General features: G+C 35.0%; 2 protein-coding genes across 7 annotated transcripts; one reads left to right on the top strand and one right to left on the bottom strand.

Moving 5' to 3' along the window:
- Positions 1-28,414: 28,414 nt before the first annotated feature.
- On the bottom strand, positions 28,415-262,486 carry lov (BTB/POZ domain-containing jim lovell protein). 6 transcript variants are annotated; one of them, XM_073955033.1, is made up of 5 exons: positions 262,314-262,486; positions 78,874-80,138; positions 37,037-39,675; positions 33,599-33,730; positions 28,415-31,326 (listed from the first exon to the last, which is right to left on the bottom strand). In XM_073955033.1, the coding sequence occupies exons 3-5, from the start codon at positions 39,210-39,212 to the stop codon at positions 30,563-30,565; spliced, it is 3,072 nt and encodes a 1,023-aa protein (XP_073811134.1). In that variant the 5' UTR covers positions 39,213-39,675; positions 78,874-80,138; positions 262,314-262,486; the 3' UTR covers positions 28,415-30,562. The 6 variants fall into 6 exon arrangements, with proteins under 6 accessions (XP_073811134.1, XP_073811136.1, XP_073811135.1 ...); XM_073955035.1 differs by lacking the exon at positions 78,874-80,138; XM_073955034.1 differs by lacking the exons at positions 78,874-80,138; positions 262,314-262,486 and adding an exon at positions 45,261-45,536.
- LOC141405213 (uncharacterized) lies at positions 250,309-255,353 on the top strand. Its single transcript, XM_073989303.1, has 4 exons — positions 250,309-250,703; positions 254,583-254,759; positions 254,818-255,088; positions 255,158-255,353. The coding sequence occupies exons 1-4, from the start codon at positions 250,592-250,594 to the stop codon at positions 255,324-255,326; spliced, it is 729 nt and encodes a 242-aa protein (XP_073845404.1). The 5' UTR covers positions 250,309-250,591; the 3' UTR covers positions 255,327-255,353.
- Positions 262,487-264,581: the final 2,095 nt, after the last annotated feature.

Below are 264,581 nucleotides of genomic sequence, written 5' to 3'. Positions count from 1 at the left end.
ATTTTTCCGCCTTCTTTACAAATTTTAACATTTTAAATTATTTTTAGTGTAGCAATTCACCGATGCATCTACCTTGTTTCTTGTGCCAGCTTGCAACTTTTTGTATTTTCTAGCAACATGTTGCAAAAAACAGAGTTGTATACGAGGATTTATGCCAGATTTAAAACAAATCCACTGAATAGGAGGATTTATTTTTCTATGGGAAATCTGGTAGATTTTGGCTGGATTTAGCAAATAAAACCTGATAATGCGCTAAATCCGGCTAATGGTGTCATATCTAAATGGCATATAACTCATTTTTTGAGTTACCGACAATTGTTGGTATAATTAGAATGCTTATAATTTCGGTAATCACCGATGTTTTTCGGTAAGTTAGCGACGAATAAAAAGCAGTCGTAAAGTTCTACCGATAGCAAAATTGTTGTCAACTTTTATTTGAACTTTTCATTCATCATTTTGCGTTTTAATTTTACCGATTTTTGTCGGTAACTCAAAAAATGAATTAGAGATTCCCACTACAGATGCGCTTGGATTAATTGGAGAACGGAGAAAATAAACTCAAATGTGATTGAATTCAATGGAAACTTTTTTAATTTGTGTTTAATAAAGTTCTATGTATTCTTGTTTTACGCAAATAATAAATGCATTTTATTTATTCTGGGATGGACAATAGCTTGCATTTTTACTGCATCTTTGGATTGATTAAAAACACAATCCGAAGAGTTCATTTAAATTCAATCCAAAATACTACATAAAAAGTTGCGATTTGGATCGAAAACGGAGTGCATCCTAGCTGTGTACTGTGGAAGCAAAATGGAGTGCATCCTAGCTGCGCGCTCTCTTGTAAAATTCATAAGTGAATTTATAGGAAAAGATGTACTCCAACGGCAAATGTACTGTACACTTGTAGTGATTCAACTGCATCCGCGGATGCAAACTTTTTGCTGGGTTTTTATTCATCGTTAACTTACCCAGCAAAAAATTTTGGAAGTTGTGCAATTGGAGTTATGATTTCCCAACATCTTTAGATGTAGTCCAACAGAGTTATGAAAAATGGACTCCGTTCGATATATTTTATAAGCAGTTGCTAGAGATCTCTACAGAAAAAAACCTTGGTTGATCCCTACACATTTCTTCAAAAGACAAACAAGAGTGTATACATTTCGGAGAATTTGTTATAAAATAAAGAAATAAAAACGTAAGTTGCGAACATTTTTGCGGAAATTTTTAATGGAGCGGGAAGCAACATAAAACACCTTTTGGATGATGAAGCAAAATCAGATGCGCTTGGATTAAATTGAGAACGGAGGAAGTAAGGTCAAATGTGATTGAATTTAACGGAAACTTTTTTTTAATTTGACAAAAGACAAACAAGAGTGTATACATTTCGGAGAATTTGTTATAAAATAAAGAAATAAAAACGTAAGTTGCGAACATTTTTGCGGAAATTTTTAATGGAGCGGGAAGCAACATAAAACACCTTTTGGATGATGAAGCAAAATCAGATGCGCTTGGATTAAATTGAGAACGGAGGAAGTAAGCTCAAATGTGATTGAATTTAACGGAAACTTTTTTTTAATTTGTGTTTATATAATAAATATAATAAAGTTCTTTGAGTTCTTGTTTTACACAAATAATAAATGCATTTTATTTATTTTGGGATATTTCGCAATGGCTTACATTTTTATTGCATCTTTAAGCTCTGTTCCTTAACGTGCAAGAATCTTCAAGTTTTACCACTTTTTACTCGCGTTCCTTTACTTCAGACACCATACAAATCATATGGGAGCAGTTTACAATTTTTACTACTTTTGCCGGTTTTACCATTTTCAAAAGTAAAGGAACAGACCATTAGACTGATTAAAAATGCAATCCGAAGAATGAATATAAATTCAATCCAAAGCACTGCATCTTAAGCTGTGATTTGGATCGAAAATGGAGTGCATCGTAGCTGTGTGATGTGGAAGCAAAATGGAGTGCATCCTAGCTGCGCGCTCTCTTGTAAAATTCATAAGTGAATTCATAGGAAAAGATGTACTCCAACGGCAATTGTACTGTACACTTGTACTGATTAAACTGCATACACGGATGGGTATGTTTACTATTAATTTTTACTGTTAATTTTTTGCAAAGACATAGAATTGTAAAGATTGGACATAGTGCATAATGCAGTTCAATTTTACTATTAAACCATAGAGGGTGTTTGTGTATAACAGACAACTAACAGAACACGAAGGCGATAAAAACAAGTATAACATAATCCCAGCAAAAAATTTTGGAAGTTGTGCAATTGGAGTTATGATTTCACAACGTATTTCGATGTACTCCAACAGAGTTATGAAAAATTCACTCCGTTCGATACATTTTATAAGCAGTTGCTGTAGAGATCCCTACAGAAAAAAACAGTTGGTTGATCCCTACACATTTCTTCAAAAGATAAACGAGAATGTATACAATTCGAAGAATTTGTAATAAATTAGAGAAATAAATAAAAATAAAGAAATAACAACTTATGTGGCGAACATTATTGCGGTAATTCAGGAGACGGAAATTTTTAATGGAGTGGAGTTGGAGTCCATATCGAAAGCTGAGCTAGTGATGGGAAGGCAACATAAAAAACTTTAGGATGATGAAAGAAAATCAGATGCGCTTGGATTAAATCGAGAACGAAGGAAGTAAGGTCAAATGTGATTGAATTTAATGGAAACTTTTATTTTAATTTGTGTTTATATAATAAAGTTCCTTGTGTTCTTGTTTTACACAAATAATACATGCATTTTATTTATTTTGGGATATTTCGCAATGGCTTGCATTTTAATTGCTTCTTTAGACAGACTAAAAATGCAATCCGAAGAACGCATATAAATTCAATCCAAAGCAATGCATCTTAAGCAGAGATTTGGATCGAAAATGGAGTGCATCCTAGCTGTGTGCTGTGGAAGCAAAATGGAGTGCATCCTAGCTGCGCGCTCTCTTGTAAAATTCATAAGTGAATTCATAGGAAAAGGTGTACTCCAACGGCAAATGTATCGTACACTTGTAGTGATTCAACTGCATCCACGGATGCAAACTTTTTGCTGGGGAAGAGTAAACGAACAGCGTCCAGTAACAGTTTGTACAAATTTTGAGTAAACGAACATACATAATGTGTACCCAGCTTAAGATGGCATACAAAAATATTTACAGTACCGTAATGCTCTGTTTACATTTTCGAAATCCACTCGATTCCAACTCTCAATTCCTTTGCGTATACGTCAAATGAAAACTCATCTGAAATCCATAGGATTCCATTTGACGTTTATGCAATGGAATTGACAGTTGAAATCGAGTGGATTTCGTAAATGTAAACCAAGCATTATACTAAAATTTTATCGGGAAACTAAAAATGGGCATTTTTAAAATGAGCATTAATCATGATGCACCACTATAATCAAATAATAATTTCCAAAATTTTCCCTTTTTATGTCATTTTAGTAATCATAATGGTGAAATAATCGGCTCCCTATAGTTTTCAGTAGTTTTGTCATTGATTCAGACAGAAAGAATGACGTTCCTGACGTAATTGTGACATGATGGTAATTAGTGTCCCTTTGCAGGCAATTTCGCTAGAAATTTCTAGTTTTTGAATATAATTTCCAACAAATGACTATGAAAAATCATTAGCGGTCATGTCTAGAGTACGTACAAACAATTTAATGATATATGGAAAGTCCTGTATCAGCCAGGCTTGCCCTATATTATACTAGTCTTTAACGGAGTTGCCTTGATAGAGGTAAACACCAGGGTTAGAACAACATTTTTTGCACTTTTCTTTGAAAATAGTTTTCAAAAACATTGTTAATAATGTCGTGAATATGTGTGCTTTTATAAAAACAAAAATATCAACATCCTTTGTTGTCATTCAAGCCCAAACAATAATACTTCTTACGAAGCGTTTTGATAGCGACAGTTTATTTATTTAAACTCAGGTGTGTGTTGGCTTCTTCCATCCGAATTATGAATTTTATAGTACACAATGCCCGCAAAAATACGACATAACTTGAAAACCCCGCAGCAAAATATAATTGGAGTGATTCTATGAAACTCGTCGAAGGGAGTAGTATTGTTTGGCTTTAAAAGCAAACATGGTCAAAACATTGTTAACAATATATCTGAAAATTATTTTCAGAGAAAAGTGCAAAACATTTTGTTCTATGCCCTGATTTTTACCTCTATCAGGGCAACTCCGTTAAAGACTAGTATAATATAGGGCAAGCCTGGCTGAAACACGACTTTCCATATATCATTAAATTGTTTGTACGTACTCTAGCCCTTTCGGCCCCAACGTTGCTTATAAGCAACTTCGATTTTAACGTCGTTTTATTTAAAACTAACGGAATTTTTTCCTCAAAGAACACATTGCTTTGGCTAATTGTAGTCCAAAGAATGCAAAAATTATAAAAAAAGTGCCAGTTGTATGCCGATCAGCAGAACTACGATGCATTATTCAGTGTGAAGTCTGGAAAATCACGGCATGTCAAAAATCGATGTGTACAGTCCAAATTATTTAAATCGTTTCTAAATCAAAATGTATGAGCTTTCTGTTAAACTTTAGTTTTGATTCTTCAAAAGTAAGGTCAGAGGTATACTTCTATACGATTATAACATTTATATTTGCATAATTGCACAAAATAATGAGCAAACAAATTTTAGATAAAACGTACTGTATCTTCCGAAATAGGTGGGGTAACGACCACCAATTTATGTTATGTCTTAGTTTTGACTTATACTTTAATTCAATGTTTTTAAAGTAACTACTAATGCGAGGAAAAAAGTTCGGGGCCGAAAGGGCTAGACATGACCGTTAATATTTCATAGTCGTTTGTTGGAAAATATCTTCAAAAACTAGACATTCTAGGCAAATTGCCTATAAAGGGACACAATTACGTCAGGAACATCATTCTTTCTGCCGAAATCAAAAAACTACTGAAAACGATAGAGAGCCAATTATTCAACCATTCTGATAACTAAAATGACATAAAAAGCGAAAATTTTGAAATTATTATGCTTGGTTTACATTTACGAAATCCACTCGATTTCAACTGTCAATTTCATTGACTAAACGTCAAATGAAATCAAATGGATTTCAGATGAGTTTTCATTTGACGTATACGCAAAGGAATTGACAGTTGAAATCGAGTGGATTTCGTAAATGTAAACCAAGCATTAGTTGATTATAGTGGTGCATCATTTTTAATACTCATTTTAAAAATTTCCATTTTTAGTTTCTCGGTAAAATTTTAGTATAACGGTACTGTAAACGGAATATTTTTGTATGCCATCTTGAAGACAACTTAAAATATTAACTCGTTTCCAAGTTATCAACGTTTACATTTTTTATTTCAGGTTGCATCATTTTCAGTGACGTCACTGTATGTCAATACTGAAATTTCTCACAAAATGTTCGTGAGAGTCCAAATTTACATTAGGCGAGTTTACTTGCGGCAATTGTCAGTTTGATGGAGAGAGAGTTGAGGTATATGGTAACCCTTTGCCTCTCAATACCCCCTCTCACCCATAAACTGACAATTGCCGCAAGTAAACTCGCCTAATGTAAATTGGGACTTACGATTATTTTCTTTGTTAAAGGAATATTAGACAATGCATACAAACTGATGAGCAAACATTAAACAAATGTTTGAATCTGCGTCGTATGCAGAAGTTTTGTTGAATACCAATGAATACGAAATATATGTATACATACATACGTACATTCACATTTGTAGAAAAAATAATACCCTTCACATAGTGGTGTAGAGTCACAGAGTGGTGTAGAAAGTGTAAATTTGTAAAGTTAATATTTTTATCTTCCTCACTGAAAAATTTCAAGAGATTTATTTAATTAATCCTTTTCCTTGAAAAAGTCTAACCAGTTTACACCATTTCAAAATATTTGACACGGGTATGTCATTCACTCGAGAGAGACCTCCTTCATTTCGTAAGACCCCTCAAAACTTCACAAGCAATGACTCAACTCGTTTGATGAGACAACTTTTCCCGCATTCTAACACATTGTTATTACCAACACCCCCTCTCACTTTACCTTTGCATTTACTGTATAACTAAATTATAAAATTATGAGGACAGCGTGACAGTTTTGTTGCAGACATCATAGACTCCCCACAACATAATCAGTTCCCAGCATTTGTTTGTTTAATAAAATCTCAGCATGAGTTCAGAGTTAATACCAAAAAAGCTGGCACGACTTTATAACAGTCTCACGAATAAATCGATGTCATCACAAATGGAGAACTAGTGGGGTTGTTTTCGAACACTCTACCCGTCACATAGACTAAACATTTCCAAATGTTTTTATTTAAATTATGAATTTATTTGTGTGTGGAACATATAATATTGAAGAGAGTTTTATCTTCACATAAATTTGTTTGTCATGATTGGTTGTTTATCAATGATCACGCTTACAGTATATTAATGATTATACATGCATCTTAACTTGATGAAAGTACACTTTAGTTTACTACATTACCCGCTTGGAAATATTTAAGTTGTAATTTGTAAAATTTCATTTTTATTTGCAAGTCGAGATTTAAATTTGTAATTCGTAGCATTTAATCTGTAATTAGAAAAACCTAATATAAAACCAAAAATTGCTTACCCATACAAATTTGTTAAAAAAAAAAAACAGAAATTGTAAAAACTCTTGCAAAAAATGACGTAATCAACGTATCAGCCAGCAAAAATGCTGCTCAAATTATTCTAACAGAGAATAGGATCTAACAGGCAGTTTCTGTATGTCGAAAGAAGAATGTGTGCGAATGAAACACACCCGAACTTTTGTTTTCGAAATAATTTTACCTTTGCTTTTGCTTCAAAACAAAAAACAAATCTGAAAAACACACAAGAGTTTGGACGAGTTTCTTTCGCACACATTCTTCTTTCTACATACAGAACAGGCTGTTAATCTGTCGTGCTCAAATCTAAATAGAATATCTGATGCGCTATAGCTCGGGAACAATCTGAAAGCGGGATGCCAATTATACTAAATTTATAATTGTTCTCACAAACATCCCAGAAGGGACAAGGGAGATTTTCTTCCCTCATATCAATCAGTACTTCTCGATTCTTATTCGTTCAATGATCTATGGGCCTACTTTTTATCGCCCCGTCCGACATCACTTGTAGATAAGTGTTTTGTGGATAAAGTTATATCGTCAACAATACGCTGAGGGGTGTTTGCGTCAACGTTAAAAATATGATGTTGTTTGGACAGGGAATCGAGCCCGGACAATCAGCATGCAAGGCGGCTGTGCATTAGGGTTATGACTTTTCAACATATTTTCTCCAAAATGTTTTCCTGTGGCACGGTTGAATGAACTTTTGCCTATTAATCACTAAAAAAAAGTTGATTACATTGAAATATAAAAAAAATTTTACGCACAAAACGATTTAAAAAAAAATATTTTTTTGAAAAAAAAAAATATGAAATGAAAAAAAATCTTAAAATCTAATAGTAAGGTCACATTAGGCAAATATTTGCTCCAGTCATCGGCAGTGGGCGCTTACTGAGAGCAAGTGAGCATACATGTCAATGCATTATTTACGCTCATTTGCTCTCAGTAAGCGCACACTGCCGGTCGCGGAAACAAATATGTGCTTAATGTGACATTACCTTAACAAAACTAAACACTTTAGGGGGGTGCCGCCTAAAAAACCTGACATCGATTTTATTGGTATGTTCCAGGCAACAGGTCCTGAAAGAAGCTACTATTTTTTACTAAGATAACATTTTTTCCTTTATGTTATCGGAAAAAATAGTAAAAAATACAAGATTCTTGCAGTGCTTGAACAGACATATTGGGCCTGTTTCACTATGTCGAAAGAAAATGATTGCGAACGAAAAACTCCTAACATTTGGTTTTCATGGCAATATTGACTTTGTTTTTGCTTTAAAACAACTACAAAACTTAAAAAAAACCATACACGAGTTTTGTAGTTGTTTTAAAGAAAATACAAAGTCAATATTGCCACCCAGCAAAAAAAAAATCCTCCAAAAATCATGGGTTTTGTAAGGGATTTTTGGCAGCCGTAACTACTCGCAAACCCCCTTTCTTCCCCATTATTTTTACAAGGGCATGTCGCACTCAGTTTGTAGTTATTTTATGACCACTAGAATAACTAGTTATTCTTTGGCCACTAGAAGTTGAAAAAAATTCTATTTTTAGAACAGTTGATGTAGAGTTTTTTTTAATTTTATCACCCTTCTTACTTTTATTTTATTTCGCTCGCTGTGCGAGTTGAACACACAAACCCTCTGATTGCTAGCCAAAGACACTACATACTATGTCACGCACACGGACATTAAGGGTTGCTTAAGAACTTAAATGTGCAGTGCACATGTGCACCACGAACTGTTATTTTTTAATTAAAAAAACTCGCGTGCCGACAGTGAGCGTTGAACACACAACCATAGGATTTATAGTCGGACACACACTCACTGTGCCACCGTCCTCATTACTTAGTGAGGTGCAAAGTAAGTAGGTTTGCCTTGTCATTTTTTTAAGAAGTATCCCATTACTTTTCGGATTACTTGTAATGGGAAAAGAAGCTTGTTTACATTACTTTGTAATGGGTTGCGTAATGACTAATGGATCCGAATTTTTGCTGGACATGAAAACCAAAGTTTAGGTGTTTTTCGTTCGCAGTTACTTTCTTTCGACATAGTGAAACAGGCCCTAATTTTTTATATTCCATTTAAAAAATTTTGACAGCCTGTTTCTGTATGTTGAAACGAATACCAAACTCGTGTGTGTGTTTTCAAATTTGTTTTTGTCTTGAAGCAAAATCAAAGGTAATACTATTTCGAAAGCTAAAGTTTGGGTGCGTTTTATTCGCACACATTTTCGTTTCGACATACAGAAACTGGCTGTGAATCTACATTCAGCATATTTCACAGCCAGTTTCTTTATGTCGAAAGAAGAATGTGTGCGAAAGAAATACGTCCAAACTCTTGTGTGTTTTTCAAATTTGTTTTTTTTTTTTTGTTTTGAAGCAAAGGCAAAATTATTTCGAAACCTAAAGTTCGGGCGTGTTTGATTCGCACATATTCTTCTTTCGACATACAGAAACTGGCTGTCAGCCTGTTTCACTGTGTCGAACGAAAATGAAAACGAAAGAAAAACAAATAAACTCGTGTATGATGTATGATTTTAAAATTTTTTAGTTGCTAAAAGAAATCACAAATTCAATATTGCCATGAAAACCAACGTTTATTTTCGTTCGTAATCATTTTCTTTCGACATAGTGAAACAGACTATAAAATTATTTCGAAAACTAAAGTTCGGGCGTGTTTCATTCGCACACATTCTTCTTTCGACATACAGAAACTGGCTGTCAATTTTTCATCAATTCATATTATATTCAAAAGATTTGTGCTACGTGCAACTCATAGACAGGGATGCCAGATAAGTTTGGTCGAAAATCGGCACTTTTCGGGTGCCAAAATCAGCAAAATCGGCAAAAAATTTTCAAAATCGGCAAAAAATCGGCAAATTAAAAACATTTATTTCAGTTCAAATTATCGCTTTATTTAATAAGCATAAGTTTAAAAAATAACATTTTAAGTACAACAAAATATAAATGGTTTTGCCATATACATATGAAGTATATATTTATAAGTACGTGAGATCAATATATTTTCAATTCAGTCAAGCTAAACAAAACTTATACAAATATTATCTTAAAATGTTAACTAATAAGGTGATCGTTTGTGTATTGCAATTTTGAAATGTTGGTTTACAATTAAATTCGATTTCATTCATAAATATTTGAATTAAAGTTTCGTAACAAATCATTTTTAATGACAACATCATAACAGTTGGACTTATTTCATTTTAAGTAGTCTTTAGTAAAGAGAATTCCTTCCATCGATTCCCTAGCTAATCGATTTCGACACTTGTTTTTATTTAAATTCACTTGGCTAAAAACTCTTTCCACATTTGCTGAAGAATGTGGCAAGACTAAAATATGTTTAATAAATTTGGACAAAATTGGAAATAATGTTTCAGAATTTGCACATCTTAATTCACATACTGTTTTCCAAAACTCTAGCAACTCTACTTTTCTACCTTGAAACAAATTTTGGAAATTTAAACGTGAAAGTTCGCGTAATTTTGAGTCCAAGTCTTGATTTTTGTTTATGTTTATAAAGCATTCGTATTCCTTTATAATATCGAAAAATGAATCTTCAGTGCCATTTATTATAAAACTTGTGTTTGGTTTACATTCGGCGTCTTTTCGTGATTTCGAAGGCGTTTCGTGATTTCGCGCGGAATCATGCAAAATTTATCATGATTTCGCATACAAAAATGAAATCATCTTATTTCGTGATTTCAGCGAAATCAACATCGAAATCACCGTACACATGATATACAACCTTGCTTTTACCTAAAAAAGTACCAAAAGTTGCAACACTTTTCACGTATCACAATAAACAAGGTAGATGTGCGAATTGCTGGAACAAAATATGTTAATATCAAAATTTGTAAACAACGTGAAAAAATATTAAATTACATTGTTACAATGCTATTTTTCATTGTGTTCACGTACTTTTCTAATGGTAATGTTAGCAAATAGACCGAATTGTCAAAAATTGCTTCCCCATACAAATTTCTTAAAAAATACGGGAACGAAAAAATGACGGAAATTGCAAAAACTCCAGCAAAAATGCCAAAATCAGCGTATTAGCCATCGTGTTCAGATGCCAAAAAACATGCTGCTAGTTTTTACTTGGCCAAATTTTTATAGCAGAGAACAGGAGAAGAGGCTTTTATTCAAAATCAAGTGCAAGTCTTGCTAGATTTCGGAGTACTGGAACGCATTTCTAGCACTAAACGGGGAAAATACTGCAAGTAGTAATATTTTGCAGTTTCTGAACACAACTTTTATGTATCAAAATTTATTATAATGTCTCAACGATAAAATCATTTTTTAGTTTTAAATTTCTTAGTATTATAAACAATTAATACGATATATAGAAAATTTTACGATCATTTTCGAAATAAAGCAGTAAAGTTCTATATTGTCGTAAATTTTTGATGATTAATTCAATTTACAACAAATTTTTTCGAAAGTTCATGTTCGATCAGCTGCGCATTTGCATCTACCTTGATTATTGTGATATGCTTGAAATCAACAAAAAAAATAAGTGTAAACACCGGGGTGTATTTCAGGATGAAATCCAGTGGATTTTAGAGCGCAAGTGTAAACTTGGCATTGGATTTATGGGAGCTAGACACTTAAATTTGTTTTCAAAATCAAACCGCTTTAAAATCTGATCACAAAGTTCAATGTAAAAGTTTGTGCAGTTTTTAATTATTTTCACTAACCCATTTCAACTAACCCACTTCTCGACAATTTCGTTTTTTTAACAATTTCCTTGATGTATATACTGAAGTACACGTTTTGGTAATCAACAAAATTCAAACTGTTTTTATAATATGTTAAAAATATTATTATTATTATTAATGAAACTACTCTTGACGATATAGTTGTCTTTGTTATTGTACCAAATTAGTGCTAGCAGCTACAATTTTCATACAAAACGGAAATTTTATGTGAACAAGTTGCCTTAACTAAAAATCGGCATTTTAGGGGTAAAAATCGGCAAATCGGCATTTCTATTTTTTGGACTAAAAATCGGCAAAATGCCGATAAATCGGCAAATCTGGCATCACTGCTCATAGATATTTGTTCATTTGTTTATTGAATGTGTTTGAATTACGTACGCGCCGCCTATAGGTAATATTCTGAGTATGAAATGTCTAATAAATAACCATGGACATAAACCGGAAAAGGTACTAGAACGTCATATTGTGAATGAAACATTTTAATAAAGTTTTGTAGCATTGGCAAGAACCGAATGGTTGTTGTGAATCACGCATGATTTCCGCCGTATATTGTGAATCTGTAAAGTAGACATAATTTTAAACATTTAAGTCTCTTTAGTATTGACATAAACCAGTTGACTGAATGAGCCATAAAAAATGTACATTTTGCATGCAAAAATCAGGTAACACGATTGAATTTTGTAACACATTTTTGTGTGTTTACTTCCTTAACCCTGCGTTTACAAATGCCAGTATTGGCAAGACAATAGCAAAAATAAAAACCCTTTTCACAAATACATATCGTCTGCTCCGTCGGAAAAGGTCGTAAGTCCACTTTTTTTGGAAATCGCGTTTTTGTTACAGAATGATAGTACAAGTCAAAACACGTCGTATGATACAAAGAAAATTGTAGTATGTGGCGTTTTTCTATATGTTTTACCCTTGTCGGAAAAGGTCGTAAGTCCACAAAACGTACAAATTTGAGTACGAAAAGGTCGTAAGTCCACAGGGAAATGTATACTTTAAAAGAATAACACAGCTAATGTAGTTCAGATATAATGTTTAACGTCATCCATGGTTGGGGTACAATGTAAAGAACTAGCCTACACCTTTGGATGATAATCGGATGATATTTGGCGGAGCCTGTGGACCAAACTTTTGAACAAAAATGTGATAATTTTTATATTGCAACGAAAATTTACATTTGAAATCTATTTTCCCCTATAAGCGAACTGATTATGAAGGATGGACTTCTGGCCTTTTCATTGATACAAATTGGGATGCTGTATGTGTTCAAATACCTCATATATTGAAAATTTTTTTAAAAAAAAATCAAAATTTTTGCTGTTTTTACTGTCGTATATCTTACTTAACTTTATCAAATGGTAATTTGTGGCTTCTCTAGGGACATTTATTCACATAACAAGATTAGTTTGTATTCTGAATTCAATAAAGTAATACCTTCTACCGGACGGGTAAATGCAATGTTTATATTATTAAATGATCTAAAATAATAATTGATTGAAATGATATTAAACTAAGAAGGCATCATGATTTTTGCTAACAAAGAGCAGTATGAATTTGGAATGGAATTAGATGATGGTGTCATGGGTCTAGTTCCCTATGGTTTTAAGGGTGATTCTGAAAGCTCTGATGACGTCAATACCAAACATCCTAGAAGCAATAGAAACTTCTATACCAAATCACGAAGATCTATCTTAAAAATTGCCAACCTTATCTTAATTTCAAACGACGGACAGACGGTCATGGTTGTACCGACTTAGGTTAGGTTAGGTTGAAAAGAGGGGCGAGTAATCGCCACATGTCCTGGTGGACATACACATAAGCCATGAAGTAGGCCTGTTGTGCGCTCTAGTCTAAGTTTTTTGAAGAAGGGGACTCTACTATAAATTAATTAAGGAACTCTGTTCCCTTCACAAAATCCCGTAATTGTTTTAGGTCGTCTACAATTACTTGATTAAGATCTGGTATTGTGTCGTTCCCTAAAAACTGGGATCTGATGTTTGCGAAAGCGGGGCATTGGCAGAAAAAATGCTCCAATGTTTCATCATCCTCTCCGCATGCCCTGCATACGCTGTTGTCTGCACAATTTATTTTTTGCAGATGAGCTTGTTGTTTTGGGTATATGTATATATAGAATAGTTTTTAATGCCCTCGTTGATGTTGTCCTCATTGCGCCGCTTACACTTAGACAGCACATTCGTTGGACTTTCTGTAGTATTTTAATATTACACTTTTTATCCATAGCTGTCCACCAGACTACTGAAGCGTATGTTAGAATAGGTCTAACTACGCTTTTGTATAGCCAGTGTGTCATCTTAGGATTAAGACCCCACTTGGCGCCTATAGCCCTTCTACAGGTTGACCAACATCTATGAGCTTTATTGGCTCTTTCTTGAATATGGTCTTTCCATTTAAGTTTCCTATCCAGAATTACTCCCAGATATTTGACTTTGTTGGAAATATTGATCGTCTTGTTTAGGAAAACTGGTTCTTCAAAGTGTCCCAGTTTTGTTTTCCTAGTAAACAGACATATTTCCGTTTTTCCGGGTTTACATTAAGACCTCTTGGTCTAGCCCAGTTGTACGCTAGTTTTAGGGCTGATTCAGCTCTTCTGCATAGCAAGTTTGGATTCTTACCCCTCAGAAGTATTATAACGTCGTCTGCATAACAGACTGGGTCAAATCACTCATCGGTTAAAGTCCTTAATAGGCTATTTATGGTAGTGACCCATAGGAGTGGGGATAAAATCCCCCCCTGTGGCGTACCCTGACCAACTTTGTCCTTTATTTTTACGTCAAGTAGCCCGCAGCTTATCCATCTATTCCTTAGCATGTGGCTTATCCAGTCCCTAAGGGCCCGATTCACCTGAAACTTATCTAAGGATTGGATAAGGGTTTCGGTGCTGACGTTGTTGAAAGCACCCTCGATATCAATGCATACCGCTAGTGTATAAATCTTCCTGTCGAAGGTTCTCTCGATGTGGTGTACAACCTCATGTAATGCGGTTTCCACTGATATACCTTTAACCTATGCATGTTGTTTGTATGTAGTTTTAAGCATGCGTTAAAAATTCCAGATAGTTTGGGCGCAATGTAGTCCATCTCTTTTTGGAGTAAGGCCGGAAATATCTCATCCGGCCCCGCTGCTTTGAAGGGTTTGAAGCTCTTGATGGCATCCTTTACCATCGCTTCATCAATTGTTGGTGCTTCCTCTGTAACACATTCCCTCACTACCGGCACCCCTGCGTGCGTCGCAGTGTTCGGCGGGAAATGTGTATTCATCAAAAGTCCCAGTGTGTCCTCGATTGTTTCCATCTTATTTCCCATATCATTCACCATGATCTCGGTTTGTGTATGGGGTTTCGATAGAAACTTTTTTATTTTGGATACATCATTTACGCTGTCTACCTGTTCACAGAAAAGTTTCCAGGAATTGCGCTTTGCTGTTCTAGTCATTTTGTTGTATTCTTTAAGTTTTGTGTGATAGTTGTCCCAGAATACAGCTAATTTCTTTCGTCGAGCTCTGTTGTAAAGCCTTCGGACCTTTTTGCCTTTGTTACGAATTTCTCCAGTCATCCAGGGTTTTTCGTAGGCAGATTTCCTCTCTCGAAGGGGACAACTTTCTTCGAATAACTTTACTAAGACCTCCGTTATAATGTTGACATTTCTGTCTATATCTTCCGTGCTTAGGCATTCATATCTATCGTGCCCTAGCCTATCTTTTATTAGTTTCCCAAATTTTATCCAATTTGTTTTGGATTTATTTCGGAAACTTATAGGTTTCGGCGGTGGCCGTGTTAGTTCAAATTTTATATAACGATGATCCGAGAAGGAATGCTTTTCCGAGACCCTCCAATTCTGCACCTCGTTGTACCGACTTAGAATTTGACTCTGGTCGGGTCTTATTGCTTAAATATGTACCCAGGATTGGGGAAACGGGATCGTTCGTAAGTTTTATATATAGAGCATTTAAAAAATAGGGCACAGGTGTAACCCGCTCCTCCGAAATTCAACAAAATACATATATAGCCTACTTAAACCAAGGGACATCCCTGTGCATAATCTGAAAATTACATGGAATAAATACTTAGGGTTGGAGATTCAACAACCGTTGCCTCGCAAATTAATTTTCTGACCGATACTTTCATAACTTTTACAAAAAAAGCGGTTTTTGAAAAATAGAGCCTGCCCCCGCCTCTCCGAAATTAAAGAAGTAAAAAGCCTATTTTTACCTCGGTTGTTCCTTGTATATTCTCTGAAATTTTCAAAAAAATTGGTTCAGCCGTTTTTGAGTCTATGCGGAACATACAAACATACACACATTGTCTTTTATATATAAGATTTCACACAAAAGTTTTGGTCCATTAAACCTGCTAATAATTTGTCTTAAACTCAAATCATTCTTAAAATTTCGCTCCGATCGGAATATTACTGCAATCTACAGGACAGCTACAAAGTCGGCTAAATATTGTGGGTTTGGTCCATTTTACACCTTTCGATCATAACTAGACATCGGATTTTAGCATGTTTTTTATTTCTTATCCGATTGGACTCAAATTTTGGATCTAGGCGTTTTGAGGGTCAATTTTTCGATGTTTGGGGTCATATCAAAAATATGCAAAAAATATGCAAAAAATATGCAAAATATATGCAAAAAATATGCAAAATATATGCAAAAAATATGCAAAATATGCAAAAAATATGCTAAATATGCAAGTGTTTTTTTGAAAAAAATCGTCAATTAAATTTAGAAAATCATCAAAAAAGCATTCTAAATTAAGTTTTTTGACGTTTAACATAGTTTTTTGCAGATTATTATGTTATTGAAACTCTCCAGATATTCCGCCACAGCAATAAATCTAGACTAACAAGACTTAAATCAGTTTTCACAAGGTGAGAAAATGTCAAATAACCCAGCATTCCTATTACAACATAATTTGCCTTCTATACAAATGTAGATAGATAATGGAAAAACTTCGAAAACTAAATCAGAAATGTCAAAATCAACATGTCCAAATATGGTGATAGTTTCTAATCGGCCAAAATTGTCTAGCAAAAAAAAGGAGCTAGAGTTAGTCATCGCTATTTTTCTTTAGATAAAAGCGCAATTTTATCTAGTTTTTGGAAAAAGGGTTGGTTTTTTAGCGCAAAATGGGAAAAAGTACTAAAGTACCATTTACGATTCCAGGATTTCCAGGAATATAACTATAATCAGGAGTATACGTTTTGAATATCCACATATTAGATTTGAATATATTTTATAGTGTTTAGTCCTATATTTGTGGTCAAAAAGTTTGTTGGAAAAATGCTCTAACTGCCGCTTTAATATTGATGACATGGTTTTAGTTTAATGCACTAAAAATACATAATTTTATATGTATATTGTAAGTATACAACCGCTTAATGGAGATTTGGGAAATGTTCACTCCTCGGCGAAAAGTAATGCATTATTTTTAGATACACTTTTACAAGTTTTGTTGAGATGTGTATTTATTATTGTTGTAAAATAATTTCAGCTTGTTGTGCTTTCAGTTTTGTTGTTTTCAAATTTTTAAAAACAACAAGTTTTATTTAAAGTGGGATATACATAGTTAAAATTGATGCGAAGAACACCAAACGATTAGTGCAAAATGACATGGCTCAGAAAAACCACACAATAGCGTGGTAGTGGTAAAATAAGTCAAACCCTTGCAATTATCTTTAACATGGCAAAGGCACTCACATATTTCTGCTAGAAAAGCATTTGGAATGCTAAAAAAATATAGTTCTTTCATTCCTGCTACAGGAAAACAATTTTGATAACACAGTCGAAAAGAAAATATACAATTAATTAACTTATACCTGACCGTGTACTCGATAATTTGAACTAATTATTACAAATGTTTCGAATTAGGACAATTGTTTAATGGAGGAGTTGCTGTAAAAATTGTTTCAGCAACATTTAGAAAAAATTATCGAGTACAAGGATATAAGACCTTTTATAACACATTAGTCTTGTTGTCTAGTATATAAATAAATATATTAAGAAAAATGTTCGCCGCAATATTGTCATTAAAGTTGCCAAAGGCACTATACACCTAAAAGGCAAAGATTTCAAGGAATCTTAATTTTCAAAAAAATGAAATTTCACATTTGTCCCGTGTTTTGCTTACATCCTGATGTATACTTTAAAAACGTCATATTTCTAGCTCTACTTTCCCAATCTGATTGGCGTTGTCTGTAATTTGGGAAATTGAGTCTTGTTGCATGGTAAATTGGTAAAAAGTATGGAAAGGAACAAATACGGGCAATGCCAATAAAAATGTCCGGATTGTCGTATAGAAAAATCTCACTATTTTTAACACTTAGAGCACGTAGAGTAGTATATAACTACCACGAGTTATTTAATCATAGAAAATAATTTATTTTCTTTACTATTCGTTAATCCGGACAATTTGATAATTCGGACACCGCCGAAACCTGTGGTGTAGGGATTATCGAGATTATACTGTATATATGGGTGCAATATCCAAATCTGAATCGATTCTTACCAAAATAAACAGGGATCGCCCTAGGGCCAAAAAATCTCCAATTTTTATGCGAATTGGTCTATAAATGTGACCTGTACTTTGTTTTCAAAAAGGCCTGACCAGATGCATAAGTGCGACTGTATGCAGATCATCAAAAGGAACTGTGGGTCTATTTCGTTTCCTTTTGCATGTTGCAAACTCATTCACTAAAACAAAATACCCTTAGGGTATTAAAATAAAGTTATCAGTGCAATCATGAATAAAAATTCCGTGCATAATTTGTTTCCTTTCCCAAATTTCACAATTTTTTTCCATATTTATGCCCAGAAAGGGAATATTTTTGTCGATTCGACTAGAATATGCCATCATGAAGCGAATCTAGTAGCTTTCAACTTTTTACAAATATTGATTTTAAAAGAGTTTCACTTTCTAAATTATTTTCCGTGCGGAAAATTCGGACGGAAATTTTCATGATTGCCCTGTATATGTTTTTATATGTTATATGTTTTTAGTAAAATATGAAAGATTTTATGTAATATTCAATATTGTTTTAGTCTTAATTTCTAGCTCATTTGTTATTCTGTCAGACAATTTGTCCGAGCAGAAACTATAAACATATTTGGATACGTTCATTTTGACATTTCTGATTGAGTTTTTGAACAAATTTTGCATTAGAAAGCAACTTATGTTGTAATAAGAAGGCTGGGTTATAGGAAATTTTCTAAGTCTTTTAGTCCAGATTTATTGCTGTGACGGAATAATAATTAATAACATAATAATCTGTTAAGAAATCGACGTTTAACGACAATAAACTTAATTTAGAACACTTTTTGACGACTTTCCAAATTTAATTTAACGATTTTCGTCAAAAAAATTAGTTGCATATTTTGCATATTTTTTGCATATTTTGCATATTTTTTGCATATTTTGCATATTTTTTGCATATTTTGCATATTTTTTGCATATTTTGTGCATATGCAAAATATGCAAATATGCAAAAAAATAAAAAATATGAGACTGTCATTGCATTCAGTTTTCTTCAAAACGAATTTTGGTCCAATCAGAATTTTCGTATCTTTATTAATAAAAAATATGCAAATATGCAAAATCCGATGTCTACTTATTATACCCTTTCCACATTGTTTTGTAAAGTACAAATATTTTATTTTAAAAACGTCCGTAAATTGTAGGAAAAGGTCGTAAGTCCCTACAAAAATACAAAACTGTACAAGGAAAAGGTCGTAAGTCCAAAGACATCCAATTATCTCTCAAACGCGACGGAATTTTATCAAACAATGTACAGGTATTGAAGCGGAATAAATAAACGAGAAATACTGCCTTTACCACCATAATAAAATCTTTAATACTGAAAGCGCTGGAATGTTTTTTCTTCCTCCTGAAAAATTTATTGAAAGGGACTTACGACCTTTTCCGACGGAGCAGACGATATATAAATTTTTCAATATGTATAGAGAAAAGTATGAATGTATTCGTGAAAATGGTTTGTAACTTTACTATTGCCAATACTGTCTGTGTGTAAACGCCTAGTAGGTATAGAGGTTTAAAGTACAGTACACATTGCCAGTTTTGAATGACGATTTTTTTGGAATTATCGATAACTGTCCAACCGTCCAGCAACCACAAACTATTTTGTGATTGCATGATGAATGACAAAAATGAACGCCCACACTAGCAAGCAACAACAAAGCTGTCATTCAAAACTGACAATGTGTACCCAGCTTTAAATTATTCCACCATGGTGCACCATGAAGGTGTTACATCGATAACAATAATCGGGCGATTTTATACCACGCCAAACGTCAAAATAACGCATTACTGTGAATTGCTTGTTTACCTTTTGCATGTAATTTTATTCAAAATAATGCATTTTGAAAACTAATGTGATAATCAGCTGTTTTTGCCGATGTACCTGTATTATTGTGCCATGGATTGATCAAAATGCAAAAAAAGTTTAATTATAAAGATTTTGGTCGATATTAATTTACAATTATTTCAATACCTAATCCTTTTCACCGCTTATTTAAAATGCTTTAATTAAACTTTTTTTTTTAAACCAAAAATATATTTGAAATTATCGGTCTGTTCCAGAACTGCAAGAATCTACAAATTTTTACAATTTTTTCCGATAACATAAAGAAAAAAATGTTATCGTAGTAAAAAATAGTAGCTTCTTGCAGGTTCTGGAGCAGAGCATATAATACAACAATAAGTTTCTTTTTTGTTGTTACTGTAATATAACGCCAATCATTATAATTTCGGTTCCATTTTTAATTTATTTTTTATATGTTTATCTGGACTCGGAGGTTGGATAATTCGAATTTACTCCTAGATTTTTTATCATTCCTTTAATTTGGCGTACAGAGATAAGGCCCCATTAAATAACACCCCAAACGGAAATGAAAATGGACCCAATTTTTTTGGGGTGTTTTTTCAATGTAAAAAACGACCCAACACAAAAAGGCCCCAGACTAGTAGTGTGATTCTGTAACTCATTTTTGCTGTTATCGATAATTGTCGGTAAAATTAAAATGGTTATAATTTCGATAATTAACGAAATTTTTCGGTAAGTTAACGATGAATAAATAGTAGTCGCTAGCCTCTACCGACACAAACAGTGATGCCAACTTTTCATTATGTTTTTAGTCATAATTTTGCGATTTAATTTTACCGATTTTTGTCGGTAACAGCAAAAATGAGTTACAGAATCCCACTATAGGGAATTTGGCCCCAAAAAATATTACATTTGTGCCCCAAAATTTCATTAGGGCCAAAATTCATTTTTGAAATTGGGGAGCAATTGCAAAATACAATATCACCATGTCGAAAGCTGAACTAGTGATGGCAAGGCAACATAAAACAACTGTAGGATGATGAAAGAAAATCAGATGCGCTTGGATTAAATCGAGAACAGAGGAAGTAAGCTCAAATGTGATTGAATTTAAAGGAAACTTTTTTTAATTTGTGTTTATATAATAAAGTTCTTAGTGTTCTTGTTTTACACAAATAATAAATGCATTTTATATATTTTGGGATATTTCGCAATTTCTTGCATTTTAATTGCATCTTTGGACTGATTAAAAATGCAATCCGAAGAGTGCCTTTAAATTCAATCCAAAACACTACATCAAAAGCTGTGATTTGGATCGAAAATGGAGTGCATCCTAGCTGTGTGCTGTGGAAGCAAAATGGAGTGCATCCTAGCTGCGCGCTCTGTTGTAAAATTCATAAGTGAATTCATAGAAAAGATGTACTCCAACGGCAAATGTACCGTACAATTGTAGTGATTCAACTGCATCCGCGGATGCAAACTTTTTGCTGGGAATGTATAGAAATATTACCCTTAACAGAAACAATGCAGATTGCTGGTAACTTAAAATCGCAATCAGGAAGGAAAATTTCAAGTTATATTATCAGAAGCGAAATGTATGAATTCAAGGATCTGTTCAAGAAGAATTTCATATCAATTGGATCGTTAAATTCGGTTAAATACAGTATAGTCTCGATAATCCGGACACCACATGTTTCGGCGATGTCCGGATTATCGAACTGTCCGGATTACCGAGTAGTCACAAAAACACATTATTTTGTAGATAATAACCAGACATCTAGGGTAAACGAATTCATATTAAGCAAATATCATGAGCCGTGACCATTTTAAGCAGCTTTCCTGGCTACCAAATTTACTTCTTAATTTTACTCCTCCAGCGTAATTTAGGTGACATTTCCTGTGTATTTTGTAGTCTAAACTTCTTGACAAACTTGACAATTATACTTATAGTAAATATAAGGATACTTACAAGGAGTGGTAAAAGCATTATCTACAAAGGCCATCAGCTTGGTGTACATTTATTCCAAGTTTTTTACAGTGTTTTATTAAACTTGCTTTGGTGTCTGTTTAGTTCAAACCTAGTAACTAATTCTTAACACAATCGACCAATCGATCTAAAACTTTGCACACTTTTAAGATTTGGATGACAATACATTAATATGAAACCAAAACCAATATGGGTAAATTTTTTTCTTATAGCCCCCATATAGCGGTACCACCCGATCTCAGGTATTTTATCTTCTGTTTAGTTCGAATTGGCTGTAACTTGACCATAAATTGTAGACATGGGTCCAGGTTTTGCTATAGCCACCATATAACGGTACCACACGATTTCAGGCATTGTAAAGTTTTTATCTACGTTTTCGGCCTAAATGAGCTTTAAGTGGATTATGGGGCTATCAGTTATCAAAATTGTTTTTTTTTTTTATTAAAAAGTTAAAATGAAAAATGCACTGAAAACTAGAAAATTATTTTTCGCTTAGCCTCAATAAGTATTTTCTTCTTCATTATGAAATCTCTCAAATAAAACGCTTGCATTTAAATTAAAAATGATGACAAAAATAAAAGGCAAGCATTTTATTGTAACTTAATTTTCTAATTATTTTTTATTCAAGGATATAAACTTCGTAGCCCATGTATACATATTGATTTTCAGTGTCCATACATTTTAAATTTCAGTCCATGTTTTATTAGAATGGTATGGGTATTTTGAAAATTTTATCCACATTTTCCAACTGAAGTTTGGAATTTGTGATATCAAAATGTAGAAAACCGATCGATTCCCCGGTTAGGCAACAAACATCCAATTTTCGACCTTGGCAAAATACCCCACAGTAATGTTGGCGACATTTCCTGAGTATTTCAGCCATGTAAAACTTCTCTACAAGTGGTGTCGTAAGGCACGCCGTTCGGACTCGGCGTTAAACAGTAGGTCCCATATCATTGAGGTAATATGAATCGGGCTGCACTCATTGATATGAGAGAATTCTCCCTTGTCCCGTCAGGGATGTTTGTGGAACAATTTTTACATTATTTAGAAACCGAATTCTTGTTAACATACAAACAATAGTACATTATTCAGTACAATTTTTAGAATCCAGAACCTTAGCTCATATCTTACAGTTTTAGCTCTACTTGTTCACCCAATGCCAATGGTATTGCATGTAGAAACCTTTCATACATTTAAAGGTGGATTTTAATAAACATTCTGATCCAATCTCAACAGTGATCCTCACAACAAATTTCATTTATCGATTCACTTAATACCATTGCTTCAATATTTAGTATTACTTAATGCTTCTAGTACATTTATTGTACGACCACTTCTAACAATGAACCTGACAAATAAATAATATACCAGAATTCCACTTCTATTCCTGAGTAAAATACCAAATTTATTGCAATTTTATACTTTTCACACACTAATTATGTATATAATCCCAGCTTCGTTGCTATACCAACGTCAAATTTAATAGCATTTAGTGCATTTCGTATTTCTCAAAAAGTCAGACAGCCCACAGCCTAATTTCAGAATTTGTATGCATTTCAAAAAATCCTTATCTAAACACCAACACCATCCCTCACACAACAATTCGAAATTCCACCTTTATCCCTTCAAGCAACGCCAAACTGGTACCAAATTCAGTACTTATAATATGTATTAGTTAAAAAACTACTGCCTTTTATCCAAAACTAAATCCCAACCGCAATTTAGTATTTTTCGTATACAAAAGTACGTATACATAATACGGTTCGCCAAATACAAACGGTACCATATTTAGTACTTTTCGTACCCTTCCAGTTCGAATTTCCAAAAACCCAGCCTTATCTGACCCATTCGGACCAAGAGTGATCCACACCCAAAATTTTAGGATTCTAGCTTCAGCCGTTTCGTCTGGGCGTTGATGAATCAATCAGCCAGTCAATCACTTAACTCTTTTATTAATATAGATTAATCCATATCATAACATATCAAACATTTATTATTTTTTTATCAATTACCAAGTATTTTTAAATTGGATTGCTCATAACAAATATTTTTCGTTTTGGAAATATTTATTTAGTTTAAAAAAAATTATGAAATTATGAATTTAATTATTGCAAAATTATTTGTAAATAAAATAACGGAGTGGCAACACAAATTATATTTTCAAGAGTTCACAAAATGCGGCACTACTTTCAATTTTCGAACTTGTGAACCCTTCTTCACTTTTTTCGCTCCTCCCTTGTCATTTGTGATAGGTCGAGAAGTGAGCAACTCACTCGTGGGAAACTCCCTACGTGAGTATTCATGATAGCTATGAATGTCTCCATATGGCCCTTCATGAACTACTACATCCTACGTCTCTACTGACTCACTACCTCCAATGTCAACACTTGATCCATCAGCAACTACTGACATACTAGTTCCAGTGCCACTAGTGACTTTCGAATGACACGTTCATACAAAATGTCTATAGCATGGTGTAATAATAGGTTTGTCCTTTTACGTACTGAACTTTACTGAACATTGTTTCTTCAGTAATGTTTAGCAACATTTCAATTATACAATTGTCAAAACTTTACTGAAGAAAAAATGTTCAGTAAAGTTCAGTACGTAAAAAGACAAACCAAATATAAGGTGTAAGTGACAATCATACGGCTTTGAACTTTTTTATAAACTGAATTGTCAGAATATATTAGGATCTACCCCGAATATTCCAAAATTCAATAAATAGATGTCCAATCTGTTCTATTCAGTGCCGCACAATAAATGTATGAAGTGTAGAATGTATCACATTTGGTTTGTTCCAGTACTACAAGAATCTACTAATTTTTACTATTTTTCCCGATAACATAAAGGAAAATATGTTATCGTAGTAAAAAGTAGTAGCTTCTTGCAGGTTCTGGAACAGAGCAATTATGTATAGAGTAATTTTGATGCCAATTAGAATTAACCCCCTGTTTTTGTAACAAATTTTATTGTTCTCACACGAATTGTCAAATTTTGTAGATCGATTTAATCGCCTTAGGGCAAATGTGGAACGCTGATTTTTGAATGAGGAATTCTTAACTATATATAGAACGTGTCTACGAAAAATTAGGTCTGTATGTCATTTAGGGGCTGAGCTGTGGATGCCCAAATTATTACGAATATAGACGAACGAACAAAAAATAGTTACAAAAACAGGGGGTACATTTTAATGGGTCTATCTTGTATTGCCACTAAACCTGAGTTGCGTTGTTAGTTGTCTGCGCGACTGAGACGAAATGTTAGCTCTGTTCCAGAACCAAAAAGTTTTTACAATTTTTACCACTTTTACACATTTTGCGTTCCCGTACACAAAATTTATATGAAAATCGTTTACGACTTTTACAACTTTTACGACTTTTACCACTTTATAAAGTACGGGAACAGGCCAGTTGTACCATTAATGTCAACTCAACTGGGTGGTCGATAAACATGTTATCGATCAGTGTTTTTTTCAAACTTGTGACCTCTATTCGCCAAAAAAAAACACATTTTAAAAATAATTGCGCTTTGGATAACTCTTTTGTGTATTCTGGACAATATTTTAATATTTTGGCTGAGTTTTCGAGCAAATTTGGAAAATAACCCAAGATTGGAATATAACCTGCCCATTGAATCTTCGGATCGTCAAGTTTTATTTGCTGTCCTAAAAAATTATAAGTTCGGTGGAATTATTTTTTGATGATGAAGAAAATGTACAAGACATTGCATCTATTAGAAGAAATTTGAGGGACAAGTCGAATCCATTGGAATTGCCATCTGCCCTGTAAGCTGATGATCATGTGAGGCATTTTCTGATGAGGCATTTTCTTTTTCAACTTTGCTTTAAAGTGAATCCAGACTCTGCCACTCTTCAGGTGTTCGTGTTGGAGGTTCATGGCTGTTAAACTGTCCGAAATGGACCTCCACGCTTCATCCGCTGTGGCTTTGGTTTCACCTAAACTCCCGAACTCCTCGGGCTAAGTTTGGATTTTCACTCAGTTTATCAATTAATATTTCGAACTGTTGCTTTGTCGTTATTTTCACCATATTGATACACAAAATTAATTAATGATGCAAAGAATCAATAATTGTTAACAAAATGTTTATTTTTCCTTCTATTTTACTTCTTGTTTCTTCGAAAATGTTCACTGCAACTGAAAATTGGTGGTTGCTGAAAAACAGCCGCTTCGTCAACTGAGATTCGCAACTTCAGTTGAGAGTTGCCATACGTGGATCAATTTTGACAACTGGCAACGCCACTCAACGATAATTGTTATCGATGATCGACCCCTAAATCTTTTTATTTATTTCTTGTAAATTTTTCTGAACTATTTTGGAAAGACCCTAGTATTTAAACGTTTCCATTGACATTTAGTTCCCATAAAATTATGTTGTTATTGTAAAATTGTTAGTTGTTGTAATTCATGCAAACACCTTATTTTTGGTCTGTTCCAGAACTGCAAGAATCTACTAATTTTTACTATTTTTTCCGATAACATAAAGGAAAAATTGTTATCGTAGTAAAAAATAGTAGATTCTTGCAGGTTCTGGAACAGAGCAATTATTACACCATGGTCTATAGGAAATTACATGAGTTGTTTACAAATTGTCACTAGTACTGTTGACTATGTCAGTAACAAGGCACATTTATATAAGGTAGAAATGACAATTACTTTTTTTTGTAAATTTGGTTTTCAAAATGTAATAGGGTCTACTCATGAAATTTGAAACTTCGAAATTTGCTACAATAAAATACTTCTTTTCATCCTAAACGTGTAATAAAAATGACCTACGACAGTTCTGAATGTTCTATATTTACATTTTGATTCAAATTTGTTCTATTTTAGAGGATTTTCAAAATGTATTTATGTTTTTCCTGAGAAATTTTTAGAACGACCCTATTATTCAAAATTTCTTTGACATTTATGCTCTGTTCCAGAACCTGCAAGTAGCTACTATTTTTTACTACGATAACAATTTGTTCTTTATGTTATCGAAGAAAATAGTTAAAAATAGTAGATTCTTGCAGTTCTGGAACAGACCATTAATTTTCAATAACAACAATGTTCTTTTTGTAAAATGTATCACACATTATCGAAATGAAAATTGGTCTGTTCCAGTCATGATACAATAAGAAGGTAGCATTATCAGCCCAGCTGATGGTAACATAATGTGTCAATTGCATTGAATTTATGTCAAATTTTGACATCTTATGTTACCAAAAACGGCAGTTGCTGTACCTTCTTATTGTATCATGGTTCCAGTACTGCAAGAATCTACTAATTTTTACTATTTTTTCGATAACATAAAGGAAAAAATGTTATCGTAGTAAAAAATAGTAGCTTTTTGCAGGTTCTGGAACAGAGCAAATGTGAAAAGAAAAAATGTATAGGAAATATGTAAATGTCAAATGAAAAAAAATTATAAAGAAAATATTTTTCATTTCAAATTTTTATAGAACAAGAATCTTGCCTCTGTAGTGCGTTTCTCTAACTCATTTTTTGAGTTAACGACAAATGTCGGTAAAATTAAAACGCGACATTATGAATGAAAAGTTCAAATAAAAGTTGACAACATTGTTGCTATCGGTAGAAGTTACAACTACTATCTTTTGGCCGCTAACTTACTAAAAAATATCTTTAATTACCGAATTTATAAGCATTTCAACATTACCGATTTTTGTCGGTAACTCAAAACATGTGTTAGAGAATCCGGCTAACATTCAATAGCCAACTAAAAATGCGTTTTCTGGCAAATAGATTTTTTATGTTATGACTCTCTTTTTGAGTAAATGAGCGATACATAAATTGCAAAAAGTTGCATAGGCACTGAAAACACCAAATTTGAACGCGTTGGATGCTTTCCTGTAGAAGATGAAAGCTTAGCACCCGAACCAAAGAAATATTGTTTGGAATACAATATTTCTCCCAGATTGGATTGCGTGAAATAGAAAAGAAAAACACAGGCAGAATCAGGATGTGTATTTGAACAGAAAAAATGCTCTTTTTATTGAAAGAAGGTAGAAAAGAATTAGTTGAAAATCGTTGCTTACCGAATGTTACAATGGTTGAATTGCAAGTGATTTGTGTTGAACAAAAAGAAAAGTATGAAAGTCCGAGAAAGCACAGACGACACGCATACATATATAAGTAGGTGAGCGGCAGTGAGAAAGAAAAAGAGTAAATGGAATAGGGAAAAGCCTGAGTTGCCAGAAGCCAACAAGGACCTCAGAGACCCAGGATTTTGGCGTTAACAGGCACCATAGACTAATGAAGATAAAGACGAAGGATTACTCAATTTTTCCGCGGTCAAATCACTCAAACCCAAAAACTCAAAATATTTCGAAGACGATTTTTGGGGAAAAATGGCAAGATTTTCTTGGATATTTTTATCTGAGGATAATAGTTCCCATCAAAAACTAGCCCTAAGTAGCCTTTTGTCAGAACAAAATATTTGTTAAGTAGTAATTTTTTGGCACTTTATATTGAGTTTCTTGGTCACCACAATCAATTCGAACATACTCGGTGAGAACATTCCGGCGTCTATCTTACTTACCATGCGATGTATTGATTTACCCAAAATGTGTTCAAACTCCCGGACTATGATTTCCTCGCATGTTCCAAATGTTGGACACTTGCTGGTCTTTTTTCTGTAGGTTTTTATATGTCAATGTTTATTTTTGATATTTTGTTAAATATTACAATTGTTTTAGTTTTCGTTTGAGAAAGATTAATACTAAATTTGTTGTATTAATTTCTTACCACCTGTATTTTCTTGGGGTTTCTTTTTTTTTGTGAAATTTCAAATAAACCGTCACCTAACAAATTTTCAACTAATTAACAAATGTTGTTTCATTCTTCTCTATTTTATATTACAGAATTGTATGGCGCAATAGTGGATCTTTATTTTGGTAAGTTCACTGTATGTTTTTTTTTTATTTCTCTATAAAATAGATCTGAATACTGTTAAATGTATTTATGTATGTATGTCTTTACGAGCGTTTGTATATATTAATGTAAAAAATTTCATATGTTTTGAAAATGCTTTGTTTTTGTAAATTAATTCTATTTATTACTCTGTTTACCCTGTTTTCAAATTGTGAGGAGTTGTATGTGTATGAGTGTGTATTAGATATCGGTTCGGCCTGACGTCCGTCCGCTCACCCACGGTACGTCCGTTGGCCACTGTTTGCCTATTTATTTTCTAATAAATTCAGAGTTTGGTTTTTTGCTTAGCTTTTAAGGTAAGATAATTGGTATTCTTATTATTCTGATTTGTACATGAAGGGATTCGAAAAGAAGGATTCTTCTTTTTCGGTATTGTATATGTGGCGTTGTTGTATGTCTTTGAGCGTATACCATAATTGTTTTCAATGCAATTTCTTCATCTGGGGATGACGGGATGTGATGATTTCCAGTGTAGCGAGTATTAAGTCCCTTTTCGGTTGGTTCTATACCAAAAGAAATCAAAAAATCAAAATTCAAGTTTTGCTTTTAAAAATTGATTTATGTTTGTATTTTCTGTACATGAATATATGTATGTATTTATATAATAGTGTTGTGTGTGTGTGATTTTTATTGCCTATTTGCTAAATATTAAACTAATTTCGTACAATTCTTACTACTAGGTCTACGTTAATAGATTTATGTATATATTTGTTTGTTGTTCTTGTTGATAAATTAAAATAGATTTAATTCGAGTATTATTGTTTACTTGTTTAGCTTTTTCCTACAGTTGTTCTGAGTACGAGGGGAGAGAATAACGCAGAGTTTTGGTACAATGATAATACTATTTTGTGTTGTTGCCCTTTGCCCCTGCCAGGCCAACCGGGGACTTTGGGCGTCTTAAAACTAATCTTCATCCTATTTGTCTTGTCGACACTATGTACAAACTGATTTTGATTTATACGAAAACATAACTTTTTGTTTTAACATAATAAAGCATTTCAAAATGGGGACAAAAGTCGCACTGGGGCTTTGTAAGCCTTGTTCATTATTTAAAAAAAATGTCTACATAAAATTAAAAAATAATAATACAATGAATATACTTTCAAATAAGATATAGGAACTAAAAGCACCAAAAGAAAAATAATTTGCAATCAAATGAAACTCTTAAATTAAATGTAAAATAAAGGGAATGTATGCATCGTTGTGCGAAAATGGAAGATAATTTAAATAAAATATTTAGATTTACATATGTTTGTATGTATTATTTGTCTTTGTATTCGTTTGTGTCTTTTACAAATAAAAATATTTCTAAGCTTAAGCTAGGGGCTAAGGAGAGAAAATATTGCAAATTAATTACACGTTAAGTCACAGTTATTGTTATTTGCTAAGTTCTATTTTTACAAATATACACCACGACGGGAGAAGAAATTAAAGTCCAGATCTTGAGCAGATTCAGTTTGTTTATGTTCTAACTACTGGCGGCGCTTGCATACCCATGTAGGAGTCAGCAGTGACCTTGGTAGTGTAGCTATTGTCCGTACTTGTGGCGTTCATTTCTTGCATTCGTAAATGCTTTTTTCGATAGCGTCGCAGTTTCTTTCGAGCCATATAAAGGTTTTGATTAAATTCCTTGAATATATGCGGGCGAAAGTGATCCTTGTCGCCATTGGCCGCACTTTCGTTACGGTTTATTGCACAACGCAGCCCATCATCGTTGGCACTTAGTTCAGCTAGATGTGATGATGCCGTTGGTAGTTGAGATTGGTTGTGTGTTGGTGGTAGTGGTACAAGGTCAAATCCATTGTGTTCAGGCGGCGGGAATATGAGTGGGTTATTTGCCCAATCCCGCCACAAGTTTCAATCTTGTCCAGCGCCATTTTGTTGAGACAATGAGGAGGCGGATGAGTTTGTGGCTTGCATGAGTTCATTGTGACGAAGACGGTCCTCACGACCTATTGAGAACTCGTCATCCACAGAGGAAGATTGTTTGGATCGGTCAGATTTGCAATCCTCGTCCATTACCATGGAATGGTGCATGGCCGCCGCCGCAGCAGCTGCATGTTGTCTTTCCGAGGGAGGTAGCAGATTCAGCATACTAAGGGGTAGACCGGGGAAACCGCCCGGGAAGTCGGGATAGAAGCCTTGAGGATTAAAGGGATTGAAAATTGAATTTGGTCCTCCCAATAAATCAGACTCTGAGCTGGAACTGCGTGGCCCTGATCCAGTCATGGGACCCCCACACACCATATCCATATCATTAGTATTCGCAGAGTTGTTGTTGTTCCTTTGGGCTTCCTTGCGCGCTTCCTTTTGCTCTCTCGTCTCTGAGGAATTCTTGCTACTCGAATTCGACGATGAAGAGTTAACACCCATCTGCAATAACTCCAGCGGCGGTCCGCTTATACAATCTTTGCGCAACTGTTCGAGCTTCAGGCTCTTGCCGTATTTTCCACGAACATACATCAGCAAGGAGTTGTAGGGTATGCCAAATATACGGGACGCTTGTGAGGTGGTCATTTTCTTATTCCAAACATGCTGTAGAGCTTCAGTAAGTTCTGCATTCGTCCACGAACGGGGTGGACCACCCCGAGGAGCTGAGTGCTGACCTTTGGGACGGGGCACTAAAAAGACAAACAACAAAGAAAACAAAGCAAATATTAATAAAAAGATTATCTCTACAGTAATGTTTTAATATTTTGTATTATAAAGCCATTGACTGCCACCAACCACTATGTATCGCGGTACGCCGTAACGGCACTCATTGCCATGAGCCAGACAAACGAACAGAGGGAAACAAAAAACTTCATCACCCACACCCTGTGCAGTTGTGGCAACAAAGATTAGTACATTGCATGTTATCATTGATCACACTGTGGTGGTTCCATATGCAAATTATGCACCACATATTCCCGCCAAGCCGTCATCGTCATCTTCAACCCAAAAAACGAATCTTTTGTTTGCCAGACAACTGCCATCCTTTCAACTTCAATAAAAATCCAAACAAAGTACCGAAGATCTCAATTGAGAATTCTGTTTATGTGTGTATGTATGGTTGAGAGTATGTGAGAGTTAGTGTATTGGTGAAATCCATGCCAAGAGATGTTATCGCTTGGAAATCTTATTGCCACAGGTTGTTGCCAAAACTGCAATGCTGACGACAGAAACAACAGTCAGGCCACAATAACACAATGCAACAACAATACAATATGTGATCTTTTATGGGACCTACAATCACACACATACATAGTTGGGTGCTACGAGAGCAAATGGAATCAAACAGCTTGTCTACACTCATAGAAAAATCGCAGGAGGTAATGAAGGACATTACTTCTATTTGTCTTGGCTTTCCTAATCGATTGCCTCTTTGTAACCCAACATCGACCGAAAGGTCAACACGTTTTCCGAGTAACTAAATCAGTAGTACTTCGACTACCCCCACACACTTCTCTCCTCAGACATATTTGCGATTCTAAAGGTTTTGCTATCAATTTCTTAGAAATATCTATATCACATTTCAGTTGTCTAAATACTACCAAAATTATTAATCCCTCACCTTCCCCACCTTGAATTTCTCTACTTCAGCGGCGATGTGCTGCCACCACTGGTTATTGCTAAACGGACTGGCATATCTTCTGTTGCCCATGCATATGAAAGTGCAAATATTGACTCAAACATGGGACAGAAAGGAAGAATAAAGGAAAAAACAAAAATATTTGTAACAAATCTTAAATCACGTTTAAAATGTGAACAAATCAGTTAATCACACCCACACATCGAAATCAGTTATTAGTGGTAGACTCGGTATACTAAATTTGTCATTGCGCTTGTAACACCTCGTAAAGTTCCTGGATACAACTTAAAGCCAACTTAAGGCATCCGTGCCAAGTGGCTAAAATTTGGTACAAATGTTCGTTATGTCTGTAGGTATTATCTATCGAATTGAAAATATTTAACTTTTTAATTTTAATATTTAATCGAGATTCGAATTTTTCTTAGCAATGTCTAGATACATGCATACATACGTACATACGTACGAGTGCATTTGTAAATCATGGCAAACGAATACCATCAACCGATTTGCCTTTCCATTCAGAAAATTGAACTTCCATTTACGACGACATCTTGTAATAAGCGATAAATGCAATGCAACAATTGTATTCAGCTAGGAACGAACGAAAGGCACACAGACAGACTGATACAGAAATCGGCTGGCAGAGAATAAATAATATGAAACCAAAACGACACTGAACACAATGCCTTGGAATCATGTGAGGCGGTAAATTCAATTTTGCGGTTTTCCTGCATTTGTTGTTCATTGAGCATGTGCATCTATGCATGTCAGTCAACAGCAGTCGTCCGTCATTGATTGCAGTGGCAATTGCAATTGGATTATTGCACTTTCATGTCTTGCCCCACATTCCGTCTCCGGACACTTGTTCAATACCAACAATACAATACATGCGTATGGTCGTAATTTACATCCGCTGTCATATAAAAACACCTAATTTTCTAAGATGATGAAACCTCAAGAAAAATTAATGGAGTTCCCCAGGGAATCTTAACTTTAATAATGCTATCTGCTATCGCAGCGGAATATGTCTCAGTTTAGGCAAAATGATTGACAGGTTTACATTAAGAGTTATGCTTGTTGTTGTTGTTGTTGTTGTGGGGGGATCAATGAAACGAATTGTAACAGCTTGTTACGACATATCTAAGTATGTTTTTGTGAAATGAGTATTCTGATTCATAGATACTCTTATCTAAAAATTGATCGACTAAAAGGTTTTATTGGGGAGCAATGTCGTGGAGAAAGTGTGGCAATGGCAACAAGTGTGTTTTTAAGACGTCAAGACAGTGTTTCTTCTTCTTCTTCAATTGACAATTGTTACTTACTTTTCTTCTTGAGGAATGGTGGAGTTTCGCCCGGCATACCTCGGGGATCTGACATTTCCATGAGGGGATTGTATAATTTTCCAGGATCAATTCCGGGGGGAAATAACCCCAAAGGAGAATCTAGTCCAAACACTATAAAGAGAATAAAGGAAGAAGTAATAATAAGTTATTAAACTACTAAATTTTTGATTTAACATTAAATTAAATTTATTCAAAATTCTACAGTGATAAACAAAGTCCCTAAGTAGTGGCGTACCATATACGAATTGTAACACGGAAGGAAATAAAATTTATTTCCATTAGGGTAATATTTTCATATTTTTTTGCCAACAATTTATGTGAACGCCACAAAAAGAATTTGAAGCAATGACTTAAATTGACAATATTCTCATTTTGTTCCCCATACACTCACTTCGTTTTTGACAAACAATTCGATTCACTAGTTGTGACAGAAGAAAGGAAAAAATCGTTGGAAAAACAACATTATTTACACACAAACACACAGCCACAGACACCGCTAACACACTTCGATGCTAACGGAAAAAGTTTTCTTTTTTCTGTGTCCCCTTTAAAGAAGCATTAAAACTTAAAATAAACCCAACCCATATGCAAACACAGAACTACACCACATTTCACATCCTTGAGTTCCGCACATTCACATTTATAAATCAGGACAAACAGACAAAAACGGAACTCCTTTACATCCACATTGCGCATACGAGTATTAATAATATCCGTTTGCTCAAGAAAAACTCCTACATTCGATGAAAAGAAGACGTTTTCCAACCGCCAGAAAAGGAGAATCTCATCCTCTTTTTCCTCTGGTATTTATTTGCATGAACTCCTCATACTGCTATACAAATAGACATGTGGACGGACGGACGAACGGCCCTAAAGACTTTCGCGAGATATATAAAACAAAATTAAGGGCTCAGCCAAAGGAATTACCGTCACCACGAGTAGTATGTGAAGGTAGTACGACGAAAATACGTTACACTATGTATGACAATAATGAACGTTTTGGTAGCAAAAGCCAGAGAACTGCCAGCGGGAGGAATGGTAAAAAATACAAAAATCAAGAGGGAAAAAACTCACGGAAGTTAAGAATTTCAAGAATTGTGTGCCAAAAACCAAAACAAAATATGAAGAAAGCAAGGACGTATGATGTTTTCACAGGTACAGTGAAGGGGAGAGGTGGCTGCGAACAATGCGTAAAGCAGCACATTCGCCAGTTGAAACCATCAGTGGTGGATTTATTGCAAAATAAGCACAACAAAACGTACATCAAATCTAGACAAGTGTGTGCACAAATACAACGGCTCATTATTTTAAGATTTTTTTACGCAATAACCGGCTGTTTGTTTTCCAGAGTAGAAATATAACATTTACAAACCAAACCAAGCCATTACATCACCTCATTTGCTGTGCTGACTTGATGGTACACTTTCTTACGGTCGAAATTATGATGTGTCTTGAAGGAGACTTTCATTTCGATTCATCCTTAAGGATTTATTGTATTCAAATGTATTCCGAGGATGTACTCTATGTTACTGATGCAAACATACAGAGGAGCCTTTGTTTAAACCACAATAGATTCGTACATACATCCGCTCCTTGCGAGTGCAAGACAAAAACACATAACGCAATCACTCACATCCGCATTCACTCTTTCATACCCCACCCCTCTGCTTGGCTGTTTTCATATTCACAATTGATTTGCTTAATGTCAATATTAAATATATGCGTTGTCATATGCTTTGTAGTCCCGTTCTGAAGGACTTGTCTTCGTATGTTAATCGAATAAACTGTGGATATGCAAAGTCTCACTCCCTTCTCGGTCATGCCGTGAAGGACTTTATCTACGACTGGGAATTCTATTGTCTCTATAAATGAAGCTTGCAACAAGAGTATTGGAGATGATGCTAGACCGGGTGTAAGTAGTGACCCTCAAACAAAGAGACTTCAGCAGCCATAATGAAATAATAAATGCATTTCGTCACCATAAATGACCGAAGACGTAACCCACAAAACCAAAACTTTACAGGAGAAGCAAAAAACGTTATAAAATTAAAAACTGTTTTATGGAATATTAATTTTATGAAGGCGAGTATATGGGATATTGTCCATCATATACGAAGGGGAATTAGTAGTGAAACCAAAACCGCTGAAGCGCTTAGTTTTGAGAACCTCCATTACAACAAAATCTGCAATATTATCCCATTTTCCGAAATGCCATTTCTTGAATAGCATCATTGTTTTTGAACGTAGGAGCTTGAAATTTTGCCAGAGCATGTATTTTAGCTTTATGTATCAGATTACGTCAAAAAACGAATTTCGATTTTCATGTCGGTTACGTCTTCGGGCATTTATGGTGACGATTTGTAACTTTCAAGAGGATAACTAGAAAATCCATAACTGTCAAGGCACTCTTCTAAATTAATGTAGTACAGGATGGTTGGCGACAACATCTGAACTTATAGCATAGATATATGCATTCTCAACTTTCCACTGGGAAACCTCAAGATATTAACGAAACAAAAGATATGGTGCATGCGTTATATCCTATGATACACAATGGGTTAATAGACAAATCAAAGGGGATGACAAATCAATCGGTTTCCCACAACAACCATCGCGGTAATAATGTCATTATATGTAAAATTTTTTGTATTACAATCAAAGCGAGCGAGAGAAAATAGAAGAAAAATACACTTAAAACAGCAATTCATATTATCCAACAACTGTTGCGTTTCTATGTCAGACACATACACACTCACGTAGGATCCTTCTAGTAACATATGTTGCATGTTGCAACAGAACTCGGGTTTCATCCTTGTGGTCTTACTTAGTCATCGTCATGTGTCATAAGTAGTACAGTCAAGTGATGATAATTCGAAAGACATGAGAAAAACAACCCAAAGTACTCATAGGAAAGTCTTACTTGGTTATTAGCAATGATGCTACCTAATGTGACAATATTCGAAACGATAAAAGATGTACAAGGACCTCGTAAGAATGAAATGAAAAACAAAAACTCGACACGTTTAAATCCCAAAAGCAAATGCCCCACTCTAGCTGCGTGTAACAAAAATATAAGATTGACAAAGTAAACATAATGTCGTTGCATGAATCTGCAATGTTACATCAAAGCACATTCGTGTATGTGTGTATGTATCTAAGTAGGGGGAGTACAGATGGGGTAACGACGATGAACATGTGAATACATCGGTGTTGACAAGGTTGAAATAACATTTGAGAAAACAGTTATTAAGGATTTCCGCTTGTTTTATGAGGAGTTAATATGTTTGACTTTTTTGTGCAGCATTAAAATCTGTCTGGCTGCTCTCTAAGAGTTTAAAAAAAAAACAACAAGGTGGTAAGGGGATGTGTAGGGAAGATGGTTTTTCTACATATACTTTCTACAAGCATGCTACTCACTGTGTGGTGGCGTTAAGGCCAGAGCTGATGACATACCGGGAAAGGGTAGAGGTGATGGCGGGTGTGGTGGTCCGTCTTGGGGATTATATGGAGGCGGCAGGCTCATGGGGGATGTGGGCGTGAATTCCTTACTTAAGCGGTTCATGCTCTCCTCCAAACGTTCATGGGCCGAGGGTCCTCCAGGTCCACCATTTGGTGGAGGTCCAGAGCTCGGGCAAAAGGGCGGCATACCCGGCATTCCCATTTGTCCCAAAATACTGTTGGCATAAGCATTGTGTTGTTGCATTTCGCGGTGTTCTCTTTGCATTGCATGGTCGCGATCGCGTGACTGTTGATGCGATACGGCTGCTGCCGCAGCTGCAGCTGCTAACGAAAGGTCCATTTGATGTTCCATGTGTTGAAAGGGATTTTCACCGTTGGCAGCTGCCGCTGCTGCACAGGCTGCGGCTGCTTGCATTTGGGCCTCTAGAGCTTCCATTTTGCAGTGATTTTCCATTGAGGAACGATCCAGACGCAGATCTCTCAAACTAGTGGCGGAGAAAGGGTTCAAACTGCTGGATGATGAATTGGGCGTGGAAGACGATGGTTTATTGAGTTGGCGTATGTCTTTGAGGGAGAGGACAATGCGGTTATTATTGTTATTCAATTTCGAACTGTTATTGTTGTTATTGTTGGAGGAGTCTTCGTTGTCAGATGCCGAATGATGTCCACTCGTGTCGTTGTCTTTCTTCGTTGTACACAAGTCTTCGGGACCATCGGAGTGCATGGATAAGGCAGACTTTCGTCTTCTGTTTAGCTCGTTGGTGGTATTAATGAGCTCTTCAATATCCTCAGGTTCTTCGTGTTCATCCTCCTCCAAGTCTTCAGACTCGGCCAGTGGCGCTTCGTGGTGCTTATTTTCGTATGAACACTTATTGTCCGCTAACTTGTCACTTAATTCTTCGGGATGATCGTGACTGTCATTTCCGCTATCATGTTCACCAGCATTCGAGTCATCGTCGTCCAATGTTTCCGACAATTCTGCTTTGATCACAGTTTTTAGTGGATCCAAATCATCCTTCACCTCAGCTGGCGTCGTTGTCTTGTCTTCCTTGGGAGTTTGTTGTTCGGCATTGGAATTTTGTGAACAATCGAGGGGAGGCAAAGGCGTTGTAGGTTTGTTGTTGATCATATCGTGAGACAATTCTCCCGATCTTCTTCTTGGTCTAGCTTGCTTCCGACGAGGCATGGGCGATGTGCATAAATCATTGTTGGTCAGTGAGTCATTCAACAGTTCGTGGTCGCTTTCCAAGTCGTGTTCCAACTCTCGTTCCCTTTTGCGTTCTTTTTCTCGCCGATAGGAGCCACCAAATAGCCTCGAAGGTAAGATTATTTTAGAACCCGAGGTGACCATGGAAGGTGATTCCTCGTCAAAGCTGGAACATCTCTCGATTTCGGGCGACAATAGTGAGGCGTCGATCATACCGAAATCATCGGGCGATGCGGCAGGTGTTGGGGTATGTTCGGGTATAGAACTTTCCACTAAACCTCGTATTTGCAAAGATTCGCCCGCTTGTATCAGAGTTTGCAATCTCTCCTGAGGTACACTGATCTCGCCGCGATACATAAAGTCGATGATAGCCTGCACCACCCAACCACGAAAATCTTTCAAGACAATAACTGGATGTTTGCACGGCGTATCGGCAAAAACTCTTTGGAAGAAGGGTGAGCAAGCGGAGAGCACCATTTTGTGGGCCCTAATACTGGTCTCGGCACATACCAAGGTAACATCCACCAATGTCTTTGACTGGAGGAGGGCATCGAATGCTCTCATCAAGTGATTCTGGTGGTTATTCCAGCGCAGACTGTAGTGATCGGGTATGGTGGATGTTGTCGTAGTGGTTACATTATTGGCCAGCAATGCATTGACCATACCGGCTGTGTTGTTTGTATTTGAAGATGTTTGGCATTCTGGACCACTAACGTCAGCTGGTGCTGTCGTCCGTGAGGTGGTTAAAGCTAAAGCCTCTGTTGATGTTTCGATTTCCATAGCCATATTGAGTGGCGGAGGAGTCGGTGGCGTTCCTGGCGGAATATTGGTGGTTACGTTACTCACAATATCTGCAATTGCAGCAGTCTCTGTCGTCGTCAACGACAGTTTGCGCCTTTTAATGATTTCCTCCGCTTCCTTTAACATTTAACAGACAATTTTGATTGTTTGTTTCTTTTATCTTTCTTCCAATCCTCTTTCCCTTGTTTGTCCTTGCGGTGTCTGCAGCTCTTCCAGACGCGTCAGGCAGACGGCAGACACACAAATTCGCCCAGTGAGATCTCACGTGAGTTGTGATATATTTTTGAAGGCTATTCGGTTTGCTATTCACTTTTGAAGAAGATTTGTCTTTATAAAGAAAAAAATCACGTGTCTTCTTGTGGTATTCTGTGTAGGTTGCTGCTGATTTTTTTTTTAGTGTTTGCTTAAGGAAAGTACCGTGTCCTTCTGTTTTATTTTCGTAGATATTTGTTTAGTGTTGTCTCACAGCCTCAGTGTTGTCATCGTTGTCACCTTTTACGTGCAGTGGAATAAGCGACAATTGTTCATTGCGATGTAATTGCTGCGTTCGTCTTAGCCAAATATTCTATGCCGGCGTTTGTTGTTAAGTCTGCAAAGAGAAGAAAAAGAAATGAAATATTTCTTTGGAATTCAAATACCGAAAGATGAATATAAAGAGGTTGATTGCGAAATGTGTCAACTTAAAGCTGATACCCTCTCTACTACATATGGGAAGCGTGTGTATGTTGCGTTTTGTTTTATTAGCTTACGCATAATCTACACATTCAGCGTAATCTTTTTGACATATGCGTTGTGATAATATGTTAATGAGTGCTTCTATATATCATGTTAATGCTTGTGAATCTAGAGGCACATACACAACAACAGCACATTGTGAATCCGAATGATATGTACGTGTCTGCGTGCATATCCTTGAGGATATGTTTTGTTTTCAAGATGATATGATAGCAAGCTGCGAAGAATATATTTGTTTCGCATTTATCTTTCGTAGTGAAGAACTTTCACGTTATGCACTTTATTATAAACCAACATAGATGGGACTATACAAAGGACCAACTCGCCACAGGTCCAACATTAATTCGTCGGGACCGAAAAATAGTTGATACCTTCATATCAAAAACCCTGATTTGATAGTAAGTCTGCTGTGTTTTTATTAATAATTAAACTTTGTCAACCACTTTTACTAGGAAAAGTGTGAACCGCTGTGGCAAATAGCATCCCACTTCAAACTGTAGGACAGGAGTGGTGGGTGAATGCGTTTGTTGTATCCTTTTGATTTTATAATGATATGGTTTTTGTTGTTATTGTTTTTCTTTTATTAAGCTTTGATGACTTTCTCGAGCAAACAAATTAAAAAAGTTTTTTTCTTTCACTCGCATGCAGGTAATGCCTTTAAATGCATATCAAGGATATGCAAACATATAGACTCCTTTAGTAGTCTTCTCCACAAAAGAAAAAAACGACACAAGTATTTAGTTCTTCTTTATTCGGTTCCAAGAGACACCAAGAAGAAAGAGGTAAACTTTGTGTGAGAGTGTATGTGTGTGGTGGAAGTAGTGTAAGCAAAATGTTGTTATTTCAGTAGTAATTTACTTTTAAAACAGCTGTTACCACAAATGTGAACTCTTTTTCTGACTTCATTCGTTCGTTGCTCCCCTATTCCTCCCTCCACTTCCCCATTAACCAGACGCACCAACATTTGTTTAACATCTTAAGGATGATTGTTTGTGACTTGGATATGGGCACAAGTGATGGAGCCGTGGATATGAATAAGTGTTTTTTGTTGGTTCTGTTGTTGCTGTTCTCGTTGACTGAAATGAAACCGCATATTAACACATGCTTCACGCTAAAATGCATTACCCACAATACATAGCACAATTAACTCAGTGAATTATTTAAAGTGAACAATTTTCAAAGAGGTAAACTTATTCTCGCTTGCGGAAAGGATAGATGAAATTGAATTGTATAAAACTCTTAGAATGATTAAATGATGCTAACCGAATGCTTCTTCTTTTGTTTGTACTGATTGATGCATGTAATGTTTAGTTTTGATTTCACAACACTTTTTTGATGAAATATTCGTGTTTCAAAATATACACCTGAATATGGTTTTAATTAGTTATAAATGTTTTATTCTTTATTTGTTTTCGACACACCACAGCACATGTGGTGTTCACGCGACAAGTGTTTAACTGTAACTGTTTTCTCAAAGAATGCAAATAAACATAGGAACGAACCATGACAAGTGTATTGCATCTCGGACATGCACGAATGCAACAACAAACACAGGAAAAGACGAAGAGAAACGAACAACCCTCATAAAACTGATAATCAGGTGCGTGATCATATGTGTTGACAAACAAACACTCACACATATACATTTGCCCAGCAGGGACACAGGTAAATGGAATAATAGAGTTCTGAAGAGAGCGACAGGTATGGTCGACGAAGGTCATTTAGTTAGTGCTCTAACTTGTAATGGAAGTGGAAACACACACACACACACACACACTATGAAACTTGTTCTAAACTATTTGCCATTTAATAACCAGTGATGGTGGACGACAGTTTATTAGTTGCAAATATGAAATTTGGTTACAGGAAACATGCATATGGTGTCCCTTAGAAAATGTCCTTTGCATCTGTAAGATTTTATTACTCTTTCATAGGAAAAAATAGCCGAGTTTATTACTTCACCGTAAACGAAAAACATATTCTTTATTATCACGGATATAGATAGGCGGGACATTGTTTGCAACCTTTTTTATTCAGAACTAAATCACGCTATTTATTGCCCAGATTAGCTGCTTCGTTTAGAAATATTTATAAATTGCTTTGAAGGGATTACAAGTTAAGTAGTCAACAATCTTATGACTTGTTCTAAACACTGAAAGCCTTTAACGAATCCGGGTTCACCGGAGGTTTCAACTTCCGAGGGATTTCAGTGGGCAGGATGTGATTTATCTGATTTTATGTTTTGTATAAAATCAATATAGGCTACATGCAAGCTATTGATTTTGAGTTCTTGCACGAAATCTGTGGCTTTTACACAAAATCGGAAATGAATAATTTTTGAAAAAAAAAATTATAGATACAGTCGAACCTCGATTATCCGTGATGGTCTGGACCGGAGGCATTACGTATAATCGATTTTCGCGGATAATCGGGTAACCCAGTTTCTCATATATTTTAATGAAAAAAAGAGCAGTTATGAATTTTATTTTCTGTTTAAAAAAGTGAAACTGTTCTAAAATAATTAATTTTGCATTGTTTTTGTCCATTGACATTTAGTCATATGAATTATAGTCCCGGAATATAAAGATTTTGTGTTTACCTTTCCCTGATAATTTTGGGTTTACGGATAATCGTTTTGTTTTGTATTTTAGCTGAGAACCCACTTAAAGGCACTACGACCCGTTGCTATAACGCAAAATGTTCCCAATAAACTCAAAACTTTTTTCAATATTCATGCTGAGTACATACGTTATGAAAATAATCAATTTTCCTTATAAAATAATATAGTCAGGATGGGAAATGTCTTCGGAAAAGCACAGAAATTTTCAAACAAATTTAAGTTGGTTACAGGAATTATACCTTGCAATCTCGAATATTTACAGTTACTTTTCTTCTCATCGAATTGCAACAAAAAATTCACATTTAAAAATTTGTGGACTGTCAAAAATTTAAAAAAAAAATATATGTATGAAGAATGTGTTCATTCGCCATCGAGGTAAAGTGGCCACTGACTTCAGAAATACTAATTCGAGAAAATAACTCGTAAAAACCTTCTATGTTACATACAAAACACTATGGATTTTCCCTTCCATCCTTCGTATTTCAGACAACTCTAGCTCTGTTGCAAAACTAAAAATTGTTTACACTTTTTTGCTTTCTGCGTTTCCTTACACACAATTTATGTGAAAGTCATTTATCCAATTTTTTTCAGCTACTAAAGTACGGGAACAAGCCATTTGTTTCAATCAATTTGACATTTTTACCACATATTTTATGCTACTTATAATACTTCAAAAATAATTTTTAAATTTTCGAATGTGACAAGTGGGGTAACCTCATAAAAGCGGAAGACAGCATTACTAAATATATGGTCTGTTCTAGTACTGCAAGAATCTACTAATTTTTACTATTTTTCGATATTATAAAGGAAAGATTGTTGTCATAGTAAAAAATCGTAGCTTTTTGCAGGTTCTGCTTTTTAAAGAGCATATGACCTTTTCCAAAATTTGCTTCGGAATATACTGCAAGTCCCGCATTTGTTTGAGGCACCCTTTTTATAATTTACAGGACCTTGGCAGTACGTCCAACCCTTAAACTTGCTGTTCTGTTATTATCATTTTCTATTATTAAAACCGAATGGAATTGAGGAAACTAGAAATGTGCCAATAACAATTATTGCGAATTCTGCACAGTTTACCAATGCGCGGAACGTATCGATATAGGATTTGTATGCAAACAATCGATTTCTCAGTATGTGCGCTATAGCAAGTAGAATTTTAAAGATATCAACTTGAAATTTTAACCCATTGTGATAGAGAAACATAGAAATTAATAACTCAAAAATATATGTTTTGTGTCATGGCACTGTTAAGCAAATAAGCGATATGAATATAGAGGCGATGTACCTTGTATCATTACCGTTTTTTTTTTTCAATTTATCACTTAATAAAATTCCGTTTGTACTAATAAAGGTAATAATACGGCAAATACATTTTAAGGTATAAATCAAGAAAGTGCAACGGTGGTGAATTCCCGACCTGTAACTTTTGGGATATATACATATCGCTCATTTACTCAAAGAGTGACACATTTCAAAAAATCCACTTTCGAGAAAAACACCTATTAAGTTGGCGAATGAAATTTGACTTCCCCCTTCTTGCACAAAATCTAAAATATCTACTTGGACCATATATTGCAAACAGCTAGTCAGATATCAGTGCTAAATTTTAGTACTTCATAAACTCAAAACTTTTGTGTAGTAAATGAGCTGTAACTCGACGAGTTTTAGAGATATCAGTATGAAAATTTGACACATGATAAAGTAGAAGTCGTAGAAAAAATATAAATTGCTAATTGAGAAAACGTATTTTTTGAGTTATTTCACTCTTTGAGTAAATGAGCGATATGTCCCTACAACTTGTGACTGCCGTATGAATTATACTTTATAATTTCAAAATTTGATCATTGCAAATTTCACTCAAAACGTTCTTACTAGAAGGTCTGATTTATTCTTTTATTTTTCTTATTAATTTTTTTTTTGCCCTGAAAAGAGACTTAACGGCGGCATTTTGAAATTGAATGTATTGCATATATTTGGTATAGTGGAATAGTTAGTATTAAAACCTCAGGATGCGTATGAATATAGGGTATATAGCTGGACCAATTATGAGTTATAGAATGCAAAATTAATAACATAGCTTTCGATCGGAACATGTGGAACATACGGAAGAAATGTTATTTACTTTATTTACATATTTGACATAAGATTTGTTATAGACTTTAATTTTTTCTTTTTCAAAAGATTATAGAAGATTATATAGTCACATACATATATATTGTGGTGAAACACGGTTGTAGCGAAATCCTCGGGCAAATATTTTGTTCTTGGTATTCTTTTTATTCTTCTTCCATATCAAGGAGTGTGTGCAATAAAAAGATTATTGTAGAAATAAGCGAAATGACAATTTTGCGCTATATGTAAAATTTGTCATTTTATTGAAACTTCTAATGAACACCAATTTTCGTTAAACGTTTTTTTTATCCGAAATTCTTTATTAAAATTGTAAAACCTGTAAACTTCGTTGTTGACTTCAGTAAACACATTGTTGTAATATTAACAATAGTCAGTATTAAAAACAGATATGAAGTCTATAAATGTCATATGTAAGGGTTATATTTAGCTCTTCATTTCATTTAAATGGATGTATGTTCAAAGTTTTTACTATGCCCACTTTTTTTTCGTAAATCTGAATTATTTCCGAGTTCCATATTCGGTTTAAGAATAAAACAACAAGTTTTAAAATATGATCTTAATCAAATCTAATTATTCACAATTTTTGCATACAAATATATTTTTAGTTTCTTTTTATTGTCACTTCTTATTGGACGTAAACGCTTTCTAATTGGATATTTTATTGGCACTTTAGTCGAATGCTATACCTTTTTATTTCAATTCAATTATTTGGGTTTTTAAAAAATTTATTTGAATTTTAACCGTTTCCACACAACCGCGCACACACATCTCCGAAAGACAACTTAAAAATATGATAGGTAATGTGTCTGTCTTGGTAGCCGCTTTTTGTTACACACACCCACACGGAGCAGGATGAACTGAACATACACTGGCTACAACTACAACTGATGGATCCAAAAAACCGAAAGAGTTACGTGTATATTGCGCGTATGTTTACACCGTTCAACTGTTTCGAAACGACTAATTCAAGTGATTTAACCAAAAAAATATATGTGAATGTATGGCACACATAGAGAACGCGCACACACAAGCCCACACACACATACGCTGGCCCGTTCATTCATTCACTCACTCACTCACCCAATCGTGCACACGCCACACTCCAAACCCCACCACCACCATCCTCAACAACCACTCTGCCGCTTTCCTCGGCGCTTTCTGAAAATGTAACATACCCGATAAATAAAAACAACAACAACACCATCACATGTATATAAATACGAGGAATAGACGACATACAACATACACACCGAACGACGATGTGTAGTACATTTCGCATGGAATAAAAAAGACACACACACGGGGGAAAATTGGTAACATCTCCACATTCATCGACACAAACAACTCATGTGAGAAGGGTACAAACATGACTGCGCCGTCAACGTTAATGCCGAGATCAAAACCAACGTTGGCAGAACACAACATAGAAAAGCCGTTCGCCGCATGATGGGTTGTGTTCTGAAAAGGTGGGGTTGTGGGTTGGTGTGGCATGTTTGGTGTCGTAGGGTTGTTACAATTTGAAACGATGTTAACGCCAACAAACAAACAAGTATAAGCTTTCGAAAAGCCAACGTGCAACTCATTGCAAGAGAGAGGAAACCAATTTTCATACAATTTATATACTCCCCCCCATTACCCGGATGATGTCTGTGTGATATGAAATGATGTGAACTTTTTACTCCTTTGCATTAGATATACGATATCAAATGCGACTATACCACATGTTGTATTTGAGCTATGGAACAAAAACGAAAAATTTTTTGACTCAGAATAAGGGAGAGATTAATGGGGCTGTTCGATGGGGACGACAGACATACGTCATACCAACAACGTTGTGATGTGTTCGATAGGATTTGTCGCATCAAACATAAATGTTACGTATACGACGGGTAGAACGAATTGACGATATGCTGATGTGTATGTGTGTCGCTTTCTTGTTGTGTTATGTTATTGTTGATGAAACGTAAAAACAATAGACAATATATAAAACGGTTCCAAAGTGAACTAAAATTTTAAAGAAATGCTAATAATATATGTATTTTTATGGTGGCTAGGTTAGGAGGTTGCCATCCAAATTCGACATAACAAAATTGACAGGCATTAAGACGGATTTCAGATGTAGTGATCTGATGAATACTGAGATACGTTTAGAACGTGCGCAGCACAACAACATCTGTGGCAGGATGAATGTAAGCTGAGTACAAAAACAACCAAAATGTCGATAAAATCGATGTGAGGAACGGGCGTACATACATACATATGTCGGTGTATGTATCTGAAATTCGATGTAAACTCTTTAGCTCCTGCCAGCAAGTTTGGGGGCACTTGCAGAGGTGGTACCATCTAATTATGAACGCGGATTGTATCATCTACCAACATCCATCAGATTTGCCAAAGATATAAATACACAAATACAAAAATACACATCCAAATATGTGACATACACATATAGCAGTTCTCTATATTCTCTTATCTTACTCTTTTTATGGATATTTTGCTTCGAGAAGCATTTTTGTTGCTGTTGTAGCATGGACGGATGGATGGATGGATGGATGGCTAAACGAACGAATCATACTTTCTTCTTTCATTTGTTGCCCATGCTGCTATGCATGTATGGGAGGACTTTTCTCCTATCCATTCGCATCTTTCTCTTTCATTCTCACTTTAAACGTACGTACACATGAATGGTGCACGTATGAGATATTGTGGCGGTGGTGGCGGGGTGACAATAGCAAATGAAAATCGTGCAATACATACACCCATGCGATTCATTTACACAGCGAATGGAGAAACGATGAATACACCATGTTTATGTGCGGACGTGTGGATGTGTGTGCGTGTGCATGTATGCTTGGCATGTGTGTACATATGTACATTTTCCAAGTTGCGATATTTGCAAACAGCCAGTACCACCCCCTATGAAAACGCATTCAAACTCATACATGTTCGATTTGATTTTCCAAGCTATTACACGACAGCGGACACTGAGTGCTGTAGCTGTAATTGCTGCTGCCTCTGCTAGTCGAATTTTCCTTTCCTCCCTACACATGAGCAGCCAACAGCCATTGTAAAGATGTAGTACATATGAGTGTTTGTGGCCACACATACATACACATGTGGTTGCTGTTGTTGTTATGTGCAATTTTCCTATTTGTGATTGTGTCGACTGCAAGCACACGATTGTCGTCATGCATTGGTTGACAGACAAATAATGAACGCCTTCTTTCTCCAAATGTGTGTTTGCGTGTGTCTGGATTTGTACATAAGAACATGTCATACGTGGAGAGAAATGAAATTGCTCATACAAACACATATGTATGTATATTATACGTGTCTATATATGTGCATATGTATGCGTTTGCTATGTGTGTTTTTGTTGTTTGTGAGTTAATGAGTGCAATTCAGGTTCATTGCAAATTTACTATAAAAATGTACATATGTACATACATATAATTTAATTCTAAATAAGAGATTCTTAAATTCGTAATAAACGAAATTTAAAGCTTAAAATCAATAATGGTCAGCTACCACAGTTATTGCATTCAATTTTTAATATTTTGAAAATTCTATTTAATGATAATTACACAGTTTGTCAAGTATTGGTTTTCGAACCAAGAAAACGAACATTTTTCTGTATTAATTTATGATAAATTACAGGTAATTGTGATAAAGATGTTGTTTTTTTTAAGTTAGTTGGATAAGATATTTAAGACAACATAGGTAGAATGTATAAATAAAAAAAAATCACGTAGTACAAGTTGTCAAATAAATGTTTTCGAAATGTAATGGAGGTTCTAAAATACCCTATGCTTTTGTTGAATTCTTGAAAATTGTGACATTTTATGAATTTTATTCTTAACAAAGGGTTAACTACTAACAAGTATCAACAATATTAGGCATAGAATATACCTACCAGGGGAGTTACCATATGGACCATGATCATATTAGATGTAAACAATGTCCTATAGGTCTCAAACCGGATATATCTGAAAACTAAAACTTTGTTGTTTGACTCAAAATTAATTAAGAGATAATGACATTTCACGAAACAATCGGAAGTATCACAGTAAGAGACCAATATTCCTTGTAAAATGTATGGGGTACAGATTTCGAAAATTTTGAAAATGCTTACTACGACTTATTTGACACATTTCGCAGTACTACTGCATATTTTCGGTCATGGAAGCCAAAAGACTTAGATAATTGGTATGAGCTGCCTATAAACAGTTGAAATCGGATGTCTATTACAAAATCAGTATAAACTGACAATATCTTACATATGCATTTCTAACCACTTTTTAAACGTTTATCACTTAATTCAATTTGAGTTAAATAATTCACTTTTAGGCCATGGTTATGGGCTCAGCTGGTCCCGTTCACTGTTCTTATAACCTGGTACCGTTTTAGCCGATCTGGCAACACTCCTGTGGTGCAATTCTCTAACTAATTTTTTAAGTTACCGACAAATGTCAGTAAAATTAAAATGCTTATAATTTCGTTAATTAGTGATATTATTCGGTAAGTTAGCGATCAATAAAAAGTAGTCGCAAAGTTCTAACGACAGCAAGAGTTTTGTCAACTTCTATTTGAACTTTTCATTAAAAATTTTGCGTTTTAATGTTACCGATTTTTGACAGTAACTCAAAAAATGAGTTAGAGAATCGAACTACTGATCTAATTATTCAGTAGGTAATGTTTATTGTAATTGATGACAGTCCATCCTCGTCAACTAAAAACCTCATAAAACGTCCTAGTTTTCAGATATTCCTGGTTTGAGGCCTATAGGACATTGTTTACATCTAATATGATCTTGTACCCCCTTCGTCGATATGGTAACCTTCCTAGTAGGGATATTCTATGTCTAATATTGTTAATACTTGTTAGTATTTAATCCATGTTAAGAATAAAAATCATAAATTTTCACGATTTTCGAGTATTTATTTAAAACATATTGTATTTTGGAACTTCCATTACATTTACGAAATCAAATGGTTACCACCAAATGGACCAAACAATGCCAGGTGACATTAGACGTAAACATTGCCATGTACGTCTCAAACCGGGATGTCTGACAACACTAAGACGTTTAATGATTTTTTACTTCACGAGGATAAGGGTTATGACTTTTTGAAATGATTTTCTGATGCAAAAATCAATGAACTTTTACTTCTTAATGACCAAAATAATTTTTATTCCGGTTAAATATTGAATAAGGCTGTACGTGGCCACTTTTAGTTGATATGATGTACATATACATAAATTATATATTGAGAAGCAAAAAGTTATGACATGTTGGTTATGTTGTGTGGCTCTAAAGCTTATTTTTAGTTACATATATATCTGCTTACGGTGACTTCAAAACATTGTCAAAATGTTGATAAATAACAATTTTGAAATTTTTTTCGAATCGCTTTATAATTAAGATTTTATGTACTCTTAGGTAAAAAACTCATCATAATATGATACATGGATACGAGGGTTGTAAAAAAGCCATGGCTCTAATATACATATGTCTGATATTACCTTCTTGCTGACCGGTCAGAGGATTTTCGAAGAGTGTGGGAGCACTGTAGCATTATGTGTGTTCCCGCACTTTTTAATGGTAAAAGTAGCAAAAGAGCGAACTGCGAAAAATCAGTTCCACATACAATATTGTCAACAAGTACAGGGGCTCAATTCTGTTTCTATGAAAATGTGAAATGAAAACTTTTATAAAGGAGAATAATGTCAAATGAAAAAAATTATAAAGGAAATATTTTTCATTTTAAATTTTCATAGAACAAGAATCCAGCCCCAGGAATGGAAAATCGTCAAAAAATACTGGAACAAATGTCAAAGTTGGCCTACCAGTCAATACTATTTTTGCACGCTCAAAGTGAGCTTCATTCGGCGCCATGTTTTGTGTACGGGGACGGTTTTTATGTAAAGTGTGTAAAAGTGGTAAAAATTAGGAGTGTTGGCGGTTTTTAGGAGGGTTGGCGTTTTTTACTTGTAAAAACTTCTTAGTTCTGGAGCAAAGCTATTATTTTTCCATCGCTTAGAAAAATATGCGACATTATTGTTTCGGAGTACGCGAAATGTGGTAGAGATTTCCGAAAGTTATCCAAATTTGTACTGCATACATTCATAAGGATTATTTGTCTCCTAATGTGATATTTCCGATTAGGGGTAGGTAAGTCGATTTTCGATTAATCGATTAGTCGACTTTTTGCAGTTAAAAGTCTAAAAATGGTGGTCGACTTTTGGCTGGAGGGAAAATCGCATAATCGATTATGTTGTGATCGATTTTCGAGTTCGCCAATTGATTGCTGACTTGGCGGTTTTACATTTTCATAATCGATCTGCGGTTATAAAAAAGTCGAAAGTCGAGTTTTATGACAAGTGAAATAATCGCCAGATCGAAAAATCGCATTTTTAGTTTTAAACCAAAATCGAAAAGTCGAAAAATCGATTATTGCTTTCCATTACCTATCCCTATTTCCGATTGTTTCATGAAGTATCCCCCTTCATCTCTTAATTAATGTTGAGTTAAAAAAGCTAACTTCGTGGTCTGGTTTGAGACACAGTTGATCTTGTTTACTGTTAATCTGAAACGGCGTTTGCTTAGAGCTTTTTTGCCGGGTTAACCTTCTTTATGAGGTTTTATTTCACGTTTACGCTATGGAAGTGACATTTGAAATCCAGTGGATTTATTAAATCCTGTTAAATGCAAACGGGCTATTACTGGTATTTTTTAGTCGATCTGGCAACCCTCCTGATGAACTAAATAATTCATAAAACGTCTTAGTTTTGTAAGAGATTCCCAGTGTGAGACATATAGGGCATTGTTTTCCTCAAAGGGCGTATTCTATACCTAATGTTGTTGAGACTTTTTAATCCTCTTTAAGAATAATATTCATGAAATGTCATGATTTTTAAATATTTACAAAAAAGGTGTACTTTGCAAGCTTCACTAGATTTCATGGAATGTCCTTATCTCTTAATTAATGTTGAGTTGAAAAACTGAGTTAAAAACTAAGTCTTACCACGAAGACTTTGTTACTTCTAATATGATCACTTAAGGTGTTATGATAAGGTATTTTAACTTCCCAATTATCCGAAAAAAAACATATTTTAATTTTTACAGCATAACTTTTGTGGAATACAAAATACTCGTAAAATACAATACACTTCTAATTTTTAAAACATCATTTTAGGTTTTTCCTAAATGGAATTTTGTCTTGTGAAAAGCTTATGCATATTGTCAGTGCCATTCTGGCTTGAGAATTTGCTGTTTGTCTTTTCTAAAACTTAATGATGTCCTCAAATTTGCCTTTGTTCGCATAGCGGAATCTAGGAACATTGTATTTGTAGTGCATGAAAAATTGATTCTTCCCTTCAGTATATGTACGTGGAATAGAAGCAGACGATGTTTAGGGACTTTAACGGACAATATCTTGAAAATCAAATTTAGAACTCTTCCAGGTGACTTAACTATTTGGCCTTTAAGACTCGATAGTTTATTTTAATTCTTAAAGAAAATCATGAACCTTTTCGAATTATGAAATCATCTGATATCAGCAATATGTATCAAGTGATTGCATAAGCATCCTCATTATTTGTTACAACAAGCCTACGTGGTTTCAATAGGTAATAAATCTGATACGCATGGGCAACATCTGTTTTACAAACACATCCTTAATAATGAATTCAAAATGAAAAAAAAAAATTGGCACCTTGATACGATAAACGAAGCGGAAATAGAGTCTAAGCAAGCTCACGAATGAAAATTAATATGAAAAGCGATTATGCAAATAGCCTACATGTGCTGCGCTCACACGCAACCACACATCTTTCTTCCATATGCTTATGAGCGGCTTTTCATATGCAAATTTTTGTACTAAACAAAAAAAAACTATAACTGCTCTTATGATCTCGTCACTCTGGGGGAGAGGCAATGATTCTACACATGAGATTTTACACCTTGGTTCTGATTGTGCTCGGTGGTGTTCGCCGAGCAGCGTGCGCAGCGTGTTAGATGTTACTTTATCCTTTGGCGCAAAATGCATTGCACTCACACACAATCCGTTTGTTTTTCGAAATTTATGCAAATTTCAAAATAGAAAAAAATGTGAGTCAGTGAGGCTATGGGGGTTGCTTTAGCACGCACCGACAAAAAAAAAAAACAATAAAAAATTGGAATATTATGTAAATTATTTCTTTTCTATAAACAAAATGTATGTGTTAGTGTTCGTATGTATTTTCAAAAAGTACTTTTAATATTGACGGCTGCTTGTTTTTCTAATCCTTTTTTGTCTGTGCTTGTTAGAGGTCAATGAAGAAGAAACGACCCACTCCGTGCAACAAGCACGCTAAAAGGTTGTTTTGTTACTATCCTAGGAGTGAGAAACTAGTAGCAAAAAAAAAAAAAACCGTATGGTAACTGCGCAGGTCAGTCCCCTCTTTTGCTTAGGATAAATGATGTAGTTTTCGTAGATATAATTTCATTTGAGAACTTAAGAAGTACTAGATTTGGCTTAAAAAAGAAAAAAGAAAATGAGTAACGTGATAAAGTTTTGTCTTTAATATAACATTTTACAATTAAATTCCTTATTAAGAATACATTTCTTCCACTTTTGATATTTTTAGCAAAGTTTTTGGAATAACGGGAAAAAATAAAATATTCTCATTACGACTCCAGCCAATGGCTCCCAAAAATGCTGAGAAATGAAAAAACATATAGAAAATTAGCAACTATGCAAACAATGGCCGGCCAGTCCGTTGTCCTGTGCGGTTGTGTGTCCGACCTTCGGATATTTTGTCTTTGGGTTGGTTGCCTTGTCGCCGTTGTGCATTGAATACCAAACAATGCGGTGGCCAAACCAAGTGTTTGATGACTACGATTACAACTACAACAGAGGGGACACAAAGCAAAGGACCAAAAGGAACCTTCTTCATAGCACAGTACATAATGAAAAAATTAAAAAAAAAAAAAAACGAATGAAAGAATAAATCCAAGTAAAGTAGTGGCAAAAAGCATGGCGAGTGGTCAGAACTTTTCACTTCAGTTTTAACTAAGTGGACACAACAGATGGCAATCATTACAATACGGATAAATTTACTCGGGCAGAAGTCTAACGCAAACTAAAATTACAGTGAAATAATTCTGACGATAGTATCGATCATAAGTCGCTATTAATCAGCAGTAATAAACTGGACGTGTTATACTTTTCGTGTCGCTATCAGAATCATCATGTGTATCTATTCAATACATGGTGCGGGTTTAAAGCAAGCAAGGAATTTCTCCATGGAGGAGGGAATACGTCATTCGGTTGGTTTCGACTTTTTCCCCATTCACATACATACCTACATATGTATGTATATTTGAATGTTATCAATGTATGTATGTGTTATAACGAAGATCTGTGTGTTGTGGATATACACACACGATAACGTATGAGTGTGTGGCCCTCTGAGTGACTACGAATATGAATATTAGAATCCCGAAAGGAGCAAATCAAGTCTGTCTTCTTTTACACCGGATTGTGCGCGTTGTTTAGATAATATGAGGTTGCCGCTGTCAGTGTTGCCTGCTGTCATCGTTTAGCTTTCCCAGTTGACTAGCTCAGAAAATGTGTATTTGTTTGTCATATGTGATGGGGGTAATTGGAACAGTAGGTGGATCAGCACCTATGAAGTGCATTCTAAATGCTTAATTTGCACAAAGCTCTTATTTGCTGTATACCCCGTCGGAAAATGTTTCAAGCATTACATTGGCCAACATTGGCTTGTCTCTGTGGTTGTGTAAAGTAAAACTTACGGAAGTAAAATAACATCCAGATTATGATATGAATTATCCAAAGTGACTGATCGAAAATATTATTTATTATGCCCGTTTCGAGGTCACTGATCGACTATGTACGGTACAACAATAGTTATCGTTTTTGTCGCGTTGTGCTGTGATGAAGGACTCACAGTTATGGCTTAGTAAAATGCATCTTCTGCCGAAATGTTCACATCCCACTTGTATTATTTTATTCTGATGACTGCGAGTCTTTGCTGTGCTTACAGTCAAAGTGCCAGATTGCTCAAAGCTGAAAGCAAATTCAAATGCAATATCGAACATAGTAAGACACCAATTTTAAAGAAATCTTCAAGAAATGTACCACCAGTTTTCTGTGCTCAAGATGGGCCGGATGACAAAAGCTATACGACTTTTGTGAAACAATTGCCGTATGTGTATTGTATTTATGTTTCTCGTTTTTATATGAATAGTTTCTAGATAACGTGTACACTTTTGAATGGAAAAGATAGTCGCGAAATATGTATTTTTTATTTTTTTGTAAATTTTTGATAAGGAAATATGAATTTTTCCGTTAGCGAATACGTCCGTTGCTGTAAGAGGTATTCTAAATAGTCAGCTAATAAAAATAGATAATCTTACTTTACTAATATGATTGTAAAATGTTGATGAGAGCGTAAAAGGTGTCATGAATTAAACTTTGGTTTGGCGAATTTCAAAAAAGTAGCAAATGTTAGAGAATTCCGCAGAGCTTTTAATGCGTGCCAATAGTGTACGCGTTCTTTTAAAAGGCTACATGGAAATACATGGAAAAAATTCAAATTAAAAATTTGCACATATTTTTTGTGGAGATTTTTTTCTTATTGTATTTTTTGTAGTGCCTGTAAGAGAAACATATTCGTAGAAACTCTTTCCACCTACAACATTTACTCCAGTCACTTTTTGATTATACTCACCGTTTTTAAGAAAAAATTCTGAAAAACTAAAAACCCTTAAAATTTGACCTTCCATAAGCATTTTATATAAGGATCGACCAGAAAACGTATCTTTAAAGGTAGATTTAGACGTGACATAACCATAACACCATAAGGCCATATCAATCAGCTGACTGAACCAAACCTATGGAAATCAATGTATTCGATCAGTAGTTAGATAACACAATGCCATACCCATAACCATAAGAAACCAACAGGGTTATGGCGTTATGGCTATGTAACGGGTAATTCTAGCTTAAGGCATTTATACTTCGAAGAAATAATGTAGACTTTGTGTACACAACCAACTTTGGGTCTATTCAAGGTGTCCATATATACCAGCCTAAAGGCTGAGGATATGAAAAAACATCATTATGAGGTAGTGTTTTGAACATTATATCGGGCTGTTTGAATTTACCCAAGAAAAAAATTATACTGTTGTAATAAGAAATCCAAAATAAACTATAGAATTCATCCTCTAACAGGTCTCAATCTGTACTTAATTAAAAATGTGTCCGGATGTACCGGAAGCCATTTTACTTTGTGGTCGTAGTTTTTTTACAGCTTTAGGGTAATTATCTCAAGAAGTATGGACTTACCTTAAAAAAATATATTGTCGTAATAAAAGGTCTTAAAGACTTAAGTCTTAAGGTCTTAAATTTTGAGTGGGAGGTATCCGAAGGTAGAACTATTACGATGTGAAAATAGAAAAAAATAATGAAAACATTTTTGGTCGTATCAAAGTGTCTAAAGAATCTTTAGCATAAATGCTGAGAGTATAAGAATGAAATTAATTTCATTTATAATATTAAACACAAAATGTTTTAAAACAATGTGACTGCCACTTTATTATTAAACAAAACGTACGTATTTCCCGTTCAGTGGGTAATGAAGATTTATATTTTGACGAGGAATATCTCTAACTCAATTGTATTTATTACAACAAGAATGCCTGTTGAAAGTGGGCCGACTATCTGAGTTTTTAATTAATAAAAAATGATTGACGTTAATGGTCAAAAATTACTGTTAATGTAAAAACGAAAAACTATTCCAATTTTAATATTTTGAGCCAAAATTTAAAAAAAAACTATGTGTATTCCAATAATGTATAGAAGACAAGCAAAGCTTTAAATCGATACCAAGTTGACAGACTACTACTTATTTTGAATAATACATTTTTATGATGCCCTTCGCCCTTGGCTTGGCGACATGCCGTTCGCACTTGGCTATTCGAAAAAGGATCTATATGATTGAGAGATCGATCAGCTATTGTCTCTAGGTGGCTTCGATATGTGTAGCATACATACTTCCTTCACTCCGATTTAATTCAGTGTGCGACATTTCTGGACGGCAAATTAGCATCGTACATGTGTCTGTGGCAGAGTTATACGTCTCTTCTCCCAAGTCATAATAAGAAAATTCTAATCTATGGATTTGCCTTTGAACTTTCAACCCTTTCGATGCAACTGATCAAAGAACATTCTAGTTAGAAAGAAAGAAGTTATAGCAACGCCAAAGAAATTGTTCTAAGAAACATAATTGAAAACTGACAATGAACGAAAAAGAGTTTCTTAGCGGAACGAACATCCCTTGTTTTTTTGCGGTGATGTTTTTTTCTTGGTTGTTTGATGAATATTTACCTAACATAGTATTTGTTATTTGGATTTCATAAGAAAGGCAAACAGACATTCCCTCCCATAAGCTACCAATATTTGTTTTAATACTGCCATCACAGATTGCTATTATGCTCATGACTCAAATTTCATCTTTAAGACAGCGAAACAGCGGACATAGAAAAACAATAAAAAAACATACATACACAAGTGACAGGACAACGAATATTCCTCGCTCACACCCAAGTCCTTAGGAAGTAAATTACTTTTGCCTGGATAACCATGATTACTGCCACTACAAGCAACGTCCAGTGCCACATCCCCAATATAATCCAACGTCAAGTAAACATACCAACTTATTTGCATACACATGTACAAACATATATTGTAATTTTCTTTCAGTTTATTTGTATGGGCTTGTGGACAATTTCGAATTTGTATGCCAAGACAAGGGAGTGGTGTTAGTTAGCCAAGGGGGATCGTGATGGAAAAAGTAGAGAAATACTGAAGGCTTCTGAACAATTTTATGAGAGCTTTGTAATTCAAGTATGGGTTTCGCCTAATACCGAATTCGTCTAATACTTTTTATTGCCCGATTTCGAACCACTCTACCGGTGTCCAAAACAAAATAGCTTCTAATATTAATTGAATTAATGTTAGGCTTGATCACATATGTGTATACATACATACGTATCACTACATATGAAATCTTTATATACATATGTATGGTTTTGACCCTTTGACAACAAGTTAGTCCATAAATTATTAGCTGCTATACACACTGATAAGTTTTTCTTCTTCCTTTTCATTTAATTCTATATATGATATCAACCTCAGTTTTCTTTGTCTAACCGTTGTTTGGGGAAACTCATTACGGTTACGCAAAGAGTTATAAAAGAACAATTCTTCACCCCTCAAGACAAATACAAGGGTTGGAAATGCACTGTCGCACAGCTATTCGGAGAGGAGTAGTGATAAGGAATAACCATCAAAAATCTTTAAGAATTGAATAATGTGGTTGGTGGTCTTTTCCAAGACATTTGCAAGGAGTACAACAAGAAAAGTGAAAGTATTCATTAAGCCAAATTATTATTGGAACAACAACAGCTTAAACAAAAGAAATACCTACGACGGGAGACAATACCATTCATTTAGAATTCAGCCAAGAAGTACGCGTAAATTACGTATAAAAATACCAGTACAAAAACAACATCCACAACAAATTTTCAGTGAAAATCCCCAAACAAAATTAGAGTGAAGGGGTGAACATTGCTGTCGCAAAGACTATGAGGAAAATGTACCCACCATTTGAGTGAAAAAAAAATCAGACATATAAAAGAAAATGCGCATTTTCCGAAAGACGCCAATTTTTTACTCCTCTGTGACGACAGCGAGAGAAAAAACTCCCACTCAAATGTAAACAGAGCACAAAAAGCAAAAAAAAAAACGTACGACGAGCACTAAGCACCAATACACGAGCGGAAAAACTCACGCAGCACGGAAAGCATAAAAAATTATTTTTCACTTTGGCGATATGACTGTCTCTTTTTTACGCTATGTTATGATGTCTATGTGTGTGTGAGCTGGAGTATGTATGAAGGGGGAGGCGAGAGTCTAAGTACAAACATGTATGTGTTTGGGAAATTTTTAGGAGGAATTACCAAGGGGGAGTTTGGGATTTAGAATTGGAATTGTTGGTTGGGTGGAAAGTGTATGCGTATGTAAATTCTATGTACTTTCAATACCTCATACAAGAGTTATATGCTCACACGGTTACATTTTTCAGTCGACAACAGGCTCCCACTTAGCACATACATATGTATATATGTACATATAGATATGTATATTCCTCTTCAGAGATGTTGATGCTGGACACATGAAGGGTAATGCTGGCGATATACCTACATATATATATCTATATGCATATTGTACGGTGGATCTGAAGAGGGAATTCGAAAATGTCACATGCGCCATTCTAAATATTTGTTATCAAGACTAATGAAGCTGTAATATATGTATGTATATTGGAATATGTTGCGGGATCCCGATGAGAACTTTCATTCAAAAACTTTGACCTTCTCTAGTGGAGTAAATCGATATACGATATTACGATTGCAAATTTTGATTTCTCCTTTCGGACAGACCATACTAAATAGACTCCATGTTGCCTAAAAACTAGTCAATTCCATGAGACACATTTGGACGTGTCAAAGATATAGATCCTCATTAACCATAAAATTGAGTACAAGTGTATATATCACTTCGGCAAACGCGATTGCATTATAACAAACCCACCCACATTTCTTCACTAATACATAAAAAGTATCAGATTTTCAGGCAAATAGAGAAATTTGTTTAACCATTTCGTTATACTGAAAAATGGTTAGGAATAGAAACGCTTATATTGTAGGGTTATCTACTTTTCCTGCTGTTAATGTTATGTTTGTTTATTTTCGATTCCCTTTGGCAAAAGTTGTCAACTTTATTGAAATATAAAATGTTTGGTTGTGTACTCGTGAATTCATCTTTACAATTGGTAGCACATAGCCCCGGCCTTTTCTCTCTCCACTGGCTTTCCTGAATGTTTTGCCGTCTTCCGCATTTTTTTGTATTTCTTCAAAAATAACTTGATGTAGTCCCTTGTATTGGTAGTACCTACCGACAAACGACGGGAATGTATATACGTATGTCTGTCGTATGTATGTACCGTGTCATAAAAACATTTCGCGATTTTCATATGTTTCCATTTGTTGCTGTATGTATGTACGTATGAATATATACAATTCGTGTGTAAATGTATACACCTAAATACATACATATGTACATACTTACACATAAGTGTGCCGTTTGTGAAAAACTGGGCGTGTTTTTGCCAACGCAAACTTATTTGTATGACTGTTCTCTAAAAGCACATACAAAATTACATAAATACAAATATGTATATGTATGTATTTGGGTGTGAGTGTTCGATCCATGGGATTTTCTTGCATACATTTATTGTATTGTATTTGAATCTACTGCCAAAAAATAAAAGCGATTTACTGCTGTGAAATGGGGTTTTGTCTCCTCCATTGGCCCAGTACATAAAACGTTGTTCTCGTTCTAGTTCTTGTTGTTATTTTTTTTTTTTTTGACAAATCCTTTTTGCTTATTGGATGCTGTCTTTTGCGATACAGTATGTACATAGAAACAAATAACTTTAAAACGTTGTGGTCCAAACCAAGGTGGATTCGATGGCAAACGAGTATCGTTGGAAATGTCTTTTTATGAAGCCTTCATGGGCTAAATGAAGGATTAGTGAAATCTATTCACTGGGGCATACACAAATTACCATATTTTATTACAAATGTTGGTAAATCTCAATCGAAATAAAGTATCGCAAGTATCCTTTCTAATATGATTGAAAGAATGAATAACCAATACATAGCAAGCAGTGGCGGCAACGCGTATTTTGCTTTCAATCAGAATTGTTTGAGCGATATTTGAAACGAATTTACAATTTGTCCGTTTTCGACAAAAACTTTTGAGGTATAATTTTGAAAGGCAAGTTCAGCATCTTGTTCAATATACTTTTTAAATTATGACCTAACCCTTAAAATAGGGCATATATTGGTGCATTGGATGTGTGTAGCGTCTGCTACCTACTCAGAACTCTAAATGTCAAATACATTTAAATTGATAAAACATATGCCTAAAACTTAAAAATTACATAAAATTGAGGTATGCCGTTTCATTTGAATTATGTTTAAATGTAGACCAATGATGACTCCATATGAACACCTTATCTGTCAAAATCAAATTGTTTGGATGAGTAGACATATTTTTGTCGCACTTTCCCATACAAGTGGAACCACTGTACAATGGCTACAAGAACAAAATTCACTTTCCCAAATTGTTTTTTTATACAATCAAAGTTTATTTTGTGGTAGTATGTTTCTTTTTTTGCGTCCGGGTCGGGTCCTTTATCTCGTGAAGTTAAAAATATATCATTGAATGAATACCCCATGAACTACGAAGTTTGTCGGAAAATTTTCAATATTAATAAATCTTGTGCTATAACCTCACGACTAATTAAACTCTTATTACTTGAATTTATTAAATTTTTTTTCATACTCTCCAGCATAAAATAATATGGAGGTTATATTATGTTTGTCATTCCATTTGTAACTTAACGAAATAATCATATAACCGAAATAATCATGTATATTGCCATCTAAAATGCCCAAAGACGTAACCCTCAAAGGGTTACGTTGAGGGTTACGTCTTTTGGCATTTTAGGTGACGATATAGCAATGTCCTCAAACTGAACAAGTTTGAAAATGGGATATATCGGTCCACGTTTTGGTATAGCTCCCTTATAACGGTACCATCCGATTTCTGGTATTTTGACGTTTTTGCCTCGCTTTTAGAACGAATTAATTTGGCATTAAGGGTTCCTAGTGATCAAGTAACATCTCCATCTAAAATTATGGGCATAGGTACTTTCGTAACAGAAAGAAAACTAATTATTCCATTTTAGCTCAGTAGTGTGATTCTCTAACTCATTTTTTTAACAACCGACAAATGTCGGTAAAATTAAAATGTTTATAATTTCGGTAACTAACGATATTTTTCGGTAAATTAGCGACGAATAAAACGTAGTCTTAAAGTTATACCGACAGCAAGAGTGTTGTTAAATTTTATTTGAACTTTTCATTCATAATTTTGCGTTTTAATTTTAACGATTTTTGTCGGTAACTCAAAAAATGAGTTAGAGAATCGCACTACAGAATATTTTATGGGTATAAGAAGTTCGGAAGTTCTATATATATGTATTTATCTCAGCAATGGAGCTACATATTCATATACATATGTATATACCCAGCAAACCAAAATCGGAAGAAACATCAGAGTTCGGACCGAATTCGGTCCGAAAGTCGGATGAAACGTCCGAGTTCGGATCCGAATTCGGTCCGAACTCTGTCCGAAAGTCATATGGCGTGGTTGACGTGTTATCTGACCGAAATTCGGATGAAAATCGGATGTTTTAGCCGACTTTCGGACCGAATTCGGTCCGAACTCTGATGAACTGTCGTATAAATTTCTGATTTATTTACCGACTATCGGACAGATATCGGTCCGAATTCGGAAGTAAAATCTTATGATATTCGAAAGTGTTTGTCGACTTTCGTACCGAATTTGGTCCGAAGTCAGATGAACTATCGTATGAACTTCTGATTTATTTACCAAATTTGTTCTCCGATACAAAAATTAAAACCCGAGCACTCAATTTTTCGTTCGTACTGCATCAACAATTACACTTTCTTTTCTCTCTGCTTATTTACACTTAATTTTGCCAAAGCATCACAAGAGAAAATAGAAAAATTCCCTTCAGAGGGGGAGAGAGAGGACGGGAAAAGTTCGTCTTACTAGTCAGATAGAGTTCGGACCGAATTCGGTCAGACGCGTCGGAAAAAACTTCCGACTTTGAGCAGACGCGTCGGACGTCCGACATTGTGTTTGCTGGGTAGATATACATATACATATAACCAATAAAATACCATGCCAATGCCATGTGCGGAATATTGTCCTGATAACGAATTGAATTTTATTCGGTGAAAAAAGTTCCAGCGCCGACAACGATTTCTAAATACCATTAAATACATTTTTCTTTGCAAAAAAATGATTTCATTTTTTGAACAAACATTTATATGCATACATACTTAAGTTAAAATAAACCCTGAATTATAGCGATTTGGTCCAAATTATGTATTAGACTCATGTAGAATGGTGCGATATTGAAGATTGCATTTCAATAAGAAATAGCTTAGCTATGCAACATGAAAATTATTAACCATATTCTGACGCCGCAGGGTGATAGAACACCAAATATGAGAAGACACGTGTCTCGCCGTTTTTCGCTATCTCATCAACTTTCGCGGTTGTAGGCCTCCAAAGGTTAGAGGCTTTGATGTAAAAAAGGTTATTTAGTCAGGGCTATATCTTCCAATCCGTTTGGAAATTTGAATTTATCTCAGAGGCAAAGTTGTAACTCTTGTCTTAAAGAACAAAAATTGTGAACACATATAATCCATCAAACTTCATCTGCAAGGTCAAAATCGCCATGGTAAAATTTCTTTAAAATTTGTTTTTTTCAATTTTTATTATACAGCTATCAAACCGGTCAAATTTGAAGCAAACAACCAACTACAAAAATGTACCTCAGATCTCAATAAACATCTTTCTAGAATATAGAAACTCTGTAGAAACGGATCTTAATGGTCAAAATAGCAAAACAATTGCGATTTTTATCCTCTTTTCTCGGCTTCTGCTCCATAGATACTAAACCGTTCAAAATTCAAGAAAACAATCAACCAGAATAGTGTAGCAAAGGCATCAATAAAAAACTTACTGGAACATGCGGTTCTTAATGGTAAAAATAGCAAAAATCTTTTGAAAATATCCAATTTTTATACTTTTTTCTCAGACTCTGGTCAAAAGATACGCAACCCCCAAAAATTAAGGATACAGTCAAATACAAAAATGTACATTAGATTTCAACAAACAAGTTTCTAGAACAAACGAAGATTCTAGGAACGATTCTCCAAGCTCAAAATTCGATTATTTTAGATCATTCTTTCCTGTTCAGGTCCGTAAATAACAAACCTTTAAAATTTTCTTTGAGTTTTTAACAGTTTGTTATTTCCAAACCTAAGCAGGGGGAATGTTAAAAATATTTTAATTGTTCGTAAATTTCAGCCCTAAGAAACATTCCTAGAATCTTCATATGTTCTAAAAAGTTGTTAATTGAAATCTTAGGTACATTTTTGTGGTTGACGGTATCCTTAATTTTTAGGCGATTCGGTATCTGTGGACCAGAATTGGAGAAAAAGTGTAAAAATTGAATATTTTCAAATGTGTTTTGCTATTTCTACCATTAAGAACCGTTCATAGACATTTCGCATGTTCCAGAAAGTTGTTTATTGAAGTCTTTGCTACACTGTGGTTGATTGTTTTCTTGAATTTTGAAGGGTTTAGTATCTATGGAGCAGAAGCCGAGAAAAGAGGATAAAAATCGCAAGTGTTTTCCTATTTTGACCATTAAGATCCGTTTCTACAGAGTTCGTATATTCTATTGCGATCTGAGGTACATTTTTATAGTTGGTTGCTTGAAAATTTGAAATTTGACCATGGCGATTTTGGCCTTGCAGATGAAGTTTGATGGATTATATGTGTTCACAATTTTTGTTCTTTAAGACAAGAGTTACAACTTTGCCTCTGAGATAAATTCAAATTTCCAAACGGATTGGAAGATATAGCCCTGACTAAATAACCTTTTTTACATCAAAGCCTCTAACCTTTGGAGGCCTACAACCGCGAAAGTTGATGAGATAGCGAAAAACGGCGAGACACGTGTCTTCTCATATTTGGTGTTCTATCACCCTGCGGCGTCAGAATATGGTTAATAGTTTTCGTGTTGCATAGCTAAGCTATTTCTTATTGAAATGCAATCTTCATATTACCGAAATTATAAACATTTTAATTTTACCGACATCTGTCGGTAATTAAAAAAATGAGTTAGAGAATCACACTACTGAGCTAAAATGGAATAATTAGTTTTCTTTCTGTTACGAAAATACCTATGCCCATAATTTTAGGTGGAGATGTTACTTGATCACTAGGAACCCCAAATGCCAAATTATACTTAATTCGTTTTGCGCTGATCAAGAAAATATATCGTCACCTGAAATGCTCAAAGACGTAACCCTTAACGTAACCCTTTGAGGGTTACGTCTTTGGGCATTTTAGATGGCAATATACATGATTATTTCGGTTATATGATTATTTCGTTAAGTTACAAATGGAATGACAAACATAATATAACCTCCATATTATTTTATGCTGGAGAGTATGAAAAAAAATTTAATAAATTCAAGTAATAAGAGTTTAATTAGTCGTGAGGTTATAGCACAAGATTTATTAATATTGAAAATTTTCCGACAAACTTGCAACTTTGCCTCTGAGATAAATTCAAATTTCCTAACGGTTTGGAAGATATAGTCCTGACTAAATAGTCCTTTTTACATCAAACCTGAAACCTTTGGAGGCCTATAACCGCGAAAGTTGATGAGATAGGGTAAAAGGGCGAGACACGTGTCTTCTCATTTTTGGTGTTCTATCACACTGTGGAGTCAGAATATGGTTAATAAAACATGACTCAAAAAATTACACATAGTGTTATTTAATAACGATTTGCCATCATAATTTAAAGCATAAAAGAAATAACTGCAATGTCAAACTTGTATGCAATCGGTGCGGGAAAAGTGACAACGCATTTGTAATATTTGTCCATGCTCTACACGGATATGTGGTGATATTTCTGATATTTTCAAAAAATGCAAAAAAATTATAAGCCTTTGGTACATACATATGTACATATGTATGTAGGAATAATTTAATCCACATATTAATGCAATACCTAACCGTACATATACATACATATGTATATAAACATATATTTTCGACTGATTTGTTCTATAATCCGTCGATTCGGTCTCATAAAGATTTTCTTAAAGAAAATTGCTGTTGCCACCAGCCGAGCAAAAACACTTGTTAAAAAAGTGAGTGACCATTTCGGTGCGTGCTTTAACACCATTTCAGCGCTCTCTATGTTTGTCGGAACAAATCGGTGGGAGCAACGAACACATGAATCTATGTTTATCTATTCTCTCGCCTGCTTTTATTATTCCTTCGAGTAACACAATTAAAACTTCATCCCCATCTACGATACAAAACAAACTGACCATGCGACCAACATACAGCAACAATGCCGCTATTTAAATTTTCTTAAATTCGGAACTGTTCAACATGTCTTTACGACAACGAAAGACTAAAGAAAGTTCACTTCCATTTCGTCAAATTCGAAAAATTTAATGTAAATGATATGCTAAGGTGGTTGCTGTGGTGCTATCGATGGTGGGGACTACTTGGGAAAATCGTCTTCTTTTGATTTCGTTTAAAACTCTCACACGCCGTTAACAATGTGTGGCCAAAACACCAAGATTTGGCTACGTAGTTGTCCATTTGCGTCTGATAGATGGCGAGGGTGTTTTAGTGAAAATTATGATTTAAGCGTGGGAATACTCACTGAATAATTGTGAATAGTGTGAATATTGTAAATTTTGGTCTTCGCCGGTGTCTTTATGGCCTGATAAAATCTTCAAGTAGAAATTGTCTTAAAGGTAGCCACGAATGAGTGGTGGTTAATGGGCATTACCGCTTATGTGATATTATTTTTGTCATTTTCCTTGTTTTGTTAACGATATATGAATGTGTGTTTCCACTATTTTCGTAGGGGTCAACGCTTTCTTTATGGCACTACTGATGATCTTTAAACGTCTTATGGGTTATGATGTGGTGGGTGGTGGTGTGGGGATGTGGGAAATTGTTATCAATGACATTATAGCCAAGAAATGCTTTCAACTTATGCGTAACGAAGAAATTGTCTCTCCTGGCCAAGATTTTCTGACAAGGTTTACAGAAGAAGACAGTTTGCAGACATTTCTAGGGCTTCTTTTAGATCCGAAACAGAACATACTGGTGTACACATTTCTTTGTATACTAGACACGGTTTCTATTATGTATTGGCATATGTATGTTGCACATACATACATATGTACATATTTGTTTGCTCATTTCCGATCATAAAAAACATTTTCGCACGAACATCTTTGAATAGATTAGAGGTACTTCCTTTATGTGGAACGGCCTTTTTATGGCCGATCTCGAACGTTGTAAAGTGGGCAAAATTAAGTGCGTAATATCAATAACTTACTTCATAATTGCTACAATTTTTCATAAGTGTATCAGGCATATATGGGGAGTATTGGGTAAAGAACGCGTACCCGGCGACTGGAACCTAATCATCCTGTACCCCGTCCACAAAAAATGACATAAGACTGCGATAACTAACTTTAGAGGCACGTGTCTGCACCCTATTCCTTATAAGATAGTGTCAGGGATATTGTGCGAACGACTTAATGCGGCAAATCCTGGAAAAGGCCCAATAGATGCAGATCGACACTTACCATATTCTTGTCAATTATATAGCAGCATTTCATATCCCCATACACTCAAATGTATTCCAATCCATGCCCCAAATGGGTATCCCCGCAAAGGTCTATCGGCTTTGTAAGATGACCTTAACTGATCCTTAGTTAAAATAGGAAAGAACCTCTCCGAACAGTTCAGTACCAAATGAAGAGACATCCTGCTGAAAAAGATTATACGAGATACAAGCGATACAATAGCCACATGTTACCTGCGACATTGACATCATAGGTCGATCAGTAAAAGGAGTAACTGATACCTTTAAGAAGATCGAAGGAGAAACAGCTAAAGTGGGTCTGGCAGTAAACGGCGACAAGACCAAGTTTATGGTATCAACAAGCAACACGTCTCGGACCAACATTGGAAGTTGGTACCTATAATTTTGAGACAGTTAAAGACTTCTTCTACTTCGGCACCGCCATAAACACAACTAACAACATCAGTATTTAAATAATAAGAAGAATAGTATTGGCCACCAGATACTACTTCGGCCTATATAAGCAGTTTAAAAATGCCACATCTCGTGAAACAAAAAATAGCACTTTACAAATTATTGGAAAGATTTACGGATCAATGTACGTTGACGGCGAATACCGACGTCGTATGAACCACGAGCTGTATCGGCTATACATCGATATTAGTATAGTTAAACGTGATACAACGATTGCATTAGCTAGGTCATTTCATAAGAATGCGCAACGATGAACCCACTAAAAGGGCGTATAAGTACGGGCCACATGGCGGTACACGCAGAACTAAAAGGCCAAGACTTCGATGGAGTAAAAACGTGGAAGGTGAGATTGAATAGCGTGGTATTCCAAATTGGAAATCTTTTCTTTTCTTCGGCTTATAGGACAAATGTTCTGTAGAGAGCCCCTTAAATAAGTAAACTACACTTTTCAATCACTTGACTTTAAGTGCAGTACACATTGTCAGTTTTAAATGTAGATTTTTCGAAATTATTGATAACTTTCCAATCGTCCAACAACCACAAAATATGTTGTGGCTGCATGATGAATGACAAAAATGAAAGACCACACTGGTAAGCAACCGATTATTTGAGCAAAGCTTTCATTCAAAACTGACAATGTGTACCCAGCTATAATCGGTAAATTCGCTGGTACATAACCTCCTATTTATGTTTTGAGGTATCTTGACCATATTATCATGATATATTCTGTTCCTGGACTAACCCTGCAAATGTTAACTGCTCCCTTTATTTTGGATAATGGTAGTTTTTTGAAATAGAGCGATTAGTTTTAAAATCGATTGGTATTTGCACTATACCATTATTTGACATTGGTTGAGCCTCTGATTGATATTTTAGTTCAGGCAATTGATTTAATAGAATACCCATTAAACTGCAATACTTTATGGAGCCGCTCATGATATTTTCACGGGTGGCATTTACGGCTCGCCAATGATTTTCTTCTTCTGAATATGTTCAACTTGTTTTACTGGCACTTTATTGCAACACTTTGTAGCTGACTATTGTTTACATTTATTGTGGAGACTTTTGTTTGGTGTGGCTGCTGCAATTTTGCGACTGGAGCCGTCTTTGCCTCCACAACAACGGGCGTATGTTTTGTATGGATTTGAGGATTTGTTCATACATATGCTCCGTTGACTGTGTATATTTCAATGTCCTATCACCGATTTTGCATCTCTCAGTGGAGAGCAATAAGAATGGCGTAGTCCATGAGTTTTTGACCTTAAAATTAGCCCTTAGGCTTTGGGTTGCAGTGTGCGCTTTTTGCTTTCATTTGACTTCGTTCATGCTCTGGTCGCCTTCTTCTCCCCTTCAGCTGATTGTACACACATACATAACTACAATAGCAGCAGCATTTGTGTGTGTCCGATGATCATTTCAGTTAACATTTGTGTTTTGTGCTCCGAATGTGCACTTTACATAGCTTGCCGACTTGACCGGCATCAACTTTGATTTCAATATTTTATTTGCTGTAATTTTGGGTTAAGTTTGGAATGGGTTTTACATTTACGGTAATGTAATGCGATGTTTTTATTTAACACTTCTATTCAGCGGATAGTTCTTCTTGTAGATATGAACCTCTCCTAATGTCATTGCGCCAAATTGCAGATGCACGTGTACAATCGATATAAATGCATACGTACATACATATATATGTATTTATATCATTATCAGAATTAGCATCTGATTGAAATTTTAAATATTTTTATTAATATTTATATTTTGTTTGTTTAGAGAAAATTGTAGAGTTAGAGCTCTCAGAACTAAACCTTGGCACACATACAAGGCATGTTGAATTGGCAAGAACACAATTCAAAATCAAAATCTGTAAATGTTTCTGGCATCTATATTCAAATGTTATGTTCAATTCTTTTTTATTATTTATTATCCATTGTGTTGATCCAAGTGCGGATCATTGGCCAAGATGAATGTCTGCTATTTATTGGGTAATGCATACTTAATGAATGACTAGCATTCGGCAATAAAATAATATTATCCAAATATTATCTAAATTTAATTGAAATGAAATCTTACAGAGTTCCCTCATCAAGGGAGGAGCATTATGTATCATAGGTGTCAAAACAGTATAGTGTGAGTATATATTTTTCGGTGGTGGTTAAAAATTTCGGAGAAAATGTAGCTTCATTTTTTAGAAAATTTCGGACTGTAGTTATATGTATGTGTTGTCGTAAAATGTTAGACACGGTGTTCGGACTCGAAGATATCGCTTTCGGGGTGTTCGTTGGAAGTAGTGTATTTTACTCAATGTATGTATTTTACATAAGTAATTGGTATATTGCAAACGTCACCAAGATCCGAATAGATACTAGTTTTGTAATGAATAAGTAGACTCTACAATGATCTGCAACACCAACTCCTTCCTTTGAGAGGGCTCACTTTCTACAACTGTCCCAAATCCAAACAATTCGACAATGACGAAACGCTATTTGAACAATGATGAAGGTGCAAAGCCACACCACAAATATCCTCTGGCTGAATTCATAATCAATGAAATTTTTCATCTTTACATACATGCATATGTATGTGTATGTATGTTGAGATGTAATATTAACGTATGTATGTAAATCAGAATAAAGTATCGACAATGAAAAGGTTATCACAAAGGTGAAATCTTCATCATTGCCGTCATCGCTGAATACAAGAAATCGCAGTGCAAATCGTAACGAATTTATTAAGCGAAGTAGAGGGGAAAAAGCTTTGGTTCGTAAAAGTTACAATGAATACTTAAAATTCAACAATTTTAGCATTGCAAACAGTGTCGGTAACATAATTAGCACGTCACATTGGGAAAAAGATTTGTTTGAAATAATTTTATATATTTTTTATTTATTTTATTTATTTATTCAATTTAACATGTATAACAAAGCCAACAGGCCAATTAATGAAATACAAAATGCTTAAACCAGTGACTCACTACTCCAACAAAAGGACAAACGTCCAAAATAAATACAATAGTAACATAATGAAGAGAAAAAAAATTAAAATAAAGTACTATTAATTACTAAAAAATTAAAATTAAACGCGTATATCATAAATGAAAAACACAATGCATCACACAGTGAGGTACTACTCTAACAAAAGGACACATTCAGCATGTCCGAGGTAAGTAAGTAAATAAGGGAAATACTACAATCATTCTGAGATCAAAAAACTCGCTATAAAAAAGCATTCCTACGTTCATCAATAAATGCAAACTGCAGCATACTATAGAACACAAATACACAAAATATGCATTTAAGCAGGGCTTGTGGAATGGTGAATAAGTCGTTTATAGAATGTACTAGGGGAAATGCTAAAAATCTTGATTTCAGTGGGCAGCATGTTGTACAACCGTGCCACACGAACCAGGAATGAAACATCCATCAGATGGTGTACAACTGGGATTTGAATTTGGTTGCGCCTAGACAACGAGCCAAACACAAAACCGTTTACTAATAATAAGGGACATTGAAACTTCAGAACTTTAAAAAAACTCAGAAGCAAACGCGAATCAATGTAGGACAGAAAAGAACAGCCAAAAAACCTAACCACATAAGGTTCCATATGAGCACGGGGATTCAGCCTGAATACAAACCGCAAAACTCTGTTAATTGCTATAAGAATCAGATGCAGGTTACCCGAAGAAGTACCAGTATACACCTCAATACAGTATAGGAACACTGGCAAAACCAAGGCATGAGCCAAACGCTTCCTAACAAAAAACGGCAGGGCCAAATCCGTGGCATAAAGCGAACGCCGAGAAATTTTAACCCGGGATATAACCATATTAACATGACTGGAGAAGCAAAGTTTGTCATCAAGCAGAACACCCAGGCACAACAACTCCGAAACAAAATCAATTCTCGCATTATTGTAAACGACAGTCACACAGCAATCAGGAAACGACGCGAAAAACAACGCCTTTGTCTTGGACGTATTAACGGAGAGAGAACTATGGATCATCCAACCATACAACGCCCGCATCGCACAATCAATCCTAGACTGAAGCACAGACGCGTAGCGACAATCACCTTTAAAAAGCAGTTGGACATCATCAGCAAATGCATAAGGTTCACACCAAAACTGCAATACTGGAAAAAGGTCATTCAAAAAAAGGATGAAGAGAAGCGGCCCCAAAACCGAACCCTGCGGCACGCCACTTCTGACCGATAAGACCGAACTATATCTGTTGTCAGCACAGACCATTTGGCTCCTATCTAAAAGGTAGGACAGCATCAGGGCGCACGCACTACGCGAAAACCCATACAAGGAATGTAATTTATACACCACCTTAATATGGTCAACCCTATCGAACGCCTTCTCCAAGTCAAGCGATAACAGTACACAGCACTTGGTACCACCGAAACTGGAACGAATTGAGTCGGTGAGCCCCAACAACAAAGGCGCGGTACTCCTATTCCTCCTGAACCCACACTGGACATCATTCAGCAATCTATTCTCCTGCAAATGCGACGTTATCTGCGCCTTCAAAATATGCTCAACAACCTTGGAGCAGATTGGCAAAATGGAAATAGGGCGAAATTCCTGCAACGAACCAGGAACATCCTTCTTCTTCACAGGAACAATCTTAGCCAATTTCCAGCCAACAGGAAAGACAGATGTGGTTAATATAGTGTTCACGAATATTTTCCCCAAAGATAACATTAAGAAAAATTTGACGGTTTTGGAGATACGCTGCGAAATATATACAAATCACGGAAATTTTAGATATATTGTAAAATTTGCGGCCATAAATGAGGTTATTCGTGTTCATTATGTTTCCAAATACATTCTTCTCGTTCTTATTTACAAGTTTGCTGCGGATGTCATGGAAAGATTCGTATTGGTTTCAAAAATATAGTCCCCGTTTTTTTTAAAAAGTCAATATCTAGCCATGTTTAGATAGGGCCATAAAATCCGAACCCGATCTAACGAAACAAAATCCAAAGAGAGTTTTTGTCTATTGTGTCTGTACTTTCATAAAAACCGCATTTGCAATTGTTTGCACAAAATTACCCTGAAAATGTTGCACAGTGTAATTATAGTTCCTTGACGGTTATGCATAGATCTATATTCTGGGTCGACTTACGACTGCCCGTCCCGCCGTCTGTTTGCAATGTTCAGGTCGCATTTATTGCCCATTTGGGATGAAAATCAGATTTGAATATAGCTCAATATATGTTATCGTCCATTCAGGTAGATTACAATTGTTTACGATTATTAAGATATAAATCCGTCCTGTTTTAATTACATATTTACATCTGTTTCCACTTTAAATAATCAAATTATTCTTTCCTTACTGGTCTAATTCTGCTTATAGGCAAAAAATTAAATTTGGTTGATATACATATGACACGGTGCGCCTTAACTAATTTTAAATGAAAGGTGCTTACACCCGGGAAGTTTTTGCGGATTTTGAAACTACAATGTTCATAGATGAGAAAAATCAAAAAAAAAAAAAAATAAATAAATCGCGATTCAAGTTGACATTTTTATGGGTTTTTATGTTTTCACGATTTAGCTTGGAAACCGCAAGTCCTATCAAAAAGGGACTTAAGAAAATGTTGTAGCTATGAACATTTATGATAATTTCGTAGGTTTTACCGTTAAAGAGATACAGAAGTTCAAAGTGGGACAATGCATTTACTGTATCGCTACCTTATAAAACAATGTCATACATGGTGCGCCTTAACTAACTTTAAATGAAACCCGCTTACACCTGGAAAGTTTTTGGGCATTATTAAACAGCAATGTTCTTAGATGAGAAAAATCCAAAAACAAGAAAAAATCGTTGAAGGTATTTTTAAATAAATCGTAAATTGAAGAGGTTGCAATTGAAAATACTTGATGTAAATCCAGGTTGAAAATTTAGCTAAATAGGTTAAATATTGTTATAGATCTGTATCGGTTAGAATATATTGTATGCAAATTTCATATTCGTACACCCATAAAAACTGAATAAAATCGTTGTTAATTACGTATTTAATATGCAAATTTGAAACAATTGATGGGGGGAATTACTATAAAGAGGAAAAAATTAAATTAAAAAATTTAATTTCAGTTTGAAAAAAAAAAATTGAAAAAGTTTTAAAGTTATCTAGCACAATAGCCATATGTGCCGACAGGGTTTTGGAGCTTTTTGGCCATAACCTGACGAAGTATTGACTTACTCCCGAAAAAAAAATTGTACCGTTGTAAATGAGGCCCCTGGAACAACCTACTGAAAAAAGAATCAAAACCATGCGAGAGGAGCTCTTAAACTTCTCTTTTTCCGAATTTTGTGTGGGAGGTACCCTAAGGAGTGGACCGATATAGTCCATATTCCAACCTGATACATGACCGGATTTAATACTACGATGTGCAAAGTCTGCACCTAGCAGAAACTCCATGCCAGAATTATCTTGCGGATTTGCCATTTTGGTTGGTGCCTTCAGGGTTTCTTGCAGCTTTTAGGCTAATATCTACCGATATACTCTGGAAGGAATAATCCGATGTGCAAAGTTTGGACCGAATCAATTGCTCCCTTCAAGAGTTATCGTTCACAGCATTTTACAGAAAAATTTTGAGCTTTTGTGGGCCTCCACTCCCCGAGGGAGTGGACTGATATGGCCCATCTTTTCGAATTTGAACTAAGTTTGGACAAAATATTACGATACCCAAAATTTGGTTCGAATCGGTTGATCCTTTCGTGAGTTATCGTGCGCACCAGTCAGCCAGACAGACAGACGGACGGACATGGCAAAATCAACTCCAAATTGTCTGAAACTAATTTCGTCCAAACATACTTGGGGTTTAAAACCGTTATTTCGATGAGGCACATTGTTGGTCGTATCATATTCTAGCCTAAAAGCCGAGGGTATAAAAAAGTTCCGTTTTATATTTGGCATAAAATGTATTGAAGTTTTAAACTACGGTTTCGAAAATCATTTTATGTCGAAAACTTTGATTAATTACTGACTGCGTACGACTCAAATTCTACGCTTAATATGAACGAGAGTTATGGCTTACAAAATTGCAAAATAATAGTTTTTACTTCTAAAGAATATTACTTCTTTACCGAATGGTCCAAAATTAATACATAATTTTGAAAGAAATGGAGTAAGTTGACCAGGAATGAACGTGGAGTAACCTATTAAAGAAATGCATTATTTTCGAGAAAATTTTCGTCCTTAATAATCTGTTATTCCTCGTTATTTCCGATATGTTTTGACCAGGGTTTCGGAGTCGGATTCGGAGTCTACGAGTCGGAGTCGAGCAATTTTGCTGGAGTCGGAGTCTGAGTCGAAAAAAATTACTCGACTCCGACTCCGGGCAATTTTTTTTTAATTATAGAAATTTGAAATTAAAAAATCATTATTTATTTTAAAAGAAGGATATATAAGAAAACAATTAAGCAAACGGTATATTATAGAGGGTTAGAGGGCGATTCACAGAATATCTACTATCCTTTGAAGTCAAATCCTTTCATCACTATTTTGATTACAAAATGCATGTTGAGAATATTTTATGGTCCGATTGATGCTTTAATTTTTTCCAAGCAGAAGTAAAGTTCTATGATATTCGAATTATAATTGGGCATTTATTTAACGTCTTCTGTTATCAGGAAACCTACAGGTCTTCTTACAAAGGCCTATTTTGAAGAGCTTTTACATAAAATTAGATAAAATCTTAATTATTAGATGATTCTATAAAAATCTAGAAATGGCAACAAAATCTAGAAATTCTTCGATCGATTTTATTTGTCATATTTTGTTGGCCCGTTTTATGACAAAAACGTCAGTTTTTTAAGCCAAACATTAATATTTTGACTTTTTATGTCCACGGTATACGGTCCACTTCGTGGTATTTTTCAAATTAAAATTCAGAAAGCAGATATTGTTATCTTCTTTTAGATGAAGAAAATCAAAAAAAAAAAGTTTCGTAGTTTTCTTGGATAAAATTCATGAAAAATGGCTTTTTAAGGCTCTCGAAGCATTCTATAATGTTGGCTTACATCGATTTCAAAACCTTTTCATGAATGTCTTATAATTTTTACCGCATGCAGTTTTTATGATTTGTATTGGCCCTTCATTTTCACATATTTTCTCACAGGAAAGAGTTCCTTCAAAATTTATTCGTGGGAAGAAAAAAAAAACGCCAAAAACGACAAAAGCTAAATTGTATTTTGTTGCCCTTTTTAGTAGTAAGATTCAGTAGAAATAATATAGATATGAATGTTACTTCATATTTATGTTCCGTAGTTGAGTACTAATGTCCTTTCTAAATATATTAGGAAAAGCCAATAAATTAGCCTATATTGGCCAAATATAGGAAAAAGTTAAACTTTTGTGCAAATTTTATTCATTTTAGTGGTATAGAAGTTTACTCTCGGAGTCGGAGTCGGAATAAAATCGGTCTGGAGTCGGAGTCGAGCCAAAAATACCTCGACTCCGAAACCCTCGTTTTGACATAACACGATTTTCAAAACTGTACTCTAAAATTACAATAAATTTTATACCAAATATAGAACGAAACTTGCGATTTTTACGACGTATATACCAAATGTCTTTACGTTGCCTTAGTCCGGATTACGTTGCGTTGTATTTCCAAGCGCTGGCAACATTTATTTGCATATGAGTCCTCGAATATTGTTGCAGAAGAACTGCTAGTATCTACTTTCGTCAACAATTCGGGAATAAATTGTCATAGTTAATCATATCAATCACATTTTTATACCCTCAGCATTTATGCTAATGAGGGTATATGCACTTTCATACGGGAAAAATGTGCCTCATCGAAATAATTGTTTTAGTCCCCAAGTATGTTTGGACGAAATCCGTTTCAGACAATTTGGAGTTGATTTAGCCATGTCCGTCCGTCTGTCTGGTTGAAGCGCACGATAACTCTTGAACGGATCAACCGATTCGGTCCAAAATTTGGCTTTCGTAATATTTTGCCCAAACTTAGTTTAAGTTCGAAGATGGGTTATATCGGTCCACGCCTTCCGGTACCCCCCCCCCCCCCCCCCCACAAAAGTTCGACAATGTTCGGAAAATGTCTACGAACGATAACTCTTGAAGGGAGTAATCGATTTGGTCCATACAATGCACACGTGAAGTATCCACCGGACTTAGATGAGGTTCCAATATGGACTTAATCGGCCCACTTCTTCGGGTACCTCCCACATAAAGTTTCGGATATGTTCACTTTAAGACCTGCTCTCGAATCGCTTTGTTTTTTGTTGCAGCAGCTACTATTCACTGCTCCTCATACGACGGTAAAAGTTTCATCAGGGTCAAGTCCATACTTCCTGAGAAAATAGCCTGAAAGGTGTAAAAAAAAACCTATGACACCGTGTGTAGAGGTTGGAGCGCAAGATAAGTCTCGAACGAATATGCCGATTCGGTCCAAAATTTGGCCTTCGTAATATTTTGTTCAAACTTAGTTTAAGTTCGACGATAAGCAATATCGGCCCACTCCTTCAAGTACCTCCCACACAAATGTTCAAAAATGTTCGGAAAAATTGTGCGCACGATAACTCTTCAAAGGAGAGACCGATTTGGTCCATTCTTTACATTTACTAATATCACTACCTGATATAGATCAGTTTCGAATATAGACTATATATGTCCGCTCCTTCGGGTACCTCCCACATAAAGTTTCGGATATGTTCACTTTAAGACCTGCTCTCGAATCACTTTGATTTTTGTTGAAGCAACTTGCATTCGCTGCATCAGTTACGCCTGTAAACGTTTTTTTAGGGGCAAATCCATACTTCTTGAGAAAACAGCCCAAAAGGTATAAAAATCTCCTATAGCACCACTACATATGGCTGGAGAGTACGTTAAGGGTCTGTCCGAAGATCCGCTGTGCATACCTATGCTATTCGTTGTGGTCTTGTTAACAGCCACACTATGTTGCCGTGGACAAGTCCTTGCTTCCTGACATAATGGTCCAAAAGTTATGGAATGACCCACTGAAATGACTAGTGGGCGCGATATCTTTCGAAAAAATATGAATCCCAAAATAACAAAGAAAGTTGAAATCAGTGTGAGGCATTGTGAGTGTCGTGAGCGTAAATTTAGCGGGAGTAAAACTCACTCACTTTGAGTAAATTTACGCTCACAAAACTCACAATCCCTCACATTGGTTTAAATCAGCGTCGCCCAAAAATTTCCATCAATGTCTTAGTATGTGTTTATGTACGGGTGAAAAAAACAACAATCACATGATGTTTATCGTTTGTTTTTATTTTTATTCATGTACACAGTAAGTGAGACAGAGAAGCAAATGCAAAAACAACTCAGTTGGCGCCCTCACTATACTTCTTTGCAAAGAAGCCAGTCTCTGGTTTAAATTCACATAGGCTTAGGGTATATCTCTGTCGGTAAAGCCGACTGATACTTTTTTACTTGTTTTTATGTCAACAACTATGATATTTTTCAACTTCCACAAATATAGATCTAGTTTCAAGGGATTGCATAATTTTCCAACTAACTCGCTCAACTAGGTACCTGAATGAGTAATGTCTATTTGAAAAAAAAGAAACTTGGTTTTGAGTGTCCTGTCTAGACTAGTGGCCAAATCAGTCTAAATATAGGATTATCCTGGCGCTAGTTACGAAATCACTACTTGCTCTCTTTGTCACGCTGCCTGTATCCGGCTTTATTTTTAGTCTGCTAGCGCCAGCTTAAGTGCTATGAGATTTCCTCTTAAATCACTACTAGACAAAAAGGAAATCAAATAAACATTAGCAAATCACCAAAACTTGCCAAAAACCCCTTCCCAGGAGAGGAAGATGTAATGAGGATGGAAGATCTTCATTTGCTCGAGATAGACATCGTCTGCAATCGATTAGCAACAAGATGAACGATTTTTGCATTACACACCCCCTTTTCAAACATTCCACAAAATTCGCCAAACCGCATAACCACCACAAACAACACAAACCATTATCTATGGGATTAAGGCCCTAATAATCGTCAAGGGATAATCTCTGAAATTAGATGGCATCATCTCAAACAGCAACGTCGCCACAGAAAATCGAGAGAGCCTAATGAGAGTTTGTCCGTCCATCCATTTAAACAGGAGCACTAATGAGTTTGTGGTACATGTAGTCTGTCTTCATTCAGGATTAAGACTGGAGTTTCTTGTTAGACAGTCTACATCTGATGAGATCTCGACTGTAACGTTAGAAAGCGCTCTGCATACCGTAATGATGTCTATCGATATTGTGGACTTTTACTCCGAAGAAAATTGAGTGGTCATCTGCAAAATAATTGCATTGATTGATACGAAATGCTGATATGGCAGAATTCTGTCATCTTTTTACTTCCCAAATATGCCTAATTTCAGAATTGTGAGATGTCTTACCTTCAAATTGAACTTGAGCCTTGGATTTGTTATTGTTGTTGTTGTAGTTGGTGCTGCTGCTCTCGAATGTAACCTCCACTTCATAGATTCGACATGACATCGAATGCATTCAAATAAAAAGGCAAAGAATCATTGAGATATTTGAGATTTCATTTAATATTCCATTGAATAGAGTAGCGCACACAATAGTAATTAGAAAAACAAAACAAAAAAAAAACACGAGGGCAGAACGACAGACAGGCAGGTAAACAATCAAGCGAATGTGAATTATGCAAAATAAAGTGTTGCATGCAGCACAAAGACACAAAACAAGAAATTATCATTTGCCGTCTGCTGACTGACGAACATATTTTCTGGCTCCTCACACCCGAAATCACTCATGCTTATACCCGCACCCGCACATATTCGTCGTCATCATCGTAGGTTCTTTATTAATTATTTAACATTAATTAAAGCGGCTGCATAAATTAATTAAATCAGCAATTGTTTTTCCATTTTCTAGATGTTAATGCTGCTGCTGTTGGCTTTATTGTTTGTCGAGTCCAATGACGATTGATTTCAAGGCTAATAAATAACCGGAAGATGACTATTTCAAAGGATATTTAAAGTCTTCATAGGCTTTAAGCGTTACAGTACACCGACCGTTATCTGTTCCGTTTCCTAATAGATGTTGCGATGATTGCGATTTTTAGTTAGATTTAATATTACAGAAAACCCGTCGGAATTTCTGTAGTGGACTTTAAAAAAAAAATACTATTATCGGCGTTTCAGTATCACCGCTCTTTGTTGTTGTTTGTTACGAAGTTAACCATGTACTAGACATACAGAGCAGCAAAGCTTAAAGCCACAATGCTAGTCCCACAAAAGCCACTCAACATTCCTGTTTTGGCAAAACATAATACTCCAAACCGGTCTCCCAGCTCTGAGTGTTTAAGCCGTTGTCTGATTGGCCAAATTTAGCATTACATAGTTATTTTCTACACACATTGATAAGTCTGGCTTGAGTATGGTTTATGTTTTTTTAGACGGCAACAAGTTTGCAAAAGCTTTGACTAATTGTTTTTTTTTTTTGGATGGTATGTTGCTGGTTACTGGAGCAGACTCAGTACACTCAGTTCAAGTGTGGCTTTAATTGGTCAAATTATGAAATCAATGAAGCCATTAACAAGCTATTTAAAGGCTATTGCTATTGTTTCAAGTTTTGCGTGCTTTGATGAAGCGGGAGTGGTGAGGTATTTTTTACAGGTTGATTGTCCTCGTCCATTCTGTAATAAAAAGAAAGTTACTCTTAGAATATCATACGGATTTTTTCTCTGTACAGGTATACAAGTCAAATAAGAAAACTAATTTCGCACCAACATATAAATATAGTTTTTATACACTCCACGTCAGTAGAATAGAACACCTAAATTTCTGTTAATGTTAGCTTATTTATCCCGAAGCGAAAGAATCTACGTTTTTAATTTTGTAGGGATCTAAAGTCGATAATGTTCCATATCAAACCCAGATAAACCCAGCAAAATAAATTGGAAGTAGTGCAATGTAGACTACTTCTTTCACGGCATGTTTTTATGCAGTTCAAACGGAGTCGTGAAAAAGGCACTCCATTCCTCACATTTTAACCGCATTTGGATGCAATCCAAAGAATCACATCCATTTGTCGCATTTTAACAGCATCCGGAGGCAGTTCAACGGAGTCGTGAAAAAGGCACTCCAATTCCTCACAATTTAACAGCATCCGGATGCAGTGCAAACGGAGTCGTGAAAAAGGCACTCCATTCACTACATTTTATTAGCAGTTGTTAGAGATCCCTACATGTACATAAATCAGTTTGTACATCTCTAAATTTCCAAAAAGAGATAATCGTGTTAACATTTCCAAACATTTGTTAATACAAACTAAATAATATTTAATTTGTGAACATTTTTCCGGTAACTCACGAGAAGAAAATTTCCCAATGGAGTGCTGTTGGAGTACATGTCGAAATCTTAACTAGTGATGGGAAGACAATTGGTATGTTCCAGTACTGCACATTTCTACACATTTTTACTATTTTTTTCGATAACATAATGGAAAAATCGGTTATCGGAGTAAAAATGTGTAGAAATGTGCAGTACTGGAACATACCAAATATCAAACCCATTTAGCAGATGAAGCAAAAGCAATTAAGCTTGGATTTAATGAAGAGCGGAGGAAACACACATGTTTGCGATTGAATTCAATAGAGAATTTTCATAATTTGTGTGAATTTACGTAATAAAGTTATTAATATGTTTGTTTTACACAAATAATAAATGCATTTGATTTTGTTATTCGAAACACGTGCTCTGGACTGCCTCCTATTCTACCCCAAAGGGTCAGTTAAAATGCAATGCCAAAGGGTCAGTTAAAATGCAGTGCCAAAGGGTCAGTTAAAATGCAATGCCAAAGGGTCAGTTAAAATGCAGTGCCAAACGTTCAGTTAAAATGCAATGCCAAAGGGTCAGTTAAAATGCGGTGCAATGGAGTGCCTCTTTCAGTAGTCACGCTCTTGTAAAAATCATGAGTGAAAATGCATAATTTGATGCACTTCCAGATCACTTGTACATATCATTTAACTGCCTCTTTGGAGGCAAACTTTTTGCTGGGAAATTATGTTTCTAGTTCTTCGCGAAAAGTATCAAGGTATTTATTAGAAATTTTAAAGTTTTTTATAATTATTTTGAAAATGTTCCATCTTATCAGCATCCGAAGCACTCGATTGTATCCGTCGAGGTTGTCTGTGTCAGATTCTATCTTATTGTGAAGAAATATGACACAACTGCGCGACTCCTATTGATATTCCGAGATGTTTTAAATATCTGTCAATTTAAACCCTTTAACGATGTTTTTTCTGTGTCCGCGGAATAATTTATAGGTTTTCATTGGTGAAAAATGATTAGAAAGCCTTGCTTAATCGACTGAAAGAAAATTCGGCGTTAATATCTCAAAAATTCGTGAAAATAAAGTGACTGTTCTATCCTGATGACCAAAAATAAATGTCTATTTTTCATAGTACTATCGGAAAATTGATCAGAAAATCATTTCGCGAAGAGCTAGAAACATTATTTTTACGGAATATCATAGACTTTAAATCCCACAAGATTAAAGACGCAGATTCATTCGTTTTGGGATAAATAAGCTAACATTAACAAACATTTAGGTGTTCTATTCTACTGACGTGGAGTGTAAGATGTGTATTAATAGAAATGTATGAAATGCTTGCAGAATCGGGTAGATTTATTGATTTTAGTAGTTATGCACACTTATATTTGAAATTTAAGCAAAAGTCAAAAAGAATCATATTTTGCTACTGCTTAAATTTGTGATGGTTTTAACCAGGGTTTCGGAGTCGAGGTATTTTTGGCTCGACTCCGACTCCGACCCCAGACGAGTTTTTTTCACGACTCCGACTCCGGGTCGACTCCGAGAGTGAATTCCTATACCACTAAAAATGAATAAAATGTACACAAATTTTTAACTTTTTCCTATATGTTGGCCTATATAGGATAATGTGTTAGTTTTTCCTTACATATTCATTAGAAAGGATATTCGTTTGAATGCCTTCGAACATATCAATATTGTTTCTGCCGAATCTTACATTGAAAAATAGCAAAGTTAGAAAGTTTTTGTCGATTTTCCTTTTTTGGCACGAATATATTCTGGACGGAAGTCTTTTAAGCTTTCAAAATATGTGAAAATGAACAGGCAATACAAATCATAATGACTACATGCAATAAAAATTATAAGCTATTCATGACAAAGTTTCAAACTGGATGTAAGCCAACATTTTAGTCTGCTTAGCCTCAAAAGGAGATTCCCAGCTGTAAAGCTCTATAAAAGCCATTTTTCATGACTTTTTTTCCGAGAAAACTACGTGACTTTTTGACAGTTTTTTTCTTCATCTGAAAGAGAAAAATATTACGAAGATTTTGAGCCGTCTGCGAAACCCTGCTTTTATTAAAGCATTTTGCGGTGCCAAACCAATTGTCATATGTTTCGATTTCCAGAAAAACACAGTTCCCATCCAACGCTCATACTAAGGCAATATTGTTCCGATCGACTTACAAATTTTACCACATATTCTATGCTATTATATGCTAGGGTGACGTAGGGGATGGAAGATACCAAGGAACGGTCCTGACCGGTTTTAACATGGCAAAGCCCAGGATTTATCTTGGTCCCTCTTTCATCCCAAGTGGACACTGACCTCCCCGTGGTGTCACCTGGGGAACTGCCTTTAACACCCGTTAAAGGTAGTGAGCTAACATGTGCCGCGCGTTCACCCATAAGAACGTTAAAAACTTGGGTTTGGGCGTCGGGTTAGTAACCCTCCCCTAGAAAAAACAGCCTACTATGAAAAAACGAAAGAAAAGAAAAACAAACCCCTCTAAAGTTGACGAACCCCGCAAACGTTTTAAGGACCATGATCTGCGAATCTGCACCTGGAATGTTCGCACTCTTTATAGAGAAGGTGCAGTCTTCGCATTGGCAGACGTACTTGAAAAGTACAATACCGATATTACTGCCATACAGGAAATACGATGGATTGGGAAAGGCGTCACAACAACACCTAAAGGTGACGCACTGTATTATAGCTGCCATGACGTAAAGCATGAGTTTGGTTGTGGATTCGTAGTTAGTCGGAGACTAAAACATCTTGTATCCAGCTTCACTCCAGTGAATGAAAGACTTGCTGCAATTCGAATAAAAGCAAAATTCTTCAACATCAGCTTTATTTGCGCTCATGCTCCCACTGAAGAAAAGGACGAACAGACCAAAGATATATTTTACGAGCGCTTAGAAGAAACATATGACCGTTGCCCTGCCCATGACATTAAAATCATTCTAGGCGATTTTAATGCCAAAATTGGAAAGGAGAATATCTTTGGCCCAACAGTCGGGAAATTCAGTCTCCACAGTGAAACATCTGACAATGGTATGAGACTGATAGACTTTGCAGCTGCAAAAAACATGGTAGTTAGCAGTACCAGATTTAATCATCTCGATATTCATAAGGGCACCTGGCTGTCTCCAGATCAGAAAACAAGAAACCAAATTGATCATGTTGTGATAGATGGAAGACATTCATCGAGCGTGTTGGATGTACGATCGTTCCGAGGCGCAAACATTGATTCGGACCACTACCTTGTTGCAGCAAAGGTACGCACCCGCTTAAACGTAGCAAACAAAGTACGAACAGACACAACACGAAAGTTAGACATCGGTAAGCTGCAATCACAACAGATAGCCACAGCATATTCCACTCAACTAGCCCAATTGCTTAATCAAAGTCCTCCTCATCCCGATAACATATCAGCGCAATGGCAAAGCATTGCCCACTCCATGCAAACAGCCGCAAAATCCATACTTGGATACCAGAGACCAGGGAATCCATGGTATGACCAGGAGTGTCGTGCTGCCACCGAAGAGAAAAATGCGGCATATAAGGCTACTTTACAATCCGTAGCAACGCGTAGCGCACGAGAGAGATACAGGGAGAAAAGGAGAGAGGAGAAACGTCTTTTCCGCAGGAAAAAGAGAGAGATGGAAAAGCGGGAGTGTGAAAAAATCGAGATGTACAGGAGCCAGAATGAAGTCCGAAAATTCTACCAAAGAGTCAAGCATCAAACTGATGGCTTTGGTACAGGCACATCCTCCTGTAGAGACCAGCAAGGTAATTTGGTAACTGATACTGATAGTGTACTCAGGATATGGAAAGAACATTTTTCAAATCTGTTGGTATCCAATAGCAGCGAAGACGACGAAGATACCACAGTCCCAATCCCAGAAGATGGTATTGAATGTATACCGCCCAGCCAAGATGAGGTAAAGACAGCAATAAATCGGCTGAAGAATAATAAGGCAGCAGGGGCCGATGGCTTACCAGCCGAGCTGTTCAAAACCGGAGGCGACACGCTGATAAGGTGTATTCATCAGCTAGTTAGCACCATCTGGCAGGAAGAACGAGTACCCGACGATTGGAACCTGAGTATCCTGTGCCCCGTCCACAAGAAGGGAGATAAGACTGTATGCTCTAACTATAGGGGCACAAGTCTACTCCCTATTGCCTACAAGATCGTGTCAGGGATATTGTGCGAACGACTAAAGCCAATGGTCAACGAGATTATTGGACCATACCAATGCGGCTTTAGACCTGGCAAGTCCACCATTGACCAGATATTTACCCTGCGGCAAATCCTGGAGAAGACCCAAGAGATGCAGATCGACACCTACCACCTTTTTGTCGATTATAAAGCAGCCTTCGACAGTCCGCTGCGCTCAAAGGTATTCCAAGCCATGTCTGAATTTGGTATTCCCGCAAAGCTCATCCGGCTTTGTAAAATGACTTTAACTGACACGAGGTCCTCAGTTAAAATAGGAAAGAACCTCTCCGAAGAGTTTGGTACCAAAAGAGGTTTCAGACAAGGAGACAGCCTTTCGTGTGACCTCTTCAACATCCTGCTAGAAAAGGTTATACGAGAGGCAAACGTCAAAAGAAGTGGCACAATCTACACCAATAGTCACATGTTACTTGCTTATGCTGATGATATAGACATCATGGGTCGATCAGTAAAAGAAGTAACTGATACCTTTATAAAGGTCGAAGGAGAATCTGCTAAAGTGGGTCTGGCGGTAAACGGTGAGAAGACCAAGTTGATGGTGTCGACGCGCAATGCGTCCATTGAGCTCGGACCGACTGTGGAAGTTGGTTCCTATAATATTGAGGTAGTAAAAGACTTCGTCTACCTCGGCACCTCCGTCAACACAACAAACGACATCAGTTGTGAAATAAAAAGAAGAATTGTATTGGCCAACAGATGCTACTTTGGATTAAGTAAGCAGTTTAAAAACAAAGCCACATCTCGTCAAAGCTCTACAAAACACTGATACTACCCGTGCTGATGTATGGCTCCGAAGCCTGGGTACTTCGCAAGCAGACATGGCAGTGCTTGGTGTGTTTGAGAGAAAAATTCTTCGAAAGATCTACGGACCAATCTGCGTTGACGGTGAATATCGACGTCGCATGAACCACGAGCTGTATCTGCTATACAACGACATCAATATTGTTAAACGTATCGAGATGCAGCGATTGCGTTGGCTAGGCCATATCATAAGAATGAGCGATGATGAACCCGCTAAAAAGGCGTATGAATACATGCCACATGGCGGTGCACGCAGAATTGGCAGGCCAAGAAATAGATGGCGCAAACAAGTGGATGATGAGATGAAAAGGCGCGGTATTCCAGAGTGCAAAGCAACAAATAGAGAGGAATGGAGATCTCTTCTTAGTTCGGCCTATAGAACAAATGTTCTGTAATGGGCCAGCTAAGTAAGTAAGTAAGTAAGTATTCTATGCTATTTATACTTTCTACTTTTTTCTGAAATTTATAAGTAGGGATCACCCCTTAAACTAAAATTCAGCGCTCACATTTTGAACTTTGGTGTGTAGTGGATAATTTTATTGAAATATTTGAGATATTTTGTGTACACCACTCAGCACGTAGGCAGATGGCCGTTTTCTGCAACTGAAAAATTAGCAAAGGATAAGATTTCGTGCATGAACATATTCTAAAAATGTTTCTTGGAAAATTTTATGTAGGGTCGGTCCACTAGGACAAGAAATAGATATTGTCATGTTTTCATGACGAGCATGCATGTAATCGTTGATCAAAACCCTTTAGTAGTCCATGATAGAAGACCAGAAAAGAGGAAACACGTGTCACGCCGTTTTTCTCTCAACAGTCGCGGTTAAAGGCCTTCAAAAGGGATAATTTTGTCAGGATCATATCTTCCAAACCGTCAAGAAATTTTATTTATTTTCAGAAGCAAAGTTGTAGCTCTTGTCTTAACCCAGCAAAAAAAATCCTCGAAAATGTACCTTATATGTATCTCAATAAACAACTTTCTAGAACATACGAACGGTTCTTAAATGTCAAAATAGCAAAACAAATGCGATTAATATCCTGTTTCTCTTGCTCTGGACATCTGATACTAAACCGTTAAATATTCAAGAAAACAATCAACTACAATAATGTAGCAAAGACATCAGTAAACAACTTTCTGGACCATAAGAACTGTCAGTGAAAGGATCTTAATGGTCAAAATAGCAAAAACCACTTTTATTCGTTTTTTCTCCGATTCTGGTCCGTAAATACCAAACCGTCCAAAATTTAAGAATACAGTCAACTACAAAAACGTACCTAAGATTTCAATAAACAAATTTCTTGAACATATGTGTATAACATTCTCGGAATGATGCTTTAAGCTGAAATTCACAAGCAAATCAATTATTGTTAACTTTTTCCCCTACTCAAGTCTGTAAATAACAAACTGTTCAAAATTCAAGGAAATTTTAAAGGTTTTGTATTTACTGACACGAACAGGAACGAATTGGCAAATATAATCGAATTGAGCTTGAAGAACCTTTTCTAGAAAGTTCATATGTTCTAGAACGCTGTTTACTGAGATTTTAGGAAAATTTTAAAAGTTGTTTGCATTCTTAAATTTTAAACGGTTTGGTATAAATAGATTAGAGTTTTGCTATTTTCACATTTAAGAACCTTTCACTGAGAGCTCGTATGTTTCAGAAAGTTTGTTGCAACATTATTATAGTTGATTATTTTCTTGAATACACTGTGAACCTAAATTTTGTGGGGTGGAAATTCCCTTTTGGGGATGAAAGCCCTTGGTGAGTACATACAGAACCCCGAAGGACAGATCCGCCGTGAGTCGAACTGCTGAGTTATGGCGTGATGAATATTTTGCAGGAGACCATATGAGCTCTCTGGAACCAGCGTTATATCTTTGTTCGCTGCTGTTTACGCTTATTTTTAAGATGACATGTCTTCAGTCAATTCAAATGAGGATTTATTTCGTAGAGCATTCCGACCTTTTAACTCGCTTCCTTCGATGTCCTTTATTTCAAGAACCGCAATAAAAGTACTATAAGATGACATTTTACAGCTTGGGAATGTTCTGCAAAAATGTCGATAGGAAGACTTTAGGTACGGTTCCTAAAGACATGAAATCGATACCATCTTGTTTAAGTGGCCCTTTTTCACGTTTACCCGGATCTGACTAAGACAACACTACATATATTTATTTCAATGTATTCCTTTTGACCTATTGATGATTTAGAATTCTCGGAGGCATTACAAATATTGAGCGCAATTGGATCTCGCTTTGCAGAGCACGTTAATATCCGAATTTTTGAACCGGTTATTTTGATTATTAACTGATTAACCATATATGTATATCATTAGAAATCTATTAAAATTGTCAACCAGATGCGATTAACAAGCGTCATACATAATACCCTGTTATGGTGCTGGAACAAGAAACCCGTATTGTTGAACCGCATAAGAGGATACTTTTCACTACGCGAAAAAATTATGATCTAGGTCTGGGGGTGAACAATTCCTTTTGAGGTCCAGAGATAATTCTGAGTATATTTAGAAACCCGAAGGACAGACAGGTCCGCAGTGAGTCGAACTTTTGAATTATGGTGGGTTAAATTCTGGGTTTGTGACCCTTTATTGTAGGTGTAAAATTCAAAAGTTCGACTCACGGCGGATGTGATTCATCCCCAAAAGCAATTTTCCACCCCCAGACTTTTAGCTCCATTTTGTTGCACAGTGATATTGAACGGTTTAGTATATGTTGCCCAGAACAAGAGAAAACAGGATATACAGACAAGTCACAGATTCCGATCGGAATGGTTTCAATTCCGTAATTTTATTTCGATGGTTTTGTTTAAGCTTCTTCAGATTTCGATCGATTTGGTGAATTCCGAAAATCGTATTATTTAGTATAAATATGGCAACATTAGAGGAATCAAAAGAAACAAAGCAAAAACTTATGATTAGAAAACACTATAAGTGGGAATTGTAAAAATATTGTATTCAAACAAAGCTGTTTTTGTGCGAAAAGCAAGTTAATTTATTTTGGATTTTCAATTTTTCTATTATTTCTGTAATCGAAGTGCAAAGTAATCAACACAACATTCAAAAACACCTTGTTTGTTCTTTATTATCTTTATTATTTAGTTTTCTTTTATCTCTTTTAATTTATCATTCGTAGTGCTAGGTTTCACGAAAAAATTATGTGGCAATATTTTGTTAATAATTGGTTTTGTTAATTGAGAAATAATGGACATTTGCGATTTTTTTTAAATAAAATGATAAAAAATGTGAAATTAAATGTAATTTTGTTACTTAAACAATATTTTTATTATTTTTAAAAGTTTTAAAGTAACATGTTACCAAAAAATACAATTTCACTTGAAAACCCAAAAGTGGTTTCATTCCGAAAAAAAAAATTTAGTTTTTCGTTTTCAGAAAAAGCTAAATACAGAATTAATTCCACTTTCGATCGGAATTGGTTTCTGTGACATGCCTAATAAATCGCATTTGTTTTGCTATTTTGACCTTTAAGAACCGTTTCCACAGAAAACGTATGTTCTAGAAAGTTGCTTACTGAGATCTAAGCTACATTTTTGTAGTCTGTCGTTTGCTCGAATTTTGATCGGTTTGGTATCTGCTGACCAAAACCGGAGAAATTTTTTAAAAAGAAATTAAAGTTTGGTGAGTTTAACCTTGCCTTCATCTGCAAGGATAAAATCACCAAACTCTAATTTCTAATTATGTGTTCACAATTTTTTCTTTAAGACTATGCCTCTGAGAGTAATCAAATTTCTTAACGGTTTGGAAGATATGATCCTGACAAAATGACTACTTTTGACATCAAAGCCACAAACCTTTGGAGCTTCCTGCATTTTGGGCGTTCCTGCACAATATGTCCTGCAATTTTTGATTGACAAAAAATAAAGTATATCAAAGTTGGCTTTTTAAAAACTTTATTGAAATGGAAAAATGTTCCTCTTATGTTTTTTCCATAATTTTGTGTACTCTAAAATATGTATCCATTTGACCAGAACTTCAAGATTTAAGACTACCTCATACTCCATCAAAGATCCGATTTGAAACAACAACAAATTACGAAGAAATGGCAAATAAATCGTGATCATGTGACCGAAGACGAAACACATTTAAATCCGCCAAATAGACAAAAACAACAATACAAACCAACCAACCAGACCAAGAATTACAAAAGGAACAACTAAACTACATACATATACATATATATTCAAAGGTACATTGGAAAAGGTGAAAAAAGTTTCGAACAATAATGTAGTTGGCGCGTAACAATTGTGGCAACGAACGACAACAATAACATCAACATCAACTGCAACAACAATAACAACAGCTAGGCTTCGGCAACAAACAACAATTGCGATAAACGAAATGAACTTCGTCGACACACCACACCGCCGCACACAGACTATTTCCGTTACAGAACAATCTAGCACAGTGAACAGCCAACAAGCTGCAACCTAGCCACCAACAAAAAACAGTTGCAACAAAGCATGTTTGTCGTGTCAGACGAAAACTGCTACACACTCATCAGCCATACTGACTTGCAGCGTTGCAAGTTATGCCGCACAGGCGCTATACCACTTCATGTCTGTCGTCGTCACCGAATAAGAGTTCAGAGTTGAAGCAGCAACAAAGACTGAAACTAGAACTACCCAACAACAGCCAACATAATCATGTACCCCCCATGGGCTGCTTGCACGGCAGACTCCCATGCAGTAGACTTGGAACGGGAAATCCACTTCCTAAACAAAAGAAGCAAATTTACTTAAGAAACCGATTCTAATTTCCTTATCTGTCAGAAGAGATCATCATAAAAATCTCTCATATGTTACGATGGAAACTCTACATGCAGATAGCTGAGCACTGTTGAGGACCTCCACATGGAACATTTCAAAACAAGGCTAACAAACGTGGAACTCTATCTCGGGCATCACAACACAGCGACTGTCGTGTTGATGGGCATGATTATTGAAGGAGCAACGTCAATTTGATTCTAATTGCCAACAAATACGAAATTTAGAGTTTAGCATCGACATTTGCTGGCTAAGCTAGTCGGTGGTATCACCTAGTAATTCGTCCACCAGTCATACATGTGAGGGAGTTGCTTCCACCATGAACCTTACAGTTGCAGCCTGTTGTTGTGCAGATGCTTGTTGGTTCCTTTGAATGATATGCTCGCTTTCACGTTTCTCTTGCTCGCTTTCTTGCTGGATGTGTCGATGCTGTCGATGAGAATGGCAACAACTAAGGCTACGACCAAGATGATGATGCTGATGTGGTGATCATACCGTAAAATAACCGTAGCTGATGTGATGATCATAGACCATTGTATGGCCAAAATGATCAAATGTACATACAAGCATTCAAAGCTATTACTTGCCAACACTCATTATTTTCGAGATGTGGTTGTATAACAATTGTAGGAAATATTTGGGCTGGTTAAATTTGTGTGCCAATTTCCATATATATAATTCTAAATGTAAAGTTGTGACAAAGGTCGGCCAGATCGGCCGATAAGTCCAGCTGATTATAAAGTTTGTTGTCAAAATATATTACTGTAATTTGAAATTCAAAAAAACCTAATTCACAATAGTGTACAAACTACTGAGGTAATTGTCAAAAATAGACTTATTTCCGACCTGTAGTGCGATTCTCTAATACATTTTTTGAATTACCGACAAAAATCGGTAAAATTAAAACGTAAAATTATGAATGAAAAGTTCGAAAAAAACTTGACAACACTCTTGCGATCGGTAGAGACTTACGACTGTTTTTTATTCGTCGCTAACATTTGAAATTCAAAAAAACCTAATTCACAATAGTGTACAAACTACTGAGGTAATTGTCAAAAATAGACTTATTTCCGACCTGTAGTGCGATTCTCTAATACATTTTTTGAATTACCGACAAAAATCGGTAAAATTAAAACGTAAAATTATGAATGAAAAGTTCGAAAAAAACTTGACAACACTCTTGCGATCGGTAGAGACTTACGACTGTTTTTTATTCGTCGCTAACATTCCGAAAAACATCGGTAATTACCGAAATTATAAGCATTTTAATTTTGCCGACAATTGTCGGTAACTCAAAAAATAAGTTAGAGAATCGCACTACTGGTATAGAATTTGGTTATGACATAAAGCATAGAACGCATACACGTACGTATATTTCTGGAAATACGTACATACATACATATGTCTGTTTCACAGAGAACTCGAAATGTCCAATTATGTACTGCAAATTAAGATGGAAATTGTGTCTAAACCATTTAAAATTCGTAGAAATATTAGGATGTATAAAGTTTGGTCAAAACAGAAAGACGGATGGACATCGCTAAATTGGCTGTAAATTTTCTGAAACCAATTTGGTCCTAACCATAACGCTGAAGGCCTATAAGATGTATGGTCGCTCGTCTGTATGTTTTTATACCCTCAGCATTTATGCTAACGAGAATATACATATATACACTTTGATACGGACAAAATGTGTCTCACCGAAATAATGCTTTTAGACCCCAAGTATATTTGGACGAAATCCGTTTCAGACAATTTGGAGTTGATTTAGCCATGTCCGTCCGTCTGTCAGTTTAAGTTCGAAGATGGGTAATATCGACCCACTTCTTCCGGTACATCCCCCACAAAAGTTCGAAAATTTTCGGGAAATTTTATGCGCACGATAACTCTTGAAGGAAGTAAACGATGTAGTCTATACTTGTCTATACTTGGCACATCGTGAAATTTCTACCAGGCTTAAATGAGGTTCCAATATGGGTACCTCCCACACAAAATTTCGGAAAAGTTCAGTTTAGGACCTGCTCTCGAATCGCTTTGATTTTTATTGTTACAATTTGTATTCACCGGCCCCATACGACGGTAGAAGTTTCATCTGGGGACAGTCCATACTTCCTGAGAAATTAGCCTGAAAGGTGCAAAAAAGCCCTACGGCACCGTGTGTAGTGGATGGAGCCCAAGATAACTCTCGAACGAATCTGCCGATTCGGTCCAAGATTTGGTCTTCGTAATATTTTGTCCAAACTTAGTTTAAGTTCTATGATAAGCCTTCGGGTACCTCCCCTACAAATTTAAAAAATGTTCGGAAATATTGTGGGCACGATAACTCCTAATATATCTACCAGATGTATATCAGGCTTAAATATGGACTATATTTGTCCAATCCTTCGAGTACCTATCACACAAAATTTCGGATATGATCACTTTAAGACCTGCTCCTGAATCACTTTGATTTCTGTTGAAGCAACTTGCATTCGCTGCCTCAATTACGTTTACTAGTTTTTTTTTTCAGTTTTTTCCATACTTGTTGAGAAAACAGCCCTAAAAGGGTAGGGTCTGTTTGAAAAATCCTTTGGAAATGTATACCGATGCTGTTCGTTGTGGTCCTGTTTACAGCCATATTATGTTTTCCGTTGACAAGTCCACACTTCCTGACCTACTGGTCCAAAAGTTATACGATCACCCACTTTTGAACTTTAATCCTTATCAACACTTTGTCGCCAAGTTCAAATATCCAAAAAGGGCCACCAAATTCTGAAAGGACCCTAAATACATTCGATCTGAACATTTCAATTCACATAGGCTGAGGTTATATCTCTGTCGGCAAAGCCTAATGATACTTTTTTACATACTTGTTTAGGTTACAGTATTTCGGCCGGTAAAATATTCGGAATCACTGAGTGCTGCTGCCTTATATTCTAAATTGGATATAATATACCTCAATTAGAAATATATCTTGACACCTCAGTCTGAAGTGTCGAATTTTCTGACCATTATTGACCACCGCACCCTCGTAGAAAAGCATGACTAGGCGAAACAACTGTAAGATGATCTATACAATTGTCTTTGTTGCAGCTTGTTACACGCGTGATTAGTGGGTGCACATACAACTATAACAACGACTTGGCCGCACTAACAGGAACATGTGATCTGTTTGTTTTGTTTGTGCTTCGCTTGTGGTCGGTCGGTGTATTAGTTTGTCGGTGGGTCGGTCGCTTTAACCAACAGGGCATTCTGTGTGTTTGTTATTTTATCATCATCTTTATTGTGATGTCTTTTGTTGTGTGTTTCAATTCCAACACGAAGAATACGAGATCTTCATTTGATTTATTCAAGATCACATCATCTGGAATGTCTTGATGGACGTCTGGTTAGATCGTCATCGTCTCTATCGACGACGACTGTGTCGATGATGATGGTGATTTAAATACAGTTTACTGGCATGAAAAGACTCTCAGCATGCCCTTGTTCCAAGTGTGAAGATCAATTTCATGCAACATTAGCCGATCATCCGTGATTTTGCATTTTCTTACATACCACCCACTTCATGGCGGTGATGTGAGTTTGTTACGTCTTGGAGTAATTGGAGAAACTCCAATTAATTGGGTTCATCATATTTGTGTGCTGGCGAACTTTCATTTAGAAATATAGCATGATTTTCAATAGAAGCCTATATGTAAGTTCCCTTTTAACTATTCGCCGTTTAGATATTGCCTGATTTCATAGGACATGGGCTATTTGACTTTGTTCACACACAAAAACAAATTCTATTATCTAATGAGAGTTTTCGTAAAATGTATGAAAACATCTGTCAACCAACTCAAGATTGAGTTATTATTGTAATTATAAATGCCAAAAGTAAAGTATTGCAATTAAAGACACCGATTGCTGATATTTGTATCATTGAGTTTAGGTAGAGGTATATATAATAACAGTTTTGTTCAAATGTATAAATAAAAATACTAACTTGCACTCTCATAGTTTGTTTTTACAGAGGATAATGTGTGATCTTACGAAAAACAGTATAGGTACAACATTTTGTATGTAAGTGAGATGTTATATTGCTTCCTTTGAACGGGTTCCCTACATTTGTATGAATGATTTTAAATTTATGTGTATGATTAGTTTAAGTTCGGTCGGAGCTGATTTGCAGTAATACTTCGTTGTAATCAGTACACCAAGGATTGCAACCAAATAGAGAACTTCAAAATTCCTTGTTTTCATCTCATTATCGTGGAAGGCAATATGGCACCATTGTAAAGCTTGTGAAACCCAAAAAAAAACTTTAACTTTTTGAAAGTAGAAACAAATATATATCACTAGCAAAGTGCGGAAAGGATGTAAAAAACAAATAAACAGTATATAATATGAAAATGGCGAACACTGAAAATATTATTGCACTAATACCAATTTTAATCAATATTTATTGTTATTTTAGTACTGTTCGTACCACTTCAGTTCGATTTTCAATTTTATCTCACCCTTACATATTAACAACCAATATTCACCCTAAATTTAAAAAATACAGATTCCAGCACTGTCCCTACACCCAACAACAAATTGAGTGCCATTAAGTACTCTTCGTACCCATAAGTACGAATTTCCAAAACTACCTCAATCCTAAACTCCACCTGTAATCTCTATTCCAAATTTCGAGATTCCAACTCTATCTGTTCACCCAAATCCCCATTGTACCAAATTTAGTACAATTTAGTACTTTTCATACACATAAGTTCGTATTTTGCAAAACTTCCCCAATCCTACCTTCCAACAGTAATCTCAATTCCAAATTTCAGGATTTCGGCTCTATCCGTTCACTCAAATCCCTATTGTACCAAATTTAGTACATTTTAGCACTTTTCGTACACATAAGTACAACTTTTCAAAACTACCTCCATATCTCAATCTTATACTCCAACAGTAACCTTACATCCAAATGTCAGGATTCAATTCTATCCGTTTGTACAAATCCAAGTTGTGCAAAATTTAGTACCATTTAGTACATTTCGTACACATAAGTCAAAATTATTAACTCAATTTATTTAAGACATGCATATATACAAATGTGCAAATCTGCTCTGTTATTAACAGTTTAACTGAATTTGTCTATGATATGCAATATTTTTTCCTGGATTCGCGAATTGTAAAGTTTTATTGAGTTTCTACGTTTTCCCCAAAAACTCCAAAATAAAAAAAGTAAAATTTTCAAAACAATACCATTCCAGCGTATTTTAGCTGGCATCAGTAATGAATAAAAGAATTTTCTTCAATTTGCTATTCCCGCAATATCAAAACTGGTTGGTGTGTTGTTTTTTTTGGTTACAATTTAATTTATGACTTTGTCGATATTTTCTTGCAACGATCGTGTGCCAGACATTATTCGACAATAAGCGTCTGTAAACTGGGTATGATTTGTGTGGTTCCAAGCTTTACAGAACTAAGAGAGAGGCGTCAGTAGTTTTACTCATTTACTAATGAGTTACTGATTTTGTTGTGTCAGCCAAAACATTGCCGGTAATCTTTTTCTCATTGTTTTCGTTTTTTTTTGTTTCCCTTTTCAACTTCAACGTAATGATTTATGAATTTCAATCGATTTGCTCGACCAAAAAGAGGTTACTTCACTTTCTGAACGGTCTTGCGGCTGTTCAATATATTTGGCAATATGACGAATTCCTATGGTGGGAATTCATTTCGCTTTTCTACAAAGTCAATGCTCGTTGCACATTATTATAACTGGAGAGATGATGATTACGACGATGACGGGTAATGATTAGCTGCATTTTAGCAATAAAATAAGCAAAATGTCATTTCGTGCAAAGTTTGTTGCCATTTCCATCTCGTTCAGCGCCAAGTCATAATAGGCGGTCATTAACTGTCCTCTGGTCTTTGTGTTTCGATTTCGTTGCTGTTTCATTTGATTTCATTCTTATCCGTCTGTGGTGTGCCGTTGCTTTGTGACGTTTTGCCAGCAAAATGTATTTAATTGGGTCAATCAGATATGCTGAAACGTCTGTGTTTGTCCCATTTTGTGAATATGGTGTTGTAATTATTTGCTGAAACGACTTTTGACTTATTATTCAAAGTTGAGCTTCAATGTCTCATACATAGAACCGATGTTTAGAAATGAGTAAAGAAGATCCTCATTTCAAACCCCATAACCTTATAATTATGGGAAATGAGAGTTGATTATACTTGAACAATGAATTTCGAAAGAATTTCTCTAATTTTATTAATTAAATAAAAAATAATTTAATTTAAGAAAAAATAAAACTAAATCCTTGGTACTATGACTGTTGCTTCAATGAAATCATTAATTCAAATGCCACAAAAACAGAATTACCACTTATTGCAAAATAACACATTGGCAAGTTTTTCGTATAGAGTTTAGACGAATGTGCATTCGGCCTTCTCGACCAAAGCATTTTATGCGATTTATACAAATGCAGAATTTTTCTATAAATATCTATTGTATGTAATCTATGTATCTTTTTTTGTGAAATTGAAATATTAATTGTTTCGAAAACTAACCTCCAAATCAAAAACAACGACGGCTTTTGTTTTCGAAAAAATTCTAAATCATCAATTTAGCGTTTATGTCTTACAGGCCTATGGTATCGGCAAATCTTCATCTGATTTGTTTCTTTTATTTATAATATAGGGAAAATAATCTGTAACATATTTTAAGAACAAACAATTGTTGTTACAGAATCGCACTACTGGTGATAAAAAAAATCAAGGACACTTGAAAATATAAAATTGGTGGGTTTCCCAAATTTTTTCCAGAATACATAATTTGCAAATATGTTGACAACTTATCATAGCTCAATCACACTTCTATTAACTTCAAACGTAACTTTTAATGTTATCTGAAAGATTTTAATGAACCTTTCTAATTAGAATTGGGAAAACGAGATTCGCTTTAGCCTGTGATTGATGCGAGTCTGCTTAAATCGATTCATTACCACAAAAATAGTAGATACATGAAATAGCAATGGGCTAGCAGCAACCCATTCCGATGACAAACTAACCTCGCCCGCCACCCAGTAAGGCGAACAACACAACTGCGATGTTGTGAACGATGTATTGCGTCTTTTGTGAAAAATTAATCAATAACTGGTCTAACTACAGCCACGGTACTAAATGTCTGAAAGTAACTGTACAAATATATCAACACGTCACGTCCGCCTACATCTCCTACTAATCAGTGTTCGAGATGTTGTTTGCAGGGTTTTTTGTCTCAGCCATACATGGTGGTGTCGCACTGAAATGTAGAGAAACAAAATAAAATATTTTTAACTGTCAGTCTTTCTGTCTGTTTGTCTACCGGAATGGAGAGCTTTCTACTAACGGGTCCTTAACCCTATCTTCTTTTGCATTTTTTAACTTTATACCAACAAAATAAATACATTAATATTCGATTTGCGTATGTGTGTGTATATTCGAGATTGTATATAATGCAAGAAGGCTCCAATACTAATACATGGCTGTGATACATGCTCCTCTGTACATAGCCAAACGAAAAGTGTTGCCTTCGTTCATACATCCACCAATACCAGCACCACTGCAACATCGCCCGGTTTCGCTTAAAAAAGTAAACCAAACTCACTCAAACATCTCTTGAGTGAAATCCAAAGAGGGGAGCATTTCTGCTCAATCATCCATCCGTGCTAGACTGGATGTCGACATTGTCTTGCAGTCGTTTTTTAGTTTTGTTAATTTCAGCTTCTTTTTGGAGCTAAGCATTTTGTTAATATCGTTTTTTTTTTGTTACTCCCTTTCCTCTTTTGTACGTAGCAGGAGTCTCAGAGAAAGAGACTATTCGAGAGTTTGAGTTGTTGATTATTTCATTTGCTTTCCCCATTTTCCGACGGGCTTGTTTGTTAATTTTTACTTGTTTCATGTATTTTTTAATTTGTTTTCCATTTACATTGAAGTTGTTGTCGTTACATACTTACAAACACATGATGAAAATTTACTGGTCCTCTTCTCCGCATACTTGCAACCAGTGACGGTGGCAGCAACATTCTACAAAATTTCTATCCATAGCCGCTGGTAATTATATATATATTTTTTTTTTTGTAAAAATATTTTTGTTTTTGCCCTTTTCCCGATTTTACTCTGCTGGTGCTACGTACGATTTTTAATTACATAAATGAATAACTTCTTAAGGGAAAAATGCTTGTCGGGAGCAGTTGATGGGCAAGGATATATTTGCATTGAAATTGTATAAAAATACATACATACATATGTATATGTAAGTCTATTAAAGTAAAAAATATTTTTTTTCTTAAACGTACGGTAGGTAAATTTTTGATACTGGATTTGAGTTGAAATTAAATTAAATAAATGTATGTAATCATTAGCATTTTAGTGAGCTTTTCCGCTACTTCTTTTTTTCTGAGAATTTTTTATACCCTCAGCCTTTAGGCTAACGAGGGGTATATACGCTTTAATACGATGAAAATATGCCTCACGAAATAATGGTTTTAGACCCCAAGTATGTTTGGACGACATACGTTTCCGACAATTTGAAGTCGATTTAGCCATATCCGTCTGTCTGTCTGGCGCACGATAACCCTCGAACGAATCAACCAAATTTTGGTTGTAGTAATATTTTGTCCAAACTTAAATCAAGTTCGAAGATGGGACATTTCGGTCTACTCCTTTGTGTTCCTCCCTCACAAAACTTCAAAATTGTTGTTGTTCTACACAAAGATCAGTTTCGAATTCTACCTATATCGGTCTACTCCTTTGGTTACCTCCCACACAAAATTTCCAAATTTTTGTCTTAAATGCAGATTAAGGACGCTTCTCGGATCTGCAGGAAAGACGCAACTTTCAACTTTGGTCCATATCGGTTCAGATTTGGATATATCCCCCATATATATCTTTTCCTGATTTTGCTACAACTCGTTCAATTTTGATCGAATAGCTTTCAAATTTAATACGTGTTATTTTCTTAGGCCCCTGAATAGCTGCACCGATTTTCACAAAAATCGGTTCAGATTTGGATATGCTTCTCATAGCCAGTACCTAACTAGAAGAAAAATTAATAAAGTCGCACAATTTGTGATCTACAATCTAACGCGTTGCATAACCAGATAAGATAAGATCACAAGGAGGGATCTCTATTCTAACACGTTATGTTACTATCTGATAAGATCACAATGAGACAAAGTGCTCCTCCGGCAGTCAAAATCAATCCTCAATTGTATTTTAGTATACAATCGACACCACGATGTTATAATGTGATATTTTCTTATGCCCATGAGTAGTTTCACCGACATTCGCATAAATCTGTTCGGATTTGGATATAGCTCCCATATATATCTTTCGCTCAATTTTTGACGAATAGCCTTCAAATTCAACATAGGATGTTTCCTCAGGCCACTGTTCAGTTTTACCGATTTTGATTTGATTTCGCAAAAATCGGTATAGATTAGGATATAGCCTCCATATACATACAAATATCTTTCGCCGACTTTGCTATAAATCGGTCAATTTTTGAAAAATAGCCTTCATGTTTAACATGAGATGTTTTCTTAGGCCCTTTTTCAGTTTCAAAAATCGGTTTAGATTTGGATATAGCTCTCATATATATTTTGCCCGATTTTATGTATTCGATGCTCTAAACACGCAATATATGTGAAATATTGATTAAAATAGGAAAATGTGACGTAATTATTCGTAATTGAGTGACATCGGGTGAAATTATATATGGAAGCTATGTTTAAACGTGAACCGATATGGACCGTAGTTGATATTTTTCTTCCTGTGCCCTCATAGATTCTTGTGCAAAAATTCATTAACCTAGGTCAACGGTAAAACTGAACAGGGGCCTGAGGAAACATCCCATGTTAAATTTGAAGGTTATTCATAAAAAATTGAGCGAATTATAGCAAAATAGGGGAAATATATATATGTGGCCTATATCCAAATCTAAACCGATTTCTGCGAAAATCGGTGAAACTACTTAGGGGCCTAAGAAAATAAAACATATTAAATTTGAAGGCTATTCGATTAAAATGTTACAAGTTGTAGCCAAATCCGAAAAAGATATATATCAAAATCTGAACCGATATATCTCAGAAGGTTGCAGGGATGGACAGAATGTTTTTACACATTTCGCTTCGGAAGATATGTCCAATTAACGGAAATCAAGAGCCAAGGTGGCAATCAAAAGATATACTCTACGAAATATTAAGAATTTATATATTTTTATCAAATTTAAATTTTTAATTCTTGATAACTGGACTTTGCCCATGTCCAGTTGATGTCAACTTCTTGTACTAAATTTTTATATTTATAGCTCACCCACCAAATCCCCATCCAAAACTTTTAATAATATTTTCAGAAATAATTATTTTAGTGGTCGTCTAATTTTCATATGATTATCGCTTTAGTTAACCTGGGAAATATTTTTTATATTTAAAGAGGGATAACTTTGTTCTGGATGTACATATCGACAAAATTCTTTCTTTCCATACATCCTGAGATAATGTCCCAAAAGCAAAAGGTAACAATTTTTGCTTAAATGCAATGTAAGGGCTTTGAAAATTATTTTGAACGAAGATACTACTCCATACTACCTACCAGTTGTTTGTTCTATCATTCCTTCAAATGCAGTTTGTCTCCGTGAATTGTTTATATAAGTACGTAGATGACTGTGTTGCCTTTAAGATACATACAGAGATAATGCAAACAAGTAGAGGAGTTGAAAATTTATAACGCTGTTTCAGTTGTCCGTGTGTGTTTGAGAGCTTTTTCTTATTTGTCTCTTTGCTAAACTGTCTATCATTGAATCTGTCTTCTGGTTGGAGTAGCCAACAAGCCAGCCAAGACACACACACGTACGTACATCTGTCTGTAATCGTATACAACCATACGTAAATATATATATGTATGTATGTACATACATTTTGTGTTTATGTATGTGGAATTTTTATGTACATATTGTGTATTCATTTTTTTTTTTCTGTAAACGTTTATACTTTTTTCTTCACTCACTTCACTGTTGTTTGCTGTTATTCGGAATGATATACGAATTGGGAGCTGGTGTGCTCCTCCACATTTAGACTCCGCCCAGTTTATAAAATATATTCAGAAAAAACAAAAATGCTATATTGTACGTAAATATGTTCGTTTGTAAGCATACATGACCACATATTTGTATGTATTTCTATACTCAAATGTATTTTACTTAGATTTGAATGGCTAATGGCTATTTTGTAAGGATTGGAATGGTTAAGATTCGCCTCAATAAGGTATATTATGGATACTGATTCGAGACGATTTGTCGAATCGGAATTTTATATATTGCAGTTGCCTTCGATGATAAATTTGTTTTTCTTTTCTCAAAATGTCTTTTTATGGTCTGTTCCAGCACTGCAAGAATCTACTAATTTTTACTATATTTTTTGATAACATAAAGGATAAAATTTTATCGTAGTAAAAAGTAGTAGCTTCTTGCAAGTTCTGAAACAACGGATTAATCAATTGAGTTTAGAACTCTAACAAAATTTCAATAAAACAATAAGCCACATTTAAAATACATATCGTCACCATACATGCCCGAAGACGTAACCCACAAAACCAAAACTTTACAGGAGAAGCAAAAAAACGGTATAAAATTAAAAACTGTTTTATGAAATATTAATCTTATGAAGGCGAGTATATGGGATACAATCGATCATATACGAAGGGGAATTAGTAGTGAAACCAAAACCGCTGAAGTGCTTAGTTTTGAGATCCTCCATTACAACAACATCTGTAATATTATCACATTTTCCGAAATGCCATTTCTTGAATAGCATATGATATATGATTTGTGGAAAATCGAGTCGAAATGGTTTCCATCACATACATGAATATAAACTCGATCTACCTCTCCTCAGCCATCCTAATATGATCATTGATCAATCACCAACATTTTTGATTTTAAATTTATTTCCAGGATAGGAAATAAATTAGTAATATGGGTACAGTTTATGAATGAAATAGAACAATTGGTCTCCTAAACTATAAATACCTCAATTGAAACCTGTATATAGGCTGATTTATTTTCTCAAATTTCTTTTCTTCCAAATATGCAATAACGGGGATGTACAATCTCGAGGAAATTCTTTTGAAAAATGTTCCCACACGTTATGATTTATTTGTTGAATTTAATTTCCAAGTATAAACAAACGTATTGAACTTTATCCAAATTAGTCGTTGATTCACGTTTCAAATAAACAAATCCTGCAATTTGATGGCCAATGAATGACAGCGTAAGGTAAAATCACACACACACACATACATACCTGTTTGGGAAACACTTCTCGTCACTGAATATTTACTCACATATGACCAAATCAACATTAAATCATAAATCCCACTAAACTGAATTGCATGAGCAAAAGCAACAACTGCAAGGTACACTAGTCAGCCATGGTTGGTGATGCTTTTGATGGCAAACTAAAATTGGCCTGCATTTTCAGTATTATTTAAATTTGTTTTTGATCTAAAACGTGACCGTGCAACAAGCAGGAAGAGTGCTATGACTTTGCCGTCTGTCGATGTGCAGGTTACCATTCCCAGAGCAGATCCGTTGATCCACATACAGACAGATAGTAAATTGAGGCAAAAACAACCAACTCAATTGAACTCCCCATACACTCAGGGACTCGTAGATGTGGTGTGCGATACAATTACTGCTCTATCATAAGCATGTGAGAGATTATAACAGTTGCTGCAGTCAGTTGGCAGTTGCAGACAACAAATTTGTGCCAGGATCCTGTGCCTTCTGAGCAACAGGCCAGTTGACTCTTGAACTGCGCTGGATGCGATAGAATGGGCTCTCATATAAAACATATCCATACACTGGAATTATTGGTCACGTAGTAAAACAAACATATTTATGGCTAACATTTGATCGCTCCCTCTCTACATCTCCCACTCGCACAACACACCTCGTCATTTGGCTGAAATATGCAGCGCAACAAATGTTTAGAGGAATTTTATTTCTTGCACTTCATCTTCCTTAGATCCATATACGACGATGGTCGCCGGCTGTTATGGGCCAAATCGTTGATGGTAGGTAATATGAGGAAAGAGCTCATAATGGATGATAATCGCTGCCCCTGCTCACTGCCAGTGACTGGAGAAGCTGTTGCTGGTGGTAGTGCCATCTATTCAACAGCTTCAACAATAACGACATGCACAACAAGAACAACAACAGCCCTGCGAGTAGACAATAACGTTCTCCGGAGCACACAGGAATAAAAAGTCGAATAAGAATGAAAACATTCAACATCGTGTAGCGCCACTTGATGATGCTGATCTTACTTTTGTTGAACATACAAAAGGTGATCCTCCTTTTTTGGTTTTCTACAGATTCTGTTGGCCATTGTCGTCGTCATTGGCGTTGGTGGTGATGGTGGCGTTGCAGCTCCTTCACGTACTCGTGTCGTGTGTTTTTATTATTTGTACTTGACTCTTCAGTCTGTCCACTGGCCTGTTGATATTGTTGCAGTGTCGTTGGTTACCCTATGCTACATTTTGACCGTCGATTTTACTGTTGGTTTTTGTTTACCTTAGCCCATATAATTTTCCGATCATGTACAGTTTATGGGATCAGTTCGTGTGAGGAAGTAATTTGATATGTAAATTGCAAAAACAATCAAAAATTAGCCATGCAACACTAACGATTATTAAAGATGAGAAGCATGGCAGAGGGTATAGCCTTTGTTATTGGATGGCATCGTAAAGAGGGCTGGAATTGCAATTGTCAATTGCTTTAAATCGTGTAAGCCCAGTCCAATAGTCCCGCAATCCAGGAAAAAGATTTTACCTTAGCCGTGATAATTTTAAGATTTATCGGAAATTTGTTTCAGCTTTTTATCTCATTAAAAATGTACTTGATAGCAAAAGGGTAGAGGATATTGTCGTCACTACTCAGTTTGAACATTTCTTGTGCTGTATCTCACACACATGTGACCATTTTGCATTATAAAAAAATGTTAGCTATTGAAGATTGAAACTTTCAAACCGTTTGGATTTTGATTTTCTCTCTGGGACAAAGTCGTTGTTATTGTCATATAGAACAATAATTGTAAACACATAAAATCCAACAAACTTCGTCTTTACTCGCGTTTTGGTCTATAGTTATCAAACCGATAAAACTTCGAGGAAACAATCAACTACAAAAATGTACCCAAGATCTCAATACACAACTTTCTAGAACTTTCAAACTCTATAGAAATGGTTCTTAAGCGATTAACTGCCTTTCATAAAATTCCGAAAAATTGAGGCAGTTATGTGGGAAAGACAGTAACGAAAATCCCGCATATCTACCTCATTTGGGTAGTTACGAAAATTTCATTTAATTACCTTACGAAAAATGACAACAATTAGAACATACTCGTCAAAAAATAAAACGGTGTATAGTAGAATAGTTAACTTTAAGTTTACAAATAAATATAAATTATATTATTTAAGCAATAAGAATCACACTAGAAAAACACTGGGCATCTTCATGACAATTCACGTTGTCATCAAAAATGATTTCTTTACATACGAACTTCTTTCTATGAACGTTTTTAAAGGTAAAAAAAAAAATTAAAAATACGATTTTTTTCGTGTTTTCTTCAGTTCTGGTCCAAATATACTAGTAACAAACCGTTAAAAAATTCAAGGAAAAGTCTGGCAATATAATTTGTCAAATACTCGAAGAAGAAGCGATTTCCATATAATTAAACAAATGTTTTTCTTGACTAAATGACGTCACACATTCAAAATTTCAATGAAATTGGACATACATACGTACGCTACGTTTGGTGCATCAAATATGTACATGAAATCGGCCGAAAATATATGTGGGAGCTATTTCCAAATCTGAACCGATTTCAATATGATTTGGCAAATTTATATCCTGACCAAATTCCGTCACATATTCAAAATTTAGAGACTGTTTCTGTAACCGTTCAATAGATATTTGAGTACAAAATCTATTTTTTTTAAGGTACCTCCGATTCTGGTGCTATATCGCCAGATCAGGGCGAAATTTCAAAAAGTATTGTAGACTACGAGTATAATACTTACTTTCAGGCGATGTTGCAATATACCCTAACATTTTCAGGAAGATCTGTTCAGCGGTTTTGATTCCACAAATTTTAAACAAACAAACGTACAAACATTTTTCTATTTTAAATACAAACATACATAATACAAATATTGTCAGAGTATATCAGCAAAAATGTCTAAAATCGTCTTTTCCATTTCAAAAAAATCAAAAAAAAAAATTTGATACTACATCTATGATTATTGGTACATAGATTAAGAAAAAAATCGTCATTCCAAATCTGTTTTCGTTACCAACTTTGATTGTTGCGCGCAAAAGATATGACCGTTTTAATTATGCTAATTAGAAAAAATTCTAAAAAAATCGCGGCTTAATATAGATAGCTGTTATATCCAGTTGTCGTTAACTGAATTCGCACCCTTTGAGAATATGCAAAAAAAAAAAATCAAAACGTTTCAATGGATTCGCGAAAAATTAAATTTGTTAAATAATTTCACGTATTTACAAACATACTTTTGAAACAATAGCGCTTATACTTACAAACAAATATATAAAAAAATTATAGCAGCATCCAGACATTGTGAGGAATAAAATGAAACCTAAGTCGTGAAGTTTGGAGCTATAGTATTCGTGTTATTTGCAAAAATACAATGAAAATATGACGAAAAAAATAAAAAATATGTTATTCTAATTTTATTTTTTATGGTTTTATAGGAAATGTTGAAGAAAAAATGATTGAGTTCTTCGTCATTTTCGTCCAAATTTCACGCAATAATGAAAATATTCCGTTGCAACAACTTTTTCACTTATAGTATTCCTATTAGCGAATATTTTTAGAACATTATATTAAATCACAAGGAATTCCAAATGTGGCATAACATTAAAATAATGTTATATTGAATATTACAACATTTGAAACGCATAGAAACCGCGTAATAGTGGAAATCACAAGATGCGCATCCGATTTTCCAAAACAGCGAATCAATCCCTCTTATTTGATATACACTTTGTGAAATTCTATTTGACGACCACGATGTAGCATCATTTGCATGTTAGGGTGCAAAAAACAGTAAAATGCCCATCATTTCCACGAAGTACATTTGCATTTTATGCGCATCCGATTTCAATAATCACCATTAAAAAATACATCATCCTATGTCATTTCAATGCGATCCATCAAGAACCGTGGATGTAGCATCGCACTCAGTTTTTAGAAAAAATCTATTATATCTCCGGATTCGCGAACGTTTTTCAATATCTGTTTTCGCACATTTTATATATGCGTTTCGCTCTATTTATCTAAGTAGGAATAACACATCTAAAACGCGTCTAAATACGCGATATTTTCAAAAATATTTTTTGCATATTTTCGAAATTTGAGGGGTATCATATCCGCCGATCTAGTGGATGGATTTAGACGCGCAAAGGCTTGTTAGATTCAGAACGTAAAAAAACTAAATTCACGCGGGTTTCCACTGAAATCGAAAGGCATTTGTAAGTTTTGAATCCAAAAAACTGGTTTTTTAAAAAAAAAATACGCACAAAAATTTTGACTTTAAGCTGAGATTGTTGTGAACCTTTGAAGGCTACACGCCCGAGTTATACATAAAAAATGCGTAATCGCGAGTACTACAATCTCATAATCAGTTTTTAAACGAGTACAGTTGCGCGTTCCGATTAGAGCAAAAATTCAAAAAACCCAATTTTTCAGTCTTCAAAATGTCAGCATCCGTTTGAGATTGATGCGGTGGTTATATTAAAAAATCATACATTAGAAACTTCATCTCTGAAGTGTATTCTTTAACTTCTTCTTTGAACATTATACTCTACATTGTATTGTAAAGCCACTAATTGAAAATTGACTTAAAAAAAACTCGTTTCCTTCAACGATTTTTTTCTATTTTTTTACATTAATATGACCACAGCTTCCGCTCAAATTATAATTTTAAGAAATCTATCGGTGAAACGTGCTGAAACAGTTTATTTTACCTAAATGCGTTCAAAAGTTATGGTATATTACAACAATTAGCGAGATACAATACCCCATACCTCAGTTTCAACAGAAGTAAATTTTCTACAAAAAGGCCGATATGTCAATATTAAAAATTTTATTTGTTTGGATTTTAAACGACAACATAAACACATTTGACGGTTTTGAAAACATAAAATTCGTATTTAAAATCAAAGGTAACATCATGGTCACCCTTTTCATTCTGGAGTGATTTGTAATTTTTTCATAACGTAATTTGGAATGCAGGGAGTATTTGTGGAAATTTTAAAATGAAATCAAGTGAATGAAACGGTTATTCAAAACAGTATACGATTTTTTACCGAAATTGTGTTTTAGAATTTAAAGAATGTTTATGGAGTTGCTATTCGCCACCCCTTTTCACTCCACTTTAACCATGACAAACCTTATCCGTATTTGGGTCACTACTGGTCATTGGCTTTATTTCCCCGTAGGCCATTGGTCTGGCAGCAATCGCATTTGTGAGATGAAGGAGGGCCAAACGAAACCAAGCGACTGCAACAGCTGTTAATGGCACTGATGGTCCACTTTAATTTTATTTCATTACTTTGTAAGACGCTTTTGCCTTGACTTTGAATTTGCAAGTAGCCCGGCTGCATGGCCACGACAAGATTTACTTACTATTTACCAATTGGGCGGCATCGGATCCTTTGCTACTACTCTAAAACTGTTGATGGTGTCTGTGGCTGCTGTTATTGGTTTTGTTTTTGTATTTTGGTATGCAACGTTAAAAGTGTGAAAAATGGTAGTTTCTTTTTATAGCCATTTAAGTTCAGACCCGCAGCAACTATAATAACAAAGGCAACAGCAATAGAATCTATATCAGCAGCCAGCAAGTATTTTGGCCAATTGTGCTGTTAAATACCACTGATGGCAACAACTACAACAGCTGACGCAGAAATACAAAGTGTTGCTGCATTTGGTTACTGGTGGTCTTCAATGTTGACCATACTGCGTTGGCAGTGCCCACAAACAGGGGAATTCGCGGAGACCACGTGCAAATATTTTTCAAACTCTTTGTGGTCAAACCAAACTGAAATCACACTCTCACCGACGATAAAAACTCTAACAAAAAGAAGTCTGAACCTAAGAGGGAAAGGGATGGTCGGTCTGTCTGCAACTAATTCCTCCCCCCAAATATCCTAGTCGCACATTTTAAAGCAGAAAAACACTACCAACGAATATTTGCACAGTCTTGCAAAAGAAGACGCCGGCCGCCGTATAATAATGACCAATTTCCGCATCCCTGGAGGTTAACGGACACGAAGAAAGCGAAAATAAGATGAATAAACGGACTACTAAAGCAACAAGAAAAAATGACTATAGCAGGAATACACGCACACACAAATCAACTTCCTAGAAGGTCAAATACTGAATTTAACAAAAACTCTTTAAAATATTTAAATTTGAGACACCCAAGTTTTTGTTGCTACAACACCTATTCACTGAATGGGACATTTAAAGAGCAAAGAAATCAAGCACGTGTCAGACGATAGAAACCATCGAACGTTCATTTCCACAATTTATGACTCTTCACATTTTAATTGACAATTGATTTGATTTAGCCTCCCGTCCGTGGGACGACAACAACATGAAACACAACTTCTTAGATATATTTAATTTAATACCTGTAAATATTTTGAAGATTGGCACGTGTTTGTTAAGAGTCACATGCAGTTGTAGAGGAGAATTGTATGTGCCACAGAAATATTTAAAATATCAAAATTAAAGTTGATGTATAAGATATACTCATATACAAATACATATTAACCAAGACTAATCTGTATTGCATATTACATACAAAGTTATAAGAATGCAGAGATACCCGCCATAGAAATAAAATTCAACAAATTGGAACTTGGACTAGGTGAGCATATTTTTCTATAGCCTTCAGGATTTGACCACTTTTGGTAAAGCAATTGTTACCAATTGAAAGCTCAGAATGTATTTTTTAAAATTGGTCATTTTTATTGAAAAGGAATACTGAGATATGTGCTATTACAATTATAAGCCAAAAGGGAATAATGGGATGGAACAGCAACTATTTGATCACAAACCAACCAACCTGTTTTACATCATTACAAAGGTGATTTCTATTTTCATTTATTTTGGAATATTATCTGATCACCAAAGTCACTAGGGACCACCATCTTCGTGACGATCGGATCAAACTTGCTACCTGTAGCGTGATTACAAGGTTTTGATGGACAGACAGGCGGACACACATAACCAGATCGAGTCAGTTCGTCAAGACATTCATTTTTAAATATGACCATTATATAGATGTGTTACAAACTTTTGAGCCAAAACCAACCTATAACACCCTCCCCACATAGCGGTGTTGGGTAAAAAAACCATTTACATTATTTGACAAGTACGTGAAAATGTTGAAACCCAGTGAATAAGGTGTAGGGCAATTTTATATATTAGCAAATTAGAAAGTAAGCAACAAGTGCTTTCTGCAAAGACTCCTATTATCTATATATATAAAATTGAAATTTGTTTGTACGTTTTTTTGTTTGTTGGTTTGCGCCTTAGTCTCGAAAACCGCTGAACAGATCTTACTGAAATTTTTAGTGTACATTGCTACATGGCCTGGAATGAAAATAGGCCATATCATTTTTTGAAATTTCGCGTTGATCTGGAGAGGTACCTCCAAAACATTTAGATTTTGTACGCAAATATCTTCAGAACTATTACAGAAAGAATCTCCAAATTTTGTATGTGTGACGGAATTTGATGTAGAAATAAATTTACCAAATTATATTTAAATCGGTTCAGATTTGGATATAGCTCTCATACACATATATTTTCGGCCGACTTCCTTATTTTATGTACCAAACACGCTATATATGTCCAATTTCGCTAAAATTTTGAATGTCTGACGGAATTTGTTCTAGAAATAAATGTGCCAAATTATATCGAGATTGGTTCAGGTTTGAATATAGCTCCTATATATATTTTCTGCCGATTTCATGTATTTGAGGCACCAAACACGCTATTTATATCCAATTTCAATAAAATTTGGAACGTGTGACTGAACTTGGTCTAGAAATACATGTGCCAAATTATATTGAAATCGGTTCAGATTTGGATGCAGCTCCCATATATATTTTCGTCCGATTTTCGTCATTTGATGCACCAAACACGCTATATATGTCCAAATTCGCTGAAATTTGGAATGTGTTGCAGAACTTGGTCTAGAAATAAATGTGCCAAATTATATCGAAATCGGTTCAGATTTGTATATAGCTCCCATGTATATTTTCGGCCGATTTTCCGGATTTGATGCACCAAACACACTATATATGTCCAATTTCGCTGAAATTTGGAATGTGTAACGGAATTTGGTCTAGACATAAATGTGCCGAATTATATCGTAATCGGTTCAGATTTGAATATAGCTCCCATATACATTTCCTGTATTTCATGCACCAAACTCGCTATATATGACAAATTTCGCTGAAATTTGGAATGCGTAACGGGATTTGGTCTAGACATAAATGGGACAAATTATATCGAAATCGGTTCAGATTTGAATATAGCTCCCATATGTATTTTCGGCCGATTTTCTGTATTTTATGCACAAAACACGCTATGTATGTTCAATTTCAATGAAATTTAGAATGTGAGACGGGATTTGGTCTAAAAATAAATTTGACAAATTATATCGAGATCGGTTCATATGGGAATATAGCTCCCATATATATTTGCGGTCGATTTCATGTTTTTGTTACGTATGTTCAATTTCAATGAAATTTTGAAGACTTATCAGTCATCATTATTTACACAAGTACTTTTAGTTGGGAAGGAATTGACCAAGGCTACAGCTATTAAGTATCATATCTTTGAGAGACTTCTTAAGATTTATGTTTTATTATGATATATCTAAATCATTAAGAATACTTATAGGAGGAAAGGCTTTCGGAGGAGTGTTACCTCCTGAAACATACAAAAATACCATAGTAGCTCCATAACAACCCTGAATAGGTATATAACGCCTACATATCTCCTATATTTATTCGTTAAAATATTAAACACGTTAATATAATTATGCATTCCATTATATTTTATCGTAGTCGGGGCAGCAAACCGCACCGGGTTCAGCTAGTAAATTATAATTATATGATCACTTTTTAAGAACTCGCCTCGAACTTTGTAATCCTGTCTGACCCTAGCCACATTTTCGACCTATCGTTGGCACCGACTTCAAAAATGCCACACGTGTTTCAATGCTACATACAAATCACAATAAATTGTTGCCTTCCAATTCTCATATCTCAGCTTTTGCTCCGATCTACTTGAATTTTTTTTGCGGCATAATCTATACTACCTGTATTTCACAATAAGCCATAATTTTTTTTCGATATTTTGAAGTGATAAGTAGAGGTAACCCCTTAAGAAATATAACCGGGTTTAAATATATTTTAAAGAATGAAAGAAACATGTAAAAATCGTAGTAAATTTGAAAAAAAAATATACTGGACTATTCTTCTCATAATCGGCGCTACACCGATAAATAAAGAGTAATATTAATAATATTTGAAAAATTTATAGCTATAGCCTAGCAGATAGTAATCTCAAATAACAACAAGTAATAAAACATGTTGTGTCATCGACCTAATTTCAATACCATAGACGGAAATGGAGTGGTATTTCGAACTTAAAAAAGTATACTCCTTAATACATGCCATAGTTACATCAATATCCCATCTAAAAGCATGGTATTTAAACCAACATTGACCAACGGGTCCTTCACCAAATCATCACCTGCAGACAGTCCGACGCTTCTAACAACCTTAAATAGCAACAAACAGTCAACAAATGAAGGTCAATTAATTACCAGGAAGGTCAGCTAACAAAAATAAGAAGGGTGGTTAGGGAAACATCATAATGAAAAAAGGGGTCTTAGCAGCCAGCAAAGCAACGAAGCGACATTAGTGTGTGCTCGTTCATCAATGTGGCTATGTGAGCACGCGACTAAAACGCCTTTTCAACGACCAATCGCCACGGCAAGGACATGAGCGAAAACATTTTCAACCGTCCAACGGTCAGTGGGCTGTTGGGAAAGGTCAGCATTTTGTTTTGCATTGGGATTTCGAGCAATAGAAATTGTTATTCTCAATTTTTCAAACAGCTGAGGGAGGGATAGCTTTTTTATTTCCGGAAATGTGATTTTAAATAAAACTCAAATTATATGGCTATTTAAAGCGTATTCAAATGAGCTGAACGATGCGTTTGCTGTAACTTGAATAACGATGCCACTTAAACCCAGGCCTTTAGGAAATGTTTTGAAAGCTATAAAAATTGCTTTGCAAATTCGTTAGCTTTTGCTAAATGGCGAATCCAAAAAAATGAAGAATGGAATTTTTATTGCCAAATTTTGCATTTTGACGCAGTTGGCCGAACACGAAGAGATTTTCATATTTTATTTTGCCTATCCTTGTATTGTGGTAAAAGGTCCTGGCATTTTGTGGGATTGTTGTTTGTTAGTACTAAATAACATGTTGCTATTGCCATTTTTGGGGCAAAGCAAAGAACGTCTTGGTAGACGCATAAATAACATTTCCAATTTCAACACTCATATCCTCCCAGAGTGACTTGTTGCGCGTTTTAATGAGGCCAATTTGTATTGTATGTGAATGTACAGTGTAATTTGTCCTGTCCATGTTAAGCTTTAAAAATAAATTGTGGTAAATCCTCGGCAGAAGTTTGGTGATGGTTATTCTTCGTCGTACTCTCAAGGTACGATTGTAATGAATGTGGTGTTCTCAACTAGAAGCATTTTTACGTCATTCATTTTGATTTTCAGTAGTATCTGATGTCAATTTTACTTTTAGACTTTTGGTTCAAGTGTGGGAACATATTTAAAAATAATTTGAAAGAAGTTAGTAGCAAAATCTGAACGAAAGTGAAATTGCTTTCAACTTTAAAAGAAACGAAATTTGCTTGTTTTGAATTAATTAGAGGTATGTAAAATATATATATATATATACATATCAAGTAATATTCTTCAATCCAACCCCCATAGCTATAGACACATGTTCCATTGTAGAAGCTATCACATTACACTTGTTTTGTCGCATAATCTCTCTATAATTTACAAATTGACTATAAAATTATCCAATCATATTAAATAACAATGTAAATTCCCAACATTAAACAAGTCAACACGCTGCCAAGGAGGGCATATCCCACAAACCTCTCTGTGCAAATGTTTCCTCCTCACTCCACACTTTGTCTTTGGAGATTTTCCTTGTGACAATATTTTGCCAATCTAATGATGCCGTTGAGGCATGGTGTTGCTATAGTCAATTCCCTTTATGAGCTTCCATATCTGCTACCTTCAAACGCACCCCTCTCTGGTGAAAATGAATACCTCAGAGACAAAAGGAGTTTATCATAGTTGCTGGTGGGCGCATAGATCCAAAAAACATGTTGAAGAAATGTATCGGCACACCAAAGTGGCAACGCATGCGATGACAGTTGTAGCGCTGTCATCATGTGCAAAATTTATGACACGCCAAATACAAAACATTTACCCGCTAAACGTTTTCGCAAAAATAACAAAAGCTTCAGCAGCCAATCAAGCCCAACAATCGCAGGCTAAGAGGGCAACATAAGCAATTCAATCCAACCAATTTTCCACCAACCCCCACAGAGCAGCGCTACTGTGGAAAACATTTTCTTTGCAAAGATTTTCCTCATTCCTTCTCCTCCGATTATGCGTAACCATTTTGCAAATCTGCAAATCTCCCCGTTACTGCCTGACATGCCCAAGGATAAAAGTGAGCATTCCATAAATGTTTCGCTTTTTTTCTCTCGTATCCACTTTCTTCGAGTCAACACAATTGAATTGGCAAAAACATCAATTTTATGCCACAAAACAATCACAAACTGTTCCTCCTCCACCCCTTCGACAAAGCAGCGTCATGCAACTTCATCGTGGCCTTATCATCATTTATTAGCACAGCTATTGTGTTGGCTTTGCAAATCAGCTTTAAGGATTGCAAAATATTTTGCCATTTTGTTGGGATGTCTCCTGCTCCATCCAGATGATAGGCTTGTTTGCGTCATGTCATGTGGCTTGTATTTTGTGTCGTTTCATGTGTAACAGCTCTTTCAATATGTGTGGCAACTATTATTTGTTTAAGCCAAAAACAAGCATGTAAGCGGGCCGAAACTGTGAACGGGGGGTTGTTTCACCTCACATTGAGGTTGATGGGGTGGTTGACGCGAAAAGAAGGGAGGGTGCTGAGGTGTTGTATCTGCACATTGATTTAGTTGTTTTTGGATTTTGTGGGTTGTTCTGCTCTCCTTTGTGTTCATTATTGATCCTTGTGAGCAATCGATAGTGTCATTAACCGAAGTATTTGTTGTTGCTGTCTGCATTGTCTAGTCTCAATGATGTTTGCCACAACAAACCACCTTAACAATATTCCGATAATCATTAAATCGAATTTAGATTTATTAGTTCAAATTAAATGTTGCCCCTTGAGATGTTCCATCTTTTATGTGTGTATTGCTGTTTGCTTTACTGTCGAGAACGTTTACTTCACTATCTGAGGTAAGGCTACAGACACCTTCTTTTTGTGGAGGAGGATGGGTGAAATTTTTATTTCTTAACTGTTAATCAAATAATATATTGTTTTGATTTGCATAGTATCCTTAAAAATATCAGTCCATATAAAAAAAACAATTTTTATAAGTACATAAATATAGATATACATATATCGCAGGTGTTCAACAAAAGGTTAGTAACTCAAAATTAGCTATTTTTCAGTAGAGGCTGTTGATGTATATTTTTTTTAATAAAAAGTGAAAATCGAGACATTTTGAGTTACTACCGTTTTGTTAAACAGGTGCGATATGACAACATTCTACACTGGCTACAAAATTCTCCTTAAATATAGTTTCGTTTTGAGACTGAACGGTTTTATCGAAGCTTTTGGACCCCTAGACTGGGGAAAGTATGCATTTATCCCCCAAAAAAGTATACCGTTATAAATGGAACCCTTTTATACTTTACAAATCGAAAAAATGTATTTTCTACCTCACTTCTTCGGGTCTATTGTCAGACTGAATTATTTATTGAGGATATTAAATTAATTAACAGATTTGATCTGTAATTTTATCTTTCTCCAACCGACTTTGTCGAATTTTTCCGCCAAATTATGCTGTTCAGGATTGATAATCGTCCCTCTTCCCTATCGTTCTTCTTAATTAGCAAATCTGTTATCCGGATATAAGAGATCATATAATAATTTATAAATATGCTGAAGTAGCCCACTCGTTTGGCCGGAGACTGAGGGCCGTGTATTTTGTTCGTTGTTCATATTGTATGATTTTCAGGGGAGAGTTAATTCAGTGGTTTCCCGAGGCCTTCTGAGACCTATCTTTAACTCGATCTATTTATAAAAGTTAAAAAATTGTTTAAGTCGAATTCTTCCGTTATATGTTTTTAGTTTTTCATTCATGATGGACAGATCTATACTTTTTGTACCATTGAACTTCCCCATTTAAGGCAATTTGTAAATATATAGTTTTTCCTAATAGGGGACGTGTCGTGCCACCTCCAAATTCATAACTACGTATACCAAGGTGCATTCCAAAAAAATTTAATGAACATCGGTTTGTTAGTTTTCGGGACTTTGGTCTCCAATCAAGAACATTTGACCAGGCCACAACATTCGTCGTCTTGCAAATTAATTTGCAAACCGATGCGTTCATAATTTTTGCAAATACAGCGATTTTAAAGCACTAGACCCTCCGAAATTTATCAACAAACAAATATATTGCATTTTTCACCACGGGGCATTCACAAACATTTTCTGAAAATTTCATGAAATTAGGTTAGCTGTTTTGAGTGAATAGTTAAGGTAAATTAATAACAAGTAAGGACGTATCAGTCAGCTGTGCTGACGGAGAAATAACCTCAGTCACTAACCAAGAAAAAAACAACGAAACCAAACCAAACACAAAATTATGCCGTATATAAAATATATTGCTTTTATGATTGCTTAACCCCCAGTTTTTGTTAAAAATTTTATTCTTCTCACACGAATTGTCAAATTTTGTAGATCGATTTACTCGCTTTAACGCAAATGTAGAGCGCTGATTTTTAGACGAGGAATTCTTAACGATATAAGGAACGGGTATACAAAAACTTAGATGTGTATGTCTTCTGGGGGCTGTGCTATGGATGCCTAAATTATTATGAATATGGACGAACGAACAAAAATAAGTTACAAAAACAGGGGGTAAGTCTGGAGTATTCCCCCATTGACTTAACTTCATCATTACCTTTGAGTGTAATGTTTACAAAACGCACTGACAGCCTGCAAAATTTACTGATCGCTACCAATATCATGATTTCATCCCGGCGAAGGGAATTATCAATTGGCTTTTCAGTTTTTGAAATGTTGATTTTTTAGTGAAAACCTGAACTCTTTATGCATCGAGTATTCTCATGTTAATGAGAATGATGCTCACTTTTTGGCTTTCCCAAAAAAAAACACCAGAACAAAATATTTGCAAGTTGACAGCACGATTCAACTAAGAAATCATCGATTTCTGTTAAGTTGAAATAACATCAGCACAGTTACCTGTGAGTATGTTATTGGAATTTTATTTAAAAAATTCCCTTTTTATTGATTTTATATCACGAGTTTGCTTTAAAATCTGTAGGTACCGTAACGTGGCAACCATACTTCCTCATAAAGGACACAACATTTCAAATTATGTTAAAATAAGTTTGAGTTCTCTTGCACAATATCCGACAGGCTTTTGAAACTTTTGGGCCATTATGTTAGGAAGTATTGACTTACTCCGGAACAAAATGTACCATTGTATATGAGGCCGCTCCAACAATCTACTGAAACGGAGTCAAAACGATGCGAGAGGAGCTCCTGAACTTCACTTTATCCGAATTTTGTGTGGGAGGTGCCCGAAGGAGTGGACGGATATAGTCTATATTTCAATCCCATACTGGACTGGATGAAATAATACGATGTGCAAAGCCTGCATCAATCAAAAACTCCCTGCGAGGATTATATTGCGGATTTGCCATTTTGGTTGGTGCCGTCAGGGTTTCTTGGAGCTTTTAGGCCAATATCTCAGGAAGTATGGACTTCCGCAAGAAAAAAATTGTACCGTCATAAAGGGAGCCGCAAGGAAAACTTACTGAAAAAAATTGCAAAACAATCCTAGAGGAGCCCTTAAACTTCACTTTATGCGAATTTTGTGTGGGAGGTACCCGAAGGAGTGGACAGATATAGTTCATATTCGAACCATCTATATCTGGAAGGAATAATACGACGTGCAAAGTTTTGACCAAATCGATTGCTCCCTTCGAGAGTTAACGTTCAGACCATTTTACAGAAAAATTTTGAACTTTTGTGGGGGATGTACCAGAAGGAGTGGACCGATATGGCCCATCTTCGAACTAAGTTTGGACAAATATTACGATACACAAAATTTGGTTCGAATCGGTTGAACTGTTCGAGAGTTATCGTGCGCACAAGCCAGACAGACAGACATTTTTCGTATCAAAGTGTATATACCCTTCTAGCCTAAAGGCTGAGGGTATAACAAGCTTTTCATTCTAAGGATTAAGCTGACAAAGGGTACATACAAAAACATACAGTAGAACCTCGATTATTCGAAGTGATTTTCCTGAAGTTGTCAGGGAATGTACAGCGATGGCCCTCGATGAAAATAGGCTACATATTTTGTTGAAATTCGGAAGGGGCGGGGTACTTACCCTATACCCTATTTCTTTAAAAATGCTATTTTTACAATAATTACGAATGTATCGGTTTGGAAAATTATTTACGAGACAATTGTGGTTGTGTCTCCGCCCTTACCAAAGGGGGTGGAGTATCTCCCATATAACATATTTAAAAAAACGCCATATCTTTATCATATCGGGGCCTAAAGATCTGACCACGCCTACTTTTTTTAAATATGTTATACCCCCAAAACTACTAAACCGATTTCCCTAAAATTTTGCAGCAAATGCTCAAGGTTTGCTGGGGTAATGTATATTTTATGAATTTCGGAGGAGGTGGGTTACCTTCCCCACATCTTTTCTTTAAACGCTATATGTATATGCCAAACTTATGATTATATCGGTTTCAGCATTGATATTGGGGGGCAATGGGGTTGTGTCTCCGATCCAAGGTACATATTTGGAGCCAAAATCCCGGACCACTTTTTTAAATATGTTATATCTTGAAAATAGATGACCACGCCTACTCTTTTCAATATATAATTTCTCCAAAACTATCGAACCTACTTTTATGAAATTTTAAGAGAATGTTGAGGAATGCCCATTGGTCAAAAATGCTATATATTTGCAGGCGAATTTCGGGGGCCTATCGTTTTATAATCGCTATATTTGCTCAATTCATGCAAAATCATTTTCGAGACAACGGTGGTTGCGCCTCCGTTCTTTCTTGGTGCCCGAAGTCCCGACCACTTTTTAAGTACGTTATATCTCGAAAACTAACGAAACTATTTTCATGAAATTATGTGGAATGTGCCGTGTTACATTGACACCTCCAAATAATAGTATGCTAAGTCTAAAAAGTGAGTTTTGCAGGAGAAGCTCTCAAAGTGTGGAAATTTCTTTGACCTTCAGTACTATGCTAAGTAAATATTTGTTTATAACTTCTGTTCGGATTGTCCGATTATTACCAAAATTTGACAGAATTTAAGTTAAAGGACGTTCGACACCTCCAAATAATAGTTTGCTAATTCTGAACAGTGAGTTTTGCAGGACAAGCTCTAAAAGTTTGGAAATTTCTTTGACCTTCAGTACTATGCTAAGTAAATATTTGTTTATAACTTCTGTTCGGATTGTCCGATTATTACCAAAATTTGACAGAATTTAAGTTTAAGCGTTAATATAAAAATGTAAAGAACTTGAAAACATGCTGAGTCGACTTAGCATACTATTGTTTGGAGGCGTCGACATGTAGTCATGAATTTCGGATGTGGCGCGTAATCTCCCCTATTAAGAAAAACTATATATGTATTTACAAATTTCCTTAATTGTGAGGTTCAACTGTCCATCAGCCATGAAAAACTAAAAACATACATATATGTCTCAATAACTGGGAGAATTCGAGTTTACCATTTTTTAAACTTTTATAATCATATCCCTTTAGGATAAAGATAGGGGACAGGGACGATAATAAATCCTAAACTGCAGCAATGGTCGAAAAAATCCGACAAAGTCCGTAAGTGAAAAGAAAGGTTACAGCAAAATCTGTTGATAAATTTAAAATCCTGAATGAGTAACTTGGTTTGACAATGGACCCAAAGAAATGAGGTAGAAGTAACTCATTTTTGAATTGTAAAGCATAAAGTCCATAACAAGTTGTCATTAAAACTCAATACGACGTGCCAGCAACGCGGACCCGGGTCTGCTAGTTTATAACTATTTGCAAGAACGAGTATTTTTTATTAAAAATATATGAGAAACATTTTTACTTCATTATCCGGGAAAATCGATTATCCGTAATGCTTCCGGTCCCGAACATTACTGATAATCGAGGTTCGACCGTGTTTCAAACACCCGAGCAAGATGTTGCCCAAAGATCTTCGGAAAATTTAAAATGTTTTCCTCAAGACTTTAACAGGTATTTAACAAAAAAAATTTACTTTGAAAAAAAAACCAAGCTATGCAAACGTTTATTTTTGTATCCAATGCGGTTTGTCACTTCTATATTAAAAACTCTCCGTTCCTTACAAACAAATCCGCCCACTACGAACCGAAAAAAAAACATTTGTATACTTTGTCAACACTGAATACTGGATAGTGAGTGTTGCAAAGGTTTCCAGACTTTGCGACTTTTTGGCACTTATCTCCACAAACAAGTCATCCCTTAACCACTCCATGCAATGACAAACAAAACGCTTGAATGCACACGCATTTCAACACTTCTCAAAGACTTGCGAAATGTCAACATGATTGTCTCCCCCATGAAGTCAGCACCTTTGCATATACTCACACGTACACACACAAACAAGGACACAACACATGTATCGAAATATCGATAAGAAACAGGACTACTGCCAAAATATTTTTATTGGAATTTTATTTTATTTTATTGGACTCTGAATGGTTTCATTGCCAACACACTCAGTGTATCCTGATTGTCAAATGATGCAAACAATATGCAAATTTAATGTTTCACTTTATACGGAGTCCAAACGACCCGCAGAGTTGTTTCTCTTGGGTAACCAAGAAAATTGTTTGGGGAATTTTTGGGACGGAAGGAAGGTTGTTTGTTGTCATTGCGAATTTGCAGTGGGTACGACTGAAAAGAGAAGTAGTGGGTGGTGGAAGGACAATGGGAATGTAGAAACCTCCCACAACCCTCAGTGACATCGAACACTAACGGCATCAGTAACATATACCGTACCACATAATATACTCCACTCATTGGTTTATTGATGGTGACTGGCTGGATAACTGAATAACCAGAGGCGGCTGTGGAAGTCATTCGGCTAATGGAGTCAATTGATGTCATTTATCTTAACTTGTAGTCGTGGAGTTTGCAAAAACAACAACAACAACACGAAGGAAAAAGCAACAGAATGTTAATACGATTCGCCAGCGTGCGAATTTTTGCTTTTGGTTTGGTTGTTTTTTTTATAGTTTAACACAGAGCGTGAAGGGAAATTCGTAAGAGAAGAGATATGTTGAGCTATTATTAAGGCTTAAAATTCTGGACATGGATTCTTTTGCTTTCCTGTTGTTGTTCTTCATATCAAAAGATTAATTAGACCTTGATAAATTTGTCGGCCGAAAACAACAAACCAGAAATACAACACCGAGGAAATTTAGCAAATATGAATTACTGGCCAAAAATAAAATCACTCAGTCAGTCAAACAGCCAGTATTCAGTGTCCGAATTGCAGAAATAATGCCTGCAGTCTTCAAAACGGACTAAATAGTATCTGGAACGTGCGCGTGAGCAAATAAATCATTCTTTCACAACAAACACAACCAGAACTGCCACAGATATACAAATTGGCCATAGGAACAATATGATCGACCACTGGTGGTGCAGCACCAACCCGCCACAATGACTCAAGTGCAAAAAAGCCGCAAGTCCAATCGAACAGTCATAACACTTAACGCAACAATCGAAGACCACGACTTCCGACAAATGAAATATTCAATAAATTCCTGGAAAGTTAATCACGACGACTTGTCAAGCAGCTACTACCGCATGGAAATGTGTTTTGAAAGGATTGACATATGAAAAATATTGAAACAATTGCAATGTATTTTCAAGAAAAAACTGTAAAAATTTCAATTTCACAACCCAACTGGATAAGGGATGAACAAGAGTGCCTTTTAAAATTGAGACACATTTAGAAATAATATATAATTGTTCCACAAACATCCCTGATGGGACAAGGGAGACTTTTCTCATATCAATGAGTGAACCCCGATTCATATTAGCTCAATGAGATGGGACCTACAGTTTATCGCCGAGTCCGAACGGCGAGTCTTAAGACACCACTTGTAGAGAAGTTGTACATGGCTGAAATACTCAGGAAATGTCGCCAACGTTACTGAGTTGTATTTTGCCACTGTTGAAAATTGTTTGATGTTGCTTGGCCGGGGAATCGAACCCACGACCTTTAGCGTGCAAGGCGGGTGTGCATACCATTGCACCACGGTGGCACATTTAGAAATAAACTTTTTTTATACCCTCCACCATAGGATGGGGGTATATTAAGTTTGTCACTACGTTTGTAACTATTCGAAATAATCATTGTAGACCCCACAAAGTATATATATTCTTGATCAGCGTGCAATTCTACATCGATATAGCCATGTCCGTCCGTCTGTCCGTCTGTGGAAATCACTCTAGCGTCCGAACGGATTGACGTAGGTTGATGAAATTTTGGGAAAATATGTTATATTTACGTAGGACTTTTGGTATTGAAAGCGGGCTATGTAGGTCCACGCTTTCGTATAGCCCCCATACAAAATGACGCGTGACGCGTCGTCGTTTTAAGGAATTTTTAAGATATTTGGCCCATTTTACCACCGAATTGGTTGTAATTTGGTACTTTGTGTCTCCAGAGGCCTAAAAATATTCCTACCAAAGTTGGGTTATATAGGTCCACGTTTTGGTATAGCCCCCATATAAGGCCCCATATAAAGTACGCGTCATTTTAATATATTTTGAATGTATTAGACTCATTTGACCAAAGAATCGGTTGTAATTTGGTATTTTGTGTCTTCAGAGGCCAGAAAACATTCCTACCAAAGTTGGGTTATATAGGTCCACGTTTTGGTATAGTCCCCACATAAGACCCCTTATAAAGTACGCGTCATTTTAATATATTTTGAATGTATTAGACCCATTTGACCAAAGAATCGGTTGTAATTTGGTATTTTGTGTCTTCAGAGGCCAGAAAACATTCCTACAAAAGTTGGGTTATATAGGTCCACGTGTTGATATAGCCCCCATAATACAATATCTCCCAGTTTTCGATATTTTGAACGTTTTAGCCTCATTATTACACCAATATGGCTGAAATTTGGTATTTAGTCTTCTTTAGGCGTATAAAACTTTCCCCCAGAAATTTGTAGGTATAGGTTCACGCCATCATGTAACCCCCATAGAACGGTACCTTCCGAATTTCGGTATTTTGAAGGTTGTGGCCACATAAATCCACCGAAATGGCTGACATTTGTGGTGGAGGGTATAAAAAGTTCGGCCCGACCGAACTTAACGCTTTTCTTACTTGTTTACAATTTATACATATAATTTATTTTTACTATTTTTTCGATATTAAAGGAAAAATTGTTATCGTAGTAAAAATTTGTAGATTCTTGTAGGTTCTGCAACAGAGAATGAATCTCACTATGCAACACTGAAAATGCAAACGGCTTCTAGTATGCATTTTTTGAAAGTACATATTTAGACTACAATAACCCTAGTTGGATTTTGTCCTGTCAGATCCAGTTCGGGTTTTATGGCCTCATCTAAACCGGGCTAAATCTACACTTGTTTGCATTTGTCAGGCCTTTATCTCAGAAACGAATAGGAACTTATCTTTTGAAAAAAACCACATAAGAAAAACTCCATCTAGGGCATCAACATCTATAAAATATAGAAAATTTTACATAATTGCTGAAATTCTGGTCAGTATAGGCTAAACTATTGGGACTTGAACCATGTAACCTTTTGCAAAAGTCTTCCAAGTTCTCAACAATTCTTTAGAACATTCTGAAACTCTAAAATGCTTACTTCATGTTGTTTCAGCGGTATTTTGCATCATATCTTTTAAAACACGTATATTTCAAACACAGTTCAAACCAAGAGTTTATTCTCGCATTTCGGATTTCATTGTTGAAATTTTTATTAAATCGTCGTTGAAAAATGTACTTAAAACAACGGCATAGGGGCATTTTACAACAATAACATGTTCTGAAGAGTTGTGTATTACATTCCAGGGAATATTTTTCCAAAAGAAAATATTCAGAAAAAATTAACGGTTTTGGAGATACGGTGCGAAATGTATAAAAATTGTGGAATTTTTGCATATATTTTGAAATTTGAGGTAATAAATGTAGTTTTTCGAGTTCATTATTTCTCCAAATATTTTATTCTTGTCATTATCTACAAATTTGCTTCAGAGGTCAGAAGAAGATTCGCATTGGTTTCAGAGATATAGTCCCGAATTTCTTTAAAAACTCAATATTTAACCATGTTTAGATGGGGCCATAAAATCCGAGCTGGATCTGACACAACCAAAACCCAACTAGGGTTTCTTGTCGTGTGGGTATGTACTTTCAAACAAGCCTAAGTTCGAATTGTTTGCACAAGATCACCTTAAAAATATTGCGCAGTGCCTTCCTTGTGTCTCCGTTGCATGCTCAAACAATTAATGTTTGAGAAATCAATACAAACAACAACAAGAAATGTATTCATAAAATTATCTGTATCTATTATTTTGGAAGATATCATTAAGGGGTTATCCCTAGTTTGCAGACCAAAAAACTCATTTGAATTTTTCAAAGAAATGTATATAAATAAAAATCAAATGTCGTTCGTTGGTAATGGCATCAGTTGAGAACGGCTGGATCGATTTGGATAATTCTTTTTTTTGAAATGTTCGTCATAACCCAACGTAGGTCTTTGAGCGAAGAAAATTCAACCACGCTCACTTTTTCAATTTTCAATTTTAATCTTTTCTAGAAAAACTACTGAACTGATTTTCCTGAAATTGCCATGGAATGTACAGGGAGGGGCGGGGTACTTCCTCATTACCCTATTTTCTAAAAATGCTATATTTAAAATAATTACGAATGTATCGGAAATTAATTTATGAGACAATTGTGGTTGTGTCTCCGACTACTTTTTTAGGACCCAAAGTCTTGACCACGCCCACTTTTTAAAATATGTTACATCTACAAAACTGATGAACCGATTTTCCTGAATACAAATCAAATGCCGTCATAACCCAACTTAGGTTTTTATGGAATATTCATTTCAATCTAATTTAAAGATTCAATTTAAAGTTTTTCTGCAAAAACTCCTGAACCGATTTTCCTAAAATTGTCAGTGAATGTACAGGGCTGGCCCCAGAGGGGGCGGGGAACCTAATTTCATGAAATTTTCAGAAAATGTTCAGGAATATCCCGTGGTCCAAAATCTATATTAATAAAATTAGAATTAGGATTACTGTCGGAGTGTAGGATAGAGGTATTTTGGAAATTCGTACTTTGGGGTACGAAAAGTACTAAATGGTACCAAATTTGGTACAATTTGAATTTAAGTGATCGGATAGAGCTGGAATTGTGAAATTTGGAAGTATGATTACTATTGGAGTGTGGGATTGGGATACTTTTGGAAATTCGTACGTATGGCAACGAAAAGCACTAAATGGTACCACATTTGGTACAATTTGGATTTGGGTGATCGGATACATTTGGAATCCTGAAATTCGAAATTAAGATTACTTTTGGAGAGTTGGATAGAGGTAGGTTTGGAAATTCGGACCTATGGGAACAAAATGTACTAAATGGTACTAAGTTTGGTACAATTTGGATTACGGTGACCGGATGCAGCTGTAATTCTGAAATTTGGAATTAAGATTACTGTTGGCGTGTAGGATTGAGGTAGTTGTGGATATTCGTACTCGTGGGTACGAATAGTACTAAATAGTACCAAATTTGGTACAATTTGGATTTGGGTGAACGGATATAGCTGAAATTCCGAGATTTGGAATAAGGAGTACTATTGGAGTGTAGGATTGATAAATTTTTGGAAATTTTTAGTTATGGGAAGGAAAAGTACTAGATAGTACTAAATTTGGTACAGTTTAGATTTCAATGATAGGATACATTTGGAATCGTGAAATTCAGAATTAAAATTGCTGCTGGTGTGTTTATAGAGGTAGGTTTGGAAATTCGTACTTTGGATACGAAAAGTACTAAATGGTACCAAATTTGGATTTGAGTTATCGGATGTATCTGGAATCCTGAAATTCGGAATTAAGCTTATTGTTTGAACATAGCACTGAGGTAGTTTTGAAAATTTGTACTTATGTGTACGAAAGTACTAAATGGTACCAAATCTGGTACAATTTTGATTTGGGTGAACGCATATAGGTGGAATCCCGATTTTCGGAATAAGGATTACTGTTGGCGTGTAGGATTGATCAAGTTTTTGATATTTTTAGTTATGGATACGAAAAGTACTAAATGGTACCAAATTTTAATTTATGTGATCGGATACATTTGGAATCCTGAATTTCGGAATTACGATTACTGTAGGAGTGTTGAAAGAGGTAGGTTTGGAAATTCGTACTTTGGATACGAAAAGTACTAAATGGTATCAAATTTGGTACAATTTGGATTACGGTGATCGGATGCAGCTGAAACCCAGAAATTTCGAATTAAGATTACTGATGGCGTGTAAGATTGAGATATGAGGGTAGTTTTGGAAATTCGTGCTTATGTGTACGAAAAGTACTAAATAGTACTAAATTTGGTACAATAGGGATTTGGGTGAACGGATAGAGCTGGAATCCTGATATTTGGAATTGAGATTACTGTTGGAGTGTAGGATTGAAGAACTTTTGGAAATTCGTACTTATGTGTATGAAAAGTACTAAATGGTACTAAATTTGATACAATGGGGATTTGGGTGAACGGATATTAGCTGGAATCTCGAATTTTGGAATTGAGATTACTGGTGGGGTGTAGGATTGAGGTAGTTTTGAAAATTCGTACTTATGGGTACGAAAAGTACTAAATGGTACTAAATTTAGTACAATTTGGATTTGAATGAACGGATAGAGCTGGAAACCTGAAATTTGGAATTAATATTACTGTTGAAGTGTAGGATTGAGATATGAGGGTGGTTTTGGAAATTAGTACTTACGTGTACGGAAAGTACTAAATGGAACTAAATTTTGTATAATGGGGATTTGGGTGAACGGATAGTGCTGGAATCTCTAAATTTGGAACTGAGATTCCTGGTGGAGTTTAAAATTGTGGAAGTTTTGGAAATTCGTACATAGGGTACGAAAAATACTAAATAGCACTAAATTTGGTACAGTTTCGATTTGGGTGAACGGATAGGGCTTGATTCCTCAAATTTGGACTGAGGATCACTGATGAAGAGTAAGAAAGATGCACCAAAGCGTTTTTGGAAACTTGAGTGCACGAAAAGTAATAATTGGTACTAAATTTAGTACAATTTGGATTTGAGTGAACGGATAGAGCTGGATTCCTGAAATTTGGAATTAATATTACTGTTGGAGTGTAGGACTGGGGAAGTTTTGGAAATTCTTACTTATGTGAATGAAAAGTACTAAATGGTACTAAATTTGGGACAATGGGGATTTGGGTGAACGGATATAGTTGGAATCTCGAAATTTGGAATTGAGATTACTGGTGGGGTGTAGAATTGAAGTAGTTTTGAAAATTCGTACTTATGGGTACGAAAAGTACTAAATGGTACTAAATTTAGTACAATTTGGATTTGGGTGAACGTATGTATGTAGCTGGAAACCTGAAATTTGCAATTAAGATTACTGTGAAATGTAGAACTGAGATATGAGGGTGGTTTTGGAAATTCGTACTTATGTGTTCGAAAAGTACTAAATTTGGTACAATAGGGATTCGAGTGAACGGACAGAGCTGGAATCCTGAAATTTGAAATTGAGATTACTGTTGGATCATAGGATTGGGGAAATTTTGGAAATTCGTATTTATGTGTACGAAAAGTACTAAATGGTACTAAATTTATTACAATTTGGATTTGGGTGAACGGATAGAACTGGAATCCTGAATTTTAAGTATTTTAATTTTATTTATTTTAATTTAAAGTATGAATTTTAGTAAACGGAAAGAGTTAGAATTTGCAACCCGTTCGCGGTAGGCTATAGAGGTAGAATTTGGATTTGGGTGACGGATAGTGTTTGAGTCCTGAAATTTGAAATTAGGATTACTATTGGAGTGTTGGACTGAGGTAGTAAGGGTACGAAAAGTACTAAGTGGTACTACCTGTGGTACAATTTGGATTTGGGGGAACGGATAGAGCTGGAATCCTGGAATTTGGTCAGACTGCTGTTGGAGTATAGGATTGAGATGGAAGTAGTTTTTGAAATTCGTACTTATGGGTACGAAAAGTACCAAATGGTACAACTTGGATTTGAGTGCACGGATGGCGCTGGAATCCTGTAATTTGGAATTATGGTTACTGTTGAAGTGAAGGATTAAGGTTGTTTTGGAAAATCGAATTGTACAGAATTTGGTACAATTTGTTTTTGTGTAAAGGGGTTTTTGGAAATTCGTCGTAGAGAGGTACGAAAAGTGCTAAAGTGTACTAAATATGGAATCCATTGTATTAGGCAAACGCGAAGAGCTAGAAATCTGAAATTTTGAACGAGTGGTCATTGATGGAGAGTTAGGAAGATGTACCAAAGGGTATTTAGAAACTCGACCTATAAGTGTACGAAAAGTACTAAAAGTTTCTAAATTTGGTACCAATTGCATATTTTTAATGGATAAAGCTAGAATCTTCAAATTTGGTATGGGAATCAAGGTTGGGAAATGGCGTTGAAATAAGGAAATAATTTTGGAAGTTCGTTTTTATGATTACGAGCAGTACTAAATTTGGATTTGGGTGAACGGATAGAGCTGGAATCCTAAAGTTTTGAATTAAGATTACTGTAGGGGTGTAGGATTGAGATAGTTTTAGAAATTCGTACCTTTGGGTACGAAAAGTACTAAATGGTACTAAATTTGGTACAATTTGGATGAACGGATAAAGCTGGAATTGTGAAATTTGGAACTAAGATTACTGCCGGACAGTAGAATTGAGGTAGTTTTGGAAATTCGTACTTATGGGTACAGAAAGCACTAAATTTGGTACAATTTGAATTTTAGTAAACGGATAGTGTTGGAATTAGGAATTAAGATTACTGTAGGAGTGTAGTATTGAGGAAATATTGAAAAGTCGTACGAGTAATGTAAACCGCTTATTTATCCATATAAAGTTCAATTGATAATCCGTTTGTTGATTGTTACTTGAATATTTTATTGAAATTCAATATTTTTCAAAAATCAAATTAAAATTATTTTATTTAAGAACTTATTCATTTGAAAGGAAATTGAAAAGTGACAAAATATGAAAATATGGAAAATACGTTTTACAGGAAATGGAAATTATAAATAACAGTAAATTCAAATATGTCTGTTAAAGAAATTATGTAAAGTATTCATATTATAATAATGAGGAACATAAATCAAGATAATCAATTTGATATAAAAGTATGTGTTATGTTAATATAAACAGATATTGAATAATTGTAGGAAATGGGAAGAAGGAATGATAATTAGTTATTAAAATTATTAAATTAAATTATTAATTATATAAATATAATTATTAAATTCGGAGTGATAATACTATCATTACTTCTCCCCCATTAAACAATAATATAATGTTGTAGTTTTTCTAAGTGCAGTATACAATTAAGCTTTTTAAAATATATGACAACAGGAAGAAAGCTATTTACAATAAGACAAGTTTTAAATAAATATATATAATATAAATATTGATATTAGTTTTCATAAAACAAATTTCAACATATTGAGAGGTGTTTTCTATTCTTTTATATTTGGCTTCACATTAAATTACTGAATTTAAGTCCTCCTTTTTTCTAACTGATTTATAATTTCTTATTAATCCTATTTCTCTTTTATCGTTATAAATTTCCCTATGCAAAATTTTCTTCTCAACACGCTGTTTCTTATATTTTAGAAGTTTGTTAAAAATATCTGTTTTGTTGCACTTTCTAAATTTTATTATAAACGGCTTCTCTTCGGTAACTGAGGGAAAGCTATTTTTATAATACTCGATTGCCTTAATCTTGTTACATTTAATTCCTTGTGACGACGAAAGTCGTTACACTTGTTTTCGTCCCCACCATTCATGTTATATTTTGTTTTGTTGGATTATATTATTATTAACACTAAATAAATGAATTTCTCCTTTTAACAGTATTCGTATAGTTTCACTGTTAACCTTTAGGTTCACTGACCGATCGGGTCAAGGCCACGTGTTGGCGAACAACTGGTAACAGGTGAACCTATCACCAAGGTTATCTCTACCCTTAAAGGAATTTTAAGAATTTATTAGAGGTAATAGGTACCTCCAGTTTTTCCTATAAAAGGGCAGGAGGAATTACAAGGGGGATCAGTCGGTGAACAAGTGTCGAATAAAGCCACAAATTGGTTAAAACCCAAACAAACCGTGTTTTCTCTCTCTCGGTCACTTTTATAAATTTCTGTGACAGACTCTGGCCCCCCGAGAGCTATCCCAGCGATTAGAGGGAACTTGTGTCGTTACAGTGTCAGACATCGGCTTCGGCTTAAAGTGCGCTTAAAGTGTAAATTTGTGTCGAGTTTAAACATTTTTAATTTTTCTTTTTTCGTTTTGTCTTATTAAGGCGATATTTGAATTAATTCTCTTTAGGAATCCACCGAAGTTCCACACAATTTTTTTTAAAATGAGTCATTGCCAATCGAGGACGGGACTAATCCCAGCAATCCGAAACCCCAATGCATCTCGAACTGCTTCAAGAGAAAACACAACGCGGGTCCCGAGGTTTGTCGCGGTTGTGCGCCCATTACCGCAGGAAAGATTCAACACATGAAGATGTTGATGTCCAACAAAAAGCTGAATTTTATGGACAATGTTGTGGATTATTCTGTGTTAACAAATTTTAATGCATCCGGTCGGAAGTGCATATCAATATTTACACTTCCGCACTTCGTAAATGCCATGAAGGAGATATGTTCAGTTGAATTTAATAATGATGTCACAGACAAGGATGTGTTTAGAAGAGCATTCTCTTTGCTGAAAAGACGCAAAAATCATCAAAGATGGTTACACAAAAATAGGAGCTAAAAATTTAAACATAGATCAAAAAAAAAAAAGACATTGTAACGACACAAGTTCCCTCTAATCGTTGGGATCGTTATAAAAGTGACCGAGAGAGAGAAAACACGGTTTGTTTGGGTTTTAACCAATTTGTGGCTTTATTCGACACTTGTTCACCGACTGATCCCCCTTGTAATTCCTCCTGCCCTTTTATAGGAAAAACTGGAGGTACCTATTACCTCTAATAAATTCTTAAAATTCCTTTAAGGGTAGAGATAACCTTAGTGATAGGTTCACCTGTTACCAGTTGTTCGCCAACACGTGGCCTTGACCCGATCGGTCAGTGAACCTAACGGTTAACAGTGAAACTATACGAATACTGTTAAAAGGAGAAATTCATTTATTTAGTGTTAATAATAATATAATCCAACAAAACAAAATATAACATGAATGGTGGGGACGAAAACAAGTGTAACTACTTTCGTCGTCACATCCTACTCTTTTTTCTTTTTTATGTGATATTTTATTTTTTTCTGAAAGTGTGTCATGTAATATTTTTATTTCTTCATTACTTAATCTTTCTATATCTTCATGTGTCTCGGTATTATTAGTTAAGGCGATATTTGAATTAATTCTCTTTAGGAATCCACCGAAGTTCCACACAATTTTTTTTAAAATGAGTCATTGCCAATCGAGGACGGGACTAATCCCAGCAATCCGAAACCCCAATGCATCTCGAACTGCTTCAAGAGAAAACACAACGCGGGTCCCGAGGTTTGTCGCGGTTGTGCGCCCATTACCGCAGGAAAGATTCAACACATGAAGATGTTGATGTCCAACAAAAAGCTGAATTTTATGGACAATGTTGTGGATTATTCTGTGTTAACAAATTTTAATGCATCCGGTCGGAAGTGCATATCAATATTTACACTTCCGCACTTCGTAAATGCCATGAAGGAGATATGTTCAGTTGAATTTAATAATGATGTCACAGACAAGGATGTGTTTAGAAGAGCATTCTCTTTGCTGAAAAGACGCAAAAATCATCAAAGATGGTGACACAAAAATAGGAGCTAAAAATTTAAACATAGATCAAAAAAAAAAAAAAACATTGTAACGACCAAGTTCCCTCTAATCGTTGGGATCGTTATAAAAGTGACCGAGAGAGAGAAAACACGGTTTGTTTGGGTTTTAACCAATTTGTGGCTTTATTCGACACTTGTTCACCGACTGATCCCCCTTGTAATTCCTCCTGCCCTTTTATAGGAAAAACTGGAGGTACCTATTACCTCTAATAAATTCTTAAAATTCCTTTAAGGGTAGAGATAACCTTAGTGATAGGTTCACCTGTTACCAGTTGTTCGCCAACACGTGGCCTTGACCCGATCGGTCAGTGAACCTAACGGTTAACAGTGAAACTATACGAATACTGTTAAAAGGAGAAATTCATTTATTTAGTGTTAATAATAATATAATCCAACAAAACAAAATATAACATGAATGGTGGGGACGAAAACAAGTGTAACGACTTTCGTCGTCACATCCTACTCTTTTTTCTTTTTTATGTGATATTTTATTTTTTTCTGAAAGTGTGTCATGTAATATTTTTATTTCTTCATTACTTAATCTTTCTATATCTTCATGTGTCTCGGTATTATTAGTTTCTTGTTCTTTTTCGTTTTGTTTCATATCGTTTACTTCTTTAATTTCTTGGCAAGTAATCGATTTAATGGCGGGACATTTAACAATGTTTTCAACAAGTTGTTTTGCTGTGTCGTTTTCATCATTAGTTAAAGTTTTTTTAAATTCTTTAGATATTGAAATAGTTTTCTTATCAATACTTTCTATATATATGTTTTTGCTTTCTGAGAATATAGAAATATCGTCATCTGTTTCACTTCCTTTGTCTTCAATGGAAGAAAGTTCAGTTTCTTCATCTTCAGAGAGAGAAACATCGTCAGTAACTTCAGATTCTTTGTCTTCCAAGAAAGGAACATTGCCAAGAACTTCAGATACTTTATCTTCAGATAAAGAAGTGCTGTCAATAAATTCAGGACCTTTCCCTTCAGGCGAAGAATCATTATTTGTACACAACGAACTGATGACATAATCGAGATGATTTATCTGTGGCATTAAATGAAAATTTAAATGATCTCCATCCTCATGACAATGAACTATTGCATCCAAGTGGTCAATCTCCATTGCATTGGGAACTGTCTGCATAAACCTACCACTATTTCTAATATGGTATTGAGAACTATTTTGATTGTTAAAATTTGTTATTTGGCTACTAAAATTGTTATTATAATTATTTGGACAATTTTGTAAGTTTGGCTGAAAGGGTTGATTTTGTATGTTGTGGTGTTGATCATGATTATTGTAATTTTTATAATTCCTACTCGAATAAATTGGATTTGCTGGTCTATTTTGGTACTGGTTAATAAAATTGTGACTATGATTTCTATTCTTGTGAATATTCATGCTTGAAAATTCTTGAGAATATCTTTGCATATCTCTATTTTGGTTATTGGATTTAAATTCCGAATTCGAATTTGTAAGATAATTATTACGGTTTTGAGTATTAATTTTTAGTAAGAATTTTGTGTTGGAATATGATTCTGATGTATTATAAGTATCGCTATTATATGTGTTCTGACTGTTATTCCTAATTAGACCATATTGTTCTAATAAATTATAAGCATCTCTTATTATAGTGATGTTTCTATTAACTATAACGGAAGCCAAATTTACATCAATGTTGTTAATAAAGGTTCTCAAAATTATTTTTTCTGCATTTGCTGGGCTAAATTCTGTAGGCTTCTGTGAATCGTATTCGAATTTTTCGTTTATCTTACATAAAATATTTAATAAATGGTTGTAATAATTAACAATACCATTATTCCTAGCACCAAATGCTTCTTGGTAAAGTTGATGGTAGGATTCCTTTACTCCGAAATTCGTAATTAACGCCCCTTTTATGTCATTCCAATTTGGATTAGGTCCCAATGTTCTTAAAATGTGAAGGGCATCTCCTTGTAGTTTGTTGATAATAATTCTCTTGAATATATAATCTTTTGCGTCAGCATTAGATTCAACTACTGCGAGAATGGTGTCAACTTCTCTTATAAAAGATGTGAGTGCATAACTGTTATCTCCTCTAAATTCGTTAATTCGATTTGCATCCTTGAGGACATCATTTATTGAGAGAACTAGAGATAATTGAGTATTATTGCTATTTTGATTTTTTGACGATTCCATGTTTTGCTATATGTATTTATTTTTCCTCCAAAAATTGAGAATTGAAAAATTGAAAATTAGTGATTCGTTTTTTGCTATCAGAATTCGTTTTTCCTCCAAAAATCTGAAAATTGATTCGATTCTGGGAATGTATGTATATGAATTTTCCCTCCAAAAATTGAATGATTGAAAACTGAAAATAGATTAATTTGTAAATCAAAAGCTTAGGCTTTTTGAATTAAAGATACGTTCCTTTTATCTTGAAAGCTTCAGCTTCTTGAATTAAGGTCCATCCGACCGACTGCGCCAGTAATGTAAACCGCTTATTTATCCATATAAAGTTCAATTGATAATCCGTTTTTTGATTGTTACTTGAATATTTTATTGAAATTCAATATTTTTCAAAAATCAAATTAAAATTATTTTATTTAAGAACTTATTCATTTGAAAGGAAATTGAAAAGTGACAAAATATGAAAATATGGAAAATATGTTTTACAGGAAATGGAAATTATAAATAACAGTAAATTCAAATATGTCGGTTAAAGAAATTATGTAAAGTATTCATATTATAATAATGAGGAACATAAATCATAAGATAATCAATTTGATATAAAAGTATGTGTTATGTTAATATAAACAGATATTGAATAATTGTAGGAAATGGGAAGAAGGAATGATAATTAGTTATTAAAATTATTAAATTAAATTATTAATTATATAAATATAATTATTAAATTCGTAATGATAATACTATCATTACTTACGTATGGGTACGAGAAGTACTAAATGGTACTAAATATGGTACAATGTGGATTTGGGTGAACGGGTAGAGCTGGAATCCTGAAAATGTTTGTTTGGAAAAGAAATGGTACTAAATTTGATACAATTTGGATTCGGGTGAATTAATAGAGCTGGAATCCTGAAATTTGGAATTACGATTACAGTCGAAGAGTAGGATTCAGGTTGTTTTGAAAAAGCAAACTTATGGTTACGAAAAGCACTAAATGGTACTAAATTTAGTACAATTTGTATGTAGGTGAACGGATAGCGGTGGAATCCTGCAATTTGAAAGTATGATTATTGTAGCCCTGTTGCGTTGAGGAAGTTTTGAAAATTGGTACGAAAATTCTAAATTGTTCAAAATTTAATACAATTTTAATTTGGTTTAACGGATAGAGTTTGAATCCTGAAATTTGGAAGTAAGATTACTACTAAAGTGAAGGATTGAGGTAGTTTTGGAAAATCTTACTTATGGGTACGAAGAGTTCGACTTGATACTAAGTTTGGTACAATTTGGAATTGGACGAACGGATACAGCTGGAATCTTGAGATTTGGAATTACTGTAATTATTATGGAATTTACTGTAATTATTTTGTATTAATGTCCGTGTATGGCTGAGATATGTCGTCGAAATACGTACCATAAGTATACGAAAATTACTTAATGGTACTCAATTTGTTTTTGGGTGTAGGGACAGTGCTGGAATTTTTATTTTTTGGAGTTAGGGTGTGTATTGGTGTGCAACGTTGATCTCGCTGTTAATGTGTAAGGGTGAGATACGGCTGATCTTTCTTAAAAACGAACTTAAGGGGTACGTACAGTACTAAGATAAAAATAAATATTGATTAAAATTGGTATTAGTGCGACCAAATTTTCAGTGTTTGTCATTTCCATATTATATATTGTTTATTTGTTTTTTTATATCCTTTCCGCATACGAAGTAGCGGGCATTTTGCTAGTGATATATATTTGTAGACGAATTTCGGGAGCCTGTTGTTTTATAATCGCTATATTTGCTAAACTTATGAGTGCATCGGTGGTTGGGTTCCCGATCAAGTAAAACTATATATTTACAAATTTACTTAAATGGTAAGGTTTAACGGTCCATCAGCCATGAAAAACTAAAACATATACATAAGTCTCACTAAGCGGGAGAGTTCGACTTAACCATTTTTTAACTTTTATAATTAGATCGCTTGAGGATAAAGGCAGGCGACATGGACGATAATAAATCCTAAACAACATCAATAGGCGAAAAAAATCCGACAGTCCGTAAGAGAAAAGAAAGGTTACAGGCAAAATCTGTTGATAAATTTAAAATCCTCCTCGGTTTGACAATGGACCGAAGAAGTGAGGTAGAAAATACCTATTTTTGAATTGTCAAGCATAAAGTCCATAAAAAGTTGTCATTAAAACTCATTACGACGGGTCAGCAACGCGGACCGGTGTCTGCTAGTTACTAATATTTTTAAGTAGATCTTTCTTTCATCTGAAAGAGCACGACTAAAACTACTTTTGAAATTTTTGTTGTTGAAAAATATTGCTTAGTTTTGTGGTAAATCGCCACCTGCGAAACCCAACGATAGCTGTAAAGGGAATGGCCGATCTTCATATATTTTTGTGGGCGTTTTAAGAACCTAATAATCTTGTCTTTAAGCAAAACAAAATTTAAAGAAAAAGAATCGTTAAAAATTGTGAATTTTCAAAGTCAAAATTTCAATTTTAATAAAAAAAAATAAATTTTATGTCAAAAAATCGGGCAGACAAATTTAAAAAATCTGTCTCGTTTAAAGAAAAGAGTTTTATGAATTTAATAAGCTCCCCAAAATATATGAAGATCGGTACATTCGTTTTCGACCGATCGTTGGAACCGACTTCAAAAATGTAATTTCGAAAAAAAAAAACAAGTAAAAAAGTATCAGTCGGCTTTTAGAAGGGTTTCAAAAAATTTGCGGGGATATCGATAGATAGTGCTTTTTTATCAAAAACATAATATCAAAAATCAAAAACATAATGTCATTAGGAAAACCTTCGGCAAAAATATCCAAAGGATCCTCGAACCACACAAAAATGCTGAACATTTGTGTTGGTGGTACCACAAGGATTGGGCAGATAGGGCCCAAATTTTAACACAAAATAAGTTTCGACAATATTTAGAGATCCAAAGTTTGGATCAAATCGGTTGCTACGTCCATGAGAAATCGCGGGTATCATTTTAGCGAATATTTTCGAACTTTTGTGGGGGAGGTACCGGAAGGAGTGAACCTATAAACACCACCTTCGAATTTCATCTAATATTCAAAGAAATGTTACCATATCCAAAGTGTGGGCGGACACAGTATTCGGTTCGAGCTCACCAGCCACTACATATGGTGCCATAGGGGTTTTTTACAACTTTCGGGTAGTTTTCTCAAGAAGTATGGACTTGCCCCTGAAAAAACGTTTACTGCCGTAATTGAGGCAGCGAATGCAAGTTGCTTCAACAAAAAATTAAAGTGATTCGAGAGTAGGTCTTAAAGTGAATTTATCCAAAATTGTGTGTGGGAGGTACTCGAAGGAGTGGACAAATATAGTCCATATTCGAACCTGATCTATGTCTGGTAGATATATTAGGATGTGTAAAGTATGGACCAAATCGGTCACTTCCATCAAGAGTTATTGTGCGCACAATTTTTCCGAACATTTTTGAAGTTTTGTGGGGGAGGTACCTGAAGGAGTGGACCGATATGGCTTATCTTCGAACTTAACTAAGTTTGCACAAAATATTACGAAGGCCACATTTTGGACCGAATCGGCAGATCCGTTCGAGAGTTATCTTGCGCTCCAACCACTATAGACGGTGTCATAGGGTATTTTGTACTTTCAGGCTATTTTTGTCAGGAAGTATAGACTTGCCCCAAATGAAACTTATACCGTCGTATGGGGGGCAGTAAATACAAGTTGCTACAGCAAAAGTCAAAGCTATTCGAGAGCAGGTACTAAACTGAACTTTTCCAAAATTTTGTGTGGGAGGTTCCCGAAGGTGTGGACCGATTGAGTCCATATTGGGACCTCACCTAAGTCTGGTAGAAATTTCACGATGTGCAAAGTATGGACCAAATCGGTTACTTCCTTCAAGAGTTATCGTGCGCACAAATTTTCCGAACTCTTGGGCGGGAGGTATCCGAAGGAGTGGACCGATATAACCCATCTTCGAACTTAAACTAATTTTGGAGAAAATATTACGAAAGCCAAATTTTGGACTGAATCGGTTGATCCGTTCGAGAGTTATCGTGCGCTCCAGCCAGCCAGCCAGACAGACAGACGTGGCTAAATCAACTCCAAATTGTCTGAAACACATTTCGTCCAAACATTTTTGGGGTCTAAAACCATTATTTCGATGAGGCACATTTTGCCCGTATGAAAGTGTATATGGCGAAAAACAAAAATTTTTTACAATCGATGAATCCGAGTTTCATCCTTTCAGAATTCGCGAACTGTTAACATATTCTATATAGTATGATATACATTGTTTAAACTGAAGTGTTTTAGGAGGAATCCCATAAGGTCGACCATTAAAATTAATTTACGTGGAAGCTGTGTTAGCATCAATGTAGAAAAATAGGTAAAAATGGGTTGAAGTCAACAAGTTTTTTTATGCTCCCTTCCGATTTTAGGCTTAACCTTACATTTTATAGACATATGCCCAAAGAAAGACTCAAAGAATACTTCATGGGCAATATGATACTAGTGTATCATTTTTCGATATATCCACTGCATCCACCTAAAATTGATGCTGACATTTTGAAGCCGGAATTTCGGGGTTTTTTGAATTGTTTTAATAATTCGGACGCGCAACAAGAAAATATTCAAAACTCACATTAGGATTATAAAACTCGTGATTCTACGTCGTTTAATGCATATCTCATGAGTGTGCTCCTTACAGCATCCAACTAATTGGAGTCTAAAGGCCAATATTTGATGCGTGATTTTTTTTAAAAAACCTAGTTTTTGCGTTTAATATTTACAAATGCCATCCAATTTCCTTTGTACCCCACGTGAATTTAGTTTTTTTACGCGACGGATCTAATGAGACCTTCCGCGATCGAATCCATCCACTAAAACCGCGGATATAGATACCCTGAAAATAGGAAAAGCAGCAAAAAATTATTTCGACAAATCCGCGTACTAAACCGCTATTTTCTTGAATTTTTTTTACGTAAATGGAATCCTTTATACGCGATTATAATATTTGCGAAAACGCGTGTCATAAATTACAGAGATTCGCGTGTAATATGGGTTTTTCACCAAAAATAGAATGTGGAGGCACATCCGCGTTTCTTGAAGAATCTAATTAAAATAGTTATATTTTGACGTATTTTTGATAGGCGCTGATGAAACCGGATGCGCATCAAAATCGTATGCACATTGCGCGACTTTTACCAACTTTAAGGTTTTTTGCAGTGTATGATGCAACTGGTGGCACACAATGGCCCCTGAGTGAAACATCGAAATATGCATAAATTTTGACAGAGATTGATTCGCTGTATCCAAAACCGGATGCGCATCAACCGACTTTAACTAATTCGCGAATAATAGGCTTTTTAATTATAATATTAATTGAATGATTGTAATTTCAATATTACTCTTAATTTCCTACCCTTATAAGTTATCTCAGTAATCAGTTAAACTCTCGCGATGGTAAACCATATTTTTTGATGAAGTTTTAACAGTATACATTCATTATTCTATGGGATTTTAGCAAAATAGTTGGAGAACTCCCAAATATTTTTTTTCTAATTTTTAGAATCAAACCAAAAAATTATTTGCAACAATATTTTCCAACAATAAGTTTTTCTCTTTTGTTGTTGCTATAATATGCAATTTATGTACCCAATCTCTATAAATTTGGTATCATATTTATACGCATTGTCTAGATTCCGCATATATTCTTTAATTTATTTTTTGAGGGTTTGTACGGATTCTGGGACAGGATAATTTGGATTTACTTCAAAATTTTTTTATTATTTGTTGACTTTCCGCGAAAATAATAATAAATTTAATAACTATTTAAACATCTACGAATAGATATGGACTGCTGTTAACGATTTATGCATACATTTTCTCATAACAACAAAAAATATATTTTTAAATATGTTTTCTTTATATGAGAATAAAAACCGCTATAACTTTTGCGCGCATTGGCCAATTTCGTGAACGCGAGCAGATTTGAAACCGGATTTTTTTCCTTTACCTCTGTAACAAAAATCGTAGATGTGCTCGTAAAAAAAAATTTAATTTTTTTCAAATGGAATTGTAAAGGAATTTTGTTATTCGCCATATACCCTCGTTAGCATAAATGCTGAGGGTATAAAAACGAATTTTGAGTTGTGCCTCTACACACAAAACACAACGGATTCTTCACTTTGAAAGGTCTTATCTTTGCCAATTTTAGTCCGGTCGTCTTGATTTTTGGTAAAATTTTTCATTGATTGGACAATACTTTCTTGAAAATTCACTATTGGTTCCAAATATATTGCTATGGAAATAAAGATCGCTCAGGGGACACGTGTTAACGTTAACCGATTGCCATAAAATATCATATTTAAGGTTTTTTGGATTAAATGGAACAAATTTGGAAAATCGCGTTTTTGGACTGTCTAATGTATATGCATGTAGGTAGACAGACTGTAGCGTGTATTTGCAATAACCACAGCAAAGCAACAGCAACGACAGTCTCAATGCTAAATCGGTATTTATTTAATTGTGGGTGTAACATTCGTCCAAAGTGTAGACCAGAAACTACTGCATCCTCATGGCCTTCCAGTCTGCCGACTGATGTTAACATTCTAACAAGGTAGACAAATATATGGACATACAGACACACTGTTCAAAATCTTATTGGCCAATCACAAAACGTCCATCGTGCCAATGAAAGAAATCGTCGACGGCAGCTAGCCCATATGCATGGCTGAACCTATCAAAATCTCACCTAACTCTTAAATGCCTTGCGTCTGCATAGAGGTTTTACGGCTCATGACTTTGCAAGTGGCCGGGGAAATGCCACATGCAACACGCGATTCTGTTTCTTCTGTTGTTTCTTTGGCAACAGATGTTGTTGCTCGTAATGTTGCACATACTCAAATACGAGCGGCGGTAACAGGAGTGTTGTGGTATTCTATCAAAACAGTTCTTAGACCTGTACATGGTATCATTACCGCAATTGAGATCTCTTTTAAATTGTGTGGAACTTGGCTTGTTGGCCGCAAATTTTGGGAAAGATAGTTTTTAAATCGTTGCTACGCTACAATTTAGACACCGGAAAACGATGAATATGACAGCATCCTTACAGGCATGCTTATTGCAGGCAACATCGGAACCGAAGAATGAATACTTTCCAGGCACTTAGAAATGGCTTACAAAGTGAACAATGATAACACATTAAAGCTCTTCATGGATTGAGCAATGCTGCCAGAGTGTGGGCAATGCTTTTTCATGTATATCGATTAGTGCAAACATTTATATTCGTATTTTTGAACCAAGTCTTGCTTTTTATAAAGTTTCATCCGTGTGAAAGATGTGGCAACACGCGTGTTTACAATATTTTTTATTAGATACCTCTAATACAAACTGAATGCCCATTCAACAGATTGGCCCCGGGACATGTTTAACTTTATACCGACTCTATCATCATTAATGCGAGGGGGTTGCGCAACATTGCAGGTTTAGTTCCAAATCGTACCAGTGTTTGAGTAATGTAGCACAAAATTCACGCCAAGTTGTGGCTTAAAAAGCTACCAAAAGCGTTGATTTACCACTAGGTGCCACAACGTAAATTAATCCTACAACGAGTTCAGCATATCATCGGAATTATTGCTCAAGTGCTCCATACGCGATTTTGGACTTTATTAAATGTTCACTTCTATTCTGTTTCGTATAATTTGCGTTTAAAATTTTCTGGAAATTTGTTCCTTCAATATTTGTTCGACTCGATATATTTATAATAAATTAAACTTTGTTTGCTTTTTTAGTTATATTTATTACCGATGTTTCGATCGTCTTTGACTATCCTCATGAGGGAATTTTGTATTTTAACAAGTCTATAGATGACAGCTTTGATCTTCTTTGTTTTTTTACAGATGACTTCTAACTATTCCAGAAATATTTCATAGTCTTTTTTTTAAATTTAAGTCACAATGACAAATGCAATTACAATGGCGAATGGAACACTTAAGCATGACACCCATTGTCGGTGTAAGTATGTGTTCATGTACATACATACATATGCCTGTCTCATATTTAACCAGATGTGTGGCAAGCCTTTACAAGATGAGTATGTTAGAGCCTACTTAAGTTGAGCCAAGATCAGATGTAATAACAGCCATTGTCCGAACATAGTTAACCATAGCTTATACTTTGTTATGAAGAAGCGGAGAAAGCCCTCCCACCAAAAAGACGTTCAGCTTTACTAGACAAATCGAATGGTGAACAAAGCAACACTTTTCCACTATTCGGCATCACACTTACGTGCAATTCCTCAATTTCTGTGGCATGCAGTTTTTTTCAACAGATTGTCGAGATGGACAACCAAAACAAAAAGGAAAACTGGGAAGCACACCAGCGATCAAGCACGCATACCTTTTTAGATTCGCTGTGTTGTATGTATACCGTATACTGAGAAGAAGTACGAAAGGCCAGAAGAGAATTGAATCAGCTGCCAAAAATGCAGTAATGTGTTTTTTATGAAATCACATCGGCCACAGCAAAAATTGAAACGTGAGATAAGAAATGATGAGGTGTCTAAACTCTATACCTTCTCAATGCATAACAAACGTTTCAAATCTTAAGGAAGCTCGACGAATTTCAAAATAAATATTTGGCAATGAACTAAATTATTATTTTTGGTGATTTTGATAATGCGAAATAAAAAAGTGTGAGTGGATGCTTTGTAAAGTTTTACCAAAAGAAGAGATATCAAATTAACCTGTCAAATCCCGGTCAATATTTTCATAAGAAGGAGGTTACGGCATCTAAATTCAACCAGCTTCAGTTGTGTATGATATGCATAATTCATTTCTGATTTAGTACAAATCGCATTTGAATGATGGCTCTCACATTTACAGTATTGATACTTACAATTGTACTTTAGTTGCAACTTATTAAGTCCTCACTGCTAAGCCTCACCAGCAGTAAGCGTAGAAATGCCTATACAAGATTGCAATTTGACTTTCTATAGCAGACTGTCGATGGAGCTCCTCAAGTCTTTACTTAACAATGTATTTATAAAGTTAATAACTATTATCATTAGTTTGCTCCATTTCTGTAGTTGTTGCTGCTGTGTCTGTTATTAGAGAGTACTCGTTTTAGCTGGGCGAATCCTTGGCTAGAAATAAATGGGAATGTGTGAATAGTGTTTAACAATTTCCTTATTAGTTTTCAAATCATATATTTCCACAGTTAGCTGTAGAGCCGTAGTGTAGGGAAGGTGTCGAAAATGCTCTCCACACTTTCTTTCTCCATAATCAGATTAGATTTCAATCAATTCTGCTCCAAGTGATGGATGATAGATAGTTAACTGTAGCCATGGTAAACTTCATTCAACAGCTATTTTGCAACAGTTGAAACAAAGTTTTCACCATAAAATTGTGAAAGGTTTTTAATCGCTGCTTCGGACCTAGGGAAGAGAAGAAATGGGATGGGACCATTCAAGACATTTACTGTGCACGTTCAAACTATAAAATCTGTTGGCGTTTTTGTGTGGAGCAAGTCACACAGCCTCTTCCTGACCAACGTTTTTGAAGGTATTCGCCATTTTTACTTTCTGCAACAATTCCCGTATTATGCTGTGCTGTGCCCGCAGCTGACTTCTGGAAATTATATTCTTTCCGAATATCCTTCGTTTTCATTGTTTTCTGTCTTGATAAGGACAAAATATCCTAAGGTCATTTTGGATTGAGTGTAGGATGTGACTGGTCGAATATGAGAGTTTTGTCTTACAACAGATTTCTCTGTTGTTGTTCTTTTTCACTTCTCCTTTGTTCTCACCCATTCCATTTTAATGTTGCCTCATTAAGATGGAAAACAGTTCATTAGTAAGTTGTTGCTTGCTTTGTTGTTCGTCTTTTTTTTTTTTTTTGCAAAATTGCCTTTCTTGTATGGTACATGAAAGTTAGTTATGAAGTGGGTTCGTTGTGTTTTTTATTGATTTTTACAGAGAAATGTTTTTTGTAATGTAAATTAAGACATTTGCTCTAGAAGCGAAATTTAAGTCGAATAAACGGTTGTTTAAATTGGTCATAAGTATATGATATTGATGGAATACCGTTGGCATTTTCGATTGGTAAACTTCGATTGAGTTTTGATAAGTTTAATGCTTAAGGTTGCTGGTATAATGGGCGATTTGTATTCAATTAAATGCTCTGATAAAATTGACTGCTCTGCTCTGATAAAATTGACTGAATTAACCCTTGGAACTGACATACATGTGTGTATCATGAATGATCATAACAAATTTAGTTTGGATTTGGCTAGTTACTTCGATTTCAAGGGTAAATTCAGTTAATTTTATCAGAGCAGGAGTAGCTGTCATCATTATAGTATTTAGGACCATGCCAAAACCATGGATGTTAGGACTCGTATGTCAGATATACATATATTCACTGGACAATAGCCGTAGACTATTCCCGCATTTTCACATACAATATCAGGAACCTATGACTTATCCTGATGACGTTATTTTAGTTTATAGTACTAAAATACATAATTTTTCAAAGTCCAATCTGAGTTATCAATATTTTCCCTATATATATTCACCATAGATATTTCAAAAACAGTTTGGATCGAGCACACATGATCTTCTGAAAGAATTTATTATCAAAAAACATCAATAAAATATATTTTTTGACCGCAGATAACGAAAATGTGAATAAATACGGTAGAATATGGTCCTTAATCATATATTATAGCTACAAATTTCTTTTGTTTAGATACACATTATGAAATATGATTTGGAACATTTCTTCTTTCGACACAACCCCTAAAAAGTGAAGTATTTTAGGAGATTTTGACTCAGTATGGAAAAAATTTTAATTAAGAGTCTAAAAGTCTAACAAATAGTTTCTACCTATAATATCTAATTTTGTAACGTAATTTTCTTAACAAAGTATTTAACTTAGATACATAGTTTGTTCTAGGACTTACAATGAAATTTTGTGTAGAATATTTCTTCTTTTAACATCTTTAGCCTAGAACTAAGTTTCATGTTACTTTCATGCATCAACTCGAAAAAAGAACAAAACAAATTTATTCAAAAGATATTTGGGTGTTTTGTTGGCAAATTTGATGTATATACAACCAGAAAAAAATGACAACATCCGTGTATGAAATGACCACATCCGTGTATGAAAGTGTATCAACCACGTTTGGTGTCAAAATGTGCACGCCGTTGTCATTTTGACACCGAGATTTTGGCAACGGTTTCAACAACAGACGTGCATGAAATGAGCACATACGTGGTCATTTCGAGCACGCCCCGTTGTCAGATTGTCAACGCTTCGTTGTCAGATCGTCAACGCTTCGTTGTCAGATTGTCAACGCTCCGTTGTCAGATTGTCAACGCCCCGTTGTCAGATTGAAACCAATGGTGGTCATTTTTTGATATCCGTTCCTTTCCCATTTTATACCCTTAGTAGAAGAAATGAAATTTTTTGAAAAGTATTTTATTCAACGAAACCAATTACATAAATTCAATATAAATACATATTTGATTTGACAAAACAATTCGAATTACATATCTTCAATAATAATATTAATTATATCATCTCTTTGCTCGTCACTTAATTTCTTATTAGCACTACTACATTCAAGCGCTAGTTTCTCCTTCGAGGTATGTGTTAACAATTCCTTTAGGTCCTATATTAAATAAAAAACTACATTAACTATGCTTACACAAATATTACTCTTACTTTACCTCTGACAGAATTCCTTTGGCTTTTGAGCAGTTCGAACCTGTAGTGTCGGGAGTACAGGGAGTACCAGGAGTACTTGCAGGTGTCTCGTTGCGTTTCCACCATTCACCTATTTTAGATGGAACTGACATAGTTTCAATCCCGAGCTATTGTTATGACAATATTAATACTGAGTTCAACACTGTAATACAAATAATACGTACCTCTCGTTTTTTCCAAGCAAAGAGCTTTTCTCCGAATTCAACACGCAGTCCCAATGGTGGCACTGCTTCCTTTAAATCTTCTTTTTTCAAGTACTGCAAACTGCGAAATGTTACATGTGATGCTAAAAGAACAAAAAAGAAAATTCTTTGTTAATTACACTGATTAACTGAAAACTTCATTTTTATTTACTTACCTTTTAAGTGTTCAAAAAGCGACTCCATATTTATTCCTTTTAAGAACTCCCTTAACATATAGTCGTCCTCATTGTATTCCGCATCTTGACTGCTGCAATGGCTTGTATCGCGAACCACAACAATATTGCCATCGATTTTTAGCAACTCACCAATGATATTTTGAGGCTCTTGCGAATTAATTTCTTGAATATTATTCATTTTCAATAAATTTTTTGCACAATGCGTCCTTTCTCTTTCAATAACACGAAAAAATGGTAAATATGCAGCCGATTGCACACGATTAAAAAAATGACAACGGTGGTGCATGATTCATGCACGTCGGTGTACAAAGTAACAACGGTGGTGCATGATTTATGCAGGTGGTGGTGCATAATTCATACACGTCCGGTGTAAAATTGACAACGACCGTGTATGAATCATGCACCACCGTTGTCATTTTTTACTCGTGTGTAATCGGCTGCAATTACCAATATTAAAAACGCAACATTGTCATTTTGAGAACATCGGTGGACAAATTAAGCTCGGCCGTTGTTGGTACCGAAAGTTGACCACGTCTCGGTGTCAATTTGAGCACGTTCCTGTACAATTCACCAACAGCCGTTGTTGATAAAAATAACAACGGGTCGTTGCGAAAATGACAATATACGTGCTTGATTTCGCAACGGGGTTTTTCCCTCAGTGTATTTTCTTGATATATATTACAAACACATATTTCATTTATTCGGCGACTTATATTGAAATTTGATGGAGATTATTTTTGTCTTTGACGTCTTCTATCTAGAATGAAGTTTTGTGGAACAAAACTTAATAAACTCAGATAAAGTACAACATTAACCCTAAAATGTGATTTTACTTTTGGCAGATTCCTGGCGTTAAGGTACGATTTAGAGTTTTGGTGTATTCGGGGACCTATAGTAAAATTTTATGACAAATAATTTTGTGGAATATTTTGATCTGATACGATCACATTTAAAGTGCGTTTTTAAACGTTTTTAAAAAAGGGGCCAAAAAGACCCCTTTAGTGACACGCATGAGGGTTAATTTATTTCATAAAAAGATACACCGCATTGTTGTCAGTAATATTGCCAAAGACACTTTATACCTAAAATGCAAGGATTAGGAATCGGATGTCGAATATGTCAAAACCTGTAGAAATGGGCGGAACTTGCCACGCCTATTTAGGTTACTTCCCGACGTAAACTTTCAAAACGCCGATATACGTGTCTTCTTTTTTCGGTCCTCTTTCATAATCTGGCTGATTTATCTTGTAATTATTTTTTGTGTTGTACAGTGTAATCAACGCCCAGGCTAAACGGCTGGAGCTAGAATCTTGAAATTTTGGGTGAGGGTCACTCTTGGTCCGAATAGGTCAGATAAAGCTGGGTTTTTGGAAATTCGAACTAGAACGGTACGAAAAGTACTAAAAGGTACTAAATATCGTACCATTTGTATTTGCCGAACCGGTAAAGCTAGAACCCTGAAATTCGGAATGAGGGTCACTGATGGAAAGCTAGAAAGGTGTACCAAAGGGTTTTTGGAAATTCTAACAAGTCTACGAAAAATACTAAAAGTTACTAAATTTAGTACCAATTGTATATTTTGAAAGGATATAGCTAGAATCTTGAAATTTGGTATGGGAATAAAGGTTGGGAAGTGATGTTGATATAAGAAAATGGTTTTGGAAGTTCGTACTTATGTGTACGAAAAGTACTAAATTTGGTAAGATTTGGTATTATATCAACTGATCTGATAGATATAAAAGCTTGACATTTGGAACGAAAATCAAGATTGACAAATAGAGTTGATACAAGGGGGTGGTTTTAGAAATGTGAACTCAGATATGGAGGCAGTTTTGGATTCGTACATATGGGTACGAAAAGTACTAAATGGTACTAAATTTGGTACAATTTGGATTTAGGCGAACGAATAGAGCTGGAATCCTGAAATTTCGAATTAAGATTAATGTTGGAGTGTAGGATTGAGGTATTTTTGAAAAATTTTAATTATGGCTACGAAAAGAAATAACCGGTACTGAATTTAATACAATTTGGATTTGAGTCAACGAACAGAGCAGGAATCCTGAGATTTGGAATTAATATTACTGTTGGAGTTAAGGAAGGAAGTAGTTTTAGAAATTCGTACTTACGGGTACAAAGAGTACTAAATGGTACCAAATTTGGTACGATTTAAGTGCTGGAATCTTGAAATTTGGAATTAAGATTACTGTTGGAGTGTAGAATTGAGATATGGAGGCAGTTTTGGAAATTCATACATATGGGTATGAAAAGTAAAAAATGGTACTATATTTGGATTTGGGTGAACGAACTGGAATCCTGAGATTTGGAATTAAGATTACTCTTGGACTGTAGGATTGAAGTAGTTTGGATATTCGTACTTATGGGTACGCAAGTACTAAATGTTACCAAAATTTGTTATTTGGTAAACGGATAGAGCTGGAATGCTGAGATTTGGAATAAAGATAACTGTTGAAGTTTACGATTGCGGTAGTCTAAATGGTAGCAAATTCGGTACAATTTGGTGATCGGATACATTTAGAATCTTGAAATTTGGAACAAGGAATGCTGTTGGAGTGGTGGATTGAGATAGTTTTGGAAATTCGTACTTCCTATAATGGTACCAAATTTTGGTACAATGTGAATTTGGTTGATCGGATACAGCTTAAATAATCAAAATTGGAAATACGATTACTGAGGAGTGTATGACTGAGATAGTTCTGGAAATTCGTACTTATGTATATAAAAGTACTAAATGGTACCAAATTTAGTACAATTTGGATTTGAGTAAACGGATAAAGCTGGAAACCAGGAGATTTGGAATTAAGATCACTGTGGGAGTGTGGGATTAAAGTAGTTTTAGAAATTAGTACTTATTGGTACGAAGAGTACTAAATGGTATTATATTTGGTACAATTTGGATTTGAGTGAACAAATAAAACTAAAACCCTGAAATTTGAACTAAAACTGCTGTTGGAGTGGAGGATTGAGAAAGTTTTTGAAATTCGTATTTATGGGTACGATGAGTACTAATTCGGTACCAAAGTCGGTACAATTTGGTTTTAGATGATCGGGTAGAATCATGAAATTTGGAATTAAGATTATTGTTGGGGAGGAGGATTAAGATAGTTTTGGAAATTCGTTCGTGTTCATCATCAGTGTTGTTTATTTTTATTTTATTCCCTTTCCGCATATGAAGTAGCGGGCACTTTGCTAGTTCCAATATAAAATTATATCACATTAATACGTAGATTTAATTTTATGTCGGTACGTGATTTTTTTCATTTTACATAAAATCAAACACCAAATCTACTTGAGACATTAAATATAAGAACACTTCCTTGTCAATAAAAAGAAAAACATCACTTCTTTCTTTTACCTATGTACGTACTCTACTTCGATGGAAAATATAATAGAATGTGTTCGCATGCCATTCAGTTATCAGCTCGGACGCTTTTTACTCGAATTACATTATGTACTACTAATAAAAATTATGTATTGCCGGAGAAGAAGAAAATAATGCCGACAATACATTATGGGATGAAAAGAGGATGCCCAAATTTCCATCCGACAATACAAGTAAATATAATCATTGTTATAAACGCTGACATGTAATTCAAGCACCCTACACTAATATCCTCTATATATTGGTTTGGACTGTTCGTATAAGCAATTGTTTTATGTATTACGCGTTCAATTTCAATTTTATTGCGACCAAATGCAGGGTATGTGTTTTTCAATTGAAACCCCTTACCATCACTTTGTACAAATGACTCCCAGAGCGACCTTAGCCACACACAGTCACATTTACGCATTGAGGGCAGCAATACATCAAACTGGCATAGAACCAGGGTAGAGGAATATTGAAACACCAAAGAGGAACACCAAGCATTGCCCAAATTTACTAACCATCAAGGAAGAGTCATTCAACGTGAATGAATATAACAAAAATTCCGCGAATGGATGAGTAGGACACTAAAACAACTACAGAGACAAAACTCATTTGCATGTGGATTGAAGATTTGTTTAGGGATGATTATTAAATGGGTGGCAATGTTAACTATGAAAAATATCCATTCACCTTCCCAGATACACACCGACAGCTAGAGATACACAGCGGACGTGATAGCGGCACAGTATTACGTTCGCAGGGGTGAAATATTATAAGAAGGACCTTTGGATGAAAACAAATAGAAAATAAACCGAGTGAAGAAAAAAAAATCCTGGCCAAGTCCAGAACAGCATGCGTTTTACATTACGAGAAAGTGTTTTCTTTTCGAATGCTTTGGATAAGGCGAAGTATTTTTATTTTTTTGGGAATGACAACATTTCAGTGGCAGCTTGGGTAGTATAAACGCCTTCATTGCGTAGATATGTATGGACACCTTATTGGAGTGACAGCCATAAGTAACAGCCACAAATGGTCTTTCGTATGCTGGACTAGATTTGTTATGCTAAAAGTATTTGTTGTGTCACAAAAGAAAATGGTGCCTGAATGGAGTGGGGATTAAAAGCTTACGCCGGAGACGGATGTTGTAAAATCTAAAACTGTGGGGAGTCTGTAAATGCAATCGAACATACCCTATATACACACAGTCTTGTCCAATAGAAATGCGCATTTAAATTATGCAAATACACTTTAAATGTTAAAAAAGCCCTAGCTGGCCACACCAAAGTTGAAACCTAAAACAGTATCTCTCTTCCGCGATCCAAAAATAGTTGTTTGCCCGTTATTGTGTGTCGTTCTTTTGCATTTAGTAAGGTTAGTAAGGTGAGGTAGGATTGCCACATATTTGCGCCCAGAAAATCACATATTATGAAAGTCAGAAAATTTTCTGCTGAAAAGCAAACAATACAATAGTTACGCATGATTTTCACAGATGTGCAATTTTTTAGAATGATATTATAATTTAAGTGTATTTTCCAACAATGCACTGTGGTTTAGCTCGTATGGGAGAGAGCGACAAAAATATTTATAATCAAGACATCGATCTGAAAATTTTACCGTAAACTAGTAGTGACTAGAAGATAATTTTCCCCAAAAATCGTCAGGATTGGTCCACTTTTAGGTGTGACCCCCCATAACGGTACTTCCAGTTTTTTATTAATTTCAAGATTATGTCCATATTTTCAAAGTGAATTCGCTGTAATTTGACATTTTGTGTTCTTTGGTGGTATAAAACATCTTGCATAGGTCCATGGTCAATAGAGGTCCATGCTTTGGTATATTCTCCATATAGACGTACCTCCCGTTTTTTAATAATTTCAAGATGTTGACCATATTTTCCAACTGAATTTGCTGCAATCTGACATTTCGAGTTTATAATCTGTATCAAACATTCTTGCAAAAATTCATCAATATATGTCCACATTTGGATATAGTCCTATATCATGTTAACTCCAGATATTTGGCATATTAAAGGGCTGTTTACACCATCTATCAATGTCATATGAGCTGTCATTTCTTTCACCCATTCGACATTCACTATGTTTGTCAAAATTGACGTCATCCATACAACTTTCAATTTGTGCGTTCATACCTACAAGTCTTATTTTCGTATGACATAACCTATAAATATAAAAACAGCTGTTTTTGTCATTGTTTACATTTATTGTTGAGTTACAAATTTGCGCAAATTTTTAATTTTGGTTGAAGGAAAATGAATATCTAGCATGTTTGTTGTGGTAGAATAGGTTTTTGGGGTTATAGAGGCATTTATGTTTTGCCACAAAGCTATAATTTCCAACACTGCTCCTTTCGACCCATCGATCTGAAAATAACATTATAAACACCCTTTATTTACTTTTCTAAAGACATAAGCTGTGTTCCAGAACCTGCAAAATAGTACTATTTAGTACTATTTTTACAATTTTTTGATAAAATGCGTTCCCGTACAACAAAAATTGGCAAAATTTTCTATTCTCTTTAAAGAAAAATGTCTCGGAATGGCTTTCTCTTCTACTATTTTCTACTACACAAATTTGGGTGTGTAGAAAGTTGTAAATTCGTCAAACAATATATTTGACATTTGTTGAAAGGAAAAAAATAATAATTGAAGAAATATTTTGACTACGAAATAATCAAATTCTGTATTTAACAACGAAATAACACTTCAAGGCAATTAGAGATGCAGTGATAACTACAATCCGCGGTGTTACGTATTAAAATTCTCAGGAATTTGTCATTAATTAACAGTTTTTTTGAAGTTTGACGAATCAATTTAATCATGTTTTTCAACTTTAAAAAGTTTATGGTGAATGCTTTGTAATACGAAATCTTCCACAAGTCCAGCATCCACAAGCCGTTACGTGAAATACAAAAATACGTGATCATTAACGTAACCCTTCGAGGTTTGGACATTTTAGGAAAATGTGTATCTGAAGACAGTGGTACTTCAGATTTATTCTTAACTTTCAGTAGAAATATCGCTTCTAATGGCCTAGAGAGATGTCCTGAATAGACGCTTCCTAGAGAGCAATGTTGTAAGAAGTTTTAAATCTCGTAAGATCTATAAGGTGTGCAAGATGGTGATGTAAATTCAGGAATTGTAGAAGAACCTATCGTTGTTCTATCTCGTACCGACTGGAATGTCTGTTTGCAAGGAAACGCAAGATGGTGTTCGCTATAGAGCCAAATGTGTCATTATCAATTTTAATGTATTTTAAATTTTCTTTAAATACTTTATATTTTGTTTCACAATGTAATTACATTTTATAAATCAGATGAACATCATCATACATTTAGCAAAGAAACGCAGGTTTTCATAAAAATGTTGTTTTTTATTTTAAATAAAAAAGGAAAAGCTTGACCAGCAGAATGCCGTTTGCAAACATTGGGTTTTGCTGCAGATTAGTCGTTACTGAGGTCATTGATGGTTTAACACTAAATTTCGATCTCTTGCCTGGAGAGATTTTAATCTTAAAATTTCGTACTACATACAGCTGTATAAGTGATCAGAGGAATGCGTAAAATCGGTGTTGGTTCCTGTAGTTAATTTGCAAGTGTCCTTTCATGTTAAACAATTAAAATAAAACAAATACTTAAAAAATTATCTTTGTTGTTATGTTTTTGCATCTGCCATTTTTTATATGACACATTTAAACATTTTCACAGTTTTTCCGTTCCCATACTTTTTGAAGATATATCTGCTCTGAGAGCAATTTTGACAGTTTGCTCTTTTACTACTTTTGCCATTAGAAAAGCTATAAATATACATAACTTTCCATTTTCTTTTTTAAAAGATTTTGTTTTTCAACTTTTTTGTTTTTTGAGTATACCAGAAAACAGCTGATAAATTTATGTTTACATACGAGAATGCCGTATCAAATAGAGCGCTCCCTAAATAAAAAATTTACATATGAGTTGCCAAATCATTTTGATAGATGAAAATTTTCATAGTGGTCACACTATGTGTACAACATTCGCAGGTAGAAAATTTGACATCTCATACGACATTGATAGATGGTGTAAACAACCCTTAAGTATTTGGCCTAAATTTTTTACATATACGTTTGTAAAAATCGTGATATTTTATGAATTTTATTCTTGACAAGGATTAACTGGTAACAAGTATCAACAATATAAGGCATAGAATATTCTTACTAGGAGGTTTAACACATGGACCAAGGGCGTACCAGATTATATTAGATGTAAACAATGTTCTATAGTTCTCAAACCGGGAATATCTGGAAACTAAGATGTTTTATGAGACGTTTAGTTCGCGAGGATGGGTTGGCATCTATTAAAATAAATACTAGCTACAGGATTTCCGGATTAGGAGAGTTCCCAGATCGACTAAAAATGTACCAGGGCATATAAACAGTAAACAAGACCATACAGGTGGTCCTGCATGTCAATATAACCATTCTACGTTGTTTAGTTTTCCGTGTGGAGCTTAAATCTACGGCAGGCCGCGTTTTTACTTTCAACGGCAGATAATTCTTGCTTCAAAAATAATGGTGTCTTTTATAGCAAGCCAATTTGCATGATGTTTATAATTTTTTTGTCCTCTCGTTGTGTATCCCAATTTTTGAAATTCCTTTGCAGAGACAGTGTATAAAATGAAATCATGTCCCGCAACATCCATCTGAAGATTTGCTATAATTTCTTCGAATGCCGTCCGACCCATTGACAAAGTTTTTTGAACGCCATATTTAAAAAACATACAAATTTGAAAACACACATTTATACTGTAATCCTACCCCCCATACCAAGTGCGGATATTATTCGAATGTCCGGCACAACTTTCGAAAACGATATTACTGTCGATGGATTGGCAAATGTTTTTCGGGTGTACACAAGCACGTTGTTCTTTTGTTCGTCAAAAGATTAAAAACGATATCATTTTCGAACATTTTGCGAATGTTTTTTCTTCACAAGAAAAATTGTTTCGAGAAACATTTTTTACTTCGGAAATTTTTTACGTTTTAAAAAATAATTTTATGTAGTTCGTGAAAAATTCCCATTTGCTTTTTTCAAATATTTTCGATATAAATGCTACTTATAATATTAACAAGAAGTGATGATAAACACAACATATATCTTGGTTACAAATACAAGACAACAATGTTTATAAACTGTTACATGCATTGAATCGCAAACATTACAAAGAAGAAAAGGTACATAACAGAAAAATCAAGAGACGTCAGATAAAGTTAAACATGTCATAAAATCGAAACTCCGCCAAAAATGCTTTTTCGGCACTATCGTAAAAACTATCATCTTTCATTCGCTAATAATAGTATTAACGCCATTCGAATTCGAAGGTTTTCCTGCCACAAACAGAGCGACGAATGAATCGTTTTTAATTCGTTCTCGAGTGTGTTTTCGAACAAAATATCCGCAAAACTATCGAAAAACATTCGAAAACGGATCGTTTGCGATAACAATGGTATGGGGGGTAAAAACATCATTTTTTATAAAAAAAAATGCAAAACAACAGCACCGATTGCTTGAAAACACCCAAAAACCCATTCACAAAACTTCCACGAGTATACTCAGTATAATGAAAACTGAATACCGCTCGGCAACTTTCGGCAGACGAGATAATGTTTTTCTAATTCTGGACACTTTCACGAACATTTAAATAAAAATAACGTCAGGATCCGCGAGGATCCAAGGTACTAAAAGTCACAATATTAAATAAAAAAACTTACAAAAATACATTTCAAAGGAGATCAATTTTACAACAAAATAAAGATACATCTTTATGATGTTATCAATTAAAACCAATAACAATACCATTAACTTTAACTTCCATTTCTTACTATAGTAATTTTACACATTTCTTTTTTGTGATAATACTTTTAACTTGTCACAACGTTAATGGATATTTCAATGTCTCAATTTCTTCAAATGGAAATGCTCACTTCTGCGGCTCTGCTATAGCAAGTACCGTTAGAAGCTGTAAAAAGAAAGTCGGAATACTAAAATTGGATGTGTCTACGATAGATTTGAATAGTTACAATCATAATTTGTAGACATCGATTTTTGTATTTTTGTCGCGGCCTGGGACCACAGTGCAATGGCAGGAAGTAGAACAAACGTTGACTACCATGGTTATCTTTGTAGTTTAGAGAATCACCGACTTTGTAATCTAGACACATTTCATATTTTTTTAAAATAGTATGACTTTTTTGAGCTTGATGTCATTTTATTTCTTTCTTTATATTTACATTCCCAATATTTCGCAATTTTAAAATTGCATTTTCAAGCGTGATCTATAGAAAACAAAACAATTTTATATTTAATAGTTACAATCACAGGTTTAGGTAAATACACTTATTGTGGAAACAATGAGAACGATTAGTCTGTTTTTTTACTTTTGAAAATGGTAAAACCGGCAAAAATAGTAAAAGTTGTAAACTGATCCCATATGAATTGTACGGTGTCTGAAGTAATGAAACGCTTTTCGAGTAAAAAGTGGTAGAACTTGAAGATTCTTGCACGTAAAGAAACAGAGCTTATATTTAAGGGTATGTTTCACTAAGACGCTTCTAATTAAAATTCGTTCGAACTACTATCAAACTTCTGTTTTTGAAATAAGCTCAAAAATGTCATATTATTTTTAAAAATCGTGAAAGGTCGATCAATGACTTATAATTAACACATTTCACATATTTAAAAAAAGTTAACATCTTACCCATTTGGAAAACCCTTTTTCCTCTTATTTCATATCCTAGCTATATTAGCAACGAAAGCATGTTCAAAGCTTAAAAAAATATTCCCTTCCCTTATATGTATATGGTCCCTTCTTCAGAAACCCAATAGATCGATTAAAATACAAACATTTATTATGACGATTCGTTATTTTTCTCCTCGTCTTCTTTGTCTCTTAATATTTGATCACTTAGGGTAATAGTGGCAAATTAATTTGCTACAAATTTTCAAATTTTGAAAGTTGTTGGCGCCCAACGGTCAAAAGTTGAATACACAGTCGTTGTGTTCATTGGCAATGATTTCCAATCCACAAGGGCAAGTGAATCGGCACAAAAGGAATAGTTCACGTGCAACCTGATCACGAACAAATCAATTCTGGAGCCAAAAACAAGGATCTTCGTGGTATTAAACGCACATTACAGTCTCTGGATTTGCAGTTGTCCGCCGGAAAACGAGAATCAAATAAATCGCTGGCGATAGACAAATATCCACTGCCAACAATTGAATTCTATTAAAAAATCCAACGCTTTTATCTTGCCGATCGTATGTAAGGAAAATCGACAAAATGTCGGCATTTTTTTCTTACCAAGGGAGAACAAAATCTGTGTACTTGTGCAACAACAACCATTGGTCGGGAATCCATGCTGCAGAAGGTATTTCGTTGAAATATTTCAATTAACTTTTTGTCTATTCGCAGTTGGTTTTGAGGTGCCATACTTACAATGACTCAGCTTACGATATAACTGCAGAAATATGTAGGATGGCTGCTAAACGCTTCGCAGGCTATTAAACAATTTGAATATACGAGGAATATATTCGAATTTTTGGGAAATAAGAAACATTGACTATATCTTTTGTACAGTTTCTTTTAGTTTTTTCTGTTAGTATTTTCTGTTAGTTAGTATTTGTGACAAGAACTTCCAATACGAACATCGTTCTCTACGACTACGAAAACTGTTTAACTGAGTAACTCTAATTCTGTTCTACTCTGCCTCGGTCGTAACGCTGAAGATTGCATGAGTTTTATTTCTACAGGCCACAGAACAATGACCAAAACAAAAACAATACCCAGCCATAAGACCAAAAAAAGAGAAGTGAAAACATACAAACATAAACAATGTTTTGACAAATCGCTGAAAATTGAGTGCGCAAAAATATTATTTTCAATTTTCATAACTGGTGGAGAGCGCCAGTCATATGACCGGCCATGTTAATGCCGTGTATGTAGGATGATGCCAATGCCATATCCTCTATGCGAAGCTAGTTGTAGTTACAATACTTGAAGACCGAGGTATGCTGAGATTCATGCTTTTGTAGCCGCAGGACGTTAATGATTGTAAATTAATAATTTAATATGAGTACATGAGCCAAAGTGTGTTTTATGAAAATTACTTTAACTAAATCATATAAAGATAAATTTCCAAATCAACGCATTAAAACATAAATGATGGCCTTTGATGGGCTACACGAAGAGATAACATGGCAATGCTATGGCCAATTCAATGCCACATGCGGCAACGAAGCATATTGCATCCATTGTGGTGTGGGAAAAATATACATACATATGTGTGCAACTAGTGGGTTAGAAGGTGATTCCATATTTGAAAAATATTATAGCTGAGGCAGATTAAAACATGTCTAATTAGCTCATCACGAAAGTTATTTCTGTCATCCGAACGATCCACTTCATCTAGTTGTACTATCATACAAAAAACTAATTAAAGTATTATGCAGAGCCGTTTAGTGCCTACAGTGCAATGACTGCAATAACCTATCCAATTCTCTGCAGTCTTGGCAGTGCATTCGTTTGAAACAGCAAGGTCGAGTTCACATCCCTTGGGAACGGTTTACTAGAAATAAAATTTGATAAACGGTGCATTTCCTCCTTCCAAAGGATTAAACCACTCAAAAGTGCATAATTTGCACATTTATTTCAAAGAGTCGTCTGCCTTTTTGTGAGAAACCCCTTCCCCTCTATCCAGCCGGGACAGGCTCCCTTGAAGAAGCAATTGATATAATGAAGTGCAATCGTTCAAAACAAAACACCTCCAATTGCTAGACATGCAATGACAAAATGCAAAACACAATGCAGAATTGCTGCATGCACAAAGACTACCTACCGACTGCATGCACAACAAGGCCTATTAAATGCACTCGGCGTTGCAGCATGCAACGCCCAACACTTGTTGGATTGCCTTTTTGCCGTTGGCTTAGTCCTGCATTGGCTTTCAGCTTGAATTCCTGCCAGCAGAAGTTGAGTGTCGGGATGTTTTTATTTTTAAGCGGTATTATTGGTGATAAAAGTCTCATTATTTTATTTGCGCAACAAAGCAGAAATTGCGTAAGGATCCAAGCGGCTGTGGCGTTTGTCTAAATTACCGCGTCATAACAAGGGTTGAGTTATATCCTTCTCTGCACATAAGAGGGGTAGTGAAAGTGAAAATTTTGCAAACAAAGAACGAAGGGTGAATTTTCGCACGACCTTTCTTTTCCGCTCTTTGTGCTTGACACCAACAGAAGCAATAACAACAAATAACAGCATAAATAATGATTTCCTAAATGGCAGGGTGATTTAATAGGCCTGGGAAAGTTTGTCAGAATTCCGTTACATTTCTAATATTTTGCATCTCATCAGAATTCCTTCTTTTACCTTTTGTTTGCTGTCAGTTCGAATTTTTGCATAGATAATTTATTTGCATGCATGGATTTAAATTGATAGACAATCCAGGAGAGTAAAGGGTTCAATCGATATGTTGCTAAACGATTCCTTTGTTTCCAGGGGTGTTGGGTTTATTTTTAAGATTAGAAACCATTGTCTTTGAGGAGGGATATTATTGTCTTTTGCATGCAAATTTAAAGAGACAGCTGCGATTTTCTTCACTTGAAGAAATTGTATATTTTACGCATAGAATAGACAGATGCTAAAATAAAAGCTAATATTCGAATGTGCACATTTAAATGTATCTACGCACAAGAAATGACAAGTAATCATTTGAAGCCTAAAAAATTATGTGTGGGAATGTTGTACATATTAGTTTATCATGAGGATGTTGCATTCGTGCATTCCTATGAGTTGCATGAACAAAATAATACCAAAAAGAACTGAGGATGAATTGCTTTGAAAAACAAAAAGGTCAACCTTATCAACCCTCTCAGATAGAACCTATGTCGTGTACACTTAACGTAGACAACGAAACACTCAAAATTGTCTTCTACCAACAGATGACGTTAGTTAAGGTTTTGCGAATTTAGTTTAGTCGGATGGGCACTCAGTCTTCTCGACTTCGAAACAATTTTACGTTATTTTCCTAAAAAACGATAAATATTTTATATTTTTTACTTGATCATCTTATTATTTAAGCGAAAGCTTAACCAAAAATTAACGAACTATTCAAATTTAACATTTGAGTTGCTCGAAAAGTTTCCCCAAAGCATAAAAAAATTCCTATCTGTTTTCAAAAAAATTCCAAGGAAGTTGACGACGTCTATGTCTTCATTAAGCTATGTTAAAACAATGAATTAGGGATTTATGTCGAATCACATTGCAAATTGTTTAATGATGTTATTAACAAGTTTCAATTAAATCACAATAAACCTCTATTTTGTTTGCCTTTTGTTATAATTGCCTTAATAATCCCACCAAACCCGTGTCATCGTAAACAGTATACGACTGTAAAGTCATAAGTGGGATATTTATAGTCGCCTTATTATCCTCGATGAATAAGTGACCAATTATTATGCTAATTTATGCCGGTTTACCAACACAGAATGACCACACACCCATTTACTCACATAACAACTCCCTCCTTCCCTTGGACATGAAATCAAAACTGACCAAAACATATTAATGGTCATTCACTTAGCTAAAGGGTTGCATTGGGTCAACGCAATGCGCCCTTTGACAACACGTAAAGCAAAAGAGGTGTTTATCCTAAAAATTGACCAGATCACCACAGCTTAAATGATAATGACCGCAACGCGGTGTTAACAAGTCAAGGATTATAACATCCTTTTCGAATGCAAATTACTGGACAATAACTGGACAATTAAGCAATAAAAATGTTGTTCGACAAGCTTCACTTAATTACATCTGCATATCATCCCAATTACACACAGCCATAGTCAACATCGAGGGATATTGGGTTGTCTTTTCCAATTGGAATTGTTTTTCTTCCTATAAGAATTCCCGATCGATCGCACTGCTGAGATGTTGTCAAAATCTTTTTACCTACAAGAAATATTTCTTATTAAATATTGCCAATCACTTGAGAATTTGTTCGACAATGGTTTGAGAATCGGCTAAAGCAACAACTTCAAGTATTCTCAAAAGAGGAACAATAATCTCCTTTTAAATATACATCTTAGAAAATGTTAAGGGATGTGCACACATCTTGAAAATGAAAAAAAATGTGCTTCACTATGTAAAACTTTACACACACACGCAGGACATACAATTATGTCGTACACATACATACGCACATTCTCTTAAATGTGTATATTTAAAAGTGTACATTATTTCCTATATGGGTATGTAAATTACAGAACTCAAGAAATTCATTGTTTTCCGTGGATGAAACGAAGCCAAAAAATTCTCGAGAATTTCTTAAAGTTTTCTTAGAATGGTTCGAGTGTCAGTAGTGTGAGTTAGGCCGGACAAGTTAATGAAAGTAAATGCGTGAATACAGACGCGGTCGATGGAATGGACGGATAGATGAATGGATGCTGTTTTCTTTCTCGGCTTTTGTATTGTTTGTTGGAAATAAAAAAAAATATTTGGCTGTGCTGTATAAGGAAGATGGCAATGGTGGGTGACATGGAGCGCCAGTAACTGAGCATTTTTTAAAACAACACATAAAGGCAACAGGGTGATCCGTTCATGCGACTGCATTGGGTAAGTATAAAAATCTAGTGGATCAATTATTTCGAGCCCCATATGGACTGGATGAGTACCATTGCCCTGCAATGAAGGGTTCGAGTCCAAGACAAGACGTTTTTCTGTGGTTATGAATGTCCTTAGCATGTAAAATTTCTCCTCAAGTGGTGTCGTACTATATTTGACAAAAACGTGTCACGGCGATATAAAGGAGGTCGCATAAAATTTATCTGAACATAGAAACAAACTGCAAATATTGATATCACCGATGTAGATTCTTAAAGAAATATGTAAAGTATTTGGGTCAACTACATTGGTTTACTTATTTAGAGTATGAAATAATGAAGAAGTTAGGTTTTTTGAGCAATTTTCTGCATAGTTGTTGGTAAGTTTTAAGGTGTTGTTTAAGCGTTTAATAGTAATTTACTATTTCTATGTAGTCAAGCTAATCTAATATTTGTTGTTTTCAAATTTATTGTTTAATAGTAATTTTAGGCTGACTCTAAGTGTTGTTAAGTTCAGAACAAGATGTTTACTGGCTTGTAAACAATATCTAGAAAAAAACATTCTTGTGGTCCTTATTCTTTATTATGTTTCAAGATTGGAAAAAAGAACTATACCAACCATTTTTTATGATAAAACTTCTGTTCCACCGCAGTCTCGTTCGTTGAGGTTATTAGAAACTGGTATCTTGTTACCAATTAGTAAATGTCTATTGTACAAAAAAGGATTTTTCTGTCGTACTTTTATGTTTTGTTCTACCTTTCGAATGTTAATAAAACCATTATTTATTGCATATTATTTCCAATATTTCGAAATTACGCTGAATTTCAACTTCAGGGATTTTTTTTTGTGTCGATTTTTTTGTGATCTTTTTAATGTGATCTTGTGCAAATAATTCGAACTGATGATTTTTTGAAGGTACAGACCCAAACGACAAGAAACCTTAGTTGGGTTTTTTTGTGCGAGATCCAGCTCGGATTTTATGGCCCCATCTAAACATGGTTAAATATTGAGTTTTTAAAGAAATTCGGCGCTATATCTCTGAAACCAATGCGAATCTTCTTCTGACCTCTGAAGCAAATTTGTAGATAAGGACAAGAATACAATATTTGGAGAAATATTGAACTCCAAAAACTACATTTATTGCCTCAAATTTCAAAATATATGCAAAAATACCACAATTTTTATACATTTCGCACCGTATTTCCACAACCGTTAATTTTTTCTTAATATTTTCTTTTGGAATGTAATACACAACTCTTCAGAACATGTCATTGTTGTAAACAGCCTCTATGCTGTTGTTTTCAGTACATTTTTCAACGACGATTTAATAAAAATATCAATTATGTAGTAAAATCCGAAATGCGAGAATAAACTGTTGGTGTGAACTGTGTTTTAAATACGTGTTGTAAAAGATATGATGCAAAATACTGCTGAAACAACATGAAGTAAGCATTTTAGAGTATCAGAATGTTCTAAAGAGTTGTTGAGAACTTTATTTGGAAGATTTTTGCAGAAGGTTACATGGTTCAACTCCCAATAGTTTAGCCCATACTGACCAGAATTTCAGCAGTTATGTAAAATTTTCTATATTTTATAGATTTTAATGCCGTAGATGGAGTTTTTCTTATGTGGGTTTTTCAGAAGATAAGTTCTACTAGTACATAAATATAAATATAAATATAAATACGTGTAGAGTTAGCCCGGTTTAGATGAGGCCTTAAAATCCGAACTGGATCTGAGAGGACAAAACCCTACTAGGGTTTTTGTAGTCTAAATATGTATTTTCAAAAAATTCATATTAAAAGTTGTTTGCATTTTCAGTGTTGCATAGTGTTACTCTTTGATTTGTATTTTGGGAATTATGGATGCACATTTGTAGAAATGTTCCTTTTTCAAAGGACTTTGTGACGACAAACGAAACCAAAAAAAAAAAAACTGATCGGAAACAGATTCTCTTCTTCGTCAAAATCTCAACAAGAATCAATCGGCTTTGCGGACAGGAATATACCCTGAGTCTGTGTGAACTGAAATTTTCATCTATGGACAGATCGAATAGGGGCTACGCAACCAAAATCCTTTAACCCAAAGCTATATATTAGGAGATTTTCAGAATTGTGTAGCCATTTTCGGACGTATGAACTGGGCGACAAAATGTGGATTATATCATTGATCACAAGTGTTGCGGAGAAGGTACCTAAAGAAATGGACCGGACCGACATAGTTCATTTTGGAAGTAGATTTTATTTTGGAAGTCATTCATGTTAAAAGATTTTGCCCCCACCAGTCATTTCAGTTCGTCACAGAATATTTTTCAGTTTTTTTCAGGAAATATGGACTTGCCCACGAAAAACACAATACCGTTCTAAACACAAGGAATACCTTCAGTAAACATTTCTAAGGATCCTCGAACAGACCTTAAACTGCATTTAACAATTATTTTGATGGTTTTTGAAGGATGTACCGCAGTATAAGGTTCGAAAGTTGTCGTGCGCACCAGTCACTACACATGACGGCCGTAGGTGTTCTTTACAGCTTTCGGGCCATTTTCTCTGAAAGTATGGACTTGCCCCTGAAAAACTTGTGCTGTAGTAATAGTGGCCCCGAGAACACTTGTTGCAAAAAAGGAAAGAGATTCCAGAGATGTATTTTTATTTATTAATTTATTTATATCATATTTTTACTTATAACTAAATTATTAAAAGGATGTGAAGCCATGACTACTTAGGTCTTCAGCTTACACTTATCCACTTATTTATTGTCGAGAGAGGTCTTAAACTGCACATCTCAGAACATTTTTGAAGTACTCTGTTGAAGGTTACCGAAAGAATGGATTGATATGGTCCATCTTCGAAGTTGATCAAAATTTTTACAAAATAAAACGAAGGCCAAATTTTGGACCGATCTGTTCGAGAATCATCGTGTCCTCCACCAAGACGGACGAACATAGCTAAGTCGACTTCAAGTTTTCTGAAACAGATTTCTTCCAAACACACTTTGGCGCTACAACCATTATTTCGATGAGGTTTATTTTGACTAAAGGCTGAGAGTATAAAAAATGTAGATTGGGAAACATTTTGTTCATGGATTTTTGCTAAAAGAATGTATACATGTATTGATCTTGGATTGGACGCCAGAATTTCATTTTAAAAGAATTCAAGACTGGTTGCCAGAGTTTTCCTAGTTCCTGATCAATTTATGAGAAGATCCACGATCGGAAACCGGAATTTCTATAAGAGAAGTCCGACGATTGGACGCCAAAACAGTCTATTTACATGCACGATTGAGAAATAGAATTCGTCATTTACATACCCGCGATTAGGTGCTAGAATTTCATGATCGATAGACTCACTATTGCTCAGAATATTTTTTTTTTTATCAAGAAAACCACTATAGGCCTTCAGAAATTCTTTGTGATAAGATCTACGATTGGACACCAAAATATCTTTAGGGAAATAACGATAGTTGGTTTCTTTATGACAATAAAAACAATTAGACACCTGAAATTCCGAAATTGAAAAATTGACCATACTCTGGTGTGGAAAATTTAAGCCTGAAACAAGGGGAAATTGGCCAAGAAATCTTACGCCATTTTAATTAAAAAATAATAATGAAAATTATTTCATCAGTAAAATAAGCCTAAAATAAATATTAAATCATTGCTAAATAATAAATTTTCGCTAACATTAACTTTAAAAATTTTGGCCCCGAAATGAAATCCTGGCTACGTCCCTGATTGATATGTGAGAATTCTGGCCTTGTTCACTCGGAGTTGTATGTAGGAAATATATATATTTTTATATGGACCAGATCACACCATATCTGTTTATTATATTGCCCACCATATTGTCTTACCGAAATAAAAACAAATAATTAAAGAAATAAATATTGCCCATCATATTGTCAGAACTATGACACTCATTCAATGGTTTGGTTCTACCTCCAAATACGTTTCCACGCATTTTATGATGCGTAATGTTCAAAACATTCAGAGGAATCAGTTAGATAATACATTTAGTTCAAATATAGAATATATTTCCCAGACACCTATCCGAAGAAACTGGAGGGGTTTTGCCAAGGACACCACACACCTAAAGTGCATGTATTCCAAGGAATTTTAATTCAAATATTTCCAAAACTGTAGAAATCCGTTTTTTTTTTTGCAAATTTTATTTCCTTATCACCATTCTTCTCAATAATGTTTTGTTGGACAATTTTGCAGAAAGTCGGTTAAAGCACCACGACTTTAACCCTAAAACTATTTATTACATATTTTTACATAATTCTGGAGATTAGATAAGATACTTGTATAGAGATTTTATGTATTCTAGAACCTATAGTAAAATTTTATGGCTAATACATTTTGTAAAATATTTTAATTTGATACGATCACATTTTATTGGAGAAGGGACCAAAAAGACCCCTTTAATGGCCGCACGAGGGTTCAATAATATAAAAAAATTAAACCAGCGACCCAAAAACCATAAGTACCCAATAATAATAATAATAATGTTCCGCAAACATTCAGGAGGGACAAGGGAAACTTCTCTCATATCAATGAGTGCACTCCGATTCATATTAGCTCAGTGATATGGAACCTACTGTTTATCGCCGAGTCCGAACGGAGTGTCTTACGACATTAATTGTAGAGAAGTTTTACATGGCCGAAATACTCAAGAAATGTCGCCAACATTACTGAGGGGTATTTTGCCACCGTTGGAAATTTGATGTTGCCTGGCCTGGGAATCGAACCGCAGACCTTCTGAGTGCAAGGTGGGTTTGCATACCATTGCACCACCCAAGGTTAGGTCAAATTCCATTAATTTTTAGAGTTTTGGCCAGGTTTTTTCTAAAATTGGCCACTTTGCGGTGGTCAACTCCGACGATCTTCTGTGTACCACGGTTGAACTTCAAAAGAAATTTGCAATTCTCGTTCATACATTACTCTGACCCCACCCTGTAATAAAAAAAATATTTGCCATAAAAGTAAAAGAAACGGAAACGTCTGCTGTTGTAAGAACTCCAAGTTTTCCTTAACTTTGTTTCGGCTTAATGAGCAAGCAGCCAGCATCAGCTAAATACTACTCACGTACATATGTAAATATAATATAAAATCTGTACATATATGTAAGTATGTTTGTATATAATCATCATGCATATACTTAAATATCTACATGTTTACGTTCATACATATATACTTTAATGGATATTTGGCCATATCTTGAAGAAACAAAAACGAAGACGTTAACATACAAATAGACACAGTAAGGGTGCGTAAGGATATTGAAATGGGCAAAAAATGGAAGCAGGACAATGTTAGGAAACAACAATTACAAGCGTACGAAATGTTTGGCCAAATAAGGCATAATCATGAGAAACGCTAAGATATGACAGCCGCAATGTTTTACAAAATCCTGATACAGGACAGACTTTAACGAAATATAAATACACCCTAGATGAAGTATGAAAATTACATATCTTCTCCTCTAATTTAAGGCTGTTGAAATAAAAGTATCATTAATTATATCGCCAGATTAATGTTGGCAGTTTGCAGATACTTACTTTACTTATTACTTAAAAAATAGTTTCGGCATAGACTAGTGAAGATATAGACGCCGGAATGTTCTCACCGAGTATTTTCGAATTGAGTGCGGTGACCAAGAAACTCAATATAAAGTGCCAAAAAAATACTGCTTAACAAATATTTTGTTCTGACAAAAGACAACTTGGGGTAAGTTTTTGATGGGCACTATATCCTCAGATAAAAATATCCAAGAAAATCTAGCCATTTTTTCACCAAAAATCGTCTTCGAAATATTTTGAGTTTTCGGGTTTGAGTGATTTGACCGCGGAAAAAATGAGTAATCCTTCGTCTATATCTTCATTAGTCTATGGTTTCGGATTTCTGGCACGTATAATGGTAGAACTGATGAGCGGTTTTTTTTTTTTTTGTGAAAATAGTTAACTTTATATCGAATACTTAAATTTTCAACAAAACATGCAGGCAGACTTTTTGTGCTCTTTTATTTTTGCTTCATAGATGTTTTCATAAATAACCTCCTTCAGTTTACCGTATCTACACTTGTCGTGATGGTTACAAACCTTAAGACAAATATAACATGCCATTCATCCCCTAGAGAAATTGAAAATTTCCATTAAAAATACCTAAAAAGTAATGACGGCTATAAGAGAATTTGGCTAGAGGGGGAAGATGTGACAGAAAAAAGTAATTTCAATGTTTTTTGTTAATATTTACGCACTTTTTTAAATGAAATTCGACAAATACATTTGCACTGCTTTCCATGGATGTGCATGTATGATAATGTATGTATACGTGGTCGTGTGTATGTGTGTCTCGATTTTTTCTTAATTTTTGGCTGTTTTTAATGGTGCGTCGGTTTGTATGGTGGTACGGTGTGGTGTACTGGCTAATGGTTGGGTGAGTGGTGTGCTGCTGCATAATCACTTTTCCCCCGATACCGCCTGTAACACTGTGATATAAATTATGTGATATTTTTTTCTGCCAAAAAACAACCGAAAAAGCTACCCTATTTTTCAAACAAGTTTGAAGTTATTTTGTGTAGATTTTCGTTGTTAGAAAGTAATCATTAATGCTCGAATAATATGTAAAGCGAAACGGACATGTCGACAAGGAGAGGTGGATAAACTGAAACGAAATTAAAATAATGTGTCCCTTGTCATTAGCAGACGCCCAGAATAATGTTTATAGTCTGTCTTGTGAAAGGACCGTAGAAGGCATTAACATTATGTCAACGAATCCATGTGCACAGATATGAATTACCGGGCTTTTATCGACTATTGAATTGAGCATGAATTTTATTTCTTAAATGTTGTTAATTTTTATAAGACATTCTCTTCGAACGCTACATATTATTTTCACTCACTGTCGCACAGTGGGAAAAATACCGATATAGCGTGCTGAAAATCCTAAGATGGGCTCTAAAGAAACTATGAAATATTAGTTCGGTATTGAACTAGAGTGTTGACTGTACTTAATGGCATATATAATAAATAGAAATAATTAGTTGAAACGGAATAACGGTACATTTAAAATAGATATTTTACAATGTTCATCGTTAACATTTTTTATCAGCAAAATTGCTATAGACGTGTGCATTTTGTGAATACATTATTATGGAATCTTTTATATTCAAATCAAATTTCAGTCGTTTCGGTTGGATAATATGGGTGACATTTTAAAAATACCGAAAAGTGCGCGTCACCATTCTATATCAAAAAGCGGGCCTGTTCTATTCTCTGTGGGAAAATTGTATATCAACAACGAAAAATAAATACAACATTTCAGTATTTTCAGTTGGCCAAAATCGGGCGGTAACGTCCTATTTGGGCTATAACTAAAAGTTAACCTGTACGGACAATTTTCTGTCGGAATTTGTTATACCGCCAACGAAGACTAAATGCCAAATTTCAGCCATTCTAGTTGGATAATGAGGCCTAACACCTTCAAAATTACCAAAATCGGGCAGTACCGTTCTATGGGATTTGTACCAAAATAATATAAACAAGTAAAAAAGCATTAAGTTCGGCCGGGCCGAACTTTTCATACCCTCCACCATAAAATATTCATTCCTGTCCCCAACTTTAAGTGAGTACGTTAAAATGTCAGATAATGTATGTACATAAAGTGCTTCATTCGGGAGGCCCTTTTTTATGGTGCCTATATATAACTGTTGACAATTTTTGGTGGGCTAGAAATTGGGAGGTACTGTTATATAGGGGTTATAATAAAACATGGGCCTATGTTGACAGTTTTTGATGGGAGCCTTTAATGTCAAATAACTCCTAATTCGGTTAAAAAATTTGGCTAGAATCCATACATAACATGGGAACTTCAAATGTCATTAACAGCTAGTTCGGAAGTATCTGGGCTATACGAAAATATGAACTTAAATGAACAATTTTTGTTGCAGAATTTTTGTTGACTTTTAAATTTCAAATTACAGAAAGTTCGTCCAAAAAATAAAGCTAAGGTACGGAAAATCGGGAGGTTTGTTTTGGGGCTATACAAAAACATGGACCTACGTTCGGTTAAACATTTTAAGTAAAATCCTCAAAGTGCCGAAAATCGGGAAGTATCGTTATATTGGGGCTATGTTGAAAATTGTTGATGCAGATATGTGGTGACCACTACAACCTTCAAATGTCAAATTACAGTTAGTTCTGTTAAAAATTGTAGCTAAAATTGCCAAATTACTGAAAATTGGGAGGTACCGTTACATGGGAGCTATATCCGAACATGGACCTATGTTGACAATTTTTGATCGAGAGGTGTTGACCACTAAGAACTTCAAATGTGGAGAGGTGTGGTGACCACTAAGAATTTCAAATGTTCAAATTACAGATAATTCGGTTAAAACTTGTTGGTAAAATTCTCAAAATGCCTGAAACCGGGCGGTAACGTTATATGGGTGCTATTCCAAAACATGGACCTATGTCCACTAGTTATATAAGTTTTTTGACATTTAAGAACCCTAAATGTCAATTGATAGCTAAATCGGTCTTAAAATGTAGATAAAAACGTCAAAATACCGTAAATCGGGGGTACCGTTATATGGAGGCTATACCAAAACGTGGACCTAGGTCCACAACTTTCGTTATATAAGTTTATTGACACTTAAGAACCCTAAATGCCAAATTATAGCTATATCGGTCTGAAAATGTAGCTAAAAACGTCAAAATACCGTAAATCAGGGGGCTACCGTTATATGGGGGCTATACCAAAACGTGGACCTATGTCCACAAATTTTGTTATATAAGTTTATTGACACTTAAGAACACTAAATGTCAAATTATAGCTAAATCGGTCTGAAAATGTCGCTTCAAACGTCAAAATACCGCAAATCGGGGGGTACCGTTATATGGGGGCTATACCAAAACGTGGACCTATGTCCACAACTTCTAATATATAAGTTAATTAACACTTAAGAACCCTAAATGTCAAATTATAGCTACATCGGTCTGATAATGTAGCTAAAAACGTCAAAATACCGTAAATCGGGGGGTACCGTTATATGGGGGCTATACCAAAACGTAGACCGATATAGCCCATCATCGAACTTGACCTGCCTGCAAACAAAAGACGCATTTTCCCAAAATTTCAGCGTCCTATCTCCATTTTTGTGGATGCTAGAGTGATTACCACAGACGGACGGACGGACGTGCTCAGATCGACTTAGAATTTTACCCTGATCAAGAATATATATACTTTATAGGGTCGCAAATGAGTATTTCAATGCGTTACAAACGGAAAAACAAACTTAATATACCCTCCATACTATGGTGGAGGGTATAAAAATAAATACAAATTGACCAAATATATCAATAAATGAAGTAAAATTGTCAATCTGATGCTATCTATTCTTATCATAATTATGGATAAACATACAATAAAACATCGACTTTTATTTTCTGCACGCTAGATATGGTTTCTTTCCACTGTGTGACTTAGTCGTTTTGGCCCTCGCAAGGTGATCTAAGGTACAGCTTTGTATGGACATAGTGTCAAAGTCAAATGACGTAACATTTATTTTTGTGAAAAAAAGGAATGAGAATCGTTACTTTAATAATAATAGTAACCTGCAGAATTCAAAGAACATCTGACCAGAACTTCTGTTCAGAACTACCGAATCAGTAACCGAAGAAACAGTTTATACATTACAGTCAATAATAACATAAAATTTAATTTGAAGCAAATAAATCCGAATTCGTCAATGTCTTAAATACACAAATTAGAATTCTCGCTTTTTTAGAAAAAAATTATAAAAACTGTGAGAAAAGAGTGACAGTTTCAATTCCCCTCTGTCTACAAAGTTGAAAATATCGAAGTTGAACAGCAAGACGTTAAAATATTGCTTACTTTGAAGCTCTTTCCCCTCCATTCTTACCCAGTAATCTAGGTCGTACATATATTTCAAGGAATACATTTGCAATGATCAGAGAAAAAATGTCGGAATTTGTACTATGTTTTTGTAAATCCTTGACGCAACAGTTTCGTTTTATACGTATTATCCCTAGGATCATAGCTACAAAATTGTCTAATTTCAATTTGTTTCTGAGAATTTAAACAAAAACCAGATTAAAATAAGTGTATATGAGTTCTCAAAATGCATACCCGATCTGATGTAGTAAAGCCGTAATAGAATTTTGTTATTTAACCTGTTTCCATCAAGATGCTTGGGTTCAAATCCCAGGCAAGACAATGTTACACTTTTCATCGGCGTAATGTAGGTCTCATTTCTTGAGTATTTCAGCAATGCAAAACCTATCCACAAGCGGTATAGTTTGACACGACGATGTTTAGTATGGTGTTCCCATATTATTAGACATCGGATTTTGCATATTTGCATATTTTGTATTAATAAAGACACGAAAATTCTGATTGGACCAAAATTCATGCAATGACATGCTCATATTTTTTTTATGCACAAAATATGCAGCACAATAAAAGTAAGAAAGTATTGAATTTTACTTAAAATCTTTCATATTTTATTAAATGTTATATGTTTGCATAACTTAATAATAAAAAAAATGGTATTACAATATACATATAACCGAATTTTAATACCCCACACCACACTATGATAAGGGGTATTATGTCTTAGTGAATTAGTTTGCAACATGCAAAAGGAAAGGAAATAGACTCTTAGTTAATTTTGGTGATCTGCATAGATTCACTTTCTGTGTCGATTTAGGCATGTCCGTCTCTCGATCCGTCTGGCCATGTATTTATGTAAACAAAGTACAGGTCGCATATATTGTCCGATTCGCCTAAAAATTGGAGAAATCATGTTTTTTGGCCTTAGGGCGAACCCTATCTGTTTTGGTTAGATTCGGTTCAGATTACCGAATAGTAAAAATTAAATATAAATATATATAAATATACTCGTAGAAGAAAAAAGTGCTTTACATAAAAAATAGTGAGATTATGCTACTCAATAATCCGGACATTTTTAATTTTCATCCGTATAGTCGGCATTGTCCTTACCTTACTGGTTACCAATTTACTGGGCAACAAGAGTCAAATTTTCCCAAATTGCCGAAAAAGCCCATCGGATTGTGAAAGTAGATCTAGAAATATGACGTTTTTAAATGTACATCAGGATGTAAAAGAAATAGGGGACAGGTGTGAAATTTAATCTTTTTGGAAACTAAAATTGTTGAAATCTTCGGATATATTATACCTTTGGCGAATATTTTTTGAAGCATTGTGGCGTTTTTTTATTGGGATAGCGTTTGCAATTTTGTTTTTTCAAAATAGTCTGGCTTAATCCCATTGTTGTTGTTTTAATATTTTAAAACAACTATTTTATTAGTGGAAAAGATTTGGCATTGTTCGCCAAGGGGTAAGGCAGGGAATACTATAGTTTCGATCCACGCCACTGGATCTCATCAGTTCCCTTGTTTCTTGTTTGTGGATATTCTCCACCGAAGTTATTTTTCAATAACTTCTTCAACAAGAAACTTTTTATACTCAAACATCAATCGTCAGCTCGAAGTATAAAGGTAAGCAAAGAAAAAAGTTCAATGAGAAGTTTTTCCTTGGCAACCTCATACAAATCCGACGAAAGTGTCTGCGAAAACAATTCAAACCTCTTCCACTTGTGTGTGTCGTCGAATTTCGACAAATGCACACACCAAAATTTGGTTGGTCTGCTTTACAGCAAAAACAGCACACGTCGTGCCAGTGTCTTCAATTTGAAGCATTGTGGCGTTTTTTTTTATTGGGTAAGCGAATTTTGGTGTGTGCATTTGTCGAAATTCGACGACACACACAAGTGGAAGAGGTTTGAATTATTTTCGCAGACACTTTCGTCGGATTTGTATGAGGTTGCCAAGGAAAAACTTCTCATTGAACTTTTTTCTTTGCTTACCTTTATACTTCGAGCTGACGATTGATGTTTGGGTATAAAAAGTTTCTTGTTGAAGAAGTTATTGAAAAATAACTTCGGTGGAGAATATCCACAAACAAGAAACAAGGGAACTGATGAGATCCAGTGGCGTGGATCGAAACTATAGTATTCCCTGCCTTACCCCTTGGCGAACAATGCCAAATCTTTTCCACTAATAAAATAGTTGTTTTAAAATATTAAAACAACAACAATGGGATTAAGCCAGACTATTTTGAAAAAACGAATATTTTTTTAAATAATATTTATTTATAACCAATATACAAAACTAATATATCATAAATTAATTAATTGTGTATACAATAGGTTGATGACTTTTCGACAGTTTTATCAAAATTATTTTCCTTTAGCAGGAATCAATGAACTTTTGCCTACCATTGTCTAAAATAACGTTCATTATTTTTTAAATGTTAAAAAGGTCACGCACAACAAATTTTGAGCATTCCAAATGCATTTCCAGCAGAAATTTGTGAGTGGTTTTGCCATGTTAAAGACAATTCCAAGATTTTTAACATCTTTGACCATGCTACTGTGTGGTTTTTCTAAGTGATCTCATATCGCACTAATCATTGGGTGTTCTTTATTTTGCTTATTATTCGTCTTGAGTGAGTTTTGCTATAATAAAGTATAAAAATAATAATGTTTAAAAATAAATAATGTATGCGTGCAATCCAGATCGATACTATAACATTACGTATTTTTAGTACATTAAACTTAAACTATGTCATCAATATTAAAGCTGCATTTCGAGCATTTTTCCACAAAAGCTTTTTGGCCACAGAGAACAAATATTGCCAATTGATGACTTTATGTACTGAATAAAGGACTAAAAACTATAGAACATATTATAATCTGATATGTGGCTAATCAAAACGTATACTTCTATTTATAGGTATATTCTAGAACCTGCAAAATGATACTTACTATGTACTAAATGGTACTCTAGTACTTTTTCTCATTTTGTGTTAACAACGTATCCTTATTCCAAAAACTATAAAAATTTTACTTTTCTCTAAACAAAAATGGCGATGTTTGACTTTAGCTCCTTCGTTTTTCTGAAATACAATATTGCCCGAGTAGAAACTATCACCATATTTCGATATGTTGATTTTGGCATTTCTAATTGAGTTTTTTTTTAAATTTTTTGTATTTTTTCCATTACTGTACTTTTTGAACAAATTTGTATAGGAAAGCAACTTATGTTGCAATAGGAACGTTGGTTTATAGGAAATTGTCTCAACTTATAAAAACTGATTTTGTTTATGTCTTTATTTAAGCCTTATTAGTCCAGGGGCCTAATTATGTGATTCGATATCGAGTTGTTTCGAACCGAGTACTCGAAGTTGGGATGACAACATTCGTTATCGAGTAAAATTATCGAGTTATTGAGCATTTAGCTACGGGAAATTACTCGTAGCTAAATTGCCTATCGTAAACCAAAAAATTAAAGTCTTCTTAATGTATTTTTGTATAAAATGTAAAAATTGTTGTTTGTTGTCGGTTTGTAGAAGAAAAATAAAATTAGTAAAAAAGTCTCAGCATTTTTTTAACACAAAATACAAGAAAATTTGAGAAATGTCCTTTGCGCTCGTTTGAGAAATATATGCAAATTTATGCATTCATTAGCCAAAATTTACTGTTTGCAGTCTTAAAAAATAATTTAAAAAAGTAAGCATTTCAACAAAAAAAAAAATGATATTAATAGCTTTTTATAGGCGAACAACATATAACAGAATACATCCGTCGTTGTTTACCAAAGGAAAGGCCCTCTCAGAGAGACTAAGCAAAATACGTACCAAATTCTCTCTCATTTATTTTGAGAGAGAACTATTAAGGTAGATGTATTAGCGATCTGTTACAACAACGTCAAAAAGGTTTTGTAAACATAGATAATTTTCGTATGTTCTTATCACTACTTCATTCCGAAATTATTATTCAATACATTATTTCATTCATAATTTTGGTTTTTAGTTTTTATTTTAAAACTAGCAGACCCCGGTCCGCGTTGCTGGCCCGTCGTAATGAGTTTTAATGACAACTTTTTATCGACTTTATGCTTGAAAATTCAAAAATAGGTATTTTCTACCTCACTTCTTCGGTCTCTTGTCAAACCGAGAAGGATTTTTTGTCTGTTTTTTCGCCAATTAATGCGTTTTAGGATTTATTATCGTCCATGTCCCTGTCTTTATCCTAAAGCGATATAATTTTAAAGGTTAAAATGTGGTTAAATCGAATTCTCCCGCTTATTGAGACTTTTCATGGCTGATGGACCGTTGAACCTCACCATTCAAGTAAATTTGTAAATATGTAGTTTTTCTTGATCGGGGGCGCAACCACCGTTGTCTCGAAAACTAATTTGCAACCCGATACACTCATAAGTTTAGTAAATATAGCGATTATAAAATAATAGGCCCCGAAATTCGTCTACAAATATATAGCATTTTGTAAACCGGGACATTCCTGAACATTTTCTGAATATTAGGTTCAGTAGTTTTGGAAAAATAATGTTTTGAAAAGAGTGGGCGTGGTCATCAGTTTTCAAGATATAACATATTAAAAAAAGTAGGCCTGGTCCGGTATTTTGGCTCCAAATATGTACCTAGGGTGCACACAACTTCATTGCCTACCAAAATGTATGCTGAAACCGATATAATCATACATTTGGCTTATATATAGCGTTTAACAGAAAGGCATGGGGAAGGTACCCCACCTCTTCCGAAATTCATAATATATACATAACAACAGCAAACATTGAGCTTTTGTCGCAAATTTTATGAAAATCCCTTCAGTAGCATTGGAGTTATGACATATTAAAAAAAACAGGCGTGGTCGGGCCTATAGGCCCTAAAGAGGTACCTAGATTGTAGATTAATCCGTAAATTTTTAATCCGATACATGCATAATTTTTTCAAATATAACGTTTTTTAAAAATATCGCATAAATACCCCGCTCCCTCTGGAATTCAATAAAATATGTAACCTGTTTTCGGGGGGCGTGGTAAACTTTTCTTTCCAAAAAACCTAAGTTGGGTTATGACAGCATTTGATTTTTATTCATAAATGTAAGGCGTTTTTTTCAAATATGCCCCCTTCAATTCAAGAAAATGTGCCCGTACGTTCCCTGACATTTTCAGGAAAATCGGTTCAGTAGTTTTGTAGATGTAACATATTTTAAAAAGTGGGTGTGGTCAAGTCATTGGATCCTAAAAAAGTGGGTAAGGTCTTCCGAAATAGATACATTCGTAATTATTGTAAATATAACATTTTTAAAAAAGTAGGGTATAGGGGAAGTACCCCGCCCCTTCCGAAATTCAACTGAATTTGTAGCCTATTTTAAGCGGGGGCCATCCTTGTACATTCTCTGGCAATTTCAGGAAAATCGGTTCAGTAGTTTTTGTAGAAATGATGAAAATTGAAAATCGAATAAAGTGGGCGTACATTTTCTTTGCATAAAAAAATATCGAAATCGGTCCAGCCGTTCTCGACCGATGCCATGACCAACGAACGACATTTGATTTTTATTTTTAAAGATTTAAAAGTTTAGACAAATCGCGATTTCTTTGAAAATCCCTTCAGTAGTTTTGTAGATATAACCTAATTAGAAAGTGAGCGTGGTCGGATCTTAAGTCCCAAAATAAGTACGTAAGGTTGGAGACACTATCGCATTTGACTCGCAAATAAAATCCGAAACCGATACATTCGTATTTGTTGCAAAAATTGCATTTTTACAAAAATAGGGCATAGGGGAAGTACCCGCCCGATCCGAAAGTCAAAAAATATGTAGTCTATTTTTATCGGGGACCAACCCTGTACATTCGCTGAAAGTTTCAGGAAAATCGATTCAGTAGTTTCGTATATATAACATATTTAAAAAAGTGGGCGTTGTCCAGTCTTAATGCCCCAAATAAGCACGTAAGGTCGGAGACATAATCGCCATTGACTCGGAAATTAATTTCCAAAGCGATACATTTGTAATTGTTGCAAATATTGCATTTTTACAAAAATAGAGCATAGGGGAGGTACCCCGCCCGATCCGAAATTCAATCAAATGTGTAGCCTATTTCTACAGGGGGCCATCACTCTACGTTCCCTGAAAATTTCAGGAAAATCTGTTGAGTAGTTTCGTAGATATAACATATTTATAAAAGTGGGCGGAAAAGTGGGCGTGACCAATTTTTCTTTGCATAAAAACCTAAACTGGACTATGACTAACATTTCCACAAAAAATTATCCAAATCGCTGCAGCCGTTTTCAACTGATTCAATTACCAACAAACGACAATTGAGTTTTATATATTAAGATAAACACATTTTTTTGCGTCTACCTTCATAATATTCCCTGAAGATTACCTGATCGATTACCGGTTACTATCGAAAAAATCGATAACATTGCTTCAACGGTTTCGATCGAGTTTTGTCATGCCGTTTTTTATCGTGTCGAAAACTTATTCACGATCAAAGTCTCGATCGAATCGAATCACGTAATTAGGCCCCAGATTTATTGCTGTGGCGGAATATCTGGAGAGTCTCAATAACATAATAATCTGCAAAAAATCGACGTTAAACGACAAAAAAATTAATTTAGAACACTTTTTGATAATTTTTCAAATTTAATTGACGATTTTAATCAAAAAACGCTTGAATTTTTAGCATAGTTTTTGCATATTTTTTCATATATTTTGCCTATTTTTTGCGTGTATTTGGCATATTTTTTTCATGTTTTTGATATGATCACAAATATAGAAAAATTGACCCTCAAAACGTCTAGATCCAAAATTTGAGTCCAATCGGATAAGAATGTCTACTTATTATTGAGCTAATATGAATGAGGTGCACTCATCGACATGAGAGCAGTTTCCTAAGAAAATTACATATAGATAGTTTTCTTTAAGAATGCAATTCGATTGCGGGCTCCCCGATTAAAAATCACGGAAATAGTTTTAGATCTATGATTTTGTGTAATAATTTCTAAGAAAATTTAAATGAAATAATAAATATTTTAGAAATTGGATTTCAGTCTAAAGTTGTGTGGATTAAATTAATAAAAACTATTAGAAAAAAATACATTCACATGTATACTATGTACGAATGTATGTACTTGTACAGTTCACAAGGGTCGTTTTATAAAGCCAATGAAAATAAGAAAAAAAACAACAACACAACATCCCCTTGTAGAAAAATAAGAACATAAAAAACATTGGAAATAATTATGCAAATTAGTTGATATTTTTGTGCGTAGCCTTAGTAATAGACAAAGTAGCCGAAATATGTGTAAACTGCAGAGAACAACAAACAAAGCATAAAAGTAATGAGAAGTACAGTAAGCGAAAAGGTAGCATTAAAAGGACTAAACCAAAGAGAGGGATCAAAAGGCAGACAGGCTGGCAGTCAGAAAGAACCATCAATGGAAGAGAATGAAAGTCAAATTCATTAATATTCATCAAAACATTGATCCTTTAAGAACATCATATCGTACAAAAACAACACTTTTTTGCTGAACCGATAAACATAATGCCGCAGCACGCCAATAAACAAATTTCTATGTTCCGAAACGAAAATATTCCAATTTCGTTTCATTGGTTTATCCCTCGAACATTTTCTCCAATCTTCAATACTTGCGGCAACACCCAACTACGCCACAACAACGAGGTGATGTACGCAAAGCATCATTAATTTTTAGAGCTTAAACAGATGACATATAAGACATGAAAGGAAAACACATTACACCAAGAACAATGTCCCAAGGATATACAACACATTGACATGAATCCCATACACTGAGAAATTTTAATGCAAGCGGACGAAACCATTATGTCATTTCCATAGCAAGAAAAATGTCAACGATTTTTAATGAAATATACATATATCACCAATATTTTTGCAAATTTACCCTTTTAAGATTTACCCTTTTAAAACACGCGACTTGTGATTGTATATTATACAAATTAAATATTTTTGGATAAAATGAAATGTTTTTGGACGTGCAAAAAATATTGGCCTTATGTGGCTTTGTTTATGTTAAAAAAATGGGTTGAAGCCAACTTGTCTATTTTTGTTTTCTCTCGATTTGTGAGTAAGCCACACTTTTCCCGAGTTTCCTGTCAAAGTAAAAGTAGAAGCAAACTAAATAAGAATGATCTCACTAATGTATTACTTTTCAAAATGTAATCTACTTCTATCATTAAAAGATGCTGACATTTTCAAGCCAGATTTCCAGTGTTTTTTGACATTTCCTTCTAGTTGCGTTCCACAAACAGGTTTTTCAAAAAATCATCGTAAATGTGGGCTGCACAGCTTCATAGAAATCTGCATCCAAATGAGTAAATTTTGTGCGAACATTTTTCTAAAAATCATATTTTTAGTTCTAATATTTGCAATTGTTATTCGATTACCTCATACTCTAGTGCACATATTAGTTTTTTACGTTGCTGATCTAATAAATCATTCCCCGTGAAAATCCATCTACTGAAACGCGATTTACGAGAAATTCCAAGGTTGGAAAATCACCTAAAATTTTGCTTGAATATATCGCGTGTTTAACGCGGTGAAATCTTGTTCCCGGAGCGGATCGATCTTTCTTTCCCAAAAGGAACTAGTTCCTTAATATAGTTCCATAGGTCCAAATAGATCCAAGACCGATATAGTTCAACGAATCTTTCTCTTTCATAGTTCTTTCCGTTCCAAATAGTACCGAGACCGAAATGTTTAATCGTTTTGTGGATCAATTGACATAAAAATAAATAAATTACAGCGAATAAACAGCAAAGAAGAAAAATCGATGTCTGCGTTAAATTATAGGAACGAGAAGAGCGAAAGGAACTTTATGAACTAAAGTAAATATATATGTATGTACATGCAAGAGCTGGATATAGTTCCAACAGTTCCGGAATAGTTCCTTGGAACTAGTTCGTTCCGGAACTACGCAACTCTAGATAAAACACGCGATATATTCTGCGGGTCGCTTCCACTTCGTTTTTGCGGAAACAGAGATTTAAAAACTTCACTGATAGGAAGCTACATTCATTTTATACCAAAAAATAGTGCGTGACGCTACATCCACTGTTCTTGATTAATTATAGATATACATATGTATATTGATATAGATTTTCATGGTGACTCTGAACCCGGAAGCGGACACAAATTGTATGCACTCTGCTCTCGAATCGCTTTGGTTTTTGTTTTAGCAACTTGTATTCACTGCCCCCATACGACGGTACAAGTTTCATCAGGGGCAAGTCCACACTTCCTGGGTAAATAGCAAAAAGTTGCAAAAAATCCCCATGACACCACACCGTGCGAGGTGGTTGGAGCGAAAGATAACTCTCGAACGGGTCTGCCGATTCGGTCCAAAATTTGGCCTTAGTAATATTTTGTCCAAACATAGTTTAAGTCCGAAGATAAGCTATAATCGGTCCATTCCTTCAGGTACCTCCCTACAAAAGTTCAAAAATGTACGCAAAATTGTTCGTACGGTAACTCTTGAAGGGAGTGGTCGAATTGGTCCATACTTTGCACATCCTAATATATCTACCAGATATAGATCAGGTTCAAATATGGACTATATTGGTCCATTCCTTCGGGTACCTTCCACACAAAATTTCGAAAAAGTTCACTTTAAGACCTGCAATCGAATCACTTTGATTTTTGCTGAAGCAACTTGCATTCGCTGCCTCAATTACGATGGTAAAATTTTTTTCAAGGGCAAGTCCATACTTCTTTAGCGAACAGGTCGAAGGTTGTAAAAACCCCCTATGGCATCTTATATAGTGGCTGGAGATCCACTTCCATAATGGTCAATTTCAATCCATTCTTCTAAGTATTTCCTCCGCAAACCGTTTGATCTTTAATCCTAATCAACATTTTTGTCGGTTCATACGCCCAAAATTTGTAAAACCCCCTAAATACATATGTTATTTGGGAAAAATTGTTTCAATATACACAGACTGAGGGTATATCTCTGTCGGCAAAAATGACAAAAATATTTCTAGATAATATATCGAACTGAAATTTTTATCAATGGGTCCCCATGGACACTCTAACAATAATATTGCAGTCCTACGTCCAAGATTTTGCGTGGTTCCCATGTAACGAATCATCTTGAATTTAAGTATTTTACTCTTATCAAAACATTGTTCAACCAAATTTGCTGTAATCCGGTACCATGAGTTATTATTGCATAGTAAGCATCCCCACAAAAAATTGTCAGTATTGGTCCATGATTTGGTTTACTCCCCATATGATTTATATATCGATTTATTTGGGCAGATGTCAACCAAATATTCTAACCGAATAGGTTTTAATGATGAACTCAGAGGTCAGAACACCACCTTTGATATCGGTCCACTTATGAATACAGCCTACATATAGGGTTACCATCATTTTTCGGTAATTTATAAGCTTTAATCACCTTTTCCTGCAGAATTACCTGTAATAATGTATTTTTAGTTCTCAGGGCATGAAAAATCTTCACCTTTTGGCGTGGCCCAACATTTGGGTCTCCCAAAAAAGGAAAATTATTTGTTAAAGTGAATACGCCCAAAACTTTGTCTTTTTCTTTCACGAGTTTTCAATGCGGCTCTAAGTTACCATGACAATAGAAATCTCTAATTGTACAAAAACATTTTATTGAACATAAATGTAAGAAAGGATAATAAAAATAATTTAAAAAATTCAACAAATATAAATTCAGCAACTAAAAAAAGTGAGTTAAATTTTTGGTCATAACTGCCAAAACCGCCAATTTCGACAAAAAGTCTACACAGTTTTGAAATCTACAGGCGCTAGGCTACAATTTGGTACTAGTGGCCATTCTTGCGAATTTTTGGAAAGTAACTAAAACTTTAAGGAAATCCATACATCTATATTAAATATTTTCATTTTGACCAATATTATAACCAAAATATTTGGCAACCCTTGCAATTTAGAGGAATTTTCATAACTAAAAAACTGAAGCTTAGACAATTTAGTAAATGATTAACATTAGTTAAGGTGTTAATAATAGTCTTTTTTTTCATAAGTTCGCTTAGAATATACATAACTATTTTTTCTCATTTTTAAATAATTTTTTTCTTCAAAATTAGTCATGTTTGAGAGGCTTTTTCTCCTTAAGAACCGCGAAAAATGGAAAAATGAGTTGAGTTTCGAAAAATTTGGAATGTTTTGAAGCGATTTGCATCTTTAAATTTTTAAAACGATGACATGCATTTTTTGGTTTTTGTCGTTGGGCGCATCCACTGTGCTTTGGTGCATATGTTGTAATAATCTCGGTCATGAAGAAAGTAAATGCAATGAAACGATTTGCAATTCGGTATCGTCTTCTCGGAATGACGACATAATAATAGTTTCTTGAAGAACAAAGAAAATGTGTGCACCTCAAGAGAAAATGGAAGTCTATGCGAAATATTTTTGTTAAAAAATACTTTTATACCTATTAGAATAGCGAACTTGTCGTATTTAAAGATTTATAAATTTACTTTTCCTTATCAACTCGGACGTAGTTCTCACTACATATCATTGAATATAACGATGATATTATCTGAATAATGCATTGAGAGTAAAATTGATACATTACCGATAAACTTTGAAAATAGAAAACATTCTTTAATTTTACTTTAATATATTTCTACTACAAGCCTTTTTGTGAGGCACTGTAATAAAAAACGTGAATAGTATATATTGCTCAAGGCCCAATTTTAACTCTTAATTGATAATTCACATGCCTATAACCCATATAAGTGCCACAATTCGTATAAAAAATTGCTACCTTAATGAGATCTTGCTGCTTTGTTAGGAAACGTTAATGTTTGTTCTTTCTTATGTCCATTCGCCTCATATATGCTTCGCTTTGCACAAACACAAGAACACACACTCATGTCCTGAAGTTAACCAAATCTCCTACAAATTATTTCACGAATAAAAATTAAGCAAATAGGTCAAAAATATAATGACCAACACACTGCTAAAGTAATTTATTGTCTGGAGTTCATATGAACCAAGAGGACGAGGTGGTGGGTATTTCTACTTGTTCACATGTCCTGCTACACGTGTACATTCCGGTATATGTAAATGTCTCCTAATGACCTCTGACTTTATATCCGCTGTAGGCTTTCAACCAACCGTTTGATGTGTGAGTGTGTGACCCCTGCACTCTCTACACCTTCAGCAATAAACACCGCGATTATGACTTGCACTTTGACATTGGTGACAGTCCTCCTTTTTGTGATTCGTGCGTGCTGCTTATTTGCGTTGGTCAACTGTGCCGAATTTGTTTTATCCAAAGATTGATAATTATTCAAATTAGGCATTAACATGGCTCGCTTGTTCTTCACTCACGACAGGTTAACAGTCATATTTGACGCATATTAAAAAGTCATTTGGACAGCAAAGTGTATATTTCCATAAGTTTCGTGGCGTTTCCGAATGTGAACAACTCGAATTCGAAAAGAAACGTAAGTCATGTACCGGAAATGCGTGATTTCGTAGTGGAGAACTTGGGAAATATAGCTACAGTAATTAGGATATTCGGATACATGCATACATATGTACATATGAATATAATTAATGGATATTTACATATATTGCTCGTTAGATTTAAATCATATTTGCAATGGAAATGATTCTTTGGCTACTAAAATGGTTTGGTCAATCCAAAGATCTACCAGCCTCATACAAATTGATCACCAGTTGTTAAAAAGTTTATTGCAAAAGTTGACATTCTACTATTTCACAAACTTAATTAAATTATCCTTGTTTGGAGATGTTAAAGCTCAAGTTGTCCGTTGTATCTATCAGTTGTCCTGTAATTATATTTTAGACAAATTTATATGCAATCGATGTATATCCTATTTGGCACTAAAAAGAATCATATAAATCAACATTAATGACAATCTTACACATCTGTGCTTCTAAAGTAAACTTTTTCACAAAATGGAGCTTTCATGGGTCCATCAATCTTCTTTAAATTACTACTTTCCCTCAAACTCAACCCTTTTCCTGCTGATTTTCTTCATATAACGATAAAAGACATTAGTACATACATACATACACATATATAATCAAGCCACAGAAATGTTCGCCAACACCTAGCAAGCACGTTAAACGCGTTTATTGTGACCAATATTGGTGTGAAAATGCGTATGACAAAAGAATCACACAGACACACTATCTCAAACGTACATATACATACTTAAATGTTTGTATGTACTTATTTACTTAACATGGTCTCTAAAGATTTCCGCATTGTCTACGAATGTTTGTAACTGTATTGGTGTAGCCGCGTAAGTACATAGCCAAGAATATAGACCGCCTCAATTTCCCCGCCACAGCATATGACAACATAGCGTTTTGGCGTGTGTGTATGCCTGTAAATACGCATTGCGTATGTGTCCCCACGAAATCCTTCTTCCCAACCAAAAACACAGACACACGCTTGACATACATACATAAACACCCATCCCGTAATGCAGGCGTTAAAGGGTTGAAAAATCAATGTATTCTGCCAGTACATAGCCAAAGGCAGCTACCTATGTGGAAAAGGCCAGCATCCCGCACTTATGCTTTTGATTTCTTACATTCATCAGAGTTGCCATATTTTGTTGGCATGTAATTTAGGCCTTCCTCGAATTCATTTCTAACGTCTCATAAAAGAGTTGTTTCTTTTTTTCTTTATAAATTTTGTGTCCATGACGAACACACCAGATCATTAGCCCTCCACCCATCACCACAGCAATATGTAAATAGGTATGTATATATGCTAACCTCGTCGCCTACACCCGCCGTCGCAAATGCCAACTCTTATTACAATTTTGATGGCATTTGTTACTATCACAACAGCGTCATTATAATAAATTTTATTTTTGTTACAGCCAACAAAACTCGCGACCAAAGAACCAAAACAACCGACAGAATGACGAAAGGACGGACCTAAGGACAAAAAAAAACGGACTGTATCTGCTCATAAAGTTAAACCCTTATCTTTCTTTTGTGGCTTTCATTCATTTGGAAGTTTTCTCTTTTCGCCATTCATTCCACCACTGGCTGCTGCTTCTGTTTCGGTGTTTTGTGATTTTCCTTTTTATGAAGTCATCTTTTGTGGCGTGCAGCGGCGGCGGGTATAGCTCGGGCACAGAGTAGCAGAAACGGAATTTCGTGGTTTAATCTCATCATTTAATGAAAAATATTTTGCATCAATTTCAAATAAGACAAGGACCAAGCTTTTTTAAGCTGTCAGTTCACATGAATGTTTCTCCTTAAGATTATTAGCCAAAGTATATGCCAAACCAATACAAAGCCGCTTACCACCATAATGAATGAATGAAACATTCAAGCTAATGCTGAACATAGAATGGATGTATACAAATCTGTATAAATAACAAAAGAACTAGTCTATGTGCAATAAAGTACTCTCTCCGTAGGAGCAATAGATGTAGCGGCGGTTTTTTGTCCCGTTTTTATATCCATTAAAGGTATTCCAGCTAAGACTTTTATATATCGGATTGTTGATTTTAATATGTAGAAATTGTATAAATATCTGAAGGAACATTAACCAAGTTCTCATGACCAATTCAAACGGAAGGGTAAAATAATGCATATATGCTATAGTTGATTTAAGGTATTCTAAAAGGGTTGGCTTGTTTCTGACCGAATCGGAAAAAAATTAAACAATAAAACTTTATACCCTACACCGCTATATGATGATAGCATTAAAAGCTAGTTTTGGTTCAAAAGTTTATATCATATTGAAATAATTTTGCCATTTCAAAATGAATTGATTTTTTAGGTTCAATCAGCAAAGAATATTTTTGAAATGTTTAGTACTTAGTCCTGGTCAAATGTCAGGGCGTTAACCTTTGCTTTTTTATTAACGAGTATTCCTGCTTTGGTTGAGCGTGTTTCGATAAAAGAGACTGATATTAAAGTTCAGAAGGATATTGAAACAATATTGAATAGATTAGTGATGGAGTCACATATCAGAATTATTGCAAAAGACGCCGAGCTATCCCAATTTTAATCATTTCTATATGTAAATTAGACTGGCCCAAACATAAAAAAATTGTTTGGAACTACTACCCCCTAAATTTTTTTCTATTCGACACAAAAACCTTATATATGAAATTTTATGACTATCGGTCAACGTTAACCCGTGTCACCGGAGCGATCTTTGTTTCAATAGTAATTTGTATAGGACCAAAGTTGCATTTTCACGAAAATTCGCATATATGGTCCAATCGATGAAAATTGTGTACCAGTTCATTAGTTCATTGTTGTGGCTAAAAAACGAATCGAAAAAAATGTGAAAATCTAACAAAGAGATGCCGATTAGAAGTCACAAAACAATGTATAGAACATAGTGGATGTCTGGAATATAACCATCTTCCGAACGACATTAAGAATATGACAGAAATTTCATCGTTTAAAAGAGAGTTAAAATCGTTTTTACTGGCAAACACAGGAATGCTTCTGGAGTAATTTAATTTTCTTTTAAATATATATTTTCTCTGCTTTAAAAAAATAGTAAATAATTTAATAATTTTGTTTATATAATTTCCGTTCTTGAATTATAATCAAACACATTAGCCCCTATAGCTTTAAGGCGCTGCACAGTGCGAAATTTGGGAAGTTTAGTGGAACTTTAAGGGATTTTCAAAGTACATGAAATTAAGTACTCCACTGCAAATGGTCCATACTCAGTTTGCCGATTTACTCCACGAAACGACTAAAGTTGCACTTTTGTTTAATAATTTTTTTTGTAAGAAATGTATTTTTGATTCATTAAAAAAATGGAGTGGCGCGGACAAATGGTAAGTCAGTATGCCATGATTTATTTTTCTTAATATTTAACAAAACAATTATGATATTTTACACTTTAAAACAATGCAAAAAACCCTGATTGTTTTCGTGCCATTTTTGTCGGAAAGAAGTGATTTTTTGAAGTTTTCAAAATTATAATTTTTTATTTTCCGTGGACATTTCAAAAGTGAGTTCCGTACATTCACGTGTTAAGATATATATAATCTGAAAGATTGGATTCTCCTCTGTATGCAAAGCAATAAAACTGCTGCGGTATCGCGCGGTCTTTGGAGATATTCAAAATTTTCTAAAAAGACTTCGGGAATTTCATTCAGTTGCATTTTCCAAAAGTGGAAGGTAAACGCGACAATGAACGCCATTGTTGACTGTGTTTTGAAGAAATGGACTCACTAATTCTAACAATGATAATTTCTGTAAAATTAAGAAACCTCTCGCAATTTTTCATAGCTTTGACCTCTAAATGTTGGTGATTTACATATAGTGCAACATTTTTAGATGCTGCGGTGCAAATACCAAAATTCGTTAAAAATCGTAATGCAGGGCAGACCTGAACTTGATCTGAAAGACATTATTAACACAATTAATGGTACAGACCTGCTGAATGGACCAATAAACATTATAGATACAAATGAAAACAAAAAATATTGACATTTTACTCCTTAATAGATGTGTAGGGTTGTGGGGCTTCACCCAGAAGTGGACCTATGTTGACAGCTTTTGTGTGAGGAGGTTTTTTTATTCGCTAACATCTTAAAATTTACATTTGAATCAAAATCGGCTGCAATTTTTGTCTTTAACCTTTAAAATACCCAATATGAGGGAACCCGGCATGTGGGGGCTATTCCAAAACGCGAACCTATGTTGAAAATATTTTGTACACAAGTTTTCTATCCGCTGAAAACTCAATACACAAATTTGCATCAAAATCGATTGAAAAATGAATGTAAAACGTAAAAACGGCAGGCACCGTTACATGAGCGTTACAGGAAACCGCGGGTCTATGTGGCCCAATTTGAGCCCCACACTGTCTACTAATATAAGAAACATTTGTGCAAAATTTTAGGAATCTACACCTTTTCCTTTAAAAGTTATTAGTAAAGTTCCGCTAAAGTGCTCATATTTTGCACTGTGCGCTGGGGCGACATATAAATATTGTAATGAAATTGAAATGAAATATATAAATAAATATAAAAAAAAAACTATATAGAAATCTTAACCGATTCTCACCAAAAGCAATTGTGTTCTTCCTATGGCTAAAAAATGATCTTCCCAAATTGTCAGCTGAATCGGACAATAAATTGACGAAGAAAGTAATTCTATGTACATACATATATCGCTAAAAGGAAGGTCTATTACATTTCCCTTTGCACATAGGATGGGGCGATTTGAACATCTTAGGGGGCTATTCCCCTTTCTGATTCTCGCGATTGTACTGAGCAAAAAAGTACAATCTGCGGTGCAAAATCCAGCTTGACTTCCATTTTTTACTCTTTTGAAAAATTTGAAAATTTCCTATATTTCGAAACTATGTATGTATTTGAAATTTTGATTTATTTTCGAAAGTAAAGTTGTAGCTATTGTCTCGGGCTACAATTTCTCTGAACTTACTTAGAAAAAGCTTGGATTTCATGGTCAAAAAGTCGAAATTAAGAAAACTCATCAATTTAGGAACTATTCCAGTGAATGTGTTATAACTCGCTGAGTCTTTAAGATATAAACGAGAAATGTTGTCACAATTTTAAGAAGAAGAAGAATAATTCCCTACTCAAGAAAAACCCTTTTTGTGTTAGGACGCTCTTTGGGTAAATAAGTGATATGGTTATTAGTACGAATCGTCTCAATTTGTCAACAAATTAAGAACCAATTGTCTGACCAAGGACATACAAATAGGTTCGGACTAAAATTTAACGTCTTTTTTTTGAATTTCTAAATTATTTTAAAAATATTTGCAAAATCTTACTAGGGTCCACTTCTTACGGATACCCCTGTTTTGTAAACCTAGTGATAACACCTAATCGATACACTAGATATACTATTAAGTTCTTTTTCTTCGATACACATATATGTATCGCACACTTTCTTTGTTGTTATTTAAAAAATGGTGGTTAAATTTGTGTACTATTACATAACACAAAGACAAACTCCCACAAATATCGCAGCTACATACTACATATGTATGTATGTATATGAAATCATAACAAAGGAAGATGATAGCAGACTCAAAAGGGGGTCTGTCGTTACAGCATCTTAGCGTATCATCCTGACGCTATGTCGCATTGTATACTTAAACTAAGCAAATACCAAATACACAGATGGAATCATAAAGCCGTAATAAATTGGATTAGTTCAAGTTAGAGACGCCATTTTCCTTTTCACTCATAACCCATAAAACTTGACTACATTCGCTTAATAGCCGCAGTAAATGTATGATGCTACTGCGAGATGCTGGAATAGTAACAGTTTATGCTCCTATACTTCTGCCCATTATCAGTTACAATTGTGGCGTTTTTCCCAACCTCCTGTAAAATAATTTGCATACGCACAAAACATCGATCCTTCAACAGTGCCAGAATCGCAACCGCTGTCATTTTTAGGCAAATGATGTGTATTCTATTGCTGTCATATGAAGTGTTAGTGTTTCCTTTGAATTCTCAATGACATCCTTTGTATGTGTTCATTGTTTGCGTCACGTTCGGGCCTTATTTTTTATATTCGATTCTTTGCAGCTTGATTCTGTTGTAACTATCGCGTCATACTCGTTATCATATGTAAATTTGTTTTCATTTCAATTGCAGCTGCCGAACGGTAAGGCATGAAAACTATATTTATAGGAATTGCCAAAACTATTCATTTGCGTCTTACCGTTCTAACTGTCCGCTTTCATGTAGAGTTTTTCTATAATTTAAATAATCATTATATAAAAAGTAATTACATAAATGCACGAAATTTTTGGTTATTTTCCAAAGACCACAGTCGTTGTTCCTTCCCGCAACAGTTGGAGAGAAATCAACATCGACCCACAAACTTGAATAGAGAATTATTCTTCATTCATTCTTAATGACCAACTCGATTTTGCCAAAGACGTAAAACATTAGCGTTTCACTTTTGTTAGTTGCATTATGCGGTGCCGGCTATACAAATAATGCAAGAAGCACTCATATAAAGGGATACGTTGTTTTGCATTCTCTTTTTGGAATAGGTAACACTTTGCCGAGCATCGCTTGTGTAAAGGGTATGAAATATTCTGTGATGCAGCATCATCCCTTCAATTCTTTCCCATTCGTCCTTAGGCATCCCTGACGTTGGATTGTCTATTTGCTGTTTGATAGAGAACATTCGAGTAGGGTTTGATCATGAAAATGATTTGAATGCTTTCCAATCCAGGTAGTCTTGTATGCAAATTAGTTCTATTATTTTGTATGACCTGATGTGTATTCTATGTATTTTTTGTTGTGAAGTTTTTATTCATTAAAACGAAATATAAAAAACAACGAAAGAGTTTAAAAATTCGACAGCTGTTTCAAATGAATTTGTGAACGGCGAGATCATTCACCTTGTGATGATCCCAAGTGCCATGACAATTTGTAGGGGCATTTGTGAGGAAAACACTTTCATATGTATATTTTTTGTTTCTTTTATTCCTTTAAAATCACAAAAGAGAATACAATACGAAAACAACGAATTGTAAAAATGTTTTAATTAAGATTTTTAAAGAGCTGTTGCGACATGGACTTTTAATACAGTCAGTATATAGCATAGAAATGAATCCAGCGAGGATTTCTATCATGAAAATAACTCAAAGATGTACAACTTCACACTATTATTTCCAAGATAATTACAATGCACTGTGGTCGGACTTACGAAAATGTCAGTAAAGCTTAATGCAGTAAAACAAATAATTAAAAAAATCAACATAGCTCCAACTTTAGGCATACCCCCCATAGAACGGTTTCTGGAATTTTGAGGGCCTTTGCCTCATCATTCAATGAAATTTGCAATCGGTCTTCCCTAGTATTAGAAAACCTTCTTGCAAAAAAATCTTGATGGGTCCACGTTTTGATAAAAAAATCAACATAGCTCCAACTTTAGGTATAGCCCCCATAGAACCGTTTCTGGAATTTTGAGGGCCTTTGTCTCACCATTCAATGAAATTTGCTAACATTTTGCAAACGGTCTTCCCTAGTATTAGAAAACCTTCTTGCAAAAAAATCTTGATAGGTCCACGTTTTGATACGGTTCTCATATAACGTTGCCGATGTTTGGAATTTTGAAGGTTTTATATACATTATCCATCCTAAATGGACGAAGGTAGACAACCTCCAGAAATGTATCGCTATATGTATGTAGGTCCATACTTTTATATTGTCCCCATAAAACCGCAACGCCCAATTTTCTGTTTTCTAACGTTCTAGACAGAGAAATTGTACTGTGCTTGTGTTTTTTAGGTGTCGCCCTTACGAAAACTGCGCAGCGTTTTCACTCAATTGAGCAATGTTTTGGGGTAAATTGCAACATTTTGTTGAATATTTTTATATGAGCATGTAGATGCGACCAATATTACCCACATATTGTCTTTTACCAGAATAAATAGTTTAAAAAATTATAGTTATTGCCATTTTAAAAATTGAGTGCTTAGCAAACCGACTCAACTCACACTCAGTAAGAGAATTTAGGTGAGAGAAATTTTACATGAACATAGCCTGCACACATAGCCGCACGATTTATCGACTTTATTTATATTGAAATTTAGAATCTTAGACTACGACTGATTTAAAAAAATATAAAACATAAATTTAATTATACTAAAAAATTAAAATTACAAAAGACCTTTAAGGCCTCCACTCACTATCAGTATGCCCGACAGCATTTGTGATAGCATGTGTTAATTTTTGAAATTTTGAGAAATTTTGTCTTGATTTCAAAATGAACCCCCCATCAGTCTGATGAAATGTGTTATTTTAAAATTGTGAATATATAATTTTTAAAAACAAATAAAAATGTCTGTGAAGGAAAAAAGACAAATATGAAATTAATTCTTATATGATTTTTTTCTTTTAATATAAATTGATATATATTTTGTAACTAGATATTGTATCTTAGTCTGTAAGGATAATGAATGTCCATTGACTAAATAAATGAATAAATGAATTCATTTTTGGAGGAAAATTTCAAGATTTCGAGTATTGACTGAAAGCTTTGCCACACACTTATCATGCACATGTATACTAGGGTTAGTCATTTTTTTTAGATTCAAAATCTGTGGAAATAGCATATAGGGCAGGCAAAAACAAGCAGAATTGCGTTTTTACTTTTTCGAAATTGTAAAAAAACCTTCCGCACAAAATGCAATTACTTTAGCTAAAAACAAACTTTTTTAGCTTACTTTTTTTTAAATTTTTAAATTTGAGAAATTTTTTTCTGCAATAGTTGTTCTTGGAAATAATTTTTTTTAGTTGGTTTTAGTGCATCGATTTCAAATATGCAAAAAAAAACGATATAAATTATGTATTATGACATTACTTCTGTATTGTCAAACTTTTATTAGAGTAACTTGTTTAAAATTTTTAAAACTGGGAAATGAAACCGAGTTGCAAATTTTAAAATCGATGTAGCTTAAAAACTAAATGACAGATTTTTGATCAAATTGCATATTTGAAATCGATGCACTAAAACCAACTAAAAAAAATTATTTCCAAGAACAACTATTGCAGAAAAAAATTTCTCAAATTTAAAAATTTAAAAAAAGTAAACTAAAAAAGTTTGTTTTTAGCTAAAGTAATTGCATTTTGTGCGGAAGGTTTTTTTACAATTTCGAAAAAGTAAAAACGCAATTCTTATTATTTTTGCCTGCCCTACATGCCATTTCCACAGATTTTTGATATTCGAAAAAAAATGAAAAAATGACTAACCCTAATGTATACACGAAGGGGTTCTTCGGCCCGACAGAATGACTGATAACACTGTGCGACAACAAAAAATAACAATGAAAATCGAGTAGATTATGGAAATAGAGCTAAAAATATGAGACACGTGGGGTAAATTCCGCCCATTCTTAATTTCTTCGAAATATTCGAGTTAAGATATCTTGAAATCATTGCATTTCAGGTATATAGTGTCTTTGGCAACTTTACGTAGGAGTTTGTGGGGAATATTTTTGTTATAAATTTTAACCCTCATGCGGTTCATCAAAGGGGACTTTTTTGTCCTTTTTTTCGAAAATCTTTCAAAAACTCCTTAAAAATGTGATCGTATCAAATTCAAATATTCTACAAAATTGTTCGCCATAAAATGTTATTATAGGTCTCAGAATACACCAAATCTGTAACTCTTGTCTAATCGCCAGAAATCTCAAAAAATGAAACCCTAAAACGTGTTTTTCATTTTTAGAGATTTCTGGCGATTAGACAAGAGTTACAGATTTTCACTAAAAAGGCATCATTTCAAAAACTGAGAAGCCAATTGATAATTCCCTTCGCCGGGATGAAATCATGATATTGGTAGCGATCAGTAACATTTTGCAACACTGTCAGTTCGTTTTGAAAAACATTACTCTCTGCAATAGAGGGTAATAAATGAAGTTGAGCCAATGGGGGAATACTCCACTCAAGCATTCGAAATGAGATTGAATCTTCAACAATAAACAAAACAAACAATTTTTACTATTTTTTTTTTCGATAACATAAATAAAAATGATAGATTCTTACAGTGTTATCTAGCGAATTATATTGACTTAAAATTTGTTCCACAAATATCCCAGAAGGTACGAGGAAGACTTCTATCATATCAATCAGTTCACCCAGATTCATATTAGCTCAATGATATGGGACCTACAGATTACCGCGAAGTCCGAACGGCATGTCTGGAATCACCACTTGTAGAGAAATTTTACATGGCTGAAATAGTCAGAAAATGTCGCCAACATTACTCAGGGGTATTTTGCCACCGTTGAAAATTTGATGTTGACTGGGCGGGGAGTGAAAACCACGACCTTCAGCGTGCAAGGCGGGTGTGCATATCATTGCACCACCGTGGCACCCATTTATATTGACTTAAAAACAATAATATTTTAAGATTAATTTATCTCAAATCGGCGAACTTCTCGTTGTCGGCGTTTTTGTTTGGTGCCATTGAGCAATGTTGGAGAACTCTTGATGGTGTAGTGTCATTAAATACTCGCTCATGAATATTCATGGATTCAGCAGCAATTTTATGTGCAAACAAATCATATGGAAAACAAAACATTAACTTTAACCCAAAAAAAGTACATAACCTTTTTCATTCCTAATTATATGCACCGTCCCCAAATTCGAAATAAGACAAGTGCACAAAAAACTCACAGCTCTCCCCACACCCACACATTTGCTACTCAACGTAATCCGTTTGTTTGTTATCCCTCTGGTAAGTGGGAGAAGGAGACAGGCGAATGAAATTAATATTCATAGACTAACAATTGCAATTCCCTGCGAGACAGACATAAGCGGGCGGGACAAAATGCCCTATTAACATTCACAATAAACGGATCGAAGAAGGCTTTCAATGAACAAAAAAAAATAAATGGAAATTTGTTTATGGCAATCTTTCATGTTTAGCAATAACCACACAGCAACACGGCAATTGATTAAAATCGAAGTCTTTTAATAGGTCTCAGTCCCCCCTAGCCATGTCTGAGACATAGAAACAAGGGGTATTGTTTGTTAATTACGTGACTTATTTTTTAACTCCTTGCAACTCCTCCCCCACACAATTATAGTTACATGTACATACATACATATGAATGTTTGTTTGTAGGATTCCCTGTGATTATGTCATTTCTCAATAAACGAAGTTTTTAACATATCAACAACATGTCTATTCTATTCCTTTTGTGGTGCTAACAAGGATACAACGATTTGTTGGAGTTATGAGGACAGGTGGGTGTCTCCGGGTGTGTGGGTGTGCGAATAAATGCGAGTACACATGTAAGTGTGCCATTCTGTGCATATCATTCAAACGGTTAGCAAATGATTTTAATTTTAGATTATGACACAGGCCACCAAAAGCAAAGACATCAATCCATATGGAAACAAATATTATTACCGCCACCTTCCCACCCTGCTATTGTCTACTGTTGGCGGGTCGCCAAACACAAACAATGATGACAGAATGTGCAAATTCATATTAAGCAAAAGCTAACGAGTTAAAACTTATGGTTTATGACTTAAAAGTTCACATAACATATTACTGGGCCCAACTTTGTGTGAAACTGAACTTCAGTGGCATATGAAATACTCCCGCATTTCTTCAAAATGTTCAACTTTTCTCAAAAAAAGAATTTCACCGGAATAGTTTTGTGGTTTTTTGTGTCATTTGACGACAACTTCCCTAAACATAGCACAAATGTGCAGATACAAACGGGAACCCTACTGTCAGTTTCTTCAAATTAGCAGTGTCTGTGTACAGTACCACAGTACCTTCACATTCTTAAGTATATTGTTCAATATTTTTAATTTGAATTGCATTTTTTCGATGTGGTCAGACAGATCTACACTTTCAGTATTCAATTTTAATCAATTTGATTTACTTTTTTGGTGTATGGACGACGTTGAGGGCCCCTTATACCGCCGTCTATAATCGACGAATTCTAGCTTTTTGATAACTCGTTCGTGCCTTCGTGTAGTTTATTATAAATTATAAATTTCAAAACACCACACATTTAACGAACAAGGAATTGCCAATAGCACGCGATTTCTTTAGCCGTCAAAAACTTTTCAAAAGTAACAACTAAGTTGGCTTTTGAGGAGAACTTTATTTCGCAATATTTATGATGTCTTGCAAGCCAATAGTTCAGATTTGAAATTGCATTCCAGCCATTCAGAAAATCATATGTTACACAAACTGGAAATTAAGTCTTCACAGGACAGAACATAAAGAGGCCAAAAATAACAAGAACGAATAGAATGAAATCACATACTGGCCTCACTCGAACCAATTCAGAGCGAACATATCAATTTTGTATGGCAAAGATAGGAGATATCTTACTTGTAAACTTTTCCTACAAACTTCCTAGTTATCGCTTGTAAACACACACACTATGTTCCTACTCCAATGTTATTGTGAATATGTGTTTGTGTATCGTACATGTGTGTGTATGTCTAAATCGTTTAGAGCATTTTGTTAAATAAACCGCTATAAAAATGTTTATTATTAGCGTTGAGTTTGGCGTTGCACGAATAGATGGTGGTTCGCATAAGTAGCCGGCTCGTATATAACGTTCGATCGTTATCACTAAATCAGAGGTTAATAGAGCTTAACGTAATTCCATGCCATCAATTCTCAGTTCAACAAACGAGAGTAGAAACATCATCGTAACCCTTGGAGGTGATAGCAAACCTATTGATCAGCACCAGGCCACAAGATGGCCGACACGTACAATATTGGCTTTGTTTTAACGTTGGCAATATCGCACCCACTGATAAGTGGCGGTGTTCGATATTTGCGTGCCATCCATTGATCACCGATCGTTCGATCGGCAATCGTTCATCATGATTGCCATCAAAACGATCGTCACCAGCAAGCAACATCTCACTGAGCAGCATTTAAAGCCACAAAGACGCCTTCACCTTCAACTTAAACCATTTACGCCAGCACCACCACCACCAGCAAACACCTAGTTTAGTTGGGATTTTTTTTTTTGCAGTTAGCCAGGCAACACTTGTTACCATCAATTTGCCGGTCTTTGGGTGATCTCTTAGTTGGCACCGAATCCATCATTTTGTGTTTATAGTTTTAGGAGTTAAGTAGACAGTTTATGGCTGGGATGATTTTAAAAATTGTAAAACACTTCACCTGCAACTCTGCCATCTGTAATCAATCCTTGGCAGTGAATAGTTCGAGGCGTTGAGAACAGCGTTCGAAATAAATGGAGTTCCAATGCATCGTAACACATTTACTTTTCGCGGTTGTTATTTTTAGTTGGCTGCTTCATTTCGTTTTGGCGGTAAATTACTTTAATAAGTTAAATATCATAATTTTGTAACATTCTTTGCACTCAACGCGACGGGAAAGGAAAGGCAAAACGGAATTGTTAAGAAGGAGAAGAAACAATGTTGTAGAAACATATGAAGGCTCTAATATTCAATGTTCTGTTATTTTGATAAGCCTGTAAAAAACCAGAGTATCTATCATATGGATTAAATCTTGGTGTCCAGGGGGTTGTTATCAATTACTACATATGTATGTATACACTTTCCTATGCATGTATTTTCGTTATGGAGTTGTGGGAGGATTCGAAATGTTGCTTAGAGTTCAGGCTCGGAAGAAGGGCAATCGAGATCCTCCTTAAAGAACCTAGCCGAAATTGCCTTCTATCTAGAACTCTGTTTCTTTACCTTTTTAATGGTAAAAGTGGCAAAAGAGGGAACTGTCAAAATTGTTCTGCCATGACAAGTTTTACAGAAAAGTAACGGAACAAAAATATGGTAGATCTGGTGACAATGTCAAAAACAAACATACAAATTCAATCTTATTTCACTGTTTTTGTTTTGTCAGTGCACGCTATTTTCTTTTGATTTTGCGTTTTCCTTGCTTTATTGTCAATAACTCGTCAAACTTATGTCGAAAAATCCGTTTGACCATTTTTACTCGAAGAAATTTGTCTGGTAGCCTGTGGTAAAAGAGAAGGCCATGTTTGCTCTCTCGCTCTTAAAAATTGATTCCTGTTTTTCCATTTTTTGGGGCAAAAGATGCTCTGAGACACAATTTGCAGTGCAAAAAAAAAACAACAGTTGTTTACAACCAATCAGCTGTTTCGTAAATGCGGAAACTATCGTCTGTCAGGGTAAAATTAAATGCAGATATTAATGTCAATTAACGCTGCCGTCTGTTTAGGGTATAAGATTCTTTCACTTCGCGCTTGTTTTTTTTTTAATTTTTAATTTTAATGTATTTTTAGGTTTTATTTATATATTCAATTTTTCCTAAAGATGGTCACTTGGCACAAAAACTGTTTTTTATAAAAAATACCCAAAAAATTGTTTGAATAAAAACAATTAAAAAAATTAAGTTACAGTGTTTTATTTAAAAATGTACTGAAAACTAAAAAATAATTGTTCATGATGGAATCTCTCAAATAAAACGCTTGCCGTTTAATATAGTCACCATTTTTAATTTAAATGCAAGCGTTTTATTTGAGAGATTCCATAATGAAAAATTATTTTCTAGTTATTAGTGCATTTATAAATAAAACATTGTAACTTAATTTTTTTAAATAATTTTTATTTTAAACTTTTTAGTAGTTAAATTTTTTGACCACTGAAAACCTTATAAACAAATTACGGCCAATTTAGGCCGACAATGTAGATTAAAACTTAAAAATGCCTGAAATCGTGTGGTACCGTTATATGGGGGCTTCAGTAAAACCTGGGCTTATGTCCACAATTTTTGGTGGAGAAGTTTCTGAACCATTGGAAACTCCAAGTGCCAAGTTTTAGCCAATTCGGGCCGAAAATGAAGATAAAATTCTTAAAATACCTGAAATCGGGTGGTACCGCTATGTGGAAGCTATAACAACAAAATCTGGTTATTTATATAATTTTAAACACCTTTAAGTCCCATAAGGCCACAATATAATTTTAGTAATCATTTATAATTTATAATATTAGTAGAATACATTAAAATATATCTATTCCTTCTTAAAAACATTGCAATCGAATTTTATGACACTCCTTCGAATCACACCTTATTTTTTCAAATATTTCTTTTTTTCTATTTTGCTCTAGGACAACTCTGGGTTTTCTCCCTCCCTTTACCTCAAATGGATCATGCTTGGCTGAAAATAAATTGATAAAATATTGCTTATTTGTATTTTAACATCAAAAGTTTAATAAAAATATACAATACATCAACAAAATCCCGCCTTTTTCATTTACGAATTAAATTATTTACAAATACCAGGCGCACAAAAAGAAATAGGAAGTTTCCCGAAAAATAAAAGAATTAAAAAAAGAAAATTAAATAATGTTGGTCTGGAAACACACACCTTTGAGCGTTACAGCGTAAAAATTTTTAAATCCGTATCCACAATTATTGTAAAAAAATCAAAAAATCCATTGAGAACCCTTCCAAAAATACATTTAAAAATCCACTAAGACTGCAACAAAATATAAGGACAAAATAAATCGTATTAAAAATGTATGATACATTTGTTTTTTTTTTTTAATAAATATTGGTATCTGAGGTAAGTAAAACAATTAATATTTAAACCATTTATTTGTAATAAAAAATTCCAATATGTTATTATTCAGAAATATAATAACCACAATTTAACATTTAAACCATCTTCAATTGATGTGTGGTAAAAAATCGTTTTAATTGGGTTCCACTGTTAAAGAAATGACAAGTTCATACAGTGGGACCTAGAAGTTATTTTTAGTTTTCGTCAAACGAATCATGTGTTTCAATAGATGGCGCTATTTCCATGTATTTACCATCGGTGCCAACACTTCCCATCATAAAGAATTTTATTTGCGCCTAGAACTATGCCATAGTTTTAAAAATAGTTGGCCAGTTTAGCAAATTCATAATAATAGTGCCATCTATTGAATCACATGATTCATTTGACGAAAACTAAAAATAACCTCTAGGTCCCACTGTAGAAAATCGACAATTCTTTTACAGTCAAACCAAATTATAACGAACAAAATTCTTTTTTAACAAAAATCAAATTTAATTGTAATATATATTATTGTACGTACAGTATAATACGAACACTAAGTTTGTTCGTACTATTTTATACCCGATAAACCAGACGGACATCACTATTTTTTACACTTAGGCCTATTGTTTCTTCTATATTTCATTCAGGTGTTCGGTTTTAGTAATTTCAATACGCCCTTCACGAGTGAGTTATCCATCAAAAAATAATTTATTTTTGGTACTATTTGGAAATCCGGACAATTTGATAATTAGGGCACCACCGAAACATGTGGTGTCCGGTGTCCTGTATTTGTGTTATGCACACTAATAATGGACTCTAAGAGCGTACACAGTGGTAGTTTTTTATATAATATAAGTTTAATATAAGTCTTCATATCAAATTTTATAGTCTTTTATAGACTCTTTCGAATCACACCTTATTTTTTTCTTTTGCGTTGCTCTACAAAAAATGTTTTTCGCCACTATTGTAGAAACTATCGTCATTCATTCGCTAATAATATTATTGCCGATAATCGAAATCGAAAGTTTTCTTACCACAAACTGAGCGACGAATGAAACGTTATTATTCATTCTCGTGTGTCGTTCTCGAACAAAATATCCGCAAAACTATCGAGAAATATTCAAAAACGATATCGTTTTCGATAGCAATGGTATGGTGGGTATGACATCATACTATGGCAGAATAATAGAAGGTAATTTCGTTAGAAAAATTTATATAAATATATGTTGGCAACCCCTATATATGTACTTGTAAACCATATGCCATTTTCAATTAAATTGGAACCAATATTTCTTAAACTTTAACGTACGGCGAGTGGCATATTATTAAAAATATTACAAATGAGGGACTTTTAAAGGCTTTTAGCAATTAAATTTACTTAATTTTGATATTTCTTCTATAATTTGTGCAATAGATTACACGCACCTATATTTCGCATTTTGTTAATTAGTTAATTAATTTTTTTTTATTTATTTATTAAATACCTAAATTTATATTCACAAAAAGTTATTTACTTATTTATTGAATACCTACACAACAAAAAATTAGCATTTGCCACAGTTTTTACATACAGTGCTGCTCAAAACATTTGCAACTGGAATGACTACTTCACTTTTTATATATTTCTGAGGTAATTTATGGATTTGAAATGCAAATATTTTTGTAGGTTGATTGCTTATTGACTCCTTTTTAAAGATTTAAAACAGAATTGACAGTAATTGCACTTATTTTACAAAAATACATGAAACAAAGCTCGAACTCACTTTTGGTCCTGCTCAAAACATTTACAACTTAGAATTTTTTATTCAAAATCTGAAGATATGATTTGTGTTTTGATAATATATTGTGAGTTTAGCCTTTTATTTTTTATTTGGACATATCATAAAGGTATCCAGGTAACTAAATAAATTAATATATCCTTTTTAATCCTGTCTCTAAGGATAATTATTAAATACTCAAGTTTTATTAGATATTTAATAGTGTAGAGTCCATTTTAGGGTCCCGGAACCTTTTATATGAATTCAGATCACTTAAGTTGATCGGGTCCGATAAGAACACAAAACGTATTTGCAAAAAATGCTAGTTTTACATGGTTATACATACGTTTAGTGGCGGTATTATGCAAAAAACCGCTCTTATACGACATCTGTGGTGTGTACGCGGTGCGATTTCGACATATTATATATCTGGTTAGTTTTTAAATCCAATAAACATCTCGACCTCATGCCTCTAGTACCATCTCTGTCCATGAAAATACCTCCAGGTCAATATAAAACACCATCTTCCTTTTGGGTCAACTTTTTTGTATAAGGGGACAAATTCGATTATCATTCGACTTGGTGATCAAGTACATTTTTTCAAGTCATATATCTCAAATATTGATTTAAATCGACGAACAATACTCGATTTTATAACTCCAAATTCAATTCCAAAAATTTTTTGCAAAATTTATATGACTAATGGAACTTTTCCTGGAAATTACTGTTTTCCTAAAATTTGCCCATATTGGTACACCGGTATCTATGGTATGTATCAGTGGGTTTTGTATAGATTTATCGATTTAAAGCCTTTATTAAACGTCTGTTGATGTCCTCTGAGGGATCTGCTGAATAATTCGCATCATTATTTGTTTATCCCCTGCAGTAGATTTAGTTGTACATACACCTCCTTCCCATCTTACCGCAATTTTAGTATTTTTACGCGGTATACATCTAAATTTTAAATATTGTAATTTTCTTATATTTATTTCTGGACTGCGTTGGATCCACAATTTTCAGAAATAAACATTTTTCACATCTTTGATACAAATGTCGGACCATAACTTTTGTTTTTATTAAAAAATTAGAAATGTCTTGTTTTCGGCATACTTGTCTGTCAAAATTAAACATAGGCGGCATAAAATGTATTTCTCATGAAAGCTTTTTACCCCGTTCTTCTGATTAAAAACTATCTTATGCCAAACAATACAAAAAACTCAACAAAAATTAGGTACTAAATATTCAAACCACGGAGTTGCATATGTTTTGAGCAGGCTAAAACACGTGATCCTCCGACATTTCACACATTTCTGTAACATTAGTGTTAAGAACTGAATAATCATTTTAAAATCTTGAAAGTAGGGTCAATAAAGAATCAAATTGTAAAAATAAATATATTTTAAAACATAAAATGTCCTTAAAAATTGTCTAAATGTGATAAAGGCATCTGAGTTGCAAATGTTTTGAGCAGCACTGTATGTATATTCAAAGGAGCACAATTTGATTTTAAATTTTGAAAGTTGGATATTGTCAAAGGTTTACTTATTTACTTAGCTGGTCCATTACAGAACATTTGTTCCATAGGCCAAACTGAGAAAAGATCTCCATTTCTCTCTGTTTATTGCTTCGCTTTCTGGAATACCGCGCCTTTTCATCTCTTCATCCACTTGTTTGCGCCATCTATTCCTTGGCCTGCCAATTCCGCGTGCACCGCCAAGCGGCCCGTATTTATACGCCTAGCCAACGCAATCGTAGCATCTCGGTACGTTTAACTATAATGATGTCGTTGTATAGCAGATACAGCTCGTGGTTCATGCGACGTCGATATTCACCGTCAACGCTGATTAGTCCGTAGATCTTTCGAAGAATTTTTCTCTCAAACACACGAAGCACTGCCATGTCTGCTTGCGCAAGTACCCAGGCTTAGGAACCATACATCAGCACGGGTAGTATCAGTGTTTTGTAAAGCGTTATTTTTGTTTGACGAGATGTGGCTTTGTTTTTAAACTGCTTACTTAAGCCAAAGTAGCATCTGTTGGCCAATACAATTCTTCTTTTTATTTCACAATTGATGTCGTTTGTACCAACTTCAACAGTTGGTCCGAGCTCAATAGACGCATTGCGCGTCGACACCATCAACTTAGTCTTCCCGCCGTTTACCGCCAGACCCACTTTAGCGGATTCTCCTTCGACCTTCATAAAGGTATCAGTTACTTCTTCTACTGATCGTCCCATGATGTCTATATCATCAGCATAAGCAAGTAATATGCGGCTATTGGTGTAGATTGTGCCACTAGTTTTGACGTTTGCCTCTCGCATAACCTTTTCCAGCAGGATGTTGAAGAGATCACACGAAAGGCTGTCTCCTTGCCTTTCCTATTTTAACTGAGGATCTCGAGTCAGTTAAAGTCATTTTACATAGCCGAATGAGCATGGCTTGGAATACCTTTGAACGTAGTGCGCTGTCAAGGCTGCTTTATAATCGACAAAAAGGTGGTAAAGTGTCGATCTGCATCTCTTGGGTCTTCTCCAGGATTTGCCACAGGGAAAATATCTGATCAATGGTGGACTTGCCAGGTCTGAAGCCGCATTGGTATGGCCCAATTACCTCGTTGACCATAGGTTTTAGCCGTTCGCACAATATCTCTGACAGATCTTGTAGGCAATCGTGAGTAGACTTATGCCGCTATAGTTAGAGAATACAGTCTTATCTCCTTTCTTGTGGACGGGGCACAGGATACTCATATTTCAATCGTCGGGTACTCGTTCTTCCTCGTTCTTCCAGATGCTGCTAACTAGCTGATGAATACACCTTATCATCGTGTCGCCTCCGGTTTTGAACAGCTCGGCTGGTAAGCCATCGGCTCCTGCTGCCTTATTATTCTGCAGCCGGTTTATTGCTGTATTTGCCCCATCTTGGATGGGCGGTATACATTCAATACCATCTTCTGAGCTTGGATCTGTGGTATCTTCGTCTTTTTCGTTGCTATTGGATGCCAACAGGTTTGAAAAATATTCTTTCCATATTCTGAGCACACTATCTGTATCAGTTACCAAATTACCTTGCTGGTCTCTACAGGTGGAGGTGCCTGTACCAACGCCATCAGTTTGATGCTTCACTATTTGATAGAATTTTCGGACTTAATACTGGCTCCTGTACATCTCGATTTTTTCACACTCCCGCCTTCCATCTCTCTCTTTTTCCTGCGGAAAAGACGTTTCTCCTCTCTCCTTTTCTCCCGATACCTCTCTTGTGCGCTAAGCGTTGCAACGGATTGAGCAGGAGCGCAAATAAAGCTGATGTTGAAGAATTTAACGGATGTTAAAGGCAGCTACCCCAGGTGATACCACGGGGAGGTCAGTGTCCACTTGAGATGAGAGAGGGACCAAGATAAATCCTGGACTCTGCCATGTTATAGCCGGTCAGGACCGTTCCTTGGTATCTCTCATCCCCTACGTCACCCAAACCCAGCAAAATTTATTTGAAGTTGTTCCTTGTGAAGTAGTGATTGAATAGCTTTTTTTGAAGCAGTCCACGCAGAGTCATGAAAAATGCAGTCCGTTCTTCACATTTTGACAATGTCCGATTTGAATCCATTTCATAAATTTTTCACATTTTAGAAATTTCAAAATTTTGCAAAAAAAACTTAAAAAGACAAAGAACTTAATTTGTTTCTTGTTAATTATAATAACAGCAATATGTTTGCATCCATAAAAAGTAATTTGTATACAAAAAATAATAAAAGTGATTTCGAACTACATCTTTGTTTGTAGCCAAAGAAGTAGTTGAATCATATGTTGTTGTGATTTATTCACTACAAAGAACTAATGCAAAATGTGTGCTTAAGAAGTAAATTAGACAGTATCCTCACTGCACCATGCCCTTGTAAAAATCATGACTTCTTTCACGTAAAAAGATGTAGTCCGGAATCACTTGCACTCATGATTTAACTACTTCTTTGGCTACAAACATTTTGCTGGGAAAAATTGTCAAAGTTGTAATTATAAAAAAACTAGTGGACCCAGCGAACTTTGTCTCGCGGACGGGTATTGAAATTGATTGAGTTCAAATATTCATTTTGATAGCAATCTTAATTTTTTTCCGGGTTATAGTACATTTACGAAATCGATATAAGTCAAAACAAGTAAAGTGAAGGGGATACTTCACTTGTTTTGACTTATATGTTATTTATAAAAGTCCTGCAAGTCTTCTGCTAGAAGTCCACTGGTCTTCTCCAGGATTTAAAAGCCAGCATCTAAAAACATTAGCATTAGCTGTACACTTCAACTGCTACACAATATTGACACACGGCTAAATAATCAACCGAACGCATATTTATTTTTGTGCATTTTTGCTTATTTCGTTTTTTACGCCTAATCTTTTTTTCGTTAGGCATAATCGACAACCACGCTACATATTTAGCAGTCGGCTGACCATTTATCGCAGCGAATTAGCAACGGAGGGTGGTTTTGTGATTAGAGTTGCCAACGCAATAATAAAAAAGGTGTCATTTAATGTCAAAATGTCTCATATGGTAGAACCTATGTAAAGAATACTAATTATTATTGTTTAAAAATGAAAAAATACATATTATCTTCTATGAGAGTACCAATTGGACTACCAAGAAAGACCTTCTGGTCTTCAATGAGAAATCCTACTGATAATCAACATGAAAACCAACATGTTCTCTACAGAAGTCCTAAGATATTCTATGAGGAAACATAGTAGACTTCAAGGAAGAGATTAGAACAATGTCTATGAAAAGACCTACTGGTCCGTGTTGGCTGGTGTTCACGAAAAATGTGGAATATTTTGATAACATTTTTGATTCCACTCCTTCGAGTACAATTCCACAAATTTTAAAAATGTGTGGGCTTATGCTAAGTGCTGCAAACGTTTGGATTGGTCCCAGTTTAAGAGCTGGTCTTGGATTGCTTACCCCATGTAGTACTTATCACCAAATTACACTTACAAAATTTACAATTTTTGTCATTTGCATTAAACTATCCGAGGAAGATTTTGTTGTCATGTCCCACATTCTTGAACAAAGTTGTTCTACTTCAGAACCTCTTAGGGAAAACGACATATAAGTGTATATGGTCCAAGTATAGGAAAAAAGTTAAAAATGGTGCATGTTTAATTAATTTTCAGTGGTATATGAAATTACCCTCGGAGTCGGAGTCGTAAAAAACTGGCCTGGAGACGGAGTCGAAGGAAAAATGGCTCGACTCCTTAGCCCTGCTTCGAGCCAAACCCAAAAGGAGCTGGGAAGCTGATAATTTGCCCCAAAAGGGAGGAAATGGGGTCAACTAGGAGGAACACGGGTGGAGTGCTTCGTAAGCATTCGCAGAGACGTTGAGACTTTTCTTTGAAAAATAAATCCAGTTTATCATTGGTCCTTCGAGCCGGATCGACGGCCGACACCAAAAAACTGAGATAGCCTTAATAGGGGGATATTTTGCGGCACTAGGAATCTGGTGAAGTCTTAATATCCAAGTGTGGATATTGTCCTGAACGAAAGGGATATTCATTCAACCTACTGCGTCATAATGAGGCAAATTTTGAAGATGAATTGGAGAGACTTCTTGATCTCATCAATTGGCCAATTGAAAATATTAATGAAACCCAGTCTGAAGAAATTTTTGGAGACTTTGAAGATCCGCGGACTGCAACTTTGAAACTGGCAGCAGAAAATGGCTATGAAAGCAAACATTTATCTAAATGTTTACCAAGAAAGATGAGCTCGTCAGACAATTGCTAAACAAGACACTGAACGAAGATACATATCCCGGACATCGAAGGAAATAGAACATAGGAGGGTACAGCAAAGAGAAATCTTGTACCAGAAGAAGGAAAAATTGGAGCATACAACGGTGAAGTTTAGAACCATAAATCAGACTGTTCAAGTTGATCTTAATAAATCTGTGCACTAAGTAAAAATTAAAAAATTGTGTATTAGTATGCCAATATAAACAATACTGACAAAGGAAAGACAAACTCGAGTTGTTATTTATAATTTAACGTAACGATCTTTTGTGATCTGAGACTCCTTAGAATAACACCTCATTTTTTCTTTTGTTATTATGATAAATCTGTGATTCCCATCACCCAAAATGCAAGTGCATGTTATGCTCAGATGAAAATAAATTAAGATTCGATGGTTTCTTAGATTAACCTTCCTGATAATATCTGACAATGAAAATTGGAAACAAATCACAAGTAGCTTTTTAAAATTAGTTTAATAAAAATATGCCATAAAAAGTGCCAAACACTAAGTTTTTCATTTACGAATTAAATGGTGGAAGGTGTGGGAGAAAATTATTTTTTTGTAATATTGGACTAACGTTTCGTTCTGTTACTGACATATTTTTGCCTTATTTTGTGGCGAAAATGCACATAACATAATGAGGTAAAACTTCGTAACACAGGCATACCCTAAACTTGGGATGTTTTTTAACTTTATGTCTGGGTGATCTTGTATTGGTAGAGTCTAGTAACCAAAAATTCTAAGCAAAATAAAGTGGAGCATTCTTGTGATCCGAAAACATTTCTTCTTTAAAATCACCTTATAATTTGGCGGCGATTAGAATTTTTAGTTTGATCTATATTGGCGCTTTTCTAATGTTCTGTAGCCAAATAAAATCCAAATAATAGAAATAGAATATGTTCATTGAATACAACATAGATTTTTAGTCCTACCATTGCTGTCTTTTTCTTTAAACCGTACGTGACATTTAACTAAACCACGTTAAAGTACATAATACCAGAATTGGGAGAGCTGTTGTTTACTATAAATGAGTGGCAGTAGCAACAAAAAGATAGAATGACACTCAGTCGAGTCGGTCTAATAAACAAACATTAGCTATGTTTAAAATATTTACATTTATTAATAACATCTACTCTGCCCATCGTGGCCTGCCGAAGCACATTGAATGGGTGAACGAACATGTAACAAAATCATAAAACTGATTGACGACGTAACACAAAAATCGCAAATAAAACAAAATCGTGCGTTATTTTTTATCATAACAAGACCTGACAGCTCTTCTTCATACAATCTTCCAATGGAAATGCTTGTGTCTATGTATCAGAGGCGTAGTGGGTCGTGCTATGGGTTCCTAAACGGCATACATGCCTCATTGAAGGGCAATGACTCTGCCACTGCATTCCGACTAGAAGGTGTGCTAAATACTTGGGTTTACTAAAACAAACAAAAAACCGAAGAAAAGTTTTAGCTACGTGGCATTCCGTCTAATAAACCACAGACAAATAATAAATACTCTGCAAATATTGTTTAAAATGAATTTTTATTATTGTTCAAAGATGGCAAATGAAATAAAATGAACAGAGTACAACAAAATTGAGGCGAAACATACGGACAAACAAGCAGGGAAACGAAGTAAACTCCCACCGAAGGAAAATCGTTGATGCTGATGTTAAGGCAACAACACACAAGCCTTGGGTAGTATGCAAATTTTCCAATTCAGGGGTAATTTATCATCGAACCAAGCAACCAAATCCATTGAGGTAAACTAACACTTCATGTCTCACAACAAAAGAATCTGAAAGCATAACAACAACGGACGGGGGAAACATTCTCATTCAGACAACAAAACTTTTAGACGAGTGGATTTATACAATATATGGACGTATTCTCAGAACTCCCGAACAGAAGCGAAGGAAGGAGTAGATGGAAAGTCCTGTTCCTCCAACACCACCAACATTGCTTAACAATAGTAAAGTTAACAGCAGCAGCACAGTCATCAACATAAAGCATGCAACACTCTCAACAAGGATTAATGAGTTTCGTGTGTTTCTCGTGAATACGCTACGCTAATGTGTGTGAGTCTGTGTGGATGTGCATGCTTTCAAAAAGCAAAACATAAACACGCATATGCCTTCTTCTCCAGCCTTTGTTGCCAATAAAATAAACCAGCAACACAAACATCATTTTTTATGCACACTAGCGTTACACCTTAACACTAAATATCTCTTAAAGAACACGTTTCCAAAATCCATCATCACTTGTGGTGTCCAAAGCGTTGTTCCTTCCCACCGCCTGTCTTCCGGGCACAATATGGAAGTTGATATGTATGTCCTTTGGTAGTCGTGCATAAAGATTTCTTATCTTCCTCATATTCCTGGCGAAGCAAACAAAAAACATTTAAGATTTCTGAACAGCGGTTTAACTTTCATTCTTTCTATTCTTGGCGAATGATCTCCCTCACTTGTAGGCCACGTTGCATTAGTAGAATCATTGTGAAACATGTGTGATCACCCTCATCAGAATACTTTTAATCCAATGGCTGTTTCTCTTTTTGGATGTGATTGGATGTCTTTGAAGTTGTGTAACCATAAGAATCGATGCATGTGACTTTGAAACTTCCGCCGGTATTTGATTTTATGATTGTGTTTACCCAGTTATTATTAATGATCTTGGTATTCTAAACATTAAACAGTGGTTCCAAGTTACCTTGGATTATAAACATTAAGGCATGTATAGAAAGATAAACCCTGCAACCTATATTTTACAGGGTTACCACACATGACTCATGTAGTTTTGCAGCAATCGAGAGGAATGCAAAACACTATCAAGGGACAGACTGAAGTTTTGATGAAATGTACAGGTAAACAAAGATCAGTAGTGCTATTCTGAAACTATGTAACTTCAAAATTGGTAACAATCGTCGTAAATGGACAAATTTTGGTGTTCATAACTTTTATTATTACAGAATATTTTCGTAAAGATTTATCTGGTTACTTATATCACTGTACAACAAAATGGAGGTGAAAGTCTGAGGCACGGAAAATTCCTCTTGGGGAAGAAAGGCCTTGGTGAGTATATTAAGAACCCCAAAGAACCCCGCGTTATGGCGGGATAAAGATTTTTCTAGAGACCCTGTAAGCTATCAGAAACTAGCGTTATATCTTTGTTCACTGTTGCTTTAGCTTATTTTTGAGATGACATATCTTCAGTCAAATCGAATGAGGATTATTTTCGTAGAGCACTTTGGCCTTCTAACTCGCTTCCTTCAATGTCCTTTGCGTCCTTTATTTTAAGAGTCGCTATAAAAGTATCACAAGATGACGTTTTTCAGCTTCGAAATGTTCTGCAAAAATGTCGCTCAGAAAATTTTAGGTACTGCTCTCATTGACAACTAATCGATTTTGTCTGAGCGACATTTTTGCAGAACATTTCGAAGCTGAAAAACGTCATCTTGTGGTACTTTTATAGCAGCTCTTTAAATAAAGGACGAAAAGGACATTGAGGGAAGCGAGTTAGAAGGTCGAATTGCTCTACGAAAATAATCCTCATTCGATTTGACTGAAGACATGTCATCTCAAAAATAAGCTAAATCAACAGTGAACAAAGATATAACGCTAATTCCTGATGGCTTACAGGGTCTCTAGCAAAAACTTCATCACGCCATAACGTGGAAGATCGACTCACGGCGGATCTGTCCTTCGGGATTCTTAATATACTCACCAAGGGTTTTCATCTCCAAAATAAATTATCTCTGCCCCAAAATTTGTGTTCACAGTGTATTTAAAGTTTTAACGCAAAATTTTATTTCATTCTAAATTTAAAAAAAAAAAATAGTTAAAACACTTCACTGCGGGACCCGACATTGTGTTGTATAGTAATTTTGGTATAATTAAATATTGTCATATGGTTTAAGATCTCTCTACAGTTATGGTCACATTATAGCTATTCGATGTTTTAATTGTATATCTTTGCACCGAACAACGGATGTGAACTGACAATTCAAAACTATTTGGTAATCATAGACTACAGTGCACCGCTCCACGACTTCTCATAAATGTTCGTATGTATGTACATGTTCACATTGAAGAACGGGTAACATTTATTAATGGCCACACACATACTGGAATGAACACCCTTTTAGAGAGCGCTTGGAGAAAAAGGTGTTGTCCGTAGAATATAACAATCATTTATCAGTTGCAAATTTGTTAAACTTGTTGCACAAAAGAACTTTTTCATGTCACTTGACGGGGCTACTGTTACGTTTCTCTGACTGTCTTTGAAACTCTATGAGTTGTGTGGAATGAATGATGATGGCGATTATGGACGAGTGATATGATGGTAATAGCAACAGCAACAACAATAAAAGTCTACTCTAGCACTCACCAAACGAAAGGATGCCAAGTTTATGCGTACCCCCATTACAAGGAAGCACGTTGAAAGGCAACTAGCCATAGCTGCGTGCAAAGTAGCAACAAGTAGCAGCAGCATCACTCACAACAACTGGACGAAATCTAAGACACACACACACACAGAAGTGTTAACATGAGATTAATGATTGCCGGTCTTTAAGACCAAACAGAATATTTGTCTTGCCTTTTCATCTACTGGAATTCAAAGCAAACACGCATGCCGCTACATTCTGTTCTCAGATCAGCTTCTGTCCACAATTCGAAGGTTTTAGGAATATCTATCTCAATCTACTTGTAGATATCCCCCAAACTGATATGGACAAGCTGATATTAAGTAAATATTTAATATTTTGCTAACTTTTGGCAAAATTGAAGGTGTGAGAAATGCAATGGAAAGGAACAGGCGAAAATACCATCAGCCTTACAACGAATGGAAGCATGTTGTCTTTAGTCGAGACGAAAATTGTTGCAAACATTTTACGACATTGACATTTTCACACTTTGCCAATGTTCTAGACGGACATTCGTACTATCTATTTCTGCAGGAGGATGTCTTGTGTGAGGACTTTAGGGAAATGGCAGCCGCTGTTCTGTTTTTTTTTTTGGGCAGCCTTTGAATGCTGTTTAAAATGCCTCGACGTATACCAACCAAAGGACAGACTGAAGCTAAAGTGAGCAAATAGTTTTATTTGTTCGGATGTTCGCTGAAGTAGGAAATTGGTTTAAGTGTTCGTTAAATTGGCAGCAAAATGGCTTTTTCAATTTATACCCGAAATGCAGATTAAATAAAACATGCTCTCACTCAGCCACAATAGATTATAAGTTGTGGACAAGGGATTTACGTGTATTATGTGTAGTAGTTCCGAGTATGAAGAAATCGAGAAATCTTCCGAAAATATAAAAGGGTATTTAATTTATTAATTATTTGGTGAATTTTATTTATATGTATAGAATTTAAAATTTAAAGCATGGTTGTTTATTTAAAAAAAAAAAACTAGTTTTAATGTGGATCAATCTCTCTGTTTTTTTTTCGTAGGTTGTTTGTTTTTTGTAGGATTAGAAAATATCCGAAGGATGCATTTAAGTCTGTACTACAATACCATCTTAAAAAAGTCATGAGTAGAGCTAAAACCATCAAAAGACATTTGTAAACCTTCCCGATCTCCTCCATCATCATATCAAAAAATAATACTGAATGTTCAAGAAATATATATGAAACGTTTTTTTCTACAAAAAAATTCGTTATTTTAATGAACGAGGTAAGTAAATATAGCGAATTTGGAACAAAGGACAAGAAATGTAACTTTAATGAAAAAGTATACAAAACTATTGTTACGGAATTAAGTTTAACTTAACTCCGTGTAGACGGTGTTTTATTGCCTTATACGATTTGTACCGAATAAAATAGGGGTTCTGTAGATTACAACTCTTTCTCTTTTTAGTGCGCGCTACCGAGTGCTTCGCCATTCTCCCTTATGTATTCTTTATCGCCACAGATGTTTCTGGAAGATCTGGCAATATCTTGAATACTAACAATTTACCAGTGCACAGTGGCCAGTTTTCCGAAAAACCTGGCCAAAAATCTAAGAATGAATGGATTTTGACCTAAATTCGGATACTTATTTTTTTTTTGTTGGGTCGCTGATTTAATTTATCATATTACTTATTAACCTTCATGTGGGTCATAAACGGGGTCTTGTTGATGCCTTTCTATCCTACAAATTTGTTCGCCATAAAATTTTACTATAGGTCATAGAAAACATCAAATCTCTATATCTTATCTAAACTTCAGATATGTAAAACTAGTTGATATGAACTGGAAAAATAATTGACCTTTCTTCAAATATCTATTTAATATGAAATGACATTCTTTTCATTCATTCTCATACTTGTGTTCGAAAGAGTCGGCTGTGTTTTTCCAGTCAAAAATAAAATATAAAAATGTTAAAATTATTTTCTTTTCAAATAATTCGAAAGACATTTTTTGCATAAAAGCGACATATAAAACGTATGATGACTCAATATCGCAACCTGGAATTATCTGTGGAAATTGGCGGTAATAACATCCCTATTACCGATGATGCAGTTCATGAATCTGATACTCTGATACAAAATGGTGATTGAAGCTGCTGATAAAACCGATGGTCTTTACCCGGTTATTATTTCTGACCGATTTCGAAAGAGGAAAATGAAATCAGAAGAAATTTGTAAATTAGAGCCAATTTTTAGTCAAATGCAAGCAGATTTGGCTGCCTTGAGAAATGAAAATAGCGAGTTGAAGAAGACATTAGATAGCACAACACAAAAGTTAGCATCTGCAATAGGGCGAGAAGGTGCGTTTTATCGTCCCAATGAATCCAATTCAACAAAAGGAAGACTGGGCTACAGAGGTAGCCGCAAACGTCGGTAGCGCGTTTAACGTCGCATCGCCGGCGACGGAGGTATCTAAGGGTGCTATACCGAAGAAGAAATTAACTACAAAAGTGAATACTGCGAAGACTGCAGCTTTTGGTGAGAATATTGTTACTGCGAAGAAGAATACTGCGGTTCCTAAGAAGATTGTTGCTACTGAGAAAGGAGGTCCTACAAAAAAGCTGGTCCTGAAACAGTAGCTGTAAATAATAATAAGAAAACTACTGGAATGGTAATCAATACGCTGCTGTTGCAGCAGGAAATAAAACCATACGCAATTCAGCATCAGATAGATTGTCTAATCCACAAAGACAGCAATCTGAGGGCATTATGGATATTTTCTCCACAGTATCCCAGGACTGCCAATCAGCTTTTGATGCTAACCTAAGTGAGGTCATTAGCCGTGTTACGAGATTTTTACCTGAATATAGGGAAATTCGAGCTACCGAGGGACAGTCTCAGGCCTCAATGGGGATGATCTTTGCAATGTGTAATCTTAACAATGATTAACAATCTCAAGTGTATATTCGTCAATATTAACTCTTGCATTTCAATGGCCAAGAGACATTACCTAAATAGTTTTATTTGTTCTAATAAACCAGATGTATTTTTAATAGCAGAACATAAATTGACATCGCAACACAATTTATCAATACGTGGATACAAAGTTTTCCGTCAAAACAGAGTGGGAGGCCGTGGAGGAGGAACTGCTGTTCTCATAAAAAATAGCCTTAGAAGTGAGAGAATCTATATTGATTGTGGTGGAATAGAATCTTGTTCCGCAAAAGTATTAAAGGAGGATGGTACATCCATCACATTTATTTCCCTTTATCTTCGACCAGGTGATGACTTTCATATCAGCGATATGAATTTAATACATAGTTAATCATTACAATAATAATACCGATATTATTACAGGTGCAGATCTCAATGCCAAGCACCCTCTATGGGGAGGCACTGAGACAACTGCAAGGGGTAGGATTTGAAAGCTTCTTAGCGGCATGTCCGAATTTAGCACCATCCGCTGCGTATAGGCCTACCAGATCCAATGGCTCGGGTGGGTCTTATATAGATATTTTTCTTCATACACCAGGTATGTATATCAATGGTAGGTGGAGGGAACAAAGTACCAACATTAGATTACGAATCTGATCACAGAGCAATTCGAATGGTAGTTTAGACCGGTAATGTACAGAGAGGAGAGGTGCAGACCTGGTTCAACTACGACAGAATGAATATTAACCGATACAGGAGAAAACTGCAAGCAGGTCTTGCCAATAAAAGTTTACCAGTTGATAGAAATGTTAATATTGGCGACATCGATGAATGCATAGTTGAGCTAGAGTCAGCGTTCCGTAGTGCTATACAGGAGTCCGTACCAAAGGTATCAAACAAAAGGGGTACTCTTGGAGAATTGCCTCCGCGTATCCAAAGATTAATTAAAGAACGAAAAAGAATCACCAGAACATTGCGTAGATCACATGATCCCGACAGAATGGCATTACTAAAAGCAGATATACGCAACCTTAGTCGTATTATTGAGGATGCGATATATCAATACGAAAATGATCGTAGACAAACATACCTCCTGGGAATTACTGTTAACAGTAATACCTACCGGAAGGTAAAGGCTAGCTAACGGTTCGGTTGTCACTGATAGGTCACAATGGGAACTAGGTGGTTTTGTGAAGCCAGCAGATGTTGAATGGGCGATTTCTCGAAGACCCACCACCTACCTGATATAGCTGTGAAGCGAGCAGGTTGTATTATACTCGAATTTCTCGCGATCCTTTTGAATCACTGTCTTAATCTTTCTTATTTCCCAAAACCGTAGAAAATTGCTCTTATGATTCCTATCCCGAAACCAGGAGCGGATCATAAACAATGTAATAGCTGCAGGCCTATTTCTCTGTTGTCACCTTTTGGCAAAATATTGGAAACGTTTATACAAAAACAATTAAGACGTGTCATAGAAGATAGGCAGATTCTTAAGGACTGCCAATTTGGTTTTAATCCAGGACTGTCTACAACCCATGCCCTTGCTTGCTTCAGGGACTTTGTATCCGAGGGGCTCAACAAAAGATATGGCACGCTTGCCGTAAGTTTAGATTTTGCAAAAGCCTTTGATAGTGTCTGGCATCAAGGCATTTTGTACAAGCTCAAGTCATTTGGCTTCAGTGAGAATCTATGTAAACTGGTGGCCAGCTTTCTTGAGGGGCGATACTTCTCAGTTAAAGTTGGTGAATGCAAGTCTAGTCGTAGACAAATATTAGCAGGTGTGCCTCAATGTTCAATATTGGGGGCCCGTGCTATATAATATTTATATTAGTGACATACCTGTACCCCCCTTGATGGTTTGTTACTGGTATATGCGGACGATGTTCTGATAGCTTATAAGGGACCACTGACCGCAGTTCTAAGACGTAGGATGAACACATACCTAGAAGAGCTGCGTGTTTACTTTGATAAATGGAAACTACGACTTAACGTAGCAAAATGTCAGTCCATGGTGATCACTGGAGCCAGAGGACTTGTGTACAAGAACTTTTGTCATTTCATTCCAAACCTTCATATTGGAGAATACAGAATGTCGATAAAATGAAATATCTTGGTACATATATTGTTCCATAACCGCTTTGATTTTTGCAGGCATGTAGTTTTTGTACTGGACAAAGCTAAGAAAGTGTATTTTGCTTATTACAGAGTCTTAAATATGAATGATGGGCTCTCAGAAAGAGTTAGACTTTTGATATATAAACAAATTATCAGGCCTATTGTGACGTATGCATTTCCATCATGGTTTGGTATATCGTCACACCAAATGGAAAGGATACGCATTTGGGAAAGGGGGGTCCTACGTGCGTGTTCGGGTATTCGCCCAATTCAAAGGTATGATGGTACATTTGTAATGGCATCATGTAAACTTATATATGAAAAATCTGGAATCTGCCGAATTGATAGGTATCTCATTAACTGTAGCTTGAAATTTGTTGAAAAGAGCCGGAACCTGGACAATCCGATGATACGCAAAGCAATAACCTGTAATGATAGCCATCAGGTATTATTAACAAAAAGACACCTCTCTCCTACGGTCTTACCTAAGCTAGAAGAGTATGGATTATTATTCATTGACGATGACATTTTATTTTATCATAGAAAATATAAAACATTTGATTTATATAATACTGTATATATAACATCACAGTAATGTATGTATATTATTTGTATGTAGTTGTAGCAAAAATTCCGAAAATATCTTGAGAGATTAGCCCATTTTTAATAATTATTTTTTTGGGGCGACAACAAATTTTAAATTCTTGCCCAAACAACATTGTATGAAGATGAGTATGTAGAATATGCTGCTACACCAAAATAATATTATTTAATCAAATATTATTATTTAAAAAGAAACTATAGACTTAAGAGATCAATATGTATCCCAAGTATCATAAAAATGAATATAAAAGTAAGTCAATACTTTAATTTTTGTAACGATTGAAATGAATTTAAATAAATGGCAATTTTAAAAGTAAAGTCTTTTCATTCATGCTTCCTATTTTTTCTCAAAGTTTTTGGTATCTTCAAAACATTTTTCATATTTTCTATTTTTAAAATTAATGAGAGAGAGACCTGCGGGAAGGCATTTGATTTTAGTTTCTAGATACGTACGCGAATTTGGAACAAAGGACAAGAAATGTAACTAGAATGAAAAAAAAACACTTTTTACTTTACTTTTCTTTCATGTTTTGCAGTTTTTATAAAAATTTTTGTGTTTTTGATACATTTTTAAATTTTGTATTTTGCTTGTCATATGGTCTGTTCCAGAACTGCCAGCATTTACTAATGTTTACTATTTATCGTAGTAAAAACTATTAGCTTCTTCCAGAAAAGTAAGTAATTAAATTGTAATTGAGTGTCGAACAACGAATAGAGAGCGAACTACCGTCAGTATGAACAAGGCATAATTGCCAGAAAGTGACCCTATACTACGTTCTTACGAATCAACGAAAATCTGTATATATCTCCAAGACAGATTATCAGTAGCGGCTTGTAGCAGCTGATGGTAATTGAACTTGGTATAAACAATTCCATCTTTAAGAATTTGTAAAACAGACAGTTCAAATCGACGAAACTCTCAATTATTTCCCAATTAAATAGATACCACTTTTAGCCAATTTGGATAAAGTGTGTCAATTATACAGCAGTGGCAATCAATTTGGTAATTAATGTGTAGGTATATACATTAGGGTGGGGCGATTTGTGTGGAAGGAAAAAAACCTTAATGAGCCCTTCGCGTTTCTGATTCCTGGGATTGAACTGAGCAAAAAAGTCCACTGGCCCATATATCTACCGTGAAAATCGAGCCTCCCGATTTTGACTTTAAGTTTTTTATTGACGTTTTTTGGATATTTTTGCATACACTACCGCTCACTTGAATAGAACCCCCCTGCAAAATTTTTTTCAACCTCCATTTTTTCCAAATTATACAAGATATGAAATTATTAAGTTTTATTATATTTTGCTTCATGTGTTTGGAGTAAACTTAGTCATTCAATTGCACTAAAATCCAATTTGTATAAGAATTATGCAAGGAAAACAAAATAAAGTCAAAAATTGAAGTAAAAAAATTGGCTCATTTGAATAGAACCCCCCTTTAAAACTTGGGAATATAGAAAGATTGTAGTAGAATATCGATAGAATATCGGGTGTAATGCCCAACAAAGCTTGCTTTTTTCATTCAACAAGTGTATTTTTGGAAGATTGCTGTCTCCTTTAGTCGAACATTTTAAGCATAAATCATTCCCATACATTTTAGAGAATATTTTCCACTCTAGAATATGGAGGTCCCGCAAGGACATCCGCATTTCTTTTCAAAATTTTAAGTTTTTATGACTCGAAGTGTACAAACGTTTATAAAATCGTGATGAAATTTCCACACGGGATATCTAAAAATGTTACTCACTACTGGATATGTCTGTTTCAGAACTCCTTTGTAAATTGTCGTGCGCATTTAGGGCGCTCCTTCTTCCTTTTAAAGGGGTGAATAATATCTTTAGAACAAGTTATTATTTGTTTAAAACGAAGTGACCCCAACGAACTAAAGGCATTGTCGTTGTCCATGGATCCCAACACGATAGAATTTTGCATCAGAACGCTTGAATAATTTTCTGGTCAAATTTTGTAGCACAATGTCATTTATCGACAGCGATGTATTAGAGAGTTTTTAATTACTGTCTTGGCTACAATTTTTGTCTTTGTGTTGAATCGAAAATCTCAATGGTTTGGCTGTTATATGCAAAAATATCTAAAAAACGTCAATAAAAACCTTAAAGCCAAAATCGGGAGGCTCCAGTGGACTTTTTTGCTCAGTTCAATCCCAGGAATCAGAAACGCGAAGGGCTCATTAAGGTTTTCAAATCGCCCCTGGCCTAATATACATATAACAGCTGTCGAGTTAGGAGTTTTATACCGGAATTGTTTGCAATGTTCATATAATTCGTAAGTCCTTTAAAATCACCTTTACATGAAGACAACTGAACATGGATCTCAATATCCGCGATTAGGAGGATGGTAAGATCCCCGGGGAGAAAAAGAAAACATAAACTAAACATCGGGGCATGTAATACACGCAGCTTTTGTGAATCAGGTAAATTCTAGAGTTGGGTAATCTAGTTCCTAGTTCCTTGTACTAGTTCCAAAACGTATGAGTAACATCATGATATGTAACGTGTGTTGTTAAGTATACGCAGTTCGTTCAAAGAAAAAATGTGGGCCATTGGACCTGCGAAGTTAACGAGATAGTTCCATATAGTTCCTTTGGCACAACTCAAGTAAATTCGCATATGGATTTTGATGTGTTATTGTTCAACGTCTTATTTATTTATTATTATTTTTTTTTTTTTTTTTGATAATTCAATGGTTTAACACTGACTTAAATCTCTGCCGCAGCATTCAGTTTAAGCACATTATTTGTTGGACACGAATGCAGAGCAAAATGGGAACAAATATCAAAAACAGATAATAATAGCATCTATACGAAAATAGTACAGCTTTCTTGCAACCAAAAAAATTACTAGAAGAACGAACCGATTTAAGTATAAAGATCAATATGAGTCCAGTAGTAACGACTGCAGGGCATCCTACACATCTGCAACATTACTAACAAATTGTATGTCTCAAGAGGATGGTTTACAAAGTTCGATGGCATTCAAAATGTATTCCACTGTTGTCATGTATTCATTCTAATCACACAACAGTTGAGATTGCAGACAAGAACTCCTCTCAAATACGGAAGAGTTTAAAAACGTAAATCTAAAATGTGCAAGATTCCAAGAGACAAAAAAAAATTGTTAAATTTGTTGTAGTATATACATACAAATATAGCACAACAAGAGCCCTGCATTTAAGTTGTTGTAATGTTTCCTAATATACCTAAGACAATAAACCTAAAGAAAGCATTTTGAATTCAATTCTTTTTGTAATACAAACGGAACAACTTTAATGCAATTTCCACAACAGACTATGGAGCAGTAGGACTGGCTGGCATTTAGTGTCGAGATTGGTTTATCAACGATTAATTAGAGTTTGATAAATACGAACACGACGTAGGTGAATAAATCATAACTGAATTGCCTTTTTGCCTTACTGGCCACTTTTAACTTTGCTTTTGGACGAAAAACAAAAACACACAAGTGTGGGTGTTAAATACACGACTACCATACTCCTTCGAATGTGTGTATGTACATGTGTAGTTGTATCAATGATCCTTCATATCTTTCTTAATATCCAGATGCTTGTGCAACACATTCAGCTATTTGCTTCAGTGTTTTACGCTTCATTAAGCAAAGGGAAATTTCCACTTGTGTCAATTTAATTCTGGTTTCTAATATTGTTATCGTTGTTGTTGCCATTTTTCCATTTCCCTTTGCACATGAAAATGTGCGTAACACAAACGTTCGTTCACATCCCGCCATTCGCACATTCGTCAAAGTCGAGTGGTGTGTTTGGAAAATTCGGCAAACAATTTCCAAACTGCCTTGACATATTAGATTACGCTCCGAATGTGTGTTTGGGTTATTAGGTTATGTTTTTTCTGGTTTGCAAAAAATTTAAATAAACTGAACAGCGACAACAGGAGTGGTGGGCGTACGTTAGCGACTGTTGCTGTGTGCGTCAGTTGTAAAGTGTAAAATTTGTGTGTACTTTTGCGGGTAAATGGTTTGGATTACATTTGCCAGGAATCGAAAAACAATTGCAGATTTTGCAAAAGTTTTTTATCGTCGTTCGTCCTAATAATAGCACAAAAACAGGAATCGTGTAAGTGCCTTTTGGGGGTGCGGTGAGGCGGGTGTTGGCTCTATTGCGTGTTTTTGTTTTTGTTGTCTTTAAAGAGATTCACATTGAAATGAAATCACAAAGTGACAGTTGATATTTATGATAAATGTCAACAATGCATGTTGTTTGTTGGTGTTGTTCTTGTCGATGTTTGTCTTTGTTAGGTTGGCGATTATGGCATGTAACCGTCAAACTGAAGTATTTTATTTCGCATTTGAATTTAGCATCAATTGTCAATAAATGTAGTGCCTAGTGAATGGGCTTCGCAGCTAAGGGATGGAGTTTGCCAACTCTAAGTGTATAATTTGCGCCAATTCATGTATTAATGGTACTTCGATATATGGGAGGGCGGGCGAACGTTTTATTTGATTGGATCTGATTAGAAGAAAAGTAGGATGGATACGTGCCAATTTTTTTCCTGCCGTTAATAAGAAGATTGATTTGCATGTTTTATTTGATTGTTTTATGGGTGTGGTTGGTAGCCTTTTGCACTGATAAAATAAGTATGTATGTTTATGCTTTATGGTGGTAGTGGCATCGTAATTTGAAATTCAAAGTAATGTTTTAATTAATTGTACTTTGTTGTGATGAGCACCTTGAGAAAAGCTACAACAATCTCTGCATAGATATGTATGTATTTTAATTGAATAAGAAACATTTGTGCAATGTGTATCCCCTACTTTTCATACAATAAAAATGCGAAATAAAACTATTTTCACTTAATTATACGTTTATATTAAAATATAGATTTGATCATATAGATAGATTGTTTATTCGAACGTCCCAGAAGCGACAGAAAGAGTCTATTCTTCTTCTTCATCAGTACTGCTTCGAGTTGGACACAGTTTTCGCATAACTTGGCCCATTCTGTATATCGTCTCAAGAAGCAAGTCAGTATCAACATATAAAAAACATGCTCAATACACACTTTAAGCCATAAGATGTCTGGTAATAATTCATTAAATCCAAATGTCTGACACTTTACACTCGCGTCTAACATTTCGTCAATTTCTGTATAATGGGTGTAACATTGGGAAAAAAATATTTCTAATAATTTCTCCTTTTCTAAGAAATGAAAATTCTACAGATAAATTCCTGAATCAACAATTCATTTCAACAAAACTGTTTTTCTACAAAGTGAATGGCCGTGAGAGATCTGAGTTCATAGAAATAAATTAAGAAGAGAAACCACTAAAACAAAAATCAGAACCCAAAAAACAATAAAAAGAAAATACGAAGTTGGTTACAACATGTAGGTTACTATTGCAACATTTTTGATAGTTGCTGTTAAAAAATTGTACCGCTTAAATAAACATTTAAAATATTGGAACACTGGTAGCTTTTTTACCTTTTAACTAAGGCAACTAAGGAGGCTTTAAAAATTTAAATTTCATATTAAAACTTAATGAAATGAAGACACCATGTGATAGGCATTCCCATAAGCTTTCAAACGATACCCACACTTTGTACTGAGCGGTTCTTTGTAATAAACGGTTCCGGTTTTTCTATCCTGACTTGTAAAGGGTAACGATAACAAAATTTATGTTGGTTTCGTGCAGTCATTGAAAATTTCAGATTGCGAAGCACGTCTTTTAGAATGCTTGTTCTGTAGAAGAATGAAAAATGACGATATTTTAATTGCATAAATAAAATTCGGACAAACATTCGAAATACTTAAGAAAAATTTAATAGATATGGTTAACTATGGCAACTTATTTCCGAATTTTGGACGAAAATAGCTGCTAGCAGTCCTTCTGCAACAATATTCGAGGTGTCATATGTAAAACTTCTCTACAAGTGGTGTCTTCAGACATGCCGTTCGGACTCGACAATAAACAGTAGGTCCCTTATCATTGAGCTAATATGAATCGGGGTGGACTCATTGATCTGAGAGAAGTCTCCTTTGTCCAGTATGGGATGTTTGTGAAACAATATGCAAATAAATGTTGCCAGCACTTGGAAATGCAACGAAACGTAATCCGGGATAAGGCAACGTAAAGGCATTTTTGGTTTCTACGTCGTAAAAATCGCAAGTTTTGTTCTATATTTGGTCTAAAATTTATTGTAATTTAAGAATACAATTTTAAAAATCATGTTATGTCAAGACATGTCGGAAATAACAAGGAATAACAGATTATTAAGAACGAAAATTTCTTCGAAAATAATGCATTTATTCAATAGGTTACCCCACGTTCATTCCTGGGCAACTTACTCCATTCCTTTGAAATTATTTTGCAATTTTTTAAGCCATAACTCTCGTTCATGGTACGAAGACAGTATAAAGACTTGTACAGCTTAATTGTTACTTATAATTTGTTACAGATTTCGACATAAAATGATTTTCGAAACAGTAATCTAAATCTTCAATACATTTTATGCCAAATATAAAACGGAACTTGCGAATTTTAAGGCATAGAAACTGAAAATGTCTTCATGTTACCCTAGCGCGGATTACGTTTCGTTGCATTTCCAAACGCTGGAAACATTCATTTGCATAAGAGACCTAGAATATTGTTGCGGAAAGAATGCTATATGCTATTTTCGTAAAAAAATCGGGAATAAATTGGCATAGTTAATCATATCTATCAAATTTTTCTTAAGTATTTCGAATGAATGAATGTAATAACAAGTAAAAAAGTATCAGTCGGCTTTGTCGACAAAGATATACCCTCAGCCTGTATATATTGAAACATTTTTTTCCCAAAAAACGTATGTATTTAGGGGTTTTTAAAAATATTTGGAATTTGAACCGACAAAAATGTTGATTAGGATTAGAGATCAAAAGTTTTGCGAAGGAGATACTAAAAGGAATGGATCTACATTGACCATTATGAAAGTGGATCTCCAGGCACTACATATGGTGCCATAGGGGGTTGTTTGCTCAAGAAGTATGGACTTACCCCTGAAAAAACGTTTACCATCGTAATTGAGGCGGCGAATGCAAGTTGCTTCAACAAAAATCAAAGTGATTCGATAGCAGGTCTTAAAGTGAACTTATCCGAAATTGTGTGTGGGAGGTACCGAATGGAGTCGACAAATATAGTCCATATTTTAACCTGATCTATATCTAGCAGATATATTAGGATGTGTACAGTATGGACCAATTCGCCCACTCCTTTCAAGAGTTACCGTATGAAAAAATTTTCCGAACATTTTTGAACTTTTGTGGACCGATATGGCTTATCTTCAAACTTAAAGTATGTTTGGATCAAATTGGTAGATCCGTTCTAGAGTTATCTTGCGCTCCAATCACCTCAAACGGTGTCATAGGGATTTTTTGAAACTTTCAGGCTATTTACACAGGAAGTATGGACTTGCCCCTAATGAAACTTGGACCATCGTATGGAGGGCAGTGAATACAAGTTGCTAAAACAAAAATCAGAGCGATTCGAGAGATGGCCCTAAACTGAACTTTTCCGAAATTTTGTGTGGTAGGTACCCTTGTTGTCTATTTTAAATCAAATATTTATCAATTATAAGTAATTTTGTATACGTCCATATTTACATTAGGCAATTTTCCTTGCTGCAATTGTCAGTTCGTCGGTGAGAGAGGGAGTTGAGAGGCAAAGGGTTACCATATGCCTCACCTCTTCCCCCGTCAAGTTGAAAATTGTGCCACAAGGAAAATTGCCTAATGCCTAAAAAGCAATTTTAACCGGCTTTAGAAATTTATAATAACCAAAACCGGGGTTTAAAAAAAAAATAACATTTCGTTTAACCGAAACTCGGGTTTTCGGACACCCTAGGTCTATTGATATTGATAAGATTAGAGGACACACAAGTTCTCCTACATTTTTAATCCAACCCTTATTCAATGTGAAGTTTATTTAGACAATTCTGCATTGACCAGACAAGTAGTGATGGTCAACTAAAGATAACAAGACTGTTAAGACCTTTGTTGTGCTTTTCTTTTTCTTTGTGGTCAATATAACTAAATTATTTCCTTGGAAGGAATGTTTCTTCTTTTTGAATTTGACTTTGTTCGGTTTCAAACACTATGCAGAAGTGGAAAGAGTTTTCATAAAGGAAATGCTTTCAATTTAATAGAATAGCAAAGAATGTAATTCATTTCAAATATGTACATGTACACACATAGCCCAACTTGTCTTTATTTTACCAGATGTAAGGACGACGATTAGACTTGTCCATGAATAATAACACAACGTACCATTCGTCGTATAGAATTCCGAAAATATTATTTTTTGTCTTTCGATGTGTTTTTCTTACGAAAGCGCCCGTGATTACCGGTGAACACATTTTTACTTGTCTTAACCCTCGTCACGGTTCAAAGTTTTGGCATTTGATTCGTTTTTTGTCTAAATTTCAAATTTAAATTAAATCACTTCGTTTGTTGGAGTGCTCCGCTCGGTTTAGGTGGCAGCAGCACTGGCTGACGAATATTTATTCTTAACATTTCAAGTATTTGCCAAAAAAAAAAACGTTCTATTTTTATTTCTTCATATTCTTTTTTTAACCAAATAATGTATATTTGTTAACTAGTGAGACACCTCCCTACCGTGGATTGGGGAGGTTATTATTATTTACATCATCATTATCGCCATCATCATCGTCGTTACTCGAGAACAAACAAACGTCTCCCACATTCGGGTTTTAGCAAAGTGAAAATTAGCCTACCTTAAGGGTAAAAGAGCCGGTAAAGAAACGTGTGGGTGAGTGGGCGTGTGTGGCTTGGAGTCATATGTATTTGATTTACGACTCTGCCTGCACTTCCAAATTTCTACTTTCGGCAAGCATAATTCTTCCAAAAAATCCAAAGGATATTTGTTATTTTGCTACGGCTTGAAGATGATGCTGACGGGGTACTCCTTTTTTATTTTTGGTAGCAATTGCTACTATTTGGATGTCGAAAAAATCTCAAAAATGTTGTTCTTGTTGCAGACATTTGCCTACTGAAAAAATAAAACGTTCATTTCTTCATATCCTTAAAATATTAAAAGTCTCACAAGCAATTGGCAACAACAGCATCAACGGCCACCGAAAGGATCTGGGAACGAGGAGTCCATCCTTGACTCCGAGTCTGCTGAAAAGTGTAGACGTTTCCGCCACCACTGTCGATGTTTTTGTTTTCGTACTTTCTTCCTTGTGTCTGCTAAGGCGATTTAGCAAATTAAAAGGTTTTTAATGCCGGCAAGTGCCTCTCCATACTCTGCGACTGGTAGCATCATGAGGGCGTTTTCGACTTGTGTTCATATTCATAACTTGCTGAATTTTCTTGCAACTGATCCCTTGCAATAATAATATTTTATATGGCAATCGTCATAGAGCGTCGTCACGAGGAGCTGGCTGTAGAGAAAGTAGTGTCGCCTGCATGCGGGACAAGGAAGGTAGGTGTACACATGTACGAGCCTCTCTAAAAAGTTGTAAACGATAAATTTATTATGTATGCACATTTGTAAGAAGAATCCGAGACAAATACTTCTGAATCGAAATACTTTTAATGTTGTGTTGTGTATGTGTTTGTTTTTCTCAATTGCCGAGGAAATTTATGCTTACTTTTCAAAATATTAATTTTCTCAAGCATTTACTTGATTTCCTGACCGAATAGGTTGAGGTAAGCAATTGAAAGTTGTAGAAATGTTTATGGATTTGGCAGTAGGATGCATTAAAGGATTTAAGTGGCAAGTCAAACATTCAGGCACATACACACATACAGTCACAACTTTTTTGTTGTCTACATTTCAGACTCACAATGATATATGCCTATGAAAATCGATATAACTTCTCCACTACGACGCTATTTACTTGGTGTTCGAGGTCAAGGATTAACTTCGAATGATTAGAAATTCGTAAGAATATAACACTGTGCGACACGAAAAAAATTAACCATACTCTGACACCGCAGCTTGATAGAAGACGAAAAATAAGAAGACACGTGTCACGGAGTTTTTCTCTGTTACTTCGACTTGCGAGGTTACGGGCCCCCAAAGACCTGAGGCCTTGATGTCAAAAGGGATCATTTTGTCAGGCTCATATCTTCTAAACCACTAAGAATTTTGGTTTACTCGCGGAAACAAAGATGTGGCTCTCGTCTTAAACAAAAATAATGCACATAAAATCCATTCAACCTAATCTTCAAGGTCAAACTCGTTAAGGTCAAATTTCCATTATAATTTTTTCGCGGATTTTGGTCTACAGATATAAAACCGATTAAAACTGAATACAAAAATGTACCTAAGATCTCATTAAACAACTTTCTAGAATATACGAACTCTGCAGAAAAGGTTCTTTAAGGTCAAAATAGCAAAACAAATGCGATTTTTATGCTCTTTTTTCGGTTTTTGCTCCATAGAAACTGAACCATCCAAAATTCAAGGAAACAGTCAACCACAATAATGTATGTATATTCTAGAACGTTGTTTACTGAGATCTTAGGTACATTTTTGTAATTGCTTGTGTTCTTAAATGTTGACCGGTTCGGTATCTATTGATCAAAATCGAAGAAAAAACTATAAAAAATTGAATAATTTCTTAAGTTTTTTTTTGCTATTTTGACCTTTAAGAATGATCCTTTTTGACATCAAGGCCTCAGGTCAAAGTAACAGGGAAAAACGCCGGGACACGTGTCTTCTTATTTTTCGTCTTCCATCAAGCTGCGGTGTCAGAATATGGTTAATTTTCCACGACCCAAAAAATTACAAATTGAAACAAAATGTCTTTATTTTTTTCTGAAGTAGAAACTATCACCTAAGAATTGCCCAGTGGTGGATATACAATCAGATATCAGATATAATTAATTTTTTTCAACATATGAAATTGCAAATTCACTCCATGCAATCAATGAGTTTTGAACGCATTGGCGATTTGGAGATTTGCATAATATGTGTTCAAACTGATTTTTGTCGGAATTTGAATTTGTTGTTCCACTTAATTTCGTTTAATGACTTGCTGTTATCCTATTCCAAGGTAATAACACCTGACCTTAACTATGGTACAATGCCTGGATATTGCTCTTAACGAAATTATAAAAAATGAGAGGCTCCAACAAAAATAATGAAGTAAACGTCTTGCCTTTTGGTAGGTTTTTTTGGTTGTATGTATGCCGCCCTATCTATCTGTGTGCACGAGAAAAAGTAATTAAATCTGATTTCCACAGACGACGCGAAACAGAATTTTGGAAATTCTTGTGATTTGCTTGTTTGTTTGCAATCACTTTGCAATGTCATGCAATGACTTTACAAAATACACGAAAAAAGAATAGAAGCATCGCATCCAGCATTAACAACTCACACTACTCATCTAGATCTGGAAGTGAGGCTAAATGACGGAATGGAGCAGACATGGCCTTTAATGGTACAGAAGTTGGAGTAAAGTGGATAAAATTAAATTGGTAAATTAAGTAAAAAAAAAACGGCAGTAGATACGAGATGTCCCATGCTTCAGTTCAATTACAGTGACAGTTATTCAGAGAGATAATGAAGAAGCATTCCAAACCCCTCCGCCAAAGAATGACTCGGCTCCCTTGCATGCGACACAAATTGAGCTAACACACGCACTTCTTCAATGATTTACAATTATTGCACGCACGTCAAATACCCCCATTCTCAGTGTGCTCTGCATCCAAGGATTTAATTAGAAGTGGATAGTGAAATTTAATATTACGATTTCTATAAAAAACGAAATACAGACGAATCATTCGATTGATACTTGGAGCAAAATAAATCAAGTTTTCTTCTTCATATCAATCTTTTTAGTGTCCCAAAGAAGTTTCCTTTTTTAAAATGTTATTAAAAAAGTTGCAAGAATAGTTCACATTTTATTCAACACACTTGGATGAATGAATACTTCTTCCTATTTCGCGAAGATTATCCCACCCGCCAGACAGGAAACGTCAAGGGGAAGTGAAGAAATGAAGCAGAAAGCGGATAAGGCTATAAACGAAGTTCTTAGGAAAATTTAAAACAAATCGAATATACGAATGAGACACCGTCTCCTTGGAGATTAATCAGTGATGTTTACAGTGCAATGAGTTTAATTTAAATTACAGAAAATGTTGCAGGAAAACATCGAAGGAAGATGGGAACACTGACGTAGTATTTATACAAACTGTCAAGGTAGTTAGTTGTACGACGGATATTGACATATAAAAAGGTAGAAAATGGTAGAATGTCTCCAAGTTGACCAATTGAATTTGCTATCAGTGCATTTATGCTAACGAGGGTATATACACTTTCATACGGGCAAAATGTACCTCATCGAAATAATGGTTTTAGACCCCAAGTATGTTTGGACGAAATGTGTTTCAGACAATTTGGAGTCGATTGAGCAATGTCCGTCCGTCTGTCTGTCTGGCTGGAGCGCACGATAACTCTCGAACGGATGAACCTGTTCGGTTCAAAGTTTGGCTTTCGTAATATTTTGCCCAAACTTAGTTTAATTTCGAAGATGGTCTATATCGGCCCACTCCTTCCGGTACCTCACCCACAAAAGTTCGAAAATGTTCGGAAAATTTGTGCGCACGATAACTCTTGAAGGGAGTAACCGATTTGGTCCATACTTTGCCCACCGTAAAATGTGTACCAGACTTAGATAATGTTTCAATATAGACTCAATCGGCCCACTCCTTCGTGTATCTCCCACACAAAATTTCGGAAAAGTTCAGTTTAGGGCCATCTCTCGAATTGCTCTGTTTTTTGTTTTAACTTGTCTTCACTGCCCTCCATACGACGGTACAAGTTTCATTGGGGGCAGTCCATACTTCTGAGAAAATAGACTGAAAGTTGCAAAAAACCCCTATGACACCGTGTGAGGTGGTTGGAACGCAAGATAACTCTAGAACGTATCTACCGATTCGGTCCAAAATTTGGCCTTAGTAAAATTTTGTCCAAACATAGTTTAAGTTTGAAGATAAGCCATATCGGTCCACTCCTTCAGGTACCTCCCACACAAAAGTTCAAAAATGTTCGGAAAATTTGTTGATACGGTAACTCTTGAAGGGAGTGGCCAAATTGGTCCATACTTTACACATCCTAATATATCTACTACATATAGATCAAGTTCAAATATGGACTATATTTGTCCACTCCATCCGGTACCTCCCACACAATATTTCGGATAAGTCCACTTTGATTTTTGTTGAAGCAACTTCCATTCGCTGCCTCAATTACGATGGTAAACGTTTTTTCAGGGGCAAGTCCATACTTCTTGAGCAAACATCCCGAAGGGTGTAAAAACCCTCTATGGCACCATATGTAGTGGCTGGAGATCCACTTCCATAATGGTCAATGTAGATCCATTCCTTTTAGTATCTCCTCCGCAAAACTTTTGATCTCTAATCCTAATGATCATTTTTGTCGGTTCAAATTCCCAAAATTTAAAAAAAAACCCTAAATACATACCTTTTTTGGGAAAAAATGTTTCAATATATACAGGCTGAGGGTATATCTCTGTCGGCAAAGCCGACTGATACTTTTTTACTTGTTATTATTTTTTTTTTTTTTTGCTGTTATTTGTAACTTTAACGAATTTTAGATTAAAATTGCATTTAAAAAAAATCGAGAAAAATTACATTTACAAATCTCTCCGATTTCAATGTTTAACACCATATTTCTCTTAAGGGGTTATACCTAGTTGTGCAGGCAAAAAAAAACTTAAGAAAACTACCAATATTTTTATGTAGATCTTTTTTAAATTTTTTGAAAGTGATAAGTAGGGGAAACCCCTTAGGTGACTCTCAAAGAGTTTAAATTGAAAATAAAGTCTAATTTGAATGCAGTGGTGAGCGAAATAGGAATATATAATATTCATGGGGAAACTAATATTATATTTTTCTTGGAGTTTCATTACTTATTTCACCATTTTTTGAACATAAATGTTTTCTTTAAAATCGATAATAACCCATATTATTAAATTAATTAACTAATAAGTTCCATTAACGTTAATTTGAGGATGAATCAAAAAACGATTTCACTTTGACACCAACTTTTAAGTTGCTAAATTCTCATGAATAATGTAGAGTATCCGTGACTATCCGAACAACGCCTATGTAGCAACCATAGGAAAGTTTTATTCGCTTATTATACCTTTTAAAGCCGTCACAAAAACACGTTTAAATTTGGGTTAATATCTGGAAACATAATTTGGGACTTTTAAAGTGAACATTTCCACTTGATAGCATTTAAAACATTGTTAAAAATTCAACTCGGAAAAAACACTTGGAACCAGAACATCTTGTTTCGCGATAATGATGCATAATGCGGTTGGCAAACGTCAGTCATTTAGTCAAACAACATTTAAAATTAACACTTCAGAAGGAACACATAAATTATGATAGAATTGTGGGAACTGTGAGCGCAAAAACAATTCGACTTTCATCACTTATACGACCAGCCACACCCATACTCCCATTCCATGTGTGCAGCTGAGAATGCGAAAACAGGTACTTATTATCCTTAAAATATACCCAAATGAGAGTACATGGTATGGGGGTGTGCAACATAATGACATGCCTGGCAAAAAACGTAAGAGGACCAAAAAATAAACATCGCGAAAAACAAACAACATCCCTTTGTGTCCTAATAAGTTATAAGAACGCCGCAAAATTTGGAAACGGAAACAAATAAACAATGGAAATCAGACATACATCGACAGAAGAGCAAATATATGTTTTTTTTTTGGCAAAACAGCTATTAAGTGCACACATGTGAGCCGCGTTGGTGTGTTCGTTACCATCAGTAACGTATTTTCGTAAGTTGAAGCTTCCAGGAAACATAACCACAGAATCACAGGTTCTTGCGCCAGAGCTAAGAAGCACTGCATTCATAACCAAATAAAAAACTGAATGAATTATGAGGTGGTGCATATCGTTATTTTGTTAGGTTGGTTTTTCCTTTTTTCTTTTTGCGTGTTGGTAACAAGAAACGCGTGTTTTAATGAATTATTTAATAACGTTTTGTATTTTGTCGAAATAAAAAATGGAACGAAAGCAAAAAATCACAGTGAAATGGGACTGCCAAAAACAAGAACATTACATAAATAAAAGTACAAACAGACCTTTGAATTCTTAAAGCTAAAGATTATGGCAATATTTTTCAACTTCAATAATGGTTATGTAGAAAATTGATGAACATTTTGGAGTTTATAAAATTTCGTCAGATATAGCCTAACTCAATAACTACGACATGCATTCATTCACTTCAGAATTATGAGAAATTGTTGCTAATGCCACAATACAAGGACATGACCTGACATTTGTTTTAATAACTCTACGCAACAGGTGGTGACGAAGATGCAACGTGGGTCCTTTCACGGGTTACCATGTATGTATGCAATCATTGCAGCACTAAACATGCTTAGACCGCACTGATTAATCGTATTGGTAAACATTTTGAGTGGGTATCTGGATACTTGAACTATGATCAATGCTGGAAGTAAATTGCCAAACATGTTCCTGAGCAAAGAGATAAATGTCAACTATTCAATTTGAGAAATGTTGTGGTATTTTTTATGCTGCTGCAGAGGTATTCTTTGGGCGGCATGATCAAACTATTGCTTGTTACAGAAACAATGAATAGAGAGGATTTAAGAATTGAAAGAAATTGAATTAACAAATTAGCAAATTGTTTGTCCATTTTTGTTGTAAAACTATACCAGAACGGGACGACATCACTACTAATCATATTTATTTATATTCGACAAGGATAAAAAATAGGTCCCGTATCAATGAATTAAAATGAGTGTGTTTTTATAATTTTTGCATTCGCTAGAAATTTAGATTTTTTAATTTCAAGAGGAATTTATCTTATTTTTATGACTTTGAACAAAATAGTGCAAGAAAGCTTTTAAAATACCACTACATCTATGTGGTGGCAATTACTCAAAATTGACATATTGATATCTGCTTATGCTGGTTTTTTCATTTTTTTTATTTAAACCGCAAAAAAAATTCACATTTTATCGTGGACATTTTAGAATATTAAATCTCTTGTTATTGAACTGTAAACATCATTATATCCGATTACTCGCCGACTCCGTTTTGTTATCTCGAGAAGGCCTTATTAGCTTTGTATGTGTTTAAATTTTACCATTAGCTGAGGTAACGTCGTTGACTGCAAAAACAAATGTCGATTCAGTCAGTCTTTTTTCGTACAAGACCAAAAAATTGCAACATTTTATGAATCTCTGAGGATACTTCAATTAAACAAAAGCCCATAGCTCCTCGTATACAAGGATATGGAAAATTCAAAATGAATTACACACACACACAAATATATATCATTATACGTATACGTTCCCACTTGAATGGGATTGTGGGAATGGTTGGGCTTTTTTTGGCAATTCTTCTATTTTTGTCATTCACACAAAAACAAAGGCAAGGTGCACCGTTTCTTTTTTCTCCTTTTTGTTGCTTTTTGTTGTTTTTCACAAAAATCATGTTCATCATAATTCTTCAATGTAGCTTTGTCGTTGTTGCTGGTTCGTGCCGTCTTTTGTGTACAAATTACAAGAGCAATGCATGCATTTGCAAGCAATTAATTAGGGCTTTTCATTGAAATGAACATCCTTGGGGAGGAAATTTACAAACAGGCAAAAAGGACTCTTATGTTCAGTTGAAAACAGGATTCACATGAAAGGAACAACGTCATTTTTCTGTGTTGTTGTTTTTCTTTAATATTTCGGATGCTATTGCGGTACCTCAAATAAAGCAAAATCAATTACAGACTTTAGTCTCATTGTTTCCGATCCATAGCCAAACTAAGCACAATCGTCTGTCAGGTTGGCTATAAGCGGTTACCGCCACATAGGTTTCAATAAATCGTTGTCCCTTCCAATGTTCACATTGCTCTCATCTGCGTGGCTGTTTGTGTTTCTTCGCTCCTTCTGGTGAATGTACCACCTGTGGATATTTGTGATTGCACTAAACTTGGACATACGCCTTGAAATGGCGTTCCGTCGATTGTGGCAGCACCAAAGAAACAATCTGTGTTAGCCGGCGCCTTGTATCATGTTTATGACACATGATGATGATTATTGTAATGGCCAAATGGTGGTCAATACCTTTTAGTTCCTATGTCTGCAATCGAGCGCCAGGCCAGATCAAGAGCACTGTAACGTTGGCCTCTCACAGCTAATTTAGATTAAATGAGATACTGTTTTCAATTTATTGACTGACCATGGCTATGCCCACGGAAAGCCATGATCTTACTCTTGCTTACAGATTGTTTCATAGCTTCCATCTACTGAGGTTGCATATGTTTACATTTCACTGTAAAGTTCTGTCTGGTATTGCCGAATACGGTGTGTTTTTGCAATGAAAACGTTTCACATCACTTTCTACACAAATATGTATAACGACATCCATGTACATACATATGTACCTAAAAAGGTTTTTTTGGGAAAAGGACAACAAAAATGAAGCAATTGTGTCACATTGACAGTGTACCAACCCCTTTCTACACTGAACTTTGTTACCAAGAAAACAACTACCTTTGGATTCCCCCCAAAAAACTCCTTATAGAACTCAATGCCCTTTTGCGTATAAACAAAACATCTGACCACTCAGTATAATATATAATCCATATAATCCATGTATTCGGTCGAATATTCCCATCGTTTAAACTGAAGGCAAACAAAACCAAATATTGGCAAAACAAACATTTTAAAGTGAGACGAAACGCCACAGAGTCTAAAAGAGGAATACTTCAAATTGAAATCATAATTCATATGCGCCAAAATGTCTTGACTGCCAGAGAACAGCCAGTCATCAGCCAAATACCGATTCGATCGTGTTTTTGTTTTAACAACAAGCTGGATAATCATCAGTTACACGGCCACAGTGGTTTGGGGAATACAAATGGTTAGGTTTACAGAATAATAAGCAGACGTTTTGAAATACCTTCATTGAGAATTGCACTCGACAAGTTTTTATTTATTTACCAGGCTCTTGTACAAAAATGTCATAAAATTAGAATGAATTTATTTTGAAGCCTTCCAAAGCACAGTATGCCATTATTATTGGCCATACCGAATTTTTGGCATATAAAATCGCTACAGCCAAAGCACAGAACTGACTTCAGTAAATATCACATAATTATAGTTTGGGACCACTCGAGATATTTTCTGCGTTTGTAGTTGTTGTTGGTAATGTTGCAGAAAATTCAAATAAAAGGACGGACAGACAGACATGCGATTATGGATGGATTTGTGTTGATGTCGAAATATGAGTCAAAGTCAAAATAAACTGCAATCACAAGAAGCAACAACAAAGAGAAGAAGATTATCGGGCGAATATGAATGCATATGCAACGGCCACTCTTACAAAGTGATATCGGTAGCTTTTATTAGCGAATGCTTTTCTATTTGGTAGTCAACGAAAACTAGACTTTTGTTCGGGATTTAGAAATGTATAGACTGTGGTGTTATAAAAATTACTGTATAACAATGTGAAGCTTGGAAATTTCGTTGAGCTACTACAAAGCTCGACTTGCAGTCATTCAAAACACATTCACTGGCAAATAGGTAGGTTCCTACACTTTTCACACTGCCATCGTGTCATCCATTGACCGATCAATCGATCAATAGATCATTTTAAAAAAGATGTTGCCTAGACTTCATTGGGTAGACAGTTAGAAATTAGGTTGTACGTGTTTCCACACAACATTACAGACGTCGCGATGCCTCCAACCCGTATTTATTAACCCCGCGAGCATTGACGAAAGCGATCACAACGACAGAGTGCATCATTGCACACACAACTGCTTAGCGTTACTTTAATGACACCGTGAATGAAGCAATAAAGCCACAAACTGAACACAACATGCAGCACTCGGTCTCGCTTGGCGCACCATTATCATCATCAATGTGAAAACATGATGATGCACTACTTCCAAACTGTCGTTGACTACTTTTTTGGGCTTAGGTCTCATAAAAATTGATTAGGCCTCTTCGTTGTTACTGATGCCCTCACTACGGCTGCTGTCGTTGTTGCTATTGTTTTGGCAATCGCAAGTATTTGTTTAGATTTTATCTCACGCCGTATTGCAAAATTGTTTTGAACCCACTCCATGACCTTTATTAAGCAGTATTGCCTACTTTGTTCTACATTCAAACGAGTAAAGAACTGCAACCGAATTGGCTGTTGCCGCCAAAATACAAGTGTCTTTTACAGTATGCTCCTGTTGAGAAAGTCCAACACACCTATCTGTTTTGTATTGGTTGTTGGTTTGGGTTCTAGGTCTAGTTTCAAATGCAACATGTGAAATTGATTTGTAGCACCTCTCTATATTTAATAAGTCAATGAAGGAGCGAACAAATAAATGGAGAGATGGATGAATGAATGGATGGCTGGTTGTTCGGATGACTGTTGTGCAGATTGTATCTGCAACTAATGCATCCACCTTTGGAGGCAACGTGTCTTGTAGTCAGTCAACACCTCATGTATGCTGAAATATGTGTGGAGCTAGTAGTCGTCGGAGGCACTCCATGATTTTCATGGGAATTACATACGTGCCAATGTCTTTGATTGCCGACAACCTTCGTTTGTGTGTGCCTCCAAACATCTTCATATGTTACGTGACTTGATGAAATTAGACAATTCGATCAATTTAATGAGTGGCAATGAAATTAGGATGCATACACTATTTTCTAAATGGCATATATCGATTTGTGGATGTGAATCATATTTATTGGTAGACAGATTTGAAAATGTTCAAATTTAAGATTATTTGAGAATTATTAGTAAACAAAATTAAATTGATTAGATTTGTGATATGTAATCGACCTCACTTGAATTGAATTGCTTGAGTCCGGAGTTTCACATCGTCGCCTTGCTTCATTTCAACAGCATCTTGTCATTTGGATAGCACAAAACAAATTTTATAATGTCATATGTTATATTATTTGCAGCCAAACTACATCCAATGGCTTTGCTGAAGTAAATTATATTTTCTAACATTAATAGTGGACCACATTTAACAGTTTTATTAGCCACAAACTGTATTCGGCATCCAATTTATTAGCTTAACGAACTGTACGTGATTTCTTCTTTGCCATTGAATAAGTGGAGCGCCAGAAACATCATCGTCTTTATTCACGCTCCTTGGTACTTACTTCACTTCAGTAGCACTCGATGGAACGGCAAACAAAGCAGTTTGCATCTGCATCGATTTTAGCTGCTTTCGGATATGGGATTGTATGTCGTTGCAGCGCCATGGTATTTGTTTACCCTATTGTTGTCTTAAGTAACGGTCATCATTACATCCCAATTGACCACCATGACACCAGAAATTATGTGCAGCATGAAGCGATCTACCCGGCTGGCTAGCCATCGCCAGCTATGGGTATTGCAAATTCGTATCTCAAATAAGATGTACTGTATTACTCGCTAGCTAGCTAGCTATGGTCTTAGATCATCAGTCTTTGAAAAATCTATTGATCGGTAAATCATGTGAAATCAATTTTTGTGAAAATCATGATCGTTTTTTTTTTCATTTTTGTTTTTTGGGAAAATCATACATGTTTGTTCAAGGATGGATGCAGTAAACATTGGGTTACAGCTTTCTACTTGATTTTGGAGATTCCTTGTAAAACTAATAATAATATGTGAGGGCGAATTGCTCGTGTCCGCCATCAATCATTAACTTTATGCTTTTGTTGGTTTTCATTGTTAAGGGAATTTGTGTGTGTATGGCTTTGTCGAGGTATTTTATTTGTTTGTTTATGTGAAAATTGGATAATTGCTACAAATTGGAATCAGTATGAGGATACAGAGTTAATGCTACACATGATGCCAAATCGCTCCCAATAGGAAACACGATTTTTTTCCAAAAAAAAAAAAAATCAAAAGAATGAGCTATCTACCAATAAATTCGTATAACCTCCTCACGGATTTATTTGTGGTTAATATTGGGTCATAGTGGTAGACATATGAAAAGAGGTTTATTATGTTTTTTCTCTTTCAAGATGAGCAGAATGTTCAGAAGGTTTTTGCAAATGAAAAAAATGTCAGTGAAGTTGTCATCACAAACAACTACACGAAATGTTTCGCACTTGGTGACGATGCTCATCAGGTGTATTACGTGGGACAATCTGGCTATGCTTCTTCGCTAATTTTTTCGTTCTATATACAACGAATTTATTGCAAAATTGCAATAAAGATTTTTTAAGGCAGATGTCATTCACAACACGAACAATCTTATTCATTTAAGACTATGTTGAAGGGCAAACTCTTTCCCACCCAATTGCAATTTATTTATTCCGTAATAGTCTATAGAACAACAACAACAACCATTTTTTTTGATAATTTTATGTTGGAACTTTTTTTTTTCTTTTTTAATTGTCATGTTTGGTACAAACATTATCCTGATTTGTTAAAAAAAACATTATTTCGCATCATTCAATTCTTTTGACATATCGCTCATACACTCAAAGGGTGTCATAACTCAAAAAATGCGTTTTCTGAATTAGCAATTTCTATTTTGTCTACGACTTCTACTTGATCTTGTGTTTATGAGTTACAGCTTATTTACTAAGAGTTTGGTATAAATCACGGAAACAGTTTTTTGAGTTTATGAAGCACTAAAACACTGAAAATTGAGCTTGATCTTGCACAGAAACTTAGCACTGATATTTGACAAGCTCTTTGTAAAAGATGGTCCAAGATGCTATTTTTCATGTAATAATCTTTTCAAGTTGGAAATTCAAATTTCAATAGGCACACAGTGCGAAATATGGGCACTTTAGTGGAACTTTACTCAAAGTACATGGAACAAATTGGGTAGTATCCCATGACAAATACCTCATATTCAGTTTTGCGATTTACCCGCGCACAGTGGTCGAAATCACTGATCTAGCGGTGCGAAATTAATAACTTGCAAACGAAAGGGGATATCTTTCTGAAATTTTGCACAAACTCAGTCTGTGTCCGTGGATAATAATGGACTAAATATGAACAACATCGGCTAATATTTTGGTATAGCCCCCATATAACGGTACCTCCTGATATTCGAAATTTTGAAGAAGTCCTTTATTTCCAAATTAGTTGCAATTTGGTACTTAGGGTTTCTAGTGGTCACTAAACCTTTCCACCAAAAATTGCGGACATAGGTCCACGTTTGGGTATAGGCCTCTTTTTGGGTACCTGGCGATTTTCAGTATTTTGGGGGATTTAAGCTACATTTTCCGCCGAAATTAGTTGTAATTTGGTATTTGGAGTTCCCACTCCATTTGAGTTCCCACTGGACACAAACATTCTCCACCAAAAATTGTGGACATAGGTCTACGTTTTGATATTGCCCCCATATAACGGTCCCTCCCAATATTTGGTATTTTGAGGATTTTGTCCACATTTTCAGACCAAATAAGCTGTATTTTGGCATTGGAGGTTCTCGGTGGAGGTTCTCCACCAAAAGTTGTGAACATACAGTGGCGGCCATATAATTAAGAACTACGTTCCAAATATTTGAATATTTATATGGAATAAAATTTGTAAATAAAGTACACGGTAAGCACTTTAAAATAAAGCCAAAACATGTTTTAATTCCTCCTCGTTTATACGAAAGAAACCACTATATATTAAAATAGTTATAAATGGACCTGGCCACATAATTAAGAACGATATAAGAAAAGGCTACTTAAAGGTAATTTCCATACACAATATGTGAAATATTTGTACGTATTTTAGAAATCAGTTACTTGGATCCATTTTTGGTATCAAATGTCCTTCTATAGTACATATTATTGAGTCTAAATTTGCTAATTAGGGCATACATAACTTTTTCCAAAATTTGCCCATAATTTGACTAATTTACTTTATTTTTGGGATCTAAAGCCACAGTTTTGGCTTCCTCTCATTCCCTGGTTGACGCTCTGAACGATTACCTGTGATTGTCGTTCCATAGCAAGGCAAATACTATTCAATACGATGTCGTTCTTAATTATATGGCCGCCACTGTAGGTCAACGTTTTCATATATCACCCATATAACTGTACCGCCCGATTTTTGGTATTTTGAGGATTTAAGCTACATTTTCCATAAATTTTCAGCAAGATCTGGGGCTATTTGCAGCCAAAAGTTGATTATTCGGAATCTGGGAAGCCCAATTTAATTTGTCGAAAAAGAATAGGACTGGACATTAGAGAACTTTTGTAGTTACGCTCCATTTAACCAAAGTACATTACACCAAAAACACAAGAAAAATAATAATTTTTGAAAATTTAATTTAATTTACACCCTCCTCTTTTAATTAAAAATAAAATTTGTTTCGTTTATTACGAATTTATTTAACAAACAAACATGAAGTTAGATATTTTGCAATATAAGAATATTTACAACAACGACAGTGTAAAACAAGTGAGAAAAGGCTATAGTCGGTACGGGGCCGACTAAGTGATACCCTACACCACTACCTCTCTGCATAATCTTTTCACTCGAAAACATTTCTTTTATGGAGATACGAAAGTTTTCACCTATCTGGCTTTTATACCAAATGACTTAAGGCGAACTGAACCAAACTAATTAATATTTAATTTTATATTTGACTACTATCGACATCACCAACATCAATAGGTTTCCATCTCTGTGAGAAAATTTCGTGATGATCCGATCAAGAAAAAGTGGAAAAAGGGATGCATTAACGACTATTGCGATATCTCTATTACTTGACTACCTACGCCAACCTACTTTGCATAATTTTAAAGATGGGATTTTCTACTTTCTTAGTCAGGCTTTGCTTTTGGAAAGTCCACAGCCATAGCTGTGATATTCGTCATTATAATTAAAATCGCAAAAATGAAAACTTGGGTTTTATTTGCGACTATTGTGATATCTTCGTTGTTTGATCACCTACGAGAACCTTTTGGTATACCCTATATAGAAGCTGAGATATTCGCTTTGGAAAAAAACGTCTTTTTATCCATTCCGACCCCTAACTATTATCCGACCATCACCAAAATCAATAGGCTTCTTCAACACCCAAAATTTCGTGACGATCCGATCAAAATTGCGACCTGTAGCGTGATTAGCGTGATTACAAGGTTTAGATGGGCATAGCCAGATCGTTCAGCTCGTCGAGACATTCATTTTGGTATATATAAGTATGGGTCTACGACCATTATTTCGATGCGTTACAAACTTTTTGGCCAAAACCAACTTATAATACCCTCCCCACATAGTGGTGTAGGGTATAACAAAATATAAGTCACCAGAGTGTCTGTCATGGATACAAAACATTTCTCAGTTTTATAGTTTGATTTTTGACTTTCGCTCCGGTAGATCTGTGGTTTCGACCAGTGTGCCGCGAAACAACTAGAAATTCACTTGAAAGTTGCACTTTTGTTTTACAATATTTATTTTCCTCAAAAATTGCTTGTAGCTTTGCTTTGACTATAGTCTTTTTTTCTCGCTGTTACAATTCTTGAAAATTTTTTAATTATTTCGCGTTTATAGAGTTGAAATATCTAATTTAGTTTGGTTGCTATTCGTTCCTGTTGCTATTCGTTTTGAAAAGTAGATAGAATTACCTAACACCTTCCAAATATCTCAAATGGATCCCCCATTCATATTGGGGCTATAGCAAAACGATCTATCTACGTTGCTAATATTTCGCAAAGTGGGTTTCTACCTACGATGAACAGAAAAATGTCAATATACAAACAAAGAGATTTGTAAATGTCCTTGAAACATTTAAATATGTAATTTCGACCGGTGCAGCTCAATGGGGGCTATACCAAAATGCGAACTTATATTGACAATATTTTGTACAAATGTTCTCCATCCACTGAAACCCAAATATACCAATTTGAAGCAAATCGGTTGAAAAATGAACCTAATACGTAAAAACGGTCGGCTCCAATACGTGGGGGCTATAGGAAACCGCGGGTATATGTGGCCCATATTTATCCACATACGACATACAAATATAAGAAACAAATTTTGGAAATTTTAGTAAAATACGTGTAACCTTGGGTTCCATCGTGGTGCAATGGTATGCACACCCGCCTTGTATGCTGGAGGTCGTGCGTTCGATTCCCCGGTCAGTCAAAATTTTCAACGGTGGCAAAATACCCCTCAATTATGTTGGCGACATTTCCTGAGTATTTCAGCTATGTAAATCTTCTCTGCAAGTGGTGTCTTAAGACACGCCGTTCGGACTCGGCGATAAACAGTAGGTCCCATATCATTGAGCTCAATATGAATTGGGGTGCACTCATTGATATGAGAGAGGTCTCCCTTGTCCCGTATGGGATGTTTGTGGAACAATTATATATTATTACTAGCAAAGTGCCCGCTACTTCGTATGCGTTAAATATACAAAACAAATAAACAATATATAATATAGAATGGTGGAAACATTTTGTGTACTAATACGTACTACTTTTGTTCGATTTTCGTCACGCCTACACATCAAGAGCAATCCACATTTTTTGAAATAGTTTAATTGAGGTTCTCAGCGCAAATACGGCCTAACCCAACAACCGCCATCCTCATTTCCAGCACTATCTGTTCCCCCAGAACCAATTATAGAACTATTTAGTAGTTTACATGTAAATAGATAAATACGAACCTCCTCCTATTATTTCAAAATTCCCTTTACACAATAACAAATTGTACCAAATCCTTATTTACAACTTTTCGTATATTTATGGCACATATTTCTTAAATCGGACGTTATAAGCAAATGGTAACAGTAATCTTAATTCCAAATCTCATGAATCCAGATCTATCCGTTCATCCAATACAAAATTGTACCATACATGGAACCATTTCGTACCCCTAAGTGTACCTAATTCCACAAATTAGGATTCGAGCGCTATAATTTCACCCAAATCCTAATTGTACAAAATGTAGTACTTTTTGTAAGCATAAGTACGCATTTCCAAAACTAAGTACGCATTTCCAAAACTAACCCCAAAACTAACTCCAAAATTCAAGATTCTAGCTCTAATCGTTCGCTCAAATCCAAGTTGTACCAAATTTAGTACCGTTTAATATTTTTCGTACATATAAGTACGAATTTCCAAAACTTCTTCAATCCTACACCCCAACAGTAATCTTAATTCCAAACGTCAAGATTCCAGCTCTAGCCTTTCGCTCTAATCCAAATTGTACCAAATTTAGTACTTTTCGTACTTATAAGTACGAATTTCAAAAACTACTTCCATATCTCAATCCTACACTCCAACAGTAATCTTAATTCCAAATTTCTTGATTCCAACTCTATCCGTTCGCTCAAATCCAAATTGTACCAAATTTAGTACTATTTAGTACTTTTCCTACCCATAACTAAAAATTTCCAAAATTTTATCAATCCTACAATTCAACAGGTATTTTAATTCCAAACTTGAGGATGGCAGCTACATCAGATCACCGAAATCCAAATTGTACCAAATTTAGTACCATTTAGTACTTTTCGTACCCATAAGTACAAATTTTCAAAACTACCTCAGTGCTATGTTCAAACAATAAGCTTAATTCCGAATTTCAGCATTCCAGATATATCCGATAACTCAAATCCAAATTTGGTACAATTTAGTACTATTCGTATCCATAGTACGAATTTCTAAAACTACCTCTATCAACACTCCAACATCAATTTTAATTCCGAATTTCACGATTCCAAATGTATCCGTTCGCTCAAATCCAAATTGTACCAAATTTAGTACTATTTAGTACTTTTCCTACTCATAACTACAAATTTCCAAAACTTTATCAATCCTACACTCCAAAAGTACTCCTTATTCCAAATCTCGGGTTTCCAGCTATATCCGTTCCAAATTTGTACCAAATTTGGTACCATTTAGTACTTTCGTACCCATGAGTACGAATTTCTAGAACTACCTCAATCCTACAAGCCAACAGTAATCTTAATTCCAAAATTAAGGATTACAGCTGCATCCAATCACCGTAATCCAAATTGTACCAAATTCGATACCATTTAGTACTTTTCGTATCCAAAGTACGAATTTCCAAACCTTCCTCTTTCAACACTCCAACAGTAATCGTAATTCCGAATTTCAGGATTCCAAATGTATCCGATCACATAAATTACAATTTGGTACCATTTAGTACTTATCGTACCCATAACTAAAAATTGCAAAAACTTCATCAATCCTACTTACCAACAGTAATCCTTATTCCGAATCTCGGGATTCCAGCTATATATGTTCACCCAAATCCAAATTGTACCAGATTTGGTACCATTTAGTACTTTTCGTACACATACATAAGTAAAAATTTTCAAAGCTACCTCAGTGCTATGTTCAAACAATAAGCTTAATTCCGAATTTCAGAATTCCAGATACATCCGATAACTCAAATCCAAATTTGGTACCAGTTAGTACTATTCGTATCCATAGTACGAATTTCTAAACCTACCTCTATCAACACTCCAATATCAATTTTAATTCCGAATTTCACGATTCCAAATGTATCCTATCACTGAAATCCAAATTGTACCAAATTTAGTACTATTTAGTACTTTTCCTACCCATAACTACAAATTTCCAAAACTTTATCAATCCTACACTCCAATAGTACTCCTTATTCCAAATCTCGGAATTTCAGCTATATATGTTCACCCAAATCCAAATTGTACCAAATTTGGTACTATTTAGTACTATTCGTACCCAAGAGTACGAATATCCACAACTACCTCAATCCTACACGCCAACAGTAATCTTAATTCCAAATTTCAGAATTACAGCTGCATCAGATTACCGTAATCCAAATTGTACCAAATTTAGTACCATTTAGTACTTTTTGTTCCCATAGGTCCGAATGTCCAAACCTACCTCTATCCAGCACTCCAAAAGCAATCTTAATTTCGAATTTCAGGATTCCAAATGTATCTGATCACCCAAATCCAAATTGTACCAAATTTGGTACCATTTAGTACTTTTCGTTGCCATAAGTACGAATTTCCAAAAGTATCCCAATCCCACACTCCAATAGTAATCTTAATTCCAAATTTCACTATTCCAGCTCTATCCGATCACTTAAATTCATATTGTACCAAATTTGGTACCATTTAGTACTTTTCGTACCCAAAAGTACGAATTTCCAAAATACCTCTATCCTACACCCCGACTGTAATCCTAATTCCAAATTTCAGGAATCCAGCTCCATCCGTTCTCCCAAATCCAAATTGTACCTTATTTGGTACTATTTAGTACCTTTCGTACCCATATGTACGAATTTCGAAAACTACCTCCATATCTCAAACCTACGCTCCAACAGTAATAGTAATTCCAAATTTCAGAATTCCAACTTTATCGGTTCGCCCAAATTCAAATTGTACCAAATTTAGTACCATTTAGTACTATTCGTACACATGAGTACACATTTTCAAAACCACCTCCTTATATCAACTCATCTTCTAAAGCTTGATTTTCATTCCAAATTTCAAGATTTTAGATCTATCCGTTCACGTAATACCAAATAGTACTAAATTTAGTAACTTTTAGTACTTTTCGTACACTTATAGTTCGAATTTCCAAAAACCATTTGGTACACCTTTCTAACTCTCCATCAGTGAACCTCATTCCAAATTTCAGAATTCTAGCTCTACGCGTTTGCCTAATACAAAGGGTACCATATTTAGTACCTTTTAGTACTTTTAGTACTTTTAGTACAGTTCTAGTTCGAATTTCCAAAAATCCAGCCTTATCCGACACCTTCGGACCAAGAGTGACCCTCACCCAAAATTTCAAGATTCTAGCTTTAGCCGTTTAGTCTGGGCGTTGATTATCAGTCAGTCAGTCAGTGAGTCAGTGAATCAGTGAGTCAGTGAGTCATCATTACTGAACTCTTTTATAAGTATAGATATATATTAGTAACCTACGCCCTTTACATTAAAAGTTATGAGTAAAGTTCCACTAAAGTGCCCATATTTCGCACTGTGCGTTTTTTTTATCAATTTAGTAAAATATTTCATAAACAAATTTTTACTAAACTATATAAATAAATTTCGCACTGTGTGGCAACTTAAAACGCGTTTTTTATCAATTTAGTAAAATATTTCATAAACATTTATAAACATTATTTTTACTAATCTATATAACTAAAATAATCAAATCTTCGTCAATTTCAATATTCCTTGAAAATACTTTCCAGATTTATTAAAAAGAACGCATTACTAAATATGTAAATATATTTTTCTAAAATATGGCCCCACAAAATTTGTGCAGCCGAAGTTGAGCTTTAAAGGCTTGAAGTCAATATTTTTAGATTTATTGTGAGATAACACGTTTCATTCAAAATCATTTTTTACGCTTAAGCCGAAATATTTTTCCACATGCCCACAGTACAATACACTAATATATGTTTTAGTGGCACACCAAAATAGCCAAACACATTCGATTATTATTCAATATCATTGATATGGTGATGCATTCACATTTGAATATTTCCGGATTATTAAACTATTTCTTCCGTCTGCTGACACGTTTGCTTTGTGTAACTCACGTTTTCCTAAAATTAAAGCGAACGTGTAAGCGAAACAAATCAATGAATTGATACCTAATTAAGTCGTATTTGTTTTTGTAAATATTTTTATTTAAACAAATGCTTTGACAGAAGCAACAAACAATGTCATATAAAGATATTTTTTTTAATTCTTATTATTATAATTCGTGTAAACAAATAAAACAACATACCACCCATATTGGGGTAAGGAGGGGTTAACAACCTTAACAAACGATATTCAATTAGTTGAGATCAAGTTTTTGCAAAACATAAACATTTTTTAAAACTTGATACCGATCCAGAAAGTGAAAGTAAATGCCACCAAAAGGGTAAAATGCGTCCCTCCTTCCTCCTCCGCTAATTAGATATGCAACGCAAATCGAATACAATGCATTCGATTGCTTTACTTGTTTCATTGACAATATTTGGGGGCACAAATCAGAAAGACCTTTAATTGATCGACTACACCGAGTGGCATGGTCAACTTGAAAACCAACCAAACAAAACATTGTATAATGTAGGTGAAGTACAAAAGAGCACCAAAAAGAGGGGTGTCGAGAAGAGCCGAAACTTGTTATCAATGAAAAACGCCTGTCTACCGCTATTTTTGTCTGTTGCGCTCTTTCTCTTTATTTCACACTCTCGCCGAAAAGGTTTTGTTATGCTAAACAGAAACTAACTTCAAATTACTTCCGCATTTTCAGGGCGAAGAGCTACGATGTGAAGGTGATATAGCTTGGCTTTAGAATCGCTTAGATCAAAATGCTTCAAAGTATGTTTTGATTAAGTTAAACGAGTGATTCTCGAAGCTGACCATCAATCAATTTTTTTGTAACTTTTTAAAACCGTTCTTGTGGTGAATATTTACAAGGTTGTGATGCAACTACAACATATGTACATACATATGTATGTATATTTTGCACAACTTCGATAAGAACATACCGAATATGAGGTGGAAACAACCATCCCGCACCCAAAATGTTATTAACAAAATATCACATCGGCATATGCAAATGTTCAAAGTGAAATTAAATATATTGATTAAAATTTTTAATACAAGTAGCTCAAAAAAATGTCGACATTGAAGAACATTGTAAATATGTAACCATAAATATTAATATACTTATATGTGTACATACATATATAATGTATATGACATATGTATGAGTTTACACAACAAATGCTACAATTCAATTAACAAGTAGTCAACAGCGGATGGGTTGTTGAACGCACATGCCCCTCATAAAGGTCTTACAGATCATTTGCTATAAACGCCACAAACAATTACCAGCATTCATTAGAGAAAACTGAGGTGGGCAAAAGTGAGAGTCGAACACACAAAGCTTAATGAAAATAACAGCTATCTGGAGAAATTGTGGCAGATCACCGCCAAGGTACAACAAAAAATATGTCTTATCACCCCGAAACGCGACACACATCTATTAAACATACCATTAAATTATTTTAAACAACAACAGCGTCGTCCCCAGTGGACAAGCGATATTACAAAACCCGATTTTTTCTCTTACTTACCAAAACCAGTATTTTTATGAATTATTTACTCGACCAGCTGGTAAATAAAACAAAACAAACAAAAATGTAGGTGACTGACTTTCAGTTGTAATTGAAACGAGGGCGGAGCAATGAGGCAGTTATATTTCCTTAACGAAAGTATTGGTCCATATCACCCAATGGCTTTAAGGTAATGTTTACATAGAATTCAAGACTTTTCAAAGTAAATCTTATGAGCGCTTTGTAAATGCAATTTTCTTGGGATTCCAGAGTTGCGATTTTTTTTTTCGAGACATAATTCGAATCTTTTTTTTATATTTTTAACCTAAAATGCTGTCAAAAATCTTCTAATCATTCAGCTCAACATGAAAGAAAAGAACAGCATCATGGCCTTTACAGAGAAACATAAAGAATGCATATGTTGTGTTCCAGAACTACAAAACTTACACAATTTTTCACCACGTTTCCTCATTTTGCGTTCCCTTACGCCAAAACTCAGATCAATCTATACGGGAGTCGTTCACTACTTTTGCAAGTTTTGCCATTTAATAAAGTACGGGAACAGGCCAATAAACATCCTTGTGTTTTTGTGATACAAAACTTATCAATTTCATCACTATGTGGCAGGGTTAGGCCGAAGCGATTTGAAAACCGTAATGGGCCCTTCGCGTTTCTTAATCCTGGGATTGAACTGAGCAAAAAAGTCCACTAGACCATAGGTCTACGGCTAAAATCGAGCCTCCCGATTTTGACTTTAAGTTTTTTTATCCACGTTTTTTTGACATTTTGGCATATAACAGCCAAACCATTTGAATTTTCTATCGAACACAAGGCCAACAATTGTAGCCAAGACAGTAATTAAGAACTCTCCAATACATCGCAAAAGCATTGAACCGCTCCTTCAGGCAGTTTTGGCGTTGAGAAGGTGCAAACTTTTCGAAAAAATGTTGATAAATGGCACTGTCCTACAAAAGTTGACCAGAAAAATATTCAAGCGTTTTGATGCAAAATTATATCGTGTTGGGATCCATGGACAACGACAATGCCTTAAGTTCGTTTGGGTCACTTCGTTTTATTTTTTTTATAACGGTAAAAGCAGTGAAAATCTGGGTTTCTTACATTTTCAAATTTAAACGGACATACATTCTTTTTTCACAAAGGATTTCTATTGACCCTCCTTCCTTTTAAAGGGATGAATAATATCTTTCGAACAAGTTATTATTTTTTTAAATCGGTTAACAAATGGCTATGTTATAGTGGTTTAAGTCTCAAAAACCCCCACAAAAAAACTATAATTCTCTGCAATGTGGAGACACATGACAGTGGGAGTAGTTAATTTGGTTTACATATGCCGATACGAGAGTTTTTAGGTGTTACGGTTGAATTCGCATTTAAACGAATTCATTAGTCACACTTATTCTTGAGCTCGAGTCGTCACAAAATTGGGGAAGGTTTTTTTGTTTCAACACAAAGAACTAAGAGGACTAAAGAGTCCAAGTGGTGTTGGACGAAACTAGTCTTCTCTGCCATCCCCAAAAGTAATCAATTTTAACTACATTCCACTTTAAACTTGTTGTTTTTAAATTTGAAAACAACAAATATGAGATTAAGCTCGACTTACATACAAATAGTAAGTAAAAGACACGTCTCAACAAAACTGCCAAAGTGAATGTAAGAAAACTGAAGAAGCTAGAACAAAAACGATCGAAATTAAATTGAAACAATTCCTATCGGAATCTGCGACATGCCTGATAGACTACCACTTTCCCACATATTGAAACCAAACTTTGTGAACCACACTGTCTCGTCATAAGCTGCAATTGCCTCAAAGAAAAAAATGAAGATCACTTACAAACAACGATAACAAGTTATTTCCATACACTTGAAACCCCGTCCGCCTATCACTGCCAATCAAAAGAAATTGGGTAAACGAAAAAAAAATCAACAATATCGCGACAAAAGAAAACGAAAACTACGTCTTCAAAATTACTCATGCTACGCATGCGCCTGAAGTCATTGTCGAACGTCTGCTCTGAGTGGAGCAAATTCTCGCTCCGAAGAGAAGTAAACAATCAAGAGGGGGGAAATACGCATACGAGTTTGATTTTGTGTTCAAATTGCTGTGTGAGATACTCCATACGATAGCCACTGACTGGTGAGTAATCAGTGGTCAACGTTTAGTTGGCTAACAGCCATTAACACGATCGGTTTGAATATCAGCGAACAGAAGACCAAACTCTCGAGACGAACAAAACACGGGCAAAGTCGTGAAAATAAAATCAAAAGTTGCGGCTTTTTTTTTCAAATAACAAAACAAACGCACGCGCTCAAAACGATTAACAAATAATAAAACGAATATAAAAGCGAAAGTTTGCAAGCGAATTAAACAGAAAGTTGCCAAGAATATTCAAGAAGGCGACAGAGAAGAAGAGGAAAGGCCTACTAAAGTTCTTCCAAATCCTTATCCCTATCATCAACATGCCTTCAAACAGTCATCCCCGGCTAGTGTTCTACTTGTTGTGCGTAGCCTCCTTGCTGGCTGTAGCCCGCTCCGAGACTGGTACTAGTAAAAATTCCTACTTTATGTCGTATTTTTATTATTTAATTTTAAATTTTGTCAATCCCTATGCCTTTCCCATCTACCAACGAATTGTACATATGTGTTTGAGCTAAGTGCATAGCGCGTAACCGCATATAAATGCGTATGTGTATATACAATAGTAGATTATATATAAATAAGTACGTTCAATGCCTACTTAAGAGCTGTGTTATCTAGATATATAATTAACCTCTAATTTAGGATGGAAATCAAAAACAAATAATAATAATTATTATTAAGGAAACTAACCAAATTTTCGAGAACAATGTAAATATTTCACAGAGCGTAGCTATAATCTTAAGAGCATAAGTGCGGTTGCAAATAGGATGGTGCACACACAATATTCCGAGTTAGTGAATTTGAACAATCAATGTAATGATGTGTAATCTATGCTTTTTTGTTTTTCGCACACCTCCAAAGTTTACATAATGTTAAGACGGAGATTTAGTTTATGTAAAACAATTATTGAAAATCACAGATTACAGAAAGCCACTGTGCTAACCAATGGTTAGCATGTTCACGTTGATTAGATTTCCCCGAGTGTTTCAATTATGTAAAGTTTCTCTACAAGTGGTTTCGTAATATGTTCGACAAAAAAGGAGTTAAAAATGTTTTCCCTTTTATGAATTTTACATTTGAAACTTTATTGTCTTTCAATGTTGCACAGCATTTCCCTTAAACAGCTTTGTCAGATGAACAAAAGTGCTAACAAATGGTTTTATTCAATTTGGATCTAATGTCTGCAAGCATGGTAGCTATTTGTATCGTCGTTAGTATAAATGCCCGATATGTTTCTATTGACTGGAATGTTAAATAATGTAGATACAGTCGAACCTCGATTATCCGTAAACCTCCATTATCCGGGAAAGGAAAACGCAGAATTCGACAAAATTTCAATGGACAAAAACAATGCAAAACTGAATGATTTTAGAACAGTTTGAAACTTTTAAACCCCACAGTAAATTCATAATTTCTCTTATTTATAAATATTTGAAAGAACGCATATGTATATATTTTTTTAAATAGAAATACATGAGAAACAGTTTTACTCCATTATCCGTGAAAATCGATTATCCGCAATGTCTCCGGTCCCGACCATTACGGATAATCGAGGTTCGACTGTATTTTGTTGTTACAATATCATATCCCGCTCGGAAACATAGGTAAAACAATACCCACCAAATTCGCATAAATTCATGCATATTTTAGCTGCAAAAGTTGGCTACTCCGCAAATAATATCAAATTCCATAATACATCAGGATCAAATTCTGAAATATGTGTATATTTTCAATGTTTACTGGTATTTTAATCTGTAAAACAGAAAAAATGTGGATACCTATTAGAGGAAAATAAATGTTTGGTTAATAGTCCCTAACTTTATCTAATTTAAGAAGGGATAATGTCTTAGACGCAGTGCTAATTAAGCACCAAAGAAGTGAGTACCACTATCACAAAAAAATTCTACCTGCATTGATATCAAACTAAACACCTTCAATATAGCCCGGGGCGCTACAACAAACATTAGACAAGTGGATAATCGATTGATGAGTATGAGAATCACTTCCGTTTCCGCTCACATAACTCGGATTGGCGTGTGTCGTCATCAAACATAAAATACAATATTTTTAAATTTATTGTTTTGTGATGGTTTCAAGGCTTTATTCTTATTTATGTATGTATGTTTGTATATGTATACAGAATGTTTCACTATAATAAAATGTGATTTTCTTTGTGTCTGTTTTATTGCATAGAATTTAAGAATTGCAAATATTAACTCATATTTTGCATTGTTTTGTATCTGAAAATAAATGACTCTGATAATTCAAACAAATGGACAAATGGACTTTCATTTGATTTTAATCCAAATACTCGTAGTTGTTTATGTTGGGAGCAAAGCAAAGTAATTTTAAACCTGTTGTAAGAATATTATACCCACAAGACTTAGAACTCTCATTCGGTTCCTGCCCAATCTCTAAACCAGTCTTTCATTTATGATACAAGTCAAACTGATGAAGCCCAGTCATCATCCATGTGTGTACGGCATTGTATTTATATTCTAGCCACACATTTGGCTGGCAGTGTCAAGTAAGGTTTTTTGAGAGCCTCCACGGCCCATCCCACCAATATTGTTAGCGTCGAAACACATAGTTAATCTGAAACAGTTCACATTAAAAAGTTCACATTAATATAAAAGTGATAATTGTGAATCGTAACAAACCGGTGGGTCGGTCGGCCCGCAAACGAACAAAAATTACTCTGAAGGTCATCATCAAAACAGACTTCACTTAACTAGTGTTTTATTTTTATTTTTTTGTTCATTTCATTTTTCCATTCTTATTCATTCATTCTATTTTTTTATTAAATTTTCTCGTTTCTCTTCTATACTTAAGACGTGTTATTGACCTTTAAGTAAGGTTGGCTTAGTAGTTTTATGGTGTGTGAGTGTACATACAAAGGTTTCTTGATATGTATATTTATATATGTATGTATATGAAAAAGTGCGTGTGTGTTTGTACAAATAATTATCTTGGTTGATGGTTTTCAATTTTAATTATTCTTTTGTTGCTAATTTGTAATTTGTTTCGTTTTTTTAAGTATTTGTTCTTTACTAAAGTCAGTGGAACATTCAGAGCGATTCTAATGAATTGCAAAAAAAAAACACAAATCATCATTAATAAACATTTGTGACGATTTCGTTCCGAAACTTCCGTGATTAGGAGTTAAAAATGGTAATTTCTAACTTACATATCAGAATACTGCAAAACAATTGAAGAACTTGACTATTTAGCGGATATAAGCAACACGGATATGAGATTTTTCCACTTAATAACAATAAAAACATCGTTTATTTGTACCAGTTCAAAGTGTTAAGAATTAGTTAAACGACGAAATCACTTCAATTGTTTTTGGGGAGAAAAATCAATCCTCAGAAAATTATCACTTTTTAATATACTTGATATATGTATTTTCCGTTGAATTCTGACAATATAAACCGTTTTTAGAAATAGTCAATGAAATAAGTGCTTATATCTAGGAAATACCTGGACTGTATATATGTACAAATGTATGTAGTATATATGTAGAAAATAAGTCAAAGGTATTTTAATTGAGTTTTCCCCTTGACATTCAGTATGAGATAGAATGATATGATATTAAGCTGTATATAATATGTGTACATATGTATGTATATTAGGGTGAAACAAAAAAATTCTTTTTTGTTTTGGATTTCCTGCCACCTCAATTTTTTCCATTTGATGAAATTTTGTGGCGATCGGTTAACGTTAACCCATGCCAACCTAGCGATCTTTGTTTCCATAGTAATTTGTATGGGATCAAATGTGCATTTTCATCAAAATTCACTAAATTCCACAATTATGGTCCGATCGATGAAAAAGCTTTACCAGTTCATTATTGTGGCTAAAAAACGATTTCTACAAAAAAATGAAAACCGGACCGGATTTTGATATAGCTCCAATATGCAAATCCGATCCCATTTTCTGACCAAAATTGTGGCATGTAGAGAATTTTCGTGAAAATGCACCTTTGATCCCATACAAATTACTATGGAAAAAAGATTGCTAGGTTGGCACGTGTTAACGTTAACCGATCGCCATAAAATTTTATATATAAGGTTTTTGGATCAAAAGGAAAAAATCCAAAAAATGAAATTTTGTTTTTTGGGTCACCCTAATGTATATAAGTAGGATATATTGTGGTTCAACAAGATTTTGCTAAAAAGCTTTCCAAAATATTCGGGATTAGTATAAAAACACTGTAAATTAAACGAAATTTCCAACCATTAAAAAAGGAGCGAGCCATTTAACATTGTTCCAACTAAAAACCTATAGCTTACAATACCGCCGAAGAACCTAGCGAAGATATAGCCTATGAAGCAACCAAACAACTTGGCATTCTCAATCATCGTCTTAACCTCTTGAGACTGGAAGAGGAATCCAGACAGATATCTTTACCAAACATTACATTTGGCAATTTGTTAAGTCCCATTCCATGTTCCTGTGACAAAGGAGTCTGCAAATGTTGTGCAGGTATGTTGGTAAAGAATTTCCCTTGCTACGGTTTACTTCCCGTTATATTTGTTTGTAGGTTTCCTGGCTGTGATTGGCATGAATACGTGCACGGAAATCGTATATCGACCTGATGAATTCTCCTTTGAACTGCGCATGAAAGTCAACAACAATGTGTGGTTTAAACGGAAAGTATCTGGCCAGAATCCTCCTCCCATGTGCTTCCGGCCGCCAAGATTCGGTTTTGCCCAGGCTTGTATTCAATTCCATGACATTTGGTTTCTGGGCCGTAATATGCATGTGTGCATGTTCATGTCGGCCTCATTCCAAGGCTATGAACTGTTTGAAAGGTGAGAAGAAATTAAAATTAACTCATGATTTATACCACAAACTACAATTCTATTTTTTCGTCGGGGCAGAAACTTTGATTGCTTATTATTTGGAGATAAAGGCATTAAAATTGTCAAACCAGAAGAAGGCTATCCCGTGCGTCCCGGAGATGTTGAAATCGATGATGACACGGATGAAATTGAAGACTACGATGAAAATGTTGTTAGGAAGAAGCGGCATTTTTCGCGTAGGCATTAAGTAAATCAGACAGACTGGAGACGCATAGATGCCCCATGCTTAAATTTATTTATTGTTATCATTAATTTGTTATATTTTTACTCTGTTAACAACATATTTATTAATACATTTAGACATGATGAATTGTTCTAAACTGTTTTCCATACATTGCTGTACGTGGAACAGACTTCAAGCTCAAAATAAAAATTAAAGAATATCATGTAGCCCATTGTACTTGGGTCCTCCGAAAAAAAAAAACACATGGAACAACCAATTTCCCACCATTGAATAATGTGATCCTGTACACTCGGAATATCTATGTTCCTAATCAAAAAATACTACAGCGTATTCTAAACATTTGACTTGAAAGGAATGAACACATAAATATTCCATATAATCTATGGTTAAAAAAACAAGATGTATTCCCTTCTATGTTCTCGGAGGCATCATTTTACCTATTGCAGAACTGCAAATTATTACACTTTTACATAAGGATAAAATATCTAACAATGTATTATCACCGCCTACATACACATATTCATGTGGTCCTTTGTAAACTCATACATGGTAGCTTCTCATTAGAAACAAAGTAGGTGCTGGCGCCACTTGTTGCTTCTATTATGTCTATTATCCTCGTTAGGCGAGTGAGTGCATCTTTATCAGATGCTGGCATATTAATGTAGATACGTATGTATATCCCTTGTAGAGGTAATAACGTGTGAAAATATGCATGCAAATTCTATTGCAAGCTTGAAAGCGTCGGAAGACACATTCAAGCAAAGGGAACACCATCAACAACAGCTTGATAAACGAACAGTTAAAGCAGACAGTCAAGCATTAATGAATGCTAAACAAGTGAGCCACTTTAACACTTGTGTATGATGATGAGTGTGTATTTTTGTGGGTGAACATTTATGCCAAGGCGGCAGCAGCATCATCATCATCAACAGAAAACATTGCAAAAACACTGCATACAACGTCAATGTTATCCTGCAATCATCCTTGGTGGCAAGAACAATGCAAACAATTGCAAACAAGGGGTAGGAGAAGCCCTCCGAGTGCAGTAAAACTGGGAAAAAGCCCATTCAGTACTGTAGAAAATGCATGCTTCTCGAGTTAACGGTTCCGCTTGACTCTTCATTTCTGCATTTCATTTGCCCTCTTCCCCTACCACAACTGCGACGGCGCAAAGGAAAAGACATGACCTTTTCAACTGCATTTCAATGGAAATAAATTGTTGGGAACGAACGTAACTGCTCGTCTACATGCTGAGGGACATACATATATGTATGAATATGTAAGTATGTGCATTCAAATCACATGAATACATACACATACATTCTACACTGCATTTTAAGTTAGGGAATTATTTATAATAAAGACACAAACAATATCATGCAGGATGCAGCAATACAAAACACAGCATGGATAACAGTAATGGACCCACATTGTAAAAACAGTGAGTGGGTCTGAGTGGAGTGGACCGGTTTTCAGAGTTTTTCTGAAGGTGTTTAGATGATAGCACTTGTGGAAAAATCAAGTGCCATCCTTGCGGTAACACTTTGTTCCAAAAATATGTTAAGACTTTAAGGGAACTCAATATTTTGTGACCAACAGGGAGGGTTTATGGTAATTAAAGCGCAACATGTGTGCTACCGCTAACACGGTAAATTAATCACTACTTTTAATCCATTTCATCTTCACACATTATTATGACAACGTCATTAAGTTATTATGTTGTCCAAATGACCACTGGTCATCATTTGCATAAATGCAAACCGGTTCATCCCAATTGTCCACACGAATAACAAAAAGGCGTGAATGAATAAACATGAATGAATTGACCATTAAACGACTTCGATGACCACCACTCACTAGCGCCTGTTGCATTGAAACACAACGGACAATAGGGGTGTCTGCTAGTAGTGACCTCAGGCCAGTAGCGAAACATTAAAGATAACCCCTAACGACAAAGTAGTATGCTTGTTAACAATGACCATTTGCCATGCTATTGAACAGGGGTGCCCATCATCACTGTAAGCAACAGTTATCTATTCAGTTTCACAACTTCCAGAAATAGTATCCCTTAATGGTCACTGATGCGATTTGCAATGATACTTCTTGTGGTCAGTTTTTTTTTTTCATGGGAGTTTATTTTCCTTTTTGCCCTTGGGTTGAATGTTGCGTGATAGCTAGTGTATGTGTGTGTATGTGTTTTGCCTGTCCCGAGGGTATGTTTACGTATACGCATTTCAACTTATTTGGAAATAAATGACCATTTCCGTGTCTTCTGATTTGATTTGTTTGTTACCACGGACCAACCGCCCTTTGTGTTCTTGCCTTTGTGACGCACTTGAGTGGCGGATAATCTGTTTTGAATGTAATTGAATATGGGTCAGCCGCATCCTCCGCCGTTGACCTTTGGGCAATTTGTTTGATTAGATTTTGTGTGTTAAGAGGTGTTGCGGAATGTCACATTTATTTAATTTCAATGTGGGGAACACAGATACAAATAGAATTATGGATATTTATGGTTTGACACGCGTGAACATTTTGGAAAATAATGCTTGAGGTAAAACAAAATGTTAAATTGATAGTACTGACCATGAAATGTTATACATAATTAAGCTTAAGATGTGTCAGACACACTTTTTTTCAGAAAATATACGTCGAGAACAAAGTGCCAAATTTAAATCCATTGGTTTTAATGAAAGTAGCATATTTCGCGTTTAACTGCCACCAACATTATCTCTTTCAAATTTTCCTAAAAACTGTAAAGCCGTTCCTTAACACGTTCGCGGTCGTGAATGCCATGGCATTCATTTTCATGGTGACGTAGGATGACGTCATTCACATGCAAAGTCATTCTTCAGTCATTTACTTGTATACAATCGCATGTTTTTGCGATTAATGTACATAATACGACTAATTTCATATACATATATCCATAATATAATAAATAAAAATTATAATAATATTAATAATAATAATTAAATAATAAATTCACAAAAACTAATTTCGAATAAAATTTGGTTTCATTGTTTGCATCTCTCTGAGTTTTTTTTTTTTTTTTTGCCTCCGCGAACGTATTATATAAATTTGAGAAAATGACATATCTCTATGATTTAAAAAAATATTTTCAACCAAAATAGATAGATTATAGAAGATAGAAGTGACAGCCGATTTACTTTGTTTGTAGACTGTAAATTTTTCCAAATTTAATAGTGTCTTATCACGATATTTATCCAGATTTGCTGCCATAAATTGCAAAAGTGTAAAGGCCCTACGACAGTTCTGAATGCTTTATTTTTACCTTTTGATTTAAATCTGTTATATTTTCTGAAGAAATAAATAATAATTTAAATAAGACCGTCTGAAAATACAGACAACTTCTATTAGCCATTTTCTGAAAGTACATATTGAGATTACAAAAACCGTGGTGATAGTAGATCGGTTTGGATTTTATGACCTCATCTAAACCGGACTAAAACTACCCTTTTTGCACGGATCGGGGCTTTATCACAAAAACTGTTAGGCACTTTGCTTTGCAGTCCTCATCTATATTGTAGCCTTAAAGTAGTAGTAGTAAACACATGCGAAATACACGTTGATAAACAATGTTACGCTACACTGCTCCAGAACGCGGAATATTGGTGACTATTTATTTGACCAATACTCGGTCGGTGACTTTGGCACAACGTGAATTTAGTCGCAGACGTTTAGCTGCTCGCTTCGAAGAGACTGGCACAAAACGAGATGCTGCCAGGCATGGCAGACCCCAGAGTATCCGTTCTGCAGAGAATATTGCTGCTGTAGCCCTTCGACATAGACCAGACGACGTGTCACGCAAATGGGTATCAGTTGACGGTCTTTACAGCGAATTTTGGTACGATATTTGAAGATGTTTCCGTACAAAGTCCAGACGGTGCATCAGCTGTTAAACGCTGACCGCCAATCGCGTCTAACATGCGATCAATCCATCATTAATCACCACCAAGAGGAAGATGATTTTTCATCAAAAATAATCATGAGTGATGAGGCGCTCCAGACTACTTGTTGTGGGGCTTTTTGAAGTCGCGGGTTTATGTCAACAAGCCTCAGACTCTTTCAGCTCTTAAAGACAATATCCGACAAGAATGTTAGGACCTATCGCCGGGAGTTTTGGCCAAAGTGATGTAAAATGCCATATAAAGGGCTCAAATGACAATAAAATGTGGCGGCGGCCATTTATCTGATATCATATTCTTGACTTGATGTAAAAAAAAATTAAAAGACCAAATAAAAATAATCAACAAGAAAAATGAAAGTTTTTCATTTTTTTTTAAATTACAGCCAAAAAACTTCGGAAGATTATTATTATACATTTTGAGGTTTTTCGAACTGATTTTTTTCCAAATATGTTCATCATGTTCTTATCTACAAGTTTGCTGTAGAGGTTAAAACAAGATTTGAATCGACTTCAGAGATTTGGTGAATTACAAAAAACAAGTAAAAAAGTATCAGTCGGCTTTGCCGACAGAGATATACACTCAGCCTGTATATATTGAAACAATTTTTTTCCAAAAAACGTAAGTATGTATTTAGAGGTTTTTATAAATTTTGGGAATTTGAACCAAAGAAAATATTCATTAGGATTAGGAAAGGAATGGATCTACATTGACCATTATGGAAGTGGATCTTCAGCCACTCCATATGGTGCCATATGGGGTTTTTACACACTTCGGGATGTTTACTCAAGAAGTATGGACCTGCCCCTGAAAAAACGTTTACCATCAACAAAAATCAAAGTGATTCGATAGCAGGTCTTAAAGTGAACTTATCCGAAATTTTGTGTAGGAGGTACCGGATGGATTGGACAAATATAGTCCATATTTGAACCTGATCTATATCTGGTAGATATATTAGGATGTGTAAACTATGGACCAATTCGGTCACTCCCTTTAAGAGTTACCGTATAAACAAATTTTCCAAACATTTTTGAACTTTTGTGGGGGAGGTACCTGAAGGAGTGGTCCGATATGGCTTATCTTCTAACTTAGACTATGTTTGGACAAAACATTACTAAGACCAAATTTTGGGCCGAATCGGCAGATCCGTTCTAGCGTTATTTTGCGCTCCAACCACCTCACACCGTGTCATAGGGATTTTTTACAACTTTCAGGCTATCTTCTCAGGAAGTATGGACTTGCCCCTAATGAAACTTGTACCGTCGTATTGAGGGCAGTGAATACAAATTGCTAAAACAAAAATCACAGTGATTCGAGGGATGGCCCTAAACTGAACTTTTCCGAAATTTTGTGTGGGAGGTACTCGAAGGAGTGGGCCGATTGAGGCCATTTTGGAACCTCATCTTCCCCTTGTAGAATGTATACGATATACAAAGTATGTACCAAATCGGTTACTCCCTTCAAGAGTTATCGTGCGGACAATTTGTCCGAACATTTTTGAACTTTTGTGGGGGAGGTACCTGAAGGAGTGGACCGATATGGCCCATCTTCGAACTTAAATCAAATCTGGACAAAATATTTCGATACCCAAAATTTGAACCGAATCGATTGATCCGTTCGAGAGTTATCGTGCGCGCCAGCCAGCCAGACAGACGGACGGACATTGCTAGATCGACTCAAAATTGTCTGAAACGGATATCGTACAAACATACTTGGGGTCTAAAACCATTATTTCGATGAGGCACATTTTTGGTCGTATCAAAGTGTAAATACCCTCTTTAGCCTAAAGGATGAGGGTATAAAAATGCCTATAGCATTATTATGATTATTTGTATCGCGTGTGCAGACACTTCTTTGTGACACCTGAGTCACTCAAAAGGCGATTGTTTACATTTATTTAAGAATTCAACACAAAATTAATATAGGCAGAAATTCCTAATTCTCTAAAAGCGTACTTTGAAAACAAAAAATTAATAGAAAAATAAAAAAAAATAAAAGAAAGAAAAATATAAAAATAAATATATTTTTTTATTGATTCTAAGAACTATCGCGAACACGATCTTCTAGAAGCGTCGCCGAGTTGACTTTCAAGAAGCGACGCGGGCGTGGTTCATTTCTTCACAACGGAGGTCACTTCAAGGTGACTTCCGCGACTATCGCAGCGACTGTTTTAATCGCCTAGGCGACACGCTTAAGTCACTTCTGCGATGGTTTTTGCTTGCAGGGTGTTGATACGCAAGTAATAACTCTGAAGACATGAACGGTGACATAACGGTATTCCTTGACGAAAGAGTAGACAAAATAATGGGAGATTTTTACAGTTGGTGAAGAAGATGATGATCTACCGTTTTTAACAAAAAGTGAAGATTTCAAAATTTTAAGTTATTACCTTTTTGTTGATAAGGTGCGATATGTTGAACAAAATTCGACAAACTTTAGCAGATTTTACACAAAGTCGCTCCTCTGACAATTTACGATATATAAATAAGAAATCATTGAATAATCGAGCAACATTTGTTTCTAACACCTGAACTACAATCGCCTATGAAATTTGTATATATACTTATTATTGTGGATGTACATACATACATACGTACGTCATTGCGTAGCTTTTTTATATGTTACGAAAATACTATGTAATATGTTTACTCCAACATCCACCCTCAACGTATTAGTTGGGCGCTTTATCTCTTAGGAATCACCCTCTTCCACAGAAAGGGTGTTTCTGGTAAAAGGAAAAATCGTTTTCATTTTTTTGTTTTTTTTTTTCACATCGGAAGCCATATTTGTTTGTGGTACATTTATACCATAAGTATATCATAAATTTATGAATCTTCGAATTGAAAATCAAAAGAAAAATAGAAGTAAATATATTTATTTTTCATTCTGTTTTGTATACTTCCGTTTCCGTTTTACAAGAGTATGCCATTAAATGATTTACCATCGAGAGAATAACTATTGCAATGGAAAATTAAGAATTATTACAAAGCTGATTGTCTTGTACCAGAGTGGGGTATAGATGTAGAACTACAGGCAAATGACGAATGCGGGGTACACTTACCAACAACATAATGAAGGGCCTTCCCTTCGCCCTGGTAATACTGGATTGCATGCTATTTATTTCATCTTATGATGATTTAACAACTCCATAAGAAGATTTATTACATTTTTAAGTTGAAACAGTGGTATTGATAGCGTAGAAGGAATAAGGAAGAGGCTGCGTTAATAGTACACATGAATTATGATTCAATAGTGTCTCTAGAGGTTCGGATCATCGGCTAAAAGAAGGAAGAAAGAAAATCGGTAATAAAACATTATGTATTGTATTTGTTTGATGTAGGTGTGTAACAAGCATCGATATAAATAAACTTTACAGTATACATATTATTATTACACTGTGCAACACTGAAAATGCAAACAGCTTATAAAGGACATTTTCGGAAAGTACATATTAAGACTACAAAAAGCCTAGTTGGGTTTTGCATTGTTAGATCGGGTTTGGATTTTACAGCCTCATCCAAACCGACCCTTCTTTACATTGTTCGAGGCTTTATCTCAAAAACTAATAAGAATTTTGCATTGTGGTCTTCAGCAATATTATAGCCTTAAAGTAGTAGAACTTATGTGTCGAACAGATGAACCAGAAAAAAATGCATCTAGCAGGTGAAAATCGATAAAATATATATATATGAATGTCTACATAATTTCTGGAACTCTGGTCAGTAGCAGCTAAACTATTGGGAGTCGAACCAATAACCTTTCGCAAAAATGTTCCAAATAATGTGCTCAGCATTTCTTCAGAACATTCTGAAACTTTAAAATACTTATTTCATGTTGTTTAGTCGGTATATCAAATTATACTTTCTACAAAATATATTTCAAACAATATTCGCACTCACGGTGCTCTTGAAGCAACTTTAAATGGAAGGTGCTTACACCTGGGAAGTTTTTGCCGATTCTGAAACTACAAAGTTCATAGATGACAAAAATGAAAAAACAAAAAAAAATCGAAGAAGCGCTTTTTAAAAAAAATCGCGATTCAAGTTGACATTTTTATAGGTTTTTTATGTCTTCACGATTTTGCTTGGAAACCGCAAGCCCTATCGAAATAGTCCGGTCAAAATAGACATGAGTATAAGGGGGAAATAGCAAAAATTCCCACAAAGCTGAATTTTGGTGGAGAGCTAGGGTTGGCCATTAGAAGCAACGTCCTAAAAGTCCCCATCGACCCCATGTGTGCAAAACAAGTTATTCGGGGCCAAAGGTCATTTTTGGAGGAATTATTCAGTTTTTTAATTTTTCTCAAAAACGGTAATACTAAGCAAAAGCTCGCTAAAGTAAAAGTTGTACATTCAATAATTGTCTACAAGATTGGTCTTTATGATTCTTAAAAAAGACTTACCATTTTCGAGATATCTCGATCTAAAGGTCAAATAAAAAATTAGCCGCGTAAGTACATTATGAGGCGAACCGGTTAAAGTAACGACACTATGTGTTAGATACTTCCGTAAGCTTTCAAATGATATCCGCTTTGTGGTAATCGGTTCAGTAGAACAGGGTCTAACCCGGTTTTTAAATTTGGCCTTCCGGGTCTGATAACCGGCGAACCGGATCCGCAACCGTTGAAAATTATACATTTCCGTAATCAGCGCAACAAACCCTACCTTCGGACAAAACTTGAAAAAAATCGGAGAGTTTTCGTTGGGGTCGTTCCCGTTGGGCTTTCGATTATACATGTGGGTTAAATGGGCTATTTTTGCATAAAATGACTCTTACATTGAATAACTCTACTAAACACACTCCGATTTTGTTGGAATTTTTTTTAGATGATAGCTATAATTTCGCTCTTCAAGAAAATATATATTTTTTGGGGGGACAAACCCGATTACTTCGCTTATTTCAGCCGGTTCGTCTGAATATGTGCATATTTCCCTTATAAGCGCATAAAAATCATGTGTTTTTTAGAACAGCTATATCTCAAGAATGGTTCCTTCTAAGAAAAAAATTATAAGGGTCAACTTGTAGGTAATTTTTTTGTCTACAATATTTACTTTAGTCACTTTTTGATTAGATCAACCGTTTTCAAATAATCAATCCGAAAACCTAAAAACCCTTAAATTTTGACCTTTGACCCCGAATAATTTTTTTTTGCACACATGGAATCGATAGGGACTTTTAGGACGTTGCTTCTAATGGCAAACCCTAGCTCTCCACCAAAATTCAGCTTTGTGGGAATTTTTGTTATTTCAATGTCTATTTTGACCGGACTAAAATGGGACTTAAGAAAATTTTGTAGCTATGAAAATTCTCTACAAGTGACCTTTATGAT

The sequence above is a fragment of the Musca autumnalis genome, unplaced genomic scaffold (assembly GCF_047663935.1).
Source record: "Musca autumnalis isolate F117 unplaced genomic scaffold, ASM4766393v1 scaffold_5, whole genome shotgun sequence".
Taxonomy (NCBI): domain Eukaryota; kingdom Metazoa; phylum Arthropoda; class Insecta; order Diptera; family Muscidae; genus Musca; species Musca autumnalis.
Note: the sequence above shows the minus strand (reverse complement) of the source record. Positions and strands in the feature narration are given on the sequence as shown.

Bases quoted from the DNA above. Each gene is read 5' to 3' on its own strand.
- lov (XM_073955033.1), bottom strand. From the start codon at position 39,212: ATGTTAAAGGAAGCGGAGGAAATCATTAAAAGGCGCAAACTGTCGTTG. The intron at 33,731-37,036 runs GTGAGTAGCATG...TTCTCTTTATAG, and splicing joins GGCCTTAACGCCACCACACA to TGTTTGGACTAGATTCTCCT. The intron at 31,327-33,598 runs GTAAGTAACAAT...TTGTCTTTTTAG, and splicing joins ACCATTCCTCAAGAAGAAAA to TGCCCCGTCCCAAAGGTCAG.
- LOC141405213 (XM_073989303.1), top strand. From the start codon at position 250,592: ATGCCTTCAAACAGTCATCCCCGGCTAGTGTTCTACTTGTTGTGCGTA. The intron at 250,704-254,582 runs ATTTTTATTATT...CCGCCGAAGAAC, and splicing joins AAATTCCTACTTTATGTCGT to CTAGCGAAGATATAGCCTAT. The intron at 255,089-255,157 runs GTGAGAAGAAAT...TCGTCGGGGCAG, and splicing joins GGCTATGAACTGTTTGAAAG to AAACTTTGATTGCTTATTAT.